General features: G+C 39.8%; 7 protein-coding genes, 1 long non-coding RNA gene and 1 pseudogene across 35 annotated transcripts; 3 read left to right on the plus strand and 6 right to left on the minus strand.

Moving 5' to 3' along the window:
• Positions 1 to 10,691: 10,691 nt before the first annotated feature.
• LOC146506366 (uncharacterized) lies at positions 10,692 to 17,054 on the plus strand (annotated as a pseudogene).
• Positions 17,055 to 17,913: 859 nt separating this feature from the next.
• Positions 17,914 to 92,235, plus strand: kcnt1b (potassium sodium-activated channel subfamily T member 1b). Of its 20 annotated transcripts, none has more exons than XM_085181333.1 (38): positions 18,243 to 19,624; positions 20,373 to 20,495; positions 21,784 to 21,832; positions 23,534 to 23,701; positions 44,129 to 44,167; positions 52,951 to 53,030; positions 54,238 to 54,343; positions 56,047 to 56,103; positions 56,220 to 56,268; positions 56,463 to 56,522; positions 58,474 to 58,548; positions 58,744 to 58,827; positions 61,221 to 61,315; positions 62,117 to 62,297; positions 62,814 to 62,978; positions 64,012 to 64,148; positions 64,993 to 65,056; positions 65,209 to 65,317; positions 65,434 to 65,542; positions 67,395 to 67,544; positions 67,650 to 67,882; positions 68,217 to 68,237; positions 68,900 to 69,113; positions 70,217 to 70,322; positions 70,480 to 70,652; positions 71,376 to 71,447; positions 74,421 to 74,555; positions 75,251 to 75,362; positions 75,604 to 75,699; positions 76,831 to 76,932; positions 77,289 to 77,372; positions 77,473 to 77,601; positions 78,061 to 78,081; positions 78,280 to 78,577; positions 80,770 to 80,832; positions 81,076 to 81,126; positions 85,098 to 85,182; positions 88,328 to 92,235. In XM_085181333.1, the coding sequence occupies exons 3-38, from the start codon at positions 21,792 to 21,794 to the stop codon at positions 88,446 to 88,448; spliced, it is 3,885 nt and encodes a 1,294-aa protein (XP_085037459.1). In that variant the 5' UTR covers positions 18,243 to 19,624; positions 20,373 to 20,495; positions 21,784 to 21,791; the 3' UTR covers positions 88,449 to 92,235. The 20 variants fall into 20 exon arrangements, 19 of the variants coding, with proteins under 19 accessions (XP_085037451.1, XP_085037453.1, XP_085037456.1 ...); XM_085181328.1 differs by lacking the exon at positions 20,373 to 20,495 and having other exon boundaries at positions 18,243 to 18,991; positions 19,435 to 19,624; XM_085181325.1 differs by lacking the exons at positions 18,243 to 19,624; positions 20,373 to 20,495 and adding an exon at positions 17,914 to 18,234.
• Positions 54,428 to 56,080, minus strand: LOC146506368 (uncharacterized). Its single transcript, XR_014877367.1, has 2 exons — positions 55,371 to 56,080; positions 54,428 to 54,662 (listed from the first exon to the last, which is right to left on the minus strand). It is a non-coding gene; the product is annotated as an uncharacterized LOC146506368 (long non-coding RNA).
• Positions 92,236 to 92,423: 188 nt separating the features above from the next.
• On the minus strand, positions 92,424 to 98,992 carry LOC146506369 (uncharacterized). Its single transcript, XM_085180842.1, has 5 exons — positions 98,088 to 98,992; positions 97,769 to 97,990; positions 94,685 to 94,837; positions 94,540 to 94,596; positions 92,424 to 94,449 (listed from the first exon to the last, which is right to left on the minus strand). The coding sequence occupies exons 1-5, from the start codon at positions 98,659 to 98,661 to the stop codon at positions 93,209 to 93,211; spliced, it is 2,247 nt and encodes a 748-aa protein (XP_085036968.1). The 5' UTR covers positions 98,662 to 98,992; the 3' UTR covers positions 92,424 to 93,208.
• A 2,800-nt stretch (positions 98,993 to 101,792) lies between these two features.
• camsap1b (calmodulin regulated spectrin-associated protein 1b) lies at positions 101,793 to 131,275 on the minus strand. Of its 8 annotated transcripts, none has more exons than XM_085181316.1 (20): positions 130,836 to 131,275; positions 129,369 to 129,534; positions 123,302 to 123,564; positions 117,300 to 117,461; positions 116,026 to 116,106; positions 115,718 to 115,750; positions 115,139 to 115,198; positions 112,958 to 113,099; positions 112,550 to 112,689; positions 112,377 to 112,473; positions 111,230 to 111,386; positions 110,775 to 110,857; positions 110,569 to 110,656; positions 108,055 to 110,362; positions 107,579 to 107,715; positions 107,280 to 107,494; positions 106,171 to 106,273; positions 105,901 to 106,010; positions 105,505 to 105,623; positions 101,793 to 104,109 (listed from the first exon to the last, which is right to left on the minus strand). In XM_085181316.1, the coding sequence occupies exons 2-20, from the start codon at positions 129,532 to 129,534 to the stop codon at positions 103,813 to 103,815; spliced, it is 4,761 nt and encodes a 1,586-aa protein (XP_085037442.1). In that variant the 5' UTR covers positions 130,836 to 131,275; the 3' UTR covers positions 101,793 to 103,812. The 8 variants fall into 8 exon arrangements, with proteins under 8 accessions (XP_085037442.1, XP_085037444.1, XP_085037447.1 ...); XM_085181318.1 differs by having other exon boundaries at positions 111,263 to 111,386; positions 130,836 to 131,274; XM_085181321.1 differs by lacking the exon at positions 115,718 to 115,750 and having other exon boundaries at positions 111,263 to 111,386; positions 130,836 to 131,274.
• Positions 131,276 to 135,342: 4,067 nt separating this feature from the next.
• ubac1 (UBA domain containing 1) lies at positions 135,343 to 143,677 on the minus strand. The gene is made up of 10 exons (XM_085181346.1): positions 143,058 to 143,677; positions 141,119 to 141,239; positions 140,969 to 141,042; positions 140,773 to 140,880; positions 140,518 to 140,620; positions 139,694 to 139,802; positions 139,174 to 139,450; positions 138,647 to 138,733; positions 138,299 to 138,437; positions 135,343 to 137,694 (listed from the first exon to the last, which is right to left on the minus strand). Exons 1-10 carry the CDS (start codon positions 143,193 to 143,195, stop codon positions 137,579 to 137,581), a joined length of 1,272 nt encoding a protein of 423 aa, XP_085037472.1. The 5' UTR covers positions 143,196 to 143,677; the 3' UTR covers positions 135,343 to 137,578.
• A 2,065-nt stretch (positions 143,678 to 145,742) lies between these two features.
• Positions 145,743 to 187,928, minus strand: notch1b (notch receptor 1b). 2 transcript variants are annotated; one of them, XM_085181315.1, is made up of 35 exons: positions 187,585 to 187,928; positions 186,844 to 186,925; positions 173,169 to 173,218; positions 172,962 to 173,045; positions 172,436 to 172,774; positions 170,454 to 170,576; positions 170,131 to 170,364; positions 169,798 to 169,953; positions 169,221 to 169,406; positions 167,792 to 167,905; positions 164,892 to 165,005; positions 164,542 to 164,775; positions 164,109 to 164,219; positions 162,130 to 162,322; positions 161,865 to 162,010; positions 161,654 to 161,767; positions 160,795 to 160,914; positions 160,376 to 160,528; positions 160,033 to 160,261; positions 159,357 to 159,558; positions 159,032 to 159,185; positions 158,689 to 158,873; positions 157,927 to 158,059; positions 156,853 to 157,110; positions 155,993 to 156,105; positions 154,909 to 155,477; positions 154,199 to 154,633; positions 153,829 to 153,977; positions 151,862 to 152,072; positions 151,444 to 151,534; positions 151,034 to 151,196; positions 149,317 to 149,615; positions 148,916 to 149,063; positions 148,696 to 148,793; positions 145,743 to 148,603 (listed from the first exon to the last, which is right to left on the minus strand). In XM_085181315.1, the coding sequence occupies exons 1-35, from the start codon at positions 187,640 to 187,642 to the stop codon at positions 147,209 to 147,211; spliced, it is 7,443 nt and encodes a 2,480-aa protein (XP_085037441.1). In that variant the 5' UTR covers positions 187,643 to 187,928; the 3' UTR covers positions 145,743 to 147,208. The 2 variants fall into 2 exon arrangements, with proteins under 2 accessions (XP_085037441.1, XP_085037440.1); XM_085181314.1 differs by having other exon boundaries at positions 172,962 to 173,218.
• A 47,758-nt stretch (positions 187,929 to 235,686) lies between these two features.
• On the minus strand, positions 235,687 to 237,417 carry LOC146506373 (gamma-crystallin M3-like). Its single transcript, XM_085180489.1, has 3 exons — positions 236,995 to 237,417; positions 236,088 to 236,330; positions 235,687 to 236,002 (listed from the first exon to the last, which is right to left on the minus strand). Exons 1-3 carry the CDS (start codon positions 237,025 to 237,027, stop codon positions 235,724 to 235,726), a joined length of 555 nt encoding a protein of 184 aa, XP_085036615.1. The 5' UTR covers positions 237,028 to 237,417; the 3' UTR covers positions 235,687 to 235,723.
• A 1,967-nt stretch (positions 237,418 to 239,384) lies between these two features.
• inpp5e (inositol polyphosphate-5-phosphatase E) lies at positions 239,385 to 245,681 on the plus strand. The gene is made up of 11 exons (XM_085180486.1): positions 239,385 to 239,506; positions 240,014 to 240,886; positions 241,550 to 241,673; positions 241,762 to 241,859; positions 241,963 to 242,087; positions 242,672 to 242,791; positions 242,926 to 243,033; positions 243,585 to 243,746; positions 244,050 to 244,165; positions 244,289 to 244,425; positions 245,387 to 245,681. The coding sequence occupies exons 2-11, from the start codon at positions 240,084 to 240,086 to the stop codon at positions 245,517 to 245,519; spliced, it is 1,926 nt and encodes a 641-aa protein (XP_085036612.1). The 5' UTR covers positions 239,385 to 239,506; positions 240,014 to 240,083; the 3' UTR covers positions 245,520 to 245,681.
• Positions 245,682 to 248,046: the final 2,365 nt, after the last annotated feature.

Here is a 248,046-nt window from a genome sequence, read left to right on the forward strand (position 1 = left end):
CAAAAGAAACATCCCTTGGGGAGAGCTGTCCGTGCAGTTTTGTATAGCAACACAGAGTAGCCTCTATTTAGCTACTAATGTTCCTCTCTGTTGGGCAACAGATTGTCATCCACATCACAACCACTATCTTCCCTTGTAATGTAGTATGAATAAAAATCTTTTGAAGTACCGTATCCCGCCTCTGCAGACATCCACCATGATGTATTCTGTTTCCTGTGTTCTATGCATCACTTTAAAACCCTCTCGTCGTTTTTGTTCCCATACTGTATGTAATGACTGGCTTTAACAACAAATTATTCAGCATCATGGCAATTCAGTCGAATCTCTTGTAGTCAGTCATACACATCCAGGAAATTGTAAGTGTGATCTGTTGAAGTGCTGCCTTGTGCATTTTCACTCATGGCCACCAAAAACCATAAGTAGGTGACTATGTAGTTGCCACCAGGGTGGCCTTGGTTTTAAAATGAGGAGATGAGGCTCACACAATCAATAACTTCTTTTAAATCACTTTCTAAACACATTTTTTCAGCCTTGCTTTTATATGATTCCATTATGTATCATATTTGAGTTTTTGGGTATTTCTGTTTTCTTGATTTAATATGTCTGTCTATCTATCTATCTGAGGTAATCGATTGCATCTGCTGTATCATATGCACCAAAGCAACATTTAAGCTGTAAGTTTCTATGAAAACTTCAATAATGTAATATATACAGTGTTGTTAGAGCACATTGCCATTTGTTATTTGGTTGTTTTTTTTTGGAAAATAAACATTTGAAGGAGAATTTATATTCCCCCCCCCAAAAAAAAAGAAAAAGAAAAACATGCGTTCGACTGAGCAATTGGATGATACAGTTAGTACCAGTGTGCATGATTCAACAATACAGTTTCCTTTATTATGTCATTAGAAAGTGTAACGTCAGCTGAAAGAAACACTTGCTCAGAAACTTGTGCAGTTTTATAGTGGTGTGTGGGCTGGATATAAGCCTCTTGTGAGACTCGTCTGAGAATTCAATAAAGATGAGAATCTGATTACTAAGCCGTGTGTTTTCAGGAACCAGTGACCTCCTGCTTCTGGTTTGTCGTGCAGCAGTAGGTCTGCCCACACTCAGCTCTAAATTGCCTCTCTGGTGGCTGTGTGTTGAAGAACTGATTCAATGATGATAATTTTGCATGTTAATAACAGAATATTTACGGGAAATATAATTAGTATATTTATGGTAATATAGTAAGAGGGTTATGATTCGGTTAGGAGGTTCAAAGAGTGAAACATGTCACAGTTGGCTTTATTGTTGCACTATATTTTAGTTGCTCAGGTTTTATTGCATTGTGAGGAAATTTTTGCTGTTGGCGTTTTTAATTTTTTTAAATTTTTTAAAGATATTTGTGGAAACATGGTCTTCACGTCAATAAATTACTGTAAAATCAAAAGAGCTATATACCATATCAATATGAGGACTTCATCTGGGAATGTCATTACGTGCTGCACATCCTAATATTTATTGCATTCCTTTACATACTGAAGGATTGTATAATGACTTGTATGGTGGATAAACTGTGTAGTTTAAAATTATTCCATCAAAGTCAGCTGTGCATTAGAGTGTAAGAGCATGAGGCCTTTTGCATATTTTTGTAGGTGATTATTTTATTAGTATTTTCTATACTTTTGAACACAGAAGATGGCATTATACAAAATAAAGATTTTTAAGTTTTCAAAAGTCCGATTTTGTATTGTATTTGAGCTCGAGGACCTACTGTCTTCATAAGTGTAGACTTTTCTGCTGGGTATTGGGTGCTACACCATAAATATAATATATTCTCACTAATTTCAAAATCCTGGTTACAGTTTATTGTGTTTTTAGACTATAGTGCATATAGTATCAATATTCCCTTTGATTGGGAAAAATTGGGGTCTGGGTTTAGTTCCTCCTGAAAAAGTTGGTTATTCGCGAGTTATAATCTCCATCTGAGTTAGAGAGATGCAAAATTGCTCTGGAAAAGAGATTAAAACAGCAAACTTCACTATTAATAGATGTGGTTGACTTTGCATAGCTTCTCACAGAGGCAACAAGTCAAAAATGGTTTGTTAGAAATACTTTACATTATCTAAACATACAACATAGTGAAAACATTAAAGGAGCCAATATAAAGGCGAAACGCACCTTAGTGTTGATGAGTAATAGGTTGGGATCCTTTGCATGGCCTCTATATTACTTTTAAAGTCAGCTATACCATTTTTAACAACAGAAAAAACACTGGCATCACTAAAACCTCTGAACATCATATTTGGTATGTTGATCATGTACTTCTCACCTCTTGGTTCATCGTGTATCACTAATGTCTTTGAAGAACAGCTCATTTGTTCTGTTTCATCGGGATTGGAAATGTTTTTCTTGTCTATGTTAACCACGCCATCTTCAGAAGTTTGTGTGGGATGATTATACAATGACTCAGTGGCTGCTCCCCCTTCGGCTACAGTAATACTAATCTTACCTGTCTAGACTGCCAGTTTTTGAGTCGGCACATCAGTAGAGTTTTCATTTTTCCTCTCCAACTGCTTCAAAGTTGAGGTTACGTCAGAAAAGCTATATATATCATCCAGCCACTGCTGTGAATCGAAATGCTATGTTAAGGTTGAGGTTCACTTATATCGGTATGCTGCTGCATGCTTTGTGGTTGTAACAGGAATGACGGTCCCGACCACATAGTTCGTACATTCAGCACTTTATTTCCGGTTGCTGTTCCCTTTAAACTTCGACTGCAGATTTCCAACACCTCAGGTCCCGGTACACTCTTTTAAACAGGCGAGGCGCGATGAGCTGATGGAGCTCAGGTGTGTCTCAGCCTCCCATGCAGCCGTGCCCAAGCCACACCCTGCCACGGTGGTTATCAAATTTGACTCTGGAAACAGTTGTAGGAAGATGTTTCATTTGCTGGCTGTTTAACACGTGGATTGTCTTACATTTTAGAAGTGATCAGTGAAATTAATGTTTAAATAGGGATCACCTTCCGTTAGGGCTGTGCGAATATGACCAAAATCTCATATCCTGATATAAGAATTCTATCATCCCGATAACAATATAAATCACAAAAATGTAACATTTTCTGTAAATTCTGTGAATCTCGGGCAGCTCGTCTTGCGGGAAGTGTTTCCAGCTGCGCGTCATGTAGCTGGAGTCGAGTGTTTTAACCGATGCATGAAACTATACATTTTTAGACATAAGTTGTAAAGGCCGCCGTTTTCTTTGTGAGTATTTATTACACTGCGTGCTGCGGGGAAACGCCTGTTCTAACGTTTGAGTCTAAGGTTTATTTTTTAGCACCTGGCGGCTCTTTTTTTAATTCTCATCCGTAAATAATCTGCTCTTTCACGTGATTCAGTTTATTTTGAAAAGTCTCAACAACAAACGATATGAAATGATAGACGTTTTTATATCATCATCCGATATATATCGTTATATCGAACAGCCCTACCTTCCGTCATGAATTTGTTTTAAATTCCTTATCTGAAGGATTTCCCTTTAACCAACAAATTTGGTGCATTATTACTTACAGAAGGTTCTGAGACTTATCAACTGAACGATTAAATGGTAAGCTCTTAAGACTGACTTAAGGAAACAATTTATGTGTAAAATAGTCTGGGATGTGCTTGCTTACCAAAGTTCAAAGAGAATTGAGTCATATCACTAAGGCTTCCAATACTCTGACATTTGAGATTTACAGAGCCCATGGAGAAATCTTTTATCTCGTGTTCAGAAGTTATTTACCTCATGGGGACAAGTTGTTTTTTTTAATTTCACATCCTAGTACTTCAGGGTAGAGATTAATATGAATACTGCAATTTTAAAATGCTAAATTCATTCACTAAACCCCCAAAATGCAGCAGATGCATAAAAAATATAGCAGTTTTAAAATAATGTAATAATAATTCATTTTATTTGTACATGTTGATTTTAATTATAAAGTCACTGGATAGCTGAGAGTTATTTTTTCCCATTGTTTCCAGATCTTGTACTGAATGCTTGAACTGGATACGATTGTAAAAAAGCTTAGTTCATATATTGCAAAAAAAAAAAAAAAACTCGCATTTTCCTTTGGAAATAAAAATATATTTCCCCTGTCTCCTAAGCATAAAAATGTATTATAGTTTTAAAATGTAATGCTGCTGAAATTTGAATAGATATCTTGGCTAGTGGCTGAAGTCATCCATGAAACATCTTGACTACCTGAGCAGGGTTTAAAAAGCAACTGATATATTCAGTAATCCACATGCCTAGATATTATTCATCCAAGTCAAAGAAGAAATGCCCTACATGCCTTACATAGAAATCTGTTTATGAGAAGATAGCTTGTCAGTATTTATTTTTCCCTTACAGACTTCAATAAATCCCTGACCTCCTGAAAATACTGGATTTTATTTTACAGCTGAATGACTCAAGAGGCCCTGGGGTGATGGGAGCAGCCCAGATACTCAGGTCACTGAGTGGCCAAATCAAATCTGCCAGTAGAGTGCACGGGTGTCACTGCTGAATCTGGAAGGAAACTACAGACAATTAGAGAGATCTGTTGTCTATACCCAAAGACTTTTATTCTGCAGGACTCGCTGACGGGCAGACGGCTATAATTTAGCCTGGTGTGCCTGTCTGTTTGTCTATCTGTGAAGTAAAGGTGAAGTGCGTTTATTACCAGATCTCATAAAACAAATATTAATCTTTAGAAACAATATAATGTGTAGTGTAATATGTAGTTAAGACATAATTTGGCAGTCAACCCTGGAAAAAGGACCACAAGGAGGTAACAGAATAGTCATTTTTACATCAGAATTTACATTTTCCATTTTACCGACTTTCCTTGACCAACACGTAATGAATCAACATGAATAAAACATCCGAGCGGTTCCTGCTGAGCAAAGAAATAGACATTTGTGATGTGTTTTTAATTGTTATAATTTTTATAACCCAATAATTGATTAATTAGAAAAGTCTGTGAAGGTTCTCTGCAAAATTTGTTTTCATTAATTAGAAAACAAATTTTGCATCTAGAATTTGTACCTATACATACGTATCTTCTACTTTCAATAGATAAGAAATTTAACATATACAACACCTTCATGGGCCACAGAAACCCTGCATGACTTCAAGTTATGAGGCAATCAAGTCCATCTGAACTTAAAATTGAGCACACGTCAGCAATTTCCTATTAAAGGAGGAGTCTGGGGTTTCACGGATGGTAGAATGAATCACTTGGGGAAGTTATATAGGGATTTGTGGAGCAACTGAGGGAAGGCAGGTTTTAGCACTTGAAATGTCTTACAGTTCAGAAAGCTATTGCAATATGAAGAAGACACATTGCAGGAATCAGAAATGTATTTACAGATAAAGCACATAAGGTTGTTGCTTTCAGGCAGATTCGCAAGTCTGATTACAGATACTAAAAGATGAAAAACAAAAAATAACAGTAGGAAATGAACAAACTTCCAGCTCTCAATCTAGGTTTTTGAGTCTTTTGGCTGGAAAGATTTGCAGTAGCTGTGTATTAGCAAATCTTTTACTAGCGAAACAAGAGGGGACATAATGTCTGAACATCACATGTCTTGTTTTACATAATGCGATACAGGAAGATGTGTAAACGCTTGTTTTTGTTAATTATTGGCAGTAGTTGGGAGAAAGTTATGAGTACACAGTCACTGTAATTTGTCCATTTCTGCTTTATCGCTTCATGTCACAAAGCAGCCCTACAGGAGCAAGAGGCCCGCCATATGCTGGTTTGCTGGTCAAAGAAGGGTTATTCTGCCATCACGGCATGTCAACTCCCCTCTCTCTGCAGAGACAACTCAGCAAATGCATTCCAAAACATGTCCTCAACAGCATGTTTATGGGTCAGTTGATGCATCACAATTTGAGAGTTTAAAGAGTTCAGGAAAAGAACAGATTTTCTTTTTATTGCAACACTCAAATACAATATTGAACTGAAGAAACGTTATTATAAGATTGTATTGTGGAAAGTGTACCTGCAGGACCAGGATTTTTTTATGCTTGCCGTCCTCTGCTTCCCTAAATATATATCATCTCGGGCACACAGCTCTGGCTGTCAGCACAGCAGCTCCACTCACCAATTGTTCAAACCTAATGTTTGCAAGGAGCAGCCAATTATACAATATTTTTGGCTTAGGTAGTATGGCTTTACAGAGAAAGGAGCTAAAACAGTTTGTTTCAGACGGTGGATGGACTAGCAATCTGATAAATAATTGTTATTGTAAATTGTGGGTTATTCACAGCTACTCTGCTAATGCTATTCTTCCAGAGTTGCTTCATCCGGTGTTTTCATAATGGTGTTAGAGAGCACTGTCCTACTCCCATAGGTGTTAGATTCAAGAAGAAAAACATGGGGCCTGAATGGTCATAATAGGTCCACTCTTAGTAAACAGCTTTCGAAGGAGTCCTCATTAAATGAATGCATCTGTTCACTCTCTCACAAGACCAATTAATGCTGGATCTTGCAGTTTCAGTACCATACTGTTGTGAGACTGCTGTGGTCACTTTATTGTAATTGCTGTAGTCTGTCCTGGGCAGGCTTTTTGGTTAATAATTAATGGATGCCTGGTTAATTGGCAAATAGATCAAAATTTCAGCATTTTTGTACTCTAACTTAGCACTCAAAGTGTTTTTTAGTACATATTCAACCATTCACACATACACTATTCAGAGGAGCACTTGTCACACAGTTACTGCAGATGTTTCAGCTGCACATCCAAGTCCTGGTCTACCACACCCCAAAGGTGCTTTGTTAGATTGAGATCTGGTATCTGTGGAAACCATTTGAGTACAGTGAATTCATTGTCAGGTAACCAAGCCTAGCTCAGATATGAGCAATAGAGAGCTAACTGAATCCATACTGGATTAACAAGGTCTGCGTCAGGTTGCAAGGAACCAGGACACTGATGAGAAGAGGGCTATTTGAACACGAAGGCATATGTGGGATGAGAACAGGGCACTGTTGGAATGCTACTACCAAGTAACTCCAGCGGAAGGGGTTACACAAAGAGGATGTGGGACCTATGGAATACCCAGCATCTAGACTGACAGCAAAACAATTAGTAGCTCAGTGTTTCAACACTTGGATGAAACAGCTGCTATCACAACTGGAGATCAATGAGGTATAACATAAATACTGGGAGCTGGGATTGGGTACCAATCCCTAAGTATGACTGAAGGTGTGCTGATTGCCAGAGCAGCTGACCTGAGAGATAGGATCGTGTCAAAGGTAGAAACCTGGTCCCTCCATGGCCAATTACCAAGACTATGTGAAGTACCCTCTGAAAGTCTACTAGAAGATGTGAATGCAGCATTACAGAAGATCCCTACTGCATCCATCACCGAGACTACACCATGGCAGCAGTGAACCAGAGATGCTTGGCTATAAGATGAACAGCCACAAGTAGCAGTGTCCTCCATGGAGAAGGAAACTAGTGGCCAAAATCAAGGTAGCTCACAGGGAAGTTAGCCAACTTTTGGAGTTGCACAAAGGTGCAATGAAGAAAGGGGTGCCTAAGAAGTACAGACACCTGCCCATACCTGAGACTTTGGAAACTGCCAAGCAAAGACTCACAGCCTTGACCAGCTGCTTAAACAGGTATACCAGAGAGATAGAGGCCAGGAGAATAAACCAGCTGTACTACACTGAACCATCCAAGAGCTCCTCCAAGGATGGACACAGCGCAATCCTGGAAGAGCATATGGGAAAAGTAAGAAACCCATAATGGTGATGATCAGTGGTTAGTGGATCTAAGAGCACACCCCAGCAACCTCCCTGAACAGGGTCCAGTATCCATCGCAGTGGCCAGCTGCCAGTACTCCATGAGCATCTGGCAGCACAAACGAACCAGCTGTTAGTAGACAAGAGACACCCAGAATGGCTAACTGAAGGCCGGACATTCCTGATTCTCAAGGGTGCCCAGAAGGGACTGGTCCCATCCAAGTACCAGCCAATAACCTGCCTCAATACCACATGGAAGCTCCTGTCAGGCATCACTCAGGAACAACCTCTGAGATATGCAAATCATTGGGAAGTGAGATGTGTTTTGATATGTTTTTATACTGATGTGGGCTAACAATAATATTATTTTTTCTTTATTTGTAAGAATATCATTTGTACAGCACAGACTCAGAATTGGTTCCCAGCCAACAAAAAGAAGATAACTGATATGTTTAATGAAAACTGTATTGTCTTTTGTTTTGTTTTGTTTTGTTTGGGGGGGGGGGGGGCAGTGGGGGTAAATTTCAGCTGACCTCCTGTTCAGTAGAATGCTTCTGCCCTGAGTGAAGTGAACTCCAAAAATGCTCAGCATTCTGGTCAGTGCACCTGTGGGGACAGCAAGATCTATACTGTGGGTAGGGGAAGATAACCTGCAATGTTACAGGAATGTGGGGAGTTGAGATAGTTTTAAAAAGTCTTATGTGTGTATACTGGTCTTATTCTGGCAAATAGTTGTATTTAAAAATGCCACACTATGGAATAACTTCAAAACTTCTCCCTTGGTATTAACACTTAAAGCCCTTTAACGCAACATATTTGTCACTGCGAGCATTTCACGTCATCTTCTGAGCAGATTGAGTTTTCATTTTCCAATTAAACTGCTGACTTCATGAGAGGCTTTAACTGAAATGGGTTATTTTCATTTAGGCTAATTTTGTGGAACAAGATGATTCAACCTGACATTTCATTACCTCGCACAAGCAATCACAGCAAGGAAAGGTGAAAGGAAGCATGCTCGAGCAGGCAGTGACAATCTGAAGTCATCTCTTAATAAGTACCAGCTGCCTGGTTCAAACAGAGAATTCCTCCCAGGTCGAGCTGATGAATGAAGTCGTGTAATGTAATATAGGTGTCATGTGGAGACATCAAAGTCGGTGACTTGTGGACCAACTGCTGGCAGTAGGCTATGGGGTGCTGATGCTTTTTCATTAAGCCAAGGCTGGCAAAAGATGGTGTAAGTATATACGGTGCAAACATCTATATATTGAAAGACCTCTGTCCTATTGTTGATGTAACTTTCTTTGACCAAGAATACAGCATTGTGAAATTTGAATTTAAGTTAGACTTCATGGTTGTTTTGACAAATATAGCAGCAGGCTTGTAGATAAGTCAAATGCTGAGGGTACAAAACTTACAGGGCAAGACATTCCTGAATGGAAAAAAAGAATATCCACAAGTAATTTTCTCATCTGGCCAAAAGAAAAAAAATGTCTATGACCCTCTGTCCTTACCTCCACAATTCACAAGAATTGTTATTCCTCCTAGAGTATTGGTTAGATGTTAATGAGTCTTATACACAATGACCTCTTCTCAAATTATGCTTAAGGTCAGTGTCGTATTTGTCAATTTATGACCGCATTCCCACATGAATTCCTCCAAGGGTGGTCAGATTTCCTGGATATGATGGTTTGCCACTCTCTTTGACTTCTCAGTAGAATTATTTCTCATTAGTTTGTGTAATACAGTCAATCTAATGTACTTTCCCTTTTTTCTCAGGGGGTACTTGGATCCACAACTTTAATGTTCCTTTCTTTACAAAACCATCCCATTTCTCTGGACTGTGTTTGGGTTTGTGTGTTTCCTCCCAGTCAAACGAACCAACCTAACACAACTATTACCTTATAACTTTCATTCTCTTCACGACACATTACAATAAACTGTAAATTGTGGTGGATCTTGAGTGAGACAAGCTGCTACATCATTGATCTTGTGTTTTTATTTTTACCCAACCTGAATCTGGTCATCTTAAAACTTAACATCATTAGCCATACACTTATTTTAAAGTACTGCTTAAACTGTAGATCAATGTTTCATATTAAATAAAAAGAAAGGCAACTGCTTTAAACTGCATAACTATGTAAGCTGTATACTAGAACTAATGGGAGAATATGGGAGAATGAGAGATTTTTATTTATTTGCCGTTGTTGTTGTTGATAGTATTCGACAGAAGAGGTCAGTATTAAGGCAGAAATTTGATGCAGGTGCCTAAAAAAACAGTAAAATCAAATTGAAATGGTAAAATCTTATTAGTGAGCAATGGACTGCCCCAAATTCTTGTTTTATAGGATTTTCTCCATCTCCTGATGTTTCTGGGGTATTTATTTCTCATAGGCCCAGAAGGTCCAAAATAAGCTATTTCACTCACACACACAGTGCACTAGTCGACGAGTTTCTCCTTCTTGCTCTACTTCTTCAGCTCCTTCAAATATCTCAAAGGAGCTGGCCAATTTCCCAGTTCCCACAGTTAGCCATTTCTTAAATGGATGCCAGCCAACTGACCCAATAATAATCATCCCAGCAGGCTCTTGACAACAGTATGGGGAAGACCTGCTCCAGAGTGATCAACTCTCTATGCATCGATCCTGCTAGCTCTTTTTTTTTTTTTTTTTTTTTTTGCCCCTTAGCCGACTGCACCTAATCTCTGAAGGGTGTTTACATCGCTGTGCTGACATTTCAGGGGGATATCAAATGTCCCACTCAAGCAAGATTTTGCCAATTAGGAGAAAGTATTGTTTTGTAGGATGTGGGTTTTCAACTAAGAGTCTTGAATAGAGAGAAAACAATTTTAATAGCCTTCCCGTGGAGAGGAAACACTTTGACAGATGTTTGCACAGATGCCCACACAACTAAAATGTTTTCACTCAGTGCGAACGTGTGTGTGTGTGTGTGCGCGCGCACAAAAGCTAATGTTGGAGAGTAGTATACTACTCTAATTAAACTAATAGTTTATCTTCATTTTGAAGTATCTCTCTGGTAACTATTCTTATTTGCATTGTCATTTTATGCTACTGAGGCTACTAAGAAATTGTGGCTATATAAAGGGGAAAACAGTATTTGGCTATTGTAGTAAACGGGCAATTTGACTAATTCTGTCTGTTGCAAGACCCTTCTAAAGGATTGAAATTAATCAAAAGTGACATTCCCGCACTGCCCCATGAACAGTGTAGAACGGTTTTCTATTTTTATTTGTGTGTTAGCTTGAAAAACTTTAAAAGTAGCACAAATCACAAAGATTGCAAATACTTTTTTTTAAAAAAGCTGAGTTTCTATGAAAGCATCTCTCTGTGACCTGTCTTCTCAAAATGTTATTGCCAGCAGCTGATATTATCTTCCTCCAACACTTTGACATCCCACTCTTTGATTTCCATCCTGGCAGGCACAATCCAGACACAGACAGCTGGAGTACAGATGTAGCACCCTTGAACAACCCCCAGAGTGCAGTGTGTCTGGTGGCAATGGACAGATATCTGTATGCCATTGGAGGACATGATGGCATTACTTTCATAAGTACTGTAGAGAGGTACTTTAGCATAAGTGCAAACTAAAGGTCAATATCTTACAAAATGAACTGTCATTCCACTTTGTGCAGACTGTAAACAAATGAGACTGTTTTAAAGAGCTCTCACTGAAATGAAAGGTCTCTTTTTAGTGTTTGCAAATAAAATAAATATGTATCTTCCATTCCTAACACAGTCTTCTAATGTGTTTAGTGTACTGTCCATGTATGAAACTTGTTTGTGCTATGAAAAAAAATCTATAAATGTAGCTAAAACTAATCTAACCATTTTCTCATTTACCTGACATTTCACATTAATTTGATGACAAGCTGAAGAGGCTGACTCAGAGGAAGGAACAAAGAATTCAAGCTGCACAAAAATATCAATGACAGACAGATCACTTGCTAAAATGATAACCTTTGTTTCGTTGTTATAAATATGAACCAAAAATGAACAAATGGACCAAGCAGGTACCGGTGCTGACAAGAAGAACCAGAGCTGTGGCTGCTGTGCTGGAAGGTAACCTGTATGTAATGGGAGGGAGTGATGGTGAAAGGACTCAGGTGTGCGATGCTATTGCAAAAGACTATCTTTGTCCTAAACCTCACAGATACTGATTACATCAACAGGATAAAAGGCTGAAATCGAATATTATGCCTAACTTCAATAAGGAAAATCTGTAATCACTCACCTGCATTCATCCCTGGCTGTTTGGCTAGTAGTCGATTCTTTACGTCACTTCCACTCACCCACATTCTCAAACTCAACACTGACATCATTACTGTAGTCCAATCATCTTCTTACGTGCCTCATTTGAGCCAATCTGCTTACATTAAATCTCAGTACTCCTCTGTTAGTCTCCCTTTTAGATTCTGATTCATGCAGCTCACTTCCTCCCCACCTCAGTCAGAGCCTCCAGCTTCATCTTCACCAGCATCCAAACCCTGGAGTCACTTAAGTCCTTGATGATGGTTATCAGACTCTAATTGGCTAATAGAGTTTCCTGTCTAATAATTTCTCTAACACAATAAATCGTGTTTAATTCTCCCACATGATCTCTCCTTGTTGAATTAACAATTATTTACTATGAATTAATGTGAGCTAATCCTAATAATAATAAAAAATGTCTTTCATAAGACAGACTTTTCTTCACCCACCGTGCTAACCTGCAACCATCCACATTTGGGCAGTTAGAAGCAACAAATACCCAGCATTTTGCTTTGCCTTTATATGAAGATTTTTTTTAAACTAAAAGAATAATAAATAGATAAATAAATAAAAGCTGAAAAATAGTATGTGTTAATATAGGAAAGCTATACTCACAAAAAATATTTTGTGCCGTTTGTGACCCAACCTCTTTCTACCCTCAAAAACTGAACTTGCCTCCTTTTGGACATAGGGGAATTTAAGAAACACTTATTGTGTATCTTGACCCCTTTAATTCCATGTATCCCACATCACCACAAGACACACACATGCATACACACTTACAGGCAACCGCTTCAACCTTGCCAAAGATAAACACGGGTCACTTGTTCCTAACTATTTTTGTCTGTGAGAAGTGCACATCGGTGCAATTCCCACAACCATTTTTTGGTTCCCATCAAGTTCTTGGACACAATCTTGGCTTGGAATATCCAACATGGTTTTTTTTTTTACAAACTGAAAAATGTACATATATTACAGGAACACTTTTAGCTTATTGTGTGGAGTAGATTAGTAAAACCTGTGTTATGGGTCTTAAACCCAGGTCTTAGTGTTTCTCTGCGGGTTCAACACTTGTTTTTAAGATTGGCTCCTTTTGTATATTAGTGCAGTTCACATTTTCCTTTGGCATTTATTATTTCCCCTGCCTGCAGTCTAGTTCATCTTCTTGGTTATGTAATATTTAGTTATCCTTTTCTATTTCTCCTGTCTTCCCCTGTGTTCCCATGCCTTCTGTCAAGTCTTTGTCTGTTAATGATGCCATGTTTAGTTACTTCCTGTTTTATTTTGCTAGTATTTTGTCTCTTGTGCACTCTGTTTGGCTTTGCTTTCTTTGTTTTGTGTTCCCAACAAGTGTCAGCTGTGTTCCCTGGTGTGTCCCGTCTCTCTAATTACTTGGTGTGTAGTTATTGCCTGAGTCTCCCTCTGTTGTTTGTTGTATCCTTCCCTCATGGTAGTTTGTTTACCTCCTCCAAGGGTCCTCATTTATTTTTCCTTATGTGCTGCTCTGCATTTCTTTTGGTTTTTTCTTAAGTTCCAGCAATAAAACTGAGTTTTTGAGTTAATTTCTGCCTCCTGGATCCTGCATCTAGGTCCACACTCTGTCTGCCACACAGTCGTTCCCATGACAACCTGGGCATTTTTCTACATAAACACTCCCAACCTCTAGTGCTACATACATGGTGTATGTGGTTGTGCATTAAATAGTATACATGGCCTCCCCTCACTTGTGCTATCTTCTAAATGTTCCCCAGTGTAACGGTACAACCCTGCAGATGGTACCTGGTCGATATGCGCGCACATGCTGAGTCACAGAGAGAGCGCTGGTTGTGCTGTGTACCTGAGACACCTCTACATGGCCGGGGGCAAAGATGAGCTCAAGTTGGAGCTCCATGCAGCTGCAAAGGTTCAATCATGACACCATGAAGTTGATGCCTGTGAAACACATGAGGAGTGAGAGGGTAGATCGGTACAGCAGACATAAACTGTTCTCTCTAAAAACCACTTCTGGCCATATTTGCATACGAATGATAAAAACGGAAAATATGGAGCGAGGAAATACGAGTGACATGAATGAGAGAGGACCACATGATTTTTCTTTTGTTTTATTGTTTAATAATTTACACTGAAATAAAGAGGAGGGTTCTTACTGAAAACATTTTCTAGCATGCTTTCACTGGATTATGATGGTGCTGATGATTAAAATTAATTCATTATAAAGTTTGACGACCCAAATGTAGGATGCTAGATGAGTAAGAAAGTTAAAAAAGAAAAAGTATAAAATTGAGTAAGAGAGCATGAGTGAAGCTAATCAGGGCAGGGAAAGCAATCATACAAAATTGAAACAAGACAAATGCACAACAAGACGAGGAGATTCAGGAGACGATGGGGAAAGAACGGTCAGGGATTGACAAAATAAATCAGGAACCAAAACTAAACAAATCCAGCACTGATAACAGTATAATGTTTTCAGTGCTCACCATCTCCGTTTCATATATTGGCAAACCAGCTTTTGGCAGCTAAACAAAACACTAAGTGTCACTTAGCAGTTATGTGTCACAAACTTAGTTTGGCTGGATGATGGCATTTTCACACTATGGGCATAAAAGTATCTATCAAATTTGAGCCAAACCAACTATATGCTAAAATATTTGACTGAACATATTTGAGTGAAACATCTGTCATACTGTTGGTACAATGTGAAAAGTCTACACAGATTTATTTTACAAATGTAAAGCACACTCGCAGGTCACTTTGTTAGGCACACATTTTCAACTGCTGAGCAACATAAATTCTGTTCGGCCAATCAGAGGTTTGGGGGAAGTGTCAGAATGATTGGAGGTGATTTAAGTGACCTTAAAGTGGCGAAGATTCGCTTTGCATTCACTTAGTGGCTTTTGAGCCACATGAGCTCAAGAAACACTGAGTTGCCACAGTCTGAGTATTTCCCTCCATATCTTACAACACTACCACTGCTGATCCCCTGGGATTTTCCCACACAAACATCTCTAGGGTTTACAGAGAGTAGCCTGAAAAAGAGAAAATATCCAGTAAGTGGCAGTTCTCTGAGTGCAAATGCCTAATTGTTCCCAGAGGGACAATGGCCAAACTGCCTCCAGCTGACAGGAAGGAAGCAATAAGTCAACAAACCACTTTTTAAAATGAAAATATGCAAGATAATAATATGATAGCCTTATAAATAAATATATAGAAACCCATTTTTTGGCACACTTTGGATTTCTTAGTACCACCTGAGCAATATTTAAACATCATAGCCTGCCTAACTATTGTTACTGACCATGTCTATCCCTTTATGACCACAGTGCACCCATCTTCTGATGGCTGCTTCTAGCAGGATAAAGCACTATGTCACAAAACTCAAATTATTTCAAACTGCCTTCTTCAACATGACAACGATTCACAATTGATTTCACAATGATTTCACAACTGACCTCCACAGTCACCAGATCTCAATCCAACAGAGCACTTTTTGGCATGTGGTGGAATAGATTTGTAGTGCAGCTGACAACATGGACGAAGATATCTGAGTAATGTTTCCAACACCTTGTGGAATCTATGCCACAAAAACCTGAAGCAGTTCTAAAGGCAAAAGAAAAAGCCTAATCCAGAAGTGTAATGTGAGTGTAAATAAATGCTAAATCTTTCCAGTAACTGTTGAGATTATTTACTTTTGATGAGAATAGCACCTTAGTGACACAATTTCAAACATTGGACTTTGAGTTTCAGAAGGTTTTTTCTACTCTTGACTCTGTATGATATCAGTGAGATCAGATGTCCATAAACAGTCACGCTGGTCTGGTTTTGACAGCAATCCTACCGACATCTTGTTTAAACCTTCTGTATGTGACAGGTAATCATTTGGGAGAAAGTTTGCATGAAAGGGGTGAACTTAAAGAGAGAGAGAATAAAATGGCTTGTTTCCCACAGTGGATGAGCTATAAACTGCATCTAGGCGCCATATAAGATAAATGAGGATACTTCAAGAAAACACTTGGAATCGTTTTCAGCACTGAAACAAAGACTTGGTTCTTTGTAACATAATCTGAAATCCTGGGATCAATAAAGTATATATATGTCTGTCTCTATCCTACTTGTGTATTATCAGATATCTCTTGTAGTCTTCAGTGGTGCACTGCTGGCTGTAGGAGGATCTGATGGTTTCACCCATCTGAAAACAACAGAAGTTTACAGCCAAACAACACATGGAGGTAAGAGGAGAACTGAATTTGTGACAAAACTAATACAAAATGATTGCTACAAGCCTCAAATGATGCCATAAGCCCTGACATAATTTTGTTTTGATTCCCTGTTAATTACATTTGCAGGAAACACGAAAGCCATAATGTAAACAAGCTATGAACGGAATCACTATTCAATGACATCAATTAGTAGTAGAGAGCTATAAAGAGGAAATGTATTTACATTAAAACATCATGAAGGGCACAGCAGGCCAGGAATGCATTAGCAGAAAACATCAAGTATGTTGAATAAGATATATTGATACAATATATTATATTAATATTTTCCTGAAGGATTATTGTTTACACTGTGTTGGTAATATGGGAGAAGGATTAACTAATCAAAATAATTTGATGTTTAACTGGATTGTTTGAATCATTTATGTTTAGTAAATGTAATTACACTGGATGTGGCAGGTTCAGATAATGGTGTTAAAGGAAAAAATACAGACTCTTACTTTGGTAAAAATCAAGACACAAAAAAGAGGAGAGATGTCTCTTCCAAAATTAGTTAAAATTCAATGTAACATTACATCGATTAATGTTAAAGAAAGTGCATGCAGGATGAAAATATTATAAGCGAGACGATAGATAGATAGTCTCTTTGTGATTCATGCACTGTGCTCATGTATGGCTCCTATATATTATATATGCCTTCAGGCTGCAAGCTGAATCTGGGTGCTTCACTGTCTGAGCATGTTTCCCTTTCCATCTGTTTTTAGACACTTTGGAAGCATGAAGAGTAAGCATCCAGGTGGGAGAGTGGCTGCGCTGTGCTGAGACTCAACAATACTCATATTATATGAGCAGGACAGAAGTGTTCGAGAAAAATAGCCTAATGGATGTAGGCTCAGGGACACATTGCAATATGGTTCAAGTAAAGGCAGTAGAATAAATGAATAATGGAGGAGTTCGCTACGAAATGAGACATACCTGCATTAGTACATGGTGAAAGCTAACTAAAATTAAAGCACATCACATGCTGCCCAGGTTTGATCTTTTATGTCTGTTGTCTAGAAATTATAAACAGATGAAACTGTAGAAAGCAGATTTCAAGAATAGGTTAACTTTTGGATTGACAGACTTAAAATGTAGATTTTATGCAATTCTGAAAAAGAAAAAACAATCAAGTAAAAATGAGACAATCACAAAAATGCTCATAATATGACAAAGTGAATCAGTGTTTCAAGGGATAGCACCATTTAAGATGATTTCATTTTAACTCATGAGCTTGCTAATTAAATATTAATGTGGAGTAACAGGTATTAGTCATGGCTAAATCATGGCTAAGGCACGGATTTGGAGGTAAAAACATAGCAAGTGCATGTTGTTAGTCTTACAATGAGGCATGGTTCATGTGAAGTGTGTTAAAAGTAACCAATCACAGCTCCTCTCTGAGTTATTTCAAAAAGCTGGAGACATCTTTGAAATTTATGTAGACATTAATCATATCGCTGAATTTTTGCGAGTGGCTCAGTCTGTTCAAAGTATGCGGGAAATGACTGGAAATGACCCAAAGCAGTGACTGTAAATAAAGTGCTTCACCATATTTAATCACTAAGCTTGTGTAAACATCCACTGATAGGAAGGGTAAGTGCCTGCTGCGGTGTAAACCAACAAAATCAGACAAATCAAGTGGAGAAGAAAATCTGTGGGAATCAAGATCCTTAGCGAGACTAGTGAGTGAGTGAGATCTGACTGCTGGCATGGGAAAGCATAAGAGGCTGTGTGGGCTTTAAAACGATGACGCTCAGAGCTCTTTCCCCTGGAGAATAATGGGCTGAAATGTGGAGAGGCTCAGCACAAGGAACGCGCACAGAGTAGCGCGGCTTTTCCACAGACACACAGGAACCAGCGGTGTCTCCCCAGTCGTGCCACTGTGCACACAGAATGAATATTTTCTTCAATGTGAGGGGGACAGTTGTGAGGCAAATAGCAGAGGACAGAGCAGCTGTTGCAGGTATGGTTTAACAGAAATACATATATACATTTATGTATGTAATTTTTCCCTGTGTGTTGTAGGAAGATATTGCAAGTGTAAGTTGCCAAGACTCTACACGTGCTGTGTATATGCTCCATAAAATGTTGCTGGATATTGATAATTATAAGGATCAACAAATAACATAATAATTTTGGGGACTGTTGTGATGTTTTGGTCTTTTCCTGACCAGTATGCAGCTAAGAGTAAAGCTCCCCACACATGCAATTTATCGTGTGGTAGTGGAAATATAATAGTAGAAGAATAGTTGCACTTTAATGCACTTTTTTTCTCCAAACAAACGTGTTTGGATATATAGGTACATCTGTCACTACCCATTAAATACCACTTCTTAAAAATAAATAAATAAGAGCCAGTCTTTTGCCTTGAACATAACTTTGAAAGAATTCTGCGCTGTCATGATTTGGGGGTGGGAATAACCGTGACAGCGCAGAACAGCAGAATCTATTATTAGGTTTTTTTCATTTCACTAAAAGCTCTTTTTAAATTAGAAATTTCCTGTCAGCATTAAACGCTTCAGTTTCCTCGGCAGACCACGAATTATTCCAAGGTTGTCCGGTAGGTGGCGAGGCACCGGTGGTGACTTCAGGTTAGGAAATCAGCGCCCCTCACCCGCTGTGTCCTGGGAAGCAAGGGTGAGGATGAGGATGACGATGTTGTCCGGACAGCGTGGAAACCCGGTGGACGGCGCGCTTACTTGATGTGTTACTTCATATGCGTAAGCAGACGTTACATGGCAGGAGACAACAGCGAAGAGAAGCTGTACTTTGAGTGATTCTGAAGGCAAGGGTTGTTATATAACAGCAGCTGACAACGGTTACGGGGGACTGCGAGCTAATTAAAAAGACAAGCGCAAGTTTATCGTTAACTTAACGTCCGTCCTCCTTCCGCCACGAAATGTAGTTCGGCAACAGTGGCAAACAAAGTTGTTGCTAAGCGACAAGGAAGTCAGTCGGTTGTTTGCATTTTTTTCGCCCATGAATATTTACGTTTAATGTCAGGTGTGCCATAATCGCGTACATGTGATAATGGTTATGGCAGGAAGTTAGCAAGTCAGGCTTCGCGCTTTGCCGTCAGGAGACCCTTCTTTGGGTTGATGGGATTTAACTAAACCCCCAAAGCTCACTGTTGGATCCCTTTTCTTCCCACCTCTGATCACAGGAGCTAACTTCCACCCCACAACTCTTGCAATTGTCACTTTCCAGTGATGACAGAGCTTTCGCGGGTACTCCTTGTTGGGAAGCATCCTGTGTCGCACACGCAGTGCAGTATGGAGAGCGAATGGAGATTATCTAAATCAAACCTAAGTTTAAGATGCTGGGACCTCGGCCAGAAACGGGAGCACAGCCAGGTAAACGAAGTTAACAGGAAACCACAGGGTATAGATGCACCTATGTGTTTTAACGCGTATTAGTTCAGTGAATATCATCAAGTTTATTGTAAAGCTTTGGTGGCAGATGCTGTACCGTGAAGTAAGATTATTATTATTTCCTCTGTTATTTATATTGTGTTGCCATAACATCTGTGGTGGACGTAAATGCAGATGTTTTGGTTGACATGAAAATATCATGACCGCATTTCTGCTCTATGTATGTCTGTATTAATTGTTCCTGTATTAAAGCTGAACCCTTGGTAATTGCAGTGAGGATGGGCTGATTCGCTGTGGTGGAGAGCATTTTTCTGCCATTGTTCATCACTGCAAATCAATACAGTTATCAGCTTTATATTGATGCTCAGTGGGCTCTTCCAGGATTCCATTACCCTCATTCATAGGGGCCACTGAATGCCTTGATTGAGTCAGAAAATAATGTGAGTTTGCTTTAGAATAGTAACATCAACTGGGGAAATCTTGGTGTCCTGCCTCTCTGTGGAGGTTAAAAACGTTTGAAGAGTCAATTCTGATGACTCAATCATCCAACACCTTAATAAGTAATCTCTCTCTCTCTCTCTCTCTCTCTCTCCCCCCCCCCCCCCCCCCCCATTTTCCCACTAATTAAAAGTTTTGTTGTCACTAACAAACTTTTTTAAATTGTGGAATTTTAATAACTATGTTTCACAGATGATGGTTTTAATGACAGATTTCCTTTTTTTGCTTGCAGACTGTGCTGAGCATTATGTCTAGATATTGGTCTCTGCATTGAAATCTGAAAGGCAGTTAGTCTCATCTGACCTTTTGAAATACATAATTCTGAAGAAGACGATTGCAGATTTTTACAGCCATTGTAAGTCGAATTTGATTCTTTTTAGTCTTCTTCTCGCCCCGGTTCCTGTTATTTATTTAAAGACGAGTTTTATGCCTTCCCTGCACATGCTTTTCCTCGCTCCATCTGCTCTCTTTGGTCTGAATCCACGACATTCGCTCCATTAAAAGGAAACACTCTCTTACCGCAAGCGACTCTTTTTCCCTTTTATTGTGGTCACTTTGCCTCCTCCATTAAGTGAGCTCTCAGAGGTCATAGGCTCTGTATTTTTTTTTTCTTTTATACTGTATGGGGACGTGCTAATTTTACTTGCACAGCTGAATGTACAGTTCTCTCTCTCTCTTTTATCTTGTCATGTAGTTCTTCTTAACTTCTGATTTCTCCTAAAGTAAAGAACACATTGAGAGTACTATATTCTGTATTCTTCTGCATTCACCTCCTTTTGTTTCTGGTTTTTGCTTTCTTTCCTCTCCACCGTACTCGCGGTCATAACCTATCTCTCTTTTCTCTGTCTGCCCTTCTGGGGGACTGTGCCTTCACTGTTAATACGGGAGATCATGTCTCTGGTTGCTATTAGCCCACTCAAGATTGCCCACACTGTAGTATGAAAACCACAGACACACACTTAGCTCTGTATTACCCACTTATTTTTCCCTCTGTAGACAGTCTAGCAATAAACCAAAAAGTCTAGGTTTATCTTTTAGCTGGAAATGTAAAAAATATGATGGGAGTGCAGACACGGATGCCCATCTTGTTCAACCAGACAGATGAAGCTTTGGTATATTGTACATACACTGTATGTATTTAAGAACAGTCTTTGTCCTGTTTCTGAAATGACCTTCCATCTGTTTGTTTTGCTTCATGGGCAGAAAAAAATGTGCTAACAGCATCTTGACGAGGGAATCCCTCCTCACTATTGCAAAGATTAAAATGTACACTAGGGTGCCTTTAATAAACACATGCAGATAGTAGCTGATTAACCCACTTGCTGCTTCCCACTTTATGAAAAGATGCAATATAAAAAAGTTAAGCACCATCGAGTGGAGATGTTGGAGAGGGACAACTCGGTAATATCGAACTGTACCCTTGCATAAATGTGTTGGTGTAATCCTGCTCTATGTAAAAGAACAGAAAGTTTGAGAGTGCTCACTGATCTTTGCGTGTAAGCTGTGAAACAGGCAGTGGATGTGATCGACCTCTTTCAAAAGGTCTTAAGAGGAGAGTTTTTATAAGTGTTGTTTAATCTCTCTTTTCCCTTTTCTCTCTCTCTCTCTCTCTCTCTCATTCGTCATTGACGTCCCCCTGTAAGAGCCAGTGATGAACCCTCCACGCCGAACCTCGAGTTCCCACGGTGACAGGTAACTTCCTGAAGAACTTCCCTACATGTGTTACTGTGTGACAAGGTGGAAACGCATACAATAATTAGCCACTATATTGGAAAAAAACAGCTGCCTAATTTTGTGTAAATGCACATTGTTCTTTGGAAATGGTTTTTACCTGTAGTGTGCCTCCACTACTACTGCTCCATAGATTGCCTTATCAAAATGTAATCTGAATTTTCAAGTTGCTCTTTGCATTCCTTGAGTCATTTTGGTGCTTGAAATGAAAGTGTTTGGGCAAGAGCTTTAAGTGTTGAGTTAAAAGCTCATGGAGACTTGCTTCATTTGCAGGCTACATTCATAAATTTGATGGGATTTAAATGCAGTCAGCCAAACAGAAAACTAGACAATTTATTACATAAAGCATAAAGTACCACCACAACCACAATAACCTTGAGCTCTAGTCCATGACTTGAATTAGCAGAGCAGAAGCCTTGGAGAGAAGTGCTGACTACAGCTTGCATCCACCTGTTAGTTGCCATAAATAAATAAAAAAAAATAGCAGAGTTTGTTTTAAAAAGTAAAATAATAAATGACAATAGGTGCAAGAGAAATGAAAAATGAAAAACAATTTACTTCAGCTAATTTATTTGCACCAATCTCATTTAATCTCAGTGTGAGTCATTAGGCTACTGCATAGTGCTGACATTTAAAGCTGCATTAGTTACTTCTAGTTCCTCCCTTTCCTTGAAACATATTGCATGTGGAGCTGGTGAGAGAGAGCTGATGTGAAGTAGTATTAGTCAAGGTAATGGCGTCATGTAATATTACACTAAGTGTAATATACACTTGTCAGCAACTGTTGCAACAAACCATCATCCTTCTGGCTTCATTTTTAATGTCTGGATTTGAACTGTTGACATTCTGGTTGCAGTAGTTTTTAATTCGCCCGTCGTTTTATGTGACCAGGGAAATGTTTATTGGGGATGGACCAATAATGTCGCAGCTGCAGCAATAATGTATATTGTAAAATGTAAATAGGTTGCATATTCATATGTCGTTCCCTTCCTCCTCTGGTGGGCCATTTTTTTTCTTTTTGAATAATGCATGTATGCATGTTTGTATGTTTCCTTTGTTTAATAATACAAGATGTTTGTGAAATAAGTCAGTGGCATCAAGTTACATGGTTTAGATTATTATCCATGTCTCAGGATTTAGGCTTAAAATAGGGTCTGTGTGCCCATTGCAAACCATTTCTGCTTAAGCTGTTTTCTCAGCTGTGTTAGCAGCACTGGACTGTAGGCACAAGAGCTTAATAGCTGGTCAAGAATCTTCATTGTCATTATCAGTTGTGCTCAGTGTGTCATCCTCATAAATGCATGTCGTGTTTACTTGGGATTTCATGGAATGGATAATGGGCCTTTTCTGTTTGCTGTGGTTTCCTTTTTGTCCCATGTGAATAAATTGGCATGTAAGCATTACAGTAAAATGTTTGTCATTGTTCCCCCGAGCAACCCCCTTTGTGATTGCAGACAAGTGCATTATACAACCATAACTTTCCTCACATATTTTTTTAAACCTTTGTAATATGCTTTTTCAATTAGAGCCAGCGTCTATATTAACAATGTCACGTACACTTTTGTTGTGTCTGTTCTCAGCTGAATACATTGTTTTAAAGTGTCACCGTTGTACTAGCAGACAGGTTGCTGAGCAGATTCTGCTGTCTTTCTCGTCATGCAGGCCATCCACCGAGACCGTGCAGAAAAACAACAGCAGCAACTCTGGTGTTATTCTGGACATCTCAGCTCTCAAGATGGCCGATGTGGATTCAGGGGTGCCTCCGCTCCCACCTCGTTACCGATTCAGGGACTTGCTGCTGGGGGACCAGACATTTCAGAATGATGACAGGTAGCACGAAAAGCTCTCTTTAAGTTTGTGTGTGTGACATGTGAGAGACTGCCCAGGAATGTTGTGGGCAGGATGTGCGCTTTGTGGATCTTTTTTGTACAATAACAACAACAGAGAACCTGAAATCTTGCTGTCTTTATTAAGAAGAAGTCTCTCCTAGAGTAAATGACAATAAATTGAGCAAACTGATACTATTTTGGTCAGAATTCTACTGAAATAAGAAAATCACATAAAATAGAATTAGCTGAAAATTGTACTTGTAACAGCTGTAACGAGATTTGTGTTTTTCAGGGTATAGCTGGATTAAGTATATATTTAAATAAATTAAAAAAAATAATAAAAAAAAAAAATATATATATATATATATATATATATATATATATTTATTTATTTATTTATTTATTTACCCTTGACTGGCGCTACAGTCACCAGAGTGCTGTAGTGTTTGGGAGTACAGTTATCTCTGCGGTTGGAGAGGCAGACCAACAGATGCTGTTTGCTACCCAAGAGGGGAAAAATTAGCCTCAGGCATGGCTGAGTGCTGTGGAGTTCTCCGTGGTGCTGAAATGAAGGCATCTCACTAAAGGATCAGCAGTCCGTTGTATAGTGGCTTGCAAAGAGGAAACTGGCAGCCAAAGCTTTGTATGGTGGTCTTACTTTTGATTTGTCAGAGATTTGTGTGTTAAAATGAACTTTCACTATTTCTATTTGTGGGACTTTATACGAAGGCTTCCATAACTGTTTATCCTCAATGCACTGCGGCTCAGTGATGTTGAAGCTGTGTTCCTGCTGTAGGTGAATTCAGTTCCTAATCCAGTTCCCCGTTCCACACTATGGAGAAGTATGGAGACCCCCCCCCCCCCCACACACACACACACACACAAGTGATATTAGTTTTCTAGTTTTCACAGCTTTCCTGTTAAAAACAACAGGAAAAAGGAGCAGAACCATTGAAGCTTCCAAACGACGTGTGGTTGTGTTCTCAGTATTTTGTTCTGTTGCATTTGATCCATTTGAGTTCGAGAAAAAGACTTATGAATACTGGTGGTTATAAGCAAAGACTAAAACCAGACGCTACAATGTTATCTCACAAGGTGTCCAAACACTCTCAGACAATGAGTGAAAATTGCTTAAAGAAACAAGAATGACAGGGGACTTAAGAAGCTTTTTTTGCTAGGCTACAGCAGATGCTGTATCTGAAAACACACTAAATGGCATGACCCTAGTGGTATCTGGAGGTATCTGACATTCTGCCAGTTGATACTGCAGTTGCCTGGACAAATCAGATGGAGCTGAAGGTGGCAATCACATCTAGCCCGCAATTATGAACAGTGTTTACGTGGGTGAACATGACCTCTCATGGTGTATTCACATAATAAAAATTTGCACCCCTAACATCCAACAAAAGGCAGAGGAGGAGGAGTACAACTGATTGCTTAAATCAGAAACATTTTTTCAGAACTTACCATTAAGTCCTATAATTTCACTCACTTCTCTCCAAGCCCACTCCTTTTCTCCCTATCTTTGTCTAGAAGTGCAGTTGAATCAGACAGTTGAATCAGACAGCTCCAGCTGCCCACGAAAACAGTCAATAAATTAGTTCTCAATTTCTCATTGTCGGCATCAGGATGATCCCAGCTCTAAGGGACATACTGAGAAGCAATTTTTCTTCCAAAGTTAAAATATTGTAATTCCTGCAAAATGCTGATTTCCCTCGATTTGTATAACAATTTGCTTTGCTGCATAAACTCTGTCTGCAATCAAGATGTTTATCTTGCCCTAAGGTCCAAAGACTTGGACAGTTTGTCACTAGAGAGTCTGTGCTGCTATTTAAATGAAGTAAAGTTACAATGTGTTTTTTGTCAGTACTGTTTGATTTCTGAGGTTTATAAGATTTCAATAACTGACGTTTGCTCACAACGAGCCAGGCCAAGTCTTAATTAATGAATTGGAATAGATAACTTGCAAATGCTTTGGTATACCACTACCTATCATTTTATTTCTTTGTTCATCTGCCTAGTGTCACTGAGGATCCTATCAGTTAAACGCCATCACTATGTTTTTAGAGAGAAATGCAAGGCATGTGTCTGTAGATAACATTTAGAGCAGCAGAAAAATACACAATCCCCACCCCCACAACCCACCCCCCACTACACGCACACATGTTTATTGTTCCTGTGTGCTTTCCCAGAGTGCGCAGAGGTTTCCCTTTTACTGCATTAGCCATTTAATGTTGACAAACAAGTCGTTTGAGTGAAAGTGAGATAATGCAGAACTTGTGTATAATATATCTCGCTGTATGTTTAACAATGGAAATACATGGAAAATATACATGGCAATATAGTCATTAGATAACATATCTCTTATCTTTTTTCCCGTATTGGTGCTGTGTCATGGATCTTAAGACTGTTCCCCTGCAAATGAATGTTTTGCTGAACATTATTGAATTGCAGAAGGTAATTAGAGCTTGTTGCTTAGCTACCAGCACATGTATGCCTTAGTGTGTGTGTGTGTGTACATATGCATGCACATTCTTGGTGTTTTCACAGAGCCACGTAATTCACAAATCCTGCCAGGAAAAACAGAGGATAACCAAATCCAAACAACAGCTGTAAAGTACATAGATACACGTGTACATATACACAGGAAATCAGTAGGAAAAGCACCAAAAAGTACACTGCTATTGATACTGTCTTATGCCAGTGCAGAGTAATCCCTATTTTCTGATCTCTGGAGTGGAAATTCAAACAGATGATGTCACTGGGCCTTGGGGACACGCTTTTTCTAGCTTGATGATCTTCTGCATGCTCATGGGTTGAGATGTTGACTATTTCCTGTGCTGAACCTTTGTGAAGTCTGAAGCCTGGAAACAAATTACCTCCCAGAGGGAGGAATCAGCACCTTGCTGCCCTGATGACCTTCTGTATCTGTTTTTCTTTCATTTGTCACGATGTGCTGTTAGAGTTAAAGGCAGTGGGATGCAGAGATAACGCACCAAATATAGATACATCACTAAGGGAGTCCACCAAGGCACCGGGTTGTCAGAAGCACATAAAAGGGGAGGGGGCAGTTTGTTGCAAAGTGAATGAAATATTAATAAAATAATGGCCAAAAACAAAACATATTAGTAATCTGTTTCATTTTTGTGTTATGTTCTACAGTGATTACTATCTTGCAAACCATTCTTAGAGTTTTAATCCACAAAAATGGCTTTTTGGTTAGACGGTGTTCTCTCATGCATGTAGAGTTATTGCTCCTGACTTTTATTGGCATAATTTAGATGAGATTGCTCAACTGGCTCATGTTTACTGGAACCTGCTTTGTTGTAGTCGTGTTTTAGATTTGCAAAGGACTGGGGGGAGACAAAAGCCATATACTAAAACCGTACTTTTTTTGTGCCTGGATGTGAACTCATTTATTGTGGAGAAGTGCCCGAGTGTCACTGTGAATGTATTCTTTGGTGTTTTTCTGTCTGTACGCAAATGCAAATTGTTCAATGTGCGACGGTGCAACAGTATTAAGCCCTTCTGTGCTGTCTATGCAAGTGTTTCCCTTTATTTCCACTCATCTCTGTGTCTGTAGTGTGGATGTGGGCGTACAGTGTAGATGCCTGTGTGGGAAGGAGGGGGGTAATCTCCCTCCTGGGCTGTCATTATCTCCAGGGTTGGGTTTCAGAGGGCCATAATGACGACTTGGCTGTGTGGGCGCTGAAGAGCAGCATTCACACTGAAGTCGAGCAATTTGTGTGTGTGTGTGTGTGTGTGTGTGTGTGTGTGTGTGTGTGCATGCACTAAACAGGTGTTCGTGTATGTGCCCTGAGTGTGGGCACGCTGGTGTATGGACCTGTCAATGTCTGATTATATATCTGAGTGTGTGTATGTGGGTTTATTTCTCAGTCTGTCAGCCAGCTAACCTCAATCAAAGTCAGAAATGGAAACAGCCCACCAAATTCATGTACAAATGCCAATAGAGTTAAAAACAGAGCAGCAAGAAGAAAATTAGTTGAATCTATCTCTATCTCTGTGGTCTTTTTTTGTGTTTTTGTGTTTTTTTTCTTCTGGCCTCTTATCAAGGCAGGGTCCCCTGGGTGCGAAGCTGACAGGGTGAGTGTTAATTGGTCACCTTATCAACTCGACACATCCTTGTGAGTCAAATAGAGCCACTTGCAGTGGTGATCTAATACTGACTTGTGATCTGCTGTCAAGGAACAGCTGGTCTCAGATTAGGCTCATTTATTCATTTTTCCATTTATAATTCTGAATTATTTCATAAACCTCAGTTGTTAGATTTTTCCAAGACACCAGGCTGTATGTTTCTGGTCAGTCAAAAATGTTATGTTTTGTGAAGTGCAGTTGGACACATTTTGATTCAACATGGTTTTGTTTTGACCATATAAATACTGCAAAACCAAACTCCATGCAGAATTACACATCCTGAGACAATAATTGTGCACTGATACTGGCAGCAGCTGTTTGTTTGCACTGATTCTGTGGCAGAAGTGGCTATTGGGATTTGATGCCTGAATGATTTCAATCGGACCGAGTTTAGGAGGAGGATAAGATACAGAACAAAGCGAAAGGGGAATATGATGAGCAGAAGGAGCACAAAAACTCAAAGGAAGGGAACGTGTTGGAACGAGTAAATGGGAGGGAGGAAAGGAGAAAGACAAAGGACTAGAGGGAAAGTGATGAGTGAAACTGTAAAGATGAGGATGGATAGGTCCTGTCACAGAACACGGAGTGTTCAGGTAACAGGACCCCAAAGCAGACTCACACACCGCAGCTCAGAACTATGTACATGTTTTTATTGAACTGAAGAATCTTTTAACAACATTAAGGAAACGAAAAACTAATGCTCATGCCCCGGGGGGAAACGAGGAGCGTGGAGCCCAGGAGCACCGTAATCGGGACCGTGGGGAAACTGCAACAGAAAGGGGAGACACAGTTAACAGCACGCAGATTGTCAAGAAATGAACAGCTAGACTTCATAAGTTGCCGAGGCTTACAGGTGGAGCAGGACTGTGAAGCTTGGAGGGGAGAGGTGCCCGTGAAGGGAATCCTAGGGAGGGAGGCAGTCAGGCAGGATGACAGGCAGGCCACAGGCTTCCACGCCGAATGCTGGTCACACTGGGAGGAGACTTACAGACTGGCGAGGAGAAGCCGTCAGAGCTGGCTGAAGTAGTCCTCCAGTGATTGCCTCAGATGAGACGCAGGTGATTTGGAGGCGGCCCAGCCCGAGGGTGTGGCCACCGCAGCCTCCCGCGGCTCCCTGGATGCCGAGCCACGGGCCGTGACAGGTCCAGCTAGATATAATCAGATAATACCAGGTGCAACGTGCACACAATGATGCCTTTTGTTAGTGCCATTTAAATGCATGCAGCAAATTCATTTCATCATATATAGGGGGCAGAAATGGAAAAACTTGTCCTTATACTGATGTCTTTATACATTTGTCACTTATGTAACAAGCACACACAGAGAAGTTTTTGTCGTACATTTACATTTGATGCAAAGTTACTGATGTTGACTTTTTCTTTCAAATAAAACGGCTAATGCTGTATGCTTTTTGTTTGCAAATAATTATGACTTAATTTTTAAAGAAGCCAAATAGAAAGTGATATATGGTTATATTAGACTTGATCTAGCTATACCCTGAAAAACACAAATCTAGTCACAACTTTTACAAGCAAACCCTAAGTGAAGTACCATCTGTAGGTCTACTAGAAAATGTGAATGCAGCATTGCAGACAATCCCTACTGTGACCATCAATAAAACCAACCAGCTGATCTACACCACAGCAACTGTGATTTCTGAGATGCTTGGCTATAAGATGAACAGCCAGTAGATAAGATGAACAGTGCCGTCCATGGAGAAAGAGACTAGAGGCCAAGATCAAGATAGCATGGAGGGATGTTAGCCAACTATCGGAGCTGCAGAAAAGTGCATTAAAGAAACACCAAGCTGCCCGTTACCTGAAGACTGCCAGACAAAGACTCACAGCTTTCACCAGCTGCTTGAAGAGGTTTACTAGAGAGGTAGGATAGTGTACTCTCAGTGGAAGGGGAATAATATGAGAACAGCCCCGCCAATGCTGGACAAGGAGCAATAATGGTTGCGTATATGGAAGAAGGGCAGCAATGCTTAGTGTCTAGTAGACTCCCAGAAGGGACCCATTCAACTACCGGCCGGTATAACCTGCCTTACTATCACATGGAAGTTCCTGTCAGGCATCATAGCGGCTAAGAAGAACAGGCACATGGCTCAATACATTAGCTGGGCACAGAAAGGAATTGGCAGTGTACCAGAGCGGGAAAACACCAGCTATTTGTAGACAGAGCAGTTGCCCAAGACTGCAAGATCAAGCTCACCAACCTGTGCACTGCCTGATTAAATACAAGAAAGCCTATGACTCAATGCCTCAAACATGGATCCTGGAAAGCCTAGTATACAAGATCAACAGGACCCTAAGAGCTTTTATTTGTTTACATGTGTATATTAAACAAAATACATTTTTGTACTTTGCATTCCTCTCCAGGACATATACCAAGATTTGTTGATTGATCTTTGCATAGAAAACTTATGTAGTACCTATAGCTACAGGCAAGGACATAAAATGCAGCTGTACAATATGTGGGCGATGATAAACAAGTCTAACTATTCACTGCAGGAGCCTCTATACACTGACTGTAGCTTGAATAATTGAAGAATGAGGGAACAAAGTCTGGACTTTTTAGGATCCTTGGATATTCGGTCATCACGTTGTAACCACAGTGATTAAAAAAAAAGTTACTTCATAGTATAATAGTATAAATAAAATTAGTATACATTAAATGTAATATCACAGAATATCACCATGTGACTCATTTATTCACTAAATATATTCTTTAACTCTACTGACATGTAACTCTGTAGTTTAATCATGTATATACATCACCTACTTTGCCTCAAGTGTGTTTACATTTCCTTTAGTCTGGTCTGTTTATTGGTTTTCTGTCTTAAATCTCAGCATTTCAGTAATAGTGTTCTATAAAAGTTTCCTTCTTGAACATTTCCAGGGGTACTCACTGGTTTCTGCCACCACAAAGTGTTTATGACTACAGTGACCTGACTCGGACTGCTGCATCTGTGTCAAAACAGTGTATATGAAGTCTCATTTCCTCCACTAGTTTTTAATTTGTTTATATGATTATATGTAGCTAATAAGCAGTTACATGTAGCAGCATTTTCCAAATTTTTGTTGATAGCAACAAATGACAGCTGTCGTTTCATTTGCTGTGGCAAGCATTGTAATTAAGCTATCGCCTGTTTGTGTCCCTAGTTTCCATGCTGTCCAAATTATTAGTAAGTAATGATAAAAGAGAAACGGCAACTTGAATACCATGAGACATTTTGCATCGCCAATTACGACCCTTATGACTTCCAGACGTCATCTCACTTAAAAGTCTGATGTGCTTCAAAATGTGTGTGTGTGTGTTGTTACTGGTGACATGTGCATTTCCGCTTAGCAAACAGAGCTTGAAATTAAGACCATAGGTGGCATTAGTCATCGCCATCAGCGCAGAGTGGGTAGGCAACACTTAAGATCGGCAGACTTGTTCTCATTAGCTGCGGAGTGGCTGTGTTTTTCTTGACATGCTGTGAGTTTAAGAGTTGTTGTTATTGTCACAATGAAGTGGAGGACCCAAGCATGTTGTCCAATTTCTGTCTATTTTGAGACAAGTTTCTCTAAGGATTTGTTCAGCCAGTGAGCGAAAATGGTGGAAATGAGTCTGTCGAAGCGTTGCATTGCTAAAAAGCCCAATTTGTAGGGAGCTCTGTTTCGACGATTTCTAGCCAGATTTATTTCCCATCAGCGCAGTGGAGGTATTAGTGAAAATGACACAACCTGCTTAGGCAGAAAGGAATGAGCATGCAGCTCTCATAAAAGGTTTTATTAGTCTTTATATGAAATCATTTGGAACATCACAGTGTCTGAGTGCATAGTCTCAGAGGTATAGCTCAAGTGGGACGTGCAATTAGAGAAAGACTGCAAAGGGAGATTTATTGAAGGTGGTGCTTGAGAAGAATTAAGATTTCATTTACCCCCTCAGAATTTCTTTCTCTTCTGGGCCACTGCATCTTTGAGCCTTGAAATCTCTGGTGCATTTGCCATTTAGCTCTCGTGCTTTGTCTTGCCAACTTAATTAGCATCAGTGGACTTGGCTTGTCAGACTTTAATAAACAGAAGCAATGATGGAAGTACTTGGTTGAGCTTGTAAACATAGACCAGGGAGCTCCGGTATTGAGGATGCAAGTACAGCGCCACATAGTGGATTATTTAGCAATGGCCAACCACTTTTCTACCCACTAGTTCAAAGGGTCTAGCAAAACTGCAAAACCTAAATACTAAAACTGGCTTTGAATTTGAAAGCGTTTGTTAAATGTTACAGCAACTGCTTTTTGCCTTGAGTATAATAAGCTTTAACACTAATTATCACTTATAAATCTATCTTAAGTTGCTGTTGTATAGCTGTGTTGTATTGTGATTTCATGTGTGCTGCTGTGATTATCTGGTTCTCCTGCCTAAAGGCAATCAGGTAAATGTTTTATAATCAATAAAGCTGCTGTGGTTCACTGATCATGAATGTGCAGCAGTATTTTAGGAAAGAGCCCAGTGGCAGCCCTTTCAAGTAATTCATCTGCCTGCCAATCACCTGATGACTTTTTCATCTACTGTCTACAGCACCTCACATCATAGCATTATAGCAATTTTCTCTGTTCCTTTATATTCAGTCTGTCCTGGATTCACTTTCCTGTCTTGTACATGAGTGTTAATGTAGCAGCATTGCTTGCTCATGAGCAGACATGTGCTGCGTGTTACGCAGACCCTGAAGAAAAGAGCTTCCCTGTGTTTATTTTTACTGCAGTAGTTTTGGGCAATAAATCATGTTTAATGCCATCTATTCTCCAGTAGTTCATGTTTTCTCTTTCACTTTGTGTTACCCCTCACCCCAGTCAGCACTTCGTTTTTAAGTGGGGCGTAACACTGCGTTAGTAAACTGTTGACATATAAGTTCTGTGGTATAAGCTTCTGAAATCTGTAATTGATGTGTGATGGTCTTAAAGGCTAAATAAGATAAAGTGGTGCACCTTATTTTTTTTAACAGATTTTCTTTTTCAAACTGTGCAAACTATGTGTTAATTTAAATGCATCATTAAAGTTCTTTATGCTTGTATGTTCCTTAAGGTTGTTTACACTGAGTGATCAGTACTATATAGACTGAACAGTAGTTTTATTGTAAGTGAAATGAAAATTGCAGGTATGTTTTTGAATTATTACACGATTCAGCTGTTCATTTAGTAAACGAGTATCTATGTAAACTAACTGGAGTATACAGTGGATGCTTTCATGTAAGGCAAATGAAGAGAACTGCGCCACTCATTTTTGGTACAGCGTCATGCTGGGAGCAGCTGTTTTATTCATGAAACTGTCGACTTGTTTGCCATTAATGTGGCTTAACGAAAGTGCCAGAAAAGGTTTCAAACTTATTTGTGTCGGGGAAAAAATATTCAGGAGTTTACCAAGATGGTTGTGGTGTAACAAGCTGAATTAGTGTTTCTTATTACTTTAGCGAGTTTTCTCTGTTCATAAATAACTTAACAGCTCAACTGACATTTTGAAGAGTTGATGGCGTGTTTCTTCTAATTATTACTATTATGGATGAATCAAGCGCTCTGGCATACTCATTCTACTCAAGTAAAGTTCCACAGTTATCTTCATTTTTGGAAGAGAACATAAAGTTTATGACTGATTAAATGGTTGTTGAACCTTTTCCGCACCAAACAACCTCTGGCAAGTTTGCAGTTAGCAAGCAGTAGGATCCCTGTTTGCAGTGCTGAGATGCATGTGTACACTCTTGTGTGTAAGCCTGCCAGTGGAATTGGCTAGACTTCTTCCTCCTCTTTGGCTATACTGAGCACAGGGAGACAGCTCACCCACAGCAGTGCTAGCTCACTGCCTTAATATGTTTTGACAGAGGAAGCATTATCACAGCTCTCAACTCTCATCTGCAGCACGAAGCACGATGCTGAGGCGACCCCAGTGATCACGGAGATTTAAAGGGAGACTTATTAGGCCCACCAGCAGCTTTGGTTCAGTCTAACAAGCTTTTACCACTTTCAAAACATTAAGTGCAAATAAATGTTGTTGCTGTCAGGTGACTGCTTTTAAAAAAAATCCCACTATATGATTGTCCTTTTCTAAACAAATAAATTAGCTGCTTTTGTGCATCCAGCTATACAGCTCAACAGTGACAGCAGTAGCACTATGGCGCAACATCAGCTCTGCCCCCAAAACCCTGTTTCTTTTTTTAAAAAATGTCTTTTTCCTTTCATCTTCACAGCTGGAAGTTACTCGTCTTGCATAATTGTGTTTAGTTCTTCTGCCAAGCATTTCTAAGTGGAAGGCTGTGCCAGCTATAGCCAACCAGCAGGCTTCACTCCTCTCTGAACATGTTTGTTATATCCCTGCATTGTGCTACCCACTAATGTAATTAATGCAAATATCCAGTGTGAACAATGGCACTCGTTCGACTAATCACGCTGCATTAAGTTCTTAGCTTACTCTTGCATTTGTATATTTTAGATTTGCTTTTCTGGACTTCTTTTGTGCTTCATTAAATCTCGTTTGTAACCCTGAGTTGGGTCTTGGCTTCACCAGCACCTGGGACATACCTAAAGTAACTGCAAGGGTTGAACAGCTCGTTCAAAGATGTTCATTACTGCAGACTCACATGAGATAAAACCCAGGACTATACTGCCATCTGCATGGTTAGATATACTGTAAAATACATGAAAGCGCTGCCTGATATCTGTTTTGTTTCTCTCTCTCTCTGCTGCTGCTGTGGGATCAGCTACACTGTCTGCAATCCTCTATTTCACCACTAAGTGTCTCTGTGCTCAAATCTGTACATTTCTTCCTGCTACTCGTGAACTCATTTACAATCCACTGTCGGGTTTTATGCCACATACATTGTTGCTTTTCTCTTTCCATTAACTGTCTTTTTATGCTTCGGACTGTTTCCTTATGGTCAGCTATTACCTTTCCAGCACTTTGGATGACAAACACAGTCTTGGCGAGAGTATGTGTCACATGATACAACATGATTCATTTATCAGTTTGCAGTTTGAAATGCAGCACCACGTTGCTTGACAAATATTTATACAGAGATAAATGACTTTAGTATACGGAGACAGCGTTATTGCCTATGATTTTACGAGTATGCACATATTGATTTTTAGAGAACACGAGCCTATTAAAAGGTACTGGGTAATATCAACAAGTGTTCCTCGAATTTTATTGACCCTGTTTTTCACTAAAGCTTGGTAAAATGCAATATAGTATAAGACTACCGTAAACTGCAGCCTTCAAAATAGAGTTTAATCAGCATGTTTTTGGAACAGTGCAATATGAAAGAGAACATAAACGATCAATCCTACCTTCAGAAAAAGGGCTGTTGTAAAAGGTTGGTTTAATTTGTACTTAAATCCAAACTGACTGTATACTATAGTTACAGATGGGATTGTTAAGGTAGTTCACACTTAGATCTCTTTGTACTTGTTCCCACTCAAACTGAAGATGTAACCGTTCAATCATCCACAAGCCAGCCTCTCTAATCCCCAGGGTACTTTAAGCAGATCATTCAAAATGTTTCCTGCAGGTTGAACTGAGATCAGCATCTGCATCACAAATGGAGTGTGTAATGTGTTTTGTAAATTCAACATGTATGGCTGCTTTGGCTAAATTAGGAATAAACCACACTGTAAACACATAACCAACAATAGGTCTGTGAGCTTGTAATTATGAACAGAAGATGAGGAATATAACTGATTTTGAGTAACTGTTCTAGATTAATGCCTAAAGAATCTTTTCAGTGAGCAACACAGTTTTTATTAGATGACATAAATTTGAATTATAAATAAAATGTGAAAAATCTGGCAATCAGACTTGGGTTTCTGATGACAACATCCATATTGTACAGAGTTTAAATATATTTGCAAGGCTACTTATCTGTTTTTACTTGTCCTGTTTTAGTCTAAAGGCCACTTTTGAGGTGGCTACCAATGAAGTTAGTTTTTGTATACGTCACTTTGTATCAGCTGTGGTTGTTTAAGAAGTGTTTTACAAGTAAAATTGGTATGGTGTGGTATGGAAAATCAAGGTTATTCAGCAGATAAATCAAAAGAGGTACACTATTGCAGAATACCTTCACATCTTTAATCCCTGGTTCAGTATGTGTTAAGCAGTTTACATACAAAATGATCAGTGGCTGCAACGTTGGTTTTCCTTTTAATGACTTTAACCAATGATATGTACATTATGGGTCATTTATCTCTAACTAACCGAGACTAGAGCCCTCCTTCCATTACAAGACTTGACAAAAACCCAAAGGACATGTAATTCGGTGTTAAATTCATGTTTACATGTTGAGTTCAGGCTTCTTAAAAACACTTTTTAATTAATATTTTTCTTTAAAAAAATGACTTTTATCTTATATTTATCATTTACAACTTTAAACACTGGTGGTTTCTTTTTCATCACCTGCACACTCTCACACTAATATCATGTCAACTCCAGGTGTCCCGTGTTCCCATGCAAACCAGCACGATCATGCCTGAAGTGTTTGCCTATCCACCTGCTCATTTGTATGTGGTTTTTCGTTACTCGTGTCTGCAGCTACTGAAAAGGATAGCACTTCTAGAGCTTCCAGTGAAGTTGAGATGAGGACAGCTTGATTTATTTTCAGCACTGTTTTTAATCATTAAAACGGTTTCAATAAGGTGTAGGCGCATCTAAATCTTCAGCTCGTTTTAGCTGACTGGACGATTTACTGCGGGACGGGACTGAAGAATGACGGGCACGTTGGCTTGATCAAAAGTAATCGGCGGTCATTAAATTTGAGCATCTTGGTTATGTAACATGCTGGGAAGCCCGTTGGGTTGGTCGAGCTCTTGACGCTACACCGTGACGACGTGAGGATCTCACAGACGCGCACGGGGACCTCTTATCTCCATCAGGGATGGAGGTAGATTCGATTACCAGGAGACAAGTTCATGCTCCCCTCGGTGTGTCTGAGGACCCCGTGATGCGACAGGGAGAGAGACAGTCTTCGTCCTCCTTCGTGCACCACCAGTGAGACCGGGATGCGGTTTTCCGGCGGTGTTGGTCGCTAACTGAGCCCATTTTGACACCAGGAGGAAAAAAACATATTGGCCGTTCTCTGCTGGAGGTAACACTCGGGAAGCATGGCAGGCGCAAAGCTGACGCCCTCTCCCTCGGAGATCGACCCAGACGTCAAGACCGATGTGCAGAAAACACCAGAGCCCACCTGGGTCAATCCCTCCAACCCTCTCCACCGGACCATCGGCTCTTTGGGGAGCGATGTCGACCAAAGGTAGCTGCCGCAGATCCGCACCAAAGGCGCATGTTTCTAAATGCAGCTCGGTTGCACACACGCAGCATCCTCGCGGTAATACGGTGTTGCCAGCGATCAAGTCTTCCTAATAACTTGGCTGGTAATTAACAGTAGTCGTAATCAATATTTCATTACCATTAAAGCTGACCGCCTGTAAACTGATATTCCCCACAAATTTACAGCGTAGTGTGGGAACTACGGTAGTTACGCATCGGGTCCTACAGACTATATTTTCCCATTGGGATTAAACATTAAGGCAACCAGTACGACTCTTTGAGTCACTTTCACGACAGATGGCTGAATGATCGCAAACATTTCTGTCGTGAGTCATTTTGCTCCAGGCATCAATGGGATTCATTTAATGACTGCAGTGTATGGGATTACATAATTCAGTGGATGCTGCATTCCCATTACAATTTTATGAATCTGAGAGTTTGCGTGGGGTAGAAGTAGTCTTTAGCAGGTTGCATGAGCTAAGTTTTTTTTAAAATATTATTAATGCATATATATTAGATTGATAGATGAAATAAAAATGCAAACCACAGGAGATCTCCTCACATACCCCCTCCCTATATAAAAATACTACATGTTACACATGTCACAATGTGCCGGCACCAGTCCATAAAATCTGCTTTTACTCTGCTACAATTTGATAGACAAATTAGATGTGTGGTGATGTCCTGTAACAACTGAGGGATGCATTTTTTTTTTCTTTCAGAGACAAAAGAACTTGAGAGCTGCAGAAATGCTGCTGTTCAAGCTAATATTTGCACTGTTATCTGCAGGTTATGAGGTGGGGTTGACTGAAAACAGAGTGTGCTTATTTGGCTGTGCTTCAGAAACTACCGCACAGCCAGTATGCTGGTGGTGCAGTGTGCCCTGTCTCTCAATATTTATAGCACATATTTTTCTTGTCACTTTTTATGTGAAATACTGATATTTATCGGCATGTTTGATCAGATCTGCTGGGATTTAATTTGTTCTGAATGATGGAACATTTGCTGTTGGTTGTGATTTTAATATCCATATTGAGGCTACAAAAGAGTGGCATGGGAAATGGCTAAACAACGTGATTACAGGAAGAATGTCAAATGCAGCACATTTGGATCAAAAAATCATCAAAAAATCAAAAAATCTCTTTTCATAATCCTAAAATAATTGGCTACATTGTTTATTAGAAACTTTAATAAAAACAAAACAAAAACCTTTAATTAAGTATCGAGGATAGATTAGAAACATTCAGTTTTTACCACAGAATCCACCCTTCACTTTCTCAGCTAAAATCATAGGCAGAATACACACACCTCTCCAAAGCTGCCTCCCCGGGGCAAACGCCTCAACTTTAACTACTGGATTTTGGATGACAGATCTGGAAGGATGTCAGAGTTTGTTACAGAGTTGGCAGAGATGTCTAAAGCCCTGAGAATTCAGGTGGACGTAAATCAGAGTTGAGGCTTGAGCTATCACTAATTGGGAGCCATCTATTGATTCAGTTCAGTTCCAATTATTCATATAGTCCAAACTGGTTTCTCAAGAACTTTACCTTGCAAAGTAAAGCTCTCACAACATCACAGGGACAAACCCAGTGATTCATATAGATTTTTGTCTTCAGTCTTCCTTTTTTCAATGCTAGGAAGTGGCTCAAGGCACTATAGGTGAGTCCATACAAGAGGTTTACTTTAATAAAAGATCATTTATTAAACATAAAGAAACCAAGGTAACAACATCACAAATGGGCTGATGCCAGGTGGAGTGGAAAAATGAGACTAGGCAGTTCACCTGGGCTATGTTTTATAGCTTGGAAAACACAGGTGAGCTGCATTAGCTGATAGGCCTCCCATGTCAGCAAACTATGAATAATAGCAGGCCAGGACTTTCTTGACGGTGGGAGGGTTGTCACATATGTAGCAACAAAAAGTTATTGTAAACCTAACAAGGATAAAAATGTAATATATATATATAGCCTGCTATAGTTTATAATTCAACTGCCTAAATATGAAAAACAGTACAAATGACACACACTTGACTGTACTCATCTGCTGAATTTGAAGTTTAGTTAAATGGTAGAAAGCATAGTTTTTGACCTTGTACATGAGAGAGAAGAGTGTTTTCTGTCAAGCATTATTAGCTGTCAAATCCTAACCGCTATGTTCAAAAGGATGTTCAGTGTGGTGAACATGACATTAGAGCAGATAACAAAACATGTCTACTAATAATTGCAATTACAGCTGTGATCAAGACAATGAAGACAGAGGTTTAAAGTCCTATATATGCAAATAGGTGAGCTCAGTCATCAGTGCTACCAAACAAATTAGGAGAAATATACACTAATGAAAACATTATTCAGAGATGACACATCAGTACTTGTGATGATGATGATACTGGCAAAGACAGTGAATAATTAGCCAAAATTATGATGTGTGATTTTGACACTGACGGAGGAGATGAAGCTTTTGAAGTTACTGGTGTACTGTAGGTGGATATAGTCAAAGTGACAGTTCAGATCCGTGAGAGCAATTAAAACCCAACAAAAGCCAGTAAGTCGGTTGGCAGCTGAACACTGTAAGAATAGGTTTAGAGACACTGAACAATATTGACTATTGCTTTATTGCCATCCAAGACTGTTTAAAGGGTTGTCTAGTACACTATCTACAAACGGGTTGGCTGTAAAACCTAATGCATTAATTGGCCAGTTGCCCTGAGCGCGGTCCATCTCCTTTGTTTACAAGGTAGCGAGTTTTGTTGACAAGGGCTTATATTAATTGAGGACATAAATTAATAAAAGTTGGCCTTCATTTTCATCCAATCATTACATGACCAGATTTTTACAGAGATCAAAAAAAAGTGTATTAATTTATCCCAGTTGCTTGCAGGGTGATGTCTGTAATCTGAGCGCTTTCTGGGTTGTGAAATGTGGTCAGCGGGGATTTCTGTCCAGCTGGGGATTTCTGTCCAGCTGGCTCAGGAATAAAAGGATGTGGAGAGAGTAAAAGAATCAATAATCTGGTCCATCGTATAGCACGGTCCATCAAATAGCAAGGGAATTCATCTATTTTGGCATAATTTACAACACCTCTATGTTTGTTTATATCGATTCTCTGGACGTTATTGACATCTTAATATTGCAGGCAGTGAGAGACTAATTAAGTCTTGGAGGATTTTCAGTAACAGAGAGAGAAGGATCATCTTTTAAACGCAGGATGTGGTCAGAACTGATAAACACATGCAGATTTATTTTGGCTTCGTCCATCTTCGCCTCCACTTTGTCCTTGCAGTGAAAAATGTGTTTGCAAATCGAGCATTTGGTCTGCCTTGCTGAGGCACTATTATGCACTGTATATTCTCACTAAGAATGGACCAGGATATTGCAAAGGATGATTTGAATTTTTTAGGTCAGCTGTGTAGGAACTTGATAAAAGGCAGAGTGACTGATGTGCAGCGTAGACATTTCAGCAACGCAGAGCCTTCCACAAAGCTCACGTCTGTCAGTCCAGAGTGCTTCTGCTTTTTTTAGCAAAGTTAGCAAACTACTTGTGTACTTGCATCCTTGTACACTTAATATTACCTCTTCAGTATTAAAGCATCAAAGTTGACTTTAAATTATTAAATTTGTGCAAAAATGCTGGGCAAGTAGAAGGTCGCTGGTTCAGTTACAGTCAAACAAACAAATCACCATCGGTGTTTTGTCAGGGAGGACAACCAGGCTAAATCAAAAATGCTGAGCTAGCTGCTGTGCTGACCCCGTCTGGCAGGGGAGTAGCCAAAAGTAGCTTTTATAGTAGGATTAAGTAGAAAACTCAACGCGGCCACAAAACTGCTGTTTGATTGGACCCGATAATCCCAAATATATAAAAGGGACAAATTCCACAGTATCTATAATATGTTATAAGGTTTGTCTTTGTGATGTTTATTATTGCATCAGCAGAGATATTATAGGTAATAATTCTTTACTGTACCTGCTCTAAGTAGTAACTTATGCTAAGTAATATTTGACACTGTTGCAAAGCATATAACCTCCATTCATTTATTTTGTTGCTCCAGTTTTCAAGATTTAAAGTGGAAGAATAGTATATATCATATACCAGAATGATACTTTTGCTGTTAGTATTTTCTGTGAATAGAGATAGAAAATGTGATGAGGGAGCAGGGGAATAACATTAGGTAAAGGTAATGGGAGTAGACTTGGGGAAGGTGCGACTAAGGGCATTTTGACCATTTAGTATCTTTACCATCTAAACTTCAGTCTAGGATTACTGTATGAAATGGAGAGGCTGCAGTGTGAGTCTCTTGAGTTGCTTCTGGGATTTGTGGAGAACAGTATGGCAAGCTACCAGACTGAAAACTACACTTCCCATTTGCCTCTGTAATTTCTGCAGTCATAAAGTATAAGTGCATGAGGCCCTCCCACATTATCTCTGTAGCTCTCACAGCTGAATGTTACTGGAAAACATGCTTTGAAAGTGCTGGTCATGCTGCACATAACTCAGTACCTCCGCTCACATCTTCGCTCCAAATCTGCTCCAAATGGGTGAGAATCGAGTTGTTCTTTACTGTAATTATTTGATCTTAAGTATACTAAGGCATGACGTTAATGACATAATCTAATAACTTCTGAATTATAATTGAAAACAGGACAGATTAGACTCTGCATCCAGGGTATCTGTTGTAAGCTAGTCTCCATTCATTTTAGCCTCTAAATTGTTTAAGCTCTTAGTAGCCAGATAGCATTTTTATTGACCAGTAAAGTGCTGTGAAATATCCACCAAATCACTAGCGGGATCACAGCAGAGCAGTGATGGTCCTGTTTTTATGTACATTATCTCTTATATAAGCCGACTAATCATTTGCTTATTGGTTTAACTCTGAATTAACATCTCAAACTGCTGAAATGTAGTAACAAGCAATGATAATATACTATTAAAACTGTTAGAAAATTAGTAAAGTGTTGCATTGCAAACCTGGTTCAGTGTGTTTCGTATGGTTCAGAAATTTCCCAAAAATGTCCAGCAGTTTTTTTTTTTTTATCTTAAAGTTCTGTGTGTGCTAAATTCTCAAAGTGAATTTATTGGAAATTTACTGAATTGAATCTCTCTTTCAGAAGTGGAAAATGTGATGTTATTAATCATTTAAGGTTGTAGAAATGTTTTTAACATCATTCTAGATTACTTGAAGAAAGAATTGCTTGGTTTCAGGATATTGAGCCATTAGAAGAAAGTTGCAGATAAATGAGTGTACATGGACACTGATCTTTGGAATTTAGAATGAAACCCATTTTCGCTGGCGTGTTGGAAGTGAGAGCCATTGTTGAGATGGCAAAACGTGCTTGGTTAATTACTGAAATGGCAAAGTCCTCCCTTGTGACCTCTCTATTTCCTGAGTGGAATGGACAGTCCATTAGTCCATTTAGAGTTATGACAATCTTCTCAACGCAAACCTCTCAGCTTTGCAGTCTTTATTTTCAACACATATTCCTCCACCATCTCGTTTTTTTTATAGGTTTGACTGACATAAAGACCTTGTTCATGTAGAGATTTCAAAGACAATTCAACCTATTTTTGTCCATTCACTTTTCCCCAAAATTGATATGGAATATTTTTAAATATACTCCGGACACTGAAGCAGCTTACTTACTAGATTAACAGTAAATTCAAATATTTTTTTGATTTTTTGGGGGTTATTGGGATATTTTCATAGGTCATAGTGAATACTTGAGGGTGGAGTGGGGGCAGCTGAACATGTGGTGTTACCTGACTGAATATAGTATACATATGGTATGTATACATACCGTTTACAAGAGTTAAAGGAAAGGGCTGTGCTGTGATTTCTTCTATATTTACTTTTACCTCAAGTTCATAAGTACGAAGACAGAACATCACATTTATTTTTCTCTCACACAAAGCTAAGGTATATTTTCTTACTTTAAAACAAAGGAAAGTGTCCTAATCCCAAAGTGATACTCTGAATATATACCAAATGAAAGCAGTGTACAAAAGAAGAATCACTAGTATTAAAATGAGAAAAATCTGTGTAATAAAAGTCTACCCCATGAATGGCCTTTTGACTCAGACAAGACCCCAGACAAGATTCTTTTCCATGAAATTTGTACCTGTGTAATTACTGTGTTCATGTTGTTTACACTTCTGAATCTGTGAAGTTATGTATTACAGTATAAAAGAAAAATCCCATTTAAAAACTCATATGTTTTGATTTGTTGTCAGACAAAAATGCACACTATATTCTATAAAACACTACAACTTTCAGCCTCAGTAAGAAGAATGTAAGAAAATAATCGACGTAAGACTACTTCTTCTGCTTCAAATCAAATTGTGCATTTAACCTGTGACCCTTTGCGCCTCAGATCTATTCATTTGTTAGTGAGTGAAATTATCTGGGTATGTCTCTGTTTGTCACCTCCCTCAGTGTTACATACTTCCCTTCTTTTCACGGTCATCTCAATATGGCAACTTTGAGACTGACCCCGAGGATGTGTACACTGACTCCCTGTGGTTTGCATTAAGTGTTCCATCTGTTCTTATGGTTAACTTAATGCTTTTTTATGTCACGTTAACCTCAGATATAACCAGTATCCACTGTAAATGTTTATATTTACTTGCATGTGAAGTTTAATGGTGACTTAATGAAACCTGATGGAAAAGTCTTGCAGTAAGAAACAGCCACTCAAATATAGTATTTGGTTAAGCTGTTTATTTTATATGCCTTAGTGAAATTCCCAAAGGAATTCTACCTATCTAACATATTGTCACATTCCACTTTGGCCTTTCTTGCTGCACAACTGATTTAAAATTCTCTCTGAAGTTTGAAATTGGCTCCATTATAACTAAGATGCAAGTAATGAAACTACATTGCAGTGGCATCCTTTTCTTGCTTTTCATCCTTTCCTTCCCTTTCCTGCTTTCTTGACCCCGCTCTCTCCTAACCTGTACCTATCTGTGTCCGTGTGTGCTGCGTCCAGGTATCAGGAGGAGTACAGTATGGACTCAACCAATGCCCAGTAAGTCTCTGGCAGCATCATGCTTGCATGGCATGGATTGTGTCTGCAGTGATAACTGGACTGCGAGCACCAAAGCATATACATAAAGCACTTTTCACTGGATTTTGCCTACACCATGTGTAAACATAATGCCATTACTGTGATGAGTTGCAAAGTTGGTAGATGATGCAGAAAGGTCATTTTTTGGCTACCTTTTCAACAGTTGTTGTGGAAAAGATGTTTGGTCCATTTATAGGTTTGCCACATTTGATCATACCACTGTAAATGTTGGAAAGGTAGCTTTCAATAAAGTAAATGCTGGTGTATTTGTTTTTCAACTGAATGTGCACGCCAGTCTTCACCACTTCAGTGTTGTCAATGTCCATTTGTGGGCTTGAAACATGCAACTGTGTGAGCAAATATGACAGAATTCCTAGAAAAACAAAGAGCTAAATATTGTTGAAATGGGGGCTGAAAACACTAACATGGAAATTATTCATGCCTTACTTACCATATAATGTGCATGTTGGTGAGTTGAAAATCATTGAAATGTTTATCATCTTTTAGACCGACCGAGTTGGATGGTCTTTTTTTCTTTTCCTTTTTTTACCGCAATACCTTTTGGGAAATTGAGACATTTCAGTGATAATTAGGTTGTGGCTGTAGGTGATGGATCATCAGTAACGTGGTAAAACCTGAATATGGAATCTGTAGAATTCCTTCTCTTCTGTAGGTGGTTTTCCTTTAGCTGTCAGAGTTGTGACTCGAAATGACAAGTGCAAAGTGTAAATGTATACCAGTCAACAACATCATTGAAACCTTTTCTACAGTTTCACATTAAAACAATACATTTTAATGAGATGATCGATGTTATTTGCATCCCCTGTCAGTGGTTATTATTGATGTGACTGACTGGTACAAGTCACATCATGTCTATGCTGCAATTGCTAGTCCTGTTGCAATGAAGTGCTGGGTTCTTTCTGTGTGGGGCTATAGGTGTGAATGTGAGCGTGAATGTTGTTTTTGCCCCTGATGTTGCTCCTGATGGCTGGAATAGATTCCATCCATGAATTGGATAAGTGGATGTTAAGAAAATGGATGAATAAATGGGGGGAAAAGATTTTCCAGTATATATATATTGGTGTTTGAATTATTCAGATCTAAAAGTTAGAATAAACAACAACAAATTTATAGTCAGATTATGGTTTATTTATTGAACTTGTAGAGCAATAGAGGAAGTTTGTAGTGTTTATGGGAGCAGTTGTCTCGTCTTGTCCAACATATGAATAATGTGCAATAGCAGCTATGGCTAACCTGTAGATGTAAACACCTGCCAAACAAACATTGAATTTGTGACACGTCCTCCAACCTTTTACCGACACACCGCAAAAGAAGCTGAAATGTCAAGATCCTCTCTCCTTTGTCAGAAATGACAGGTCATTTGACCTTTAAGGCTGCGGTTTTATTCTTGATTAACCATCCTGTCAGTAAACTGGAAACGGTAATGTCACATACTCTAATGACAGTGAATCTGTGTGTGTTTACTTTATCGGTTATCTGGTCATTTATTTGTTTTTTCTGACTGTCTGTGTAACGAATGTATATGTTACACCTAATTTAATGAAACCGCAGTTGACAGAAAAAATATTTGATTACTATTAATTTTCCTTTGGCTCTTATTGAAAACGCTTGTGTTCAAGAAACACTGGTATTACTTGTCAGCAGCAGACCTTTCAGCTGTGGTTGCTGATAGAATACAGTTGGAGGTTGGGTTGAACATTGTGGGTGTGTTGAGATATACGCATGTGTTAACTAAAAAGTGCTTAATTAAAGGCAGTGCATTTTAACACGGTGTTAAAGGATACGCCTTTTAAACTGTATTCACTGTGGGGTGATTGACCTTGTTTCCATGGTGCAGCAGTTGCATTACCCTGGCAACACCATGAGGAATCTTGAAGTCATTTTTAACTAGGATATGTCCTTCAGTGTGCATCATCAATATGTAGGACTGCTTTCTTCCATTTGCGCAATATCTCCAAAATTAGAAACACTGTGTCTGAGAGTGAAACTAGAAACTAGTATTACTTCTAGGCTGGACTACTGTAATTCCTTATTATGAGGATGTTCTACCTGTACCTGAAAAGTTTTCGATTGATCCAAAATGCTGCAGCAAGAGTACTGACAGGGATTAGAAAGAGATAGCATATTTCTCCTGTAATGCTTCTCTTCATTTGCTCCCTGTTAAATGCAGAATTAAATTTAAAATCTTTCTCCTTACATACAAGGTCTTAAATAATCAGGCCTCATCTTGTGTTAATGACGTTTTAGTACCATATCACCCCTTCATGGCTCTTCACTCTCAGACAGAATTCAATTCAAGTCAATTCAATTCAATTCAATTCAATTTTATTTATATAGCGCCAAATCACAACAAATGTCGCCTCAAGGCGCTTCATAGATACAGAGAAAAACCCAACAATCATATGACCCCCTATGAGCAAGCACTTTGGCGACAGTGGGAAGGAAAAACTCCCTTTTAACAGGAAGAAACCTCCGGCAGAACCAGGCTCAGGGAGGGGCGGCCATCTGCTGCGACCGGTTGGGGTGAGAGAAGGAAGACAGGATAAAAGACATGCTGTGGAAGAGAGACAGAGGTTAATAACAGATATGATTCAATACAGAGAGGTCTATTAACACATAGTGAGTGAGAAAGGTGACTGGAAAGGAAAAACTCAATGCATCATGGGAATCCCCCGGCAGCCTACATCTATTGCAGCATAACTAAGGGAGGATTCAGGGTCACCTGGTCCAGCCCTAACTATATGCTTTAGCAAAAAGGAAAGTTTTAAGCCTAATCTTAAAAGTAGAGATAGTGTCTGTCTCCCGAAGACTTCTCGTTCCTAGAGTATTTAAAAGTAGAATGGGATGCTGAGCCTTTGGTTTTCAGGCCCATCTTCTGTGGAACCAGCTTCTAGTTTGGATTCAGGAGACAGACACTATCTCTAGTTTTAAGATTAGGCTTAAAACGTTCCTTTCTGATAAAGCATATAGTTGGGGTTGGATCCGGTGACCCTGAATCCTCCCTTTGTTATGCTGCAATAGGTCTAGGTTGCTATGAGATTATCATGATGCATTTAGTATTTTTTCTTTAATTATCCTTTTCACTATGTTGTTTATACATTCTGCATTTCATATTTGTTATTATTAATCTGACCTTGGTTCTGTTGGAGATTTCTTCCTGTTAAAAGGGAGTTTCTCTTTCCCACTGTCACCAAAGCGCTTGCTCATAGGTGGTCATATGATGATTATGGTTTTCTCTGTTTCCTTTGTATTATTGTAGGGTCCTTACTTTACAATATAAAGCACATTGAGGCAACTGTTGTTGTGATTTGGCACCATATAAATAAAATAAAATTGAAGCTGACGCAGTGCAGTGGTTACTTAACCGTTTCTTTCAAGGATTACAATTTAATGAAACATTAAAACAATATTTAACTGTATTTTTATTTGCCTGTGAAACATTTTCATACAATTTTCGCAAAGGAGGGAAATTCATGAAGTCAGTATTTCCTCTACAAAAAGACATTAGGGTATTTTGACATTATTTCTTTTTTTTTAAATCCAACTCATGAATAACTTTTTTTTTTTTTTACTATTTTATGAATTAGACCCTTCTGTGGACTTTAACATCACCCCAGTGCCATTATCCAATCTGACAACCTTGTGCTTTTAAGTCTTATCCAGGCACTGAGGTCTCTGCAGTTTTTACAGTGCTAAGCCTTAAACTCGGGACTTCTGTAAATCTGGAGTTTATGCACATTCTGATTCTTTCATAGAAAAGGATTATCAAAACTCACACATGGAGGCTAGATCTAAATTATTTCTGCACTTAGAGCACTTGAGCAGTACCCTGTTAAAAACCTCAATATTTTGTACCTTTTTGTTTTCTGTGGACAAAGGAACATCTCTTTTATGTGATGTCGCTTTCGTTTTATGAAACTATTCGACAAACAACATTGCTACAATGCTCTTGAAATATTCAGTCAAGAGGAGGATAAATTTGGTTTTACAAAACCAGCACAGTCAGCACAGGCAGCAATCTTAAAGCTGCACATTTGTGTCAGAACTCCTTAATAAACCTTGAAAGACATATGACAGTTGCTTTGAATAAGCAGCTTTCAGATGCCTATTTAAGGCTTCACTGCACTAACGTTTGCTCATACATTCATAAGTATTAGGAACAAAACCATTCAGTGTAATCTGGGTCCGTCAGTGGTCCACACCACCCACGCTCATGTGCAGCAGCTTACAAGTTGTACATATCCTATAGACAACCAGAAATTACCATCCCTGCCCTTTCATGTTTCCCTTGTCTATCCACTGAACACACAGGTCCTATTAAAGTAAGCGAGGAAGGCTTCCCCTCCAGATGATTATGACACAAACACTTACACATCCTTCTTGAGGATTGTGGATTCAGTGTCCATTTGATAAGCTGCCTTCACAGTTAACACAGTCGTGTCTGAGCTGAAGTCCATAGTCTATCTTTGCACTGTAATAAGGCTTTGGAAAAGTACCTGCAACAATTGGGAAGTTTTGAATGCTTCCGAGTGATAGAAGTAGAGAATAACAAAGAAGCCACTGCTTTTTATTCGAGGAGTATTTTTAGAAGCCTTGCAGCGTTTATATCAGGAACACTTTAGTGGGAGGTGAATAGGACATTTTCTATTTTCAACTCTTTGCTTTGTCAGAGGGGCAGCAGAGCAAAGCCGCCATCAGAAAATCTAAAACTGTATTAAGGCTGTGATGTGAAAGAGGTTTTTTTTAACACCGTTTACAGGTAAGATGCATCATTAATGGTCTGCATAGTGATTCTGTGGACTGGTTATCGTCAGAAACCTTGAATTAATGGGTCGCTTCACTAAGGCCGCCTGATTGGTCAGGGATAACTGAACTGATGCGTTACAGATTTGTTTCTGTGCAACTAGTTGCAACTGGCAGACTGCAAACTAAAACATACAAGGCAAGGTTGCTGTTGATTGAGCTCTGCAATAGATGCAGAGCATGCAGCATCTTAGTACCATCATGGACTGATTTCTGTTGTAGGCTCCTTCTTGAGTGACTATTATGACCCCCATATCTTGTTGTGGTGTTTGCCCGTGCTTGATTCTGCAAAACCCTCACACATATTCCATATGGCGCAGAGCATCTGGCGGCTGTTAGACAGAATTTGTTTTTTGTTCTTTCTTTTTTTTTAATCTAGAATGAGCATGGGGCTTGGAACAGATCTGTTCTGCCCATCTGATTATCCCGAGGTCAACAAGTTTATTTACATGGTCTACAAAGCAGTTGTAGTTGTTCAGTGTTTCACACGAGGAGCTCAAAAAATTGTAATCCTGTCACAGGCAGCGGTCACGGTAAACAGCATTTGTATTTGTGTTTGTTTGTGTGTTTGTGTGCCACCTCAATACTATACATATATGTATATATATTAGTGTTGAAGCTCTATATTACGTAAAGAGTTGTTAGTTGAGGACTCAAGGTCATATGATGCATCTATCCTATGTGCGAACAAAGGGACTGCATCTTCTTAAAGTTATTGTCTGTTGTGAACACTGTGTGACTCCTTGGATATACAGACTACTAATCATCTTACCCTACAGTCATTGGTGGTGGTTGTTTGCAGCCTCGAGATGCCAAAGGAAAGAGAGTATGTACTTGAAAGGTATTGCTGTTGGTTTACAGCTCCTGGCAGCCACCTTATGTGTAAGAAGACCTTTTTGTACCCTTGGTCAGAAGTGTTTTATAAGCACGATAAAAGGTAAGGACAGCAAATGTTTATCCTTGTGTATTATGTGGACAGAAATAAGTGTGATGAGAAGTGCTGTAAAGCCATAATTTTGACTGGCTAGTTTCAAAAAAATGCACAGAGACAAAAACATCCAACTGTAGGCAATTCAGTAATTTATAGCTTCTTATTCATGTCCATCACTTGATCACTTTGTTTCCGTTTTGTGAACGTGTTGACCACCAAACATGTTTGCAAAACTGTGATTCAGAAACAGTATTTTTTGCTTTTTCAGTTGTGATAGGACCATAGCTTAGAACTGTATTCTGAATCTTTGTCAGTAAAATATTGTTTATATGGTTCAAATGACTGAAATTATAGAACAAATGCACAGTTTTGAGACTATTGAATGTTGGGTTAAGTCATTTTTAAATATAGTCTCAGGAACTTTATGACATGGACATTGAGAGCCATTGGTCTTAAGAAAGTAATGGAAAGCTAGAGCCATATGCAAGACATGTCTGAATGGCATATTGAAGTCCTAGTTGTTGACATATTTCTTGTTGTGTACTTTGTGTAGCAAAGCATATACAAAATCAACTTTTCTTCGATCCAAAATACTTTATAATGTCCCCCCAAACTACAGTTTCTTCTCTTACTTAAATAACTGAAAATGCTCTGCTACTAGAAAGAGGTATAAATACTTAGATGAAAATCTGATCTATACACCCACCTTTACCTGGCATGTTTTAGCTTACCAAACAAAAGCAGCTGCAACAGATTTATATAACACATCAGATTACAGTTACTTACATCATTTTCCAGTATATTTATACATTCACCGGATAACATGACATCGACCCTTTTCTCCCTTTTCACTCATCTCCATCTTTGGATATCCTTACCTTTAACCACTTTGCCTCCGTTAGCCTCCTTAAAATGTCCATGTTCAGCTGGGTGAAGGTGATTTAAGTGTCTGATTAGGTTTATTGTTAGGAAGTTTTTATGATGGTCCCTCCATGATTTTCTTTGGTGAAGTTTGTCTTCCCTCCAAGTGAGGAGCTTCCATGCTAAAGACATGTTTTTATGTGGATGTGAATATGCGTGACAATTTATATGCACCACAGGACACATGTTGTACATGCATGAAGCAGGCCGGCTCAAAATCAGAAATACCCAAAGCCAAGAATTGCTGGAAATTGGCCTTTTCCGGTCCCTGGCTGGTCGATTGCTGTGTCTGTAGTATTTTACAGAAACATAAAACTTAAATAATCAAGTAACCTAGAATTAAAACTTTGCGGCCTTTTTCATTTGTAAAGGAGCTACTCTCTGTAAAGAATGTATTCGATTTGCTGCTAGGCTTTTTTTTTTTCTGTTAAATTAGTAATTCCCAAAGTGTTCAGTTAAGTATTAATGTACTCAGTTTGTGTTTTCCATTAGTCATGTCTTAAATCAAGATTTAAGTTTTATAAATAAGTAATCAGTCTGTAAATCCACAAATTTTATTTTCCTTACAACAATTCATGGTTTGCTTAGGTTTTTCTCTGTTCACATTTTGTCCATGTGCTTATAGGCAACAGGGTAAATAAAAGGCCCTAGTAACTTTCATTCAACTTTATAAGTTCTTTTACAGCTTCTTAGGTGACCGATACAAGTGAGTGAGACATGTGTGTGATGGAGTCTGTATGGCTGGGCATTTGGAGATGATGGCTTCTACATGTGTGTCGGTGTGTGTATTTGGGTCCGTCTGTCTCCAACTAATTCCTCTTGCGAGGAAAGCATGCCACACAGACACGTGAGTGAACATTTCCTGCACTGAAAACTGTCTCTATGGCAATACAGCCAGAAGGAGGAGAGAGGGGATTAGCTGGAAAATGGCTCATATCATGTTCTTTCTCCTACATACACTCTTTATCTACACACACATAGTCCCTTTGGAGTAGGCTGCTGTAATTGCCCGCTTGCTCGCTTCTCTCCTCCCTTGTCTTTTCGCACCCTGTATTCATCTTGTCAGACAAGGTGGAAAGCTGCAAGGGTCCCTGCTGTGACTGTAAGACCATTATTACTTTCCCTTCATGTTCTTTAGTGACAACAAGCTCTGTATATTACTGAAATGGGCAATAGGCCTGGCTCATTACCTTCAATTGTCTAATCTACCTGCAGTTCTGTAGCTACGTCATCATTCATGCTTAAGTGATTGTTTGGTCCATTATGTCTGCTCAAATCTTGAATAGCTTTGCATGTGTCATAGTAGGTGTGACCACTTAAAAAGCATTGATAAAGTGCTGTAGTTTTTAATAGGGAGAAAATTGTCAATTATTATTGGAAGCTTCTTTTTGTGCTGTATATAAAGCGGGCTATCCACTTGTATTCTCTCTTATTTATGTGAAAAAATAAGGCTAGACGCCAGAGGTACTGATTGTCTCTCAAATTGTAAACAAGGTTTCAGAGTGCTGAATGTGTTGGCACTCTTAAAAGTCGCAAATAAATATTACAAATTTTATGAAATGTTTAGAAATATTAAGCAATTAGAAATGATTCAGTCCTATTTTGCCCTTTTCACAGAACAAATTAGTCAATTTGAATAAATATCTCACTAAAGTAATTAAAACATACTTTAAAACAAAGTATTTCTCTGAATGTGGAGACGTTTTCTAGTCGCTGTCGAGAGAGTGTCAGTATATTTACATAAATCTTCATTAATGACTGCAGATGCTGTACGTTTGAATTTCAAGTTAGATGTGAATGTGCTTGTGGTCAATATTGTTATTGTACATGGCAGACAGTAAATGCTGGGTAACAGAATTAGTGAAAATAATATACAGCTTATTCTAAGTCTGTATAGATTTGCATGTGATCTGCTGGCTGGAGTTTACTGGAAAAAAACTCAATTCTGTTGACAAGAAGTGAAAAATCACAATAAAATGAAACGTACGAAACATGAAGACTTCTGGGAAATGTCACCATATTGTTACTGTTTTCTTCTATGCTTGACCTTTCTGCATTATCCCCACAGGGTTCAGGTAGAGTTCTATGTGAACGAAAACACCTTCAAGGAGAGGCTAAAGCTTTTCTTCATCAAAAACCAAAGGTCAAGTAAGTAACCATAAACTATCCTATCTTTTAGAGTGAAAATGGTAAGCGGCTTGCTACTGCTAGATACTTTCTGAGCCAAATGAACAATAAGTGCATTTCCACTTTGTGTCTCAGTTGGGGCTTTCATTATTACATTAGCTGCCTCACTGTTGGGGTTTTAAGTGTTCAAGCTGTGACCCAGCGTGGACAGAAGAGTATGGCTCATTTGTGGAGAGATGAGGCAGAGCTGCAGTGTTTTTCTCATTAGGACATGCCACATTGTCTCTAAAAAAGACACTGGCATGACTCAGCAGTTTGGTGCACTGTGTCTGGAAGCTGTTCATTTGCATGTAGTTGTAAAAATGTACACTATGGAAACTCTCCCATATGTAGTTGGACATGTCGTTACCGGGTCCGTGGCGCTGGCTCTGCTTTCTTTCTCTCAGCTTATTGTTGTCACTAGGCCGCCATAGTCTTTGACATAAAACAGCAGGTTTTAATGAAAATGTCACATGGTGCTGCGGGGGTCTTCTGCTCTATTTGTTGTTTGTTTGTCTGCCCTGTTTCAAACCTTTTTAAAACTGATGCAGGCTTCATCGCAAGGGGTCGTGTCACTAGGGATTAGCTAACTCGCTGGCTGGATGACTGACTGGCTAGCTGACACTGCTACATTTAAAAAAGCTTCTGTCATCTTCTGCCAGGCTTTAGTTTTTATGTGTATTATTTAGTGTTGTATGTAGCAGGTTGTATGTGAGTTTATCAGTACACTTATGTCCACAAAAAACTTGTGATTTCATAAATATTATTATCACTGCTTTGTAATCCTTCTGCACATTGTTAGCATACAAAAAGGCTAGTGTTATTTTTGTGTTCTTCTTGAAGGATTTGAAGGATGTGCGTCATGGGAAATCTGGTCTGCCAGGCTGCTGTAGAGGCATGGAAATGTATTAGTTATGGTTCAGGGATAAAAGCATTTTATGCACCCAAACGACCACAATTCGAGCAGTAGCAGTTCACTATGATGAAGAGAATTTGCTGGATTTGTTGTTAACAGCAGTCTCTGTTTGAACTTCAGACTGCAGACAAAGTGTACACAAAAAAGAGTGGGAAAAAGTCAACACAGAGCTTTAAGTCTGAGCCTGTGAATAATGTGAAAAGATGTAAGCAAGCTCATCTTTAAGTCACTCAATTTACGCTCCAGCTTTTTTTTGTTGTTGTTGCTCCACAGGCCTGAGGATCCGCTTGTTCAACTTCTCACTGAAGATTCTCACCTGTGCCCTCTACATATTAAGAGTCAGCTTGGAAGATCTGAAGGAGAAAAATGGGAGCCCATGGTGAGAGTGAGACTCTACCTCTCCCTATTCAATCACTGTTCCTATTCCACTTGTACATAGTAATTTTTTTTTTATTAAAAAACAAAAATGGAGGATAAATAAAAGCTAGAAAAGAAGAAAAAGGAAAAGGGTGATAGTCATGTCCTCACAGGGTAAGTAAATGTTAAAGCAGTCCTTCCAGATACTCAAACTCTACCGCACAAAGAACATTAAAGCTGAGATAAAGTGAGTGAGATAAAAACAAAGCCATGTATGTGTAATGTCAATTTATTAGTCCATCACTCCCTCTGTTATCTGGCTTCACTGAGCCCAACATCAGCTGTTACTGTCATGTTTCGGCTGTGTCCAGGCAGGAGAAGGACCCAAACGCAAAACTCACGACAACAAAATTAAACTCAAAAAGCTGCTTTATTGCAGGATGGCATGGAAAACTAAACTGGGACATGGGTAAACTAAAACGCAAGGAAACACAGCCATGAGGGAGACTACGACACTGACAAAGAGAAACACAGGGCTTAAATACACAGAGGGATAACGAGGGAATGAGACACAGAAGGAGAGCACAGCTGGGAGTAATCAGGCTGGACGAGACAAGGGAAGCAAAACTAGAAACACTCACATGAGACATGGACCTTCAAAGTAAAACAGGAGACACACTGACTGAACTCAAAACATGTAAACTTAACAGCAACTGAGACAGAACATACGGAGCTGAAACATGGGACAGAAAGGCAAAGTAGACACAACATGAACATAACGATGCCCACAGGGAAAGAGCAAAACAGACCACCGAAGCATAGGACCTCTTTCAAAATAAAATAGGAAACAATGAAACACTGACATGACTACATGGACTTGACAACATAAGAAACAGACATGAAACACATGAAGGATAAGGGAGACTTAACGCAAGGGTTGAAAACACAAGGGGAATATAATAAGCAAATGAACATAGAAAACTAATGAGCTTAAACATGCACTATAAACATCAAAATGAACTAAAACTCAAAACGCTGGGTCATAAGACCCAGGATCGTGACAGTCTGTTATTAACAGGTCTGCACATTAGGAAAAGTGTATTTACAGCATTTTAATCTAGCAATTCCAAACAATTTCCAAAATATTTTTTTTGTTTTCCAGGTGTAGAAAACAGTAAATGTAAGTGACTGCAGCGTGATGGCTTAGCGCTTAGCACTGTTTCCTCATAGAGGATCCTTTTTTCAGTGGCTGGTAGGGCCCATCTGTGTGCAGTTGCCTCTGGGGACTCACAGATAAACATGTTAGGTTAGTGCTGCCTGTACTGGACTATAACAGACTGGCCAATAAGATTCTTCATCTCGAGGGTTTCACTGAAAGTTGTCAGGAGAGCATAAAGCATAAAGGATACAGTACCATGAAGTATTTGCCACTTCCTAATTTCAGGGAAAAAAACAAAGAAATCAGGGAAAGGGTGAATGCTTTTTCTCGACACTGTAAGTATATGTGAAATATTCAGTTTTTTACTTTCACAACAGTTATTTATTTTGTAGTGATTATATAATTTTACTCATGTTGTGTGCGTGTTTATATGAACAATGTGAAAAAGTTGCTCATCCTATGCAGTTATGTGGATGTTTGACTCCCAGTAGACGTGTTTCCACCCATTCAGACGTTCAAACTGTTACTCTGTTTTTATCTTTTCCTTACTCCTGTCCGTGATACAGTGCAATGAATCGAAGCAATGGTTGGAATGATACATCAGAGCCACCACAAATCAAATGGTATGTTCATGTTAACATGGCACTTTGTAGTAAAATTAGTGGTGCACAATAGTAAGGTTGATGATAAATGCAGATGCAGTGAAGTGTGAGTAAAAGTTTCAAATTGTTTGTGACAGGGAACGCATTTTCTGGGTGAACAGACGAGAGTCTGTGTGGGCAATACAGGTGAGCATAATACCGTTTCTGTGTGCATAAATCAAATTTTATTCCATGAACTCGGTCTCAATGCATAATTCAGCCCAAAAACACCACAAGCTATTTATTAGATAAAAATACTGCAGAGTATGGACGTTCCCCGCTGAAGGCCGAGAAGAGTCTGCATTTGCGGGGTTCATTTATCTCTCTCCCTTTTGCTCCAGGTGACAGTGGCCTTAATCAGTTTTTTGGAGACTATGCTTATCACATATCTCAGCTACAAGGTAAGAGACTGACTCACGCTACAAATTTTATCTTTTTAATTCTTATTGTCCTTATGCAGCTTCTTGATCTAAGTCCAACACTTTGTTTCCTGCCTTGCGAACCAACAGCTTTCACTTTCCAGCCTCATTTACATTCCCCAAAGACATCCCCATCACAGAACCAGCAGTCTTTGCTGCAAATTATAAACTCAAATATCTAGCACACTGTCTCAGAAAGAAGTTGAGATAAAGGCTCTGCAGAGCTTAAAGTGCCGTTTGTGTTTTGTCTACAAACACGTGACAGAAAGATGCATCACAAATGTATTTAGGTCTGATTTGCTAGCCTTGCAAACCTTAGCATTGATTCTAAAGTTGCTGGAACTCTACCAGAAGGTTTAAATATCATTTTTCTCAAAGTTATTCCCTTGTGTGGTGTTTTGATGATGTTGGAGGTTGCGATCAAGCACATCCACCTAAAACCTCCCACAGGGGCTCAGCTGAGTGCTCATTTTCATATTGATCAAACCATTAAGTGAGCGCTGGTACCTTATGAGTGGTGATGATATGGTCATTTAAAGTGATCACTCCCATCAGGAAAACATTTTTTTTATCGTAGAATAACAATGATCACTTATTGTACTGGTTTTTCAGCTAATCTTCTCTCCCTGAACCAGCCGAATGCCACAGAACACAATCAGTTCCCTTCGCTGTAGCTGTCAAGAGTTTAGGTTCAGGTTTCCTCGAATCTGTGACACATCTGAATATGCACTTCTTTTCTCAGTCCTTGTGCATGCAAAAGGAGGATTGTGCACATTGCAAGTAAAATATCAAAAATATGTGTTAGTGAAATGCACGGTATATAGAAATACAGAATATCTGATGGCAGACAGAATATTTGAAACATTTTACAATCAACACAAACATATCTTCATAACAGACCATTCAGTTAGCTGTAATAGCTCTTCTCAGATATTTATTGAATTGAGCAGCATCACATACTGTCCATATTTTTTCTTTATTTTTTCACCTGTTAATGTATTTAGAAATTAAGATTTTAGGAATGAACACACTATCAGTTTGGATTTGAACATCTCCCACAGCTTTCCCTGACTCTGAATCTAAGTTGCACCATTGCTTTCAACTCCTGTTGAGATCCTCAGATGTTTGCAATCGGGTTTATTACACGCAGTCTTTATCTTCTAATTTCCTTCAGTTCCATTGAACAGGGTTCCTACTGCTTTTACTTTATGAGTCACACATGCCAATGTTAAATTTTGTCCTCAGATGGTGAAGCCTTTGAAAATATTATGGTTTTCAGATACTTTTATCTTAAATTGCTGCTTTTTACATGTCTAGTTTCCAGTGTCACCTCCTCAGTGTATCATTTCACACAAGCGTAAATTTATAGTGTTCTGCTTCTTGAACATTATACCTTGCCAGTGAAAATATATGCAGATATATTTTTACTTATGTTCTCATTCACTGCTATATAATACCAAATGTAATTATAGTGCACAGAGACATTATGTAACACACGTGTAAATGAGCAGAGGCTGCATCATACAGTCGATTATGTAAACCCTTCATTATGAAAAGAGATTTAAGTGGTGTATATATATATATATATATATATATATATATATATATATATATATATATTAGAACCTTTTTATCTTCACTTTAAACTTTGTATCTTACATTTAAGCACAGTAGCTAAGCACAACAGGCAAAAACTACAAGCAAGCACATTTGAATGCTTTAAGCACAAAGTCAGGTGTTATATTCAGATACTGACACTAAAATTGTTAATTTCAAAGAACCATCTCCTCTCAACAAAGATTTTAGACGTTAGCACAGAAAGTTGTTCTTGTTTTTCCTACATGGTGTTGTTTTATGTTGATGTCCTCCATCTACCGAAGGCAGACCCCTGCAGCAGATTCATTTAATTGTTTCCCATTAATTTCCTTTCTAGGGAAACATTTGGGAGCAGATCTTCCAGATTTCCTTCATACTGGAAATGATCAACACAGTGCCATTTATAATCACAGTGAGTAACAAAAGATCTTCAAATATCAGATATGTACAATTTTGAATTTAATGAGAAACTACCTATGCATCTAAATTTCTTTATTATTTGTATTGGGGATTGTAACGTCATGTTATATATGAGGTATGTTAACTAAATATCGCTTTACTAATATACTGTATATTTTCACCCTGTCTCTTTCTTTTCTTCTTTAAGATTTTCTGGCATCGATTAAGAGACATATTCGTCCCTGTGTTTCTTAACTGCTGGCTAGCCAAAGGTGCTCTGGAGAATATGATAGTAAGTTTTTTGCCATTGTAAATAAAGTGTGTGTTGCATCTTACACACTAAAGCTTGATTGTACTAGAGAGAATAAACAAAACTGTATCTTTTCTTTATTACTATGGGCTTTGAGGTTAAATTAGCTGCCCTCTAGCAGCCATATTAGAGCTCATGAGTAACATTATGTTACTCATTATGTTACACATTAAGTGCTCAGTGGGTTGATACAATGTAACAAAACAGAATTTAATTGGCTAGGCTAATTTATTTCTTTCTGGTTAGCTGGCACTCTCTTTTTGTCGACACTGATATGTGCACAAAACAACATATCTTTTTGAAGCTACATTTATCTGTGTAACGTTATTAGCAGTAACAATGGTTACTTAAATTAGCCTGCTGTCTAATTAGCTGGCTACAAAGCTAACACAAGCCATGTTATTCATGTTCAGCTGACGTATTTAGGAGAAAACAAAAGACATGTTTTTTTAATCAAACAGCAGATTTTCATATTCACGCTGCAGTAGGCTTTCAGACATACTGTGTTTTCTCACTAGAAGCTAGCATAAGGAAGAAGCAAGCACTTTTTCTTTCTTTTGGAATTGACTGCATGTTCTTGAGGCTAGTGAACGGCATGCACAGCAGTTATTTTGGCCCTACACTCATTGGTCCACTTTATTAGAAATACCTGTTCAAATTTCTAATCAGCCAATCACACAGGGTAGGTAACTGAATGCACCTAAGCATATAGACGTGGTCGAGATGACCTGCTGAAGGTCAAACCAAGCATCAGAAAGGGTAAAAAGGGTAATGTTAGTGATTTTTGAATGTGGAGCTTTTGGTGTCAGAGAGGCTGAAGTATTTCAGAAACTGCTGATCTGCTAGGATTTTCCCACACAACCGCCTCTACAGTTTACAGAAAATAGTCCAAAAAAGTGAAAATATCCAGTGACCATTAGTGCTCAGGGTGTAAATGCCCTGTTGATACCAGAAGTCATAGGAGAATTATCAGACTGCTTGAGCAGTTAGTAAGGCAGCAGTAACTCAATCAGCCACTTGCTACAACCAACGGATGCAGAAGAGCATCTTTGAGCAAAACTAACTTTGAAGCAGACAAGCTACTGCAGCCAAAAACCACACCAGGTGCCACACCGAGGGAACTGAGGCTGCTGAAGCTACAAAACTGAGTAAAAGAAGACTGGAAGAAACATTACCAAGTCCGAGTGTCAACATTAGTGGTTCAGGCTGCCGCTGCTGGTGTAATGGTGTGGGAAATACTTTTTTGCACACTTTGGGCCCCTTATCACTTATTGCTCATCACGTGATTTCTTTATGACTACCATATACCCATCTTCCTATGGCTGTTTCCAGCAGGATACCACACCATGTCACAAAGCTCAAATAATCTCCAACTGGTTTCTTGAACATCACAATAAGCTCATTGTACTCAAATGGCCTCCATAGTTCCCAGAGATTGCCGTCATGGATGTGGAGCCAACAAATCTGCAGCAACTGTGAGTTGCCATCGTGTCATGATGGACAAAAATCTCTGAGGAATATTTCAAACACATTGTGGAATCTATTTCGTAAAGAATAAAGGTAGTTCTGAAGGCACAGAGGTTTCAACCCAGTACAAGCAAGGTGTACCTAACAAACTGGATAATGAGTGTATATTGTTTAAAGTTGCAAGTAAAGCAGTACATGTTTAGAGTACTACCCAATATCAAGAGCAAGTCGAGCCAAAGCAAAAAGTACAAGTGTGGGCACGGCGAAGCTTAATAAAACACAGAGTTCACAGAAATCTGGTGTTGTAGTATTAGTGTTGCCCAGAAGGGTTTAACAGGTACATGAAATTCAAAGCAATTCCACTGGATCCACCTGGTGCAGTGTGTGCTCTCGCTGTGATTCAGATGAGACAGAGTAGGAGCTACATGCCAAGAACGGTAGGTGGCAGATGGTTGAATCTGTGGCCAGGGGGGTGGTGGCAGGCAGAACATGCTAACAAGGTGCAAGTGAAAATGAGTCGTGAGCTGCCACGTTGGAAGATGGACAGTATGCTAATATAGGAGTATAAAAAAATTCTTCCAAAGAGGAAAGGGCACTCGTTTTGGTGTAGTTTGTGTGTTAGTAAAATAATGGACTACAGTTACGTAAGAGAGCTGAACTTTGATTAATTAAATGAAATGATTTTAATTTGGTTTGGAAGGAATTTGTACGTGTGATGCAAATGCCCTTTTAATACTTTGTTTTGCAAATATATTTTGGTCCAGTTGTCCTTGAGAAATTGTTTGTTTTTGCTATCACAAGTGGAAAATGTGTCGTATTTCTCAGTCAGCGGTATGACTAATGCATTAAACGTTTTTTGCACAGGAGAGTAGATCTGCTCATTTAAAAACGTCTTTTCTTGTGTCCAGAATGATTTCCATCGTGCCATCCAAAGGACCCACTCTGCCATGTTTAACCAGGTGTTCATCCTCATCTGCACCTTACTGTGTCTGGTTTTCACCGGGTGAGTCAGCCTCTGTTCTCGCTGTTAGTCACTGAAGTGCATCTCTGACCGCTGGGGCAAAATCTGTTCTCTGAACCTTGTACCACGTGACCCCAAAAACATCGTCTCACAGTTGGTGGTCTGCATGGCTTATTATCCGGTAGAAGCAATATATGTTGTAGAAACGAAAACTGGAAAAAGCAAAACGTGTAGCTATTCAGAGATCTGTTGAAAGCAGGCCTTGTGAGCTACGGTTGGTTACTGGCAAAGGTTAATGTTCTTTAAGAGGGAGTATCCATGAAAGAGATACATATTTGCTACTGTTGCTGGAAAAAGAAATACTTATAAAAATGCACTGATGATCAGCGTCAGAGTAAACAGACCTACAAACGCTGTTATTGTATTGATAACTTTGTTTTCTTTATTGTTAATTGATTTTCTTGTTTTAAAACAGTGAATTTAATCAAAGTTGTGTTATTTCTGACATCATAGCTCTGATTCACTTTCCCCCAGCCCCAGACTTTGTCCAACTTATCCAAAAAAAGAAAAAAAAACACCTAATGAGCAGTCAGGGGAAACTGACAGAACAATCATGGTGTCACTTTAAATGCCATACTGAGGAGAAGCCCACGTTGGGCTGACCTTTGGGCCTTTGTTCTTGGTCAAATTGAATTGTAATATCCAGTCTAGACATGACTATATTACCATAGTGAAAGAGATTGCCTTAGTAGAATATATCCCCTTTCATATGTTATATTTTAATTATCTTTACCCGTAGGACATTTGTCTGGTGTCATTGTACGATTCCTCGTTTTTATGCAGGGCTTGTGGGATCCAGCATCTAGAGAGAGCTGGGAAGAACTTGACCTTATTTGACTCGTTCTATTTCTGCATCGTTACTTTCTCCACCGTGGGCTACGGGGACGTCACGCCACAAATCTGGCCCTCCCAGCTGCTGGTGGTCATTCTCATCTGTGTTGCCCTGGTGGTGCTGCCGCTACAGGTACCGACTCTGTGCTAAATTAAAAACCAGCGATTTTCACTGCAAAGTGCAGTGAAGGGTTGCGGTTTGTTGTAAGCCTTGTGTTAGGTCTGTTTAATCACAAGGAATTCTTTAATATTCTGCATTCAGTGATGACCTTTGTGTGGGTATCATCAGATATTAAATGACATTTTCATGCTGGCCTGCAGCTCGTAAAAGTCTAATTTGGTCCTTCGCTTCTGTGACTTTTTTTTGGCTGCAGAAGAAGTTTGCAAGTGCCAGTCAAAATCCTGGCTCACATTTGCAGCATCATTAGCCCACATATATACTGTGTTATTTATATTTAAAGACTGCGAACAGGTTCATCCTTTCACATGTCTCAAAAAGTTTCTGGAGATGAACTCCCGCTGCTGCCAAATTACTCCACTAGTAGTTTTCACTCCATCTGTGTCCAGACAGCAAATCTATGTCTGTTTTATTATTTATTTCATCCTTGCTGCTTTTGACATCACTCCACCTTTGCCGTCATTGTGTCAGTTTGAAGAACTAGCATACCTGTGGATGGAGAGCCAGAAGTTGGGGGGTAACTATAGTCGACATCGGGCGCAGACAGAGAAGCACGTGGTGCTGTGTGTCAGCTCGCTGAAGATAGACCTGCTGATGGATTTCCTCAACGAGTTCTACGCTCATCCCAGATTACAGGTACAATGAAAAGACCAAGTGATATGTTAATATGCTGCTATTTTTGCTTATTTCCACTGTTTCCACTATCTTCTATATTTCTATTGCATGCTTTAATCATGAGCATGAGACATGAGACTAGTTGTGTAATTAGCTAAGTCATTAGTACACAGTGACTATTCAATATAAAATAAGGCAAAACCTTTCAACTTGCCAGCCTAAGAATCAGCTGATTTTTCGCTCAGCCCGTCGAAGGACAGATGAACTGTATGTATTGTTTTCATAAGTCAGAGGAATCACTGCTCCTCCTGCAGTATTTGGTAGAACTTAGTGAAACCTCTGTGCAATTATATCCTAATAGGTCGTCACCTAAACTGTGCTCAAGGTCATATTTGTCATTCTCAGTGGATTCTAATTGTTATTAATTGGTCCAGTACAGCTGACCAATGACAAGAAAACTTCACTGTCACTGTACTTCACACATACAGCACAACACAGTAACACAATAAGCTGTGCACTTTGATGAATATTGAGCTGGATAAGCTACCATGCCACTAAGGTACTGGTTTATATTATAACTTTTTATATTATAATATTTTTGCACTTTAGTGGATGTTTTACTGTGAAAAAGTTGCAGCTTTTTTGTTTTATATCATTTTTTTCCTCAACATTTGGTATCAAGAAAAAAAGAGCACTTTGCCTGTGGATCTTGACATTGGAATGGGTGTAAAGTTGATTTAGTTGCAGTTGTCAGAGCTAAAATGTGTTCATCAGTCATGAAAAATGTATGTTACTTTCTCCTGTACTAATGAATTTATGAGGGTTTAAAAATGCTGGGGGGAAAAAAATCAAAGGTCAGCTCATGTCTGTGTACTTCAAGGGGCTGTAACTCTTTGTGGGATGAAAGTAAATGTTTTGCATGGCTTTATTATATATACACTTTGGACTGACTGACTCACTTTTCATAGATTTATCCAGAGTTTTTGTATTTCATGTTTCTTTTTGGGGTTTTTTGTAGATTTTAATTTTCTTGTTTTTTTCTCTCTTTCTCTAGGACTATTATGTGGTGATTTTGTGCCCGACAGAGATAGACATTCAAGTTCGTCGAATTCTCCAGATCCCCCTGTGGTCCCAGAGGGTTATCTACTTGCAAGGATCTGCTCTCAAAGACCAGGACCTGATGAGGGCCAAGTGAGTAAACGCATAACATGCACATATTAAGACCAACACCTAAAAACAAAGCTCTTTGTGTTATCTTTCTGAAAGGTTCAGATTTCAGTAGAGCTGAATCTGATTAGTTTTGTTCTTTTTATTTTCTGGATACGACTTGTAATGTAATTTAAAGTGTTGCTTCTCAACTGGCAATGCAAAGCCATTGAAGTGCAGTTAGAGGGTGAGATACTTACAAATCAGCTTGGCTGGCCTCTGCTTTCACTTCAGTGTAATGCAGTTTTACTCCACATCGATCATCTCCTCACTTCAAAGAGCAAACTCTGCACAGAAGCAGCGAGAGAGATTGTGACCTGTCAGTTTTGTTTTCGTCAATCGAACCCATTACTGCACAACCGCAGCATTCGTATCTCGTAGCTCGGCTGCAGATGTTGAATTACAGCCCTATATCTTTTTCTTTGAAAAGTCTTAAGTTTGTCCAGAAGTTCACTCCTCTTTTCCAAGATGCCCTCTTTAATGTGCAGCTGTTCAGGTGCTGTGTCATTTCATACGCACTGATATGTGACCACACAGCCAGCTTACCTTCAAATGACTAACCTCTGTCGAGAAGATGCAGAGGGTTGGTGTGACAGAAGAGGATGCTAGGAAGGGTGAGGTGGAAGCACTGCATTCTGATACGGTAGTGTTTTCAGAGATGAATTGGGCTTTTAACCTTTTGAGCCTTTGTAATGGCATATTAACGCTCATCTATGCCTGGCTTTAATTTAATGCACTGATCTGTTAAAATGAGGTGTTTCACACCTGATTGAATGACCTCTTTCCTGCCTTTCTATCTCTCTTTTGTGTGTCTCTTCCAATCTGTCAGGATGGACGATGCTGAGGCCTGCTTCATCCTGAGCAGCAGGAACGAAGTCGACCGAACTGCAGCTGTGAGTCTCATCCTAAACCGTGTCATGATAAGGATTATTTCAAATAAGCAGTTTCCCTTTACACCCTACTTCCCTTTGATATTTGCCAGGGAAGTTGGAGATGAAAATGAGCCACTGGACAAGTGAAATAACACAATTTTGCTCCCTCACAGGATCACCAGACTATTTTGAGGGCATGGGCTGCAAAAGACTTTGCTCCAAACTGCCCTCTCTACGTACAGATTCTCAAACCAGAAAATAAATTTCATGTTAAGTTTGCTGGTGAGTGTGCAAAGAATTCATAGCTTCTGAAAAACAGTAATTTGGCATGTTGTTGAGACACAGGCCAGACTTTTTCTTAATATAAAAGGTTTTTGCAATTATTCCTTTTCAATCAGATCATGTAGTATGTGAAGAGGAGTTCAAGTACGCTATGTTGGCACTCAACTGTGTGTGTCCAGCCACGTCCACTTTAATTACGCTGTTGGTTCATACCTCCAGAGGACAGTGAGTATCCACCAACATTTATTTGCAGTTATTATTCTTTCCCCTTTTCTTTTTTTTTTTTCTTTCAATTTTTTAAAAATACATTTAATTTACTTATTAGTGCAGCACAATGATGCAGTGGTTAGCACTGCTGCCTGATTATTTTGGGGAAAAGCAATATTTTAGCTTACCTGGTATTAGACTAGATTTTCTAGTCCTGCTAACAGGAGGACGTTTTTGGTTCCTTTGGATAAAGTCTAATTTCAACACCTGCTTCTTTTCGTTTTCCTACACTAAACCAACCATATTTGGTATTTTTTCCAGTAAGTATGTGTTACTGTAAGACAAATTACCCAGATAAAGTAACAATTATTTGGCAGTTAAACTAAGGCTATGTCCACACGTACCCGGGTATTTTTGAAAACGCAGATTTTTCTATGCGTTTGCACCTTTCATCCACACGTAAACGGCGTTTTTGGTCACTGAAAACGGAGATTTTTAAAAACTCCGGCCAGGGTGGATATTTTTGAAAACTCCGTTTTTGCATTTACGTGTGGACGAGAAAAAAAACGCAGAAAACGCAGCGTCAAAGGTGTGCGCATTTTTTGACGTCACACTGTGCGCTACGTTATTGTTTCGGTGAAATGAATTTCTACAATACTATTACTGTTAATTTTACTCTCTGCAGTGTTTAAATGTTTACATATACACACACAGTTACTGTCCCTCCACACATACCACTCGGTTCTGCTTCTATGCCCCAGCTTTGCTTACTTTTTCCCACCAAGGCTTCTAGACTTCTGATTGGCCAACATTTCTACACGGTTAGGAATATATCGCCACCTGTTCCTTTGGCATGTTCCTAGCAGCGTTTTCCTTCATTTCTGCCTTTACGTGTGGACGGGATTACTTTTTAAAACGGAAACGGAAAATCTCCGTTTTCAAAAATACCCGTGTACGTGTGGACGTAGCCTAAATCTGCATGTACGGGTAGTATTATACTTAAGGAAACAAGTAATGGAAGCCTTGTGTAGTTTTTTAAGTGTCTGTGAGTTCTGTAATTGCTCTAGAAGACATAGTTTGTTGTAGCCTGTGGACATTGTTTTTGGAACCATATTTTTACTCCTTAAGAATTTACTCAACAAATGTCTTTGTTTCTGCCTACATAGCAACTCAGCTTCTCTGAAAGGTTTCTATTCAGTAAAATTTCTAATCTTCGCTTTGACTAAAGAGTTGAATATTTGTGGAGAGATTAAATCTCTCTTTGGGATTAATTTGAGAGGAGGATGACTGTGTGTTCTGCACACAGTCTTTACAGTTACACAGACTGCACTCGGTACAATCTCACTACTCTACTGTCACCACTGCCCCGACTTGTCACTGTCGAGTCAGTGAACATTACACTTTTTTCTTGTCAGGCCATAAATCTGGCTGTTTTTTTTTCACATTCTGTTCAGTCCGCAGGAGACACACATCCATTTTCATTTCCATTATGGAAACTGGCCCAAGTTTGTGGCTTAGACAAGATGACAGAAGACTTAATTTGTGCCAGATTTCAAATATAATTATGATGTGCACAATTTGTCTTACGTCAATGACCTTAAAGCCTGTTGTGTCCTGATATTGTTTGTGACTAGAGTTGAGGAGGCTGGGGAAAACAGAGTCAGAAAAGGTCATGAAAGGTTTGATTTATCAGTACCGAGAGACAAATAAAGTGTGATTTGATTTAAATGTCTTCTTTCTCTGACATTCAAATTGGTTCTGCGCCAGAGTTTAAGATCACAGTCTAAAATATAGTAAGAATGTAGCATGTAGCAAAAAGACTATGGGACACGAAACATCAGAATGAATTGTTCTGTTAATACAAATTCAGGGAGGGGCAGTTATCACCGGAGCAGTGGCAGAGGACATATGGACGCTGCTCTGGAAACGAGGTCTACCACATCCGCTTGTGTGACAGCAAGTTTTTTGGGGAGTACGACGGAAAGAGTTTCACCTATGCTTCCTTCCACGCCCACAAGAAGTTAGTACATTTTCTTCTAGCTCAGTAGAGTAAGATCCTTTCACATTAGAGTAACATCTCTGAGAGCAAAAACCATGTTTGTGTCATTTTGATTTCAATCGTCAGGTATGGCGTGTGTTTGATTGGAGTTAAAAGAGAGGACAACAAAAGCATCCTCCTGAACCCCGGACCTCGCCACATCATGGCTGCTACTGATACCTGCTACTACATCAACATCACCAAGGAAGAGAACTCTGCTTTCATCTTCAAGCAAGAGGAGAAGCACAAGGGCCTGCCTGTCTCCGGGCTCTACGACGCCCCCTCAAGGCTACCTGTGCACAGCATCATCGCCAGCATGGGTAAGACTGAAAGCCACAGGCAGGAATAAATTATGTTTACATAAAAGCGCAGCTGATAAAGCAAGCAGAGAAAATGGGAAGATGGGAGGGTTCTGTTTGTGCGCTTACTAGGCTCACTATCTGATGGCTGAAAGGGTTTCCATAGAAGAAGAGAAAATGGATGCTTTGTCGGTGGTTTACTCTAAATTGCACTCACACTGGGCCTTTCTGAATGCTTAGTGGTGGCTGCCTTGCTGATGCTTTATGCTTTCACTGACTGTTAAGCATGATATTTTTTTTTTACTTTGTTGGCTGACATTGTTGTGTTGTGCTTTTTTTTTTTAACCTGTGAAAGTTGATCAGGCCACTTCATTTGGTAAGTTTGTGCATGAGGCATCAATTTTCTATTATTCACACATTTTATTTGGAATCATTTGCACAATAACACCTCACACTTAGCCTACAAATGTTTCAGCAGAATGATATATGTATAGTACATATATCAAATCTGATATTGTGCATATATCTTTGCCACATATCTTGTACAACTCTGTTTCCAAATAAGTTAGGGTGCTTTAAGTAAAAAGAGTTGGCAAATATTAGCCTTTTTTAATTGAGCAATTTGTTCTCTTTGTACATTTTTTAATAAACACAAGCTTTGAATAACGCTAACGCCAATATTTGCGTTCTGTTTTAATCACCTTTTTTCGTCACAGCATCCTAACTAGTTGGAAACAATTGTGCTTTATATAACTGATCTATCCATTTTTCATATTTATGATATGATGTATATCATACATCATAGGGATATATTTACTGACAGATATGCTAAGTCATTACTATATGCATGCTTTTCATGGTAGATGGTAGCTTTGTGCTTCAGAAAGCAATACATTTTCTCCTCAAGGTCAAACTTCTGAGACTCAAGAGAGTAGTAGGAATATTAGAGGCCAAGATAATGAAAAGTCTCAATATATACATAAAGCTATTTCTGTATAGCTTTACAGTTGTGATAATATAACCCAACATGATTTCCAGGCACCGTAGCCATTGACCTGCAGCATCCCGATCCTCCTGAGGAAACCGCCAAACTCGCCCTCCCAACAGAGAACGGAGCTGGAAGCCGCCGACCGAGCATCGCCCCCGTTCTGGAAATCGCTGACTCCTCCTCCATCCTGCCCTGCGACCTCCTCAGTGACCAGTCAGAGGATGAGACCAACCAATCAGATGAGGAAGGTTCTGTAGGTTCAGAGTAAGTTTTTTTTTTTTTTAACTGAAATGTGCCGTGGTATCCTTTGCTCTGTGCTTGATTGATCTCACCTCCCCTTCTTTGTCTCTCAGCTGTTGTAGGATCAAAGATGGATGAGTTTGAAATAGGCATGTAATCAGTGTGTCGTGATGCTATTAGATGTGAAGTACTAGTGATGAATGTGTACATCATGTCAGTGAGGATAGCACTATTTTTTCAAGTGAGGTTCTTGTATGGTGTCTCTGTATTGATTGCTGCTCTTAGCGCTCATTCATCAGTTAGCCAGGCAGTCACCCTGAAAGGGTTTTAGCACGTCAGATGTAGGCCAAGGCCCATGTGCTTTATTTTCTCCGTCTATGCGGTTTCTTAAAAGTGAGATAAGTTCAGGATAGATTATGTACTGATCCCTCAGCCCATAAAATCCAACAGCTGTTAGACCCAGACAATGGTGAGTTTCATAAAGGTGGACCTAACATGGTCCTTCTGACCTGTGTGCCTCCATTACTGCACCCGTTGACGCTTCAGTAGTTTTTCTTTTTTAAGAGTTGTCAGTGCCGCATAGAAGAAAATTCAAGGTCCCACAGTGCCATCGTGTGGTGATCAGTAGGTTTACATCTATGATCACCTGGAATTTCTTTTATTGGCAAACTAGAGGGCATCGTGAAACTCATTAGGTAATTGCAGCTGACCCATTACAAATCAAGGAGCACAGAACCAAACGGACACACAATCAAGACTTGATTAAAAATAAATAAACTTTGTAATTGAATTAGTCCTTCAGGCTTACAAACATTATAATGTAATTATAGTAAAGCAGCTGCAGAATCTAATAATAAACTGAAAAGAAGAAACATTAAACTGGTGATAATTCACTTAGTTTATATTATAAAGTAGTGATGAAAGAAGGAAGAGAGAGTTGGTGATGCTTAGAGAAATTTTGTAACAGTAGAAGCCTCTTCAGAATCTCCTTAAATAAAGTTAAAAATGAACAGTCGCATAATATCCTAAAATATGTCACCGCTGATATTTGCCTGATACTTCTTTAAAGCTTTAAAGGTGAGTTCTTTGAGTGTTTAAGTGTTTTTTTTCTGTTTCTTTTCCACAAGCTTTGTGAAGGGCTATCCCCCCAACTCCCCCTACATCGGCAGCTCTCCAACCCTGTGCCACCTCCTACCACAGAAAGCTCCGTTCTGCTGCCTTCGCCTCGACAAGGTAAGACTCAATGAAAACTCACAGTACAAAATCAACGCTTTTTTTTAAACATCTGTTTTATCGTCGTGGTAAGTAACTGCGCTGTGGTTTGTTTCCTAAGCGCACAGGAATACTAGACCTTGACTAAATTTCTGTTGAATTGTCTGTCTCCCTCCAGGGCTGCACACATAACAGCTTCGAGGATGCCAAGGCATACGGCTTCAAGAATAAGCTGATTATAGTGTCTGCAGAGACGGCCGGAAATGGCCTCTACAACTTCATCGTCCCTCTGCGGGCTTATTATCGGCCCAGAAAAGAACTCAACCCCATAGTGCTGCTACTGGACTACCCGTAAGACTGTTCAGTCTAACATCCAACACATCCAGACCAGCGTTTATTAGATTTCCTGACAGTGATGCGAAAGCCTAAAGCTTTTCAATATCACAAGAATTTGAGAGTCTTATAAAACTTGTTTTTTTTGTGTGCTTTTTAAGAATAATTGATGATGATATAACCAATGAAGGAGGCCCTCTCTTTGTTACATGGACGTCAGTGTTACTGCACAGTGTTGATGAGACTGGTTTATCATTATTGCGGTGCATGGACTTCTCTATAGGATCATTATTTTATCAGTTTCAGATGTTACAGGTAGCAGATTATGTTTTTTTTTGCATTATTCATAGACGTCTGCAGTGTTTGTATGTTAGGGCATATATATTTTTGTGCATGCATGTTGCAGTGGTCCATTTTTTCTGCTCTAGCCCACTGCGGGCTTCATTAACTTTGACCTCATTTCTGCAGTTTGCTGAAACAGATGAACAACAAAAACACAGGGCCAGGAAAACAAAGTGGCCCCCTCGGGAATTTAAATGTCAGGCAGTTTTTTTATAAATCCTCCAAATGCATTGAACAATTTATTTCTCTCTTAATCCATAATGAATTCAAACAAATCTTTCCTGCCCTCATCAACAGGCAAATTTCAGGAAATTACTTGTACAGTTTCATAATCTGTCACTGGGGTTTACAAAGATAATTAGTGTGGGATGCTCAATTCATGTTTCCCGTTTCCCGCAGGCCAGACAACCATTTCTTAGAGGCCATTTGCTGCTTTCCAATGGTTTACTTCATGGCCGGCACAATTGATAAGTAAGTGTTTATATTATAAAAGAAAACACACTCTGTTAATTACCTAGCTTAATGTATGAAATAATTTTTCATCCAGCCAGCAGAAGTACAGCTCCAGGACATCTTGGACATCACAGTTACACAACAACTTAAATGCACTGTAATCTTTAATGGCTCTTGAACACATTTGCTCCACTGAAAGATCATTGGGATGATAAAAACAACTCCTGCTGATGTGATTTTGTGTTTTATAGGCACATTTGAGACATTTCTTCAAATGTAGCAGTTTGATTGCAAACTATATGATTAATTTTTTAATCCTTTTAATCTTTTCTGTGTTACCTGAGGAAGAAGACAAAGATGCTTGTCAGTGACGTTCAAACGTGCATCTTGCAGCTGTTACTTGCAGATTTTTGAGCTGGAACAAAGCAAGCACTCAGTGTTTGACTGAAGCAGGGAAAGCAAGTGGTAGTTAGTTTGAACCTAGTGATTTAAAAACTTCACTAATGTGTAATTAAGCTGTCAAGAAAAAATGGCTGCTTTGCAAACAAAAATGAATGAACAATGTAAAGAGGGAATCACCATAGAATTATAGTTTAAACATTAACAAAAATAATAGCTTTATGGAGACAACTGTACATTGAAACCTAACTTTTAGTTCTGCAAATATGATTATTTTAGTTGAGTCATGGAAAAAAAACAAGTGGAAAACATGCAGTTGAAGATCTGCTGCGTTTATTCAGTCCCGTAAACCAAAGGCGTGTACTACGAAGCTGGATTTGTAACCCTGGTTTTCAGTTTCATGAAGGTAGTTCACCTCTTACTGGTGTGCATCACCATGGTAACCTGCTTCAGGGCAGGTTGTACTCGAGACAAGAGCAACAGGCATGAAAGTCCCGCCAACTGACCAATCAGCTCTCTGGAAAATATTCTTAGAAGCAACTTAAATTTTTAAATGTTGACTGCAAACAGTTTTACAATAATTATTCCAAAAACGTAAATTTATAAAAAACAGGAGACCTGTTTCTTGAACTTGTATCAAATTGTTTATAACCACATTCGACTTCTGTTTTTAGATTTCTTTCTTTTCATTAATCACCATGGTGCTGCAGCTAAAAGAATAAAAACTCAAACTATACTATGCATATCTACATATTATTTAATGAAATAACAGTAAGAATCTCAGCTTCCTCCATGTCCTAAAGTGCTGACTATGTAATGCTGCTTACAGTCAGCATTTTTGTTGGTTTTGCTTTCTGGGTTTATGGCTAGACTTTATTAATATACTCACCATCACTAAAAGCATATTTGTGGAAGCACGTTTCTTACTAAACTACTCTCTAGTGTTTTCCCATTAGATGCTCACACCACTAATTTGTCTGCTGCAGCTGTGTTGCTTTCAGCCAGCATTGTGTGTTTAACCTCCAAAATTATAGTTTTATCTTCCTTTGTAATATCAGCCACTTTGCTACCAGTAGACTCATCCATCAGACGGTCAGGCCTGTCAGATGCTGCTAGTGCCGGTCGTCTCATGTGAACATACGAATAACTAGATGGTTAAACCCCAGTTTAATCTATCGAGTTGATAAAACCTTTCATGCGACTACTTTGCCTAGTTCTTGATGTTAGATGTAGGCGAAGCCAGACAACAGAAATATATCCTGGGTATGTTGAATGTGCTTGGTAGTGCACGTCAATTCTGACAAAAAATTAATATATTTAGTAACCACTAACCTCTATCTAAAACTTGATTTTGCAGTCCAGCCCGTTATAATTTATTCATGCATAAAAATCCACTTAGTAAACTCCTCACCTCCTTGGTCGATGCAGATTTGGACATTTTGGTAAACTTGGATTTGTTTAAATCCAATTTCTGCCTAACTGAGGAGTTGGCTCACGTTCCACATCAAATCCCAAAAAGTTGAGACTCTGTGTGGAATGTAAATAATTGTGCATTGATTTGCAAAGCTCATAAACAAATATTTTATTCACAATAAAAAAGAGACAACATTAAAATGAGAGAAATGTGCCATAAAAAAATCAGCTCAATTTGAATTTGATGGGAGCAACACATCTCAAAAATGTTGGAACAGGGCCGTGTTTACCTCTATGTAGCATCTGCTCAGTCTGTAAAACTCTATGTCACTCTGTGTAGCCTGTAAAACCTGTATGTAACATTCTGCATTGATAGTAGCATTAAAGATATGCATGCTGACAATTGCATGTGCACTAATGTGCACCACACTACATAGAGACGTGCATATTTTTGAATGGAGCTCTGATAACAGGCAGGATGGTCCCTCTGCTCTTTAGTTCAGAGGATGCAGCATCCATGTTTGCATCACAGAGGTTTAACCTGGTGAACTATTTTAACAGACAAAGATTTCTGAAAGTGTTCCTGAGGCCATGCAGGCATCTCCATGACAGCCGCCTGAGTGTCCGAAGACCACAGACATCCATTATTAATTTTTGCTGTTTTGATGATATTATGTACTATAGATGATGAGATATTCACAGGAACATATTGAGAAACATTATTATGAAATATTTCCTAAATTTATAAGCACTGTCTTTTGCAGATTAGTGAACCTCTACCCTTTACTATTCCACAATGCTCTTTTTTTTTAATATATATCAAATCATGTTACCGATCTGTTGCCAGTTAACCTAATTAGTTGCAAAATGTTCTTCCAGCTGTTTCTCTCATTCAAACTTTTTTGAAAGGTGTTGCTTTCTTCAAATTCAAACTTGACTAATATTTTTCATGAAATAGGAAAATGTCTCAGTTCACACATTTGTTTTATATGTTTTATATATTCTTTAGTGAATACAGTGTGGGTTTATCAGATTTGCAAGTCATTGAATTCAGTTCTTAAATTTTATATGATTCCAACTTTTTTGGAGTTGGGGTTGTATTTACTATATTACTCTCATATTTACCGTTTTCTAACATGTCATAACCTAATAATAACTGTTGCTTTCTGAATGGGACAGCTTGGACAACCTGCTGCAGTGTGGTATCATCTATGCTGACAACTTGGTCGTTGTGGACAAGGAGAGCACTATGAGTGCTGAGGAAGACTACATGGCAGATGCCAAGACCATCGTCAATGTCCAGACAATGTTCAGGTAACGTAGAGGGTGCTTTACTGAGTAGAAACTCAAAGGTGTCCTCCCACCAGTCTCAATTGTTCTCACTCCCCCACTCATCTTATTGATCCAGGAACAAGTTCGTTAAGTTTGTCTCATCATCTCAGCTTCTCTCCTCTTTGTGCACTTGGCCTTTGTCTTTTTCACTTTGCAGAGAAAAAGGTTCATGATTTTATGTATTTTGTGCCTCGGTTGGGGAAGAGGTGTCACATGCTTGTTGATTACTGTACTAAAGCATTTTTCACAGAGACAGCTGTCGTTGAGAACATGTTGGAGTTCTCGTTAGCTCTTGTTAACATACCATGCCCACGTATAACAAAACCAGAGTACGGCAATCACACTTAACACACAGTGAATTTTGGGGAGTCTAATGTTTTTGACCACGGTATAGATCGCCTTGTGCGAGCTCACCCTTGTTATGTATGAGTCAATATTCCGGTTTTGGCCCGAGTGTGCACTAGATTCACTTAATTAATGTCTTCGTCTGTTCTTACTGCAAAGCCAAAGAGCAAATATAAGCAAAGACAAACTACAGCCGCCAAAGCTGTGAAACTGCTCGTTTATTTAGCAACTAAAATTAAAAGCATTTATCACTGCCACACCATGTCTCTCTCAACACAAAGCATTTTATCTTTCCACTGACATCCCTCTCACTTTATTTCCTCTACACTCAGGTTGTTCCCCAGTCTCAGCATCATCACTGAGCTCACACATCCATCCAACATGAGGTTCATGCAGTTCAGAGCCAAGGACTGCTACTCACTCGCTCTCTCCAAACTGGAGAAGGTGAGTGTTTCGTGTTCAGTGTCTTTGACTTAGATCGTTTTATTTTCTGGACAATCGAAAAATGTCTCAGTATCCCAAAGAGAAGTGTAAGCACTTTGGGTTGTGCATTATAACTTGCAGCCTATGAAGTCTTCTTCTTCTTTCTTTTTTTTTTTTTTTACCTTTTTGCACTGTATAAACTCATCTGGCCAATTTTTGTGTACACTTTGCTAGTTTCAAGTTGGACCCAATTTGCTTTCAGAACTGCTGTAATTCTCCGTGGCATAGATTCACACAGCTGCTGCAGATTTGGCTGCACATCCATGATGACAATTTCCTGTTCTACCACATCCCAAAGGTGCTGTATTGGATTGAGATCTGGTGGCTGTGGAAGTCATTTGAGTACAGTGAAGTCTTTGCCTTGTTTGAGATAATTTGAGCTTTGTGACATGGTGTGTCCATGTTCTGGAAGCAACCGTCAGAACATGGGTACGCTATGGTCATAACGGGATGGGCATGGTCAGCAACGATACAGCAGGCTATGGCTTTTAAATGATGCTCAGCTGGTACTAAAGTGCCAAAGTGTCCCAAAAAATATCCTTCACACCATTATACCACCACACCAGTCTGATATGTTAATACAAAGCAGGTGTATCTATGCATTTATGTTGTTTACACCCATTTTCTGAGCACACCATCACCATTGCAACAGAAAACCAGACTAATCAGACCAGGCAGTGCTTTTTTTTTGGTTTAGCTTCACCAAAAATCTGTTCTTAACTGTCGATAGGGGCACAAGGTGCTGCTGTAGCCCATCATCTTCACATTTTGTTGTGTTGTGCATTCAGAGAAGCTTTTCTGCATACCTTGGTTGTAACAACTGGTCATTTGAGTTACTGTTGCCTTCCTATCAGCCTGAAGCAGCGTGGCCATCCTCCTCTGAATTCTGGTATTTTCACCTTGAGAATTGCAGCGCGCTGGATCTTCTCTCTTTTTCAGATCATTCTGTATAAACCCTAGAGATGGTTGTGGAGGAAAATCCCAGTAGATCAGCAGTTTCTGAAATATTCAGACCAAACTATCTGGTAGCAATACCCACACCACATTTAAAGTCACCTTTCTTCCCCATTCTGCTGCTCAGTTTGAATTTTAGCAGGTCTCTTGACCATGTCTACATGCCTAAAATCACTGAGTGTTGCTGCTTCAATCGGCCGAATAGATTTTTGTGTTAACAGTTAGTTAAACAGCTGTACTAAACAACATGGTCGGGTGAGTTTATATGACATTTAAAGAGTTAGCTTACTTTCCAGGAAATCAAATAAACCCATTAATAATTTTTGTCACACTTCAGGCCTCTTGTGAAAGAATGCATTTGTTTAATGCAGTTTTTTAAATCATTTCTAACAGATAAAGCTTGTATGTATCCCCATTCTTTCTTAAATCTTTTTTTGGCTCCTTTTTTTGTTTGTATTTTGTTTTTTGCTTCCAGATAGAGCGTGATAAGGGCTCCAACCTGGCTTTCATGTTCCGGCTGCCGTTTGCTGCAGGCAGAGTGTTCAGTATCAGCATGCTGGATACACTACTTTACCAGGTGGGATAACAGACTTTGAACTAGTTCGTTATGGAATAGTTAAATATAGACCTGTCTGTCAGCGATTTCATCCTTAGAATTTGTGCTGCACTAGTTCCTCTGTCTGAAAGTTGTGTCTAAAAAGGTAACGGCTGTTACATCAGCGTTTCTTAGTAAGGTGCAGTTTATTGTCTAAAGTAAATGTGTTTAAGCCTCAAAGGAATATCCTACAAAAGAACATTTGTGCCATTAAATATTAATGAGCATAATGCACAGGATAAAATAATTTATTGCAGGTGTTATAAAGAAAACTTGCCCTCAGAGAAATTGCAAAATGTGTTTGCAAAAGCTTTTAAACGTATTTTTTTAAACCACAGTCATTTGTCAAGGACTACATGATTGCCATCATCAGGCTTCTCCTCGGTCTGGACACCACGCCTGGTTCTGGGTACCTATGTGCTGTATGTGGAAATTTACTGTTGCATCTTAGCAAGTGATTTGTGCATTTTAGTAATTTCATCTGTGATGTGCAGCAACTTCATCGTCAATCTCTCACTTCAGATGAAGATCACAGAGGAGGACCTGTGGATCAGGACCTACGGCAGACTCTTCCAGAAACTTTGCTCCTCCAGCGCTGAGATTCCCATCGGGATCTACCGGACCGAGTCGCATATGTTCTCAACCTCTGAGGCAAGTTCACTTTGATCAGATACTCAGTATCTGAGTCCTGGTCTTGGATTTGGTGTCAGCTTTTGCCTGTGGTTTGAATTCAGCTACCATCTATTAATCATTCCCTCCTTTAGTTTTTGCTTGAGTCCTTTGATACTCTTGCTTATTCTTCAGCTTGTATTTCCTATTCCCTAAATTGCCTTTCCTTTGTTTGAGGCTGCACATTTACCATTCATTTCTTAATACAGATACATTCCAGCTGACAGAAATTCGTGTCAAGCAATGAATTTAGATTTATATTTTTGACTGACTGTCACATACTGCTATTAATACAGTTATGAATAAATAAAATATTAAATACAGCATATGTAAGCTTCCATATGCTGATGTTTAAGGCTTCGAACATTTGTTTGCTCTGAATGGCCTCATCTTTCATTGCATCTCTTTTTGTTTGGATGTCTGTCTGTCCTTATATTCCAGTGCAGGGACAGTAATGCACAGGTAAGATCCAAACAGGCTTGATTCTGTTTATTACATCAGCTGACTCCTTTTTTGCTTAAAGCAGGCAAAGTAAAAAAAAAAAATACCTTACTGGTATTTTTTTTTTTTTTAATATCAAAAGTTTGTTTGCTTCTTATTCTTATAGTGCACGCTTTCCTCACAGAATCCAGCATTCACATTACCATCTTACCATTCCAGTCTCAGGTGTCCATCAACGTGGAGCATGGTGAGGAGCACCGTGATCGTGGAGGATCCTGGAAGGAGAAGACGGGCTACAGAAACTCCACCACGAGTGACCAATCGGAGCACCCGCTGCTAAGGAAGAAGAGCATGCAGTGGGCTCGGCGGCTGAGCAGGAAGAACGTCAAACCGTCGACCAGAGCGGAGCGCATCTCACAGCAGAGACTGAATCTGTATCGGCGCTCCGAGCGACAGGAGCTGTCCGAGCTGGTGAAGAATCGCATGAAGCACCTGGGCCTCCCCACTGTGGGATACGGTGAGTGGAACAGCTGATGTTATGATATATGAGGATATGTTGATGCTTTAGGTTGAAAGATATTACTCAGTATAGCTTATTGTATAGGACTAGATACAGTTCAGCTGCTGTTATCAGTTATTTTAATTAATGATTGTATTTCTTTGTATTTAATTTGTAAATATTAGTCATAATGTCCCAGAAAATGAATAATAATAATAATTATAATGTTTGTTGCAGATTGGAGTCTCAGTTCTGTAAAGATGACTTTGAGGTCACAGAAGCTTTGGATGCAGAAATCCTGTAACTGGTTGAGTTAAATCTCAGTGAGTGAAGCCTAAGAAAAGTCAAAGAAGGAAACCTTTAGTTCAGAAGTCACAGACATTCAAGTCCACACAGCATAGTAGTGTGACTCCAGCTATAAAGATCTGATCAAAGTCATATAAACTGAAAGCCCAATTTCTGAGAGAGTTTTTTGAAGGGTGCGGTATGTAAGCATCTTATTCTAAAAGGATGCTACTAGCCAGCTAACCCTGTCCATCTCGTCTCCCAGTTGCTGCTAGCTGCTCAGGTGTGGTGGTTCTTGATATCATTAAGTGGCTGCTCATAGTCCTTGTTGCTAAGAACTGGGGGACCTGAACCCTGTGGATAACTGATTTATGATGTTGCCACAAAAGCACCCTGGCTATTTGGCACAAGAGACTAATCAGGCCAGGCCTGTGCTCTTATTATTCAAAATATTTATAGCCCCTGAGAACCAGCTTATTCATTTATGTCCTCAGTAATGGATGTTTGTTTTGGGGTCTATATCTTTTGACTTATTTGAGCTACTTACTACGCTTTTTCTAGTAGTGAAAATTTCATCCCAGATAGATCTCTTTAGGCTGCTTGTTTTTTAATGAGAACAGAGAATTTTAGAAGCTGGGACAGGCTAAAGATTTTATTATTTACAGTTACACATACGGTGCCTCTGTTATCACTGCCTTATGTGATTAAACACGGGTACCATTACTACATACAGCTGCAGAATGAGTTCTTGCATTTCTTTGAGAACACTTGTTGCCTTTCCTCAGTTGCCTACTCTGTTACCACCTGTTGGTTTTACTGGGCTTTGCTCTGATGCGTAATAATAATGATATTGGCTATCTCAAAGTCTCAAAGTCACATATCTATGCACCACCACAAATTGTCACTGTGTTATCAGTTTAAATCGAGATATAATAAACTGGCCCTGTTAGCTTTAATAAGATTGCACGTACTGAATCGATGGGGCGTAGCATCAGCTGCAAAAGTACTTTCTGAGCCTGGTGGTGAAGTATATTCATGAGCTTAAATTTTAGAAGCAAGGACACTCTAGAGTCTGATCAGTTCAGGTTTCAGGATCAAGTTCAGGAGATTCTTTTGCTTCACTAATTGATGCTTCTCTCAGCTGGTTAAATTATTTCTGCAGTGCAAGCAGCTGTGTTTGAGAAAGTTATTTAATCCTCCGATCTGTATTCCAGTCATTTTTGTTTTCTTTTACCTCATCTCATTTCCCATGAGCACATAGTAATGTGAGGCTTGTTAGTACAGATCATCGACATCGCACCGCATCGTCACTGACCTTCAGAAAACCTCATTTTCTCACGTCACTTTCACACCCATCAAACTCCTCTTCCGTGTGCCATAACTCAGACGCACACCACTTCACAGTCATGATCAAACCATCATGTCGATGTGAACACATCACGCATGAGGATGCAGGAGCACGAACCTCGTCTCAGTTGCATTCAAGACTGCAATTACAGAGTGAAATTGCCTGCATTCTTTTCAGTTCACTTTTTCTTTCGTTTTTGCCTCCTCCCAGCTTCACGGCTCAAAACAAAAAAAGCAGAATCATGCTCCAGATGTGTTGTAATGTGTCAATTAAATACGTTTCAGGAAGAACTCCTGAAGTTCAAGATCTTCTAAAGAACCATGAATGTCAGTGAGGATTTCTGCAGCAGGATGTGACAGATTAATAATTTGGAAGTGATTCTGTGCACACACTGATGCATGGCCTCTTTGCATTGCTCTCACACTTTTAAGAGTTTTTTTGATTGTTGTTTTCTTTTTTTTTGACTCCGCAGATGCTTTTGCTACCCGCCTGATATGTTTTTTTGTTTCTTGTTCTTGTTTTTTTTTTAACCTCCTTTCTCTGCCTCTTCTGTCTTCCTTCCCCTTTTGGCTTGTAGAGGATGTTTCTAATCTCACTGCGAGCGATGTCATGAATCGAGTAAATCTAGGATATTTGCAAGGTAATTTGTGTGCTGTTTATAACTCATTTGCAACATGTGAGTGATTACGTCCACCTTGTGGAGAAAGGAATTTGTCCTTTCGCCAGCATCCAATGAAGAATAGCATTTACCCACCAAAAAGAATGCTTAACTGTAGATGTTATCTTATCTCTTTAGTTATATAATCTGATTTATTTGACGTGTAACTTGAGTACAAATGAATACATTAGGACGTTGAAGTTAACAGTGACTGCCGTTGCTTAGAGTTGCAGGACATTTCAGAGCACCCGTATTCAGAGGGGACCAGGCTGTCAGGTTAGCTGGTTGATCACAGTACTGCAACTTTACTGCATGAGTGTGAGTGTGCGTGTGTGTTTTTTATGTGAGTGTGTCCCTTGCCAGAGTCAGCGGTAGGTCAGCAGCAAGTCTCTCACTCTACTCTCTTCCTCTCTTTTTTGATCTCTATCTGGTCTTTCTGCATTGTGTTCCTGTGAGGTGACGTCCCAAATGGCTAGAGTACTGCAGGGCATCAGAGTATGGCTTAAAGAGTGGAGCGGAGTGCATTATGTCTGTGGATGGAAGGATAGATTGTATTCTATAAATGTATAAAAAACGACGAGTGTCGGAGGTGGCCTGATGTAGAAAGTAAACATGTTGGAGGAAGCGGGGCTCTTTTCCTCCTCCATGTCTGTTACTTTCACATGTCAGTGCACCTCAGAGTGTATTAACTTTATGCCATGGCCACTTCCCCAAAGAAGTCAAGTTTGAGCTGATTGTAGTCAGTTTGAGCTCTTTTACCCCTCAGCGTTTTTGCTCTGGTAATATATCTTGTGGTTCTGTACTCCTGCACACTGGAGTGCTCTCGATTTTATTTAAAGAGCAACTTAACATTCACCGAAAATATTGTTTTTTTTTAGCGACTTCCAGTGGTTTAACTTCTCGCTTTAGTGTAGTTATGCAAAATGTGCACGCCAAGAGCACTGTGTGGAAAGAATAAATAGAGAGGGAGGAAATAAACATCAGAATATAAAGACGGGTGATACTGAAAGACTGCAACACTCTGCTGGCAGGGTGGAACAAAATTATTCCAAAGATATTTTCCTTCACTGCCGTAACAGTGAAAGTCTTACAGCGGTGTTCGACTGGGTTGAGTTCTGGTGACTGTAAGGATGATAACATATGTTTCACACACAGACTCGCTATAATGTGGACATTGCTAGTGGCTCTTAAAAGCAAAGCCAGCGAGGATGTATCATCTCAGTATTAGCAACTCCTCTGGCTCCAGAAAGAAATCTGATTGTAGAAGTCTGTAGGAAATGACCCAACTGCTCTCTAGTGACTTCAGAAAATGCTTTTTTAATGAGTTTACAGTCGTAATCGATGGTTCCAAGTCTTATTTAACTCAGCACATGTAAATTATGGCCTCCATTAGAGCCTGAAAGGGCAATAAAACAGGGTATGCTTTCAGACAGGCCTGCCTCGTGACTGGAAAATCTCTTTTGAATGTGGAGCGTCCTTTAGTTTCTCATTTAATTTTTTATACACAGTCTATGGATTGACAACATTTTCATACTTATAAAAGTGCTTTGTGGTCATCTTGTTTGAGGCCAGCTTTTGAACCATAAAGATAAAGGTGCTCCCTCAGAACAAATGATGACGCACGGCATAAAAGGGGATCGAACAGGATTCGGTTCCTTTCCTGTAATTTGTTTCACACGTTTGAGCTAAAAATCTAAGGTTTCTAAATTAGAACAAGACTAATCTGTAGTTATTTTAGTGCCACAATAACTATATGACTACATCCTAAATTGCTACATTAAAAACTAGGATTTTGATTAATGGGAAAAACACTGACCCTAATAAATGGGAATAATAGGAACGCAAGCAAAAAGAGACCAACTTAAACGCTGACCAGTCCAGAATCATGTTTCCAGAGTTGGATAATTACCAGTGTCAGTATATTAAATATAATATTTAAATATTCACACTTCCGTAGCATGAATAAGGCAGGGGTCTAGATCATCTTTATTTGTTGCTTTGGGGGATTTTAAGCTGTTGATTCCAAATTAGTAGCATTAATAGGAGCAAAACTGTTTAAAAAAAGTATACCCTCTAACATGAGCAAAAGTAGGCATTGTTATAACTATAGTTACGCTGGATTACAGAGCCACAACAATAAATCCTTTGCTTTTCTTCAGCTGGTTACCAATTATATATCTGCCGCCATGGTATAACCCATATTTAATACACTGAGTAGTCTGCAGTAACGATGTGTGGATGAAGGGCGAACAGAGAATTACCGTAACTGTAAAGTGTACCTGAATAGATTTAAAAGCAGCAGGTTGACCTCTTCCACTCTCACACTCCCAATGTGCTTTGCTTCGCTCTGTTTGGTTTGAGTCGCTCTGCGTTTGGTCCAGTCTGACGGATGCTGGAGCATGTTCCTCTCTGTCTGTGCGTATGTCACATGTCAGTCGGGGGGAGGCTGGGTTGTGGTGGTGGTTGGGGGTGGGGGGGTGGGAGGCTGAGTGTCGTCAGTTAGCATGGCAACCTGCCGCCTTAGCAGCCTGTTGGTCCCGTGTGGAATGCGCAGGACGTAAAAGGAATGCGACTTAGATCGATCTGTTGCGTAGCCGGGGACGCTGTCTGCATGCTGGCTCCGTTCTGAAGCTGCGCATGGGGTGCCGTTTCAGTCAGCAGGCAGCATGTGGGCCTCCCCTTGTTCCACAAAGTGCCCTGTCAGTAACGGTTAGACCTTCTCTCTCTTTCACCCCGCCTGGCTTTATAAAGGGCCACAAGCAGGTGGGTTTGTCACGGAGACACACGTGCCCTCCTTTTCCTTCCTCCGCCCATCACACGACACAAGTAGGAGACACTGCCGGAGCGCAATCACCACACATGCATGCAGACATGATTAACACACACACGCACACACACTCGTATAATATGACTCATCTGGAAAAATCAAGGTTAAACTGAGTTTCCTCTCATAAAGTATAAACTCTTCATGGTGCAGAACAATTTCCTTGGCCTAACTGTGTTGTTGAAGCAATAAAAGATGTTTGTTACAACTGTTAATGTTTTTAGTGTTTATAACAGGATGTAAAGGACTGAATGAGGGAATTTAGCAATTTATGAGTATCTTTAAGTGGTTAATTTGAAAACAAATTAAAATGCTTTTCAAATAAAAATAATACGATTTTCTAAATCAGTTTAATATTTTGTGAAATATAAAATTTTCTAACAGTAATTTATAATCACATGGTTGATTTATTGTTCAATTAGTTTGTTGCAGACTGGAAGAATTGTTTAACTATTAAAGTGAATCCATCCTCGTCCCCAGTTGTCAACGTCTGGTACTTCCCCTGCAGTACTCATCAGAATCTAATCAAACTTGCACACACTGATCGCTTAATGGGTCCTCACCCAAACTGTGATCAAGGTCGAGGTAACATTGGTCGTTTTACGTGCAGTAACCTGTGAATTCTTATGAATCTTGAGCCTACGTCATTTACATCCTGGTTAAGGAACTAGTTAAAGGTAGAGAATATATGCAGGATTGATTTCTTCTAGAAGAAATTGGTGAACATGCCAAACCGGACTCTAAAGGTTTAAACTCTTTTGCTAGTCAAATTTTATTATACATCTTTAAAATATACAAACCATAAGAACTTTGAATACTGTGTAAAATGTTTAAAAAAAGAACTGAATGATGAGCCCAGATCAGTCACCCTTTGGAAACATTTTGCATTAATGATAAAAAAAATCGAATAAAAGACATCCTGTATAAATTGATTATGTGAAAAAATTGACATTTAAAAATTGCAACTGTCCTCCAATCACAGAGTTTGTATAAGTATGGTAAAGCTGCCCCTGCTCCAGCTATTTAAAATGACCGTGTAAAAATGTCAGATTCTGGCGTTTGTATGTTCTTTTTTTCTAATCCCATTTAAATACAGGCTTTACATTACTTAATGACAGGCTTTATTCATGCTAAATGTGTTTAATAAGATCATTTGTTTCCTCATATTAAGATTTAAAGGATCATTAGCAGTTGTAACAAGGAACCCTCAAATTGTTCCCGCAGTTATTTGCCTCCGATTTTTTGCACCACTTGCTCGTTAAGTTTTACTTTACTTTTGTCCTGACTGAAAGGCTGAAAACAAGGCAGTGTCATATTTTAAATGGATAAAAGGCTCATTTCCTGGCTGATGTTCTGTATAATGGAGGGGGGCGAGAGAGGGCTCCAGAGCAGCACTGAAGGCCATCTCTGTCTGTTTCTACAGATGAGATGAACGACCACCAGAACACGCTGTCCTACGTCCTCATCAATCCTCCTCCTGACACCATGCTGGAGCTCAATGACATTGTGTAAGGACCTCTCTCTTTTATCCTCTACGCTTTACTTTGTTAACACCTTTGTGTTTTATCTGTGTGTTGTTAGTTACAGTCAGACTAAATTACAGTCTAAACCATTGTTTTTTTAGACTGCTCAGCCAACACTAATGGTACTTAAATGTAAATTAAACTGAGTAATAAATTACTGAATAGTTGACATGTGGAGCTCAGCTGTGATATACACAAATCAAAATCTTATATATTGTTATTAAAGCCTGGAAATTATAATATGGCATCCATCCTCATATGTCAAAGCATTAACCAATATTAAATATCACCTTATTACTACTTACTGCCACAAGTCATAATATAAATATTAGTATATAAATATATTAAAATATATAGTATCAGAATACAAATATATTGTAATGCGAAGATATTGCAATTTATTTTGTAATCAGCACATTGTTTTACTATATTTACCCCAGGTTTAACTGGGGCCGGGTAGTGGGTCAGCAGTCTAAGCACAGAAGCCCAGACCTCCCTTTCCCCAGCCACCTCCTCCAGCTTATCGGGGGGAACACCAAGGCGTTCCCAGGCCAGCTGAGAGATATAATCTCTCCAGCGTGTCCTGGGTCTGCCCCGGGGCCTCCTCCCAGTGGGACATGCCCAGGACACCTCACCAAGGAGGCATCCTTATCAGATGCCCGAACCACCTCAGCTGGCTCCTTTCGATGTGGAGGAGCAGCGGCTCAATCTGACCCCTCCCGGATGGCCGAACTTCTTACCCTATCTCTAAGGAAGAGGCCAGCCACCCTTCGGAGGAAGGCCATTTCTTTCGCTTGTAACCGCAGTTTCATTCTTTCGGTCACTACCCACAGCTTGTGACCATAGGTGATTGTAGGGACGTAGATCGACTGGTAAATTGAGAGCTTTGCTTTTACACTCAGCTCTCTCTTCACCACAACAAACCGGTGCAGCGTCTACATCACTGCAGCTGCAGCACCAAACCGTCTGTAGATCTCCCGCTGCTTTCTCCCGTCAGTCGTGAACAAGATCCCAAGATACTTAAACTCCTCCACTCGGGGCATGTTGTTACCCAATGACATAATTTCAATGTAATATCACTCAGCTATAACAACTATTGATACAAAATTATTATTTGGATACACTTACAACTTCAGCGGGGTAATTAAAAGGGAATAACTTGATGTTAGTACGTTATTACTGAGCTGTAACAAATTGTTACTTTGTTATCTGATCTGGGGGGAAAAGGACAAATTATAATAAGTTTATTCAACTTAGTATTTACAGTCATCCTTGTATATCCAGACATGCAGCTTGCAAACAGCTACAAACAATGACTTCACACTGTTTCGTAAATATATCTTTTGCAGGAGAACAGCAGGAAAAGTCTGGTATTATGTGAAATATTCCATTTATAACACCTTTCATGTAAACGCCAGCTGTGTCGCAAAGCGTCACCCTTTTTTGATGTGTGAATCGATGCCTGCAGCACACGCGCACAGGTAACGGTTAACACCTCGAGCAGAGAACCAACAGGGTGTGTGGATCTTAACAGGCGGCGAAATAACTGGCATGTTAACTGGCTAACACTAAAAAGTATAGCTATTCTGAAACAATCAACAACGTAACACGAATAATTAATTAATACGAGGCATCAGTAAAGTTCCTTAATAATACTGGTGTCACCTTGTTAAACGTGATTGCTTCAGAATTGTTTCTAGCCTCATAAGAAAGGCAAGTAAAAAATGACTAAAATAAAGTCTAGTTGTTATTTAACTTGCAAAGGCTTAACTTCAAACTGCGCACTGAACTTCCACTTTTGAAGCCTCGCCGCCACAGACTCCAGGGTCAAACTTATGTAATTATAATGAGCAGCCAGAAGGGACAGCTGGCAAATCATTCTGCTTTTGAGTAATGCACCAATCAGACACAACATTACAACCACTGACAGGCGAAGGGAATTGCGTATCGCTACAGTGCCACCTGTTAGGGTTGAGATATATTTGGCAGCAAGTGAACTGTCAGCTGTTGATGTCAGTGTGGATCTGAGGGACTGACATGATCCAGCTTGAGGTGACTATATGACTGGGTCACAGCCTGTGAACATGGTGGGTCTTACTGGGCTACATTATTAAAAAGTTCAGTGCAGGCCGTGACAGAAAGAGGGCAGGCTGTTGACCACACTACAGAGCTGGTCATGTCGACCCCTGTCCACTGCCAAAGGGGAGGCATTGGAAGAAGGTGGCCTGGCCCCATGAGTAATGTTATCAGAAAAAGCAAAAGGATTTACTGTGTAAAAAGGCAGCCTGAATGAAGCAAGGCCTTGCATTCATGTGGGTGTTACTTCAACCTCTGCCTAAACATAGTTGCAGACCGTTTGTATCTGCTGATCGTAGCGGGCTCTTTGAAACAGCTACAAATATTATATGAAAGGACCCTGGTTTAAAGAAGCTGTGTGCACACAATGCCTAATGTTAATGTTGGAGCTGATTGGTGTAGTTAATAATTTAACTGTTAGAACCAAACTAGGATTTTAAAGTTTCAATTAATTTGCACTCAACCATACTACAGGTTAATACACTACCCTGTAACTGTCCACTCATTGAGATCATGACAGTGTTTTAATAGTAGAACTGTTCCATGTTTATTTGAGGTCTATATTTTTTGTTTTATAGATTTTTATTAGATTGTTTTCAATTTGATAGTAACTTTATGTAAATCACCTGGTAATAATAATTAAATTGTAGTATAAAAAATACAACTTGTGTTTGATCACGCCAGATGTCCTTCCTGACAGAAACACCAGCTGATTTCTGTCATCTCCTGGGATAAAACCAGGGCTCATTCTCTTGTTAGGTAAATGTGTAAACCATTACACTGTGGAGCCACTCTGGAGACTCAGTAAGAAAGGAAGGTGAACAGTGCAAACCTCTTGAGTAATATTTAGCAAGTACACGGTTGGAAAATGACTCTCACAGGAAGTTTTAGACTAATTAACAGCTTAATTTAGTGATAATGCTCAACTTTCCTAGAGGTGAAACCCCCGGCTGCCATATTTAAATGCCAGATGTTTACATGTAAGTACTCGTTTGGGAGTCCAAGTCTGTAACTGCTCCATGCTGGCAGATAACGTCAGTTTTTGTCTTCGCAGGTATATAATCCGCTCAGACCCACTGGCGCACGTGCCGGAGGACTCGCAGGTGGGACCGGCTCGTTGTAGCAGGAACCAGCAAGACTTTGCCACAGAGACGAGAGATGAGACCCACCTCTGAAACCCACCCACGCCCCCGGAGTCCTCTACACACCCTGACCCTTAACCTCTAAAAGCCGGCCTGGGCCCACTGAGCTAGTTTGTCTCGCACAGATAAAGGCTCCTATCGGGCCGAGATCAGCTGTCCATAGTGAATGTCCATTAAGTGCGTCTCAGCTCGAGACCAGAAACGATCAACATCTTAAAAATTCACCCCTGAGAGATCTCCTGTTTCCCTACTGAGCTGCTATAGAAAGATGCATGAAGAGTGCCTCATCATCACCTGCCATTCAAACACACGCAAACACGCATCACCCACGAAAACAATCTGAAACTGAGAACCCTCCTCCAAAAAAAAAAAAGGACGGCGAGAGTAGAGCTTAAACAGAATAACTTCACCGTCTCTTCGTTCACCAAGCAGTGTGGTTGACCTCATACCATGACCTCCTCTGTGCTTGTTTCTACCTGAATTGACAAAAGAACAGAAACCTGGGGCAACTACACCCTCCTTCACATCTAAACGATCATGTCATCTAAAGATGAGGGTAAATGCTTTGAATTTCTTCTTTTTTAGGCATTTAACCTAAAATTACACTACCTGTGCGCTTCTCTTTATTTATTTATTTTAGCTTAATTCAAATTTTAAAACTTTGTTGGACAGGTTTTTTATTTACTTACAAGCACAACCTTTTTTTCTGTAAATATACACACTGCCGTGCTACATTTATCAGCCAGGTTTGCAGTATATTTCTGGAAATGACTTTGTTGTGATCATTGCTAGAAAGTACATCTATTCCTAATTTATTTCATTAAGTTTTCCAAGTCATGTCTGCTCTACTGTATGTGCCATTCTGTTTACACTATTGCTTTGTGAATATCGTTAAATTATTTATAACTTTTGTGCCATTCTGCGTCTTTTTAGTATGGAGCCTGTCAGCAGAAGTACAGGTGGAAATAAAATGTTCATTATTCCTTGTTTTACTGCAGTGGGTGCACAAAATGTTAATTCGTGTTCATAAAAAAAACGCAGAAGTGCCAAAATCTCCATCAGTGAGTCAGTCCCCATAGACTTGCATGCCTGTCGGGGTTTCCCAACTTTATTTAAAGTTATTTATTTAAATATTTAAAGCCTTTAATAATCAGGGTGTGACAGCACTCAACAATTAGTCGCTGAACTGAACTACGTTTGTGCTGCTGGTGCCATTTAAAGCATTTCTGATGTAATATTATTTGACATAAAAAATATATGACCTGTTGTGCAGCTGATTGTTCAGTCCTACAATTTTGTGCTTAAATAATTGGTGTACCTAATTTTTTGTATTAGTAAGTAACTTATCAGTACTAATCAGAAGTTATTTTAGTCTCGACTTTCAGCCCCACAGTTTATGCACCCAGCTTGCTAACCAGGCTAGCTGCAGAACATCCTCCCAATAAGAGCTAAACATAGTGAGCTTGGCCCTGCACAATGCTTGTTATCACAGCAGCACTATCCTTCTTATCACATGCTCGTTATTTAGGAAAAGTCTGTAGACTAGTTTTTTAATATACACACACAAATTACATCTCATGTCAGATCACATTTTGTGCATTCAGTTTAGTAAAACATGGCATCCCCCCCCCGCCGCCTGCCAACGACAAGCTCTGTACATCTGTGACATCAGTGTTTATTATTACAGGAGCTGACCCAAACATCTGCAGCAGCAAAAGGAAAACTGTTCATCAAAAAAAGGAATAATTTTCTAAATTTAGCATTTAGAAATTAATGTTAACAACACAAGCCTTTTTGCTGCTGTACTTATTATAACTCAGTATTTATCTGAAGCATTATAAGCTGCATTTTTAATTTTATATTTAAGTGCTATTTATTGTTGAACAGGATAGAATGAGAAAATTCTTCTTTTTTTTCTGGACTACTAGTTTTAACAAGTTAATTTTTAACTGTCAAGTGTCTCCGTCACTCAGTACATATCATGGTCACTTTGTTAGGTACACCTGTTCAACTGCTTGTTAATGAAGATAACTGATCAGCCAATCACATGGTGAGAGTAGAGTGCATTTAGGAATGGATGCCTGTTTGAGACAACCTACAATTCAAATCGTGCATCAGAATGGGGAAGAAAGGTGATTTAAGTGACGCGGAAAAGGGTAATCTTCATCATTTGAAAATTCACAGTGAAAATCTTTGAATTATTGCGTACATAAAGATGCTAAATGTGACTACTTAGCTGTAAAATTTAGAGAGAGTATTTAGATTACCCAATTATCTAGCAAAATAAGATGCTCAATTAACAAAAAAAATTACCACTTGCACTAAAATCAAATCATAAAATGTTTAAATGACTTTCAGTTATCAGTGCCACAATGGATCTGTTGTGGTAAAAATTGGAGAATTGATATCTCTAACTGCTATTTCACTCGGTCACTTGAAAATAAAGATCCTCATCTTTTGCTAAATGCTATCAGATGCATCATCGTTAACTGTAATTAATATCAACAGCAGTCAGGCTCCAGTGTTTTCAACTTAAATTCATTTGATTGTTATTGGGTTTTTTGTTTATTTGTTTGTTTTTTGTTTTTATGATCATATCTGTTGATGAGTTGCAGTGCGACCGGTAGCAGAATAGTTTTGCACAGATATCGACAGGCACAGTCAAGTCTGTTTCTATCCTGTAAATTTACTGTATTTCCAAATTTATTTTGGAACGAGCTGAAAAGCAAAATGCGCTCCTTTCCGAACTGTACGGGCACATTGTGTATGAAACAATATTTAATCTTGATTTATCTTCTTTCAGCTGTACATTTGGTTTGCTCAGTGTATATAAAACCTTAATGTACCCATTGTTTGCCAGTTTGTTATTTTGTGTGACGAAACGTGAAACTGTTGGACTTGAACTATTTTTGCACTATGCTCTACGGGAATGCGTAGAGCATAACAGCACCCCTTTAATATGAATCTGCAGAACACGGCGGACAGTATTCAACCGTTCCCATGAAGCAGAAACAAGCGTGATGTGCAGTAAATTATCATGCATCTGTTGGTTTGGTTTACCCTGTGAATGTTTACAAAACTTAATTCGATACTTAATTTTTCATTTGTCAAAGAAATATCCAGTGACGATTTGAGAAATCAAAGTGTTTTCTCTCACTGAGATGTGCCATTTTTTTCCCTTGTTTGTTCTGAAGAAAATATAGCATAGGCTTTTTCATGCTTATTACTGTAGGCATATTTGTTCCGCTGAAATGTACTGTTGATCTTTGTTCATTGGCCCCTCTGAAGTGTCAGTTTACAGGGCAGGGGAGGTGAGGAGTGAAAGCGTGAGTGACTGCGATGGAGGATGCAATCAGTGTGCTGATATACTCGCGTAACATCTTCCTAGGTCCTCACTTGTGACAAATCCTAACACTCTAGAAAGGGTTCACTTCACATCTCCTACTGTCCACACTTACAATACCACACGGGGCATGTTAACACAAAAAAAAGAAGCATGTTTTGATATACAGGCTTGCCAAGAACAAGACATTTTGTACGTTGACAGGGACATTTAGTCCAATGTCGAGAGAAACCCATAATCGAGTCAACTGCTTGCAAGCTGGAGTCATCATTTGATACTGTGTATTTATATGAATGGAACATGCATGTTGTCTCTGTGTTAACAAAAGCCTACTATATGTATTCTGTTTACCTCCACTTTGTTTTTGAGTCATTGTCCAATTTTTGTACTATTTCTTATGAGAAGTGTTCTTCTCCACATTCATAATATGAACAAATAAATGCTGCATGCAGCCAGAGCGGATGAACCTAACACAAACACTGATGTTTTATTTCATTTATGTGAGGAATGCGGGGATAATGACATATTTTGTGCCGTATATAGATATGACCCCACCTATATACGTGGCTGGTATGTTATGTGTGTGAGCTAAAAGACTCTTGTGATGTGTGCCGAGAGTTACCAAACAAAACTTCGTTATTTTTTTAACATCTTTTTTTCGTTAAAAAAGAAAAAAAAAGGTATGTTGCTAGCTAAAAAAAAATTCTTTATTTTTATTTGCTCTTTTATTTACATTTCTATATTTGTACACATTCAGCTGGTATTAGCGATAAAAATTAGCTTCACCCTTAAACCTCTTTATTATTCTGTATTATATTATAAATGATGCATTATTTATTGGACAAAAATAATGATGTATTAAATTAAAGTTGAAACAAGAAATTGAAACCATAAACTCAGAAATTTAATCAATCAAGCGAGCGGGGCCAAATTTACTAACACATTTTCATAAAAGGAGAGCAAAGTTAAATACAGGGAGGAGAATATTTAAATCAGACATGCAAAATGATTTACTAACGATTGCAACATGCAATTTAGTGCTAATTGCGCTGATATTTAACGCTGAAAAAACCATGTCTTATCTTTTGAGCTTGATATTGAAATTCACTGACTGCACCTCAAAAAGCTTCTTTTTTTTTCAAGTCTAATCACAATTATCAGCACTCTTGGGTCTACTTTAGAAAATCTGGCCTTTAAGTAGACTTCTATGCAATCTGATTTCAAGAGCTGCCCTCTGCTAGCCATTAGAAAGATTGCTGGGTTTTGGAAAATGGGTTAAATTCAGCCAGTCGTCATTTTTAATACAAATGCATTAAGAGGCAGAGGCTGGACTGCCCTGTGCCAATACAGCAAACTTTCAAGTTACACTTACTGTAAGAATCAAGTGAGAATTTCATTTTATTTGAAGAGTGATTGGATAGCCGTGATGATCTCCTCTGCCAGCTCTCTTCTAACGCCGTTGCTTGTTGGCATGCGTCTGCTTCCACCTCTGTCTGGTCCAACGGCCATTGTTCTGAACGACTTCATGCAGCAGGTTCATAAAGGCGTAGTCGTTCCCAGACAGCAGCGTTTTGTCATCAGGTGACGCACCACCAGAGGGAGCCTTTGAGCTGGACGCCCTGTTTTCTGCCCTCTGCCTGCTGTGCACAGCTCGTTTCGATTCCTTCCTCTGATTGTCCTCCTTGCTGCTCTTGATGTTGTGTGCTGAGCTTTTTCCAGATGTCTGATGTCGATTCTGATGGAGGTTTTCCTGATTCGCATTTTGATTTTGTGCAGTCGTTTGTGTCACAGTGGTAGTATCACCCACTGCCATCCCTTCTTTCTTCAGGTGTTCCTCTTCGATTGGTTTTAAGGACTGCGAGTGTCTCAGGTCCATGAGAGCCCCCATTTGATTTTTCATAGTTTCATCTTTCTCTTTGTCCCCATCAAAAGTGAAGGGATGGCCTCTATCATTTACAGTCTTCTTTATTTCATCTGAAAACTTCTTTGTTACATTTTGCCTCCAAACAGTCAAGTCATCGCCATCCTCCTCATCTTCTGCTTTTCTTTTGCATCTTTCCTGCCACTGAGCTGCAGCGGGGGGCCAGGTAGAGATCCTCTTGATAATTTTGCTGCCTTTTGATCTTAGACCAGGACCTTCAACAGACTCTTCAACAGGAAGTGATTTGTTCTGGTCTGTGCCGATGCTCAGATAAGGTACCATGTCAGTGCTAACAGGAACACATTCAGGGTTTTCATCTAGATTTGTACCAGGATTGGCGGCTTTTTCCTTCTCCTTGATCGCGTCTGTGGTGTTTGCGGGATTTTCTGTCTGAAATCCTCCTGCAGCTCCTGTGGCTTCAGTTTCATTCACCAGCTTCTGCTTTCCCTCGGCTGGGTTTTCAGTGACTTTTGCTTGAGCCTCTGTCTCAGTATGCAAAGTCACAGGATCCTTCCCAGATGCACAAAAAGGAGACATGAGGATTACAGCATTTGCTGACTTTGCTCTGATTCCAGTAAAGGATGTTATCCGAGCCATCTCTGCATCTTTATTCTCAGAGGATCTTAGAGAGTCATGACTTGATCTGCTTTCTTCTTCCAGCTGCTCTTTGTCTTCTCTCGGATGCCCGGGTGTCACACTTTTTTTGTTGTGTTTCCTTCGGCGTCGCACAGCCAGGAAACACAACACAAACAGCAGCACACAGAGGACCACTGTAGAGAGGGCCAGGTAAACAGAAAGACTATTTTAGCTACGTATGTATTTTCAATTCAATCAAACAGAAATATACAGTAGAAACATACCAATCACAGCAATGAGCGCACGGACAATGTTGGTATCTGACGGTGGTTGTGATGGAACTGGCCAAAGGAAAAAAAACAGCACAGATTTCATGCATTAGTATTTCAGAATTCTGATGACAAACATTTTGAGAAGAATCCAATGTACCTGTCACTCCAGCAGGTTCAGAAGCTGTTGTGGATGAGTTTGTGAGTTCGGCGTGGGGTGAGGCTTCTGTCCTTACCAGAGGTGATGTCTCATAAGATCCTGAGGAAAATAAGAAACAAACTAGAGAGTTCACAATGTTGTAAAATGCAGAATATTTTCACTTCTTAAAAGCAGTAATTGTGCAAAATGTTTTAACAGTTAGATACAGTTCAGGTCCGCTGGGTTATGGTCAGGTTAATCGTGTTACTCTGGTGCCATCTGCAGGTCAATAACTGACAGAGTTTCAGGATGACTCATACTAAGGGTGTGTGCCGATTTCCCCCAATGCGGTTACGGTAGATTCTGTCAAACTGATATAAATTTTTTTTTTCATAGCAAAATAATAGACAACAACAAAAAAACAAAACAAAAAAAACCTTAGGAATATTCGTAATCAGTGATTCAGAGCTATTCTGTGACACAGATTTGATGCTGTCAAAGATAGAGACCCTCTCTTTGCCTTCCAAACTGCCTTAATTCTTCATCACAAAGATGCAGTAAGGTGCTGGAAACATTACTCAGAGATTTCGGTTTATATTGAGATGATGACAAGACCAGATGACTGTGGAGGCTGTTTGAGTCGACATGTTCAAGAAACCAGTCTGAGATGATTTGAGCTTTGTGACATGACTGTCATCCTGCTATAGGAGGAGACATCAGAAGATGGTACATTAAGGGGTTCTACTCTATTTAAACAATGCTCAGTTGGTACTAAGCGGCCAGAGTGTGCCAAGAAAATATCCCCAACACCACTGTACCAGCAGCAGTGGCAGGACATTGATACAAGGGTGGATCCATGGTTTCATGTTTAGACCCTATCAATCAAATGCCGCAGCAGAAATCAAGATTTATCAGACCAGGCAAAATTTCTGTTGTCCAACTTTGAAGAGCAGAATTGTAGCATCAGCTCCCTGTTCTTATTTGACATGAGAAGCACCTGATGTGCTTTTCAGATTCAAGAATTGATGTATTGTGCATTCAGAGATACTCTGACACAAAGAAATAGTCCATGTCTGCTTGCATAAATGGATTGAGTTGCTGCCATGTGATTGGCTGATTAGATATTTGTGTTAATAAGCAGTTGATCAGGTGTACCTAATAATGTGGTCAGTCAGTGGTATGAGTTTAGGATCTTGGATCTAGTGGAGAGGAAAAATGTGTGTGTGTGTGTGGGGGGGGGGGGGGGGGGGGAATAATAGGAAAAAAAAGAAAGGAAAAGCCAGATGTACCAGTGAGAGAGGAGCTTGTGGGTTTGGTTTTGAAAGAAGTTTCTGTCTTTGATGTTGGTCGTGAAGGAGTTTCCACTTTTACTGCAGGAAAAACAGAGACACTGATTGCTAATGTTTTAAAGAGATAAGAGTATTCTTGTCATAATGGTGAATTTCAAACAAACAAAAAGAAGCACATGTACCAGTGGATGCAGGGCCAGGTGTGTGTACATAGAAAGGCTTAGGATGGATAGAGGTCACTAATGATGAAACTGTCGCTAGAGAGAACAGTCGAGACATAAATACGCACAAATTTAAAATGTAAAGAATTTCTAATTTCTAATAAAAACTGGGAAATGAAAAAAAAAAAATACCAGTGTGAGAAGAGCTTATTGTGGATGCATCAGTGGATGAGGCTATGAAAGAAGTGCCTGAGTTTGAGGTTGGGCGTGATGGGGGGGTTGACACCACTTTTACTGCAGGTAAAAATAGAAATACTAAGTGCCAGTTAATAGTATGCACACACTGAAATGTAAAGAATTTCACGAAATTTAATTAGCCACATGTACTGGTGTAAGAGCTTGTTGTGGGTATATCAGTGGGTTTGTGTGAGTTTGATGTTGGTCGTGATGAAGGAGTTTCCACTTTTACTGTAGGAAAAAAAGAGAAAAGCATTGTTTGTTTGTTTGTTTTTTTTTAAAGGGGTGAAAATATTTCTGTCAGAATTTAGAATTTTTATGAAAAAAGCAGCACATGTACCAGTGGATGCAGGGCCAGATGCGTGTGCATAAGTGGGCTTAGGGTGGACAGATGTTTCTAATGATGAATCTGTAACTACAGAGAACAAACGTTTGCACAAATTTAAAATGTAAAGAATTTCAAACATCTAACGGAAACTAGGAAAAGAAAAAAAAACTTCATGTACCAGTGTGAGAAGAGCTAATTGTGGATGGGTTTAAAAGAAACATCTGAGTTTGACGTTGGACGTGGCGGAAGGGTCGTCTCCACTTTTACTGCAGGTAAAACAAATACTAAGTGTTGGTTATTTAAGTAAAGATATGTAAATACTCTTGTCAAGTGTTACAAATAAAAAACAACTACTGTGGCACAATTTAAAATGAAAAGCATTTCAAAAAAAGGATTAGCCACATGTACCGGTGTGGGAAGAGCTTATTGCAGGTACATCAGTGGATGAGGCTGCGAAAGAAGTGTCTGATGTTGGGCGTGATGGAGTGGTTGTCACCACTTTTACTGCAGGCAAGAATAGAAATAATAAGTGCCAGTTACTAGTACGCACATGTAATGTAAAGAATTTCACAAAATTGATCAGCCACTGTACTGGTGTGGGACGAGCTCATTGTGGCTACATCAGTGGGTTTGTGTGTAACAGAAGTGTCTGAGTTAGATGTCGGTCGTGATGAAGGAGCTTCCAATTTTACTGTAGGAAAAACAGAGAGAAGCTTTGCTATTTTTTAAAAATGTTTTTTAAAAGGGGTGGAAATATTTCTGTCAGAATTTAGATTTTTTACGAAAAAAAGCAGCACATGTACCAGTGGATGCAGGGCCAGGTGTGTGTGCATAAGTGGGCTTAGGGTGGACAGATGTTTCTAATGATGGAACTGTCAGTGGAGAGAACACAAGCACGCACAAATTTAAAATGCAAAGAATTTTCAACATCTAACGGAAACTGGGAAAAGAACAAAAAGCTTCACGTACCAGTGTGAGAAGAGCTTATAGTGGGTTTGGGTTTGACAGAGGTTTCTGTCTCTGATGTTGGCGATGGAGAGGTCGTCACCATTTTTACTGCAGGTAAAAATGTAGATACTACGTGGCAGTTATTTAATTAAACAAATCATGCTTTTAGACTTGTAGACTTTAATAAAACAAATAATTAGGCAAGAAGAAACAGCTGTACCAGTGGATAAAGGGCTCACTGACGGTGTTCTTGATGGTGATGTCACGCATTCTGTTACGTTCCACACCAGCTGACCCCTCAGGGATGGAGGACTCTCACAGGTCACGTCCATCTCGTTTTCCAGCTGAGATCTGCTCTGTAGAGCTGAGGGGAGAAGCAACTTTACATTTCTTTCTTTTTTTCTTTCTTTTTTTTTAATAAAACCACATTAATAATGTAGTTTATCTCACTTTTCTCAAACCTTTCATAAAGGCGACAAAGTCTTCAGCTTCACACGAACAGTCCCAAGGGTTCCCGCCTAATCTGATCTTGGTGGAGGTCAGAGATCTGAAGGCTTGTGGTGAGACCCAAGTCAACTTGTTCTTGGACAAGTCTAACTCAGCCAAGGCGGCCTGGGAACTGAAACTATTCTGCTCAATATTCCTGAGTATGTTTTCATTCAGCCTGAGGCTTGTGAGGTTAGCAAACTGTCCGAGCGTGGACTCACTCAAGACTTCAATGTGATTTCCCGTAAGGATGATCTCACTCAGGGCGGCGGGCTCTTTAAGCCAGTTTGAATTAATCTGCGACAGATTGTTTAGCTCCAAGCTGAGATACTTAAGATTGGTAAATGAGCTGAAGGCTTTTTCAGCGATCCTCGTGACACCTGCGTTGTTGATCGTGAGCCTAGTGATAGAAGCGAGGTTCTCACTCTGCAGCGCCGTGGAGTTGATCTCTCCGACATCCTTCAGGACCATCAACAGAGATGAGGAATCAGGTTCAAAGTCTAAGTGGGCAGAAGTGTTTTTAGAGGAGTCAAACACAAAGCTGCACATACTTACATTTGCATCCTTTTGCTAAATCAATCTGAACCAACAAATGAGCTCAATGGAGAAAAAATGCAGTGAAACTATAAAATCAAAGCATCCTGCAGATATGCAAACTTCTGAAGAGACAATTTTGTTGCCTTTGCTTCCCCCTAGTGGTTGACAAATGTGTGACCAGAGCAAAACTTGCAGTACCTATTACAAGTCAGCAGGTATCATTAACTGTGGTTTGATCATGTTGAGCATTAAATTGTTATTAAATTGTAGTAAGATCAATAAGAGAAAATAAAACTTCTTGATCAATTTTTACAGCCTGACAGAATTTAAATCAGACTTTTCCCAATGACCCCAGAAGCCTCAACATCATAGACTCAGTCCGGGACTATAAAGGCACAAAAGACAATGAAATCATCAGAATCCTCCAAAGAACTTAAAAAATATATAATTGTGAAAACTTTGGTAAATGGAAATAAAAAAATTCTGAAAAGTAGAGTTTAGGGGTCATTTTCTTTTTTATATGAAATTCTATTTTTTACTTGTAAAACTACAGGAAATGGTTTTAGTTTTGAATCATTTGATCAGACTGTTTTTAACCAGTGTGAGCAGGTTTTGGTTCACGTGTTTATTCCTACAAGAATGTCTAAATCTATATCTGTGCAGGTCAGCCGAAAGGTTTCTTCTTAAAACCACATTCAGAGAGTCTCAGGTATTTAACCCTTAGTGAGGGCCGTCCCTTTGGCTCATGTGACAGGTCACATGATTAACAGTGGATCAACAACCCTTGGGACCTCCAAGAGACCTGCTCCTACTAAGGGTTAAATATCATGCACTCTCTGCTTGTTGTTTGACAGCTGAAGAAGTCTATTAGACGAGAGGTGAAACATCTTGTCAGAAAAGGCGACTTTAAGTCCAGCCGCGTTTTTTTCAGTTTACACATTTGTGTATTAAATGAAATTAAATGAAGAAGAAATCCATTTTTCTTCTTGGTATGAAGTTTATTGACTTTATTTCTGGTATATAAAATGTTGCTGTCTAAGCCTATTTTAAAGGTCACCATTAAAGGTGTAGTAAACAAAATTCCTTACATGTTGGGATGTTGAAGCAGATCGTGATCGTTCCCTCTTTGATACAAGGACGGCTCAGGTGGACAACAGCCAGCAACAAAACACCACCAGCTACAACTGTGTGGATGCAGACCGATCACATTAGTTAAAGCTGAACATTTGATGACTTTCTGTGTGAGCATTAAAACCAGCAGCACTTACCCTTCATGGTGACCTGCTGGATGCAGTTCTTCAGCTCGGACTGTGAGAGTTTGCAGATTGTGATGGTCTCGTGATCACCTGAACTAACAGGTGTGAAAAGAAACAGAGTTGCCATGACAGAGAAGAGTCTGCCATGGTTATGGTTGTGCGTTTGAAGGCGCTGTTCCAGTTGGCTGATGAAGCACGAGACAGCTTTTAACAGTGGGGGGGCCTGAAGATGTTTTCACCACTTAAAGGGCTTTTCAGTTGAATACAGCACCAATTCAAAAATGTTTAACTCAAGCACTTTAAATTGCAAAGCAAAGATCCCACAATATAAGTGAGAGAAAGCACTAAAGATACCACAACTGGTTGGGGGGGGGTTGAGGGGAAAGAGGAGGAAAAGTGAGGGCATAGAAAGATGATGATCAACAACACAGACTATGGGACAACATAGACCAGTGTAACGTTGACATATAAACATATGGGGGGATATAGGTAGGTTTCTCAAGCATGTGATAGTCAATTTTCATTGTGGGCTACATTTGGGTCCATTTTCTTAAATGGGCTGAACCAGTGTAATGTAGTTTAACTGCAAATTTAACCCCTGAGATATCGCAATTTCAAGAGGACATGCCTGTTTTCTCTACATCATAAAGAAATGCTGCTGTAGGTAAAGAAAGAGACCGGTCAGAAACTAATGTGTAAAATTAAAAAAGGTTGAAAAGATTGGACTTCATGAAGATCTCTCTCTCATATCCTTCCAAGAGTCTTCTTCAGTGTAAAACAAACAAACAAACATGAGTCTCAGGTATTTAACACATAGTGATGTTGTCCCTTTGAGGTGATCCTGAGGCTCAGTGAGCCTTTATCAATAATGTGAGTCCTATCACGGAGCTCTACAGTTGTTATAAAACTGGCCTCTTGGGTGACAGGTGAGACATGTTTTTAAACCAAACAGCTGCCTTCTTTTCAAGCGCTCAAATACACGTGGGTTCATTCTAGGAGACATCCTTAGTGCATCATGGGAGGTCTCCCAGCAAACCGTATCAAACATTTAAAACATTTTAAGTAGAATTTTAGTAGTAGTTTTGGGTTGTTTGTTTTCTTTACTTCTTTTCTTTAACAAGTACTTGATGGGGATAATATGCTTCCTCGAAGTGTGATGCTGGCTGATCACTCAGGACTTTGTACATGTGTAGAAGGATTTTAAATGGATTTCTATATTCAAGGGGCAGCTAGTGAAGAGAAATGCAAATCTCCCTCTCTAGTCCATTTGAATGCTCTTGCTGTGGAGTTTTGAATGGACCTAAGGCTTTTGCTACAACTTCATAACAATGTTGAATAATATTGAATATACATGCCCAAAGGTTCATCCATCCATCACCTCATTTACACCAAAGCGGTGCTCATGCAGAGGCAGTTCTGCTTTGGCGCTTTTTGAGAAGGAGCAAAACCTCTGATTCATACTGAGCAGAAGTTGGAGTAATTTCTATTAAAAGTGTGGGCTTTATTTGCCAGCCATTGGTGAGTTCCTTCTGCTTGCCCCTCTCATGATGTCAGGAACAAAAAACCTCCTGCTGTTTAAACCTGAATCATGTTGAATGAACTAAAGAGATGCATCAAGATAAATACCGATCATTTTTAAAGTGAGGTAAAGTCCCGTTTAAATTAGAAACCTGTCATTTTGGGAACACTTTTTCTGTCTTGTTAGCTTTCATTCATTAATAGGAAAAAGTGTGTTTCAGTGAAAAGATGCAGACTTGCTCCTCGAGAAAAAAAAAAGTGTGACAATTGCAAACAAAAAGTTGTGATGTTTTGTTAATCAACATGGTGTCAAACAGCAGAAACAGAAAGCAGTGAATCTAAATGGATAAATGAAGCCATGAGAAAATCGAAATGAAAAACGTGACTTTTATTTACTTGAAAATTTATTCTGTTTCAGTGCTTCCATTTTAAAATAAATAGATGGCATGGGATCAAAGATAAAAATCAACAAGGATGAAAGGTACATGTGTAACAAAAAAAAAAAAAAATACGGTGACCAATGCCAGTACAATCTTTTAGGTAACATGAAAATACACTACCGTACAATTAACGATCGACCACCTCTGCCACCCAACCTCCCCAAAAACACCATGCAGCAAGAGAGAAATCAAGTATTCCACAGTTTTTTTGGAGACAGCAGTAGTATCATGTCAGTGACGGCCCTTCGGCTTTAAATTGTCAGTGTTAAATCTTAGCGTTTGGTTTAGTTTCCACAATTATATTCATTATTTTCCCGGAGCGCACAAACAGCAGTCTTATTAATTCTTAGTTTTTATGCCCGTTCAAAAGGTAAAATCCCCCCAACAAGCAGAAAGTAAAGTGCTCGTGCAACGCTTGGGGTTGTTCTGGAGGCCAACATATGGTTTCTAAAAAACACACAAAAAAAGCACTTTGAGTTTTGAAAAAGACAGAGAGAAGAAGAGAGACGACGTGGCAGTGTTTTGTCAACACCTTGGAGGAATGTTCTTTAATGTTGGTACATAACTGAACCACAGCCCCCCCCCCTCCCTCCCACCAACCACCCCTCCCACACACAGAGACCCTCCCCTCCGTAGTGAATATATCAAATACTGTCGTTTGAACAGGTTACAGGGCAGCGCGGAGGTACTCTTCACAACAAGAGTGCGCGAGCCGCTGCTGCGATTTAAGATGGGACAGGCTGACAGAAACACTTGGGGAGGGAAGAAAAGGCTTTGAGGGGAGTTACATTGCATGAAATAAGCCGTCGACAAGTGTTCATGAGTGCACCTTTGTACAGGACAGTTTAAGTAGTGTCCAGTGGAGAGAGAAAACACAACTAAGCTCTAAACATCAGAGAATTCCTGTTATGATGAAAAGACATAACATCAGCTTAAACTCTATTCCACATTGCTTAATTGATAAATTAAAAAAAAAAAAAAAGCTAAAAAAAAAACCAAAACAAAACATCAAAAAGCATCATTTTGTACCAAAGCCTATCATTCATCCTAAAAATCAAAAAGGATGTTTTGACAAATAAAATTCTTTAAAATGACCATCGTTATTTTTTTTGCCTTTTTTCTTTGCAATACACATATCCAGTGCTACACGATCAGCGTCTAGTTTAAAAAGCGGCTGAATAAATAGACGATAGTACCACGATGCGTGAAAGGCCAACGGATGTCTGAGGGATACCCGAGGAGCTCCCCCGTGACTAAAGAAGAAGACAGTTCAGAGCAGCAGGTTTTCTGGAGATCCCTGGTGAGGCAAAATTGGTAATGCCAGCCTGATTCGACAGATTCGACAGTCCACACGGGGAGAAACTGTAGTTGTGACAGCAGTGTAGTCCTAAAGGGTTGTACAAAGTTCCCTTGTTTCCGATTTTCTGAAAAGAGCGACATAAACCCCCCCAGCCCACCCCGATGTCCCCACCCCCTTTTGTGTCCAAATTTGTCCAAAAGAAGAGGCATTTCTGGAGAGAAGGAAGGATTTTTAGTGCTGCAGCTGAGCTCTCAACCATGACAGTGCTGAACTAATAAATACTTCATGTAAAAATGAACATCCACCACATATGAGGGGGGGAAATGCCACATGCTTGAGCCATGGTTGTTGTTGAAAAAAAAGAGAAGAGAAAAAGTAATCAGGTGGACTCAAAATGACCTGAACAGATCCCACCGACATCACAGGAAGAAGAAGCAAACTGAGCTGGCATTCCCTCTCACATCGCAAGCACCAGACACACACACACCTTTGTTTCTGCCTCGGTCCACCTACAGATGACCGCATGTCCATAGTGGCCTTTCTCCCGTGTAGGTTTCCATCCCGAGCTTTGGGGCGTCATTGCAGTCAGAAAACAAGCAGTGTGAGGATAGGATGAAGTGGATGAAGGTGTGTTTCCAAATCCTGCCTGCTATTTTCCACTTTTCTTTGGCACAGCGCTTCTCTTGGCCTGCCACAGGTGGTTGTGGATGGTCAGGGCGTCCACGCTGACTGACACAGTCTTGGCAGGGATGACGGTAAACTGCTTCCGATCTGAGCTGTACTTGTACAGCTTATCAATCATCTTCTTGCTGATGCTCTTGGGTCCGGTGCCCGTCAGCTTTTGTATCTCTTCGGTGTCGGGAAAGTACGAGTAGAGTGCCCGAAACTGGCAGCCACCGTCACGAAACAGGATCATGAGGTGGTTGGACTCACACTTCTCCAGCTCCTAGTGGGGTAGGGGAAGGGAGGGGGGTTACAAGGAGATATAACTCCTGGGTAATTTTAAGACAACATTCTTTAAAGACACAACTTTCACCAACTTTTGCATGACGTGCTGTCACTGATTATGAAAAAAGAAATTGATCATGCTTCCAAGATAGAAGTGCCAGTGTTACTTTTGCAATCCCAAAAAGAAAACAAAAATAGTTTAAGAAAAACAAGTGTATAAATGACATCAAAATATTCATATTCTGAATGCAGGAACCTTTGGATCACTTCATTCCAGAAGATCCCAGAAGTTCATTTAACAAACATCTCAGGTAGTGAACGTGCGCCTAGTACCACAAAAAGTAGATTTCTAAGGACTGAATTGGTCCTTGTAGCCATGTTAAGAATAAGAATAACTTTATTGATCCCAGAGGGAAATTCATACGTCTGACATGGCTCATTTGCTATTTGTATGAGACTAAATAGCCTGATGTCTTCCAGTACTGATGTATTTTTGTTCCATAAAGTGGGTGAGCAGAGTTGTTCAACGTGGCTACTAACGTCTTTATTGTGCATCTTTCCATCACTTCCCCCAGCGTGTCCAGTCAGGCTCCAATTACAGAGCCAGCTTTTCTCATTAGTTTGTCCAGTCTTCTTGCATCCTTGTTTCTGATGCTGCCTCCCCAGCCTCGGAATGATAAGAGATTTGCAGCAATTTACTGCAGATGTCAGGAAATCTTAGTATTCTTAACAAAAAGAGGCAACTTTTCCCCTTTTTGTACAGTTCATCTGTATTCAGGGACCAGTCCAGTTTATTACTAGGTGTAAACCTAAGTATTTATATTTTGTTACAACACCTTTGTCCACCCCACAAACTTTTACAGGCTGGAGAGGGAGCCCTAACCTTCCTAAATCTACTATCTTTTCCTTTGGCAATCGTGGCTCAAGAGTTAGCAGTTCGTCTTGTAATCGGAAGGTTGCCGGTTCGAGGCCCGGCTCCGACAGTCTCGGTCGTTGTTTCCTTGGGCAAGACACTTCACCCGTTGCCTACTGGTGGTGGTCAGAGAGCCCAGTGTCCGGCAGCCTCGCCTCTGTCAGTGCGCCCCAGGGCGGCTGTGGCTACAATGTAGCTGCCATCACCAGTGTGTGAATGGGTGGATGATTGAATTTAAAGCGCTTTGGGGTCCTTAGGGACCAAGTAAAGCGCTATACAAATACAGGCCATTTACCATTTCTTCTTAGTGGTGTTCAATATGAGGTAGTTTTTCTGACTCCAGTCACTGAAGGCTTTTACAAGATCCCTACAGTCAGATTCCTGTCCGTTCCTCACACACCAAAAAACAAACAGACAAACAAAATCCCACCAGCATCTTTAGAAATACTATACTACATGCTGATACCACCCCACACTAACCTCTAGGATCTGGTTCTTCTGGGGCTCGTTGACTTTGCCAGCCAGGCAGCAGTGCGAGATTGCATTATGGATGATTGGCTTGTTTGACTTGGCACTGGGCTCCTTGAAGAGTTTGGGGCCTACAGAAGAAAAGCCATGAAAATGTAACAGAGGACTAAGTCTGATGACAAATTTAACTACAGCTACGACACCTACAGTAGGTGTCAGTTGCTTCTGACCAATAAAAATCTCCTTAGCATGTTCAGAAGAAAATATAGTGACCAAAACAGCGATATTCACATATCATTTTAAATGTTCCGAGACTGATATATTGATCTGTTTATCACTAATCAATGAATAACTATAAAAGATTTGTAGTCATAGTAAAGACTGATCACAGATCACAGAAAAACTTGCCAGTATATTCAGCCATGGAAGTGATGGAAGAGGCGGTGGAGCCGTTGTCCCAGTCTCTCTCTGCAACTCGACTGTTCCGACTGCCTGGAAATGACTCCACAGAGTCACAGCTGGACACAATGGCACATGAATGGGTGGATCAATAATCATGACAGAGGGCTTCTTGGGTAACAAAACAATTTGAATATAGACAGCAAATCCTAAACTTGCATAATATAACAAATTCTTACAAACAGTAAACACATGAAAGAAAGAGTCTGGGAAATTTACCGCTGGGAGCCTGCACCTCCAGAGTTTACGCTGTCGGCCTCGTTGGTAGCGGCAGATGCGAGAGACAGATTGGAGCCTGACTGGGCGTTACTCAGTTTGACAGCTATTTAAAACAAAGGAGACCATTTGAAAAATGTAGGAAAAGTTTGGTTGTTTTTGTTTTCCATTTAAATGTAATTACAATATTTTATCAATACTGAATAATGAGTCCATTACCAGATTCTAAGAAGGTCTTTGTTTCAGTAAAAACCAACACTTTTATAGATGATATAGGGAGAAGAGCTCTTTAGCTTGTTTTTTCCTAGATCTCAGTAGTTTGGGACAAGAGCCATGGTCTAACCATCTCCATACTCCATTAGAGGGGGCTATCAGGGTTAAGTGACCTAACGAAAGTACTTTGATGACTCACAGACCATGAGAAACTGTTTCATCATATCTGATGAAATGAATATTGAACTTTCTGATCCAGTTCCAGATATACACACTTATTTGTAACCCTACAATCAAACAAGGTGTAGGCTACATCAGTCCAAAGACATACAGGAGGTGCTTAACGTGTATAGAATAAAGCACAAACGTATGGTTAAATGTGGTCTGTAGTCTAAAGTGTTTGGGAAAAGGCCTGCGTGAGCTTAAATGAATTGGCCAATCAGAATGAAAGAAACTTAAAAAAAAAAAAAAAAAAGTATGCCAAACTCAAGGTTGTCATTTCTATCAATAGTGTTTTAAATGAGAACTAAGTTAAGTTTTATCTGAAAACCTACTGGGTAATTCAGTCTTTTATTTTGAACAAAAGCCCTCCAAAAACCACTCAGCTTCAACCCTTCTGAGTTTTGGTTCTAGACTGTGAATAAAAATGAAATTTTAAAATCAGCCTGAGAACCAAAATGTCTCAATACTCTAAAAATCAAAATAATATCAGTGTCATAAACAGTAAGTGTGGAACATATAATTATTAGTAAAAAATAAAATAAAATAAAAAATAGCTCACAGTCAGTCAATGTACCCCACAGCTCAGCTGGAAAAACAAATGAAGCGCACCATGCTGTGACATTTACAGAAAAAAAGATTTTTAGCTAAATGTCAAAGTGGTGATGTAACAGTCTTACCTGTAGAAGAGCACTTGGAGAAATTATCGCTGGAGGATTCCTCTCTGAGGACAGACTTGGGTCTGTGCTTCTGCTTCGGTTTGGGAGTTTTGGGCTTCACAAGGCCTTGTTCCTCAAACATCTCTTGTTGCTTCCTCCGCAGATACTCTTGCTTTATCAGCTCTCGCCGTGTCTTCTCCTCCTCTTTACGCAAACGATCCTCCTCGGCTTTCCGCCTAGTGTTGGCACCAAACACTGGAGTTTTAGTAATTTTCCTAACAAATAAATTGGAAATCGATGTCAGTGTGAAAATAATGTACCTGGCTTCATCACGTTTGAGCTCAGATTCGGCCTCTAGTTGTTGTTTACGTAGTCGAGCCTCCTCTGCTTTCTTCTGCTGCTTCAGCAAAAACGCTGCTCTCTTCTTAGCGAGCTCATCCTCCGCTTTCTGCTCATCCTAGAACATGGAAAAATATAATAGAAGAATGTATTAAATCTGCAAATAATAACAAATGTGGTTAAACATCAAAACTGAAAACTATGCAATCTGGTTATTTAATAATTAGAATCACTTTTTCCATTTACCAAACAAAAACAAGCAAAAGATTACAAATTCAAAGTATAAATACAAATAAATATAATTTGCATTTCAAATATTTTTTTTAAATCAGCAAAATATGAAATTATAAAATGTGGGTCAATGTGAAAAACTATTTATGTTAATCATTTATAATTGAAAGAGTGTATTAGGGAATTAATAGACACTTGAGGATGCCTGTTATTTATTTATTTTTACCTTGAAGAAGAAGCCCAGGACTGACTTCTGCTCTCCATCATCTCTCTCCGTTTTGTCCTCAACACCCCCCTCTTCTTCTTCTTCTTCTTCAGGTGCCTTCAGCTCTGACAGATCAACCTCAATGAGGTGGGTTTTGTTGCGTTGCGCCTCATCTGATGGTATATTCTCTTTCCCTGAACCGTCTGAAGAGTTGAGCTCAGACTCTCTGGTGTTGCTGGACAGGCACTCATCAAAGGACACTTCTGGAGGAGCCAGTGATGTCAGGTCCACTCTGGTCGGCAAGCGAATGTTTGCTTCATCATGAAGTCGGAAGGTGGCACTCCGAACGTGGCCAGATCCTGGCTTGTCAACTGTCTCCACTACTGTGGGGTTTCTGGGACTGTCGGGCTGCTCAGTCCTGGGGGACCTGCCCCCAGCTGAATGCTTTGGGTGTGGCAATGTCTCTGATCCACTCTGGGTGGGTGTGAGGGTCCTGGTGGTCTGGCGGCTCTGCTCCTTGGCCATCTTTAGCTCTGATGGTTTGGATCTGGTGCTCCGGCCAGAGCTTAGTTTGGGGGGTTTCCTGGTTGGAGCGGTGCTAGTGCCAGAAAGATGTTCCACAAAGTGAAAGCCTGCTGCAGTCTTGGAATCTCCGTTTTTGTCGCTGGTGAGAGCAGGAGGTGGAGCTGCACCAGGTGGGGACTGTACATTCTGTTTCATCAACATCTCCTGCTGCAGTGAAAGCTGCATCATTTGTTGCTGGATGCTGCCAATAGCTTCATTTAGCAGCTCGATAGAGCGACTGCACTCATTCAGGTCCAAATCTTCATCCAGATAGAAGCTTCCACTGTTCCCTTTCTTTTCTGCTTCTAAGGCACCAGACGGGGTGGTCTCATCCACTTCCTTCTCCCCTCTCATGGTATCAACACACATATCATCTTTACTTGATGGTCCTTTCTCCCCATTGAGCTCATCTTTAGAGATGTCAGCTTTAAGTGGGTTGGGTAATGTGTCACTCCTTCCTCCACCTTTCTTTACTATATGCAGAAAGGCTGCTTTTCCCAGCTTCTGCCTCTGTCTCGCTGACAGTACTTCCATCTTCTTCTTCTGATGCTCAATGGCACGCCGCTTCTCTTCCAGCTGCATTCTGAGCTGGACCAGTTCAGAAGCCAATACATTTGCACCGCCGCTGCCACTGCCTGTACGATAGGATCCTCCCAAGGGGGAAGAGGGGCTCTGGTCCCTCTTAATCTTCCATGAGGAAGCCAGGGGGCCACTGCACTCTGATCCATCTGGAGTGGTCCTCTGGGAACTGGAGGCACTGGAGCGTAGGTCATGGTTGCTGCCAAAGCGCTGCTGCTGAGCTTTACGCTCAGCAAAAGAGGTCATGCGCACACTGCCACTGGCCATGCTGCTGGCCTGGGAGTGTGTGCTGAGACAGGGGCTGGAACAACCGCTGCCACCATTAATATCTTTGTCTTCATGCTCTTTCACATTCATGTCTTCTTGGAGTTTGGCTGATTCTTCTTCCTCCTCGTTGAAGGCTTTCCTGGGCCAGAGTGTTTCTTTAGTGGTTGCGGCTTCATCCAAATCCTCTTCCTCCTCATCCAGGTCCCCTAGGTCACCGTCCTGGCCATTGCCAGGCTTTAGTTCTTCAGAATCTGAATGCAAGTAGAAACCCTCAGCTGGGTCCCTGGAGGAAGGTTCCACACTGCTGCTGACAGTTAGCCTGAGACTTGCCTGACTTTGAACAGGCTCATCTGACAAGCCTTCCTCAGCTGGAGGAGGAAATGTTTGGTTCAGATTGGAGGGAGCTTTCCTGCGAACAGCAGATGTAGATCCATTTTCTCTGCGTAAAGAGCCCCTTCCTGCAGACCGGGACACTTCACCACTCTCCTCCTCCTTGTTTAGGCATACAGACTTCTCTTTAGCCGTTTTGAGCACGGCAGGCATTAGTGGTTCAAGGTAAAAGCTATCTGGTGTCAATTTGGAGTCAGTGGAAGGTTTGGATCCAATTTCAGCAGCTGATTGTGTCCCCTCAACCCGTTTGGAGATGGCAGGACCATCGCTCTTGGCTACGGTCACCGGAGTTTCTTCCTCATCCTCCGTATTGACATTAGTCAGAAGGCTGTGGCCATTGACTCTACGTACTGGAGGACGTGATGGCTGGTGTACAGAAGTCTGGTGTTTGGGAGTGACATTGATGACATTGGATGCCAGGCTGTCCTTACTAATTGAGCGAGCCAGACTAACGCTGTCACCAGAAGCTATGTCTGCATCACTGTCGGTGGCTGAGTGCAACAGATAAGGGCCCATTGTGGACACTGGTCTGCAGAAAGAGATCATGAGAATAACCTCAGCTGTAAAGTCTGTACTATATGCACAATACAATTAGTCCTTACAGAATTTAAAATTTTATTCATTTTTTGCCTTAATTACACAGTTAAGACCTACACTGGTCACATAAACAAGTTAATCACAACTAGCTGTATGAAGAAAGCCTTTTATTTTAGATCAAAAGTGCAATTAAAGTACCTCTGCCTCTTGTCGGGCCATGCTACTACAGAGCCTCTGACTTGTTGTCCGTCCATCTGAGTCAAGGAGTTCGAGCGGTTTCTCAAACCTACCCAGAAATACACAGGTGCAGATTTAAGTCAGCATGACGTAAATCCGAACTATTAAATCCTACTATACAGGTAATGCACGTACGTTAAAAAAAATAAAATCAAGATTCATCTTACCTGCATCGTCTCCTTGTTGCTTTTGTTGTCTCTGTCGCAGGGGCAGAAGTGGGTGTGAAGGACTGAAAGTTGGGCCCCCTTTACTACAACCAAAAATAAGAGACAAGAGGTTGGCAGAAAATTTATGAACAGCTTAGTTTTGTGTGTTTTGGATCTTATCGTACAGACAATAGGACCCAAACCCACTTTAAACCAATCTGATACATCTCATTATATTTCAGCATATTCACTACAAAAGCCCAGTATTTTACCACATAACAGACAATCAAGGTCCAACAACATGCACAAGGTCATCTTAACACAAGTGATCAGACACAGGGTTAGATGTGAAGGACACATGAGAGCGAAACACAGCCATCCCTGCATATCTACCCATCCTTGTGGGTCTATTGTAACTGTTTAGACGACGGGATCATGATGAAGTGGAATGAGAAGGAAAGTGAGAAAAGACTTACAGGGGGTCAGAGTCTTCAGGGTGCAGGAAGTACCTGTTACAGACTTCAGGGCTGCTCTGGTTGTCGGCCATACCAGGACTAGCTAGGAAGCTTCGCTTGGTGGCGTTGGAGATGGGCACTGATGGACGGGCACTCTTGGGATGAGCTATGGCTCGAGCTGAGTAAAGGACAAGGACAAAAGTCTTGACAACTGGCTATTAATGATGAGGATGACTAAACTAGCTGTACTTGGGAAAACAACTGAGCTTTAGTTCTAAGGACAGAGAGCACTCTGTAGGGTTGGACCAGAGGTTTTATTTCAAGATACACCAGCGTACCATACAGTTTTTTGTGACCATGGGTAGGGCTGTTCGATATAACGATATATATCGGATGAAACGTCTATTGTTTCATTTTACGCTATCGTTTGTTTTGTGGTGTCGCAAAATAAACTGTTTACGGCAGTATTTTTTCATTGTTTTGATGGTCACTGTAGTGGCTATATTAATTTCTTAAAGTTCTCTCTTTGTCTTATATTTTATATAACCACATTAAGGATGGACAAGCGCCTGTTTTTATGCGTTGTGGTTAGCAACAACGATGGTAACAGCATCACGTGTCCGCTTGTTTATGTTCCACATAAACCTTTCACAATAAAGCTCAAGATCCTGTTGAGACTTTTCAAAATAAACTGAATCACGTGAAAGAGCAGATTATTTACAAATGAGAATTAAAAAAGAGCCGCCAGGTGCTAAAAAATAAACCTTAGACTCAAACGTTAGAACAGGCTTTTCCCCGCAGCACGCTGTGTAATAAATACTCACAAAGAAAACGGCGGCCTTTACAACTTATGTCTGAAAATGTATCGTTTCATGCATCGGTTAAAACACTCGACTCCAGCTACATGACGCGCAGCTGGAAACACTTCCCGCAAGACGAGCTGCCCGAGATTCACAGAATTTACAGAAAATGTTACATTTTTGTGATTTATATCATTATCGGGACGATAGAATTCTAATATCGGGATATGAGATTTTGGTCATATCGCACAGCCCTAACCATGGGAGACCACGAAACACTACAATGTAATTCACCACATATGCATGCTTCCTTCTCTAATAGGCTTTAATAGTTTAATAATCTTCACTTCATCTACTGTAATACTTACGATCTTTAAACTCCTGGAGGTCTCTGGGCTGGACAAACTCTGGCTTTACTGTCTCAAACCACCAAAACAGCTCAGCAATGAACACCATCACATTGTGCTACACAAAGAGCAGATGGCACGTTATAATACTTAAAATTCACTCTGCAGTACAAATATCTGACAGTTTTTTGTACCTTGAGCACAGGCGGTGAATAGAGCATGTCCTCTGTTGTCAGATAGAAACTTTTATTCAGGTACTCATTGGCAAATTCTCTGAGGAGCTGGATGTTGTACAGGCTATCAGCGATGGAAGGGACTTCCTTCAGGCAAATATCTAATCAGGTGCACAGAGAGCAGGTCAGATCAGGACAACTTGATGACATGATGGCTATAAATGTCTCACTGACTGGACAGTGACAGTAAGTATGAGCAAGTGACAAAAATAGCATCACACAGTTATTAAATTGAGCATGTAAGTAGAGCAAGTCTATTGGCCCCTATAGAAAAATATTATTTGAGAGTAATTTGTGAGATGTAGGTAGCAAACGTGTGTGTGTGTTTGGGAGACAGAGAAAGAAAACACACAGGCAAGAGCATTATACCTTCCAGCTTCATGAGATCGGGGCAGTAGTAATGGACTACAGTGAGCATTGCAGCTCCATCACAAACATCCCTCATCAGGTCTTCCAGCAATGGAAAGAAGGGCAGCTGTCGACCGGAAGCATGTTCCCGACGATACCGTACCTAACCACCAGGGGGAGAGAATCAGGGTTTTATGAGAAGAAAAGCCACAACACACACCCCTGGAACTACCAGTCAAGTGGCACGTCACAAAACATCCTACATGGAGTGACTAATATCACAAATACAAATCTCTTTCACATCACAGTAACATCTGATGTGTAAGTTTTTCTTCCAGTTAATGTTAGAACTAATTTAAACATCAGATCAAGGTTCTCCCCAGTGGTTTCACAGTAAAAGGGCATTGTTATGAGAGCACCAGTTAAAGGCTTCATTTAAATTGATCAACAGCACGTTTAGTGAAGTCTGTTAAAGATGGTTCCGAATGACAAAAGCCCCAGAGGCACCATGATCACCCAATCGAGGGAGAATCCTTGAGACCTGGTTAACTGTGAGAAGATGAAGGTGAAGGTGTTAAAGATCAGTGACATGAAGAGCACAGAGTAAAAGATCAGTTTTCCATTGACTTTAATGACAAGCAGACCACCAGCAGTGAAAACCAGTGAAACCAGGTAACACGAACCAGCTGACCCAAATGTCAACAGCTTTAATCACTGGCTCACTTTTTGTGAAACAAGTGTATCATTAATACAGAAATTCAGCCTCCCAAGTCACATTTATTTGAATGCCTACTCTTTGAAGCTGGTAATCATTTCAGGAACTCACTGAGGAAATTGAATAGCAACAAGTTGAAACAGACAAATGCACACCCATTTTAGAAGCTAAAAATGAAATCACATACATCCAGACCTGACAGAAGGCCCAAGTACAATGTACTAACTTGTAGTGCTACATTTACCTCCATGTTAGGAAGAGGGTAACTCTGCAAATTAGAACAGGGAAAACTTGAACTGGAAGGTGATTATTATTATCATTATTGTTGTTGTTATTATCCTATGTGCACATGTGTGTACACATGTCCCAAAAATGCCGCTTAATTTACTGGGCAAAACTGAAGCTATAACCTTTTCCAGATATAATATTACATTTCAACTTAGAAGGAGATGACACATAATAAATTCAAGCATAGTTCCACATTTAGTTATACTAACAGCTAGGGCTGTGCGATATGACCCAAATCTCATATCTCGGTATAAGACATCTATCGTCCTGATAATGATATAACTCACCATAATTTAACATTTTCTGTAAATTCTGTGAATCTCGGGCAGCTCGACTTGCGTGAAGTGTTTCCAGCTGGGTGTAGTGTACCTGGAGTCGAGTGTTTTAACTGATGCGTGAAACTATATATTTTCAGACATAAGTTGTAACGGCCGCCGTTTTCTTCCTATTTTTTAGCACCTGATGGTTCTGTTTTGCTTCTCATCCATCAATATTCTGCATACTATTTCACGTGATTCAGTTTATTTTGAAAAGTCTCAACAGGATCTTGAGCTTTATTGTGAAAGGTTTATGTGGAAAATAAACAAGTGGACACGCGATGGTTTTACGACAACGCATAAAAACAGGCGCTTGTCCGTCCGTAGTGTTGTTATATTAAATATAAGAGAAAGAGAGAACTTTAAGAAATTAATATAGCCACTACAGTGACCATCAAAACTATGAAAAAATATTGCCGTAAACAGTTCATTTTGCGACACCACGAAACAAACGATAGCGTAAAATGAAACGATAGACGTTTTTATATCGTCATCCGATATATATCGTTATAGCGAACAGCCCTACTAACAGCCTTCACCAAAACAGCCAACTTTATACTGTATAGCTTTGCCTAATTAATTTAAAATATATTCCATTAGAATTCAGAAAATCCAACATGGCTTGAATTCCAAATTCAAGTCCAGAGATTCTAGGCACTACTTAGAGAAAATAAAACAAAACACAACCAAAAAAAAAATATTGTAATCAGCATAAAACAGCTTAAAATGAACTTTAATCTCGCTCATGGAGGGTATTCCACAAAACTATGCTGGGGCAGTTGTTGTCACAAGTCACGGGTGAAACTAACAACCAAACAAGAAGCTGTACTACAGGACAAGTTCTACGTTAGTGAGTCTCCTGACTAGGAGGGATCACTGTACCGCTTCGGAGAGTTCCTCTGGCCCCAGCATGCAGTGGGCCAGCTCGTGCATGACATCAGGCTGATACACATAGAGCAGAGATACTGTCAGGAGATTGTGGGCATATAGGAAAACAGTGCGTGAGAGCGGAAGAGAGAAACTGGAGGGAGAATGACAAAGCAGATCAGTGAGAGAATGTGGCCAGTAATGGGTCTGCAAAGCAAAGGAGAGGTGTAGGCATGGATTTTTCTCGTATTCTCACTAGGCAAGCAAATACCACACACATCTGTGCACAGAGAATCCACATGGCCTACTTGAGCTTGAAATGAGGTAGCACACATTGCATAGCTTAGAGAAAAAAAAAGTTTGGACACAAAGGTTAGAATAACCTTACACCTTAGTGACATATTTGCCACAAAGGGAAAAAAGAAACAAACTAGCTGTCAGCCTTCTCCCCCCTGCTGACACGCTGGCTACATGTAGCACATAATGAGCTTGAATGAGCCATGGAGAAGTGTGCGCACACATCAACACAGAACTATGCGTGCAAAGGGCAGAGGGGGAAGAAAATGGGGTTATGGGGCCTGGCATCCAACTTACAGGGACTAGCTTCCAATACCATTTGGAGGGAGACTATCCAGTTTGCAGGGATAAGAGAAGGGGGAAGGAGGGACAGATGAGGAACAGGAGCAGAAAGATTAACACGTCAGAGGTCAGAGACAAAAGGATTGGATCTGCTTCCAGTTTAAACAGATAAGAGTAGAGGAAGGTCAGAACAACATCAAAACGCCATTAGGGAGAAACATTCATGTGAGCACTAAGGATGCTGTTGAAACAAGTGATTGCTTGACACACCTGGATAAGACATGGAGATTTCTAATAAAGGAACCTATTTTGAGTGGCTTTACCTTTTGATGGCTAGGGGACTCCAGTGGGTGGTGCTTGACTTTGTGCTCCCTTTCTGCAATCTCCCTCATCTTCGTGTTTACCTGCAGAAGAAAAAACAGAGAATAAAAAAACAATTATTAGTATGTTTGCATGGAGTCAATAAACCACACTACAGAATGGTAATAGAGGGCTAGGAACCGGTTAGCAACTATCTGGCGACCACTGAATGCAAATGGAAACTGCATATTAAGCTACTGGTTGGAAAATTGTTCCTGCGAGTTGCTGGCTGACAGTGGATGAAATCATTGATGTAGCAACAAAAACCTCCTTGTGGATATTTTGATTGCAAATAGATTTCTATGCTTGCCTGTAGTTTGCTTGAATGACATCTGTAGTGAAATTTGAAAAAGTGTGATGCAAGGCAGAAACAAAACATTCACTTAATAAAAAATAAAAGCTGCACCCCAGCCTATAACCAAAACATTTCAAATGGCAAAACCTTTACTTTGAAAGCAATTTGTTTCAGTTTCAGGTATGCGGTGCACTTTTCACAAATTCACAACAGCTTGGTAAGTAATCCGTACAAACGATAGATAACCACGGCAATCTGCTAGGGACAAAACATTTGCAAAGAGGTTGCCATATACTTTTTTGCGTTAAGTTTCATGCTAATAGTGGCCAGTAACCTTAGAGAAGAGCTTTCTGGATACAGCAGTTAGTTAGTGAGGCATTTGGAGCAAAATTAAACAACTGCCTAGTGGGAAATTGCTAATCAGGTCAGAATTTTCTTGACGCAAACTTGACAATGTTAGAGCAAATTGCTTTTCTGAAATTTAGTCTAAAAAAATGTAATCCATTTAAATATTGCGCTAGTAGACTAAAGAACATATTCTTAGTCTCATGAATAATGAGATTTATATCACAGCTAATATCAGAATAATTAGATTAAAATTTCCAAGATGATAAAAACAAAATGTGTATTCTGGCAGATTAATGTGGAAAAAATATTTTAGGATTATATCCCCCATCTCCCATAGACTGACAATGTTCTTTCAAAAGACAACTACAACATGAACTTGAGTCTGTGCGTGTAACAGACCTAGACTCCTGTCTATTGGACTATATCCAATCACCAATGACATAAGTGGACCACTTTATTCAGAGCCCCAGGAATAAAGCCAGCTGGATTTTAGAGGATAAAAAGCCTAAACAAGATTTGTTGTGAAAGAGTTTAATAATAATAATAATGATAATATCCTGCTGTGTGTCTTATCTGGGTCATGAGTGTCTATACCTTGTTGATCCAGAAAACCATAGCATCCTCCAGGTCAAAGGGCAGCTCCTTAGAGGCACTGAAGGTAGAGAAGCGCTTGACAGAGGCCACCACTTTCTCTATGCTGATCATCTCCACTGTGTAAGCCATCATCAGGGCATCGATCATGGGCATGTGAGCACTCTGAGTGAAAGTCAAGAGCAGAGCACATGGCAGTTCAATCCTGCTGTATTTTTTTCAGATTCCAATGCATTCAGGCAGAAATTTTAAAGTTCCCAAAACATAAAACATTACAAAGTGTTAGGTAGATGATTATACTGAACCTAAGCACCTATAGCAGGGTTCTTTTAACATACACTTTTCTGATTTAGCACAATCATCACCGATGCAGCAGAACAAGAGGTAATCCTTTACAGTTTTCAAAGACACTAAAAGCCACAAAACACTCAGTATTTCACTTCTATAAAATATGCAACTGCTTGGAAAGAGAAAAAAAAACTAAATGTTGCAGCCATTAACCTTTTTAATTTTAATGTTCCTTGTCTCATAACACCATGTGTTAAATTATCATAAAAACTACATATTAATGCTGGGTGTCATCATTCATTGCCGAATTTTGTGGCACCATCCCACAGACACAGGAAAATCTGGATTGGTTTATTTGTTTTTTTTGGTAGGGATTTTCTCATCTCAAACTGAGATGAGAAACAGCCCGAGACGCTTCTCGTCTTCCACCTGTCTCCTTTTTGTCTGTTAGTCTTTCTTCTTATCAACTTTGATGTCAAAACTGTTTTATTCATTTATTTTTCTTACTCGACTCACAGTGAGTGTCTGAGGGGAAACGATATTCAGAACCTCCACTGTTTCCGCTGGAGCGTTGCTGTTTTTTTGTTCGCTTTTTTTTAACTGTCATCACTTTGGTGGGAACACCTTAGAAAGCCGTCCCTTTTCTGGGATCCTCTTTAGACACAACTGATTCTGTTTCTTCACTTGGACTTTCTCCTTCTTTATTGCCATAGCGCTCCAGGGTTCTCTCTTGTCACATAGTTTATCACACTTCAAACAATTCTTTTGGAGCCTTAACAGAGCTTTTCTATATATGCTTTAGTAATCCACAACTCATCTTCCATCCATTCATGCAGCACCTATATTGTTTTAAAAGTTAGTAATGACTAAGCGTCCTGCTATTTAACAACCACTAACATCTGTGAATACACAGAATAGACTTCTTAAATAATGTTGCTATCCGTGGCTTCAGTGGTACAGCCATGAGGTTCTTAAACAAGTGTGAAGCTTTAAATAACCACAATGGCTTAATCAAAGCTGAAGTCTCTCAGTCGGCACAGTAGGTGTCCAATGTTAAACCCGCTCTTCAATTCCTAATGCAATCAAGAGGCCCAGCAGGGGCATCCCATCACCCATCGTGCCGACAGCTGATGCCTAAAAGTCAAAATATTGATCCTCGATGGTCAGAGTGCTAATTAGATCCAATCAAATACCAGGGAATCTTAAATTCCCTTTGGCTAGTGAATCTTTATTTTGTAAAAGTCCACTACTAAGTATTTTTACTTACGTAAAACATCATAGGCAGCACCTGAAACTATAACAAAACTATTACAAAACACATATATAACAACACACACAAGTTTCAAGCAGTGCTTTGTGCAACACACTGCTAGCTTAATCCAATTGGTGATGGAAGTGCACAGAGATTAGGCTTGTTAACATAACAAATGAGAGCTATTCAGAGCTTTCTCCACTGCATGACCTACATGAACACAAACAACACTAAAATACTAAAATACATTCCCAAACAAACTAACATGGTATTGTCTGAGACATGGAAAGGTTAAGAAAACAAAGTAGGAATGACTATTGTGCATACGGGAATCTAAAAACTGCTTAGCTCTGGTAGCTTTTGGTCTCAAAATCAGACTAAAACGTTTTCATGAAAGAAGCCAACTAAAGGGTAGGGCTGACCTAAATACCATTTTGGGGGCTTTTAGGGTTTGTTGGAAATTATTTGCAAACATCTGAATCTTTGAACACTGAGAGAATCATAGAGCGAGGTCTGGGGACAGAGGCAACCACTGTACCTACAACAGTTTTAGGAGCCCTTTTAGTTTTTTGTGGTTCAAATGCTTCCTTGGACACCAAGGGGTAAAAAACGTAAACATTTGTCGATGGAGTGAGACTTTTGCTCTAATTTGCCAAATCAGGCAGCTCTCTTGGCTGAACCACACTTATTACTTACAACAGTGTAAAGGGTAAGAAAGACAGCCCTTTCATTTTTGTTCTGCATGTGGGGCAGACTAAATTCTCCAAAATTTAAAATGGCTCAAAGTCTTAGCAGGATATAATACTACAAGAGCAGAGAGGAACCCCCCCCCCCCCAAAAGAAAAAAAGCCAATATTATTCTTTACCCTAACTACACTATAAATAAATCCCATTGATTCTGAACAAATACATACTGAATTCAATTTAAAACATCCAATGTGGTATGCAGAAAACAACAAAACATATTTAAACTTGACATTAAATAACATCAAAATAGCATATTTAGGATACATGAAAGTGTAAGATGTTCAATCTTTTGTTCTCCTATAACACCATGGCCTTCAACAATGCAGCATGTAGCCCCATGTGGAGCAGGGGCTGCTGGTGCCCCAAGCTCTGTGTGTACACACTGACCATGTGTGCGCACACACTGTAGTATAAATTGGTCTACAACAAAGGGTAGCTTCACAGGATTTTTCAAGCCCCAGCTGTTTCCCAAAAAAGAGACAGGCAAGGTGCAGAGGAAGTGTCTGTAGGTGTAGGATCCCCTTCATTTAAACAGACACACAAAGTGGGAAAACACAGGTTGCTATGGAAACACCTTGTCAAGTCAGCAATATGGCAGTGGGGGTTTCAACAGTCTGTCACAGATAAGTGGTGTCCTGTTCAGGATTTTCTGACATCCTCACTTGGCTTTGTGTCTGGCCGCTTACATACCGGCCTGCCTGGATTATTGTATCATACTGCTGGGAGGAAAAGCAGACGTACATCACTTAGGAGCCAGCCTGCAGAGGAAAGGCCTGCTCAACACCACTGCTGGTTTCCATGGTAACAAAGGGGTAGGAAGTAGGGAGATGTCTAAGAGCAAATGAGGCTGTTGGTGTTCATCCTATCCTGTGTGAAGTGCTCTTAGTTAAAGTGTGATACATCGTATTTCATCACCAAGGGTTCTGCATTCATTCACACGGATATGCCATGGTGACTCAAGCTGTGCAGATGTGGAAAAAATGCAGAGGGCATTTAACCTCATTATGAGGTGATCTGTGAAAATCTTACAAGGATTACACTTGCCTCAAGACAACTAAATGGGTCAACAGGGCAAGTAACCAGTCACCAACATCTTTACCATTTTGCTAAGTAGAAAGCTTGAGAAAGGGAGGACAGCTAGGCTGGATAAGCATTTAAACTGAGCGTTTAGGGAGCTGTTCCAACAGATGGATGAAAATGAAGGTGAGAAAAATACCAGACACAATAAATTCATTTCAACAAGGTATTAACACAAGAGCAAACCTCTTAATGCTAATGCCCCCCACTCTGAGGGAGCACAGGGATCGGTTTATTTAGCAGGATTTCTATTTTTTAATGATCCAGCCAAGGAGAGGGGAGAGTCATTGCAAGTTGCTTTTGCATATGATTGCAGCAGTGATTGGAACACTGACCAATAACTCTTTATGTTAGACACTGAGAACAGGGACCGCCATCCAAATGCAAAAAATAAATAAAAAATAAAAATCATAGTGCATCTCTCTTACTCCTTAGTTGCTCACGTCAACTTGAGCTATACACACATTATGTCAAAGGGTCAAAGGGATGTACTACAAATCAAATAAATCAAAAAAAGCCATGCTTTTTTGTGTTAGCTGGATCACCAAAACCTAAAACTGCTTTCCTAGATAACGAGTATCGCAGTAGAGGTCATCGACTTTACCTGTTAACCCAGGCTTTCTAATTTGGGATTTGTGTATGGAGTAAGAGTCAAATGACCTCTCAGCAAACAAATAAATTACAAATTTTACAGCATGCTTCATTCAGAGGTATTAGAAAGGCCTACCTCAAAAGTTTGCATGTAAGGAATGTATTTCTTCCTCTGAGAATATATAAAGTGTTTAGAGGCCACTAAAAAAGCAGCGCATTAAAAATACGTTAATCAAACCTGATTTTTAACCTCGACACTGAACATACACAAGGCCACAAATTTACTGAATATGAGATAACTGCATCAGTTAGTGTTGGTTGTTGACAAAGATTACCTAATGTCAATTTCAGTTTCGAAGACCAGAATTATCTCTAACTTCTATATTTCCAGGTATACTTTAGAATGATTCAAATAAAATAAAAAAGCAAAAAAAACAACAAAAACAAACAAACAATGTAAACAGTGCAAATTATTCATTTATACCAATGGTGGAATTTCATATTTGAAAATGTTTAAACTAGTGCTGCTTCACTCTGCTTTTATCAACACAAGTTGTAGCCATATTATTTAAATAAACGTATTTATACGTATTGTCAGTTAAGAAGTGAATGGGGACCTTTGTGTTTAACTAGTGGCCAATTCAATGACCAAAGAGTTGCAGGATTACACTGTGCAGGAGTGCCAATTAAACTGTGATTAAAATTGCAGTGTCTGCTCACCTTTCAAAGATAACCTTGATGGCATTCTGTCACTGTTGCGGGATTTGACCAAATTATTAATTTGATTATGCCCAACTCTGCTTTTGGATAATTCTAAAATTACCAACTTCTTTCATATTTAGTAACCAAAATATCTACAGTGTTATCAATAACAACCAGTAGAAAAGAGTAAGCTCCTGCCTTAAATGAAATGCAATAATCAGTAATAATAATTACTGACAACTCAACTCTACCTCCTGTTGTATTTACATAAAAAACACACGGTGGTTTATCTGATACTGTGGTATCATCTTTTAACATCACAGTGATGTTTATCCTTTAACTTGTGTAAAAAGAGCTAACTGTTAGTAAAGATATGAGTAACCTGTGAGTAGTGGAAAAAGACTCATTACAAAAGCATATATAGTATGAAATAAGTGCTTGTGTTAATTAAATTAACTGTGGCTAAACTCTTTCAAGACAGATTAAGGACAACAACACCTTTTCACAATGAAGAAAAAAATATTTAAAAAAAAAAAAAAAAAAAAATCACACCCACACCTTTCACGGTAACCCCATACACACCTTGCATGCCAGCAGTCAAATGTCACTTATCCATTTGAATAGATATGATGCAGAAAATATTCAAATATTCTGGACACTGTACTAAAAGCAAAGCATGCTTAAAACTCTTTACAAAGTGGATAATGTAAAGAATCTGCAAATGTTTTTGGTTTTATGTGCACTGACAGATGTTTTTAGGTTTGCTGGTATTGCTGGATAATAATAAAGGGACTACTAACTTTCACTGACTTCAATGAAGAAAGATAATGCATCTGAAGCAGGAAGAGCTCATCCCCTGATAGACAATCTGTGCTGCTGAGATACACTATGTAATTGCTATTACAGTTTCACAGCCTATATGAGCCTGCATGTGTCAGCTGATCAATAAAAGCATTAACATACCAGTATTATAGTACATTTTAATTTCAAACCCAAGCAGCAGCTACATGTGAAAATAACAAATCAGCTCCTAAACACAAATTCATTCATCACCAACTTGCTAGCCCCTGCCCCTACGATTTCGTGTTTCCTTACTGGCTTTCAGGAGAGAAGATAGTTTACTTTAGGCTTTGGAGATCTACCACAAGGTGGAGGGCCAATCTAACAAGAACATGCAGCAGGTGGAGGCCTTCCTTATGTACTGCTACACCAGTTTACCATGTGTCAAGCAGAACAAGTACTACTAACTGTCCATCGACTGGACAGGAGACTCACTAGACAGGCAGGTGACAATATTAGGTGTTATTGCCACAAAATACTGCAAAATTTGAGGGGATTTTGCACTCACCATTTTGATGGGCATACAGCCCAGGTCCCCCTCTGTAACGGGTGTGTCATCACTCTCCACCACATAAATGCCCTTCCTGGACAGAGCTTGGATGACAGACATGTGGGACTGAAGAGACGCTGCCTGCTCAGTTTTGAGGATGAGGGCACACACACGGCAGTAAAGCTCACAGGACAGCAGCAGACGAATGACAGGTGGCTTGATGTGTTCCTGGTCATACTGGTCTGTATAGAACGGGTCCCTTAAGTCCTCTGGAATATGGTCTGCAATGGAGAGAGTGTTTGAGGGGTAAGTCAGTGCCCAAAATTCAGGAAACATCCTGAAGCAGTATGTGAGGTTAACACTAGGTCAAACTATACATGGACTGAAGACATACAAAAGCTGGTTAAGATAACATACAAAATACTACATGAAAAAGCAGCCACAGCTCTGACTGCCTCATCTACAGGCTACAGTAATGTGACAAATCCCAGTGCTTTCCATGTGATATTTGTTCTATACCACTATTAGTTTACTTGTAGCAAACATAAACTTTTTTAATTGCAAGTTACAAAGCATTTCCTCAGGAGCGTATCAGGGAAACAGATCCTTGATAAGCCAAGACCTCAGTTAGACTTCTCAGGTGACACTGTGGACTTTGCCAGCATAAATTCAACAGTGCTGCAGCACAAAAGCCCCCCCCCCCCCCGAAACCCACAAAAAAAACCCAGTTGACCTACAGAGACAATTCTGTTGCTTTGAATATGAAGTCATTCTCATAAACAGAAACCACAGCCATATACGGGCATGAGACAAAGCGGCTCTCTCAAGGCATGCACAAACTACATTTTTACTGTAAGGTAAACCAGACACAGGAATAAAATGAGTGTAAAGGCATGTGCAAACCTGTCCAAATTCAAAACAGAACAGGGACATGATTGAAATGACCCTGTTCTGTAAAATCTGTTCTTAACGCTGTCTGAGCCCCAGTAATACGGCATGAGCTGCGTGTGTGTGTGTTGTGTTCTTAGCCTCTGCACTGACTGACAGGATAAAGGGAGCCACTCGTCAGCAATCTCCTATTCACAAAAACTGGATGGTGGATAGCTTCTAACAACTGGTTTAGTGGATGATGAAGTACCAAGCGCAAAAGATGAACTGTAAAAGCAGGCAGGGTACATATGTACAGAGCCTTTGAGAAGAATGTAAATTCAATAAAATTTTAAGGAAAGAATAATTCCTTAATAAACAATCGACACAATAGAGACTTATCATGTATAAAGCTGTAAGTTTAGAAAACATCAGATGCAGGCTTTCTTTTCCAATTTCTTTTCCAATGGTTAAGAATAAGAGAATTTTTGCGGAGATAACCAATATAAATGACTCATTTATTACTATATTGACTGTAAAAAATGTGTGCCTGAATACTGATTCCAAAAAAACCCCCCAAAAAACCCAACAACAACAAAAACCCCAAAGACTTGAGGAAATTTTTATTATAATGAGGACTTGATTATTTTACTTAACATCACAGGTTGGGGGTTCCTAAATTGCATCAAAATGCAAAATATTTTTTTATACTCTCCTCTCTTGTGATGTTAAATTTGTTTCTGCCCCTCCCTGAGCACACACCCTGACTTCACACAACCTCTCACCGTCTTGTCATTTGGTGATGAAACTTATGAAGTAATTAGGAGCTTTTGTTCTCATGCATCAAATCTGATAATGTAGAAATATGACCAAAAACTTGTATCACAGGGAAGTGGGAAATGCAGCTTTAAAACCTATTTTGAACTTTTTGTCCCAAACCTAGCAAAAATCATTTTGTCTCTAGGTAAAAAGACCCACTGGCCCTGCTAGTTACCTGAGCTCCAGTCAGACCAATCAGAAGCAATAGAAATAAAGCTAAATAAGCTAAACAGCAATCGCAAGTTATGTTGATGAATTTCCTCTCTGTTCTTGGCCCCTTCCTAGCTAACATTTTTCAGCATGCTGTTCAATGGTATAATTTTAAAAATAAAACTGTTTGTGCCACAATGTTTGTCCTGTTAGTTGAACATTAGTTGTGGGCTGTTACCTGTTGTCTTGTAGTCATCTATTTGATTCATACAACTATAACAATGAGTAAGAAGGTGGTACAAGTTCATCAGGGCTATGACATAGTGATATAAGGCACTTGAAAGAAAAAACAACAATAGCTGCTGTATTTGTCCACTAATATAGTAGTTTACATATCTGGTATCCTGCCCAGAACATGATGAACATTTGTTGTTGTGTAAAAATAAACTGCGAAGAAGTATTAAATTTAAAATCGCAGATTTAATATATTTGCCATCCCGCTCTTATTTCAGTAGCTGCTCAGATCATATCGATCCTGTAATCTGTATTCTGCATGCATCACTGAAACACAGGCCAACATGCTGCCAACCCCCATAAGAAATGAAGACGTCATTGCACAACAATAATCTATTACACCAAACACCCAGAAGTTTTGATCATTTCTAAAGAGCAGTGTTTGAGTATATAAACAGTAACATTGGAGTAACTGTGTGTGAAAACAAAAGGGTCTGGTCAGGGAGAGTCTTCACGTTTGAATACATTCAACAGACACTGATGTCATGTGGCAGCTGCCCCCCTGTGTTCCCATTACCCAGAGCCAGGCTGACAAATTTACTAACTGGGATGGGGTGGAGCTGGAGAACCTGGCCTGGCAACAAGACCCAGCATAGTCAGCCAACCAGGACCAGGACTATACCATGGTCAGCACAAGGAAACATGGGCAAGAACCAGTACTGTGCATGCAGCCATCACAAGTTCTAACCCTCGCTGGTGTTGTGTCTGGCTGTCTGACACGCATGTTGCCAGCAGCTGTGGCAAACATAGAGGGTAGTAAGGACAGGAGACCATATTGACAAATACAACCTTGTGCAAGGAGGAGGGGAACCAGACAGGTGAAAACAAACTAGATGAAAACTAGATGACCCCAACATCCAAAGATTGTTATACTCTTTACAATGAAATTACATCACAGCTCTTTAGGCTGTTTCTCTCCGTCAGCCAGTGAACAAGCCAAGCAAACAAGAGTACACTGTAGCAAAGACCAGATGAGCCATAGGGTGAAAATAAAATGGCCCTAATTTATTGAGTCCCCATGGGAAAAGGCAATTGTGACTGCAGCTGAGAGTTCCCTCCTTCTGGGCCACCAAAGCACTGGGGCTGCTTTACACTTTCTATTGTAACAGAAAAGGATCTCCACCCAAGTTTGTGTGGGGTGCATCATTTTTGTCCTTAGGAAGTGGCTTTTAAGCACCATCTTTCAGACTGCATCGTTAGCCAAGACCTATGATGACAGACAGTGAAATGACAGAGCAGACTCCTACAAGCCTTGATATGAACTCAGACAAAAGTATAAGCCTTAGTAATGAACCTTAAACAAAGAGGGCTTTAGAGCAAAATGCTGGCCTTAAAAAACAGGCAATGGAGACAATAGTTTTCCATCCATAACCCAGATTACCTTTGAATATCCAATCTTGCTGTCATTTGTTTAGAATGAATGCACCACTGACATTAGGAAATCTGAGTAATGACCACAAATATAAAGAGACCACAAAATACAAAGGAAAGCTTGTAATAAGCCTCTGAAATAATGGTCAGAGACTAAACTGAGCCAGCACACATGCAAAGCAGTGAATGGAGGGATTTATGAATCAGATAGCTGAGGTTTATATTATATATAACCAACTTCAACCACTATGATAAGGAAACACCCTGCAGCACATAAAAAAGGTAACTAGCAGTCCTTCAAAGATGTCTTTAGTGAACCAACTTGTGAAATGTTGTCAGGCACTGGTGACTAATCAAGCACCAAAAAGTGAAAATCAAAACTTTTACCAATCCAATAAAGCTTCTTTGAGAGAAATTAAGGCAACATTCACATATTATAGTTTCTCCTTGGATTTACTGGGGTTAAGTAAGGAAATAGAAAAACTGGACAACATGACTGTAATGTTTCATAACGTGTGTGTTTGTCCGTCTACAGGACAGGTTTCCAACAAAGGTTTCAATGCAACACTTTTTTTTCCCCACAAGAGACCGAACTACTGGAGCATTCACATTTAACCGTTGAGTTGTTAAAAAAAATTCTGATAGAAAGTGGGCTGTATGCTTAGATTAAACACTGATACAAAGTAGAGTCACCAAGCAATGTTGTGCATAGACTGCATAAAAGTCAACACATTTCCAAACTTTCTCAAGCATTAGTAGAAGCACAAAATCATGTATGAGCAGCTCATGTAAGTGTAAAGTGTAGATATCCCCACTGCAACCAGTGGGTCCAGTTTACCTTAAAGTCATCTCTTACTAAAAGGGTTCCATAGCATTTCTGTAACTCTCTCCTGTAAATTCATATATGGGTGAACTCTCAATTAACGTAAGGGATTTCACATCATACCCACCAAGTTAATGTGGCATACATTTTCCATGATATAAAAGTGTCATATTTTAATATCAACGGCATAGGAATTTCTTGCGCGTACATTCCCTACCATGCAAAACAAGACAATCCAGACATGTTAGACAGACCAGTGTGTCAGGCTTGACAATTTAGTACCTACAGTCTAAGCTACGTCAACAATCTTTAACCCTAAGCACAACACTTTGCGAAATATGCAAGAAAACTGTTCACACATAAAGGTGGAACCAAGAAACTTGTTTTACTACTTGTGGGGAGGTGAAAACAAACAAACAAAAAAAACCTGTCAAGTACAACCGAGCTAGGAAGGCACATGACCAGTCATCAGTTGCAACCAAAAAGTAAACAAATCACTCAACTATGTATTACTGGAGCGCTTGCTAGTTTTGCTCCATATGACAGGAAGAGCAAAATGGTGGCTTGAAATCACTCAATTACTGACACGGTTACATAACGAGCGGCCAAGGACATGATGTCAATCCAAATTGTGGTAAAAGTGGGATTACAAAGCTCAACCCAAGACATAACATCCCAGGTTCAAAGTATTTTTCAGTTTAATTATTATGTGAAAATATTTTTGCAGGCTCCTAAAGAATTACAAGATTAAACCAGTTAAGTTATTGTTATACTTAAGTGTTAAGCGGTATGTTCTACTTTTACTTAAGGTTTCCAGGAAAAATGCTACCTACACTACATTTGTGATTACATTTTACATAGGCTGTGTCACAACTATTGATCTCTATAATACTGGTGCTGATGCTGCTGGAATCTTGAGGCAACAGATTCACAGGTCAAATTAGGTAGTCTGTCATTAATGACAGTAGTTCATTGGGGGGGGGGGAAAGGGATGGAAAATGTGCACATGCAGCAGTTATGTATCAAAGCTCAGCAGACAGTGGTTGACTCAAATGTAGTCTTTGTGAAATAAATTGCAGAAGATTTTATATAACAATGTCTCCATAATTCCTTTTGCCACCTAACATAAAATATGCACATATCGTGAAATATTGACCAAGGATATCAACTGTACTAAAGGTAAACAGTAGTACTTTTTTAAAGGGTCCTAGTTCCACAACTTCACTAAAACAGATCCTAAAAAGCTTACCTTAAATTTCACATAACTCATTTCACCCTTAAAATGTATTCCACTCTTGGCAAAAGCAACCACAGACAAGGCAGAAAAACCTGCCCCTATCTGACAGAGTTACTAATGCTGATACAATCTCAACAGGCAGTGCGAGTGACTGGCAGTGCAGATCAGTATTTTCCATGCTCTGACTACAGTCAAACAGATATAGCCTAATCCTTAGTGCCTGTCACTCAGGCCGATTTGGGCTCAATCTCACTGGCCACCCTACAAGAATGGAAGGATCTGGTGAGTCAGTATGGGAGTTCGGTTGCCAAGTGCCATGGGGGGAAAACAGTTTTGGCTCAAGAGCACAGACACAAGTATTTCTTCCTCTTGGGTTTTTGCTGTCAAAGTTTCGCTGCTGGAACGCAACACAATCTGCTGACTATCACTGTAGAGAGCAGTAAACACAATGTGCCAACAATAACATCTGAAGTAACTGTGAGACATGACATCTGTGTAGCATTAATGCAAGTAAAATTACTTACCAATACCATAGGCTTTGGCAAACAGCCACCGTAGGTTGGCTGCTATTTTTGCTCTGGCGGAGTCATACATCTCCAAAGGTACAACATCCATTGTGCCTTCTGCAACCCCGGCCAGTTCTACTGTTCTCTTAGTACTGTCCCCGCCAGCACACAAATCAACATCCATCTTTAACCAAAAAAACAAACAAAAAAAACCCACATTGTTAAAGACAAAATTATACAGGACATTATGCTAAGTAAGAGCCAATGCCAAATAATATGATATTAGCCAGGCATGATTTGCCAAGTGACAAATTCCTTTAAAATGACTCATAAGTGATTTTCTGATACATATTTAACTGAAATCTCACTGACTACAATGTGTGTTGCTTATCAAGAGAATATGTTGTTTTTTTATTTCCTTCCTTTAGTGACCCATTAGAATTACATGTGGTCATTGAGACACAAGTGTCAAAGAGGCATTTCACAGTCACTCGTGATGTCGAACAGTAGACAATAGACTTGAGATTTCCAAGCAGCAACTATTTCTTAAATCACCTTGAACTGAAGTCATGGTGACTGCAAGAATGAATCTTTATGATCATCATGTACATTTTGACAAGCACACAGTTGACTGTACTATTGCACAACTGCAAAGCAAAGGATATGATGTTGGTTTAACCTTTGTGATCACAGTAAGTTTACTTGCAACAAGTACATGTAGACAAAAAGAATGTGATCAATCTTTGTCATAGTTTAGAAATTTGATACTCACGTCTACACTGTGCAACACAACTCTAGTAGCAGTTGCCAACTTTAGACAAATTACAACAAATTACCAATGTCAGTCAGCCAAGCAGACTTGTGTTTTCTGATTAGTTAGATCAAAATCACAGCAGTTTCACTTTTAACTTCTTTGTCATATAGGTGTTCACCTTTTACTTGGACAACGGTTCGACAGGTTCTGACTGTCTTATCCTGTCAACAGCCTAAAAGGCAATACTAATTACATTAATAGGTTAATAGAAGGATACTGACTAAATTTAGTATGGTTCTGACAGAAAACTAGTGCACACCTGCTTATCACACATGAGTTCTAATGGATTTTTTCCGTTTGTCAGAAATCTAAAGTTCTCTTTGGTCATGAGTTTAAGTTATCGCATTACCTGTAAAAATATTAATAATAATAAACAAACCTGTAAAAATTTCATTTACATTAACGGCCCACAACAGTACTGTAAACGCTGCAAGGCCATAACTAATGTAAACATACTTTAATACGTTAGGAGGCTAACGTTACGATAACGTTATTAACGGGATCAACCGTTAGCTGAAACAGTAAAGATTTTCTTAACATTTGGTCTACTAAGCGGCCATGCAATGAAACGCAAAGCAGCTAACTATCACCAGCTAACCGCTAGCTTGCTAGTGTGTGCAGGACCACTCAATGGTCCCATGAATGACGTTAGCTAGCTGGCAAGACATTACCTTGAAAGGTGTGGTGTAAGTCCAAGTCACACTTTCGTTCCGTCGGGTAAACGGTTAACCAAGGACCTGTCTCAATAAACAGGAGCCTGCTATATAGAAAACACACCAGCGGCAGCGACGCATTATAGCCAGCTAATAATGCTAGCTTGGAGGCGAGTCAGTGTGGTCCCCTCCCAACAACAAGAACCGATCCGCGGCCTGTGTGACAACCGCTCCACGGCAGACTTTGGGCCGAAACAACACAGGGAGAAAACGGGAGGCTCACCAGTAAAAAAGTATAGCGTACGCGGGTCTTAAGGCTGGAAATCTATCTCAGTGTTAAACCCTTCATGTTAGATAAAAATAAGCATACGTTTGGGGCTCGAGCAATGCAGCGAGGATCAGCAGTGTCTTCGCGCTCTGCCCATAGAAATGCAATTATTATCCCAGCCTCCCCAAACGCGCACAATGCGCATGCGTGATTAGCTTCCAGACTATACTCGTAATACTGGAAACTGAAATCCCGCCTTGCATCACAGCTATGTTTTTTACTATTAATATTACTTTTTAAAAATATCTTATTTTTAACTGGATTCATGTGCACTGCATTTTTGTAACATGACTTCCTAAAGAACCTGTTTAAAAAATGTTAATCAATTTGTTTCTCTGATAGGTCTATTTAATTAACCCACAAGAACGTCAATTTAATTTCTCTTAAAAACTAATATTTCAACATGCACTTGCGTTAATATATGTATACATTTTTTCTTTTGTACTTTAGTCCTGTTTTGTCCTTGCGGTCTTGACCAATGATGGCATCTAATGGTGAAAGATGGTATAGGAATTTGAAGACTTGGGATGATTTTGTAGAGCTTGCGTAATATCCGTAATTGTTCCTCAAAGTTAAAACCGAAGAAGCACTGTCCTTCCCACTTCACACCTTCATTACATATTTAATATGTATTTATATAACTAATGAAAGAAAGATGCAGTTTTAGCTCCTGGTTCGAAATCTAAAACTGTAAATCATTTCACGATGTTTATTCATATATCATTTATGGTGGAAATACTCAAAAACTGGTGAAGTCAGAGATTTTAAGAAAAAACGAACATGTACTTGACTCCATGCAGTTTGCATGCCAGCATTACAGGCCACATAAAGGAGTAGAAGATCCCACAGTGACCTTTGTTGAACCTAACTGTTACACGATTGGATTCTCGTGCTCAAGTACTTTTTTGGCTCTCTTTGGCTTTTAACACAATCCATCCTCATATTTTAATCAGAGAGCTTTTAGAACAATTTAACCCAAATAAAAACATTTTGCTGGAGTCTTGGGGGATTTTTTGTTTGTTTGTTTGTTTTTTAACTAGCAGGACTCAAAGAGTCCAGATAAATGCAATTCTGTCTAATCAAGTTTGATTGTCAATCGGCTGCCCACAGGGATGTGTGCTTTTACCCTTAGTATTTATCCTGTATACACATATGTGTCAAAGCAGGAACATTAATAGTTGGTTCCTGGACAAAGACACCAGTCATGGCCCAATTCTCAATGAAACATATCTAAGAAAAGATATGAGGATTGATTTTAGAACACCTACTCATAAACAACAGGTTACAGCCATTAAGGGTCAGACAGTGGAATGAATTCACCGTTATAAATATCTCTGATTATTGATTCCAAACTGAACTTTGAAGCAAACTGTGAAGTTGTGAGCAAAAAAGGGGCCCCTGTGTCTGTCATGTTATTTCCATACTGAAAAGAACAATCATGGTTTGATTTTTGTCTTGCTTTCATTGATGACATAGTTTGGATATTTATCAAAAAGAACAAAGACTCACTCCATCAAATTATTAAATGGTCTGTCTACTGTGAAGAACAACTTGGCATAAAAGCAACTTTTCTCTAGCAGATAAACAGCTAGTTTATCTGCTGGAATGTTCATCCCACATTCTACATAATGTGGGATGAATTATATTCTTTGTTATTATTTATTATGTTGTTTTTATGCTTATCTGTGTTTGTGATCTGTGTTTGTTCTGAACATTTCTTTTAGACAACTTGCTGAAAAACATGCTAAAATGTTCCTGAGATAAGAAACTTTTAACTGAGCAGGCAAAATTCAATCTTGATGTCAAAAATAAAGTATTCATAGTGTTTCTATGAATCAAGGTCAAAACCAGGTACAATACTAGCAAAATAAATCTCAAATATAAAGACTGTATAACACTGTCACGCCAACTTATTTGCCATAACTGAACAACAAAATCAAATATTTACAGTTGCAGCTAAACAGCGCCATCTCCAGGCTTAAAGCAAACAAGTCAGGTGGCCCAGATGGTTTTCCTTTTGAGTGGTTTGAGGTTTTTCAAACTGAGTTTGAGAAAACTCAAAATCTCAGTTTGAACTGAGCTAAGGCTTGTTTTTGGCTTTCAATACAAAACTAAAGGATTAAAAAATGGCCCCTCATGGAGCAAAGCAGTTATATCAATTATGCCCAAAGAAGAAAAAGACAAACTAGAATGTTGACCATCTAGAGCAATCTTCGTATTACGAAACCCAGATTAAACTATTAATTACCAATGCGATGGAGATGGATCATCATGAATGATCCTCCAGTCTATGTATTACTGGATTAGAAAAACCTGGAAAGATTTATGCAAAAGGTAAAAAAAAATCAATGGAATAAAGGCCAGTTACAATTCTGGAATGATTATATAAAATATTATTCTTCTGCTTATCTGGGGTAGGGTCACAGGGGCAGTAGCCTAAGCAGAGCAGCCCAGACTTCACTCTCCCCAGCCACCTGATTCAGGGAAGACCAAGATGTTCCCAGACCAGCCGAGAGATATAATCTCTCCAGCATGTCCTGCATCTGCCCCAGGGAGTGTCCCAGTGGGACAAGTCCAGAACACCTCACCTAAGAGGCGCCCAAGAGGTATTCTTCTCCGATGCTCAAAACACATCCTTTGGATGAGTGGCAGTTCTACTCTGAGCCCATCCTGAATGGCCGAGCGCCTCACCCTATCTCTAAGGGAGATACCTGACACCCTTCAGAGAGAGCTTATTTCCCACACTTGTATCCGTGATCTCATTCTTTTGGTAAGAGCCCAGAGCTCATGACTATAGGTGAGGGTAGGGACATATATCAACTGGTAAATCAACAGCTTCGCTTTTACAGTCAGCTATCTTTTTACCATGATGGACCAGTACAGTGTCCACATCACTGCAGTCGCACGACCAAACTGTCTGTCGATCTCCTGCTACCCTCTCCCCTCACTCGTAAACAAATTGGAAAAATTTAGAAGTGTCACCTCACATACAAAACAGTTGCAGCAAATGTCTGCCCCTCTCTGAGCCTGGCTCTGCCAGAGGTTTCTTTCTGTTAAAGGGGAGTTTTTCTTTCCCACCGTCACCTAGTGCTTGCTCACAGGAGATTGTCAAATTGTTGTTTGTTTGTTTTTTACCTTAATACTGTAGACACTTTTTCAAATTTGGAGTTATATAAATAAATTGGAACTAAATTTAATTGCCCTATTGAAGAACAAATACAAAAAATGGTCAAAATATTCAAATTGTAAAACACCAATAAAAGAACCATAAATCAAATAACCTATAGTTCTGTTTTTGTCTGTTTTGATTCGAGTGCATTTCTGGATACCTGACCAGTTTTCCGTAAAATGGATAGGTGTCCAAAAGCATACAGTACACGTAACTCTAAATTATAAATGTAAGAGTGGCAGCTTTCTGTCTCCCTGCGTTAACCCTCTAACAGAGTGGCGTCCAGTCCTGCTACCATACACCATAACGCAACTAAGTTCTATAGGCGACCTTTTAATTAAATAATTAACAATTAATAATTACAATTAATTGTATATATAATTTTATAAGTTGGTCGGTTTAAAGAAAGTTTTATTGTACTTTCATAGTGAATACATTAAAAATAGGCTGAGATAAAAGCAAATGAACAACAAATCAAAGGAGCTTGCAAAGAAAAGCGTCTGGACTTCTTTAAGTTGCTTGAAGACATTTCACCTCTCATCCGAGAAGCTTCTTCAGTTCTAAGGTCAAATGGTGGAGAGTCCCAGATTTAAACCCAGTGGAGTATCCCCCCAAATAGGGACAAAAGGACCCCCTGAGGATCCTCTAATCACATGAGCCAAGGTGTGAAAACGGGTGTGGGTCCCAATCCGCCAGGGTTTCGGGTGAGCTCATTGTGAAACCTGGCCCCACCTTATCATGTGATTTCCTGAGGTCAGATGGCCCAGGATGTGAGTGGGCGTTAAGGCATCTGGGGAGGGAACTCAAAACTGGATTATAGATGGCAGACAGTTGGTGTCGTAAACCACCACCTCTGGAAAATGAACAAATATTAGATAAAATAAAATACAGTAATATTTATAAATGTAACTAAATTGAATGTACTGTATACAGGTAAACTAATTCCATCCACCTAAAGATGGGCGGCATTCTGCACTGATTTTCAATGTGGCATTGCTGAATGGAATCTGTGAAACAAAAACACAACATACAACCACAAAAAATAATTTTAATGCAATAGTGATTTAGATGCCAGTAGCCATTAGGCTGCTTGAACGAACAGACTGTGAGCATATTGCATAGGTTGTTGATCTGGGACAGTCCGACACGTGGGCTGGGTGAAACAATAATCAGACTCCAACAACTCCCTCTTCACTGCCCCTTAGCAATAAAATTCAGTTTGTTCGTTCGGGTTCCTTCTGACCGTTTTCAGCTTTTCCTGTGGCCATTTTTCTTCCTTAAGCGTACAATCTCCCATTGTTCGTATCAGAATATTAAGAGGGAAAGATAGTTTGGTATTCATGCCAATGCAAAGCATGGAGGTGGTGAGACAACTGGTCACGATGGCCATGACAGATTTCCAATTGGGCACAGTGTGCAGAAAGGTTTCCATAAATTCAAACATGCTGCATCACTTTGTATCACACTGTGACCTACCAGTCCATAAACACATTTTAATGATGGTTTGTAAAAACAACATTTGAAGCATTATATTTTTTCACATTTGTAGATTAGCTTCAAGATTTGCTAAAAATGTTATAAATATGAACATATTACTAGTTTGGCTTTGATATAAATAATGTAATATATAGTTCAACCAGACAATTTTCTCTAAAAACATTTAAATATTTTTCAAATATTGCATTTACCAAACCATTTGATGTGGTGCTCTTATTCATAGGTAAAGTTCTACACAGATTAGTTAAAGCCATTTCTCAAATGCCAAACTAGAAGGGGGTAGAGCAGAGGTTTGCCATAGCGACAAGTTTAGAAAAACAATCTCAGCCTCCCTGAGCAAAAAGTCACATCAACACCACATTTTAAATATTGAATAAAAACACTCAAAAACTTGGCAAAACACACCACCCTCCATATTGTTTTTAAATCTCTTGTACAACAAGGAGAGGCAATGCTCTCATTCATGTATCTGGAGACTTTAAGTACTCAATGCAAAGGCTATTATTAACACACTACCCATTGCAGTTCACACATCTCTAACACTCAAATATATGTCTATACAGGTCAACAGAAGTCCTTGCTATTGCACAGAAATACAGGTTTTTTTTCCACTGGGTACATCTAATGACAAGGCAGGTTATACAGTGACATTTTGGTTTGACAGCATAAATGTTTGTTGCTCTCAAAAAAGAAGAAAAAAATAAAAATAAAAAAAAAAATAAAAAAAAATAAAAACATAGAAATTGGTTGCATGTCAACTTCTATTGTTTCCACATATGTTTGAAGACACTCGCACCTCTCAAGCATGAAGCGAGCATGCATCTTCATCATTCAAATTTAAGTTTAAAAAGGCAACCACCTTGTGATAAGCTTCACTTCTTCGCTACCACTACATGCTTTTGAGACAACACACAAACCCTTCTTTCTTCTCGTACTAGTGCTGCGGTACGCGATATTCATAGAGGTGAAGAAGTGCCAGATGAGAGCAACATGACAATATGACAATCATGAGCACATCGACAGTAAACACACACAGGCCTAATATAAAATCTTCTCGTAAAAACATGACTGAGACACGATTTAGTGTACAGTTTTGCTCTAAAAGGCAAGAAAGTCAAATAAATATGTTTGAAGAAGCTCAATGAAGATTTCGTTTTAAAAATCCTCTTTGACTCTACTTTTTCCTCTCAGTTATAAAGCACAGATTTTTGATTAAAACAGAGGGAGAAGAAAAAGAAGATGTGATACTGACAGAAGTCTTCCACACATTCACCACTGATGAAACATTTTAAAGAGACACTGAAAACTGCAGTTGATTTTTAAATATCGCAAAACATAGAAAACAGTTTTTGTTGAAGTGTAAACATTAAATTGATGTCTGATGTCATTTTTACACGTGGACAAATTATATAAAATAAATCATGTCTGTCATACCTATAAATTGTTATCATTAAAATGTAAAAACAATATACTAAATCTCAATTTATATTATTATCATTACTGTAATAATAACTTCATGTTAACATCTGTTTTGTATAAGTGTTTTTACTGTATTGTTATAAATAGTTATATGTGTAACATCTTCATTCATACTTTGACTCCTCTCTCTTTGTCTTTAAAAGGCAAAAAACAATACTTGTGTCTCTCCCACGCTCATACATACACATTCATACATGCAAGCGTACGCCTCAGTGTGATCAAACACACAAACACATACACACGAAGCTGCCACAGTCATACATGGGATGGGGGGGTCACCAGGAGGCTCTATGTGCGATTGAGGGTCTGGAAGATTCTGGATATTTGTAGCATGACAGGGCCGGTCTCGGGATCGTTCATCCACTGAGTGCTGTTCAGAGGATTCTCCAGCATGTCTTCAAACGCTGCACATAAACACAAAGCATATTTGTGAGTTATATACTAGACCCCAAACCCACAAATCTTTCCCCTCTTCTGTCAACTGGTGAAGACAGGTAGACAGGCCTTTCTCTATGTCATATGCCTTAAGTGGACACTGATGTCAACCGCTGGTTTTGGGCTCAGTGACTTAAAGCCTAAACATTAGTGCCTTCATTGCTTCTTTATGTTTTATATATCATTGTTTGGAGCCAGGAGTGACCGTTTTTGAACAAGCGAGTGGAGTGTTGGGTTATTAGCTAACCCATTAGCTAAAAGTAACAGACTAATAAAATATCAGAACTTCACTCACCGAAACCAAAGCACAAGTCTTTGTGGATGTTTAGTATCACACAAACAACAAAACATAATATAAAATAACCATATATACAGGTGAATGAAATAAAAAGAATGATTTCACACTGTTCGAACAGTTTTCCTGGACCTCTCAGCAAGATCTTTTTCAGCTGCTGGTGGTTTTTCTGTCTCATTTTACAGAATGAGACTATATTTGAGTTCCTAAAATTACTTTAGGGGAGAATTTCCAAAAACAGGACACTACGTTGGCTTTTACACTCAATGAGACTATACCTAGAAGAGTTTTGGGATTGGTTAAACCCAGCTGGACGACTGGATTTTCCAGGATGGCTTGAAACAGTGGGCTGTTGGTGTCGATGCCTTTGTCCAGATCTTCTGGAGAAGGTTTCCTGTCTCCCAACAGCCACTCACACTGCAGGAATACACAGTAAGGAACAAAAAGGACACCAATTAAAATCTTTATGGAAGTCAAAGTATAAAATTAACTGAAAACAAGTGAAACAGGTATTCAATGTTACTGGACTTGTTGTTTTCGGAAGGTTTCAGAAATTACTGGGGGGAGGGAGCTAACTGTTAAATTTGTTTATTAATAGTAAAACTACTGACAATGTATAAACTTACCGCTGCATCCTGTTGGTTGTTATTTACTCTCAGAGCATCGATCACCTCCTTTTCATCAAAGCCCATCTCCATCAATGCAATGACTGCCTGCAGAGTTCATTAAAAAAAAACAAAAAAAAAAACACATACAGTTAAAATCCTGTCTATTCCAGCAATTCCAGCAGCTATCATGAGGACACAAAACTTACTTAATAAGATGTGAACAAGTTATGGTAAAAAAAAGAAAACTTCCATCAAAATCGAATATCACTCAAGTTTAAGTGTGGCCCTGTCCCACATAAGATAAGATAAGAAGAACTTTATTTATCCCGAGGGAAATTCTTTTGTCATACACATGCTCAATGTAGCAAGAGAGACAGAGGAACAGAGGAATAAGATATACAATAAGAATAGTAGTATACAGTAATATACAATAGGATAGTGCAAAATATAATATCAAATAACTCAAATAACATGCAGCCGATGAGAACCCTGAGAGGAGATTTGTAAAATCTGAAGTCTTGTATAAAAGCTAAAATTGCACCCACCCTTGAATCTGGCCTGAACTCCCTTTTCCTGCGGATCCTCTTGAAGATCTCTGTGAGTTCATCCTGCTTGTTGCTCTCTTCTGTGCTCGACTGGCTGGATAGGCTGCGGTGAGGGTTAGAACCAGAGGCTGAAGCAGAAGCTGAAGCAGGGGGGCCTGGGGTGGCAGCTGCCGTAGCTCCTGCTGCCCCAGAAGAGTCCTGGCCTGGTAGTGGCGTGTCCACAGAGGGGTCATCTACATGCTCAATCAGCCACTCCATAGCCTGGGTCACTGACATGCTATAAGGAGATCAGATAAAACTACAGTTAGGGTACAAAGATCAGGAACAATTCCTATGAGACCCTTTCGTGGAACCTTGGTATCAGTGCAAACTTCTCCAAAGTGCTGTCCTGCAAATTAATGCCATCTGGCCCACTGGATATGTTTTCACCATATTTTGCAACAGGGACATGTATATATATATTTATTTATATTTTCTTATTCTTTTTTTTCCCCAAATATAACTATAGATACAGCCTTACTGGTTCAGTCTCAGAGCTTTGATTGCTCTGCTCTCAGGGAAACCCATCTCAGTGAGCTGCTGGAGGGCCGTTTCATCCACCCGATCCTCTTCATCTTCATCCAACATTGCTATGAGACACAGACACACAAAGAGAAAAGATCTTTGGTTGACAGCTAAATGTTTGGAACAATCAAACATACAGAAAACCCGCACTGCCGAAATAAATGTGTGCAACTTCAGATAAAAGATAACATCTAGTTTCTAAAAAGTGCCCATTAGTATGTTTTATTTATTTATTTAGGACAGTGCATGTTAATGAACATAAATGTAAAATAAATTACATGAATGTAAACATGCCAGATTATAGCCATGGACTAATTTCCATCTGTTGTCCATAAAACATTAAAAAATAGACATAATAAGTCATAATTATGAATTTATAATTCATTTATAATAAAAACTCTATCACCAAACTCACACATACACACCATTCTATTCCCAAATAAAACATTAAAACTATACAACTTATACATGATCACACGCTTGATTTGTCCATAACCACTTTTTAACCTGTGCCTTAAACAAGTTAAATTTCGAGCATTCTCAAATGGATTGTTGTGGCTAAAATAAAACCCAATCCTAACCCTAACCACATACTTGGTAAATGTTAAAACTCAGGTGGGCAATTAATTTTCCTGAGAGAAACTGGAGAGATGAATCAATAATTTTAGAAAGATTAAAAATAATAATACAGCAGAAATGAATTCAAGTTAATGGTGCTGTGACAGACCCAGTTTTTCCACTGGAAAATGGGTTAAAGGTTTAAGGGATTTTCCACTTTACCATTTGCCTTTTTGAACAGTTCGACAGCATCAGGGTTCAAGGCGAGAAGCTTCTGTGCGACTTCAATAAGAGAAACGAGGATTTTTCTGAGCTCTGTTTGAAACTGCAACAACACAAACAACAATATACAGGGACATTAAAAATAATTACAAGTTATCAGTGCAGGTAAATTTCTCATTTACAATATTTTAAAGTATTATTGTAATTTATCTACATTTCAGTACAGCTTGTGAGCTATAGCTAAACCTCTCTTACATCTCTGATGTTGTGTTGCGTAACAGTACGGTCTGTGTGGCGTGTGGATAGGCTGGCGGTGGCTTTCAGAATAGCATCTTTATCTGGAGCTTTGTTTTCTTGTTTCTTCTGTGATGAACAGAATAAACAGCAGTTAATAAAATATATGCATGTTTAAAAAAAGGACTTCTTCCCAAAAACTGGACAGAGGACTTACCTTGTCTTCTGAACTAACGTCAGCCGTCTTTGGAGGGGTTGGTGGCGGTCTTTTCTTTATGAGCAGCAAAACATCTACAACATACATTAAACATGTTAGCGTCATGGAAAACTGTGGCAAACCACGGCAAACTGGAGAGACGCTACATACCTTTATCTTTGAGATTTTCATCAGCAACAGTTTTTGTGTCAGAGAGGACTCTTTCTGTAGCAGCATGAATAAGTTTATGATGTGTAAGGGTTTTGGGATCTTCTAGACTTCCATGTACACACTACAAATTAAGCACAAAACAAAACAACTCAGGCACAACCAGATAACTCATTGTAACTAATCACTTTCTTTGTTTTAAATATCATTCAGTTACTGTTATAAGTAGGACCAATAATGACAGACATTTGAAAAAGTTATTTAAAAGAAGAGAAAAAGGAAAAAACAAACAAACAAAAAAACCAACGATGACACATAAATTTTACAGTAATGAAAAAGCAACAAGTGGTTAACATATCTGGGTTATACATGAGAAACTAACCCTGACTAATGTGGTCACAAGCTAGTGTGCTTGTAGTGAAGTTCCCCAGACTGGATAAATGTCAGTGATGCATCAGGAAGGGCACTTTGTGTAAAAATCTATGCCAAATCAAACATGTGCTGTGGGGATCCCTTGGGAAATAAGGAGCAGCCAGAGGTTTTACTTAGCCTTGCTGACTGATGTTAGTAAATCAACAAATATCAATGTCCACTTACTTCCAAAAATAGTTTCATGAAGAGGTGAATGACTTTAAAACTGTTAAATTTATTTACTGTCAAAACAAGCAAAAAGAACAGAGTATTGGTATTGATATAAGCTATTAGATGAGTATCACGATCAGCAAGATTAGACTGTATAACAGTAGAGCCCAGGGACCTGAACCTGCCTGCTAAAGGATCCATTTTGGCTTTGCAAAGCGTTAAAATTGCAGTGAAATAATTAATTATTCAAATACTAAATGAACTTCCATTTGTTTCCTGGTGATTCTAGCTTACACAGGAGTAAAAATGCAGAGAAGGTATTTCTAGATCTATACAAGTTATATACATTAAGATGGCTGTGTATTGTAATATGGATGTAATAAGAGTAGACTTAAAGAAGTCAAGTTCCTTTCTTTCCATGCTCCTTAGTCTACCATGATCTAGATGACCAAGATCCTACACAGAAACAATGGATTGAAAAAACTTAAACACAATTTTGAAGTTGTACATCTCACAGTGTGCTAGTTATCTGCTTTGTAAATGGCCTGGTCATTAAAAAATAAAATAATTGAACTAGTAACTAACTATTTTAACTAGAAATAGTACCATCTGCTTCTGCATTCTGATAATTTTTTAATGAAAGCGGTGTACTTTGTTTTTTTAAAATATAGATTGTAGCAATGGTGCTGTTGGTCTATATGACTTATGATTAAAATGGGTCTGACACCCCTGCAACAGAGAAAGCCAGATCCTCACAACACAGTTGCAGGAACAAGCATATTTTCGAGTTTTGGTTATCAAAATAACTTTAGATCTATTTTCTCTTGATCAGCTTTAATCAATTAACTACATCAGCTCTGATATTTAACCGAAGATACAAACAGAGTAAAAACAGTCTCCCTATGTGGAGGATTAGCTGCTTTCTCTCTTTGCCTTGTCATCATAAATTCAGGATTGGTTGGGTAAAGAAAACATGACTCATCTAAAAACTCTAAGCACTGACTTTATGAAGTTTCAGAGACGTATTCATTAATTTAAGAACATACTGGGCTGACACGAAAACCAAAACTCAAACCACTACTTGAGTTTTCGCCATAGCCCAAGGAAGGAGAAGTGAAGTGAGCTGTATAATAATAGAAAGGCTAAAAAGTAGCATGCGTCTCTTAGTAGCTACTGGGACAACCAACCTGCTAAATTATAAATAGCAAAGTCTACCCAGTTACTATAAATACAGCGCCAGAGATACTGACACTGACAGTTTACGAAAGGGACATGGCACAGTGTAAAGCACCCCAGGCAGAGGAGTGACAGGTCGAAAAAAGGAAGCAAGGCAAACACAAACAAGCCAAGAAAAACCTACATGTTTCAAGCACCTCTCCTTTAGTTTCTCAACAGTCGTGTCTTCCGTGACCTCCTCCAACCACTCCGTGCCGTCCATGGTGCAGATGTGTATTTTCAGCACTTTGCCGGCAAATATTTTTTCCTCCTGCACGAACATAGCTGCAGACTTGATAGTACCAGTCCAGTGACGATAGCTAGCAGCAGTTGCTATGTGCCTATTTGGCAAGCTTGCGTGCTAACCTTAGCACCCAGCTAGCCGTCGTCTGTAAATCCACCAACAACAGAGTGAGAGCGGGCACCGACTAGCTGAGGGCCATTTGGGGGTTCCTCGGTCGGTTTTCGCTGCGGTGGTAACCGAGAAACACGTCCTCTGCAAGGGGAGTTCTTGTTTTTTCCTGTTAGCTCACAAGCAGTTACTAGCGAAAACCCTATTTTTACTGTAACGTGAACTTTGAACTCCCAACTGTACCGCCAATGCTGGATTGTGGGATGTGTAGTTCTTTTGAGTGACAGGCCCAAAAATACAATCAACCCGGTCAAGCCGTTTTTAGAAAACACAGTTACTTGCAACAAAATTATGAAACATCGTAATATTTGCTTCTTTAACCGGCACTTAAAGGATCCTCAGATCTCCAACGGTCCAACATCAAGATAACTAAAACAAAGCTGAAACTGGAATTAAAACAACAACAACAACAACGAGTTAATTAATATTAAAAATAGGCTTCAGAAAAGACGAATATCAATTAGGTTACTATATGGCAATTCTAAATGACAATATGAGGAGTGTTTTTTCTGTTTGTTTTCATTTTTCCACCCTGTCGATCGATTATATTAATACCATTTTTCTAATATAGATCGATTAAAAAATGTTGCAAAAGAGTGGTTCAAAATGCTTTAATAAATAATATATACACGATAAATCTAAGAAAAAAAGAAAGAAGGTATACTCCATTACAGGGGCGATTTTAGCCCATTTTTGGGGGTGCTTCAGCACAAACGACAATATTTGTTGTTTGTGTGACACACTATTAAAAATATAAAAAGCATACAGTACTTAATTGAGACGGAACATTTTAACAGCAAAAGTTTAGATAACCCCTCCCCCCTCCCAAAATGGTTTGTTCCAGCTCGGCTCTCCCTTGCTCGGCAGCGCCGTTGCTGCCAGAGCGATAGTGCAGCGGAGCGGAGGGGGAAGTGCTTGTATTAAAACAGGACATATTAGCTGCATTTAACCTTCATTTACTCTTTATATAGTTGGTAGGAGTCAGAACATGTTTCTTTTTAGCTGAAAAACATTACACCAGGTAACCTGCAGTGTTGAAAATGTCTTTTCCGACGATGTTTGCTACCCTACAATCCGTCCTGCTCTGTAGTAAAATCAGTGATATTTGACCGTCCCGTTGCTCCCATTGAAATTTATACAGCCTATTTAAAATCTAAAACTTAACATTATCTTGCCTGCTGTTGTTACCACTGTCCTGTTTGAAATGTAATGAGAGAAACTGGTTATTTTGTCATATGTGCATGTGCCGATATTGAACCCAAGTTACTAACTAGCTAACTGACTGGATGCAGTACAGAGAGGCAGCCTCTCTGTACTGCATACTCACTATGAGCATCATTATGAGCATCATTCATTATTCTACCGCAGTAATTAAGGTTAGGATATGGTTTTTTTAAATTTATTCCAATCCATTCTTCTTTTGCAGCATTTAAATAACCTTGATCAGATTTGATGGTTTTGTTACAGACTTTTCAAAAAAGTGTTTTGCTTTTCTTTCACAAATGTGGGGATTAAATTGTGTTAAAATGTACAAAACAATGATGTCATCTTTTGTGACGAGGAACCAGGCACAGAGAGACTTGATGAATTTAAGAATCTTATGATTTAATAAAGAAATTTGCAGACTTGCACAGAGAGGCTTAAATTTTGATGACTGATAATGGAGATGAAGTCAGCAGACGATGAGGACAGGGAGGAACAGGGGTTTAAATGCACCAAGGAGACAGTCAGAGGGAACTCGGGACAACTGGAGACATTTAAGGATGCAGGGACTGACAGAGACGGGGAAGACGTCTCATCGTGACGAGTAAAGTTTATCTTGCCTGGATGGGCAGCTCTCTGGGTGCTCAGCACCCCCAAAGCTCTGATCCTAGAATCGCCCCTGCTCCATTATTATGTAAATGTGTGTGTAACCTTAGATCCTGACAGGTGTGTTGATCTTTTACAAAAATAAGCTGTTGTAGAGTTTTATAGAAAAATAACAAAAACTATTTGCTTAAGTATCTCTATGGCAGCCAGTCTGAGCATATTGAGCATGCAGATTTCTTCTTTTTTTTTTTTTTTTTTTTTTTTTTTACGTTTTTACTTAATCATTACACAGTAAATTGAGGAATGGGTCCCACAGCTTATACCAACTATGGTATTCAGATGATTTGTTCTTCTTATGAATTTTCACGATGTTGTATAAATATTGCAGCTGTAATTCACTTAAAGAAAATTAATTATATTAAGTTTAACAACTCTCACCACCAGAGGGGGACATACTCCATACATACATACAGTGAAATAAAAGTAAGAGCCAGATCACAGGAAAATTCAGCTTTACTCATCACAGGCTAACCTAAATGCAGTGATGACTTTACTGGATTTGTACTTTATGTTTATTATAAACACACAAGCATAAAAAATAAAAGACAATTATCACTGATTTCAAGACACACAGGTGCCGTTTATTATAACAAGAAACATTTTTACAGATTGAAAATGAAAAGGGAAAATACATTTGTTGCAAATTATAGCTTTATAAAGACAAAGGAAACATATTGCAGATATTGCATTTTTCACTACAACCTAATGTGGTTTTTAAAAACAGAACTTTTTCCAAACTATACCAGAGTGCATCTCACAAAACATTAAGGTGGACAACTTGAGAACAAAACCAAGTTTTCATTTAATTGAAGTGTAACAAAAAAAACCTTTCTATCATACATAAACGTTTGCCTCAATGGATTTTTGTGTGTTCCAGAACAGCAAATAAATATCAATTTATAAAACCTCAATATTTATTTATTTTTCCATTTTTTTTATGAGAAAAACACCACCTAACAATATATTGTGCCTATTTGTATATAGTTCAAATTTATTTATGCATAAGGGACAATAGGATACAAAATATAAATTCTGTTCTGTTTTACATTTTAGAGGCTGATGATTGGTGTGACACCTATCAAAATTGCATGCTTAAGACATAAGATTTCTTGAACAAAATCTTGCTTACGAGGGACACAAGGGGCATATTTACAGAAGGAAGGACACAGCCATAGGCTCAAACTAAGGGAGAGAGAAAATGGAGATTCCTTTTCCCTCTGAACAAAAACATACACTGTGGCCGACGGGCCAGATCTCCAACACCACAGGACTCGCAGATACTCAAGCCTGCCTTAACTGCCAATCTCCAAGATGGCCTTATACTGTACAACATATCACATTCCCACTCCATTTCCACACGAGTGAAATCAAACCAAGAGGCGCAACATAATGCTGTTCCACTGATTCAAGAAATTTACATGACTCTAAAGAGTGTAGCTAAGAATCACATGACATTTATGGAAGCTCCCATATCATACAGGACCTGTACATGGCATTCATGTACTGTTAACAGTTTACCATCAGTTGATATTTCAGATGCTTACAAATAACTGAAATAACACTGAAACTTAATATGTGCTCTATAAAAATGCCCCTTAATCACGATTTTCATTATAAACAAGATTATACAAAAATATATATATATAAACATGAGAAACCATATAAAAAAGGCAAAGTCCTTAAGGGAAAATAAATACCCAGTGTGTATGCTGCGACTTCACTCCAGAAAAGAAGTACTAAAAGAAAAGACTTACTATAAAGGCCATCCACTGCCCTGCTTATGACATAACACCGTGGACCCCACAAATTTCTGTAGGCAGGCAATGCTTATAAATAAGACATTAATAAATAAAAGCATGGATGAAACACAGATGTTGCTGTTAGTATAAAAGCTTAGGAAGGTTTTTTAAAATCCCGTTTACAGCGTTGCCCTTTCTCTTTTTCCTCCAAGAGTGCCTTTTTAGACAAAAAAAAAAAATACATATGTACAGCAGCTCAGCTGGGTCTGAAGATTTTTATTTGAACTGTTCAGGTATGTGTGCAATCTGAGACTGCATGCTTGTCGGTGGACTCGAGATGCCCTCTGACCAGTCGGACATGTTGGAATGAGGAGATGAGCTGGACCACTGGTCAGGGGAGCCGGGAGAGGGTGTCAGAAAGGGGTGGTCAGGTACTTGGACCTGATGGTTTGGGGTGTTGTCAATGGGGCCCGAATAACTGTGCTGGGAGGGTGGGGTGAGGAACTGGGTGCTAGGCATTGACTGACTGATGGAGGAGGGCATAATCTGGGTCTCCTGAGGCAGGATGGTGCGGATGGGTATGGTGGAGTTGCCTGTGCCCTGCTGGAGCTCTGGAGAACTGAGCTCCCCACTGATGAAGTTTTGGGTGTTGGCTGTGTTTGAGTTCTGGTGCTGCAGCTGGATGCTCTGCTGCTGCTGTTGATGCTGCTGCTGCTGCTGTTGTTGAAGCTGCTGAAGGTTCTGCATCTGCTGCATCTGTTGAGCTTGCTGTTGCAATATGTGCGACTGTGGACCCATTCTGGTGTTCTGGATGCCCTGATATGTCATCATCTGAGTCAGGCTGCTGTTTGGGTGGCCATTATGGAGCGTTGTTGTCATCATCCCGTGCTGGCCTCCCTGGTGAAGACCTCCTTGACCACCAGAGTTGTTTCTCATTGGGTTGTACTGACCTGGTTGGCTCATGTTGCCATGCATTCTGGACAGCCAATCACACTGTCCATTCATGGCGCCCTGGCCACTGGAGACAGTAACGGGTAGATGGGTAAGACGTGGAGGCATTGGGTCAAACTGCATTCGAGCCAGCTCCTGCTTGCTTGGCATCACCATGTGGTTTACAGCCAGGTGTGGGTCAGACATCCCCTGCAGATGGTTCAGGGACACAGACGGCGACTGCTGGAAAGGTGAGGTCATCATCGGCGGTGAAGCTACATCAGAGACATAGCCATGTGGAGACTCCAGGGAGTCAACTGGAGACAGAACAGCTGAGCTATCCAGGAGGTTCCCGGGCTTCCCATCCTGGGAATTCTTCTTCTTCACCTTCATGTCTTTTCCCTCCTTGCACCCGATGCCTTTGGTGCTGGGCTTGCGTGCCTTTTTGCTCTGGCCTTGACCTTGAGGCTGGGGCTGCTTCATGTTTCCCAGGAAGCCATTAGGCGAGCAAAGAGGGGGTGACAGTGTGGTGCTTAGTGACCCTCCATGCATGGGAGGATTTCGTACCAGGTTGTACTCGTCCATCAGCCGCACAATGTCGTGATGCATTCTCTCTTGTGCAATGTCTCTGGGTAGCCGGTCCATGTGATCAGTTATTTCTCTGTTGGCAAAATGGTCCAGCAAGACCTTGGCAGTCTCATAGCTTCCTTCCCTAGCAGCCAAGAACAGAGGTGTTTCCTCCTGAAGTAAACAGAAAGGAGACAATATATTAAACAGTTTAACAGATGCACAAGGAATGTTCCTTCATTGCAGAAAGGGGGTTATTTCTATACCTTGTTATTTTGCATGTCCTTGTTGGCACCATTTTTGAGTAGCACAATGGCTGCCTCCACGTTATTTACTGCTGCGGCCCAATGTAGGGCTGATTTACCTGCAGAGATAGGAACAGGGTCATTAGATATAAAATTCTTTTTGCACCACATTTAGCACTAAAATGTGAAAATTTCAGGCTTTTGTGAATATCATAAGTGGCAAAAAACACTGAAACCTTACCAAAATCATCAATTGCATTGACATCAGCATGGCAGTTAATGAGCTCCTCCACCATGCCCTCCACTGCAAGCCTGGCAGCCAAGATCAGGGGTGTAGTGCCATCATGCATGCGGGCATCTAAGTCTGTGGCACGGTTCCTTATCAGAATCTGCAAAGATATACAACACATTACTCCTTTTGAGCTCCATTAGATTCTTTTAGAATAATTAATTTTACAGGAAATTTAAAGTATTTTAACTTTGTACTATTAATAATTTTTTTAATAGCTACATTTTTCACACAAAATGGTCATCACAATTTTAAGATGAAAAAAAAAAAAGACTTTAAAGGAGCCATGCTCACATTTCCATTTTTGGGTTTCCTAATCCAAAAAGAAATAAATAAATGATAAAGAAACCCACCTGGAACACTCCTTGGGCATCAGCTGCCACAGCAGCATGCAGAGGAGTTCTGCCCATGTTGTCTTGTATGTTGGCATCAGCGCTGGCCTCCAGCAGGCGTTTAGCAGCATCAGAGCGGGCATAGCGGGCAGCCAGGTGAAGAGCTGTTTCACCCGTCCGATCAGTCTGGTTGTGGAGGTTAGCACCTTGATAGATGAAGTCATTGATCACATTAGCAGAGGCGTCCTCCTCCTCCTCGCTGTTGCCTGTTTCTAAACCTCCGCCACTGCAGGACGCAATCATCAGGGGTGTGAATCCATCTGCACGGAAGGGCCAGAAGAAGCGAATGAAAAAAAAGGCACTGCATGGTCAGCACAGTACAGCTATATTAACTACTGCAAAACTACAAGAGGGTTCACTTCAAAGCACCTGGCAGATCAGAACAAAGCAACAAACAAATCGAATGTGGATTTGACACTTTTTCCTGGGTTGAATCATCACAGCGCTCTCCTTTTCGATAATAGATTCTGATCAAGGCCCCGGCACAGGAGAAGCTTCAGAAGGAAAGCGAAGCTAGAGGGATAGAGGCCAAGGCTTGCTAAAGCTAGACTACTGCAAAAACGAAGCATTAATATCTGGCTGTGAGAGGCGGCTCAGTCAGTCGACTTGGATAGGTTTTCTCCTCTTCAAAAGGATAGCAAGCCCCAGATCTCGCAGATTTGGTCGATTCAAGTGCATCGATCCGCAACAGGGGGAAAAGTGTGCTCTCAAGTTGTTAAACCTGTTACTTTGATTTTTCATAGCTTTTCTTCAGGGAATTTGCCACTTAGTACAAAGTTAGGTTTTTGCATCTGATGCCTTCATTGGTTTTTGTAATGTAGAATAAAAAAAAGAAAAAAAAGAAAACAGAGGCCTATTACTGGTCAAATGATTAATCTGATCAGGAATCAGTGTTTTCCCCCAGGCATCTGGCTTCCAGCCAGCTGCTTTGAAGAAGATCCTTTACCCTGAGGACATGGAGCTTTAGCAGCTCCTACATGCGCAATTACACACGCACGCACACACATAAAAAACACACACACACACACACATCCTTAGGAAATGTAAAATGTTCGCCCAGAAAAGATATTAATCAATTCACATACACAAGTTTACACAAAAACACACACAGAAAAATGTGTGACTACTAGAAATGTGTGCTCAAAAAGTTCTTTGCCCCTTGATCCATTCAAATATCAGTAATAGCTTTACACTACCGAAGGATTTTCCTCTCCCAGTTCTGTCACCTAGACTTTTCAGTTCTGTATTTCACAAGCAAAAGGAAAAAAGGCAAAAAAAAAGACACATATATATATATATATATATATATATATATATATATACACACATATATATACATATATATATACACATATATATATATATACACACACACACACACATATATATATATATATATATATATATATATATATATATATATATATATATATATATATATATATATAAAATATATAAAAATATATATATATATATATATTAATGCACAATTTTATATAATTATATATACATGATTTCCTAAAAACAGAGCTTTGCTGGCATGTGAAGCAGTTACAGCTCAGTAGTCTCTGTAATTTAATGGTTTATATAAAGACAACCAAGTCATCCGCAATAAAAATAACCTAAAGATAAGAGAAGGTCCTGCTAATATAAATAATATTTATGGTTAGTAACACACCTGGACCGCGGACATTGACATCCAGGCAGTCATTCTCAATCTCGCCCTGAGGGGGTGTGGGAGCTATAGATGGGATGCGCAGGTCAGCGGCATCCAGGTGCTGCTGCGTCCACTGGCGGTTGTCTGTCTGGTCGTCCGCATCCAACACAGCCTGCTCATCAAACTGTTAAAACGGGGACAGCAGGAGGTTAGACAACTGAAACTGACTTTAAATCGAATTAGAAAAAAACAAAAAAAGTTTAAAATGCATTATAAAAAGATCACAAAATTATTTTAAACGTTTAAAAATACACAAACAATTCTCTCAAAGCCTAGAATTAGATGTCTTATGAAATAGTTGCTCAGACTGTAAAATTGAATAATAACAATAATAATAATCATTATATTTTAGTTATGTCAGAGTTCCTTACCCTAAAGCGTTTCGCATCTGAAGGTTCGTCTTCTCCCCACTCAGTGTGGGTGTCATCCATGAGAGAAATGTCTGAGGTGTTTTTCATTGGCCTGTGATGAAGCAGAAAACCTTTTAAAAATCCTCGTACTCCACTGCTTCTGTCTCATACAAGCCACTCACCATTAATGGTGTAGCGATGCCGAAAAAACAAAAGCATTAATTGATTTCATACCACACCCCTCTGCCCCAACAAGTCAATTAATTCACACGTAAACCTGCTATATCATTATCATTAATGATCCAGAGAAAAATCCCATTTTTCCAAATTTGGCTGATCACCGGTAACAACCATTTTTACCTAAAGAACTGGCCCGTCAGCAAACCCGCAAAGAAACACGCACCAAATGACAGCGAGCGCCGAATAAATGTAAACTTACTTTAATCCCACCGAATCCTCTCCAACAGGCTCACGTCTCTTCTTCTTGCTATCTGTGGTCTTGAAGCCCTCGGGAAGCCAGAGCCGCCCGTGTTCATGACGGCGCTTTCGGGCAGCCACCATTCCCAGTCCAAGGAAGGCCAGCATCCCTAAACCGCCCAGTACCAAGTAGATTAGGTAGGAAACCTGTGGCGTCTCGGGTTCCACGCCACCTGGTAGGAAAATGGACATTATGTTCACAGTGGGCTGAGGACAAGATGTGGACCGCTGGACCGGGACACCCAGGATCAGCCTGAGTGTTCGAGCAGAGCTAGTCCGGCTCTCCTTCGCCCCGCGGTTCCCACTCCAAAACGCAGCCAGTGTCTGAAATGGACTGACGATCCTCACCGTTTGTAAAGCTAGCTTCTTCTATCTATTCAGTAATAATCAGAATTGCTAACCACTTTTCATCAAAAAAAAGAAAAAAAAAAGGGATGGGGCGTGATAAAAAAAAGAAAAGGGGGAGAAAAGTACACCACCACCACCTCCTCTCTCTCTTTTCAGCCCAGGGTACCAAGAGACAACTTTACCATTTCTTCTTTAAGAGAAAAAAGGGAGGGGGATTAATGAACTTCAAATTACTGCACGCACTTTAAGCTGTAAAGACGAAGGATTTATTAGGATTTTCGAGATAACAAAGACTCCCAACTTCTAGCACACTCCCGATCAATTTTTCCCCTTCTCTTTTTTTCCACTAACGATTTTGAAATGATAAACTCCCCCAACCTAAACCCTCAGAGATACATTAAGTCCTGGTATTACATTCAGCGAGGTGAAGGTTGCAGCAGCCCCTCACACTGTGGGATGAAGTGCGTGTGCGTGCATGTGTGCGAGTGTGATATCCGTGGACGTATATGTGTACATGTCTGAGAAACAGACAGATACGGTTATGTTATGTGATTTTGGAGGCGGGGGGAAGGTTGGATGAGTTGATTTACGGCAATTAACCATTTTGGAGCCTCAAGCCATTGGATTTACACCGAGGGGAGGACTCATTGTTTAGGCCAAGAGATTCACAACTGCATTTGTTCACGGCTGCATAACAAATACACAATCAAAGAGTTGTTAGGTTAGGACCCGACCAGAGGCCACGTCGGATACATTTGCTTTGAGCGTGAGCATGAAAGAGCATGTGTCTAATCCGAGTATGTTCTGTACGTGTGGACACCACAAGGCCTTAAAAAACCCCATCAGTGATTTTTCATGTTTTAGTCCTCATACTGCTAATGACATTTATTTTACTTTACAAACAATCAAGCTAATTTGTGTTTAATTTGTGTTTTACATTTTAGACTGTCTTCAAAAAACCTTGGGTTTGCACGGAAATGAAAATGATTACCAGTGTGTAAGATACACTAATGTTGTATGCAAATACAACATTTAAGGAGTGTAGTCGATTTTATGTTTTCGTTTATAAAAAGATCCAATTTTTTAAAAAAAAGACTAAACCAACAATTATATACGAACAGAGATAAATGAACATGTTTTTACATGTTAATCTAGAAGTTTTGAAATTTTAGGAATAAAAATATTTGCCTGGGTTTTGCACGCTACATCAAATGTAGTCAAGTGGAGGTTTGGCCTGAAAAAGAAATATGCAGTACAACCTGAGGCCCACTACGTTTTTAATAGGAGTCAATGATGGCTTTGTTTTTTTCTTGTGATTTGTTAACAGTATGGAAAATACACAAAATCAATAGACTTTTCCATTGAGTGTACATTGATTAGAAAAGTTTCATCATACAATATATGAAAATATGAAGCAGCTGCTTTAGATCAAATATCTTTGGTAAAAAGTGTCCAGAATTTGACAAGCTGCAGTCAAAATTTGCTTTTGCTTTATTTTTTTATAGAGAGTTCTACTTTTTGGAAAGCCAACAATGCATACAGACTTTTTAAGTCATGCAGATACCTATTAAATATACTTACTGTAAACAGCTTCAATGGTGAAAGGTACATCCAGTTTGCCACTGGACTCCAAAGCCCCAAGGAACGCTGCAGCATCACTTGTGCTCTGGAAACACTCGGTGGATTGTTGGAAGCACTGACGGTTGTCCACTTCCAAGTGGACAATTGAACTAGAGAGAGAAGAAAACACAAAGTGACTCCAGACTTTATCATTTTTCTGAATCTCAGCTTCCGCAAAGAAATAAAAATCTTCTTAAACCCCCCCCCCCCAAAAAAGAAAAAACTAAATCCAAAAACAAAGATGAGCATATAAAATGACAGATAATGGTAGAAAATGATCTGAACAATTTGCAGGTTAATGACTGAAATATTTACAAAAATTCCTTCTCACCCTTTGATCTGCAAATGATCCAGCTCCCTCTTTGCTCTCTTGCTGTCACCTGCCAAGTCATACAGGCTCCTCTTGACCACATTCAGCACTTTGCCAGGAACCTCTGACCAAGAGTCCACTGAACGCTTGACGTTGTACTTTTTCAGCTCATGTTCGTTCCCATAATATGGGTAGACCATCATTTCCCCCTTTGTATCCTTCTTGAATACCACATTGGTTCGGAGCACGCGGCTCAGCTCGCGCAGGAAGCCGAAGGAGTTGTTGAGGAGGTGTTCAGGGGTGATGTGGACAACCAGGACCAGCTGGCCCACGGCTAACTTCTCAGGCATGTTGCTGGCACAGTCCAGGCCATCCCACTCGCACTCTGCATTGTTGCAGCCCTGGTCGCAATGGCCATCAGCGTAGTGATCCTTGCAGTACTGGTCATAGAGAGGGCTGCAAAAAAATTGGATGCAAAGGCCCAATTAAATATCTCTTAATTGCACATATATGCTTAAAAGAAGAAGTATATGACACAGAAACTACCTACAGCTCTACTGGAAAATAATGAACTGTTATATCAAAGACAGTTTTATCACTGTAGTTATATATCCAGTTTGTTCTTCTCAGCATCTAATTAGCAGCACACCAAACAAGACAAATAGATTTTAAGATATTTAACTGGACTTTATGAAGCTAAGCTAACTCTTATTTCACTTAAATACACTTACTTGCACTGTCCTTCCAAGTTCTGGCAGTCAAACCCATCATACAGACATCCAGCATTGTCACACTGCGAGTCACACTTCCCATCATTGAAGTATCGCCAGCACTGCAGAGCGGCCGAGCAGTTCTTCCACGGATCGTTGAAATTGAGCGAGCAGTCGCCGTTGTCCCAGCCGCACTCATGGTTGTTACAGGACACATCGCAGTGCTTGTTGTACTTGCGCTCTTCACACTGCGGGATCTCGCAGGGGACGTCCACTGGGGGTGGCGGGATGTTGTGGCCAAACCCTCCCGGGAAGCTGTAATCCAGGATGTGGCAGCGGAGGCCGTTGAAGTTAGCTGGGCAGTCACAGTGGTAGTACGGCTCCTCTGAGGTGTATTCACACGTGCCGCCGTTGTAACAGGGGTTCGAATAACAGGGACTGTCAGTGGGATATTGGCATTCAGGTCCAGTGAATAATGGAGCACAGAGACACGTGGGACTCTTATGACCAGAGATGCATGTGCCTCCATTGTGACAGTGAAGGCTGCCGCAGGCCTGGGAGTCGTATTCACACGTGGAGCCAGTAAAGCCCTACAGGAAGAATAATATATATGATTTATGCTTATTATATATTAAATAGATTAGACTGATATGAATATAAGCAATCTGTCTTATTCCTGAAAACTAAAATTCAAGCCAATATCAGGCTTAAGCAAAAGATACAAATTTTTATGACTATAATTATCAGTTTAGTCGGGATGATGAGAACACACTTCCTTGAAGTGCCTCTTTTCTCTCAGAGTCTATATAAATGCAGACATAGCGTATCGCAAACATCAATATATGAAAATATCAATGTTTTTGTCTGTCTGTATATTAAAAATACATGAACATAAATCTATGATTAAAGACAATAGGGCTAATTTAGATCAAATATTAGTAAAAAGTATGTTTCCCATTATGGAAGCATCACATCGCCTTCTGCATGTCTCTTTTAAAAGTTACAGTCAACATTCAGATAATATTAAGAGGAATTTTTGCTCTTTTATCACAACTTTCTTATGAGTGACAGAGGTCTGTGTATATTTCCGAGAGTGTGTACTCACAGGAGGACATTTGCAGATGAAGCCATGTGGTGTATTACTGGCCACAGCACAGGTGCCTCCATTACGACAAGGTTTACTCTTACAGCCATCGAACACAGTGTCACAACGCTGACCTACAGAGGTGTCACACACAAAAAGGTTTGTCATTTCATTTTCATTCCTCATCATAATTATAAGGTTGATGCCACACCAGTACGTTTTAGATCAACAAACACTGTATATAAAAGATGGGCAGCAGCAGGGACTGACTCCTGTATCTTGCATCATTGCACTTTGATTTTCACTTGACTTCAGTAAACACTTTCCTGATTAGACTATGGTCTCAGTTGCTACATGCAAATAATATTGAACACAACATGACATTCATTTTGTACATTATGGTTCCATTTTGAGTTTATTGCAAATGGTCAACTCCTATCACACTGACACGCAGTCAGATTCATGTCTTCATTCAAGTTCAGTTGTATAATTAAAAACTAGGGAGCCTGTTATTTTGTTCTGGCAAGTACTTTTTATTTTAAGCACGGTTTAAGCTAATCAAAATTAGCAACTCAATTAATAATAGCTCATCTTGTTAACCAAGGCAGCATAATCTGATCATTGCTACTCTCTTGTCCAAAAGTTTGCTTTAAAAAAGATAAATTTGCAATGGTGAAAAGCAGAAACTCAAAGCTTCCATAAACCTTAAACGGCTGATCTCACTTCGGTTATGTCCATCTTTTATATGCTGTGTGTAGTACAAACATGCAAACTGAATGATGAGGGCAGTTTAAACAGCAAGTGCAAAGAAAATACCAGCCAAAAAGGCAGGCTAACATATCCCCCCTCAAACTCTTTAATATACTCTCTAAGCTGTTTACCCGTGTATCCGGTGCGACACTCGCAGCGGTAGTTGTTGGTGAGCTGGATGCAGCTGTGCGTTCCACGCGGGTCACAGGGGTTTGACAGACACTCGTTCACGTCTCCCTCACAGCGCTCCCCAACGTATCCCGGAGGGCAGATGCAGTGGTAGCCTCCGACTCCATCCACACACTTGCCTTTGTTGAAGCACTTTGGCTCTTTGGTGACCGGGTCAGTGAAGGGGTTGCAGTCGTCCATATTGATCTCACAGTGAACACCTGAAGATTGCAATGGAAGAGTAAGGGGGAAACAACAATGTCAAGTGATGTGCATTCATTTAAAAAAAGAACATGAACAATATATCATTTTGAGAATCACCAAAAGCGGTTATGATTTTAACAAACTGTCAGCAGGTCATTTGCTTTCTATTCTGTCTTTTTTCAGTAAATAGCAGATATTAGTGTCCCTTTATAGAGGAAATTTTGGGATATGAAATTAGGTCTGGACTTTGAAAAACAAAGACATGTCTGCAAAGAAATAAAAAAAAACAGTAGTTAAGTTTGAAGAGATACATCAGGGCATGTTGTATGAAGAGTTTTATATAGTAACATTTTAATGTTTTGAGTAAGAAAAGATTTCAGAGATCCAAAACCAGATTTAAAAAGTCCACAAATAAACAGAGAGTCAAAGTGCTCTGCATTTCCTGTGTAAATGGCTTTAGGTTAAACCAGACCTTGAAACTGACCAAAAATGATTAAAGTCAAGACGTTTAGAACCATTTTTAAATGGATTGAATTTGTTTAAAAAACAACAACAACTTTTTTCATCTTCAAATTTCCAACAACATGTTGGCTGTTTTAGGAAAACCAACTCTATTGCCACTTTAGACTGACCTAAAACACACACGCTCCCTTCATGTCTGAGAGAAAAATCAATAGAGTACTTGACAAGTAGAGGAAGAGATGGAGCCAAGACGGGAGGTGGAGCTTTTATGCCCGGGGTGCTGTTAAGCCCTAATTAATGAAGCGTGGAGACGAGTAGGAGAGAATGGGGAGGCAGAGAGGTGTGGAGGAGTGTGCGTGGGGTCTGCTGACCTTGGGTTCCCCGGGGACAGGAGCATTTGTAGGTATTGATCAGGTCAATGCAGGTGCCCCCGTTCTGGCACGGCTGGGAGAAACATTCATTGATCTCCACAGAGCAGTTGGTCCCCAAGTATCCTGGCATGCACTGAGGAAGAGAGGGAATAAAAGACGAAAGAGGAATAGAAGGAAGAAGGAAGAGCGGGACAGCGAGAGAAGAGAGGGGAAAGTTAATCGATGTCTGACATGAAACAAAGATGGTTTTTGTTTACCTGGCTGTTTTCTGGCCTCCATCCTGCCAAGGCCAGAAGATCCTTTACTCCAGAGAAGATTAACATAACCAAGCTGTTTGTTTTCTATTTATAAGCAAACCTCTTCATTAGGACTGCAGCAGAAAGGATGTCTTTAACTTAAATTCAATGAACAGCTACAATTACCGCTGCTTAGTTGAATGCCTCCGACAGTTAGTTAAAAAGCAGGTTAATAGAAGATATATTAATGAGTTGTAGCTTTAAGACTAAAATATTTCTGCAAAGAAGCACACATATAGAGCTATACAATCACCACAAGAAATGTGTTTAACTATAAATGTCTCCAAGTAATGTTTATTAGAACAACCAAAAGTTGCCATAAAATATAAATAACATACTAAACTTGAAAAAAATGCAGTACCATGCAGTGCCACGGTGCACCAAATTTATGTAAAAAATAGAGACATAAAAACAAATCTGAACATAGATAGCAAAGGGATAAAAACTTTCTCTTCGCATTTTTTACCTTGCAGGTGTATCCGCCCAGAAAGTCGGTGCAGGTGGCGCCGTTTTGGCACGGGTTCGGTTTGCATTCATCTACCTGCTCCTCACAGTAGCTCCCGGTGTATCCCACCTGACAGTGGCAGTAGTGAACATTTCCTGCGTCCAGACACTGACCCGAGTTATGACAAAGATGCGCAACATCGACTCCTAAATGGATAGCAAAAGATGACGAAAGTGTTGTAATAAAATTCTTTATATTTTGTCAGCAATCGGCAAATAATATACGACGTGATATTCTAAGTTTAACAGGCTAAACACTGTTAAAAAAAAACAACTGGCATAACAAGGCTTTTGAAACCTCTCACCTCTCTGTTTGGCTGCCACCTCACAGGAAACACTTGGGACGTCACAATAAAGGCCCGTCCATCCAGTCTCACACCCACAGCTGTATGTGGTGTCTGTCTGCCAGCAAGTTCCCCCGTTTTTACAAGGAGACGAGTCACACCAACGAACCAGGTTCTGAAAAGCATAATAAAAGTAACAGATGTTGACTGTGCGGTGTTAATGCAGTATGCATGTGTTATTTATCAATTCAATATGCCAGACAGATGTAATTTGCTCATTTTACGGTTAAAACGCAGGGAGCCTTGAAGACAATCAGAATAACTTTGTTCTACTAGCTCCTCCTACCTGACAGTTTAGTCCTGTGTAACCGTGTGGGCAGGTGCATTTGTAAGTGCCATAGCTGTCCTGGCAGGTACCGCCATTCAGGCAGGGTTTGGAGTCACACTCATTGATATCATGCTGACAGTAGCTCCCGGTGAAGCCTGGTGGGCATAAACATGTGAAGGCATTGATGCCATCCACACAGGTGCCACCGTTGAAGCAGGAGCTGTAGGGAAAAAAATAACAGACGTCAGCGCATCAAATTAGGGTTAAAATATTCTACAGCTTTTTAGGGAAATGAGAGTAAATCAATACAGCTCTCATTATATGAGCTGCCGGCAAATTTATATCTGATTCACAGAAAGTTCACCCAGAACAAACATTTTTGTTGCAGCATTGCTCTACTTCAATTTCACACTTTTCCCACATTTTAAAACTGACTGAATAGAGCAGAACTAATGCTTCTGCCATTTTTGCAAAAAACATTAGAGCTACACATTAATTTAATGTAAAAGCAAACTACTATGTTGAAACCTACTGTTGTATATCAATATTTCACCAGAGGGGGCAGTAGTGGACAAGAAAACAAAGATTACATCTCCAAAGCGCAGAAAGTGAACCTGCTGATCTTGAAGAGATTACTCACAATGACACAGTGGGGTTTAAATCAAGCAAACAAAACCTTCTGTGAGCTCTGTACCTCTCAGTGCAGTCAGGAGTGTTATTTTCACAATGAATGCCACTGAAGCCGAGCGGGCAGGTGCAGGTGTAGCTGTTGACACAGTCAGTGCAGTTGGCTCCATTCTTACAGGGGTTGCTCTCACACTCGTTGATGTCCTCCTCGCACCTCGTTCCGCGAAAGCCGGCCGGGCAGGTGCACAGGAAGCCGTTCACCTCGTCATTACAGAGCCCTCCGTTGCTACAGGGGTCTGCAGGTGGAAGCATCAGACTCAACTTTATGTTCTTATTGTGCTGCTTGTGTGCATTTTCATCAGTTTACACGAAGAGGAAACACATAAAGGGAGAAGGACTGATGAACTTACTGGGCTTGCAGTCATCAATGTTGTTTTCGCAGTTGCGTCCGGTAAAGCCCGGTTTGCAGTTGCAGTGGTAACTGCCCAAAGTGTTCTGGCAGGTTGCTCCATTGCGACAGGGATTCTTCACACACTCTTTGATGTCCACCTCGCAGGTTTGGCCTAGAAGGGATTAGGAGAGGAAACAGAAAGCAAATATTATATACTTCTTCAAATGCTGGCACAGTAAGTATGAAATTAAGAACATAATCATCTTGATTACAATCCAAGGATCTCTTATTAAAAATGTTTGTATTAAATTAACATTTAACATTTACATGTGTACTTCTGTTCTCTAAAAAGGCTGCTCTCTGAGTCCTTTTTGACCTTTTCTATGACCTCTTACTCGTTCCTGGAAGGTACTCATATATGCAGACATTAATAATTACCTTGCCATCCTTCAGGACAGACACAAGAGAAGTTCAGATAGTCCTCTGATTCCTGACACAGTCCTCCATGCTTGCAGGGTTTGGAGCTACAGGGGGCCATCAGAGTTTCACAGTTCTCTCCTGTAGTGTGCAAACGCAAGAAAGAAATACACCGTTAACTGAATTAAACTCTGTTTAACATTTATCTGTCACTATGTGATACCACGCAGGAGTCATGAACTTGGAGATAACCCAATCCAAATGGACACAGAATCATCTTTCAATCAATGCTATCAGAAGATTTTAGCCAGGTTCTGTCAGTATTTGAGGCCTGTGGAGATATTTCCCTATCTGTTTCCATAACATACTGCTAATACAGGAAGTCGGCTCCAGTTTCCGGCCATTGTGAAGCCATTTGCTGTTCTGTGAGACAGGAAGCAGGCAAACAGGAAATGTGTCAAGCAACCCGTTCCCACCCCAAGCCAAGCAAGAGCCTTTTAGTATTCAAAGCGCTGTGGATTTTTCCAAAAAAATATACAAGACAAATATAAGAACAATTTGCCCTTAAACTTCCCTTGGTTATGTGTTTGATTAAATACTAAGCCAGATGACATTAAAATGACATTAAAATGTTTCCTAGCTCCCATCACGGATGCTTGTGGATCACAGAGGAGCACAGTGAGTCAGAGGTTTGGTGTCTTTGAGCCCTGAGGAAGTCTTGCTGCTGAACTTTACTCAAGAGCTATTTCATCCGCCACACATTTTCCTCTTTGCCCAACAGCCGACACAGCCGGTGGAAACTGTCTCCCACAGCAAGGAAATGCCAGAACGCCAGGCCAACACATGGGTGTATCAAATATTTTCAATAATATTTCCATACCCGTGTAAGGCAGGATACAGTTGCACTTGTACCCTGCAACGTCGTCAATGCAGGTCCCCTGGTTAAGGCAGGGATTGGAGGCACATTCGTTGATGTTGTTCTGGCAATTTGGTCCTGCGTGCAATAAATGAAACACATTTCAGTTCAAGTGATGGTTAGCAGTGAAACTGTACGGTTCGAAGCTCATCGACACACGCTAACAAATACTGACCAGTGAAGCCCACGCGACAGGTGCAGACGTATCCGCTGGTCATGTCCTTGCAGGTGCCTCCGTTCATACACGGGTTGGATTCACACTCATTGTTGTTGATGTCGCAGTTTTTGCCGCTCCAGCCAGAGTCACACAGGCATTTATAGCTGACGAGGAGTAAAAGACAAAGATCATTAATAAAGGAAAAAAATTATTGTTGGAAATCTGGGGAAACTTGTTTATTGTCACTGCCCTGCCTCTGAAAATCGTTTATAGACCGCCTCACCCATTTATCTTGTCCTCGCAGTGACCATGGATGCAGGGATTGCTGAGGCACTCATTGACTTGGGAGAAGCAGGTGGTGTCATGGTAACCATCTGGACACTGGCAGGTGAAGCTGTTGATGCCGTCGATACAGGTGCCGCCGTTGTGACAGGGGTTGCTCGCGCACTCGTTGATGTTTATGTTGCACATGGCACCTAAACAGATATTTCGCTTTACTTCCTGACTTCATGAGTCTCCATGAGTTTATAAACAGTGAAAGGATGGGTGCTGAAATCACTGCAATCATTTTTACACTCCAACAGTTCTGATGTATTACATGAAAACGCTCAACAGCTGCACACAAAGCCTCCACACAATCAAGTCTACATATCAACACAGCGAATGTATCAATTTCCAGAAACATACGGCTTTAAAGGCGGCCTTTGTCGGCGACTTGAAGCGTTGATGCCATTCAGGCCCGTGTCATGCGTAGCATAAAGGCAGCCCATTTGGCTTTTAAGCAGGGACCGGCTTCCAAGCTTTTAAAAGCTCAACTTTCAGGAATCTTTCAGGGAATCTTTTCTCCCGCTCAAATCCCCACTGGCCCTGTGTGCCAGAGAGTGTGTGTGTGTCCTCTCTTTGTGCGGGAGGGCAGCTTGCTTGTCCGAACAGCAGCAGGTTGGGGACAGGGTGGAGCTGGAAAGTGACACCGGTCGAGCCTCAGAGGAGCGTGCGCACTCGCTCGCCATCTGTCACCCTCCCCATCAGGACCTTTGAATCCTCTGATGCGGCACCTTAAGCACTCGTTTGCCCACTTTTTACTTCAGACAGATGTTATGTTTAACCTGGCTATATATTTGGAAAAGATGGGCTTTTCCAGTGCATTAGTTTGTGGCAGTAAACCAAAGATCATGCAATTCCACTTTATCTATTCGAACAACAAAAATCCTAACATTAATCTTCACTAGATTTAATCTATTTGAAATTAATTTTTCGAAAAACTAAAAAAAAAATCCTCTATCTGGAATGATCCAAGAGTATAAGTTTTTATGTTCCTTCAAACACAAAATGTGTACTATATCAGAAAAATGTGGTAAAATCAAAGAATTTTCAGGAAACTGCATATTTTGAAAGATGTTGTGAAAATGTGATTATTCATTTCCACTAATCTGGCAAGCCATTATCTGGAAAATCTAACCTCATTCAGAATTTAGGCTGAAACCTAAAGGTTAGATCTGTTTTCTAGGTTTTTTTTCTGCCAGGTTAGGGAAAAATAGAAAACTTATACTATCACAATCTCAGTATCACAATCTTCCTCCCATTCTCCTGGGAGGATTTTGGGTTATCAAGATCACATTTGCACTTGTTACACAGCAAATTTCCTAGTGTAACATAATCAGCCTCAAAGTCTCTTTTAGAGTTATTAAAACAGTCAAAGTAAAAACGAGTAGGCTAGCCCATATAGAGCCCAGAGCAGTTTTACTCATGCAGGGTCCCCAGGAGGGTTTTCTGCAATCAATCCATAGTGGGTCCCCAATGGTATTAGGACAGCTAGTGCTTCATATCTAGGGGGAGTTGAGATGTTTCTGATTTTTGCCATTTACAGAGATATCTCAGAAACTGACTGTCAATAAATGCACATTTCTTCTGGACATTATCCATATCTGTGACAGATGCTATGATACAAAGGCATCTTGTATCATATCTACCTTGGATAGTATTTACTGCAGTGACTACAATTGTATGAAAATACAAACAAGATCCTACATGTTAACATCAGAGTACTGAAGCTAATGTCTAAGGCTCATACTGCTTGATTTGCAGTATTTCTTTTCTTTCTTTAAATCTGATGTTTTAACATGCAGTCAACAATCAAACTCTAAGATTCATTAGAGTTATTTCAAAACTACTGTGTTCCTTCTTGCAACATTGATCTGAATCACAACTTCCTGTTTCCTGTTTCATATATTGAAATCAATAGAACTATGAGCTCCAGTTTACCAGTGTAGCCAGGTTCACAGGCGCACTCGTAGCCATTGATCTTGTCAATGCAGGTCCCGTAATCACAGGGATTGCTCTTGCAGTCATCGATGTTGGTTTCACAGTTGATTCCTGGAAGAAAGTTGTTTTTTAGATTTGTTACTGGTGCCCAACATTTATGGTATAAATGTGAAAATCCTAGGTGACTTCCTTCTTGAGTTTTTGCATTCACAAGATTTTTAGAAAACTTGACCTTAAGATTCAGGTCACTGAGATTCAAACTCATCCAAGATTTTTAGTAGATGCAGCTGTGGTATCAATCCTACGTTGCCTTGTTTTCAAGTTAATGCATTCACAAACTCCACTGCCAGTGGAGTGACAACAATATCTCATCAGCCTTTTTATGGCTGAGGGGTAAAATGTTACGCTTGTATCTCCTGTGTGTGATCCTTACCTGTTGTTCCCTTGGGACAGACGCAGATATAGCTGTTCTCCCTGTCCTGGCAGGTGCCTCCGTACCTGCATGGCTGGCTCAGACACTCATTGATGTTGGTCTCACAAAGCCGACCGGTGAACCCGGGCTTGCACTGGCAGCTGAACGAGGCCAGGCCATCAATGCAGGAGCCATAGTGGCAGGGGTCGGAGTAACATTCATTTATGTCCGTCTCACAATGCTTCCCAGTGTAACCTAGGAAAAAGAGTTGATGTCTGTTTTAACTGACACATTCATTTGTGAAATGTTGTTATATTTTAAAGCTCTTGGCTCCTTTTACAATTATTATAATTTATGTTAAGCGTGAATACCTTCAGTGCACTCGCAGGTATATTTGTTGGGTCCATCTGTGCATTTGGCGCCATTTTTGCACGGCGTGCTGGCACACTCATCAATGTCTATCTGGCAGAGGTTCCCACTGAAGCCTGGAAAAACAACAAAAAGCTGTTATTGTGCGCATGTGTGTGTGAATGAGTGCGTGTGTGTGTACAGACATCTCATTTTAAACCAGCCACACTTATAATCCCGAGCCTATGTTATAAGAGCTCTTAGCGAATCAGAAATCTGCATGTTAATTAACAACTGTGAAGCACTACGAGCTCCCCATTTTCTCCTTTCACTTCTTTTCAGCGCAGAGGCAAAGGGAGAGGAGCTAGTGGGGGAACCGGTTCGTTTAAAATAGGGGAGGGAGGGAGAGAGGGAGAGAAATGAGGAAAGAATGAAAGTTAGGAGGCCTCCTGACCAAGGGGTGAAAGACAAAGGCCCTCCTGTCTGCTCAAAGCAGCACCAAACTGAGCCTGTTGCCTTCTTTGTCCCCCAAAACCTTTCCATCACAATGCATATTCTCCTGTCTTACTTTCACCCCTTCCCCACTACCCCCTCTACTCCCTGCCCGCCTCCAAAAAGAGCTAGCTTGACCTTTGAACCTCCGGTATTCAAAGTCTTGTTCATTCAAAATCAACCAGTAGGCTTTCTTGTTTTTCCTGGACTTATTCTCAGATATTTCCTCCTCGTCTCCTGTTTGTCACAGCCCAAAGACTAATAGGGTGTTCTCTGATGAAGAGATAAAAAGTTCTACTTCCCTCCCACCCCATCACCACAACATCACAGGAACACACAGGTGCTTAAAGCTAAAGAAAGACCAGTTGTAGATAATCCAGTGAGGAAGTGTTTGTGTGGAGAGCTGCAAGCTGATTTATCCCACTGGACTCTGCTAGAAGCATTTATACTTCCCCGAACTGGCTGCAATCAGACAGATGAAGTGACTAAAATGTAGACACTGCTAACAAAGTTTTCAGAACAATGTAGTCCAAAACTATGTCGACAGCAGATTAAAGCTGATGCTACTTTAAAAATGAGAAAACTAGACACTCCAGCTTTTATTTTGTGCTACTTATATGATATAACTTATATGAATTAAGGCTGAGAGTCTACTTCTTAATTGCATCTTAACTGTTCAATTTCAAGAGCCAAAATTATGACACTTAAGTGGCCTTTAAAACATACATTTAAAGAATAATTTAGGCTAAAATTTCCAAGTAGTCAATGGGATTTTTTATAGCATGGCAAGCAAAATATTATTTTTACTTTTTTCAAAGCTTGACACAGATCTATGAAAGAAGAAAAGTGTGAATTAACTCTTAAAGCTATTATTTAAAAAATTTCCAAACAGCACAATACCAAGTGGATATTTTCTGCTGTATGTATGTAAAGATTTAAACGCTACAAAAGGGTGTTTTATGTGACATGTTGTTGTCATTTTTGGCATTACTTTAGTGTTGAAAAGTGCTATAAATCAAGACAGTTTGCAGTCTGATAGGGACTGTGAGTTTACAGCAGCAACAACAGTCTTTGGTACAAACTGCATGTTTCTTAACAGGAATGTGACGGTTCTGTTCTCCAACAGCACTCCTGACATTAATGAAAAGATTTTCTTTCCCAGATGCATAAGTATGCACACACACAAAGGATGAAGCGGAGATGCAACCACGCACAGGGCCGTGCACATCGCACACCTCAGCAGCCAAAGCGGGATTTATCCCCAGACTGCTGGAATCAGACATTTCAATGGCTCTCAGCAGGGTTTCCATGGCTATTCCATGTACAGAAATGAAAAGGGGGACCCTCGCCTTGGGCCTGGCTCGCAACAGGGACAAATTTACATCTCAACTAGAGCGGTTAAAACCCCTCCCCCCCTTCTACCCTTCCTGCTTTGGCATAACGGTCCGTGCATCTCAACACTACCCACTTCTCCACACACCCTCCCAAAAAAACACTTCCACCACCACCACCACCACTTTGTGCTGCTTCCTCACACAGCCCTCGCTCACTGTCACACACAACGAGTTTTCTTAGGCGCTAAGCTCTTGTGTTCACTCTTGTAGCCCCCTCTCTCTATTAATTCCAAAGCTTTCTTGTTGTGGATGTCTTTTTTTTCTCTTTCTGCTTTTCCTTCTTCCTTTCTTTTTCTCTCAACAGGAGGAATCTTTCTCCTCCACCCAGACTGCCTTTGATCCACCCAACTCTGAGCTCTGCTATTTTCCTTTTCCAAAAAGAAGAAGAAAAAAAAAATCACTTCCACCTCAATGATCCCAGTGAAAGAATGCAAAACAAAAAACACATTTGGGGAGTCTATAGATCCTTCCTTTCTCTTCTATCTTTTTTCTATCCAATATTCAGAAGTTGCATTCCTTTGCTACTGAACAAAACATCAATACCTCATGTACAAACAGTGAAGCTCCTGTAAGAGTTTTGAAAACACCCACATACCTCAAAATAGGCTGAAGAACTACCTCATTTACAACCACAACACAGAAAATGTACAGACTGTGGCAGCAGCTCTGCCTTCTCTTATTAGCTCTCTCTTGTTCTCAGTCGCAATCACAAGCCTTGCTTAGTTTCTGCTCGATCATCAGACTTGATAAAAAGGATAACAAACTTGTTCAAAAACTTCAAACTTCCTCAAGCCTTTCCTTATAGATTTTCTTTTACCGCTTCTCCTCAACTGCTGCGTATGTGCGGGGCTACCCGGGCCAGCATAAGCTCGCCTCAGGGCTGGGATTAGTGCCCGTCCAGATCAGTGTTTGTGTGTGTGTGTGTGTGTTTGTGTTTGAGAGGAGAAGAGAGCGAGACAGAGCAAGATCAGTCTCTGTGCCCCCTGGCCCCACGCCCTCTCCCTCCTCCCCCCTCCGCAGCGGTACGGCAGCCTCACCTGTGGGGCACTGGCAGTGGAAGGCGTTGGTCTTGTCGATACACTCGCCGTTGTTCAGGCAGGGGCTGCTGGCGCACTCGTTCGTATCGATTTGGCAGAACTCCCCCTCGTAGCCTGGCCAATTAGCAAGGGAGGACCGTGAGGGAGATTTGATCGGAGACACACAGTTAGAAGCACTTTCACACTGCAGAAATATACCACTACATACTGGGTTTAAATGATACAAAGTACTCAGGAATATAACTAAATATTGTTTTATTATCAAGTTGTTAGTTTATAAAACTGACCCCAATTTATGTTAAGCTAAAGGTGATGTCATGTAAAACTGCAATGAACTGAAAATACTTATATTAAATATATTTGTAACTTTTCCTCTGAATGTGACTTTAATCATAAGTTTACTGTTGATCACACTTAGTTAACAGATTAACTAATTCAGCTCTATTTTCTTTTGTTTGCTGCATTTTAATAAAATCTTGAAAATCACACAAATTCAATCAGAATCCACGATGATGTCGTCGAGCTGAAAGTCCGACCGTCAGCCCCAAAATTAAATATGACCCAGTCTAAAGAGTCAAAACTGCAAATCTTCACATTTCAGAATATGTAAAAAGACATTTCATTAATTAATCAGCTAACAATTTCTAAACTTCAAAACAAACCCATTCTGAAAGGAATCCTAAGTCATTCACATGGGTTTTATTTGTTGACTTTACTTGTCCAATTAGTTATTCTACTATTATTCTTAACTCCCATGAACACAACACAAATTACATGACATGCAAAAGTAAAAATACACACACACAGGGCAACCTCAATATTACACCTACATGAGCTGCTCAGCCACAAAGCTCCTGCTGCAGTTTTTTTGTAGTTGATGATGACTGTGTAACTTTAGCCTTCTGTAACTTTATATGGTCTTACACTTTGTGGCTGAGTCGCCGTGAGTTCCTAAATGCTTCCATTCTGCATAAATACCACTTACAGAAGAAATATCATTTATTTACTTGTTTCAAAGACTGCATCCTGTTACAGTACAGTTTCTTTCACACGCTTAAATTCAGTGAGTTCTTTAAAAAGACCCATTTTTTCACACACTTTTGCAAAGACAGACTGCCTGGCTAGGTGGGGGGCTTGCAGCAATGGGACTGAAAACACCTGAATTCAAAGTGTGGCCCGGTCTGTGAGAGCTGAACTACTTGAAATTCAAAGCAAAACCTATTTTTGATTATAGGAGACTTGTTTAGTGCATATGATTTGCTGCATTTGGTGAAATTAACCATAACAAACAAAATTCAAGTTAAATGCATTCATATGGGACACATTTCCCTCAAAGGACTTTACAAATGTGCACAGCAGAGAGTCTCAGAGTGCACCCTGTGGGAATGTGACTGAAAAAGTAGCTTTTCCATATAACCAGACATCTTACCTGGCATGCAAATACACTTGAATTTTCCTATTTGGTCCAGGCATGTAGCCTCGTTCAAACATGGGTTTGACATGCACTCGTTGATGTCCAGCTCACACCGTGGTCCCACAAAGCCCCGCTGACACTTACACTGGAATGAGCCCCTGGTATTGATACACTTCCCCGCATGCTCACACGGATTGGAACCTGTTTAAAAAGATCCAGGCTTTAATTTCACTTCCTTTAGCAGGTTGGTGGATGTGAAAAGCACATAAGGATGTGAAAAGCAGCAATTTCACTATAAAAGACATTAGAGGACGTTGAGTGGCTCAGTGTTGTTTGACAAAGCCAAACCAAAAGCCTCAACTGCGGGATTACAGCAATAATACCCCAGAGGGGGTTATTTACTGCAATTAGGGGTACAATTATGGGTACCAAAGTACCCATAATAGGGCGAAAGAATGACCTTGTATTTTAGCTTGTATAAAGGAATTACGAACCAATGTGTGGTAATTGAAGTTTTCGTGACAGTGGTAAAGCTAAACTCTGAATACTGATGTTGAAATGTGTCTGACAGTGTGCAAAAGATGAGTTTTACCCAGTGAGCATTCATCAATGTCCTGATCACAGGAAGCTCCAACATATCCCGAGGGGCAGGTACAAAAATGATTTCCCGTGACGGGGTTGGTGTCACAGTTGGAGCCCTTTTGGCATGGGTTGCTCATGCAGGCATCATCCAGCTGGCAGAGCAGACCTGGTGCAGAGGACAAAAATAAGAAGGACTTCATTATATATCCAGTAATTTCAATCAATTTCAGCTTTACTGGGTTAGCTCACACAGTTTATGCCAGATTAAGTTCGCACAACAGTTGTATTTAACTTAAGAAGCAGAAGTTCTGCTGCCATACACTAAGATCGAAATTCCACAAACCTGTGCGGCCGGGGGGGCATTCACAATAGAACGAAGCTACCCGGTCATGGCAGGCGGACCCTTGATGGCAGGCCGCACTGGCGCAGTCATCGATGTTCTCGCTGCAGTCGTCCCCGGTCCAGCCATTCACGCACACGCACTGGTAACTCCCATAGGTGTTGTGGCATGTGCCGCCATTTTGGCATGCGTTGGGCATCAGCTGGCACTCATCGACGTCCTCTCTACAGAGCTGCCCTGTGAAGTGGAAGCACCAGGATAAGTGGGTGTGTGTCCCCAGACAGGCTTCTTCACGGACTCATACAGTGAAGCAACAACATACAGACCTGTAAATTCTGGTTTACACTGGCAGTTGTAGGTGTTGACTCCATCAACACAGGTCCCTCCATTCTGGCATTCATGATTTGGACAGTCGTCAATGTTTTGGCTGCAGTTTTTCCCCGTAAAACCTGACATTAACAAAAAAAGAAAAAACGTCTCTCCATTAATTTGCTTCAGTCTGGGTTTACGTTGCATAAACTGTGCCGTCTTTAACGAGACTTTAAATATTTCGTTTCTCATTTCTCCTGGTTTGAAAACAACAATGTCCCATTTACAACAAAGGGAATGAAACTTGCAGTTAAATGTGGTCAACTGTCTTTTCCTTCCCAAGAAAAGCGAGGCTTTACCATTTTGAGGTCTGTGGTAAGCCTGCCACTCTCCTATACAGTTACACAACAAGCAGCCACTGCACTGTACAGCTGGCATCCTGGGTAAAATAAAATGCAAAGCAAAACCAGTACAACACGTAACGACTTACAGTCAGCTTCTGAAACCAAGCTAAACCACTGCTAATATATAAAAAAAAGCAGATGTCTGCAGCTTCCACTGCAATGTTGCTCAAATTTCAACTGAATTTTATTGTCTGAAATTTATTATTGTCATTCAGGGCTCAGTCAAACCGGCCTAGAGACTAGGGAGTGGTTGCTGGAGGATCCAACCGGAGGTTGCTACACAAAAAACCTTGCGACTGGTTTGGTTGCTAACAGATTGCCATGGTTGCAATTATTCGGTCTGAGCCGTAGTGACATTTTTAATAGTGTGATGCAAACTGTAAGAGGAGAAAGTTTGCCTTCAAAGTAAAAGTCGTGTCCTCAAGCAGCAACAAACACATCAAAAGGTCTCTGCATCACACTTTTCACACTTTAACTACAACTTGATGAGTAGTTTGCGAGTGCTTGTAGACAAATTGGCTTTTTCCTTCCAACATGACATGCGGGTTTGTGACTGCAACTGATCTCTAGGCCGGTGTGACTGAAGCCACTACCATGCTTCTGTATGTGAAAAAAACTGAAATTAATACAAGTGTAACACAATTCCCTCTGCAAGTTCCTAGTAGTGTGTGCTTTGAATTGTGCTTTGCAGGCTAAATATTTACTGGGATGAATTGTCTGGCTGATAAATTAGCAATGCAAAATACCAACTGGCGATCGACTCAGCCAATCACACATGATCAATTCATTTAGTCACTTTACCCTAGAAGATCCCAACCCTGACTTACATGGATGTTTTCTTTTAATTACTTTAATGTATGTAATAACTTTTTAAAAAAACTGAGAGACCAACACGTTATTTTCTCTTTAGGCTTTTCAAAGAACAGACGAGGCTGCCAGTAAGACGGGATGGAAAGTTGCCACACAAATTCTTTGCGTGAATTTCTGAATTGAAAGGAAACAGAAAAAAAAAAACAAGGTGAAGTCAGTGTGCGTGGAGGTGACAGGGTGGAGGGCAGGGCCGGAGTCCCAGCAAGAACTGCTTCACTCCATCATGTGAAAAGGATGTTGTCCTTTGACCATTTCCTTACGATAAGCCCGGATGCCTTCCTGCTCTGCTTTGTTCGCACACTGTGCACAACAGAGTACAAATACACTCACACACTCACACAGGGCACAGCACACACAGGAGCAGCCCGGCCTAAAATGACATCACCGCTTAATCAGCCACTCGCAGTGCTGATATTTAGGAATCACCTGACCTCGATTCAATGGGGTGTCATGGTGGCTTTAACTTCACAAACGTTTAATGGATCTGATCAATCCCACCTTACCACAGCTTCTTAAACAGTACACCTTTATGTTATTCCTTTTTAAAAAGAAACTCCTGAATATTAAAAGCCTAGAATAAAAATTTTGCTGACCTCAATATTCAACATAAGCCTCCAGCACTTTATTTACATGACTGAAGAAAAGCACAAGAGGCCCACTTTAGAGCGATTGTACAGCAAATGATCAAATCATTTAAGACCTGCTTTAATGCAGCTTAATGTTACCTGGCACACAGGAACATTCGTAACTCGTCTCTCCCTTCTGGATGCAGGTGCCTCCATTTTGGCAGGGTGACGGGTTGCAGGGGAAGTAGCGGCTCTCACAGTGCTTGCCTATGTAGTCCGGTGGGCACTGACATCGGTAGTTGCCGACCTCGTTGATGCACACCCCGCCGTTCTTGCAGGGCGATGGCTTTATGTCGCACTCGTTGACATCCTGTGTGCAGGTCATTCCAGTGAAGAAGGGCGTGCAGGTGCAGATGTACTGGAATTCAATGACGGAGCACTGTCCACTGTTGGCACATGGATTAGAGGTACAGGGGTCGGCTCGTTCACACTGCTTACCTGAAGGCACAAAGATATTGTGTGAAAGATTAAACACATTGCTAGACACAGATTTATGGGATTTCACAACCTCAAAATGACCCATAAACAAAGAGTGTTACTTTTGTTATCCAGTTATCTTATTTATCATGAAATGTACTTTGACAACCAACCATTGGTTCAATATCATACCACTGTTTTATTTTACCTAACCATCCAGGTGGACAATGACACTTGTAACTCTGGAGATTGTCCAAAGCACAGGTGCCTCCGTTGCGACAAAGTATGCTGGTGCAGGGATTGACAATCTGGCAGCGGAGGCCTACGAAGCCTGGCCTGCAGCTGCAAAAGAAGTCCACACTGTTCTCGCTTAATGTGTGGTGGCACATGCCATCGTTCACACATGGCGAAGCGTTGCATGGATCAGGAAACTGGCACCTGTTTCCTAGGAATCCATCACGGCACCTGGAAACAGCAGATGAGGGAGGTCAGAGGTCAGTTTCTTTATGAGAAAGATAATCATTTTGTCATGTTTAAACAATTTAATATGTAGGAGGTTTATACTTTAAGTATTGATAAAAGCCATGATAAGAACTGAGATTCTCAGCTGCTAATCAGGGTGATTCTTGGATTATACTTTATTATGGATTATACTTTATTTTTATTTACCATTTACTCTTCATTTTTCTGAGGATGTGCACACTACTTTCCAAAGAAAGCCAATGTGCTAGAGCTAAAACTGACAAATTCATATACTAAAAGCTGCCAGTTTCTTATTTAGTTGATTTTTATTTATTAATTGGACTTCTGTTTAGCAGATTTCAATAAAACATAAACATGTAAACTAAAAAGGGTGTCTGTTTTAGATCTGGTAACTTTATCCTGTAACCTATATTATATAAATATTATACACACCAGAACAGATAGTTATGGTACCTTTCTGTACCAAAATTCAGAAATCACATTAGTGCTTATGTGCTTCAGTACCCAAGGCACCGCAAGGAGCATATTTACAGAGAAGGATTGTCTAAAAAAAAAAAAAAGATACTCAGATACTAATTGATACTAAAAACTTGACTCATTTGCCAACATTTAGAGATGCTAATAGTGCTGCCTGTGCCTCATCCTGTTAATAGACAACGCGTCCCCGTTTTTTGCCCTCACCAGCATTTTCGCGGTACCGGCATTGACTTTGAAATTCTAGTATTGTGACAATCCTAATACACACACGCTAACACAAATAATAAGAGATCAATGAATCAAACTTTTACATGAAGTCTGCAAATCCTGAAACATTTATGTCAAGACATGCTGTCATTTTCACTTCCTGTGATTTTTATTTATTTTGTAATCGTGAAAATCTCTTCATTGTGTTGGCTCCCACTTTTTTTCCCTTTACTGATATGAATTGAAGCAGTATTGGGGGTTTTTTTTGTAGACAGAGTGGTGAATGCGTCACATTCCCAGTAATTTTATTAAATTCATTGTTTCCCGTGTCAGTCCTAAAAAATAAAAACACAATTCTTATTATACCTTTAGTGAAAAGTATTGTACTATCATGAATACCAGCAATTTACCAATAATCTTTTTGTCCACAAGATGGACTAATAAATTCATAATTTTTTTTATCCATTCAGTCAAAAGTCCACAATGCTAATATGACTTTAAACGAGCAAGGCTACCTTTTTGTCCGTATCAATCATTTGCTTGTTTTTACGACACGGCAACACAGCAATGAGAAACTATGCTTTATACGGGACATTTGTCTTTCTACTGTCACCCCCTGTGGACAATGTGTTTGAAGCTATAAAACAGAGTGGTCTGGACAGCGAGGGGAGGGGGACAAGCTCCTGTGATGTTTCTCACAGGTTGTTTCTGAGTCATAAACGCTGCTCGGACCCCAGCAAACAAGTTCCCAGAGAGAGCCGCTGATCACAGAGGCACATTCACACATTTACAATTACAATGAGAGGAGCTGAAAGCATGTCCCCTGAGGATGCGCACGGCTCAACAAAAGGGCCACACACACATACACATAGCTGCACAAAGACAGACGGTGATCGCTATTTTACACATGCATACACACAGACAGAAAGATTACATGAAGGAATGTTTCACAGCTCCTTGCGTATCCACAGATTTGTGGTCTGGAAGTAAAGTAAAGCCATATTTCTTGGTATGGAAAACTCTTTAGTTTTAACCAGCCACTTACATCTAACAGACACACTCTTTATTAATCTGAATACCCTGAAATTTTATGATTTAGTTGAATATAAAATTGCACAGATAATGTATAAAGCACAAAATAACTTGCTTTGCCCCAGTACTCAGAAGCTGTTCAAAGTCAGAGAGAGTCAATATGACTTAAGGGGAACAGATTTCTTTAAAAAAAACAAGATAAGGACAAATATAAAGCAGAGATGTGTTTCTGTTAGAGGAGTTAACCTGTGGAATAGTTATGACAGTGATTTAAAAAGGTGTAGTTCATTTTCCTTGTTTAAAAATATGTTTAAAAATAGAGTATTAGAAAAATATATATATCAAGAATGAAAAGAGCAAAAAAACAAAAAAACCTCTTGATTCTTTTGCTTTGATGTAGTTACTTACTAAGGTGGAAAGTTTTTTGTTTTTTTGTTTTTTTCTTGTTTGTTTGTTTGTTTTTTTGTTTTTGCTTTGTTTGCCTTCTCTCACCCCAACCGGTCGCAGCAGATGGCCGCCCCTCCCTGAGCCTGGTTCTGCCGGAGGTTTCTTCCTGTTAAAAGGGAGTTTTTCCTTCCCACTGTCGCCAAAGTGCTTGCTCATAGGGGGTCATATGATTGTTGGGCTTTTCTCTGTATCTATTAAGCTCCTTGAGGCGACATTTGTTGTGATTTGGCGCTATATAAATGAAATTGAATTGAATTGAATTGAATTTTATTATTTGCTTCGAGCCCTGTGTACAGGAGCTGCATGCTAAAAGATCTTTTGTTAAAAGGGTTGGCGTAATAAGCAAATGCTTCAGCCAATACCTTTTGATTAGCCTTGTCTCATGCTTTCTTGCTTTGTGGTAAATCTTTGTTCTGTCTTCACTGAGATATTTGAATGCTAATCAATAAAAACATATCACTCACTCAAACATATCACTCACTCTGTCTAAACCAAAAAGTGATTGAGGTTTAATACTCAGTCCTTTTTGCTGCTCCAACTGACCCATAAATCCAAGCAGTTCACAGCGTTTCAAAGATTCAGTCCTATTGTCAATAATGCTGGTTGGCTAGGGGCACAAAAGAAAAATCTGTGGTATTTGGAAATCTTGTTCCTAATCCTTCCCAAAAGTGGAGGTATGAGAAAAGCAGCCTTCATGGCACTCTTCAGCAGGTCTGAGGACTGGAATCTGCTCACTTTGACCCTTTTGTCAGCACTCATTCATCCTGTGGACAAGGCAGCATCTATGCCACAGTTTGAGCTGCAAGCCAACATTATGGCAACTTCAAAGTACCGTGCCACCACCTCAGTGCTCGTTATTCTGGCTTTCCCCAGAGAGGATTTGCTCACGCATCAGACAAGAGGATGGGCAGGGGATGAAGTGAAAGACACTGCAGTGCAACCATTCAAGATTCATGAAAGATTTCTGAAAAATGAATTCCCATGTAGCGGAAAACTACATAGAGAATGTCCTAAAATGCAGATTTGTTTTTTTATGCACATGCCTGACCAGCAAGAGTTTTCTTTCTGTTGTTTTGTTCTCACACAAAAACCATTGTGCACAAAGCATGAAAGACATAAAAAAACCCAAATCGCTCTCAAATACCTGACCCGAGCCAGCCAGTCTGTTAGCACTGAGGGGCTGACAGGACCCTGTCCCCAAACATTCCCAGGGCGTCCACCCTGTGTGTATGTTAGTGTAGGTGGGGCCGAGTTGTGGACCCTGTGCAGGGACAGGCGTGTGTTTAGACAGGGTCTCCCCCTCATGGGATTAGACAGCCTTAGGACTGTGGCAAAGAAAAGAAAACATGACATGCTAGGCTGCCAACTGCATAAACAGTAGCAGTGAGTGGTGGCATTTCACCACGTCTAGAGAAAAGAATGGCACCTTGCATGCTTGTCATTTAGTCTGAGGGCATTTATAAAAGTAGACCTACTCGTTCCAGCTCTATATTCTTATTCATGGACTCTAGCAGAGAGCATTATGCGATTCACAGTGAAAAATAATCCTTATTTATTAACACCAGGTCAATGTGATTTGTTTGAAAGAAGCCAGCTTTCTTCTGATTGGCTGCTTGTATCATGAACAAAAGGTTTGAACAGAGTGGGTGGGGCTTCTGTGCTCAGAGTCAGAGCTGTGTGCCTGAGATAACCATATTAAGTATATCTGCTGTAACTGACATCACACAGAGCCAAGAGTAAAAAAAACTCCACAATTGTTGTAAACCAAGCCTTTTCTGAAGACCAACTTTTCAAAGGAAGTGAAATGTGAAGCAACAATGTGTCTAGCTATTATAAAAAAATTAAAAACAATCACACATTTTCCACAAATTACTTTACAATGTGCAAATGAGACACTTTGTTATTACATCCATCATTTAGCCAATTACAAGGTCCTCTCAAAGACACATAGTCAATATCTTTGATGGAAAACGTCTAATCTGTCAAAACATTGTAAAACATTTTGATTAATGATCTGAAAATACTGCCGTTTCTCTTACAGTAAAATTGTTGGCAACTTTTCAGGACACATTGTTTCCAAATGCCAGTAAAAGACACATAAATCTTTCACACCTAGAAAAGAGGCAAACCCTGGTCTAAGGAGAATTACCAGACTGAGCCATTAGACTTGACTTATGCACATAAAATGCGTCCTGTCCCGCTGAACTCTGGGTTTTTCCAATCTGAACCAAGAGAAATGCTCAATCTGTCATGAAATGTCAAATAAACCTAAATAAGCAACACTGAAAACTTCAAAAAAAAAAAAAAAAGTAAATTCACATTTAGTAGTTACAAAGTATTTCAGACTGTCTATGCAGCAGCAACACTCTGAGCTAATCTGATAAAACAGCTGTACATTAAAATCTATGGACATTCTTCCACATAGAGCATCTCTATTTAACCCGACAGGGGACAGTGGAAGTATGTGTGTGTTGCAGTGAGTCTGGGGGTGGGGAGTCGGCCAAGAGAAAATTTGGCTGCTAGAAGGCCAGTCCAGCTAAGCCCCAGCGGTGGCGGGTGCTGAGGTCGTGAGGCGCCACACGAGCTCGCTGGAAAAAGGCCGCAGGGAGCAGGTGCGCATGCTAATGAGGAGACAGCAGCTGCTACCCCGGCCAGTCATTCCCCCCCTCCCTTTTACCCCTTGTCTCCCATATCCCCAACACTTAGCCTCCTTCCTTTCCATGGCACCCCATCTGACTACTGTCCTCAAACACTAAGAGAGATGAGGGCCGTGCACTCATCTCTCACAAAAACACAAGCATTATGTTGTGATTTACTATTTTTTTAATTAGTTGTTTCTGTTTTGAGATATCTATTAACATACTGTAAAAAATTAAAATAGCAATCAAAAGAATGGAAATTTAAGGACTCAAAGTTAAATAACATCTTGAGTTGGACATTTTTTTACAGTGTTGGTATTTGAATGAATGCCCCCCACCACCCCCACAAATACTTAGCAGTAAAAATGAGGAGTGAGAGAGGCATAGAAAGGAGAGCGAAGGATGAGTGGGCCCATTGTTTTTCCTCCCCATTCAGCGCTGACCACAGGCCGGGCGTATTCAGCTGTTAGACCTCCTCTTTCCTCTTCTCCCCCCCCCCCTAAAAAAAAAAAATCTTTCTCTGAATCGTCCTTCCACTATATGTGCTCACTCCTGATTTCTTTTTTTTTTCACTTCCTCTGTTCAAAGCTGTATGGCTGCTGGCATCCACTCGCGCCCCTCTGTGCACTCTTTCCCTCCAAAACCCTCTCTCTCACCCCTTTTCTCCTAAAACCCCTTCTTTTCATTTGTAAGACAGCACAGTCGGATTTATAACTCGCATCTGCTTAATGCTCATCCTCCCAAAAGTTTCTTCCAAGATACTCCAAGCTGCTCTGCAACTTTTTTTTTTTTTGTGGTCTGCAATGCTGGAGGCCAAGCACGAGGCAAAAGGAAAAGCTAAAAATCCAAAACACACACACAGACGCACATAGACAGAGACACACAGACGTGCACTGGGACAAACAAAGACGTCTGAGAGAAAGGAAACTGGAACTGGTTTGGTTTGGTTTTCAAGGAGAGAAAGGCAGAAAGGAGGCAGAAGGAATTTTCTGGTGTTTACTCTAAAGAGCCTCCTGTCCTGATTCTTAACCTGAGAAACCTCAATAGGGGCTTGCTGGCAGCTTCCCTTTATGGGTCTTGGAAAAGACTTGCACTAGCTTTTGAAACCGGTTTCTGCCCTCACAAAAACAGCTCTGCATCTCACACCAAGGTCTAAAAGACAAACAGACAGAGCCCCTTGCACCCTTACCTCAAAGCACGTGGACACACTATTCAAACACACTCCGCCTGGGATGCTAGCATTAAGTCAACTGTAGCACACGCTCGACAAAGAATGTTAACAGTTTGCTCTTTAACTTGGCGATAGCCTGTCAAGTACACACTCAGCACAAAACAGCTTTTACGGGCATCAATTTTAACTGCCTCGATAAGAGCCCAAACACATAAAAAAAGGTGGGTAAGACAAAAGATATTCAACGACTCTTTTATCAAGTCTTGGCTGTGTTCAAAACAAACAGAGCAAAGCAGCTGCTTCAACAAGTGAAATCTGCCCGGCCCGGGAAGCGGGATAATCTCAACAGCAGTCGATAAACTGGGCTGCTAGAAAGGTAAATAAAGAAGACATGAAAAGTGGAGCACAAATCAGAAGCTGAGCAAATATCAGGTGTTTGGGAGGTATCGTGTAACTGCAGCACAGCAGTGGAATTATCTCCGCGGTAAGGCCGATACTGTTATTATCTTTTCTGTCATCCCTCCCCAGCAGCCCTCATTGTTCTCCTCTGCGCTCGCTCCCGGGCCATCTCTTCTTCAGTCGCTGCCGCTGTAGCCCGTGGCAACAGGTCTGCACCACTGATGGGATGCATAACAGGGCCGGGCGGCGGCTCGAGCCTGCAGCAGATGTTGTGGTGACATCTGACCCTCGGCCAGGCGTCACTCTAAAGGGGTTTTCCTCAGTGCCGAGCCAATCTGCCATCTGCCATCTTTCTGAGGTCACACGCAGATGGGAGCATGTAATATGTAGGCTACACATGTGCACTGTATACAAATAAAAACCTAGAATAAGCAAAGAGATTTCGGCAGCTGCATGGGCTTTGCTTTATGTGCTCTTTGAGAAGCTTAGTGAATTAGGTTGTGTATTTATTCAATTACTGTGGCATGTAAAGCTCTGTGAGAAACAGATCACTGTCTGGTTCCATTTCCATTAGCAACTTGATCAGGATTTTTTTTTAGGATAATTCTTTGTTTCTCTTGATCTGCTGGGTATTAAAAACACCCATCTCGTTTTCCAGTAACATTTTCAAACACATAAAGACATTTAAGTTATTATCATGGAAGAAACTGGAAAAACTGGAAGTCAAAACTATGACTTTGTTGGTATGATAGATTATAACAGTATTGGAATAGCCATTCAGCCACCTTCTTTATGGCTTATAGATTTTGAATGCCAGTCAACAGAGGTACATGTGAGAACACGAATGTTTAAATCACTTGGATTGGACATTAATCTAGAGATGTTCCTGGTATCTAATTTACTAGTCTGATTAAAAAAGCACCAAGAAAAAGTCAAAAGTGATTTAAATGGATTGTCTTTAATCAGTTGACTTCCGAGTAAAGATGCCTGCATGATGTGCAGCTGTGCAAATGTGAGAGCAAATCAATATCCTGTCCGGTGTATTCACAGGGAGCAAGTGGCTGTCATGTGTCCTGCCACCTGTATTTCCAGCGGTGAGAACATGTCTGAAGTGGACGATCCCCTGATGTGTGAAACATGCGAGACAATGGTCTGTCACATTTCTCCCAGTTTCTTTAACTACTTGTTTTTCTCCTCCTCCTCTCCTTTCTCCCTTATAAGTTTGACTAACTGACCTTGTGTCTAGGAGTCAAATTATGTAGTTCCTCTCTCTCCCCCTCCCCTTATCTCTCCTGTCTCCCCACCACCTTATCTCATTTCCTGGCTGTTTGGTTCATGTCTGGTCTGAGTCCCCTTTGGTCTCATCGGATCTGTTTTAGTAGCACTGCCCAGGGGTGAAGGGGCACTCTCCCCTCTTTTCCACGACACTTACCTCTCTCTTTCTTCCTCTCCTGTGTTTTCCCAGCAGTCTGCACAGTAGCAAACACCTCTTTCACACATGCATTCGGCTTGAATCGCGCAAATATAAATAACTCTTCACTAAAACCGAACCTGGCACAAAAACCAGGCTTGTTGTTTGTTGTGGAAATGAAACCAAAGTCACCATCAAATCCCAACTGGCTACAGAAATTACAGGGGGAAGCGCTTCCACTTCTTGCCTTCTCTTTACATTCATCCTTCTTTCCTCCCTCTCTAATCGTACAGGAGAGCTGACCTGGCCAGCCCACATCTGGCAGCCTTCATTAGAGACCCTGTTTATTTGGGAGCAGTATAGCCCATGGGAAAGAAAAAGCTCCCCTTTGGACAAAACACTCAGTGTGTGTGTGTGTGTGTGTGTGTGTGTGTGTGTGTGTGTGTGTGTGTGTGTGTGTGCGCGCATGTCATGAGCGTAATAGCAGCACTAATGACTTCTGCTACTGCCACTTTACGAGGCTGGGAACCACTTAAGGGCTTCACGGGTGTCTGAAGGTGTAACTGACAGCACAACGGGATCCTCAGGTTGTTACTTGAAGGGTGAGCCAGAGCATGAAAAATTGTCCAACATGTACATCGCTGTTAAACTGTTGGCTGTTAAGACAACCCTGCGTGTGTACTAACAGCCACAAAACAAAGTGAAATGACTGTAACTTCCAAACAGCCAATGTTTAATAGTGAAAGTTTCTACTGCTCAAAAGGACAAATACATGTTTCTTTTAGGTTTTTCCAGCCTCTTTCTTATCAGATTATCAGGTTGATTTAAGAGTGAAAGCTGTCACTGCATATACTTCAAATAATAGAAACCGTGCACCTTTGGCTTACTTATTTACTACTTTGTTTGCCAAGTTTCTCATGTCAGTCCTGTTATTTTAAACACTGAAGGCAGCTAGTAAAACATGATGATTATCAGGCGTTTTCTACCTTTAAAAGAAGCGTTTCTTCTGTTATTTCGAAACATACGTACAAGATAACACCAAGATTAAACCTACTGATGGTTGAAGCAAGTTAATTCATCACTGCAATGCAATGCTCTGATGTAAACCACAATGGCTGCACCTGCAGTCCACCCTGCCACCATGGAACAGAGAGGAAAGCAACAAGGAGCCCAAAGATGTCCTCAACAGAGGCTCCACCACACAACACACAGGACCCAAAGGATGGACTTCTGAGATCCTGGTGGCAGTCACAAAGAACACCTCCAAAAGTCATGTGTCCATGCTCTACAGCTTTGTGTTGGCATGAGGTGGAAATATTTGGTTGTAATACTGTGACTTTTTAATGTTTATTTGCATTACATTTCTAATCTTTAAATATTGTATCAGTGTTAGAGCTTGAGAAATATCTCCACCAATTAATACAATTGAAATTCACCTCGACACCTTTCCTTCAGTGTCCCCACTGAATAAAACCCCCTGCTTCAATGTAATAAAAGTTAGATTAGATCACTTCATTATATTTGGTGCACTCACAGAGAGTGCAGACCTTTATATCAAAGGCAAATTCTGACCACTCCCAAACAATCCTAGCACACTATGATTGCTGCTGAAACTTTTAACCCTTGAGCAAATCTGTACTTTTTATATTTTGTTGCCATGTAACAGACACTAATATCAGTCCTACAATCTGTATTACTGCTGTTATAAACTGCTCTGGTTCACGATAAAGGCATCACGCCCCACTCTCTTAATTATTCTGTTTGTGAGTGTGACTGCAAGCTAAAAGCACACCTGGCAGACAAAGTCATTTTTCTATGTGAAGCTGAATGGGCAAAACCACAAGTAATCATGGGTATTATGGAGCATGCTGCTGTATGGGAGAGTGTGTGTCCCTCCTAGTTGTTATACTATAACCCAAAGGCAGGTGGTCTGCCGGAAGGAAAATAAAAGAAATGAGGAAGTGTGGTTTGGAGTGTGCAAAGCTTCTTTGTCTCTCTCTCTCTCTCTCACACACACACGCTGACTGTCAGTCCTTTTAGTCTATGATCAAAGTTTATGTGATTTGTCTTGGCATATGCCAAACAGGGGGGGTTCAAATATCACTAATCCTCGGCACTGAGGTTCCCCACCACCAAGTCGCTTCAGTCAGCCAGAGCTCTCCTCTCACCAGGCGGACTCGAGCCAAAGGGAACCTAACACTGGCAGCAGTGGCCATATAAAAGGCTCGCACTATGTGCTTCTCGTTGTGTGATGATATGATCAGATACGGCACCTTTTCTTCCCTTAGGCCACTTGGATTCTGCTTCCTGACTCTGAATAGAGGTGCAGGGGGGAGTGGAGAGCATGCGGGGGAGGCTAAGATAGACTCATCTGACCGGAGTGAACAGAGGTGCCATTGAAGAATGCCCAGAACTGGAGAGACAAGGGCTCACTTTCACTGAAGGTGGATCTAATACTGTAGCAGTTGCACATACCAGCAAGGAATTAACGACTGGCTGTTATCTGAGGCAACGTTTGCTCAAAATGCCAACAAATGAGCAGATCCTAACAGCAGGATTAAACTTCTCACATTTTCAGAGCCTAAATTTGTTAACCCCTTTCAAGAATCAAAGGAGCAGATATGGCTACTGAGTGTCGCTGGGAGCACAGGTGTGTGAAGGCAGGTGTGTTCTTAATGATAAATTAGAAATAAACAGCTTTATCCGTATTTTTTTTCAGGGAATTTCCAACCAGCTCAGCGTGTGCAGGCTGAAAGTGGAAAACTTTATGCACAGCGCTTTCAAGCTCATAAATTGAGAGCAGAGCTTAAGTTTTGGAAACAAACAAACACACAGATGCATCTCAGCAACAAGTGGGCCAACTTAGTTTACTCACAAGGACTGTCGCATGCAATCGAAAGTTGCAAATGAACCATATCAAGGCATCATGTCATGTTGCTATGATTAGATCTTAGCTTGAAAAAAAAAATGTATTAAAGCCCCAGTGCTTGGAACTTTTGTGTATGATAAAGTTATAAACTTTTCATAATTAAATACCTGGATAAAGGGTTTTTGTCCCCCTAAATGCCAGATGGCTTTTAATTTAAATTGTTTGCTTTAAATTGCACAATTGAGCTACAAAATGATTAGTAATATGACCAAACAAAGGGAATTAGAAGGCAGCTTCAAACAAGGGCCAGCTACCTTCTGCAGCTGAAGTAAATAAAGGCATTGGATGCTGCTATAGTCGAGAGATGACAGTGGGTCTATAGTATTCATCTGATTCACCAATCCTTCACCTACTATGCAAACTTAAAGCCTTGCAACAGCTCACCACTTCACGCTGCTATCAACATGCTTTCAGCTGCGTTTTTTCATCACTTTGACCAGCTAACGGTGGAAGTATGTGATCTCTCAGCAGCATCCTTCCTCGCCCCTGTCCCAGCCTGACATCTCTCAACTCTCAGGAAAGAGAGGGAGCTCTGCTGCAAGCCGCTTTGATTCTGGCCACTGTGCCACTGGAATCTGTGAGTTATTTTTCCTAGTCTGGATTGGCTCAGCTCTGTCACTGCCTTCTGCCGCTGCCAAGCCTACGCAGTAAATGAGAGGCCTCCTCGAAGCTCTCCGGAGATAAACTTCAGTTGGGATGTCATTGGGCCAAGCCAGATACGAGGATGAGGTATTTATGGCATGGCATGTCAAGTAGGCATCTTTGACAAACTACATAAAACTGAACTATCCAATGCCACTTACTTGACCTCGATATAGCACTTGAGTTCGAGAGTGGCAGCTAATTAGTTGAGGAGAAACCCAGACTGTAACTCTGACAAGCATGAAGAAGAAAAACACAATCTGTGAGCTGAGAATGTTGTAAACATTTAACTGATTAAAAAAAAAGCGCACATTAATCATCATCTTACACCTATTTTTATACTAAGCTTCAAACAGGATCCACCTGGTTGCAATTATTTCTCGCTGTTCGTGTCGTGATACTTCCAGCTGTGCTGCTTTAACAAGAGCTGAAGCACTGGCTGGATCAACCCACTTACTATGGAAGTCATCAATCTTGGAGAATGAGGTTCATGTAAAAAGAGCGATAGCATCAGTAAGCATCTCTCTGAGTTTTGGAGCTGTAGAGTGAAGCAAGAAGCTGGTTTGTTAATCTCTTACACTGGTTCACTTTGAAGATCAGCTTACTGGCCAATTAACCTGATAAGTACTTAGGATTGTATATTGTGTTTTAAGGTTCTGGGGAAGCTTTTTAAAGGCTGAGAAAATAACTTTTGGCATTTCATCAGTGAGAGACTGCAAAGCAAAATATTGTGATAGAGGCAGAATTCGCTTTAAAAAAAAGAAAAAGAAAGAAGAGTTCAGCAGTGCCGTTTCTTGCATCATGTAGTAAAAATCCAGTGACTTGGTCTGCCTAATACTAGGAACTGAAAGTCTACAAGTATATAACAGCTTATCCTGCATTGATTCTGTGCATTTTTCATCTCTTTTCAAGTTCTAAAACTCGCACACAGGACTTAGTACAACAGCGACTGTGTAGTAATTCAAGGTGCCCTTAAATGTTGCTCTAAATCTCTACTTTTAACAATATTAGATTTACTCTTGACATTGAGAAACTACACACATTTATACACACAAAGCTGAGTAAATTCTTCTTAACTTCATATCACTGTGAATAACATATTGTAATAGAAATGCAAGCAAAACCAAATGCCCAGAGCTCCCTTTCAGAAAAGATGGAATCGAAAGCAGTTACTGTTTTATTGTCTGTTTTATGTCTATTTAGACAGTCTGCCTGACCTCGGAGAACCTTTGAACTTTATTTTTTTTTGGCCCTCTGGTGGTGTGGTGACAACTAACACAATGAGGGCAAAAACACTGAAACACACAATGGCATGCTGAACCTCGTGTGCCCGCTCAAACCTTTTCAAAACCGCGACGATGCCCATCTCCATGTTTAATTGGAGACGTCTGAGAGGGAAGACAGTGCAGGGGCACAATGATTGCTTTGTGGCCCAGTGAGGAGGTGGGGTGGGATTGGGTGGGGGTGAAAACAAGACCAAATTAAGATGTGGCAAAGGGCCAAGATGGCTGCCAAGGTCTTTCAGTCCCAAAGCTGTGACCTGGCCAGCCCAATCACTCGGCGGTCACCGGTCTTTGCGACAGTAAGATGACACTGGCTGATGCAGCTCATGCCAGGGTGGAAATAGAGCCAACGAAGGCTATTGTTGCGGGAGCATGTTGTCGGAGCATCTGAAGTGAAAACATCTCAAAACACAAAACTCTGCAGACAAAATGCAGAACTCGTCCCCATTTTAAGCAGTTTAGAAAATCCTCCAGCCTCTGCCATCTGTCCAGGGGACTGAGAGAGAGAGAGAGCACTGAGGGCCATTGAGGAGGGGACCAAATCCCAGGAGAGAGGAGGGGGGGTTGTAGGAGGACAGGGTCTGAGGGTCTCTCTGGGAAGCCTCACCCAGATTAGTCACACAGAATTAATCGTAGGGGAGAACAATGGTCGCCGAGCTTCTGGCAAACCCAGCTGTCGCTTCGTGAAAGAAAAGAAAAACAAGATTTAGGGCTGCGAGAGTTTGGCTGCAGAGGAGAGAGTGTGGTGGCAGTAACACACTCTCTCTCATCGGGTGACCCCTGTCCTCATCAATGTCCACTCAGTTTCTGTCTCAGCTCGCTGGCCATTTGCATCCCAGAAGAGTAACAATAAAAATGCAAAATAAAATAAATAAATCTCATAGATTCCACAATCCCACATCTCTTCCGTGCAGATGTTTCTTATTATTCTTTGGCTTAAAAAAAAAGCAAATGCAGTTGTTGAACTTACTTGCACTCTTCGTTGCCATCTAGAGTTGTTTGACATTTCCCCTGGTTCAAACACGACTCCGCCTGTTTGGAGCATCTCAGACCTGCAAACAGAAAGTTTTAATACTTGTGTGCTTTCCTCACACTCCTCTGAAATGACTGATTATTGCCTGTACAACAATCCCTCCAGGTGTTGCAGAAAGAACAGCTTCCAAATATGTTTGTTTCTCCCCATAAATGTAAAATCTAAGTGTGAATCACATGTTGTAGTTTAGCTATCCTAATTTTTTTTTTTTAAAAAAAGACTGTGCCATCTCGGAGGATAACACAGCTTTGCGATATTATTAAAACACACAAACGCGCTCACACTGCTCCCAATCCAGAGTGCAAAGGCATGCGTTTACACACTAGTGAGAAAAAGTTGAGTGTTTGCCGGGCAAGTGCTCAAGAGCTGCCTGCAGAGCAAAAATGCGCAAACTGATCCAGGAGAGGTGAAATCGTAAAGGTTTTGCTAAATCCAACAGGTGCAAAAGAAATTTTAAAAAAAAGTAAACATCGTGACTGTTAATTAGCAGATGAACCCTGCAGGCGGCAATAAAGTTTAGAAAATTCTGCACTTTAGTTTCAGTTCACAAAAAAGTGAGCGCATCATGATCAATTCAAACACTTTTGGACATTTTACAGACTAAATAGTCATAAAAATGATTTTTTCTCAACTTTCTCAAGCAGGAAACTACCACCAAGAGATTCCCCCGCCACTCACCTCGTGTTACTCCTATCAGCGACAACAAGAAAGTTAGTTTGACAGACAAAATATGCATTCCTTCTGGTTTAAAATGATTGTACAAATCCACGTGGGTTTTTTCATAGATCCGATAATGTGTCTTCCTCTTCGACAGTGAAAATGCAAAAACTATTTCAGTTCATCCTTGAGTAAGGTCCACAGAGAGAGAGAGAGAGAGTTAAAAAACAAACAAACAGTAACGCTGAACTCCGAGCATGAGATGTTGTCACTTCGGGTCCCGAGTTGGGAATGATCTGATCTCCATCCGCCGCTCCGCACCGAGGGGCGTTTTTCTTCCACGGACACATGAACAATCACTCAGTTGGTCCCCAGACAGGCGCAAGCTGCACAACTTGATAAAGTGACAGTAAGAAAGTTTGTTTGTGTTTCCCCCGAGCGGTTTTCCCATGTAGTGAGAGGTTAATTAACACGTCTAGATCATTAGTCCTGCAGATTACATCAAGTATTTACCGTGGGAGTTAAAAAGAAACTGTTGGGCACTTTAAAAAAAGGGACTGGGCGTTAATCCAGTCGATCTATGAATTATCTTAGTCCTTAACAGCTTAAATAAAGACAGGCTCTACTTTATTGTACTTTATGCCAGTTTAACGTGGTTAAACGACTTCACAAGCCTGATAGTTTTCCATTTTAATCATAGTGACAGCACTTTACTGTAAAACATTACACAAACTCAAGGAAAATAAACATGAACATTATTAGTCAACTTAATATTTCAAATGCTGGTAGTCCTGATTGGAGTCTTTTAATTTGAAAGGGTTGCTTTGAGTCAGTGCATTCACTTTTTTTAAAAAAACAAAAAAACAAAACATGCTGATTTTTACTTAATTCACTTTTATTAGATAGCTTTCATTGTTACTCTGCGACCTAAGATGCTATATAGTACAAAATACATTAAGTGATTATGGATTTTTCTAAACACTTTTACAAAAGCTGCTTATACACGAATAGACTGGTATTAATACAGCAGCATAGTGCTGTATTATCATGCCTTTTCACAGGACAACTCTCTCTTTCTACAGAGGTCGAAGTGATACCCAGTAACACCTTTTTGCATATAAAATAAAGTTTAACTGTAAACCCAATTCTGAAAACAGTACATGGTTGATAATGATAACTTTAACCATTGCTACCCTTTTTTCCATAACCATTTCAAGTGAATACTTAGGTAAAGTTTATTTATAAAGTGATTTTCATGGAAATGAATTCACAAAAATGCTGCAAGATCAAAAGAATGAAAACTAGAAAACTAAGAATAATCACAATAAAACTAAACAAAAAATTAATATGGGGGGGGGGGGGTATAACAGTACAAGACCTGGTTAGAACACAGAACAAAATAGTATAATGGATAGAAGATCATTAAAAAACTGTTACTATTAATAAGAATCACAACAGTAATCCCCATTACATAAACATGTTTTACCTGCTTTTTACAGAAGCCCACACAGTCAGCTAAAGGAAGCTGGAGTTGGAGACTGGGAGAAAGGTTTAACCAAGACAGCAAATAAAAATTGAAATTCATTTAATGTGGCACTGATCATTTTTGATTTGATAGGTGTCAGCATTTACAGTTGAGCAACTTGCACTTACACAATAATTTAGAAAAACTGAAACAGTTACTCTGGCAATTATCCAAATACGAGCAGCACCGTGAAGCAACTAAACAAAAAAAGTGAACTCTTGTATGTTATTTCAGGGCCGAAAAGCATAGAATATAGCCAGTGGTGCAGTATATGCAAATATAGATGCAAATATTGGCCAGATGAGCCATGAATCCAGGAACATTAGTTTATTAGCTTGTCTTTAAAGAGCTGCACCCCTCCACCTGAGCATGACAAACAGCCAAAGCCTGTGAGCAGTTATGATCTTCTACAGTGATAAATAAATGCTGACAGAGGTACACGCAAATTTTCATTCAGTACGCAGAGTCAGCAGTTCCCATCAGGTGGTTTGTGAACAGACTTTAAGCAACTTCACACAGGTAACGGTTGTCATGCACAATTAGACAAAACAAACTGATGACACCTGTTTATTTAGTGTTCTGGGGTCAGTAGTTGAAGTCTCACATTTAGAGCTAATAAGAAAATATTACATCAACTTAAATATTTCCTTTTATGTTGTTTTTTTTTGGGAAGAAATAACTATTAAAATAATGCCTTATAATGTCCCAAAGATTTCTATTTTTAAGCCCATACATACCTTCTGTAGCAGAGTCAGTCTCAAACCTATATGAGGGTTGTATGGAAAAAGTGTGTACATTTTTCCATACTCTATACTTCTATACCAAGTCTTACCTGATCTTCAGTCACAAATAGACAAAGAAAATCTGACTAAACTAATAACACGCAGAAAGTTGTATTTTAGTTCCCTTAACTGAATACTATACATCATTCACAATGTAAGCTAGAAAAGGATGAATCTGGGGTCATTCCTCCCAACAAAACAGTTTCAGTTCATCAAGCTTTTTGGGAAGCTGACCGAACGCTAAGGTCACGACTCTGACCTGACATGAATTTGTCCTTCTACTTCATTTATTTACCCTTCTGCTGCTGTTCTGAGATTCTCTCTAAAGTTTCTTGATATAATGTAGAGTCCATTGTTCCCTCAAATACTGCAAATAGTCCATACCATTAGATAGTAAAGCTCATTTAAACCATGATGGTACCTCCACCATGTTTCACCTCCATAATACAGCAGCTAGACTTTTAGTTGATATGTTTTGCACTGGGTAAATGTGAAACACTGATTTGGCTTTATTTTAACTCCATAGTTAGAACTCTAAAAGGTGACTGGCCTTTCTCTGTTATTGCCCCTAGGCTCTGGAATAAGCCATTCAACACAAAGTCCTGTTCATCAGCTGACAGTTTTAAATCGGTTTAAAATACCAACCTAATACCACTCGCTTTTAGTCAACCCTGAGGCATCTCATGGTATTTTTTAAAATCCACTGTGAACTTCTTTCCAGCTTCTTCTTATTGCTCTATTAGTTGATTATCACGTTGCATCTTTTTATAATGTCTATTTATTCTTAATTTGAATAAATGTAATTAATTTGAACTCTAAACCTTAATTTGACATAACAGTGGAGACAAGAGACCAATGAACAACACTAGGTGAAGAAACACACAAGAAATGACCTATCACATTTCTTGGCAGCCTTTAGTCCCCAAAACACTGCTGATTATTTCTAGTGTTTTTCTATTTATAAGCTTTGGATACATTTAACAAATCACATCTTTCTCCCCCTCCCAACCAACTTAAAAGTAAGTTCGTAGAAGTCAGTTAATATGGATGGATGTTAAAACTATTTACACTGGCTCTTTTGTCTAAAGAGTTTAGTTTTCAGTGGTACAATAAAGAGTTGGGCAACCACTGCCTGAATCTTTGGAAATTACTTTTAGATTAGTGTAGGATGACAAATAAACATTCTTAATTCTGACTTGGAAATTATATGTAGGTGTCAGCAATCTCTATCAACATCACCAGGCCCTCATTTTCTTAACAAACTACAGAGTAATACGTGGCGACTCTGCCAAGAAGTGTCAGGTGAAACATATGGTTGAAAGAGAAAAAATAAAAAGGTGTCGTTGAAAGCCTGAGGGCAGACAGGGTGTCGGAGTGCTGGAAGAGGAAACGGGAAAAAAATGTTAACCAAGGAGGAGAAGATCACACTGAATGAATGAAATGCATGAAATCCCCATTTAACCTACATTTAGTCTGTTGACACATAACATGCATGGGTAGATAATGCAAATATCAGTCTGGTTACCTTTATCACATTAAGCTCATAAATCAGCTTTGACCAATAAACTTAAGAACATAAAAGTATAATCTGGCTTACTTGCAATGGAATATTTTTGCATTGGTATTTTTACTTAGTGAAGTTAAATATTTTTTGAGATTCGAGCCTTATTGAAGCTATACTATCTAAACAAATGATGTTTCCCTTAGTTAATCTGTCTTTTGACTTAGCCTTTTGTGGACTGCTGGTTGCTATCATTAGAGTCTTTGTTCTTCACACTAATACGCCTGTTTCATATCTCCTATTGCAAAAACGAACACATGCTGTGTGGTCCCATTTGACATGTCGAAAGCTGGATTTACGCATAGACTAGGTTAGAGTCTGAATCTCAAGGAGCTTTTTAAAAAAAAAAAATATATATATATATATATATATATATATATATATATATATATATATATTCTCAGTGCATAGAAAGGCTGTATTTTATTGAAATATCCCACCATTGTGCTGTAGTTCATTGTGGGGAAAGGGGGGAAATGTGTTTATTGTATCACATTGTGAGGTGGAAAGTAAACAGGATTTATGTTGATTTCCTTCTCATTGTGTTGACTTTGGGGGAGTTGAGCTCTGTCTTCACAGCATGGATGGAAAGACCTGTTCTGTTTTATTAATCTCAAAAGCAGATAGCTGCTTTAATCAGAATACTACACCACAAACTATTTGATGATGTGGTGGTTAAGATCAAGCGGAAATCAAAAATATCCTAGACTTCTTACATACCTTCATAGGTTTACCATTACCTAGGTGTTCATTTTCACCATTATGGATGGGCTTTGGAGAGCCAGGCCTGTCCAAAGAGGTTACCATGCTCCCTCTGCTGAATTCTGCTTTATAAACCAATAAGTACAATTAATTCTCACAGTTGGGTAAAAAAAAACAAAAAAAACGTTAAATACCTACATTGCTTGTTGGTTAATAATAGCTTAGGCTTCAACCATATTGGCCTGGAGACCAGTTGGTTACAAACTGGTAATCTCTGGTCAATATGGAAAAATATATATTCCCCAATTATTTGGCAAGTGGTTACTAGCTGCTGGTGAAGTAGGTTGCAAGAAGGGTGCTACAAAAAACCTCCTTGTGATTGCTTTGGTTGCTAACTGGTTGCTGCTGTTTCCCATCGTTTCCAGTGCTGGTGCAACATTTACTTTCAAAGTAAAAGTTGTGCCTTACCACTGATGTTTCAAAGGAACATATTTTATTTTGATGGTGAATGATCTGTTTCCAGCTGGCATTGCACTCTTCCCAATTTCTCTACTGCTTAGCAAGTGGTTGGAAAGTGTTTGCAGACAAGTCAGCATCTTCCCAATAAATTATTGACATTTGTGGCAATCTATTAGCAGCCCAAACAATCACAAGAAGGTGTTTAGTACTGCACCACCTAGCGACTGTTGGCAAGAACTGCTGAGGGAATACATAGTTTTACCTCGCAACTAATTGGTGCCAGGCAGTTTCTAACCCAATTCTAGATCTGGGTGATTGAGGCTTTAGTGTTTTTGTAGCACTTGCGGTAACTAGGTTGACTGAGGAAGACACTGACTTTGAAACATGTCGGCCGAAGTAAGTCAAACTTGGGAACAAATGTAAAAGTGTTGAGAAAATTTTGCGCTCACAGTTGGTGATCCCAACTGCTGCTCTTGCCTTTTACACTTTGCAATCCAAGATGTAATTCTCCACTTTTAAAACTGTGGCTACATTTCTCCATGTTTTGTTATCCCCTGTCTAGGGGAGGGAAACACAACATGAAGAGCATCCATCTTCCTCGAAGTCCCCCTGAGCGCATCTGTAACCGGAAGGTCGCCGGTTCGTTCCCTGGGCTCTCTGTCCTGGTCGGTGTGTCCTTGGGCAAGACACTTAAACGTAGCGCCTACAGGTGATGGCCAGAGGGGCCGATGGCGCGATATGGCAGCCTCGCTTCTGTCAGTCTGCCCCAGTGCAACTGTGGCTACAACCGTAGCTTGCCTCCACCAGTGTGTGAATGCGAGAGTGAATGAATAGTGGCATTGTAAAGCGCTTTGGGTGCCTTGAAAAGCACTATATAAATCCAATCCATTATTATTATTATTAAGTAGCCACTAGAGCAAGTTTCACAAATATAGTGAGCCAATGCCAAAGCAACAAACAAACAAGTTTGTCTATGGATCCAAACTTAGATAACCTGACCAAAAGAAACAAACCAAAACAATAAGACTAATAATAAAAATGTCCTGTCTAGCATAAACAAGAAAGAACTGTTCAAAAGAAATTGCAGCTCAGCCCTGGTCACACCTTTATCCTTGAACACAAAACACATTGCAGAAGTTACACATTAGCACAGGCGTGGCTCTTTGGAAAGTGGAGATGTGAATCATCCTCTCCCTTAATGGTAGCCACCTTGGCTCATTCTGTAGGGTGTGGTATTCAGGCTAAATCCAATCATCTTTGAGCTATAGATGAGGCACACATATTGCTGCCAAGCACCTTCACTTTCCTTTAACGGAAAGAAACACATTAGACAGAACGGCACAAAAGCCATGACAACAGTTTTAACAGTGTACTCTACCTGTATTGTGGTACTGAGGTATGTTTTAAAGTAGATTATTAATTTTCAAACAAGTGGCCTGTTATACAGTTATATTAATTGCCTCTTGCGGAACAGTTTTGGTGTAAATTGGGTCTTTCTGAGTGCACAGTGTGCAAGAGTGCACGAGGGCATGTAAGGGACATAAATTTCCTTTTTTTTAAACACTAAACTAAGTTGAACTAAATGCCCGCTGTCAGAGTTGGTTGCCTCTCCAAATTATATGTTCTGGTGCCAAGCTTGTAAGATGTATTCGCATTGCTTTTTCCTGTGGCACCACACAACACAAGTTGACAGTTTTGAAAATTGTGACTCCACCAGCATTGGTGATCCTCTCACTTTTCCTTTCCTTTCGCCAGAAGGTCTTTTTTTTTTGTTGTAAGTTCAATACCGACTGCAAAACGATTACAAACCAAACCAAAGCATTTCCTATAGTCAGAGGCCATGTCTAATACATTTTCGTTTGAAAACACATCTTTTTCTCTCCGTTTTGGCCTTCCGTCCACACTGAGACAGTGTTTTCGATCAAGGAAAACGGAATGTTTTGAAAACGCTCTACAAAACGCCGTTTTCGGGTCGCAGTGTGGACAGCAAACCCGGAGCCTATTAAACTAAGATAGCAGAGGGCATAACACAGCAGTTGTTTTGTCTGTTCTCAATTTTGACAGCCCTATTAAAGATTAATATCAGTTTGTACATGCTTCAGATAGCTTTTATTCAAATTCTTTAATTCTCACTCGCTTTTGCAACTTTGTACTTTTGTGTTACTGGCAGCAACAACTACATCTCATTGTTAGTCAATTTAAAAAACTTGGTGCCTTTCCTCAACATTTTGCTGTGACGTTTCAAAGAGCTGGAAAGTAAATAAACGGCAGACATAAATGAGGCAGGTCGAATCGCTTTGCGTTTCACACATGCGCAGTACTGGAACATAAGCATGCGCGACTCAGTGAAAACGAATTAAAATGATAGTGTGAACGCAGAGCATCATTTTCAGACGTGTACGCTGTTTTCAAATTTATCCGGGCTAGTGTAGACGTAGCCATGTAGCCAGAGGTCATTTGTTAGCTTTTTGTGTTTGACTAGTTGTTCTAAGTGACAAATGGCACCCTTACCCTTTCACAGTTGAAACCAACTGCATCACACAGTGTGCTTGATTTTAAACTGACACAAAAAAGAACCATACTTTTAGCTAGCACGCTGCTAAACTGCTAAAAGAGAGCTAACAGCACGCTGACATTATCACTGTGAGCATGTGAGCTTGATGATGGTGGGGATTTATCTCAAATTACCAGTCTCACAGAGCTGCTGGCTCTAGACTTGTTAAGAAATACTTTAACACAGAAAACAGCTCTATGTATATGAACAGGAAGATTGCATATCTTTGGTGCCATGACTAATTAACTCCTGACAGCTGGCGGTGACATAATCCAAACTTGTTCAATTGACTGTACACAAGCATGAGGTTCATGCCAAGAATATATGACGTTAATATTGCTTTGCAAAAAAAGGTCTTCTGTTTGAGAGGCGCGTGGGTGGGCGCGGGGCAGCTTGGAGCGGCAGATGTGGTGTGTGTGAAGGGACGAGTCCAGGCATGCTTATGCAAGTCACCACCATGTAGTTCATTTCATGTTTTGTGCATGTTAGCTTGCTGAAACATTGGAACACATAAAGAAACCCTCTGTCCCACCCTCTGCGACTGAGGGTGGGACATAACAATTTATTCCTTCGCTAACTGTTGAATCTGATTGTTGGTGACTTGAGTGCCCCAAAGGATCTGAGCAGTCATTTTTAGCTGAAGCATGTTTTTTGCCAAAGAATTACTGTAAACAATCCTTTTCTAATAAGTAACAGACTTGTTTACAGTGTACACACTGACAGGCCTTTATCAAGTTTTATGGATGGGGAAAGAAGTGACCCTCGTACCCTCAAATACCCCTGAGGGGATCTCATTAGCTGGTCAAGACCGCTTTTGTCCAGTTGAGCCAAAGGTCTGCCAGAGGCTTAGGAAAGACATTAACATTGTGGTGTACAGTATTTTTCTGTGCACCCTCCTCTTGCGGCTCATGTTTATGCTTTTTAACTGCATGTTGTTGGACTAATGTTTGAACTGAGCAAATAAAAAGGCTTTTATTAGGTTATTTCTGAATAATTTTAGCATAATTTTATGTTTTGTGCTCAGAAATAGCTATGTTAATTGATGGTTTATAATTAAATGTAGTTGCAGTCGGGGGGCCTAAAACCGCTACCAGATTCCTGAGTCGGTCAGTGTGTTAGGGCCTGTAAAACTTTAGCTGTTGTGACCAAACAGGGCAGTTAAGAATCTAGTCAGGATTCAACACAACAAATAAAATTGTATAGAAGAAGAATAGAAGAAATGTGTGTGCCATCCAACACTTTATTTATAATTAAGATATAGATACACTGAAACTGATTTGTTTAAGTGGTATAATGTGATTTCTTTTAAATATGTGTCACACCATGTGCTTGTAGGTTATCACTGATCCATTAATTTTTCTTCTTTGTCGGTCACAGGAAATGTAAACTATTAACTTTACACTTGACACTTTGACACTATCACACATTAATTATGAAGTCATTCTTTTTCCCAGAGGCTGTGCTGTGTGAAATGATGATGCAGTTTATGCATTCTCTTCCTTCGAGCACTCATTTCAAAGAAAATCACATTGTGGGAGAAGAATTGTCTGCAAAAGCTCGATCAGCTCTTTTGTTTTTATTTCCTCTTTCCCACTAAACAGTGCTGGCATGTTCAGGAGGGTACGTTTAATACCAATACACTTCACATCCAGGACAGACAAATCCTACAAGTGCTGTGTCCAAAAAGCATACCTGAGGGAAGGAAAATAAGCCATTGTATTGCAGTCGTATTATTTCCTTAGTGTTTCAAAAATGGATTAATGTATCCTGGTGTTGCTGTATTGTTCTTATCAGGGAGGTGGGGGGGGGGGTTACTGACTTTAATGCTGAATTGTAGATTATGTCACCCAACGTGAGGAAATGCAGACCCGAGTCTTTGGCTCCTGCTTTCCTGCAGTAGCAAGGTTAAAGGAAGCTGAGGGTCTAGTACCAAGAGTATTGTTGGGGTAGTTTGGAAAATGTCTTAATCTTTGGAAAACTGCGGCAATTTCATGTAGAATTAGAAACAATAATGGCATCTTGGAACCACCTAACCACCTATGTTTACCTTGTAAATGATGCATCATTTAAAAATGACCTACAGTGTAGGTTAATAATAACCATGGTTTTCCCTCAGAGGATAGAGTATACACAGGTGAAATGTGATATTCTTTAACCATAAGCCTAATTTAAATGCAAATTGTGTACTCTCCTAACTACTCAGGCTTTCTTGAGCTTAGCTTAAATGTCCTCAGTACCGGATTGGTTGAGCAACTACACTCAGTTCCTGCTCATTTCCTGCTGTCTTTCTTTAGGGCCTGTGTTCCAGCTTGCTACTGCAGATAAAGGAGAGGGAGTAATAAACTAAGCCAAACCACCTGTGCTAAATTAGACTTCCGCTCCCTTGCCTAATTCTCTGGACCACTTAGAGCATACTTACACTATGCTCTCTATACCAGTGCTCTCAGTACAGTTGGCACCTAAAGTCTAGTTTATTTGACTAGTATGACTACTACACAGTGCCCACAAACCTTACAGTGTTTTCATTGTTTAGCCAATTGTTCATGTAAAAATATGGTAAACGAGGGAGGATGTGAGATGAGATTGTGCTTAAGCAATCAAACAGCTACTCATGCAGTTGCCTGCAATGGAGTATAAGCTCCACTTAAAGGAGTGGTTTTACTATGTTGCATGCATCTCAGAGCTGGAGACACGATGGCTGAGTAGTCATTCTTGTTATTACTGTTTGAAGTCAGCTTGAAGTCCCGACCAAGGATGCATGTCTGTGTTTTCACAAACAAATTACGAGACACACACAGGGATCCGTGCAGGCCCATTATGATCGCCACATCACCCATATTATGTGCAAACAATGGAATCACCACAGCTCTAAATGTACTGTACCTTACAATATAAAGCATCAGTTGTGATTGGGCGCTGAATAAATAAAATTGAATTGAACTGAACGGAACCATTTGTACCAGTGCAGAGGATACCAGCACCTACTGGAATAATCTCCTGAATGATAGTTATCTCTACTCAGACAAAACCTCCACCCACAAAGCCAAAACAGGAAACAGAGAAACTGCTGAGTAAAAAAAAGAATTAGATTTTTTCCAGAAAGTTTCATCTTTTTAAACTGTTGTTCCATCTCAGGCTAAGCTGTGAGTCTCTGAGCTTGTGTACTGATGTATTTTCTGTGTTTATATGTATGTATGTTAAAAAAAGTCAAAATGATTGTACACCCCTGTTTTCATCAGTGGCACATGTGAGAGGTTAGAATGGCGAGTGTGAAGGGCCGATTACGCTCAGTGTGTGATAATGAAACTTATGTGATGTGAACCCAAGTAGATTTAGACTTGCAGATGAAGGTGTAAGTATAACTGACAGAATGGTCCAACTAAACTTTGGGGTTCAAACAGATTCAGAGAGCATAATATGAATATGCTCTACTCTTTGTCCTGCAAGACTGATTGCATACATAAATATTAAACTTTCTAGTAAAAACAAGAGAATGTAGGAGGACAAGAGGACTATCCCACTTTTCATCCAAAATTTTCACTTGTAGTTATTCACAGCGCTCTGTGATAGAGCCAAGTAGTGTAAACATGGATCTATACCACCCTAACAGGGATCTTACAGCTGGCAAAACAGAAAGGCGATTTGTTCTGGTACATAAATGATTTGTTGCTCTTTAACTTTCTTGTTATGTTCCTTAGATGTGTTCTAACAGTGACTCTAGTATCCCAGGTAGAACAGTCAGCAGTTTTAGTTTTACAACCATGCCGCACGGTCTACATGTTCAACAATATACAATAAGGAAACTCAATGCTTCTGATACCTATTAGGGATATCAACCTATCAAATCTTCTGACCCAGTAAGTTAAAACACCATTTGGGCCATTTCCTCTGCTACTCCCCGTTAAGCTAATTACACTAATGGTAGCTGTTGAATGGCATTAACAGTTTGTCACTTTTATGTCATCTGCAGCTGCTTCCCAGTATTGTGGTGGCGCCCTGGCTACGTAAGCACAATGTGCGGACAGCCAGACGCAGTGGGTCAGTGGTTCTCTGGCCCAGAATGAAGAGTCGTGGGAGGTCCAGACCCTGGTTCTGTTTTTGGACACACAGTCACAAACAGGAAGTCCTTGCAAACCAGTCACACAGCGCCACTTCCTCCCTTTGTTTACAATGGGGGTTGAATTAAATTCCCAAAGACAAAGTTGTACCAGTGTTTGTTGCTCCAGCTCCATTTTGGCCCTGCTGCTTTGACTCTGATTTTTCAGCCTGCTGCCTTTGCTTCACAGTGAATCTTGATTGAATCTTGTTTGTTTTCCTTTACCCATCATCTCTTTTGAAACTCAGGAACCGAGGAATGAATGGGTTGTTTAGTTAAGAACATCAAATTCAAAGTTTTTTTTAAAAATGGAATAGCTCTTTTTTAAATTAAAAATTTTTTTTTCTAACTTTACCGATCGATACAGGCATAAGCAGAAGATTTTCAGAAACAAATCTAATTTCTTAACTTTATACTTAAAACCTTTTAGCAAGTAACCAGTTAGCTCACAACTGTTTTTTTTTAAAATGTAAAACATCAAGTGTATTCTGTATACCAGGGTTTTTTTGACTGTTTTTTTCTCCAATGACTCCCTGTAGGTTTGACAATAAATAGATGAATAAGTATAATGATTGCTTTCATCTGATTCATGGTAAACATTGTTTATTAGTGCTATAATTTCATAAATACAGCAGAAATCTGGTGTTATTGTAATGGCAAAAAGTTAAAGCAACAAAATAATGTTGAATAAACATTAATAGCTCACTACAGAGTACTCACATGTGGAAAAAGATTTTAACTGTTACACCTGTTAGTGGGCAGCACAGTGATACGATGGTTAGCACTGTTGCCTGCACAGTCTGGCTGGGACCTTTCTCTGTGGAGCTATGTGTGCTTGTTTGTTTTCCCTTTGTGGATCCTTTCCAGACTTTCCAGCAGAAAAACCCTACAAACTCCATTGCTCCAAATACAGAGTGGGGTTAGGTTAACAGGGGATTCTAAATTGGCTCTAGGTGTAAATGTGAGTGCGGAATGTCTGTCTTTCTGTTAGCCCATTGACTAATGTATAGGGTGTACCCCACCCTATGGAATGGCTCCAGCCCCCAGTGTTGGGGAGTAACGGAATACATGTACCGCCGTTACGTATTTAAAATACAAAATATGAGTAACTGTATTCCGTTACAGTTACCGTTTAAAAAGGTGGTATTTAGAATACAGTTACTTTGTTGAAATAAATGGATTACACGGCGGTACTTCCCTGTTTCATATTGTGGCGGGTCAGGACTGTTTGGGTTTTGTTTGACAGCTACGTTCTGTTGTTCCAGGCGGCAGCGTTATGGTTGCCATGGTTACAGGGTGACGCTCTCTCTGCGTGTTTCCTGGGTGAGAGAGGCCTTTTTTGTTATTGTTGTTGTGCTAAGCTAATAGGCAGAATGCTACAGGTATAGCTCTAAAGAATGTAGCATCATAGGCAGTGTAGTCCGTGCTGCAGGGAGAATGGACTGCCATACACGTTATGTGTCTGTGAGCGAGGGAGGGAGAAAAAGGAAAAGTACGAGCTGCCATCGAGCAGAAACGGGAGCTGGAAGCATGTAAATATAATAATAACCACTGCAGCCAAGAAGAGTGCCTGACGAGCCTAGTTGTAAGTAAGCTATTAAGACTCAACTGTACACCGTGTTCGTGTTTTCCTCTGAAACAATAAGTTCCGTTGGAGCAGCCTTTCAACGCCTCTCTCTGTCTCTGGCAAGCAAAGTTGACCCAGACAACAAAGTAAAGCTAGTTTTCGGCTACAAGCCCGACACAGAACCCACCGTATTAGCCAGAGGTCCCTTTACTACGGTTCGGAGCCGCGGACCTTCAGTAACAGTAATAAATCACAGCAATAGTACATTCATGTAGTTGTAAACAGCATGATAATATATTAAGTAATCCAAAGTATTCAGAATACATTACTCTCATTGAGTAACGTAACGGAATACGTTACAGAATACATTTTAGGGCATGTATTCTGTATTCTGTAATGGAATACATTTTAAAAGTAACCTTCCCAACACTGCCAGCCCCACTGTGACCCTGAATTAGATATGTAGAAGAAGATGGACGGATGGATGTTTCCGAGCATGGACAGGGAACAAAAGGCATCGTACCAGAGAGAACTTACATCAAAGTATGCTGATTTGAAATCTGCAGAATTATAAATCACTAAAAATGGTGGTAGAAAAACTGAATATAGTGCCAAGTCAGCAAACATTTTTAAAATTTTTCTGATGGCTCTGTTATGTAGGTTTTATATCCAGGTGAAATTATAAAGGAAACAACCCCACACTAAGTGACCAGAGATATTTCCGGAAGGCTGCCAAGCGGTAAGACTTGCTTATGGGACCTCTTCTGCATGCTGTGGGATTTTAATATTGGATGTTTGGGTTACTTGGGTGCCTTTGTTGTGATCCTGAACAGTTTTTGGTGATGAGGCAGGTTTTGGTGATCAGCTACAGGAGGCTGCTGCTGCATGAAAGTGCAGCAGCCGTGCTTGCAACCATATTTAATATGAGATTTTACGTGTTATGTGACATTGAAGTAAATGCAGAAACCTGTGGGATTCTCACAGAACCTTGCACTGGGACAAGGTGAACAATATTATACACTTCATGTGTCACTTGTGTAAATGTTTTGGCTAATCACTATGCATCCAGATGGACCTTATGTAACTGTTGCTTTAATCATGCAGGTGCAGTCAGTGCCATAATGCCCTACACATAGCGAGTCTGTTGGGAGCAACACAGGAAGTTCACTTGATGATCGAGTCACAAAGTCTGCCGAGTGAATAGCTCAGGGACATGAGTCAACAATATGACTGACTATAAGAAGCACATTTAATGTTTTATTCTCTGTCTTCAATAAATGTTCACAATTACTGTTTACAAGCCTTAATAAAGCAGAAACTGATCCAGAAATTGATCACTCAGAACTTAGTGATCTGCTTTGATTTGGTGTTAAATGGGTTATTATGTATCTCTTGCACCAAGCTATGTGTTTATAAAGAACAGGATACATGGGACCGAGAGGGCTTAAGTGAAGACGGTGCTCACAGCTGCTGCTGATGTGACAAAAAAGGGGACTAATTTCTTGGTTGAACACAGTTTGCATTTTAAGATTCTACAGAAAAATGGTGATACCGCTACCACAGTGCAGATTTCTTTCCTTCAGCAGTGCATTTTTATCTTGTTGTGGCTGAAGACATGGTATGACACACCTCTGAATGTGCTCAGGCAGAAAATACAGTTCCTTTGTTCCCTAAATATCTGATAATTACCGCAGGGAACTCTGCATACCACACCATGCTACCTTTATGGGAAAGGCCTCCACTGTTTACATTGTGTGAAGTCTCTGCAATAATGAGTGAAAAGCATGTAGAATAATGGAAAAAGTAATATCAGAGGCTGTGTTCAGAGGATGCAAAGGCTTCTCAAGGGGATTATATGTTACTTAAAATGTTAACTTCGCAATATTAGTGCAGCCAGAGGGGAAAAAACATGCTGTGTTTAAGTGAGTTTGGGAACTGTTTGGCCTTTCGCTTATTAGAATTTCCCAAGGGAGTGAAATTCCACTTCTCCCCCAAACTTCACTTCTTCTGTATTTCTTACTGGGTTTCTCCCCCTCACTTAAAATGTATTTCACCTTTTTTTCTTTCCCTGTCTCTCCTTCTCGTTCTGTCTTTAAGTCTTCCATTCTCTGTTTTCTCCCTTAATATTCCAGCTTTAGCCAGGAGCATGTCACTCCCACACACCACTGGCCATGCCATGTGTCAGAGGTCCAGGCCTGTGAAATTCCCAAAGGTGGTTTAAACAATTGTAAAACGAAACACAAAACTACCAGTGAAATATATGAATATGTTACAGATGTAGTAGAAGGCCTGTTTTGGTCCTTAAAAAGTTCCAAAAAAAACAGTGACAACGTGCCATTAATATCTCTTGATTATTGTAAAACAAAAGAGCCTTGAAGTCACTTACATGTGCCACACAAAACCCCATTTAGTGATGCCAGATTTGACACAATGATGTCACTGAACGGTACCAAAAATCTGCACCATTGAGTCACTTCCTGGAGGAGAACAGCCGCCACCTAACATCACGGTTAGGTGTGTCACCTTTTCCCACTCACAGCCCATTTGGGTTCGGTTTTGGCATTCCCACTCTTCTTTTTATGGAGTTACACAGCCCAGCCTCTCTCGTGCTCACATTTCTGAGACATTAAATGGAGAAAGGAAATGGAGCAAAAAAGGTATAGCATGAGTCGCCAGTGAAAGCTCTCTGCCTGAAAGTCAGGGTGTGGTTCATTACTGTAAGTTAAGGACAAATCTGGTCAGAGTGCAACAGCTTTCCTTTTAAAATCGTATACTGCATTTTTAAAAACGGAGGTTTTAAAAAAGCTTTGTAATTATCAGTATTGCTAAAATGAAAAAGAATGAAAAAAGGATGATTATTAGTTCATTAGCGATAGCGCCCCCTAGCAACACCAGTACTTTTTATCTATACCAACTAATAATGAGAGCATTCATTGTACAAAACTGAATCCAAAAGATGGATGTAGTTTCATGGTGTGACAAATTTAACTAATTAAACTTCAGCCTCCATTTTTCTAGTGTCCACCGAGGGGCGACTCTCATGTTTAAAAAAAAGTGCATTTGCATAGAAGTCTATGCTTCATCCGTAACCTCTGAAAACACTTTACTGCAAGTTTTATGGTCAAGTCTTTCATTGAAAGTGTGACTGACTAAAACAGGATGTTCACTTTGTAATTTATGGTCCTTATGGTCATAAATAACGATAAAGCAAGGTTTTCATTCATGTTTTTTTAACATCTGGTTTTAAAGATATACTTTAAAACCAGATGTTATATATACAGAATACTCAGCTCGAGGCTTCAAGATCAGATTGTCAGCTGACCTCACAGTGACTACTACATCTTTTATTTACAGTCTATGAATGCAATATGCAGTACTCTCCTTATTTGAAGATCTCTCATAGCAATAGTTATATACACCCAAAGCTATGAAATATATGTGGCATTTGACTTAAAGTAGATTCAGTCATCTGCTGTCATGGAAAATGATGGTACTCGATGATTAAATGTTGATAAGGAAAATACTGTGTTTCCCCCCTTCTTTTTTGGGATAAATGAAAACCATAAATAACACACCAGCTGCATTATTTTGAATGTTTTCCTTCAGTCTGCATCATGCCATCTTTTCTGTCAGCACCTGCCTTCCACTCACTGTCAAATCTACTCTCTTGTGATGTAACTTTGATAAGAGGGATGTGATGACAGAGGGCAAAGTTGTACCGTGCTGTTGGCACAAACTAGCTCCATGATCCTGTGGGATTGTGGGTAAATATCTGCAGCCCAGTCATGGGAATGAAATTGCTCCATGTCAAGTTTGTGAGCCGGGGTTACTAATATAGATTTAACCAGTGCAAGGTCACTGAGGACCAAGGGGGACTTTGTACTCCTCTCATCAAGGACTATTTCTTCCCCTGGTTCTAACTCTGTAGAGACAAATGTACTCACTGTGTTCTTTTTACTCCTTTTCCCACTGTATATCTTCATAAGGAAAATATTTTCTTGAAAATAGCTGTTTACACAGAACTTTCATGTGCCCCGGGATTATTATTGTAAGATTTAATGTCTCCAAAAGTCCTCAAAGTTTGGACAACACAGCGGCAAGGAACCAATAACATGTGTGTGAGTGTGTGAGCTGCTTGTTTGTGAACATAATCACATAATTGTAGTTTGTGTAAGAGAGAAGGAAGGGTGAGGATTAGCGTTCCTCTGTGTGTCGCTGTGTGATGTCTACATGAGAACACTGTGGAAGCTCGTGACACAGTGCCACACAAAGAGCAAGGAAACCCGCCAGCGTGTGGGACAATGAAGCACCTGAGGAGTTTAGCTCAGCACTGTGGAGGAGGATGTGGCAGTAAGAACAAATTCACACACCTCTCATTTACGTATAACAATGACACTGAAGTTCTCGGGGGTCTTTGTTTCTTTCCTTCTTCTTTTTGTTTATTGGTTTCTGCCATGAAAAAAAAAATGGAGGATGAAAAAAAAACATAATTATTTTTATTTTCCTACAAAAATGTGGCTTGGTTTCACATCATATATTTTTTCCCCCTGTTTATCAGTGCTTAATCAGTGGGAACTCCCCACAATTTGAGAGCAGCTGTGTTAAACAGCAGCACCTTAAACAGTAAAAAGCTATTAAAAAAGGGGAAATATGAGAAATATCTACAATATCTTGCAGCAGCTTGCTTATCCTTGGTAGTTGCAAATAACGGCACACCACAGTCTCTGATGTGTCTCATGCAAATATAGCTAAGCACACAGAATTACAATATTTCTGCTGATGTGTTGCATAAAGATTTTTTTGCATGAAGTTATGTCATTCATCTATAAATATAGAGAATATACTTCAAGTTCAGGTTAAGGTTACTTTAGGTTTGGTCTGTAGTAGTGAGTCATGCACCCTTACATTAACATTTTCAGTACAAACAAAGACAGCAGGTAAGCATAATGCAACGTACTGAAGAAATAAATAAATAATAACAACAGAAGATTCAAACACCATCATGCAGGATGGAAAAGAGAACTTTCTTTAACCCACGCTGTTGTGCACAGCATCATGGTTTTTGCAAAGAAAAACATTATTGTACGTAAAATTTTGCTGAAAACTGTAACTGAGTTCAATTGTTTCTTTTGGCAAAATGTACAGCAATCAAAAAAGAACCTGCACAAACATGGAGAACACACTGTGCTGCTTTTCCCAGGAGCACGTAGACATTTCAGAGGAAGTAAATGTTTTGTTTTCTGTGATTAAGCTCCTTAGCGTCTAGTTATAAACAGGCTTTCTGTTACCGTCTCACCTATACGCCTGCGAGATCAAGAATATCTCTGATTTATGTTCAGAATTCCCCTTTCACTTCCCAAAAAAATTTAGAAGGACTTTTTTTTAAATTACAGGCTCTGTGACTATTTGCTTATCTACTTAATCCCTCTCTTTAAAGAAAACAGCTATTTGAGTCTTCCAGGCAGTTCACAGGCTACTAGAGTATCCCTTCCGTCTAAACAGAGATAAAAACTGTTGTCTTCATATTTAGACCTGTGTGTTCCTGACTGGCTCCCATGACAAGACAACGTCACGACGGTGGGAAATTCATTTTCCTGTTCGGTTAAACAATTGGGCGGCATTAATCCTGAAACTGCAGCTGTGAGAAAGTTCTGGAGAAAAAAAAGAGTTCATTACACCTTCTGACTGATAATAGGTGTGAACTGCTTTTTACTCAACCAAACAACGACTAATGGGAAAAAACCAAAACAATGCATCTTTAAAATCAGGCTCAGACTTCAGGCTCTCATCCTTCATTTCTCACATTCTGAAAACTTTCTTTTCACCGGGTGCTTTGAGTTCAAACACATCGCCAGCTAGAGACTTTAATGGATGCGCTAAGACTTCAAAAGGATGCATTAAATAAGACTGTTAATCCTATTGTTTGAGGTAGGTAGGCTGGAGCCTACATCAGCTACCATAGGGTGCGGGGCAGGGTAAACCCTGGACAGGTTGCCAGCTTGTTGCAAGGTCAACATAGAGAGATAGACAAACATTCACACCTATGGGCATTTGGTAACCTAAACCCACTAAGTGTGTCTTTGGACTGTGGAAGGAAGCTGGAATACCTGCAGAGAACACACAGAATAACAGGGGGCACTAACCCAATATTTTTAGTGGCGCCCATATTGCCACCTCTATTAAAATAATAATAATAATAATAATTTGGAGGCACCCCTGCATGCAACCCCCCAGCCAGTTGGTGGATTAAAACCCAGGACCTTCTTGCTGTAAAGCAACAGAGCTGTCCGCCTTGCCACTGTGCTACACAGCAATTTGTTGATAAAACAAAAACATCTGTGTTGTATATAATGGTCAAAACGTGTCCTTTTCTCTCTGTTTCTGCTGGAAGATCATCAAAGCGATCAGTCAAAATTTCCTGTTTGTGAGTGCACTTCACTGCAAACCAATCAAACAACCATTTTTTTCCTCCTACAGTCAAAAACCTCTCTCTGTAATGGCTTGATTAAAGGATGAAGCATGAACATAGTATATGGATCTTGTCCCTGGCTGACTAACTGAGTTCACATCACTGCAGACCATTTGCAAAAAGCTGGAGGTGGAAATCAGATGCCTGGGCTGCATGACAGGAAGTGGCCTGTTTTTCCCAGTGCCATAGAGCACAATACATGTGGAGAGAATTCAGCTTAGGAGGTTCAGTCCAAAATCATTCCAATATATTTGATCTTTTTATGCATCTTTCAAGAATATATTACTAGTTAGAAAGTATCTAATAGTGTGAAATGCAGTCTGCAGGCTTTATATATCAAGACTCCCAACTTCCAGTTCCAGGAAAAGGTGACTGTGAGATATATGCCTATAACAGCTTCACAAACTCTTATCAAGCTGTTCATCAGTTTCCCACACCATGTCCACAGCAAGCGATGTTCCCTCTCTGAGACTGGTTTGCAAATGCTGATGCTGTGTGATGGAGTATTTCACAGCCCGCATGAAACTAGAAGTTCTCGTTATTTTCTCCCGGCCCAGGTAGACTCAGAGACCGTTTATCTGACACCTGTCATCCTGTTCCATTCCAGCTGACGGTTTGTTTCTCCGCTTCATTCCTGCAGCACAATGGGAAAAAAGCCTGGGGGTTATTGTCTATTGTTTACCAACTAACCCCATATCTTTTACTCTCCCTGCGCACTGTTGTTGGTGAGATTTTCTTTTTTTGAGCGGGAAAAAAAAAGGCAGCTTGGGGGAAAAAAATAAATAAAGGAAATGATATTGATGTTTGTGTTCACACAGTGGTTTTCCTGATACCCAAAGAGGTTTTACTAGGTTTGGAGTACCACTATTGTCCTCCCGAAATATTTACAGTTCATTTTTTTGCATGACAACAAGCAGATGTTTCACACCGAACGAGATCATATCATGGTTTTTACACAATCCGCTACTGTTTCTGCTGGGAAAAAAACCTGTTGACAGTCTCATCAGGCAGCTCGTATCATTTTACATGATCATGTTTATCCTTTTAAGTGTGAGGAAAAGAGAAAAAAACATCAGCAAGAAATTCTGGATAACAGAATTTTTTAAGTGTTCAGCTGTCTAAATATTTTGGTTTTTCTGTGTTTATGAAGGAGCAGAACACACAAAAAATTCCAATCTTCCAGATCTCTATTTACAATATAAGCCGCATAACTGTAGGCAAACAAACTCATAAACAAAGAGCTATATTTATCCTGTTTGCTCATTCAGGATCACTCAGCTCTGACGGCAATCTCCAACTGACAGATCCTCTTGCTCTCTGGACCTACACCTCAACTAAAGGAGTTAAAGGCTCAAATGACCGGTTTCATACTACTGAATATAACTACTGTGAAGTACAAAGCAGTGTATGCTTCTTTGCTGTAGATTCAAATAACTGTTTCCTTCAGCGATTCATTGGGTAGAATTCCCTTTGGCATAGCAGGAAAATTAACAGTACAACTGGGTTGTAATCTATGACTAGTGACCCCCAAAGTGTTTTTTTCATTGAGATGACAATTTTTTATCCTTCATCTATCCATTCTCTGCCACTTATCCTTTTCAGGGTCGCGAGGGGCTGGAGCCTATCCCAGCTGTCTTAGGGCAAGAGGCAGGGTACAGCCTGGACAGGTCACCAGTGTGTTGCAGGGCTAACATACTAACTGCATGTCATGACTGTGGGAGGGAGCCAGACAGAGTACCTGGAGAGAACCCATGCAAAAACATGGAGAACATGCAAACTCCACACAGCCTGATGGTGGAATTAAACTCAGGACCTTCTTGCTGTGAGGCAACAGTGCTAACCATCATGCCTTATGTTTTATCTTAGCTGCATTATCGAGTATAGTGTATCATCTCTTTGTAAAAGTCATTAACTGTTTATATAATTGGAAAAAAATACAATTTTAGACTCAAAGATCTAAAATTGTTGCATACATTCAAAATGTCTGAAGAAAACTATTTATATGGATTATTATACGTGGACTAATGTCAACTTGCTAATGTTAAGACCCCGGTTATGGCCTGTTAGATCCACTTTGAAAATCAAATGTGTTTTTCAAACGACAGTTTTTGGGTGGGTATGAATAGCGCAGCTCGGGGTTATTTCCATAAAGAAGTAAAACATGTAATAAATAATATAGAGCTAGAAGTTCAAGTGACAACGATAGTGATCACAATTGTAAAAGCAGATTGCAAGTTACTGCTTCCTCACATCAGAAAGGTGCAGGGGGGAGCAACCGACGTGCAACTCAGACTGAACAAAATACAGCTGATGTTATTTTTTTTTACATAATGTTTTCTTTTATCCTGTGACCCAAAATTAGATAATAAAAAAATAATAAATGGATGAATATTTTATTTTGTAGTCCAAACACTGAGTTGAGGTTATTGGACCGGATGCAAGGTTGCATCAGGAATTGGGTGTAAAATCTATGCACAGTGTGTGGATCCATGCCGTGTGTCTTTGGGAAATAAGAGAACAATCAAAAGTACCTTTTCTTTGGTGTTTTTCTCCTCATGGATACCCTGTACATAACTAATTCAAGCTTTTGGCCACCAACATCTTGGTGTTTTAAAATCAGACCTCATGAGGATAGACCTGCCTTAGAGGATACCCTGCTTTAGCATTTATTTTAACTCTGTATTTCACAAAATGAAGATCCTGTTTATTGCTTTTTCTGTATTATTGAGTCCATAAACTCATCAGGTGTGGTGCTTACGGAGGTCATGGATCATTCTTTACGGGACTTCTTTTTGCAGCCTTTGTGATTTTTTTTTACTGTTCTCTGCAAAGTCTTTATTCACTCCCTGATCACAAAGTTCAGAAAATATGTGGCTTTTTAGCTGTTAAATACTTACTGTAACTGTGTTCAGCAGAGTGTTTCAAGTAAAGTGCATGATCAGCGTTGATCAACCTCATTCATGTAACTGACACATTTCATATTTGTCATTAAACAACAAAGGTTATGTAACTTTTTACACATACCGTAGCTAAAAAGCTTCGTTTGAATCAGCTGCAGACAAAAATACCCATTTCATTCAAAGGTTAATCCTTGCACCTCATAAAAGCTCTGTTTTACACAGTTCACAGTCCTATTAGATATCTTAAACCCTGTTTAATGTCTAATAGCATTTGGTCACAGTCTCCTTTCAGCTCCAACTGTCATAACCAGTATCACAACTATGAGGGCTTTTGCAGGGCAGCCCTCATTTTGGTCTGGGTGAACTGGTCATCGCCTCTTTCTGTAGCTGGTCTCCTCTGGGAATAAAGGCTCTTACTGTGTGTAGTTGGACACTGTTGATAACAACGAAGTGTCTGGGTCTGACATAGTCAGGCCAACGGTGACGAGGGCCACACAGGCTCTCGTCCTTTCATCGCAATTTTGTGCAGTCCTTCTGCTAATTGCAGAGAGCTGGCTGGAGTGAGGCAAGAACAGGCTGTTGGGATTTTATTGAGCGGAGGGACGGAAGGTGGAAGAGAGGGATGAGGCCGGGTCATGGAGATGGTTGCCCATTAGAGATTGAACAGCTGCCAATCTTCCAGCTGCCTCTGCTCGACACGGGGATTACTGAGAAGGCAGAAATGCAGAACATGCATGTCTGTGGTATACTTTTCCTAACAAGTTTTCTTTACCTTTCTTATTCTTTTTATTCTTTTCTGCTTTCTTTTCTGTAGTTTCACTTTCTGTTTCTTAAACTCCATCCTTCATGCTTTCTGTTTTAGTTTTGATGGGTTTTTTGGTACCTCTGTTGTGTTTCCCCCCTTTTTATCATTTTGCTTGACCCTTCTTTCTGTGTGGGCAAAGAACAGGCAGGAGGACATGACTGAGATCAACTCTGGCTCCTGTATCATTTATCACTGATATCAGCACAAAACCCATCTGCAGAGTGATGCCAATTAACCAAACTCTAAAGAGAGCTTCAATCAGTTCTGATCTCCTGGTAGTCAGCACTGAATCCCAGCAGGTTTGTTAGGGCAGCATGGGAAATAGTGTTTAGCTGCTGTGTCCCCCATTAAAGCCCTGGGAAGTAGGAGACTTTTGGAGGGTGCTGGATTCAATTTGGCAACAAATGAGAGATTTCCTTTATTTTTGTGTGAGGTAATAAAAAGTTAGTAAATGTCACCTATTCCAAAATGAAACACAGGGGGCTACAAGTCATTGAAAGGTCTGGAGATTTTGCAGTATTGCTGTATCAGCATAAACATGACTGCTAAATTAAAAAAAAAATGAACAGACAATTTATTGTTCTTGTGAATGTCAAGGTCTTCAATATGCGCATCGTTCAGAATGCAGTTATTCCCAAATAGAGATCCCCAGTCTTTGCTTATTTGTGGTTCTATAACTATATAGTAGTGAATTCACATTTGAATGTTTTGGTTCAAATTATCATCAGTACGCATGGAAGAGGTCAGGAGAGAGTTACAGCAGCCATCTGTGAAACACAGTGGAGGCTCTGTCATCATTTGAGCATTTCAGCCATCGTTATTTGGAATCTTGTCAAAACTGAAGGGGATTGGAATTATGATCCCAGAAAAGAAGCATCTGATTTTTGCGCAAGACTAACTGAAAAACATCAGTGGCTCCATTTTTCAGCATGGAAATGAGCCCAGACACACTGCCAGAGCAGTCAAAGCCTACCTGGAAAACACACAGCAGAACATTATTAGTCATGGATTGTCCTCCTTAGAGCCTGGATTCCAACATTACTGAATGTGGGATTATTTAAAGGCAGCCAATATTCAAAGAAAAGCTTGAATATCCTTCAAGAACTCTTCCTGAAAACTACAATAAATTACAAGAAGGCTTGGCACAAAAAGGCAGGGGTTAAAACTGCACACTGTTTTGCAATTCTAACCACTTACTTCAAATGTAATGCCCCTGGCGGCCATTACTAACTGAAATTACTTTGTGAAGTTTGAAAACTGACAAAATAAGTTTTCTTATTTGTTTGAATAAGGTGTTTATTGAGTGAGTCAACTGCATTTAAAAGCCTCTGTGTTTTTGTTGTTATACTTCCACTGATCTACTTCTGGCAATATGTCTAGGTATACCTGTACCTATGTAGCTGTCAGGATAATCTGTGTGTGAACCCGTAGCTGTTTATGATTGTGACCTTAAGGAGACCATTGTTCCTGTAGTGATGAGAGTCATTCCAGCTCTATTGTGTACATGAGTGCAAATCTCCGGAAAGTATTAAGCTTGTTCCCTCCATTCAGCTTCTGCCAGCCAGAAGGCAGCAAAGTTGATTTCACTACAAAATGCTGGATGACAAACAAATAAACAAGGCAAACAGCTACAGCTGAAGCTGTTTGTACAAGGTCGCTTTTAGTTAAAGTTACAAACAAACAGGTGACCAAAGCTCATGTGCTTGCTGGTGCCTGGTAAAGTGTATACCCTGGACTATGTTTTTGAAAACACCAACCCTCCATTATAACATAAGCTATATAATATGAAGTCAGATGTTTTTGGATTAATAAAGATTAAAACATCTGTTGACCGTAGATTAGAAGACATACGACAGGAACAAGCAGCCATACTTAGCACTTGCTTTGGTCCTATTTCTATTATCCTCCTCCTATTCTCTATCTTACTTGTTAAGCACCTTGGCATACCCTTGGTTTTTAAGTGTGCTTTATAAATAAAGTCTATTATTATTATTATTATTATTATTATTACTATTATTATTATTATTATTATTATTATTATTATTTGTGCTAAATTGGTTTAGCTGAGCTTTGTATGAGAGCTTGTAACACATTTTAGTGTTAAAGGGTTTAAAGAGAATCAAGTCTTTAAAGTTTTAAATACTTGCAAAAAAATAGAAAGCTACCATCATGTAAAAAAATAAAATTAGTTAGTGGACTTAAATTTTTGACAGGACTGCATAAAGCCCTGTGAATCAATACCTTGTGGAACCTCCTTTAGCAGCAATAAGTAACTTGAAGTAACAGTTTTTTGTATTAATTTCAGTCTCTTGCGTCACTGTGGAGGAGTTTTAGTTCACTTCTTGCTTTAGTTAATTGAAGTTTGCAGGCATTCATTTGCACAGCTCGCTAAAGGTCTTGCCACAGCGGTGTGGATTTTGACTGAGCCGTTGCAACACCTCGATTCTTTTCTTTCTTAGCTTTCAGCTTTAGCTGTCGGACAAATGACTTCACTTTGAGTCTAGAATACCAGAGTACAGTTTTGATTTCGGTCATGTCTGTGAAAAGGACATTGATCCTTGTTGTGATTTGTTAAGATGCAATGCCACAATCTTAACCTGCTGTTGCATTCTTTTTAGAGCAAAAATACCTTCTCCCTCTCCAAACATGCTGTACTTGCTCAGTCTTTTTGCACATTGTACTTTAGCATTTAACATGCTAACTTAGGCCTGTATAGTCTAAGATATTCTAAATACTTCTAAATACTGTTTTTTTTTTGTAAATTCTCTGAGCAAATGTGCTTAGACATTCATTCCTGGAATTATTGTGCCATTGCATAACACTGAATGACCACAAACTGCTCAAACCTCTGCTTTTATAGAGTTGATCACAGTTTTTTATGATCAATTAATCAAGTGCATTTAATTAGCAGGACCTGGCAACACTTTACCCTCTTAATTCTTATGGAAGCAGTAGGGGTATACTCAGTTTTTCACAGGAGTCTTAAAATCCTGTGAAATCTCCACCAGATTTGCCAAGTCCAATAACAATCCATCTCACAGATACAACTGAAAAGTCTGGAAAATCTACTAAATGGACCTTGAGATTTGATATTATATCGGCAACTTTCTAAAATCAAGACTGAGCTTGACCTTAAAAATGTGAGTGATTATGACCACGTGATCCACATGTAGCATGTGGAGTTTTTAGAAGTATATAAGAAAAAATAAAACGTGAAAAAATGAGCTGATAGATTTTCGGCCATGTATTCTGACTGTGTGCAGTTCTTTAGTCTTCTTTCTTAGACAAACAGGTTGGTTATCTGAATACAAGCCACGCTATGGGGAGCTCTGTGCGACAGGCTGCTACAGTAGTTTATTTTAGGTATATCTTGAATGTACGAGCCAAGTTTACATGTGCCAGATTTTCTCAGACAAAATAGAAAAGTATTTGACGGTTACTTTACTTTGTGCTGAACCTCTAAACATCATAAATCTCAGTCTCAAGAAAACAATCCTTAGCAAATATCTAAGCCTTTTGTTGACAGCGAATCACAGATGACTATTCTGGAAACAGACATGTATGTGACAAAACACACATGTGAGGCATGTGAGGCACTGACAGTTTAATTCCCTGGTGGTGTCGTGGATGAAACCTGAAAACCTGAAACCATGTCAAGTATGCCTCAGCTGCTTGATGTTGAATTGTTGTGGGTCCAAGAGGAAACACAATACGCTTTATGAAATATCAGCTGTGATGGTCTAGCATGAGGTACACAGCACAAAGGCTCCCAAGGCAAGCTGAATTTTGTGGATTATGATGAAAATAAAAAGTGGAACCTTTTTCTTTGTCAGTTAATTATGAGTCTTATAAGAAACCTCACGGATGGACCCCAACTGAAAGCAACAGTGTTAAATGTTATTGGAACATTTAACACTGGGATTTGGTGCCATATGGATAAAACTGAACTAACTGAAAGTACAAAGGGTGATGACTTTATATCTTGTCCATCCAGTCATTCCGAAACTGCTATATTTTATTTAACTTCATGTTTTCTGTTTTCTTTTGTTTTCAGTGTGTTTATTCTTCTTCCCCTCTGTCAGTTTATTCCCTTTTTATTTTGAAAGTTCATGTTTCACTTGCCTCGTTTGCTCTCTCTCGACTAAGTTCGCCCGGGCCCTATTCCCCATCTCCCTGGAGTGTGTCTGTGTTTTCTGCTTCAGCCTTTGTCAGGTCTTTGTCTAATCTCTCACTCGTTTTTCCTTTGAGTCATCTATTGTATTCGCTTCCTACTTTTGGTTTATTCTAGTTATCTTGTTGGATTTGGTTTAGTTTGCTGGTTTCCCTCAGAGCAGCACTACTTAGTTTACTGTCGGCTATTCAGTTCCCTCAAAAACCTTCTGAGCTGTAACAAGTTGACTATATTATTTATGCTTCATCACAATTTTAAGAAATTGTTTTTCTTTTAACTCTTCTTTGATAAGTACTCTAAAGGATAAAAGACAGTTTGTCCATTGTGCTCAGCATATCCATCCCATATTATAATGATATTTTTGGCTGAAGCGTGAAGTCTGGAATGGGTATTGTTGTAAAAATATTGACACAGTCTAAAAGAATGGCAGTAGTTAGCTGTAAACTTGTGAAGGCTGCTGCACTGCTGTGAGCTTTGGGAGCAGCCGGCTGCTGTGTTTTGGCCGCTGACTGGAAGATGTACATGCCGACAGCTGCTGCACATGCACGCACACACACTCACTCACAGAAAGCCTTCATAGAGGTCTTTACACACACAGCATGCCATTGTTAACAGCTGGCAGGGGTTTAAGTGCTATTTTACTCTAGACACGCAAAGGAGAGGAGTTAATGTGGCATGGTAACCTTGACTGTCAAAACTGGGATGTAAATGTAACACTGTGACACAAATAGCCATTTTGTTCGCAAGTGATTGCGAAACCGTGTAATCCCTGTGCAACTGTGAAGGAATGCTGGTGCACATTCATAACAAACACAATTATAGTGAAACATCCATAATATTTGTAAAGAAGCCAGTTTGCAAGAAGCCACCTTTGCAATAAACGCAGCATCAAATTGTGAGTTTGCGCTTGAATGTCTTAATATACAGAATATGAATACAGATGTACTGGACACATTTTAATGCATGCAAGGTCAAGCAAATTTAGGCGAATCCATGATGACTCTTAAAAATAGTTGGCCCTCCTATTTTATCTGCTATTAACATCATTATATATCTTTACATGGCTTGGAAAACAATATTTTTCCTTTAAAAAAGAATTGCACCAACAAGTTATTCCTCTGTCTGAGAGCAGGCAGTCAATCTGACGAGTTTGAAACCTGCTTTCATGCTTGTATAAAAAGCTTTAATTTTCCCAGATGGCAATTTCTGGAACTGAAAATTAAAGCCAGCCAGCCAAAACGTCAGTTCTTAAAACTTTCACATGAGACTGGATCTAAAAGCAAGTCAGTTAAAAAATAGGTTATAAAATGTTAAAATGGTGTTAAAATGGCTAAACCGACTAGATAGTGCGAGTGCTACTAAGTTTTATCCTCATGTCTAATTATGGTCATGTACAACTATTAATTTATTTATTGTCTGAAAAAACAGGAGCCAGTTGTGGTGTTTTGTGTATCTGACCAGGATGCCACTAGGGTACCTCCTGGGTTAGGCACTCCAAAGACTTCCTCCTGAAATGGAGCCCCGGGGCAGACCCAGAATCTCCTGGGGAGATATACGTCTTGGCTGGATTGATAACACCTTTGTGTGCTCCTGGAAGAGCTGGAGGGGTTGGCCTGGGAGAGGGAGGTTTGGGCGTCTCTGCTCAGTCTGGTGCCCCTGCCACCCAGACTCAGATAAGATAAAGGTTCCAAAAAGGTTCTGCACTGGGCCCACAGTTACACTGGATGTAGCTATGTATATGATGTCACCCAGTGATTTCTGAAACCAAGTTTTGAAGCCTTGAGATGAGCGTTTCCAACACAATCTTGGTTGCAAAAAGTTGCAATCAGCCAATTAACATGCAGTTTCATACCACAGATAATGCTCCATTTTGAAACATAGGATGACCAAGATTTTTAAAAGACTCAAGTTTTATTTAATATGTCCCAAAACAAGTAAATAAGCCCATAAACTCAGCGGGAAGGTGTTTACAGAGGTCACGACAGAAAAATAAAAAAACAATAAAAAGTGTCCACTGCAGCCAACATCTGTGCTTCTCATGATGAAGTTTTTTCCTTTATGACGTTTTGGTGTCACTCCCCGTTCCAGCACCCTTTCTAACCAACCAGCTTCTAAGCTAAATGCTGTCGGGTTTTCAGAGGACTGTAAAAAAAAAAAAAACATCTACACAAATAGACCCAACGGCAGAAAACGAGTAGACAGATGGATCGATGAAAAAAAAAAACATGGCACAAGGCCAATATGCCACATGAGGCTTCATCACACAAGTGCAATAACTAACTGATACTGTCATGTTAGTTATAACTATCTTTCAGAATTTATAGCAGGGATCAAGCAGGAAACAGCTCTGTGAAACATAAACTGGATGTCTGACAACTTGCAAGTTTGTCTTCAAAAGAAAATTGGCTTGACAAACTTCAACAACTTTATGTTGCCACATAATGTGCCATCTCCTCTGACTGGATGGAAGAAAAACTCTAACTGAAGCTGCACATATTTGTTTTGCACTGGATCAGCTAATGGGTCACATTTAACAACCAAACAGCTGTTTTTAGCTTTGGGTGAAATTCTAATTGTCTATTTTCTTATTAACACCTTAATTCTCCCAAACTCTTCATCTCTTATGAGCATGTGCATAAAGCTACTGTATGCCACCCGTCTAAAGCAAATGGGGAATCAATATAAATGACTACAGGGTGACAATAAATAAGCGTATACCTGCTCCTTGTTTGAACACATGCGTATTGAGTTTCAGACAACGCTATAGTTGTGTTTACAGCTGAACATTAAATCTAAAAGGAGGCCCTTGAACCTGATACAGTGATTTCAAATTCAGTAAAACCAGTAAGAATGAGATCATATGTAACTGTGTATTTATGGAAAGACTGCACTCAGTGTATGCTTGGATTGTCATGGCATCCTTGATGCCATGACATCTGCAGAGGGTGGTGGAGCCACATAGAGAAAGACAGAAAAAGACAATGATTAGGAAGCAGGAACAATATAAAAAGCAAAGACTGTAGCGTGATGGAGTTAGGGAAATGAGTGGGAGAAGCAGGGGTCCCAGCCACAGAGAGTCCATGTTCAGTGGCGGGACCAGAGTTGGGGGAGGGTTGGGTGGAGATGTGTGAAGTTCCCATGCCCTGTAGTTCCCTGGGGAGTAGCGGTGGCAGATGTGACGTCTGGAGCCCGGCCTCCCTCCCTTCATCTGTGTCGCTCTTCCTCCCTAGCCTAGATGTTCTGGTTTCTCTGCTGCAAGTCTACTAAAGATAATCAGAATCTGTCACTCTGCCTTCGTTTACTATTTAATTTTTAAAAAGGCTAGGCGAGAATTCTTTTTGTGCATTGCTACATGTCCAGTCAGAGATGTTGTGCCAAAGGAATGGACCACAAACTTCTTTTTAATGGTCTTACTGACTTAAATTTGTTATTTTTCAGAAGATGAAATACTTACATTATCATTTTTAAGCACTAAATTCCCAAGAAAGAGATTGGATTCCCATACAAAAGAAATGTTCCTTTTAATTTACAATTTAAGGGATTTAGGAAGTTAATATTTTCAATAAAGTTTGAATTAAGGGGACTGTTTTCATACTGGGATGTGTTACAGAGAGGACCCAAATGCAAAGATGGAGCGAGTTGGGGTGCAGACAAAATCAAGCGGTTTGTTTAAGCTGATATTGATCCATAGATAAGAAAAGGAAACAAAAGGATAACTATGACAAAAGCAATACTGGGAGACCACTTGGAAAGAGCTTGGGACACACAGGCTGAGTACACAGAGAAGGCAGACATACATCACAACAATGAACAGACAAAAAACGATGGTTTAAATACACACAGATACAAAGGCAATCAGCGAGGAGTGGAAACAGAAGGGTAACACATCTGAAACTAATCAGAGACTGAACAAATACAACTAAATATAAAAGCACAAAAGACAAAAAGACTTAAAGACAAAATAAAACAGGAACATGGAGACATCAAACAGGAGATGGAAATAAAAAACACAGGAGAGGCAGCCATAAACGGTAACTCCAGGAATAAATTATAAATTAAACTATAACCATGAATAGAAACTATATTGTAGATAACAACAAAGGGAAAACTGAGAGACTAAACTGGTTAAAAAAGGTTTTAATTATTGTTTTTTGTAAAAGAGGTGATGGATGTTAAGGGTTTTTCCCAGTGAACAAAGATAGCCAGTGAAGACAAACTGAGATGTCAAAACAGGAAGTAACTAAATAGGGACTCATCACTTATCATTGTACATACAGTTTTTATAACTAAGTTCTGTGTCAAAGGTCTTCTAATCTTAGTAACGTAGTTCTTCTAATTCATACTACAGTACCAATACAACCTACTACCCAAAATGCAATTTATCATTAATCTAAAATGAATGTCAGTTTACATTTTAAAGTAGAAATCCCTGCATACATGCTCCACTGAATTGTAGCACAGAGATTGTGGTTTCACTGTTTGTTAAATCATGTGTCTGAGAAAAACAGACAAAATGTCTGAGGCTTTGCAGTGAAGTGAACAGTGTTATGAACCACAGCCACAAGGAGACCAATAATAAGAGAGATTTATGGGTAAAAAGAAGGCCAAGCTTAAGTTTGAAAGGAATTGTAAAGGCTGCAAGGCAGAGACCTGAAGAGGAGATACAGCAGAAAAGAATGAAAAGATCAGTTTCTCCAAGAGTCTGTCAGCATGAGACAGCTGTGAGGAGAGGCCTTTATCTCACTAATGCACTGTATTACAGCAGGCCTCTTGGAAAAAGCCCTGTGCTCTGTGCGGCTTGATGAAAAAGATCCGGATTGGATGCCTCCTTTCTCTGAACAGATTAGGACCCTGTGAGTAGTCACACATCTGTAGCCACCACGTTGCTCTTTGAAGTCCCGCGAGTGGCTGTCGACGCCCATCAAACATGGCAGCAGGAGCATGACCTCTGACGCCTCACCGAGGGACCAAATCTCTGGGTTTGAATACCAGCGGGCAGCTCTCTTTGAGCCTTCTGAAAATAAACATGTTTTAAGACCGTGAGTGATAAGAGAGCGCTCGCTTTGGGCCAGTTTTGCAATGGGAATTAGAAAGAAAAGGAGCAGAGATGACGGAGGCATAACAAATTAAGCGGGGACTTCCTGGATGGTTGGAAAACAAATGCCGGGCCATTCAAGATGAGAGTTTCGGGAATAACAAACAGGATATGACCTCAGATCCTCTGTGAAAGAACGGACACGTTCATGTCCTGAGGGAAACCATCCTTCTAGGACATGAACGTGCCGAACGTTTTTTTTTTTTATAATCAAACAGAAACATATCCAACGTTTTCCACACTAATTGATAAGATTTACATAATAGTGTGATGAAATGTTACAACATAATACAGTTACAGTTCAGGGAGCTCATAGACTTGAGCTGGTGGCTCATTGTTTACCAACCTTTGCTTTTCACCTCATCAGATAATCTTCATTAGGTTCAAAAGGATCAGTTAAGCTCAAGGGAAGTCCTAGAAGTGCTCACAGTAAAGTTGCCTGATTTATTTTTAAATATCTTGATATCTGATTACATTTATACCTCTAACTGATTGTCAACTGATGGTTAAAATAACTGAAACAAAGCAACTAAGATGACCTTTAATGGAGATCGTTCTGTCAAAGGATTTCTGTAAATCTATAAGTTTATTGAGTAGTACTGCAAGAAGACGAGTTCATTTTCTTCTGGAGTCAGACCACACATAAAGACATGATAGATGCCCTTTCCCCCTTGACCTTACCAGCTGGCAATTAATGATGAACTGTGAGAATATTAATTGTAGGGGAAGAAGTGAGAGGAGAAAGTGGGGCTGGACAACCTTGACATTATTTGATTCTTAACAGACTTGCGATATTAAGTGTAAGTTAGTATCATTTGGCCAAAAAGGTCAATTCATGTTACCGCCACTAATTACTGCCATTTGCCTGTCTGGCAGATAATCAGTATCACACAGATGCACAGTCAAGCTATGAGCAGCTGTACAAGGAACTGATCGTTGTATTACTTTTGATATGAATTTACACAAACACACAAATTAAACTTTAACAGCTATGAAGGAAATAAATTGTTGCTGATTATATTTAGATAATACACATGTTCTCCGTACTACCCCCCCCCCCTTTTTTTTTTCAACTGTGCACCACACAGGGAGAGCTCTTCCCTATTGATCCTTGGGGAAATCCCATCTGTGTGGCACCTGTTACATTTTTCAGAGAGGAGGATGTCCCTTCATCTACCAGCCCCTCACCAGCACATACAATACAGACAACCCTATACTCCTCCGAAACACAACACATGGATATACAGTGTTAAATATAGATCTCTCAACATTTGTCCCCGAGGAGCACCAATCTGATACCATTGTCTCTGGGTACATTACACCCCACACTCACACAAAGCTGAATCTATGAGCTCAGCTGGAGGACAAGGTAAAGAGCTAGACAAAGGGCAGTTTATACACCACAGTGCCTTCCTCTCTTCATATCTGCCTACAGGGCAGAGCTTTCCTGGCACCTGAAGATACCAGAGGAAAGGGGAAAAATCCCGGCGGGGTCTCTGATCTGTTATCAACCAAAGGTCAGAGTTGACTCACGAGTCAGGTTTTGTTTCAGATGTTTCAAGCTTCATGAAAGAGATCTGGGCAGAGTGCTCTGCAGCATTGTGCAAAGCCAGTAATGGTGCCACTGCCCCCTCCTGGCCAAGTCAATATTGACTCAGAAGAGGCAGTTTGACTTCTTGATGCAGTGCCTGCTGTGTCTGGAGATGCAGGGGTGGAAGCTTTACTGAAGTTAAAGTTATGATACAGCAAAGATCAGGCATTTTGAGTAGAAAGTACATTATATGACAAAAGTAAAGGCACTTTCTGCCGTGGATGATTTTATACTAATGGATCAGTGTATAAGTAGAATTATAAATAGAATCAGTGTATAATAGAAGTAGACAACTGTCACAGCTCTCATAGCTGTCAAGCTGCAAAAGCTCCTTTCTGTTGAAAACTAATAGCTCATTTTAAGATGTTATGAAAATTGTTCCACCGCTGACAAAAAGTGACCGTAAAGTCACTGACATTTTCCTTTTCAGGTCAAAGAAAGTTACATAGACTGTTTTCACGCCCTGGGCATGTGCGAGATAATCTTTCCAGTCTCTGTTTAATTTTTTGTGTGAAGCTGCCGGGCTGTCGGGCAGTGACGAGGTGCATCCTGAACACGTTAGTTTACGCCCAGGCTGCAGCTGTGTCAACAGCATTGCCCACGCAAGATAGTGATAATCCGTCAGTGTATGACTGAGGGCACAGATAAGATGCATAACAAGTTTGCAAACTCTCTTAGACTTTAAAATGTAGAGTTTGACATTTGTGACATTAAAAAAGTGTTAATCTTGATCTTGATCTTTCTCCCACACACTTATGATGATACCATCATCATTTACAGCAAAATAAATTCCTATCACCACCATAAGGTTTGGTATGTTCCACTTATCCAGACTTAAGTAGAGCTCTGAATACATTACTGTAAGTGGCATCTCTCTCTGAATCACCATATGGAACTGATCTGCTGGTTATATTAAAGGGCCTGGGCTCAGGTCAAAGGTCGCTGCAGGTCATTAGGGCCCCATGAGTATCTTCACACCACAACTGCCTGAAGCCAAATCAGCAGCATCTGCCATACAACATGGATGTTGATTTACTGGTTAAAGAGGAGCTTTCTGCATAGAAAACAAAAGCCTGGCCAAAGTCAAAGGTCTGCTTTGTGTTATTAGAGGTCATATGAGGTCATTGAAAGTCTTACAGGGAACACTAAAGCACACTTAACCCTTAACTGGAGTTCACTGCTGTGGAAAACTTGCAGTGAATTGGAATTTCATTTGTTTTTTTATTCCAATGACTGAAACATTTTCTCAACAAATGAACTTGAGTGCTGATGTAAAAAGTGTTTACCTCATCAAAGGTCGTAAAGGCCAGAGGTTAATCAGATGAGGGAGTCTCTCAGCTCATAATGAGGCCCTCATTTAAACAAAACAAACATGCAGGTTGAGGTCAAAAGTAAAAAGTAATGGACACATAAAGAGCTGATATGGCAAAACCTGAATTTCTATTTACACAAATGGTGTTCCTTGTAGAGACAAACTCACGAAGAATGATCACCTCACTCAGTTTGCCCAGCATTTTATAGCATCTGTTTTGTATGGGAAAAAAAACAGCCACCACAGACAGTCAGAGTATAGGTGGTGAATGATGTTAAGCAGAAAAAGAATCTTAAATCAATTATAGTTTAGCTATAAGACATTTAGAGTATTTAATATTAAATAAATGTAACCATTCATAAGGTAAAAACACAGTAAATATTTGAAAAGTATCTAATGGGAAGGAAGTTAATTTGCCTTTATATGGCCTTCATAAAAAAATCATTTATGATGATTAAAAAATAACTCATCACAAAAACAAAACAAACACATAAGAAACCTCAAGCTTATTAAATAACTTTCTCTTGAAGTTTTAACTAACCTGTGGCTCCATTAAAAGGTCAGAGGGCAGAGTTCAATGTTTGACCCAAATACTGCTAACCAGTACAGCCGGGTGAGTGTGTGTGTGTGTGGAGGGATGTAGTATATGCATTAGAACATAATAGTGCATTAGAACACAATGGTCTCAGCTCTCTCTCCCATTACTGCCACATCCACTCTCCATTCACCACTTCCTGGGCATCTGGTTTTACAACAGACTGGAGCGCAGTGTTTGTTTCTCTCCCAAGCCTTCCAACTGCAACAAACACACAGTCAAAGCTGACCTGGACAAATACTCAGAGGGAAGCACACAGCGCCAGAGCCCACATTCCTGCTGCAGATCTGGGCCGTTATCAGCGATGCCTGGAAACAGAGGAGGGGAGGCCCAGGAAGTGAGGACAGCGTTGGCACCTTATATATATATCTGAGCAAAGTCAGATCCAAGAGAAAGGCAGACTGTAGTTTTGATAGACGTTCATAGAGCTATCCCAGAGCAATCCAGTGGGAAAAACCTTTAGAAGTATAGTTTACTGTTCATCAGTTGATCAGAACTATATTATCACCATGTTTCACCATCTCTGCATGTAAACTATTGTAATCGTTATTGCTAGACATCACTTCAACACTCCAGTCATTATAACTGCCTCTTTTTCTTTAAAGATACTTTACTGTGATAATGCAGTCACACAACAAAATTCTGTGCAGTAGTTCGCAGCTTAAAACACACAGTATTTAAAACACAAACACAATGAATAAATATACACAATAGGGAAATATTTAACAGCTGATTTAGTATTTTTGGTAATACTAAAGTTTCAGTTATATTTTCCCCCTGGTGATGCATGCCCAACCCGCAGTGGCTTGTACCCAACCAATGAGCAGGTGGTGGAGGAGGTTGAGGTCAGAATTCTGTTTTTCTTCATCTTTTTCCCCTTTTTTGTGGTCCTGGCTTTTGCACAAGTTGTAACAGGAAACATTCCTCCCCAAACACCTTTGAAATGTTTGAAAAAATTCTGCTTAGAAGGTGAAAAGCCAAATTTAACAAAAAACTAATGACAGATCCAGCTGTTGCAAGTTGCAAGGGACTATAACAGTGTGCCGCAAGATGAATATTCTTATAATTATGATGTGATTGAGTGTGAAGTCACTTGCAGATGTGTCTAAAATACATTTTTTACCATAGTATAAGGAAACTATGTATCAAAGCCCTATGTATAAGAAGCATCTCTTTGATACATGTGGGAAATACAATGATTCTGTCCCCCAGCCTCCTCTTACAATGGCTAAACAAAGTTGTCTCCATTTATGTTGGTGACATAAACACTCCATAGCGTGTTCATAGGGGAACTTTACAGATTACAGAAATCTTGGCCCTTTTACTGTCCATATAAACTATAGAGAAACACAGAACTCAAAGACATTCATAAGGAGTTAACAAAGAGTTCTCCCAACTCTTTTAACTGCTTCGTTGTAGAAAGTTAAACCATCCACTCAACTTTTGACTATTTTCCAGAAGTTCCACTGTGCTGTTTTTACTTTTACTTGTTCTTTTACATTAAACACATTAATGTTTAAGTGCAGGCAAACTCTGATCCCTTCTGTATAACAGGTGGGTCCATGATCACACCTGCAGTTATATGCCTGAGGCCTGTAACCTGTGCCTGCTGTCTGTTAGCTGGAGATGCTATTATGCGTGATTAATGAACAGCATGTTTGTTGGCACATGTTCTCTCTCTCTTTCCCTCTCTCTCTCTCTCGCTCTCTCTCTCTCTCTCTCTCTCTCTCTCTCTGTGTGTGTGTGTTATAGCAGTTAGAGTTGTCACAGCTGCATACTGCCCTGAGGACAAAACCCCTGCACCTGCCTCTGTTTCTTATGGGCTAAACAAAAAGTGTGAGGAGGAGTAAATGGAGTTATTTGTACAGATGAGCTCAAGCTGTCAGCATGTGATGAGGCCATCATACATATGGAGGAAAAATTACACAGTACACCCTCCTCTGCCCCGCCCCCTGGCCCTTTTCTTTTTCTTGTCCTTCTCCTTCTTCACTTTATGCCATTATTCCAACTCCTCTCTTTTGCCAACCTGACCTCCACCTCCTGTCGACATTGTATAACCACACAAATAATAATGTTAATAATAAAGAAAGAAGAGAAAAAGACTAACCAGAGGAGCCTGTAGTGTATAGCGCTCACCTCTGCAAAGCTAATGTACAACAGACCATGATTCTACTTGATAAAACTGCGTCACAGTACAGGTTAAACAAGTACAAATAAAATAAATACATAAACACTAAACATTGTTCTTAGAATATATCTAATGGGGTCATTTAGGAGAAGACCTGGAAGAGCTGATGCAGAAGATGTGCAGTGAAGAAGATGTGAAGTTCACCTTGCATGTTGGGGCAAAACATCACCTCAGGAAAAGTTTCAAACTCTGACTCACTGTTCACTTCATATTCTCAAGACAAGCTAAAGTTTTATATTAACATCAATTCAGCATGATTTTTTTTAAAAAAATATATGACTCACAAATACAGCAAGAAAAAGTATGAAAAAAAGCAGAGGGGCCTTGAGCTAAATCATAAAATACTCACAAAATCAATGCTAACATGAACATGTAACAGTGACTGCCACTGTTTAATGTGTTAACATACTAACATTTACTAATTAATACCACTAAAACCACAAAAGTAAGAAAAATCTTGGTGTCTTCATTTATGTTATTTGGTTAGCTGTAAAATCGTTATGGTCCTACATTATTTGGTGTTTGGTTTTTTTTTTTAATTCCCTCCAAATCCAGGTTGAGTTGCCAGGTGCCTGTGAGTGGAGTTTAAGAATCCTGATCTTTACCTGTCACATCTTTTACTTGTGAATCTCATCTTTCGCTTTTACTTAAGGACCAGCTCCAACGTTCACTCTCCAATAGATTCTCTGCCTCTTTATAGTGGTAATCAGGCTCCTCTATGATTCTCCTGTTGTTTTAAGTTTTCTTGTTTCAGAGAGTTCCCTGTGTGGGGAACTCTTGTTCCTGTCCCTGTTGAGCTGGTCTGTACCTTCTTGAATTCTTTCTCAAAAAACTGACAGCTCACCTGCCTGTTGACTTCCCCACTGTGGCAAACAGACCAGTTGCCCACTTCAAGTATGTTTCCCAGAATGATCAAGTAAGCAATCTCATATAACACTATCTGGAACAATTCTGTGGAGCTGATGTCAGTGGGCTAACCAAGGCTAGCCTATCTCTCCCCTCTTCTCAGGGTCTCCAGTCCTCATAATCTGAACTGTCCCCAGGAATTCCCATGACAGAGTTCACCTCCAGTGTTTGTTCACCATTACTTAAGAAACCTTGTCTGCACGAGTCCTGCTTTAGAGCACATTTATCATTTTGACAAATTTAGACATAACAATAGCACCAGATGAAGAATCAGAGGCTCTTGTGGTGGTCTTTATGTTACCTTTAAGGCAATCCATGCAAACGTTTCACCAAGAAGATGGCTAAAGAGTCCTTTTATTTGAGCTAAATGCTTGCATTATCATGCTCACAATGATCTTCTAACCTTTGAGTATACTCAAAGTCTATAGCTTTAAAGAGGCCCTGATTCTAGTAAAAGTCTGTGTTTTCCTATAGATTCAAACTTCAGTACAGCTTGGATGAAACAGAACTCTTCTGCACAAAAAGATTAGATATACTAACAGCCTCATTAACTTTCTATGCTGGTAAAATGCTGCCTGTCCTGCTGATCCTTCTCACTTGGGTCCGTGTAACCTTTAGCAGTTTTCACGTTACGGCTGTGCTTGACCCAGGACTCATACCACTCATACAACATGTGGTCAACTTCTCACAGTACATGAAGCCATTAGGAATTGATAGATATCTTTAAATAAATAAATAAATAAAACATATACACATTTTCCACGAGACAATAACTAAATACATTTTGGCCGATCCTCTGAAAACATAAAAGGTTAGAACCAATTTTCGGGGTAATCCAAACTGGTGAAACCTTTCTTGAAGCTCCACAGGTTAGAAATGTGTGAAAAATCAGGCCCGTGGCTCCTTGATGCTGACGTTGTCACTGTACATGAAAACAACTTTCCTTGAGGATTTAGCTAGTTTCTTTTACACAACTACAAAGAGCCCTCATCTGTTTTGCATCATCAAAAATTAACTCCATTCTTTAAAATAACAAAATGCCATGGGTGCATTGTTGGAGAAATCATTTGGATTTTTTTTTCATCTCAGGATTTGCTATGCAGAGTGATTTTCTGGGTCTCCACAGGCTTTAATCAGAGAGTGAAAAATGGAAACCTGCCAAACAAGGGGCTCTGATTTTGAGAATGCCGCCTCAGGTTAAGAGGCAACGAACTATACAAGGCTTTGATCTGAGTTCATACCTAGGCAGAATAACGATGATACCTCTGACCAGAGCTATTGACGTCTGCGGAGTGTTAGCATGCTGCAGAGGGGAATTTGTAGCCACACAGGCCCCTTTAATGAGTTTTATTTGTTTTGTTTTATCCCCCTCCACCTCCTATCACCTCAGCACACAGAGTAATGATGAGGGAGGGGTAATACTAGTTAGGAATCAGCCCTCTCCACACCTTCACGGGGCTAATTATCTGACCCTCTTGAGGATCATCTCCTAGCTAAAGGAAGTGAGATTTCTCCTTTTCTCTTGACACATAAGTCCACATTAACCCCCTTTGTTAGAGTAAATTGGAAGACTGCATGTTTGTCTCCATGCATATTGTTAGTGTGGAGGGGGCAAATAGTGCCTGGCATTTTCATGATAACTATTCGCATCCATGGGAGTCATAGCATGATGATTTGCTGTACAAACAGGTAAGGTAAGATCTCAACAAATGAAACTATTATGAGCAATGCTGCATTTGTTATTAATTATTTTTCCTAATTTTGTGGAATAGGTATAATTTTCATTATTTTGCTCTTGAAAATAACTTTTTGTAACCCTGCGATAACTTAGAGAAGTAAATTCAGATAACAGAAAGATACCCTGGGTATGTTGAACTCTATTTGTAGCTCAGGGTCTGGAGAGATTTGAATAAAAAACAGTTTGCCCATTTGGACCAGCAGGACAAACTGTGATGGTCCCTGTTTTTTGGACCCTTGGTTAATGTTTCTTTTTAGATTATGACAATGTTTTTAAGTTTTGTTCCTTGTCTCTCAGGTGAATGGGGTTGTTAGCTTCTTTGTTATTTGTCATTTACCTTGGGGTTGAGTTTTCATATTCCTTGGTTAGCCAATATTTATTTTCCAGGTTTATTGTTGTGTTATCCATTGCATTATCTTATAGCCTTCCGGGTTTTTCCCAGCATATTTGTATCTCTATGTGATTCAGTATGTCCTGGTGATATCTAGTGCTTTGATCACTTTGCTCTGTTCCCTGTTTAATTCTGAGTTGTGGGCAATCACAATGAAATGCTTTTGTGTAATATAGCACCATACCAAGCCCAATCGAGATCTTCACTGGGAGGCAGAGCCTCACACCTTCTGTGAAACCAGTTTGGAATTTGGAAACGGACACCCTGTTTCCTTTTATGATTGATGGTTCAATTCAGTTCAGTTTTATTTATATAGTGCCAAATCACAAGGTACTTTATATTAAAAAGACCCTACAACAATACAAGGAAAACAGAGAAAACCCCAACAATCATATGACCCCCTATGAGCAACTGCTTTGGTGACAGTGGGAAGGAAAAACGCCCTTCTTAACAGGAAGAAACCTTCAGCAGAACCAGGCCATATTTGAAAAATGAATCCAAAGCAAAAGTATTATAATTTATTATTAATTCTAATGGTTAGCAGAGAGAAATGTCTCTTGTTGTCTCTTGTTAAACCCTTGACTCTGCTGAACTATGATCACAGTAAAAGCTTTTCTCATGGGTTCACAGTCTCAGTTGATACGTTTGACTTTTTATTTAATTTATATGATGTCATTTATGTAAATTATGGTTTTCATTTGAGTCACAAAGGAGGATAAAGTGGAGCATGCTTTTAAGTCACTATCATATGAATATGCAGTGTTCTCCATTTTTCAGTCAGATCCACCCATTGTTTATAATGTTTCAAAATTTCTAACATGATGACTGTGAAAATGTCCAATTTGAGGAGTTAACAGAGGACCTCAATAAAAAGTAGAGGATGTTTTGGTGGCTATGTCTTTACACATTTACACAGCATTGCTCTCCATGCACTTTACAGAGAGGATTACTGTATTATTATTTCTGCATTGATCAGGCCATGCTAAAGGCTATCACCGATATCTAGCATGGATAACATGAGTATGACTCTTTCCAGGTTTTGTGGGCAGAAGTTAGAGTACTTAGAGCTCTTTCAGGTATTCTTTTGTAAGAAACTTTATCTTTACTTAAGTTTTTTTTGTCATTAGTCATACAATCGTAATAATATTATGTTTCACATGCTTTTGTTTATTTTTGTGTTGCGTACACAATACATTTGTGTATTTCTAAGGTGAAACTAGTTTTCCATAGCATGAAGTATATGTAAAACTCCTGTAACTTTTTTGTTAATGCTGCACAAAAGTAAAAACCTCGACTCCGAGTGTCTCCAGGGCTCAGCATGAAACGTTAATCCATCTGTCTCACTTCACAGTAATTTTCACATTCTCAGAAGTCATAATTACTGACACGGATGTTGCCTAGAAAGTGTGTCCTTTAACAGTATCGGTCACAGCACTTCCTCCACACAATACGCTTCCTATCTCGCTGTCAGACGGCAGGTCCCAGTCCATCCTCTCCTCATTAAGCATATGTCTCATTTTCCATTTCAGACAAGAGATAGCATAGAAGTGCTCACAAAAGCACTATTTTCAGGCCCTCGTCTGAAAGTCTAATGAGAGCAGATCAAATATAACTGACACCGAAGGGAGACAAAGGGAGACGTAGCCCTGGGTGAGAGATGAGGCGAAGCAGAACAATGGACCAGAATGTGCTGTCACTGCGGCGGTACGGAGCAGGACGAGAGAATGCAGATGATTCTGTAATGAGGGATTAAGTGGTGGATTATGGGTCTTTATTAAGATGTTTCTGATCCTCATTAGGCTGAATCTTGTATCAGGGCATCGATTCCCTGCTTGCTCACTGGATTGGCTGTTCTCTGGAGGAAGAGTGGAAAGGAAAGAAAGAAGAGTGAGAAAGAATGATAGAAAGACACGCACTGCTAATATGCTCCTCGGAGGAATGGGAACTAAAAAAATTACGAGACAGGCAGTGAATTGTGCATATTTCTTTTGTCGTTATTGTTGAGACTTTTATATCACTAATTTAAACGAGGACCCACGCAGGACAATTAACAAAAATAAACCAAAATCTAAATTTTAATATGTCATCCTCATACAACAGACATTACTTCTCATCACTTTCACAGGATTAAGAGTCTACAGCCATACTGACGGCTCTTTGTGGCTGTCTGTAAGCACCGTAGTAGTTTGAGTTCTGTAATGGTACACGTACACGTTTTTTAACAGAGGCTATAATAGAGATGGACCTATCCGATATTAGGTATCGGTATCGGTCCGATACTGACCCAAATTCCTGGATCGGATATCGGCGAGAAATAAAAAATGTAATCCGATCCATTAAATATCAAAAAAGCACCTCACAAAACTTGCTACAAGGCGTAACCCGGCTCATAACCGTAGCACTTGCAGCAGTGTGCATCACGTGATAGAGTGGCTGTGTGCTACCAAACCAGCATTTCATCTCCGAGGAAGTTTTCCCAGAGAGAAGTAAAGCAAGTGTGTAAGTTCATCTCTGAATGTTTGTAAAGCGTTCCCACGTTAAGATTAACAACCAATATATAGAGCGACTGCCTCTCTCTCTCTCTCTCTCTCTCTCCTGCTCCTACTTCAAACGTGAAACTGATCAATGATCAGCTGATCGGCTTTTCTGTCGCGAGTCAGTCTCTCTTGTTTGTTTTTGGCCCGCTTTGCACCAGAAAGAGGAAACCAGCGGCTAAACAACAGCAGCACGTTTAAGCTTCATAATCTGCTGTTAGAATTTATTTAATATTACTTTCTAAACCAGGATCTTTTTCTACGCAGCTGACGGCTGGTAACTGTGCAGGGGCGGATCTAGCAAAGTTTAGCCAGGGGGGCCGATAGGGCATGAACAGGGAAAAGGGGGCACAAAGACATACTTTTCTTTCTTATTCTCATTTAAAATGTCTAGCTTTTAATAAATAATTATCTGACTCTTGCACCCAAAGTTTTAATCTGATGTAAAAAATATATATAAGTCCATTACTGTATATAGTAACTGTTAATTCTAATATACCCTAGTAAGCTATAGTACTTTTTCCTTTGGGAAGATACCATCTGTGCAGTCTGCAATTTTGTTGAAGAAAGATGTTGAATCTATTTAATTATTCTTGAAAAATAATTTATTTCTGTGCATTTTCCTCCCTGCATCAAATTAAATTTAATTACATCGATTAAGCATCATGAGGTGGGAGGTGTGGGTGGTTCCCTATTTTTTTTTGCTGGGAGTTTGCAACCCTATTAGTTAGGTTGCTTAATATTTCTGCTAAGTACTCTTTAAAATACCAGAATAGGAAAGATGGAGCAGGTTTAAGTTTATTAGATTGATCAGTGTTGCTGAACTATGAAATATTTTGGGCGCAGTGTATTTTTTACATACAGGTATAACAGAATAGCTTTAGTGTTGTTATTTATTTAAACTTGAGTATAAACTTATACAAAATGCAGCAAGATATTAAAAAAACAAACAAAACAGTTTTATTGATTAAAAAACACACTATATCGGATTCATATCGGTATCGGCAGATATCCAAATTTATGATATCGGTATCGGACATAAAAAAGTGGTATCGTGCCATCTCTAGGCTATAATAGGGCATCGTGTTATGTGCACATTACATCAATATTAAAACAGTCAAAAATTATTTTCTCTCTCATCTAAATTAAAAGCATGATCTGATATTGTTGTGTTGGTGTTGTGCCCAGATCAACATAGTAAATGTTGTTCCAGGATCAACATTGCAAGTGACCAAACAGAATGTTGTGATGTCATACTTTTGCCACTTCGGGAAAAACTGCTGTAAAACAAAAAACTACTTAAGCTGCGAGAAACTGCCTCTGTCCGCCGATCAACGGACCCTGACCCTAACCTTTTAATAAACGCTAAGCAGAATTGATATTGTCCTTGCAACACTGGAATTTCATAAATGCACGATGGGCTTGGCGCGCCAAAGAATAATGTCACAACAATGTGATTGGTCACTTGCAATGTTGTTCCAGGAACAACACCAACACGACGATATCAGATCATCCAAATTAAAACAGTGTCAGAGTTAAAAGTGAAAACTGCTCCGTGAACAGAACCATGAATTTAAAAAAAGAAGATTAATATTAAAAATCTCAAGGTGACTTTAAGTTAAACAATAATTTAAGAATCACTTAAAGGGACCAGCTAACTTGTTTTTTTGTTTTTGTTTTTGTTTTGTTTTTTTTCCTGTCCCGTTTGGTTCTTTTGCCATCAGAATTATTGTCTAAAGGCGAGGAAAGATGCCCAACGGATTTACTTTACCAAATTGACCATCACAGCCTTGCCATAATGGTCTATTTGATTCATCTTTTATGTTTATTTTATTTTATTTATTTTTTTATTTTCACTTGCTAGATACAGGACAGACTTGAATGAGGAAAAGAAAAGGGAGAAAGAGGGGGGAAAACAGCAGAGAAGAGGGACAGGGATAAAGGGCAAAAAAAAACCCAAAAACCAACTAAATAAGCAGTCAAAAAAAATAAAAAATACATACCAGCTAACTTGTTTTCCAGCTCCATGTTATATTAGGCCTTGGTGCCCCCCTTAGTTTATTCAGTATTCGAATAAACAAGACATCCCTTCATACTCATATCACAAGAGCAGAAATAAACTGTTATTTAGAGCTGCCTGAAGCCTGAGCGTTTGGCTCATAAAGATTTCTTCAACATGCTGGCCTCATTATTTGAAGGTTTGACCATATTTAATAGGAGCATCCACCATTGTAACAGAATACACTCACCAGCTACTTTGATCAGCTGTTTGTTAACACTAACATCTAATTAGCTAGACACATTTAGGCATCTAGAGTTAAAATGACCAAGCAACAGATTTAAGTGACTATGAAAGTGGTGTAGCTGTTGGTGCCAAATGGTCTTAATATTTGAGAAACTCGTGATCTATTGGGACCACGAAATACAGACTAGACTGCTTTACAACCACAATATGCAGAAGAGCATCTCTGAATGTGCTACACATCAAACTTTGAAGCAGATGGGCCACAGCAAAGCTTGACAACAGAAAATTGGAAAAATGTTGCCTGGACCTGATGAATCTTGGTGTCTTGTAATTAATTTCTTTGTACTGAAATGATAGAATCAACTGCTGTTAGGCCATGTGAAAATTCAGAAAACACACACGCCATCACCAAATGTCATGGTTGTTGAGATATATCAATATGTCAGAACAACAAATAGAGAATAAAAACAGACCATGTGCATATTGTTATTATGTAGCTGCTGTATATACACTGTGCTTTCAGGGTGCTTACCTGCATGCCTGCTCTATTCTTTTGCTCTAATGAGAACAGGACTGAGGGAAACAGTCTTGCAGAAACAAACCTAGGTGGTCCAACAATAACATTTGGATCTAATAACAACTCACGCTGAAACCTAACTGGTACAATGTAAATATAATCAGAGAATTTCAGCTATGCAAGTATTTATATGCCATTGTCCAAGTTTACTATAGAAGACTCTAGACACAACTGTTTTAGTTCTACTCAGAGTGAGACTAAACTTCTTTTATTTCAACAATTGCAACTATTGTTTTATAAACAACAAAGCTGCAGATCAGCATCGTGTATTATGATTTCTCTGCTATTAAACAAAAGGCTTTACACACAGTTAAAGGCCCAGTGACTCTAAATGAAGGCCTCCTTCTTACAGCATGCTCAGAAACACTTACTGCTCTTTACAAGCACAAGTACTCAGTGTGTGTTTTGGTACTGTGGAAAGATAGTCTTCACAAAGGGTGAAGTCTACAAAGACTGTATAAAACTAAAGTATCCTTCTAGAAGAAATCAAAAATGTCATACCGGTAACCTATAAGCCTGTAAGTTAAATCTGTATTCTTTCTAATGGCCAGCAGAGGGCGACTCTTCTGGTTATAAACAAGACTGTTTACAACCAGAAGAGTCAGAAAATGAATGTTCTTACCCTCAATAAACACTTTTCCAAAGTGCTCATGCTCTCAGTCTCTAGCTTGAAGCCTTAATGAATAGAATATGATGTTCATTTTTTTAAAATTTGAGTCCCAGTTAGAGTAGAGGGGTCAAAAAAGCAAACTATGCTTTGGGTCTCTGTTGTATCAAACTGAAATGTACCAGGGTTTCTCTTATTTATCCCCCCTTGTGAAAAGGCTAGGCTCAAACCAGAATATAACTAAACAATAAATGTCTACTTCCATCTTTAATATACAGTCTATATACATGTTTTTGTTTTTTGGGGTTTGTTTTGCCTTTTAATTTTTTTTTTTAATTTTTTTTTTTTTGATAGATGCAGTGAAGAGTGACAGGAAAGCAGAGGGAGAGAGAGGGGAAGACATGTGGCAATGGTAATATTTGAACCTGGGCCTGCCGATTTTAGCCATACTCACCTGCTCATCCCAGTGAGCTAAATTTGGGCCCCACAGTCTATGGCTTTTAATGTAAATATGAAAAGAAGGTTATAAGAGGTTCACTGTGACAGTGAAGTTGTGGTACATATAAGTGAACATTGTGCTAAAAGGTTGCACCAATTTCACTTGTAGTTGATTTTTGAAAGAATGTGGTTTGAAAATAAGAATAAAAAGCAAATGACTTGCTTCTTCTGAATTACTGAAACGTTAGAATTTCTGAATGAACATAAGTACTCAAAATCTACTCAAAATAATCCATGACTTAAACACACCAGTAGTTCAGTTCATGACAGCTTTATTTAGTGCAAAGACAGCCTAGTAGCAGGAGTCAGTGATGCGCCTCATGCTCATGAACCTCATGCTGCTGAATCCCATGTTCATGAAGCTCCTGTACTCTCCAGGCCTCATGTACATCATTCTGCCTCTGTAGTGGGGCTGCTCGTACATCAGCCAGTGGCCATCCATCACATTGCAGGACATGCAGTTGGACATGCGGTAACGGTCCATGATGTTATCACAGTCGTCCATCAGCTCATACATCTGACCGCCGAAGTTCTCTCTCTCGTAGATCCTCATCCTGTAGGATCCCCTGTACTGTGAGGCAGAAGACAAATGGATTTAACTCAGAGTATTTTAATGATGTCATCCAGGGTAAATGAAGACTGGCGTAAAATCTTACCATGGGGATCATACGGCAGGACCTGATGCAGTCGTTCATCCCCATCATGCTCATGTAGTCAGAATATTCACCCCTCCTCAGGAAGTACTGGTTGCCCATGTAGTTGGTGCGGTCGTACACCATGAAGCAGCCTCTCTCAACCCTGCAGGAGTGGCACCTGCTCAGGTAGGAGGACATGTCAGGGCAGTCGTTCATGACCTCATAGGAACGACCCAGGAAGTTCCTGTCCTCGTAGAAGATGATCTGAGGAGAGAGAGGAAACGAGCACATGTGAGGCATTTAATTTTTGAAGCTGAAAGAGTTGGTGAGTTCAATAGCAGTGCTGTTAAGTAGAAAGTTCAGGTGCAGCTTTAAACTTCTAATGAGGAATAAATCAATTTAGACATTTATTCCTTTCTGTTAACTCTTAATATGTCAGCTCCATGTCTGAATGAGCAATCTATGATTTTTCTATAAAGGTAACTAATCTAGTTTTATCAAGTCAGACCCAGCAGCAGTATAAATCACGTATACAAGAAGTGCACACATTTGAATCCACAGAGTCAGATGGGCACTCACAATAGCACAGCAAAGTTCTCTTTCTGAGCTGTTCAGCTCATGAGAGAAGCTCTTAACAGAAGCTAATATGTACATAGTGACATTTTATCTCGTAAAGTCTGTTTCTATTTTGTTGGCTTAGAATTTTAGAGCTTTTTTACTAGAAGAAATAACTGCAAGCTGTAGTTACCAAATCAAACAAGTACAGGCTGTGGCTGGAAAGCAAAAATAGGACTCAGAGATGCTTTAAAGCGGAGGAAATTTATACGATACACCATTCGTGCCACACCTCATGATTGGTTGCTGTTGCAAATATAAATATTATATTTTTATAAACACATGTTTAAGACCTTAAAGGCAATTCTCTTACCCTGCTCATCATGTTCATTCCAGTGGTAGTCATATTGCTGATTATTGGGCTGCTGGCTGAGCTGCTGGTTGAGCTGCTGGTTGCTGCTGATGTTTCTGCTCTTGCACCGAACTGTATCCTACCTGGTTTAACCCTTTCCTTTTATACTAGACCCGACCGCACCAGCCCATTGTCCAAACCTCCTGAGTCAGCAGCTGTGTCATAGAAATGCACTGAATATGGAGGGTTTTGTCCACATTTCCAGGGGCCAGCGAGCTTAGAAAATCCATTCAGCTGCGGTTCTCGTACATCACAGGGTCAGGGAATGGGTGAAAGGGTTAACAATCGGAGGTCACACCTTGACATTGTTTATTCAGTGTGACTTACACTGTTTTGTCAGCAGCAGCGTTTTTCTGCCGTTTCTTTGTGCTATTTGTAAAGTGACTGACTTTAACGTGTTGTAGTGAATGGAAAAGCTTTTGTCTTTCCATGAAAACACCCAGACAAGCATTTTTTCCCCAATCAACTGAGCTAAACTAATGACAGCAAAATAAGTTACTTAATGAACAGAGGAACTTGGATATTAGCAATGTAGTGCACAATAATATTGAGCGATTGAGTAAATAAAAGTCAGAAGTTCAGAGTCCATAAACGTAATTTGGGAGCAAAAGGTATGGTTGTGTGAAATATGATATTATGTGACCAGGCAGAGGGAAATAAGTTACAGATTTTACAGTACTTATGTAGAGTACAGTCAATATATTTGTGAGTGCTATCTATCTATCTATCTATCTATCTATCTATCTATCTATCTATCTATCTATCTATCTATCTATCTATCTATCTATCTATCTATCTATCTATCTATCTATCTATCTAAATACACAGCAGAACTTTTTCTTGACGTGATTTTTACTTGTAATAAAGGCTGGACTGAATACAGTCATCCAAAGATTTAAAAGATGTGTGGTATTAAAAAAAACACATAACATTATATAATGTATTTACTTATAAATGTAAAGTATGATTGCCTTAATTAAAAGCAAAGTTGATATTTATGTTACATTTATGAATTTTGGTGCTGGATACATATGACATTTCTCATCAGATTGTTTGTGGGATGACACATCCCTTTGCAAATATTTTTTCTTTTCTTGTTAATTCTAAGCAAAAATGTTTAATTTAAAGCAGGAAATAAACCAAAAGATTAAGAAGGTAAAACAGATTTGGTACAGCTTTTGTTTTATGAATCAGATATTTTGGAAGCGTTTAGGGGAACAAATTATTTCCTACAAAATCTATATTCTGATTATAATTGTAGGTGTTCATATTCTGAGCCTCTGGTATTAATGATGTGCTGAATAAATGGAAAAATAAACATGGGAGTCATTTTCTCATTAACAGGAAAAAGTACAATAAAACTGTATACTCTGGAAAATATACTATTGGCAGTAAAAGTAAAAAAACAAAAAAAAACTTGTCTATCAAAAGAATCTAAAAAACTTGTTTTCTTTATCATCTGACTATGGCCAAATAACTAGTAAATGTATCTGACTGGATTATAATTTAAAGCATTATAATTTATAGCCCCATGGTATGTTTCTTTAAAACAATCTTTGTAAGCTGACTAATGCTTTTAAATACATCATTCAAAAATATACTGGATAGTGTATATATATAAGCTTTCTGAGCAGATCAAAGCTTAGATCATCTTTAGGTCTACTCACTGAGAACAAAGGCTATGCTCTTGATTGTGATGTAAGGCAAAGTGGACAAATTGTAAGAGAATTAGAAATTAAATTGTAGCTGCAAATATCTACTCAATCGTATTACACTACACTGATTAAAATAGGCATGTTTTATGACATTTTGATGAGGGGTGGGCATGTTACTTCCTGACCTTTGTTCTCTGTCATTTTTATAAAACACCCATGAGTCTTTTGATATCAATTATATAACGTTTTTTTCTTGGCATTTTAAATGATATATTTAGTGAGCCAAAGCAAAAAAGTGGTGCTCAAAAGAGGAAGGAAATAGGAGCGCAGGATGGACTTTGGATTTGAGCAATGCTGTCAATAATTTTGGTGATGTTCTGAGAGGTAAGTTGCCTTGTCTTTTTGTTTTTAAGTATTACTAATACTTATATGTTGAAAATGTGCACTCACAGTGTTACAGAGTTCTTATGCCAGTGCATTGAGCTACAGTGTAAGTTTAGTAAAAATTAGCCTCTTAGTAGGCTAATTTAGGTCAGATGTCTGTTGCCTGGAGTCCTCTCTCCTCGTATAAGAAGAAGCTCCCTGGAAATTATTCGAAGATGTGTAAGCTGCAGAAATGAGAAAGCAATTGGTTATCCTAGTAGTTGACGCACAAGTATGGAAGTAATACCCCTTCTTAGCACACAGGGGCGCTGTGATACATGCTGAGTTCAGACTGCGACTCTCTTGGTAACAAAAATCTGTGTTGTCAAGCGTTGCTAAGGAAGTCACGGAGCTACTTTTTAGTCAGTCACCCAGACACCAACAGTGCACAAAAGGTAGCTTTACTTTCAGCCTGATAAAAGAGACATAAATTGTTAGTGCAAACGACAGAAACTACCAAAGTTATCCGTTTGTTAATGTGGTCACAGAAACGTACGCTTTAGGCAGTAGTTAGCACAGCTTTAGCATTTTAGCTTTGTTAGCTGCAGCTGCAGGTTGTTATCCAGTGAAGAGAAAAGCTTAACAGATGACATTGTTGTGTATGTAAACGTGATTTAGATGATGGCTTAAGTAGAATTGTTAAAGTAGACTTTAACATGACTTTACGTTCAGCATTAAAGTTGTTGAAACAAGCAGTAATTGCGTTAGCTCATGTGCTTTGTCGTTGTTAGCTACAGCACTTGCTTTTAATTGCTTGAAATCAAAATGTTTGCTGTTTCCACTGATTATGTATTTGATGCAGTAACCCTCTGCCGTGGCTGATATCAGAAAGTATATCAGACAGTAAAGTGATCGTTTGAAGGCCATGTCACTAAAACAAACTCCGCCGTGTGTTTGAACAGGTCTTGTGCCACTTGAAAATGAGAGCGCTTCATCCACCTCACCACAGCTGGACTCAGACATGAGAAGAGGATGACTGAGGATGGAGAGGACGGCCCCCTCCATCACTCCTGTGAGGCTCCTGGTAAAGGAGACTCAATTGCCAATGACAGCAGCAAACTCAATACCTCCATAGTAGATGTAAAATCCACCAACGGGCACAAGGATGACCTTAGGCTTAGAAACACAGGGGAAGGGATCAGTCCGTATCAGCCCCGCCCCCCCTTGCTACCCAGACTGTCGAAGTCCAGCAAAAGCATTTCATTGGAGGAGACTGTGAGAACCAGGAGGCTGAGAAACAGCCAAGAGAGTCTGAGCGACCCAGCTGAGACGGGCTCCTCCACAGACTCGCTTAAAGAGGATGAAACTGTTGTAGTTCCGAGTGGGTTTGTTCTCCAGGGTACAGCTGCAGTGAGGAATGAGCGGGATCCCAGTGTGAGACCCCATTCTGCTGTTCCAACTGGATCCCCAGCCTTCCGGGACAGAGGGAGTAGTCTTTCTGACTATGAAAGGAGACCCTGCAGCCAGCAGAGCGACTTTACAGTCCAGCAGTGGAGGGCCGCCAAGGTGCGCCTGTCTCCGGTGCAACCCACCGGACCACTGCCTGCTCTGGAGAAGAGCTTTGCGTCAGCCACTTTGAGGGCAGCTAATAGGATTGACAGGGATTGTTTGGATTATGCCATGCCGGCCAGAGAGAAGCTTGGAGAAAGGCTCCACAGGAACCTGAGCGACAGCCGGCTTTTGGAGAACATGGGGTCGGATAGTGCCTCTGTCAACTCCATGAGGTCCACCTACAGCGTACTCAGCCCTATCAGACCGCAGGATATGAGGAACAGGTAGGTAATATAAAGATGCACCTGTAGTCATCATCCTTGTGCTGGATTTGAAGGCTCTATTGTAAGATGTCCTGCAGATTAAAGTAACTGCACTTAGCTTCCTGTTAAACTATAGTTACTTACCAGTCTCTTTCAAGGGTATTAAGCTAGTGACACTTAAAAACAAAAGAAGTAAAATGGGGTGTGTTTTGTTTTTTTGTCTGGATGAGCCCTTTCTAAGCTCACCCACTTTATACTCATATTACCCTTCTATCTTTCCTTTATTACAGTACACTTTAGCTCCAAAACCCCCACACTCCCCTACAAGCTGTGTTAGATTTAATTCATCTTTCATCATTCATCTTTCATTCCTCTTTCCAAGCTAAATTTGAAATGTTTACACGTTAGTCTGTGATACTTTGTGGTAAAGAAATCAACATCTGAGCTGCTTTAGCTTATAAATGCATAAATAAGAATAAACAGCCTCCATTACTGGAGCAAAGAAGAACATAGATGTGAGGAGATTCAGCAGGGTTTTTGACAGGATGAGTGGTAAAATGGTTCTTAGTCCACTGCTTTAATACTTATACAAATGAATTATTGACCTGACCTCAGAGATAGCAGCCTTACAGTCAGCTGTGATTAAACTCGATATATGTGCTGATTTTACTTTTCGTCATCCAGGAGTTTTATGGAGGGCAGCGTGCTGGGTAGTGGTGCCTTGCTTGGGGCTGAGGAGCTGGACCGCCTCTTCCCCGACAGGAGAGTTGGCATCTACATCGCCACTTGGAACATGCAAGGAGAGAAGGTGGGAGGATGTTGGGACCTGCAGCATCTCTCACAAAGGTTTTTCTGATGGAGAAACTGAATCATAACCAAATTCCTGCCATTTTCAGGGCCTTCCAGTCAACTTAGATGATCTCCTCCTTCCGACCGACTCTGAATTTGCACAAGACTTTTATGTTATTGGGGTCCAGGAGGGCTGTCCTGACAGGTGGATCATTTATTGTTTTAAATAAAAGCCGGTTATTATGACGAATTACTCCGTAATGGCTCTCATTTTCTGCATTCTAATATGTAACTTTGTTTGTGTGCAGGAGGGAGTGGGAGACCAGACTTCAGGAGAGTCTGGGACCTTACTACGTCATGTTATATGCAGCTTCACATGGTGTTTTATATCTCACTGTATTTGTCAGAAGAGACCTCATCTGGTTCTGCTCAGGTCTGTCCTACTCTATGTATTAGTTCAGGAGGGATGGTGATTATGAAATGATATTTCTAAATTGCTCATATTTCTGTGGTGACTTGTGTATTTAATAGCATGCTGTCATAAAGACGGGGTCTCTGGAGGTATTAAATGATTAAAATTGATTTCTTGTTCCTCAAAACAGGCTTTAAAAGGTTTAAATAGTCTTTAATTCAGATAGGTCTTTTATACTGTTGAATTAATTTTCTTAACTAATCAATTATTTGAGCTTTAAAATCTGAAAAAAAAAAAATCAAAGCTAAGCTGTGAATGTTTAGTTTTCTAGATTAAACCTTTCTATAATATACTTAAAATGCTGTTTACAAGTCGATATGAATATCAAAACACTTGAAAAGATCCTTTAGTTTCAACTTACAACTCTCTACTGATATCCTTGTTGCTTTGGATGAAATGCCCCACCTACTATAAATGGCCAGAGGATTGTGACAAGGATTTTGTTGTAGTGACATGTTGATTTGTGTGCACAGACATGAACCACCTGAAAAGCGCTATACAAATACAGGCCATTTACCTTTCTTCTTCTTTATTTTTTTGCACAGAGGCGGAGCACGCCACAGTCACAACGAGGATCATCTCGCAGATCAAGACCAAAGGCGCAGTGGGGATTGCCTTCACCTTTTTTGGCACTTCTTTCCTTTTCGTTACTTCCCATTTTACCTGTTAGTAGCAGCTTTTCCAAGTCAGAGAAGCTTTGTTTTTTCTTTTACACTGCACATTAGTCGTGTATTGCATTTAAACCCTACAGCCGGCCAATGTTGCATATTTCTAATGTGTTTTTCTGTTTTTCTCCCAGCCGGTGATGCCAAAGTCTACGAGAGAATACTTGATTACAACAAGATTGTCGAAGCTCTAGCTCTTCCAAAAGGCCTTCCAGATACCAACCCGTACCGCTCCACACCATGTAAGACTCTGAAACTACTTTGTGTGAATGATGTAAAATGTTAAAGCTAATTGGATGGTTTATGCATCAGAATGCTTAATCTTTTAAAGATGTAACAGTTTAAATGTTGCATGCATTCATTCTGATAAGACAAATTATCTTAAGATAAGATAACCTTTATTAGTCCCACATGTGGGAAATTTGTTTTGTCACAGCAGGAAGTGGACAGTGCAAAAGTTATACATTAAAACATTGCATTCATTTTCTAATTGTCCTCCTTTTTTAATCAAATCACAACATGATTGATTGCAACATCTATAATTACATTAAACCTTCCTAGACACCTAGGTTTAGGATTATTTGCAGGAGGAAGGAATAAGCGGTCTGGCTAATGTACAGGAAAGTTTTTCTCTATAAATATAACAATCTATTTTTGTGTTTCCATGGCCATCTTTGTACCAGCAGTTACTGATGATCTATATATGGTTAAAATTGTGGTTAAAATCTTAGTGCTTATAACACTAATTGCCAGAATTCAGTGAAAATCGGTGGAATATCATTTTTCACTGCAGCTGACGTCACTTCAAGATTCGATCAGGTCTTCTGGTTTGGAGACTTTAACTTTCGGCTGGATAAAGACCGGAGTGAGGTGGAGGCCGTCATAAGCTCCACAGTAGGTGGCGATATGAGCCTTCTGCTGGAGCACGATCAGCTCTCCAAGGAAATGAAGGAAGGTATGCACATAGGAAGCCAAAGCGTCAACATTTGCAAAAACTCAGAAAGTTGATTTTGTTCATCTGGACGTCGCGCTTTCAGTGGGAGAAACATTTTGTCACTTCAGACTGAAAAATTGGCTTGGCTGAGTGATGAAAACGATTTTCCCACAGGAAATGCAACGACTGGATGAGCAGAACCAACTTTCTTGGATTTTCTTCCCTAGATGATTTTTTATGCATCTAAACAGTTGCAAAAGCTTTTATAGAAATAGGTTGTTGTTTTCCATTGATTCTTATCCTGTGAGTTGTTTGTCCCTCCAGGGTCAATCTTTAAAGGTTTCCAGGAGGCATCAATACACTTCTTACCCACGTACAAATTCGACATTGGTCGTGATATCTATGACACCACTTCTAAACAGAGAACACCTTCATACACAGTAAGTAGAACAAAGACATTGTGTCGCACATGACAAAAGATAAACACCTTAAGTTTTTTAAAAACACTTTATCTTTTCTATTAAAGTGGCTCTCAAACGCATAGAACCTCTCTGTGTTCACAGGACAGGATCCTATTCAGGAGCAGGCAGGCTAATGACATAAAAACACTCATGTATACCAGCTGCTCGAACATCAAGACCTCGGACCACCGGCCTGTCATTGGTGTCTTTCAGGTCAAACTCAGGCCAGGAAGAGACAAGTGAGTCCTGCTAACATTCACACATACACCTTAGTGGTGTAGTCCTTTTCAATTAAATTAAATTTCAATTTCATTTTAATTTTTAAGTTGGAACTTAATAGCTTTTACTATGACCTATTTGACTGAGAGCCTTCACTCTCAGCGGTGTCACGTTTGGGCCTAGCACTTGTTTCTAGAGAGGCACTGGTGTAGGCTTTCTGGCATGTGTGGAGACTTATTGAGATTAGGCACTGGCACAGGGTCTAGGGAAAAGAGATAAGAGATTTTGTCATCCCATTCAAGTTTTCAACAAGTAACATAATTTATGAAGTAATATGTTAGATCAGATTCAGATGGGTTTTTTAATGACACCAAATCACAGTGGTAGTCAGTCTCAAGCTCTTTGTATTGTAAGGTTAAGAACTCTGCATCAGTAGAAACCCAAGAATCTCCTTTGACTAAGCATTTAGAAAATAAAAGAAGAAAAAAATCATCCCCAAGCAGAAGCAGCCTCGAGAAGACAGAACAGAGTAGAATAGAGAGAGAACGAAACACAAACAGGATGAAAGTACGTGCAGCAGTGACATATAAAGGGGGAGAGGAAGAGAGTCCCCCAGAGGCTCCAGGCTTTAGTGATGTAATAAACTGTGCTGTCGTGGATTTTCGTAGGTAGTGCAAAGATCACCATTGTGAAAGAATCCTGACAATCTTTAGCTGTGGTCACAAAACAGTAGCTCTGTGTCATACAGTCTACATGATTCAAATTTGATGGCCTACCCAGGTTTATTAAGTCCATGTTGCACTGTGTGGGTTGCAGTTAACTTAAAATGCTGCTGAAATATTACAATGCAAAAAAACATGCCTTAAATGATGGTTCTTTTTCACTGGACTGCAATTGATCATTTGGTAAACGATCAGTTGTGCTTTATGCATTTTGACTTTCTAACACCTGTAATGTTGTATTTGCTTGTATTTTTGTCAGCATTCCTCTGTGTGCCGGACAGTTTGACCGAAGCTTGTACTTGGAAGGTATCAGGAGGAGGCGGATCACCAGAGAAATAAAGACAAAGGAGGCCATGAAGAACCAAAGCAGCACGATCTGCACCATCTCTTGAAACCCATTAAGGAACACTCTGGACCAGATCAGGCTGGATTGGATCAGACCTGTGCCAGAAACTGGAAGGCCAGAAAGGACAAAAAGGAAAAACCAAAGTTGTCTTAACTACACAAATCCCAGCTGTGGTCGAGGTAACTGAGGTGCAGCTGTGTCCAGAAGAAGCTGGCTAGACTCGAGGGCAGGGATCTCGAGGTCATGCAGACATCAGCGTTCTGGCCTTTATTTATTCTGCCCCCTGTACTCAAACATGACTAGGGAAGGGGGGTCTCCCTTTGTGGCTTAAAGTTCAGTCACATGCTCCAGTGTGGACTGATAAGACCTTACAGAGAGTAACAATACCTATTTTCTCTCTATTTCTTTGTAGCCGTTTAAGAAGCATCATATACTATAATACTCTGTTTTTCTGAATGCTACACCAGTGTTCAAATGCCTTGTGATTTTTGTAATGAAGTAATGTACTAAACATAACTACAGCACACTTTTAGGTGTCCGTTTTGTTGGAGAGGATTTGAGGATCAGGTCAAATATAGACTCTGAAGAGCATGTTGCACCTTGTTAAGAGCTACTGTTAAATTCAGGGAAATTACAGTTATTTGATGCTTTTATTCAATATTTCTTAAAGGAACTCACTTGCTATAAAAAAAAGTTTGAGCATTTTAATGATATTACTACTATATTACTACCATTATTGCTACCTTTTGTGTGATTAGGCCAAGTGAACCTTTGCAACACTCAACGCAATGCCTTACCTCTCATCTTATTACTGAGTAAACTGTTCATGTACTGTATGTAGCAGCACATTAATCATTTGCATTCCCAGCATGAAGAGCATTCTGTTTTTTAAAAAAAGTGCCTGTGGGTATTGTTTTTACATCATCAGGACCTCTTATCCATAACTGTATCTTTTTATGTCACCTGATGTAACATCCCATAATAAAGGTTTGAAAACACCTTTGTTTGTTGGATACATTTTGCCCATAACAGATGTATTTAAGTGTGGGGGAGTACAATGTGTTGCAATGTTATCAACTTAATATAGTAGTTATAATACTGTGTTAAATCTAAGGTGTAGCTGAGCACCAGCTTCCAGAGCTTAAAGATGAAGCCTGTGTGGGAATCAGTTTCTCCAATGGCCACTTGAGGGTGCTTCTTAAACTGAGTCAAAAATAGTTGTCCCTTTGTCACTACCAAAGGTTAAAGTTAGGGGCATGACTTACAGGCTTACAGCCTCTTGTCAACAATTATGTAGTAAAAAGAAAGTGTGAAATAACTCATGTTTTATAGTCTAGATTCTTCAAAATAGCTATTCTTTTCTTTGATTACTGCTCTGCACACTCTTGGCATTCTCTCGACGAGCTTCATGTGGTAGTCAGCTGAAATGGTTTTCCACTTGTTGGCCCTTTTCCTGTCACTCTGCAGTCCATCAGATCCCAACCCATCTAGACTGGGTTTGGGTCAGGTGACTGTAAAGGCCAAGCCATTTGGTGCAGCACTTTCCTTCTTGGTAAAATAGCCGTTACACAGCCCGGAGGTGTGTTTGGGGTGATTGTCCTGTTGAAAAATAAATGATGGTCCAACTAAACGCAAACCTGAGATGGGATAGCATGTTGCTACAAGATGCTGTGGTAGCCAATCTGGTTCAGCGTGCCTTCAGTTTTGAAAAAATCCCCAAAAGTGTACAGGCGATTGTGGCTCAAGAGTTGGGAGTTCGCCTTGTAATCGGATGGTTGCCGATTCGAGCCCCGGCTCGGACAGTCCTGGTCGTTGTGTCCTTGGGCAAGACACTTCACCTACTGGTGTTTGCCAGAAGGGCCGATGGCCTTCTGTCAGTCTGCCCCAGGGCAGCTGTGGTTACAACTGTAGCTTGCCTCCACCAGTGTGAAAGCGCTGGTACAGCGCTATACAAATACAGGCCATTTACCAGCAAAGCACCTCCAAACCATCACACCTCCTCCACACTTCACAGTGGGAACCATGCATGTAGAGACGATCTTTTCTGTGTTGCAGAAAGACACAGCAGGTGGAACCAAACATCTCAGATTTGGACTCGAGCAGTCTCCTCTGAACAGTTGATGTAGAGATGTGTCTTCTACTGGAACTCTGTCAGGCATTAATCTGGGCTCTAATTTGAGGTGCTGTTAACGTGATTTTCTGAGGCTGGTGACGCAAATGAATTTATCCTCAGCCGCAGAGGTGACTCTTGGTCTTCCTTTCCTGGGGTGGTCCTCGTGAGTTTCATAGTAGTGCTTGGTGGTTTTTGCGACTGCACCTGGGGACACATTCAAAGTTTTTGCAATTTTTCGTACTCACTGACCTTCAGTTCTTAAAGTGATGGACTGTTGTTTCCCTTTACTTAGCTGACTGGTTCTTGCCACGTTATGAATTTTAACAGTTGTCACAGCTGTTAACTGTGTACAAACCTTACTTCTGCACAACACAAATGATGGTGCCAACCCCATTGAGAAGGCAAGAAATTCCACAAATGAACCCTTACAAGGCACACCTGTGAAGTGAAAACCCTTTCA

The sequence above is a fragment of the Neolamprologus multifasciatus genome, chromosome 12 (assembly GCF_963576455.1).
Source record: "Neolamprologus multifasciatus chromosome 12, fNeoMul1.2, whole genome shotgun sequence".
NCBI classification, from domain to species: Eukaryota; Metazoa; Chordata; class Actinopteri; order Cichliformes; family Cichlidae; genus Neolamprologus; species Neolamprologus multifasciatus.

Bases quoted from the DNA above. Each gene is read 5' to 3' on its own strand.
- ubac1 (XM_085181346.1), bottom strand. From the start codon at position 143,195: ATGTTCGTGCAGGAGGAAAAAATATTTGCCGGCAAAGTGCTGAAAATA. The intron at 139,803-140,517 runs GTAAAGTGGAAA...TGTGTCTCATAG, and splicing joins ACTGTTCAAAAAGGCAAATG to CAATGTTGGATGAAGATGAA. The intron at 137,695-138,298 runs GTATAGTCTCAT...GTTTATGTGCAG, and splicing joins CAATCCCAAAACTCTTCTAG to CGTTTGAAGACATGCTGGAG.
- LOC146506369 (XM_085180842.1), bottom strand. From the start codon at position 98,661: ATGTGCAGCTTTGTGTTTGACTCCTCTAAAAACACTTCTGCCCACTTA. The intron at 94,838-97,768 runs AACTGCCACGTA...AGAAGTGAAAAT, and splicing joins CATGATTTGTTTAATTAAAT to ATTCTGCATTTTACAACATT. The intron at 94,597-94,684 runs GTACATTGGATT...TCCTTTGGCCAG, and splicing joins TGAACCTGCTGGAGTGACAG to TTCCATCACAACCACCGTCA.
- kcnt1b (XM_085181325.1), top strand. From the start codon at position 18,165: ATGAATATTTTCTTCAATGTGAGGGGGACAGTTGTGAGGCAAATAGCA. The intron at 68,238-68,899 runs GTAAGTTTGTGC...CATGATTTCCAG, and splicing joins TGATCAGGCCACTTCATTTG to GCACCGTAGCCATTGACCTG. The intron at 69,114-70,216 runs GTAAGTTTTTTT...CTTTTCCACAAG, and splicing joins GAAGGTTCTGTAGGTTCAGA to CTTTGTGAAGGGCTATCCCC.
- inpp5e (XM_085180486.1), top strand. From the start codon at position 240,084: ATGACTGAGGATGGAGAGGACGGCCCCCTCCATCACTCCTGTGAGGCT. The intron at 240,887-241,549 runs GTAGGTAATATA...TTCGTCATCCAG, and splicing joins CCGCAGGATATGAGGAACAG to GAGTTTTATGGAGGGCAGCG. The intron at 243,747-244,049 runs GTATGCACATAG...TTGTCCCTCCAG, and splicing joins CTCCAAGGAAATGAAGGAAG to GGTCAATCTTTAAAGGTTTC.
- LOC146506373 (XM_085180489.1), bottom strand. From the start codon at position 237,027: ATGACTACCACTGGAATGAACATGATGAGCAGG. The intron at 236,331-236,994 runs GTAAGAGAATTG...CTCTCTCCTCAG, and splicing joins GAATGAACATGATGAGCAGG to ATCATCTTCTACGAGGACAG. The intron at 236,003-236,087 runs GTAAGATTTTAC...TCTGCCTCACAG, and splicing joins CCTGCCGTATGATCCCCATG to TACAGGGGATCCTACAGGAT.
- camsap1b (XM_085181316.1), bottom strand. From the start codon at position 129,534: ATGGATGTTGATTTGTGTGCTGGCGGGGACAGTACTAAGAGAACAGTA. The intron at 110,657-110,774 runs GTAAGATGAATC...ATTTCTGGGTAG, and splicing joins GCAACAAGGAGACGATGCAG to GTTTGAGAAACCGCTCGAAC. The intron at 104,110-105,504 runs GTTAGTGTGGGG...CTACCCCACTAG, and splicing joins AGAAGAACCAGATCCTAGAG to GAGCTGGAGAAGTGTGAGTC.
- notch1b (XM_085181314.1), bottom strand. From the start codon at position 187,642: ATGCATATTTTGTCTGTCAAACTAACTTTCTTGTTGTCGCTGATAGGA. The intron at 157,111-157,926 runs GTCAGCAGACCC...TGCAATCTTCAG, and splicing joins CTGTCCCCGGGGAACCCAAG to GTGTTCACTGTGAGATCAAT. The intron at 151,535-151,861 runs GTAAGTTTACAT...GCTTCATCACAG, and splicing joins GAGGATTCGGTGGGATTAAA to GCCAATGAAAAACACCTCAG.